The following is a 288,358-nucleotide window of genomic DNA, read 5'->3' as shown; positions in this document are numbered from 1 at the left end:
GTCATGAACATCTTCCAACTGCGAAATTGATTTTTTCTGGGTTACTCCCTAGAGGAAAATGGGACAACAGTTCTGTTTTCTGTCCTGATCAAAATATTGAGGTGTAACATCAATCGCAGTATGCGTGCTTATATATGTTACGCGTTGGTATGTTTTTTTGCAGCCACGACAATATTGTTCCCAGTAATGCGGCTTATTTTGTTGAAGCAGATGGTGTTGCACTATCTTCTTTGGGAAATGCCATGCAAGGTTCTGTAATGGTTGCAGGAGAAAAGTAAGAACAAAAAATATTTTTAAAAAAACAAAATAACAGGTGTCTGTAAGGCATCTGCCCAAAATAGAAAAAAATAAAAAAAGCCTCTTTTCAGAGCCCACCTTAAGGGGGAAAAGGGGAATAATATTTAAATGTACAGTCGTCACGCTCTGATCCTGTACGTGTCCGCGAACATGGCGGTAGTTTGCAGGCGCCGCGTATTACCAACAGGGATTATGGGGTGGAGATGCATGCAAATGAGAATGTGCCAAGATAGGGATTGGGCAGTAAAGTTCAGTGGATGTGTTCTGTATGGAGAAATTTAGTGAGAACATCTTTTCCCTGACAGGAGACCAGACAGCCATGGCTCTGTGTGCTCAAAAACATTTTATCTGGATTTTAGGAGACTCATGGATACATTGGTTGAAGGTGCATGCAGAAAGTTGCGGTCTACGTGCAGGTGGCTGGACTTGGTACCTCGCTGTACAACTTTACAGACAGAGCGTCATCCTGATATACTTATCATTCATTGCGGAGAAAACAGTTTAGGCCATGTCTCTGGAATTTCTTTGCAATTTGCAATGAAGGAAGGACTTGCGAAGGATATGGACATGTTTCCAAATTGCCAGATAGTTTTTTCCCGCATTGCAAAAAGAAAAATATGGCTGCGTTCTTCTGCATTTGGTCCACAAGAAAGCGAGGCACAATGTGAATAAGGCTGTTTGTGCCTTTCTAAGAGATGTTGGTATGTCCTCATTCCACAATTAAAACATTTTGTTTCGCAGCTCCTTAATTTTTTGCAGAGATGGAGTCCATCTCACATATGCTAGCAATCAGATTTTTCTTCGCAGTGTACAAAATGCATTGCAACTTTTTTTGGAATCATAGTCACCTCTTTGGCAATCCGTTTTTTCCAACCTACATTTTTTGATGCACACACAACACCACCAAAAGGCTCCTTTCAGAGCCACCACTTACTCCCAGCGAAAAGTCCATTTGTTTTGCTACGCTTGCACCCTCCATTTTTGTGTGTCCTACGAATGTCCGCAGACTTTTCTAAAAATGAGCGCGGAGGCCTACAATGGTCACTTGATAGTTCTATTGTTAAACTGAGAAAGACGGCTTTGAAAAGAGCCTTTTTTGTAATTTTTGTTATTTTCCAGTTTACTGCTTTTGAGGACACGACACACTAAGAGGAGGGCAAAGGAGGGTAAGGAAGGGACACCATCCACGGGGATAAGAAGAAGCAGGTGGAGAGAGAAAGATATAGGGTGGGCTTTACTGAGGTAGGGAGCAGTTCTTCTGGTGCTCCGTGACCGTAGCCTCAAAAGCACTTTTAAGACTTCCCCCCTGCAGAGTACTGCGCACAGTACACACACAATATTGTGACCCTTGAAAGGTAAAAAGGTAAGGATCAACAGCATCGCAAATGGCTTGTGAGGCAGCTGGAGGGATGCGCTCCCCCACAGGAGTGTCTCTTGTGGTGAGAGGATCGGACACAGAGGATTTTTCTTCGCAATGTACAAAATGCATTGCAACATTTTTTGGAATCATAGTCACCTATTTGGCAATCCGTTTTTTCCAACCTACATTTTTTGAAGCACACACAACACCACCAAAAGGCTCTTTTCAGAGCCACCACTTACTCCCAGCGAAAAGTCCATTGGTTTTGCTACGCTTGCACCCTCCATTTTTGTGTGTCCTCCGAATGTCCGCTGACTTTTCCAAAAATGCGTGCGGAGGCCTACAATGGTCACTTGATAGGTCTATTGTTAAACTGATAAAGACGGCTCTGAAAAGAGCCTTTTTTGTAATTTTTGTTATTGTCCAGTTTACTGCTTTTGAGGACACGACACATTAAGAGAGGAGGGCAAAGGAGGGTAAGGAAGGGACACCATCCATGGGGATAAGAAGGAGCAGGTGGAGAGAGAAAGATATAGGGTGGGCTTTACTTAGGTAGGGAGCAGTTATTCTGGTGCTCCGTGACCGTAGCCTCAAAAGCACTTCGAAGACTTCCCCCCCTGCAGAGTATTGCGTCACAGTACACACACAATATTGTGACCCTCGAAAGGTAAAAAGGTAAGGATCAACAGCATCGTAAATGGCTTGTGAGGCAGCTGGAGGGATGCGCTCCCCCACAGGAGTGCCTCTTGTGGGGAGAGGATCGGACACGGAGGATGCTGTGGAGGAACTCATCTACTACGTTCTTCGCATGGCACCACCTTGTGAATGACTGCACTGTGGAATGAAGTTAGGTGTTGCTTCATGTTTGTTGTACCAAAGCTGTACGCACCAGGTCTCCCACGACTGAGCACCAACTGGCACTGGTTACACCTGACCAGTTTCATACATGCTTTCAGTACATTCCCTACAACGGAAAACAACCGCCACACCTACGACTTCTGACGAGTGTTTGTAGTGCGGAGTTCCTCCACCTCATTCTCTTCTTCCTCTTCTTCCTCGATCTCTACATCCTCACCCGTATATCCCTCTGCATGCCCTTGGGGAGGTGGTGGCATTGGAGGGTTTGGGGGTGGTGCTGAGGCTAATGAAGCAACAGTAGCCATGGATGCCATAAGGATTAGGTGCCTAATGGTCGCTACAGCATTAAAGGCAGCACAACTTAAACTGCTATAGCCAGAAGCACAATGAAGATGAGCTTGGGGGTGTGGCCATTTATAGGGGTGGAGGGGAGCGCATCGTGACCATATTGATCACTCAAAAGCGCTGCAAAAATTCTAAACAACGCGTTCACAGGTAGAGCTATTGTATGGGACATGTGAAATGGTGATTTTATACTGTAAAATAATTTAGCATGTATTTATAAGTTCTTTTGCAATGTTGCGGAAGCAGACAGACTGCGCAAATTAGTCCACACGCTCAGTGTGGGTGCGGTCACATGATAGCGTCCTGAACACATCCGCGAGGGAAATGCATGCCCGCTGGACAGCAAATGCAGGCTAACAAACGTGCGCATGCGCACCAGTGTTCTACGGACAGTGTTCAGGTCCTGAAACTAATTAAAAGTGTGACACAAGTGAGACAGACAATTAGGGACAGGCACAATGTTTGCAGTACTTATGGGTGTACTGCTCATGTGCGTACATGATCTGGTGACTGTACGGACAGGTCCAGTGTCTTTTGTTTGACTACGAACATGCAGGCCACCGCGCCTGTTCTACGGACGGTTCCATCTTGGCTACGAACGATACTGACAGATATAGTGTCCTTAGGACACTCCCATTTTGCTCATTTAGGGACATGTTTTATCTCATTTGTGAGCGATACGGAGAGGTATAATGTCCTTAGGACGCCCCATTCTGTTCATTTAAGATCTAAGATCAGTTCCATGTTGGTTGGCATTGGTACGGGTAGGTGTATTGCTGTTAGAACATCCATATTCTATTGCTTACGGCTAGCTCGAACAGGTGCGCTGTTCGCAAACATTTTAAGTCTTTTTAAAAAAAAATGTCCTCAAACCCTTCGACTACAACAAATATACAAAAACTTTCTAAAAACACACACACACATCAATCAACGGAAATACAGGGGGAAGCAGATACTGACACAAATATAGGGGAATTAGGGTTCAACACGGGCTGATTGTTAGGAGATGATTTGTGAGGGGAAGAAGGGATGGATGTTTAATCAAAACGTCTATTTTCTTCTTGAAGGTTTGGGGATGGTTCGCTAGGAAATGGAGAAGGGGGCAGGTACAGGTGGGACAGTGATAAAGTATTTTTCCTCTCACAAATTCCTCCACAAATTGCCTTAAACTGTAAAAATTGTCATTTAGTGTGTCAATTTTCATTTCTATCCTTTTCAGCCTGTCTTCCTCTGTGTCGTTTGTTGGCCCTTCTTCTTTTTTTAACATATATAAATACTATATAAAATACTGACCATTATTTTGCTTATGCAGAGCACTGTGTACCATTATTATCGCTATCTTCGGACGTTTCCCCATGCGGAAAGTTTTCCTCCAGCCACTCCAAAGTACTGCACATTTCTGTGTCAAAACAACAGAAAGAAATTATTTTTTCTGCCCCTCATACCAAAAAAAGTACACACACATATAAGAAAAATGAGGTTCACCTACTATTTTGTTGTAATTTGTCTTCGTTGTAGTGCGTGCGTCTACTGTCGGTCCTGGCTGCAGAGTTTCTGTGAGGTAATTACGTTGGAGGCATACTTTTTTTTGTTATGGTATAATCCATTTCATTCTACATGGTCATTAAATGCATGGTTTTTGTTTCAGACGTTTAGGTTTCCCTATTTATTTACTAGTACTTACAATGTCTTTTCTGCGTCCTTTTCAAGTTTGAGCATTTTTTGTGTAAGACAATAGTGCAATTTCAGATACCCCCTGACTGTTTGGGTACTGTTGACCTTGTCCGAGCCCGTCCGCAGACAGGCGCTCAGTCCGTGCCTTTCAAATATCAATAGCGAGGGGGTTCTGTATGTTCTATGTTACATGTATATAAAGTAAGCAGATTATACTACATATCTCCCAAGATCACATGATGATAGTGTATATCCAGCAAAAAAACTTTATTACCGCGATGTTATGATTAGGTTCCCCTTCAAAAAACCTGTGAAATTCAGTAAAAAAAAACTTTGTTAAAGGGACGTTATGGTTAAGTTGCCCTATTAAAAACCCATATAATTCACTAAAAAAAACTTTGTTAAAGGGCCGTTCTGGTTAAGTTGCGCTATTAAAAAACTGTCAAATTCCCCAAAAAAACTTTATAAATGTGACATTATGGTTCGAAGTAAAACTGAAAAACCCCTGAAATTCGCCAGTTATGGTAGGCTAAGCAACCATAACTGCCCGCTCCACTGTGCACTGCTAACACTAACACCCAGGACATCAAAGATGACATCACAAATGTCATTGATGACATCACTGATGACATCACATGTGTATTTACTTTTCAGACAAGGGGTTGTAAATGTAATTTTGGCAAAAAGGTATCAGGGGTTATCGGGACATGTGTAATGAAGTACATATTTCATCAAGCAATGCAGTGTTCTTTCCAGTACAGGAACCTACTCATCCAGAAATCTAGATATTGGCTGCAGCATACACCACAGAGGTCCTATATTTGTACTTTCCAAAGTTGTATAATAAAATGGTGAAGGCTTCTGTATCAGACTTTTCTGGTCTGTGAAACGTGTACTAAGTTGCTAATAATGCATCATTTACTACATATTTCTAGTAATACACACAAAACATAAATAGACTAAAATGCATACAAATATGGGGCTTATATATGGAGAGTAAAGTAGGCAAACAAGAGGCAGTATCATTAGCAACTGTGTATAATCTACATGATTGTATTCACGCACAAAAATGATAGCTGTGTTTCAGGCCTGCTTCTTCCACAATATATGTACATCATAAGATGCGATTAAAATCTAAGGAAAGTATTGTAAGAACATGTGAGAATAGCAATATCTATAAATGTAATACCTTTTGAAAGTTAAGTTTCTGACTGTCAGTAAATAAACCCACCTGGCCTAGATGTAGCAGTGAACAAAAACGAAGGGGCTACACATGTGATGTCATCAATGATGTCATCAATGACATTTGTGATGTCATCTTTGATGTCCTTGGTGTTAGTGTTAGCAGTGCACAGTGGAGCGGGCAGTTATGGTTGGTTAGCCTACCATAACTGGCAAATTTCAGGGGTTTTTCAGTTTTACTTCGAACCATAATGTCACGTTTATAAAGTTTTTTTTAGGGAATTTCACAGGTTTTTAGTAGCGCAACTTAACCATAACGTCCTCTTAACAACATTTTTTTTTAGTGAATATATATATAAATATATTACACAGCCCGCAGTAGCGACCCTGTAGTTATGGGTAAGTTGCAAAACTCATAGGAAGAGCACTTTTTTTCTGTTGGCTTATAACTTCGCTCCCCATGGAGGTATCCTCAACAAACTTTGGAAAACAAAGTATATGGCCGGCTCTAAATTGTTTCACTAAGTTGGGTGAGGTTTCGTGCAGGGATGGCAAAGTTGTAGGGGGGGCCCACATATTTTTTTTCTTCCATAGACTGAATGAGGAAAAGCTTTGGGCACAGCTACAGACCGATCGGCTGGACGGATTTGCACCAAATTTGCAGCAGGAGCGGGGGCTTTGTCAGAAAATGTGCTTTTGTGTGTTTGGTGGGAATCCGATTAGTACTTTTGTTGCAAACGACTGAAATGTACATCTCAAAAAATTAGTGATATCTGGGTCCGCTCCATGGACCCATTTCCCTGTTTCCTGTTCGCTCCACGGACCAAAGTCTCATTGGTCTGCGGTATGCCGTGCTGTCGGCAAACAGTGGACGTGGCCAGTATTTGGCTGGAGGGAAGCCTGCTGTGCATCACACATCGCCATGGTGTACGGGAGGAGAGTGCGCCGGCGGAAGGGTCTGGAAAATATATTGTATGCCATGTGTTGGTGGCAAGAAGGGAGGGAAAGGGTTGGGGAGTGAGAAGTGAGATATGTGAATAGGTGGAAGAAGTTGGAGGAGTGACTGCAGTATTCATCTGTATTGCACCAAATCACGGGTACCTAGACAGGCGACTACTTTGTGTGGTGATTGGAGGCAGCTGCCGTAACGGCCCGATAGTTTGTGCCACAACTTGTTTGCGCTGACCTGTTTCCGTGGTGAGTGGTGGCAGGTGATTTTCAGTAGGGGAGTGATTTGCACATGACATGCGTTGGGTGGGAGCGCGGGTGGCTGTGCTGTGCGGATGGATTGCGGTAGTTGGTCACATGTTGGCATGCATGGGTGCATGAAGTTGCGGTGGGTCTGTTGAAGGGTTAGACTATTGGGTGCTGGCCCAAGGCCGTAGACGGTAGGGCATGCAGTCAAGAGCCTAGGTCTTCAGCACACCCACCCCAGCAATGCATGTCTTACTCTGCATTCGGTACAGTTTGGTGCTTCCATAGTGTGGTGTGTGCAGATAGGTTGGAGTAGGGCCAATGATGCGAACAGTATGTGGGCAGGTTTGCAGTGACAGAATAGTTTGTGAATGGAAGTGGGTACGGCCATAATATGTGAATGAAAGTGCACAGGGGTGCTGGAGACAGTGGTTTCTTTCTACATTATGGTAACGGTTCCACTTTTTTGCTGCACAGCTCCATGGCGGTGCACAGGGTGGGTAGGAGTGCTGGTGGCAGTGGTGTGTAAGTGAATTGTTGTACTTGGTGCCATGCAAGGTGGCATTACGTTGCAGTGGTTGTATTCAAGGCCTAGACTATTGGGTGCATGGCCGAAGGCCGTAGGCTGTACGCCATGCACTGAAGAGCCTAGGGCTTGAGCACACTCACGGCAGTAATTAATTTGTGACTCTGCAGGAGAAAGCCGTAGGCCATGCAATGAAGAGCCTAGGGCTAGTGCAAACTCACTGCAGAAATGCATTTGTGACTCTGCATCAGTTAAAGGGTGGTGACTTGTGCAGAATGGGTGAGGAGCACATTTCAGATACAATAAAGCAGCAAAAGTGAGCTGTCATGCGTGTACATTTGGTTGCGCAGGTGAGGTCACTGTTAGAACATGGTAAAGTTTTCATGTGTGTTTGGAGATGGTGCAGTGAAAAGGCATGCAGTGTGGGCACTGGGTGCAGTGTTTGCATAGTGTCAGTATGGAAGAGGTTTTGGCTAAAGTGCAGTTTATATGTGCTTGCATAGTGTGCTGTGTGTAGATTGCTTGGAGTAGAGGCAATGCTGTGAACATGTTGTGATGTAGGTTGGCAGGGACACAATACTTTCTGAGTCGAAGTGGGTAAGACCATAGTATGTGAATGAAAGGGTGTAGGGGTGCCAGAGACAGTGTAATGTTTGTAGAATATGGTAACTGTTGCATTTAAGGCTGTATAGCTCCATTGCGGTGCAGAGGTTGGGTAGGAGTGCTGGTGCCAATGGTGCGTATGTGCACAGTGGTAGCTGGTGACATGCTGACATGCATGGATGCATTACAGTGTGAGGAATGTTTGCAAGGAGCACGCCCCCTGCAGCAATGCAGGCTTGACAGTGCATGAGGCACAGGGTAGTGATCTTTGGAGAATGGGTGTGGAGCACATTGTAGACGTGCTACAGCAGCACAAGAGAGTAAAAAAGCATTTATTGTGTGTTCTGTGGTTGTGGTGATAGTTGAAACATGCTACAGTATTTGGTGTGCGGTAGGAAATGGTGCAGTGAGAAGGTGTGCAGTGTGGCCACAGGATGCAGTGTTTATATAATGTGAGTATGGAAGAGGGTATGGTTGAAGTGCAGTTTATATGTGCTTGGTTACTGTGCTGTGTGCAGATTTATTGAAATAGGCCCAATGTTGTGAAGCTGTTGTGCTTAGGTTGCCAGTGACACAAGACTTTATGAATAGCAGTGGGTAGGGGTGATGCAGGCTGTGGTATGTTTGTTGATTCTGCTAATTGTGACACATTTTCATGAATTGATGTTCTATGGTGTGGGGGAGTTGGGTAGAAGTGCCAGTACGTATGTTACGTTTGTGCATATTATTAGCTGCCCACATGGTTGCATGTATGTATCCATAGTGTTGTGGTGGGTGTGGGCAAGGGCTGCACTGTTGTGTGCATGGCCAGATTTGTGCTGAGTGCGAAACAGGATCTTTGGTGATGCTGCAATCGTGCATTCGTTAGCAGATGTTTCTGGTGGAGGGGTTTTCGAATGAAACGAAACGTGCACTGACAGTGGGCAACTGTAAATATGGAGTGGTGTACAGAAATGATTGTGTGCAATGCAACGGTTTTGTATGTGTTAGCTGCATGCATGTTTGATAATTTGACAGCATTCAATGAGGGAACGCTGCAAAAATGCCACTGCAAAGGGAAGAAGTATTATGTCTGCTTTACTGGGCCGTGACCCTCACTGTTAATGGGAAAGCGCACGTGACACATCATGCCATTATGAGCATGCTGGCCATGGAAATGGAATTGTGGGAAATAGGCAATTAGGTGTTTGGGGTGCGTGGGGCGGTAGCATATCTTCCCAATACTGTGTCATGAGGTTGGTGGAGATGGAGAGATGCACAGTGCTTATCGTCAGTGATACCTTTGGGTGCCATCTGCACAGGTCTTGTGTACGTTGCTGGTAATTTTGGGTTGGAAGGAGTGGATACTTTCTGGGGCTGTCAGGGTGACTGCAGTTTCGGCGGGATGGTTCGGCTTGGCAGATATGTGGCCTCCGTCACAAACATAGACTTTGTTGTGGTGCACTATGGAAGTCTACATTTGGGTTACATGTCGTGTGGACATTTAATCCGTCACCTGAAGAGGTTGTTGAACGTAGTGATGCAGATTTGTCCTACTGCCAAGGTCATTTTCTCATGCATAACACCAGAGTATGGGCCCATGCTGGTGCAATTTGCCCCCAGCCAGAGGTCAGAAGGTGCGTTATAAACAGAAGCATGTGTGAATTTATGCGGGCTGCTGGCATGTTCTCCACCCACTATGAGATCATGAGTTGGCAAAATATACAGTGGTTCCATAGAAATGTCATTTATTTGAGCACCACTGGCAATGCTGTTTTCTTTTACACTGTGAAAGAAGCATTGACAAGAAAGTGGTAAAAATGTGAGGAGAGGCAAACAGAAACGCATATAAAGAGAAAAAACTAAAAAAGTTGATCGCATGCACGTAAAAAAAAGAAAAACTGTATACATCTTTGATGGAAGAATCAATCCCCTATCCAGCTTGATATTGCTTCCCCCTCCACCACCGCCCTCCCTCACTATTATGAAAAGGTATCGGATTCCACAATACTTTCAGGATTACACGTGCCACATCCTGCGTGGCCCATGTGGATGTATGCAGATGAAAATCGTGCACACCTTTAGTGAAGTTTGCAGTGGGCGTGCTTTGGAATGGCACAACACTTGTACTGTAAATGTGCAACAGTACATTTGAAGTGTTGTAGAGAAGTGATAGTGTTGGATGATGGTGGCTTTGATGTGATTGGTGGATGCGTGTGTCCTGATTTACGGGTAACCCAATGAGGTAGTGCTGCAGAGAAGATAGTGGAAAGGGAAGAAGGACTGCTCCAGTTTTACACGGGTGTGGTCCTTGCGGTACTTTGGGAGACGCACATGGTAGAATCTGCCCTTCCCACTATGTTGCCCAATTGAGATGGGACTGTAGGGGTTGTCCAATCAAGTTATTAGGGTGTGCGGCAATAGGGAGAAGGACTCCTTCTTCACTCGGGCCGGCACTTGCCCTTATTGGGGAGGCACACGTGCCACATTCTGTGCTTCTCGCCATGCTGGCCTATGGAAATGGGACTGTAGTGATTGTCCTATCAGGTGCTAAGGGTGTGCGTCACAGGAAAGCGCACCAATAGGAAGAAGGATTCCTCCTGCTTCACTGGGGTGTGGACCTTGCGCTAGTTCGGAAAGCACACCTGCCACATTCTGCCCTTCTTACAATGCTGGCTAATGGGAATGTGACTCTGTGGATTATCCAATTAGGTGCTTACGTTCCGCCTCACAGGAAGGGGCGGTAACAAATTCTTACTTTACTTTGTGTACTCAGACTGGTAGAAATGGAGAGACGGAGAGTGCTGTTACTGGGTACATTTGCACAGGTATGCCCAGGAAAGAGACTTGCATGGCAATTTCAGGTTGGAAGGATTGGAGGCATGTGGTGCACTGCCGGTGTTTGCAATTTCGGCATTGTCATTGACCTTTGCAAAGAAGTGGTCACTTTCGTGCCTTTTCATGTTGTTGTGGTACAGTACGGAGCTCAACATTTGGGTTACGCGCCTTGTTCATATGTGTTGCATCAACTTAAGAGATGGATGAAAGCAGTGAAGTGTTTTTTTCCCACTGCGAAAATTCTATACTCATCTATATCGCCAAGAAGAGGGTGTGACTGTTCTAATGCAGTTTGTTCACACCCAGAGGGCAGAAGGTGTATCATCAATGGAATAATTGCTACTTTTATGTGCAATTCTGGAATGTTCTTCTGCAACAGTGACATCATTGGTTCTAAAAATGCAGTTTTCTTCCATGACAATGGCATTTCTTTGTCCAACATTGGCAATGGTATTTTTCTGCTCCATCTACCATCTACAAGATGCATTGAAGAGCTTACTGTAAGAATGCGCTGAGTACAGAAAAAGAAAAATCTGTATAAAAAGCGAAAATCCTTTTCTTATCCATACCACTAAGAAGAGTATGCGCCTTTTCTAATGCAGTTTGTTCACAGCGAAAGGGCGGAGGTTTATCATCATTGGAAGCATGTCTACTTTTTGTATAATGCTGCAATGTTCTTCTGCAACCATGACATCATTGATTCCAAAAATGCAGACTTATTCCATGACAATGGCATTTCTTTGTCCAATATTGGCAATGGTGTTTTGTTGTTCCATCTACAGGATGCAGCGAAGAGCTTACTGTAAGAATGGGCAGAGTGCAGAAAAATTTAAATCTCTATAAAAACCACAAAAAGAGTGTTTCCTTAAAAGCATCTTAAAAAACTAAACCACAAAAGGCTCTTTTTAGAGTCAACAGTACATATGAAATCCACTTTCCTGGTTGAAATGTATTTGGCCACGCACGAACACAGCACGAAAAGTACAGGAACACTGCAGTTAGTTCCGGGATTCCACTTGCCACATCCGGCCCATTTGCAGAATGCCACGCATGGAAATGGGTCTGTGGAAGCTAAGAGATTGTGCAATAAGGCTTCTGGGTGTGGTGTGAGCAAGAATGTGTTGGAAGTGTAACGTTTGCTAAATAGTCACCAATGAAATATGGTAGCACTGTATATAATCTTGCTAGCAGGTAATTGCAATAGCTACTGCAAAGGGTGGGCCGGGACTTGGACGCACATTACGAAAGAAAGCCGTCGACTGCAACTCGGTCCATATACCCACTGTGTTCATTTCTTCTTGCCTTTTGACAAAGGGCCACTCTAGAGGTTTCTATGAACAGTACAATACAACAGCAAATGTACATATCCAACGTCTGATGCACTAGTCCTAAACAGCTTGTGCAGTGGCGCTTCCATTTGTCTGAATGTCTCACCATGGGTAATTTGGTCTCGCAGATATTGATCTGCAGCATATTGTATGACATGTATTACGCCACAAAACTGCTATTTGTACATCTTTAAATATAGCAATCTGTGCATCGAAGTAAAAGTACCGTCACTTGATGGGACAACATTAGCTGTATGTGTAGCATTCATGGAGATGAGTACATTGTGCCACATAGGAATGCTTTTCATCAGGAGAGACGCAGTTTCATTAGATAGAGCAACAAGACAGTTGTTCAGGCAGCTGCACGTGGCCACAGTACCTTTGACCCGGAACTGATAATCTTGGTGATCTGAAGATTTTGTTGTTTACTTAGCTGTGCTTACATTTAACTGTCTGTGAGTTAGCAAGCAGCAACAGCGTTCAAAATCTGTAGACATCTACGAACATCTGACTTCATTGCGAACCTTCCGGACACTGCCACATCACCATACGCTGGCGCATGGCATGATGACGTGTCCGAGAACCCGTCCACACTTCACAATAAGATCTGTGCTTCGCGGACAGTTCGGAACTGCATATTCTACTGATCTAGGAACTTTCAACTTCAAAATTTCACTTGCACAGCTCCAACACCTATTCCTACTAATTATCCATTAACAATCTAGTACACACTACATACTTCTAGCAAAACTGCTATTCATATTAAAATGGCATCAGCTAATGCCATCCCGCCTCCCCAAGAGCCACCACCACTGCTGTAATCAACGAACATGAGAAACACTGCCCCCTACCATAGAAATAACACACGCGCAACATTTTCCCCTGTCCACCTGCACCTCCATATTAGTGTTTGGTAACTCTTCCCTCATTTCCCTCCCCACCTTTCATTCTAAGCTCTCCTGCCAATAAAAGAAAATACATCCAAAAACAACAAAAGAAATGTTCCTTTAGGAACCACTTTTCAGTTAAAAAAAAACGAACAAAAAAACTAAAAAGAAAAATGTATTGGGCCTCATTACAACTAGTGCAGAATGGGTTTAACGGCACGGGTAATGGTGCCGGCGCCTTTAAACCCACTCCGCACTATTACGAGGTCCCCTCGCTGGACCCGCTCTGGATGTCTGCTTTTTCCAGACATCCATAGCGGGTCCCACGCGGGGACCAGGGCGCTAACAAGGCTCGAATGGGAATGGGGAAGGACCGGGCCCGGGTTCCCTGAAGGAGGAAATACCGGGCCCTCCGAAATTGGAAAGGCCCGGTATTTCCCAATCAGGGAATCCGGAAACGATTTTGGAGGCAGCCATAATGAGGCCCATAGACTCCATCTACTTTATATTTCTCGGTAAAGTACATAGACTCAATAAGATTTTCCAACATTTCCATTTGCAATTTGTGTTATGCTAATGGGAATATTGTGGTGTTCATCCCCCGTTCCAGGGACTGGAATGGTGTATACCGGCCTGGCAGCCCAAGTTATCAACCCAAGCAAAGCAAGGGTGGATAATGAGAACTCCGGACCATTATCTCCCTATTCCAGCCCCTGTAATGGGGGATGAAGGCCATTAGCACCCTAGGTTCCCAAAGCGGGAACCCGGGGTGCTCAAGAAAGGATTTTTCTTCCTACACCGGTACGCCTGTGGTGTTCTGGTGTAGGAAGAAAAATCCTTTTCCAACATGGCCACCATGGAAAGGGAAGGCGGGGTTCCATAAAGGGCCGCTCTTCGCTTTCCATGGCAGCCTGCAGAAGGCGAAAAAGAGAACCCTATGACCATATTACCACAAGCACAATTTTCTTCCCTTTCAAACCTATCCCAATTTCGAATAACTTTACCACAAAGCCAGTCCCAGGTGACATGGCCCGTTTAACCACACGTGTTGTCCCTCATGGTCGTGGCCAGTACCCAAATTGTCTGGATAATGACCTTATTCCATGACCCGGACAATCTGACCACTGCCCATGGCCACAGGCTACACCTCAGTCACCAGAGGTATATCACTATTTTTTTAAAAAAAATAAAACACAGGAACATTTGCAAACCATGCTTTCAGGTCCTTGCCAATGCTCCTTACATATGTTTGCTGGAAATCCACCCATGTTTTATTTTTTCAAAAGTGTCAAATGTATGCACATACAATAGTCATATAACCTAGACCCCACTTGACAAAATCCATTCAGACTTTACGAAAACATTTATATCTAGATCTATAATCTTTTTGCAAACCTTTGTGTAGATTTGTCAAATGGCACCACGTTTATAAACCTTTACAATATTTTGGGACCCCCTCTAATTTTGCCTCCTCTTGACAACATCCCACCAAACTTTGCAAACTCATTCGGAATCAGGTCAGGAATATAAATGGCACCAAAATTATAAGCCATCCAATAACTGCTTTTCACAAACCCTGTAATACAGAGGTGTCCACGAACTTCACAGGACTGTTCACGAACATTCTTTTAAGGCAAAAAACACCAGTTTCCTTGCTTCTTGCAGGCATATCCCATCCCAGCCTCATCACCCGTCACCTCCCCAGAGATTATTTGATAAATTTGACAAGTCCAATGTTGTATTTTTTAATATGTTTTTACTGCGATGTCCGCGGATACCGGCTGCTGTCCGCGAATACAAGATGACGGGCATTTCCAAAAATCTGACGCACTTCACGCTTTTCAACATCCAATCAGTGGGCGCGTCCAATGTCTACAGACACCACATTGTCTTCTAAGCCAATCGGAGTCCTGTCCGCGGACCGAACAGGGAAGGGAGTCCACGGGTAAGACGTCCTTTCATCGCGGGATGTTTTTTCTCAGGTTTTTTACTGCGGATTTCCTTTCGAATAAACTCATCGAGTTTTTTCGAAATAAAATCTGCGGTAAAAAAAACCTGCGAAAAAACATCCCGCAATGAAATGACATGGAACCAGTCCATGGACCGGACCCAGATAACACAAATGTATTTGGACCTACCTTTTGGTCGTTTTAAAAAAAACTACTGGACGTATTTCCACCAAATGGTACAAAAGCATGCTTTCTGGACCAAACTGTCGCTCCTGTTGCAAATTTGATGAAAATCCGTCCTGTGGTTTGGGCTGTAGGCATGAGCAAAGTTTTTCTCCATTCAGTCTATAGAAAAAAAAGATATTTTAGGACCCCCTATAACTTTGCCACCCCCTTGACAAATTCAGAGCGGGCCACATACTTTTTTTGCAAAGGTTGTTGAGGATTCGTCCAGGGAAGCAAAGTTATAAACTGCCCAAAAAGTGCCTTCCTATGGGTTTATCAACTTAACCATAACTACACGCCCGCTACCGTGGGCCGTGTAATATTTATAAATATTTCTAATGTAAATAGTGGGGAAACACCATTCCGGTGAGCAGCACTCCCAATTCGTGATTCAAAAAAGTATTTCCAAAATAATACGGCAAACAAAAGCCAACTAAAAAATCCGCACGGGTTGAATAGTTAAACAACCTTTATTCCTTGAATTACAGTTTAAAAAGTTAAATTGTTCCCAGTCACGCAAGTGCCAGCAGGCAGCCTGACGCGTTTCACCACACACTAGTGGCTTGATCACAATATCCCCTCCGTTTCGAGAGAGCCAATTTTAAAACAGCATAGTGAACACTAAAAAGGTGAGTTAATGACATGTTGCACTTCTGTTCTATATATATATTGTGGAAAAAAGGTCACTGAATTTCCTCATTCTGTGGCGGCACTCCTCCGTTAGTATCAAAAACACACACCGAATTCCAAAAAGCTCTTTGTCAGACGTCCTTTATTATTGAGATGGTGGACAGTAGGTAGCAGAGAAAAGCACAATATTGTGCTTTTCTCTGCCCTCAGCATTTGTTTAAAATTGTTTGGTGCTATATGAGTTTTTATACACACAATAGTGCCACCTCACACTCAAAGTGTAATTCTTAACACAGGCGCACGGATGGTGCTACCTCGATTCAAAGGTGCAATCATTAGCACTGGCGCACAAATTGTTCCACCTCACTTTCAGAAGTGCAATATTTAACACTGGCGCACGAATAGTGTCACCTCAAGTTCAAAAGTGCAATCTTTAGGACTGATGCAAGGATGGTACCACCTTGATTCAAAAGTGCAATTGTTAGCACTGGTGCACAAATTGTGCCACCTCAGTTTCAAGAGTGCAATATTTAGCACTGGCGCACAAATAATCCCACCTCAGTTTGAAAAGTGCAATCTTTAGCACTGGTTCATGAATAGTGTCACCTCAATTTCAAAAGTGCAATCTTTAGTACTGATGCACAAATTGTGTCACCTCAATTTCAAAAGTGCAATCGTTAGCACAGGCATACCGACTGTGCCATCTCAATTCAAGGTGCAATTGTTAGCATTGTTGCACGAATAGTGCCACCATAAATAATTGTTCATTCTACCGCACTACCAAGCCCACATAACCACAAAACATTTTTTTACTTTGTTTATTAAGCTTCACATCTCACACAGGTACAGTCTTACGTTACAAAAAAGTTATTAAGCCAAGTACATTTCAGGCAAGTCCACCAGGCAGTTCCCAGATCCCCCCAACAACATACATGGATGTAATAATAATAATTTGGCATTTGTATAGTGCTACGAACCCTCAGGTACCTGGGCACTGCTTACTATTACCCACAGTGTGTGCTCGGAAGGATGAGTTTGGCCCCGCCGGGATTCGAACCTGCGTTAGCAGGTTCTGCACAGATGTCAAAGCAAGCGCTCTACTCGCTGTGCCACTTGACCAGCTATGTACAACTGGACACACTGCCATGGTCAACCATTTACACTCTCCAGAGTTGAGGCACAGTGGTCTGTGTCCCACCTGCCCCAGCAAATACCCAGCATGCTACCTCCCTAAGTAGGAGTTTATGGGTCCAGCCCTTCCAGCTGTTGAGCTCTCAGGAACATTGTGAAGGGTGCCCACATATCTCTTGGTCTATTCAGAACTGCACCTATTAATGGTCTATATCACAAAACTGTACCGGGTATCGCCAGGCAGAATTTACCAAAGAATTACAATAGGAGTGTACACCGGTGCAAGAAATAACATAGTTTTATTCAGGACCTCTGACGCAGCTGGGACAGCAAGTTCAAACAAACCACGGAACAGAACTGCATGAAAAGGCGCTGTCAAGCTTACGCACCTAAGGTTAGAAATTTTATACAATGCAAGTAATTAGCATTTGTGTTCGTGCAACATGAAAAAATCTCCCACACAAATCTGATTGGACTTGACATTTGTAACCCTTATAGGAAAGCATACATTGCAATCAATAATTGGGTCCACAAACCTTCCCACACCACCTTCTTTTACACCCTGTGACATCATAATCCACCCTCAAATCCCACAACACAAAGTTAAGTAATTGAAACATTTGCAATGACCAGCCGAACTTTAATCAACTGAATGTATTTGGGCCTCTCTTTCATTTTAAGCTACTTATTTATTTATTTATTCACATTTGTTAAGCGCACAGCATCCCGTGGGCATTGTGGCGCTGGTTACAGTAGATGTTCATTTCTTAGTTACAGTAGTCATGTAAACACATACAGCATGAAGTGGCATAGTGGCACACTTCATCTTTATGTATCAAAATGTCTCGCCCAGTCTCCTCCCAACATTTTAAATCTTCCCCCAACCATACACACCCTGTTCCATCCTTTACACATTGCATTCAGAACTCTTTGTAATTCTTAGCATCTGCAGGCTGTGTAAAAGCCAATTCACCAGGATCCTCCTCTTCATCTTTCCCCATTATTTTGTTTCTACTCTTCATTTCAAAACCATTTTTGTTAACACTCATGGGTAACATCAAATGCCATTTTTGTTGGTTAAAATATACTTTTACAATGTTCTTAGAAATGCAGAAGGTGATGAGAATGAGTGCCAGGACAGGGACAGTCACTAAAAACAATTCAGAAAGCCAGGTGGGTACCCATGTACAGATATTGGCCAGCCAGTCTTTTGCTTACACTCCATTAACCTTGCTTGTCATCTTTCCCTGGTGTGTCTGTATCTCTTGTAGGGCTGCACTTAGAGTTCCATTTGAGGCATCACCATCAGGTTTGGCCATACAGCAGCTTGTACCAAACTTGGCGCAGACACCTCCTTCGATGGCTGTTAGGAGGTCCAGGATGAATCTATTTTGAAGGGCCACCAAGCGCCAGGACCTCATCTCCTCTTTAATTGCATTCAAAGAGTTTGCTGTTGAGTTGGCCAGTTGCAATAACTCATATCGAGTTAGCTGAAGCCATTTCAAAATGGCTGCAGCCTGTACTCCAGGAAGCAACAATGAAGAGACAAAGGTGGCAGCCGTGGAAAATAAACGGTACTCATCCAGGGTAGCAGCTAAGGTTTCTACACTCTTTCTTGAGAAATGATTTTTTTCTTGTTGTCTTCTCATTATTTTTTGCTGCTCATTTTTTTGCGCCATTTTTCCTTCCAGTGTAGTCTTCATGGCAGTGCTATTCTGAGGCACCACAAGTGCAAGGCTGTGCAAACTGATGAGAGCGCATACTCCACTCCAGTCAGGCGGAAGCTGGGCATATGCTTTTGATCCGCAGGCCTACCAAATATCCATCACTATTACTGTTCCCCACGCCAGCGCTGCATTCTTCATCACTTTGGTGGAGCCCGAATTAGATCCCAGAAAAATTGATCCACTTGACCTGAAACACAAAGGGAATTGTGTAAAGCTCCTTATGTCAACGGTTGATGTTTTTCATGTAGCCAAGTTAAAGCATGAACATATTTTCCCCATGTTGCTCAGCAGCTGTTATTAACCTTGGCTGCCACGTTTTGTTCCAGTCCTTCAGCACGACATTGCATTATTTCCATCTCCCATTTGTCCCCATACCATACTGCTCCTTCTATTCTCATGAGTGGCCTGTGTGACACCAGGGGACACGGTGCCATTCTTTAGTTGTGCATTGCAATCTTTTATGGTCTCTTATTTGTAATTCCCCTTGTTTAGGACCATCAGTGACATATTCCACCACCTTATGCCTGGTTTCCTCATTTGAAGCATTTGTGTTAATTTTATGAAATGGTCTTCGTATATATTCTCCCCTTCATCCACCCACTGAACGGCTACTTTTTTCCACTGGAATAAACTTCGAGTTCTACAGAGAGACAGGTGCATCAGGTATCCCGCCTCCTCAAAGGACACAGCCTGGGGCAGGAAAAGCTTGGAAACTACAACTACATGTGAAATGAGAGAGCACACATAGCATGTGCAATTTACTCTCTCTCTCTCTTCCTAGACGCGTCATCTCATCATACCAAATGTTTCCCGTCAATGAATTATGCTCCTCCTCAGTGTCATGGTGGAAGCCCTCCCCATTCATCACATTTCTTTTTCCCATTTTCCTTGTTTCTTTCATTTGTGTTTCACTTTTCTCTTTAAAAATCGAATAAAACAAAAGCATTAAAACTATACTAAGACATATTAACATCAATACGCTCCAAAAAACGGAAAATGTAATTTTCTTTGCCACACATTTTACATTATAAACTTCTTCAACACCCCCTTTTGCTGGCTTTTTTATACATTCTTAGGGCTGTTAGAAAATTAAAAGAAAATTCAGGTATACTACACATTATGTTGTACTTGGGAGAAGGAGCTTTTGCGAACGTCGGCTATGTGCTGCCATCTGCGCTGTCTCTCGATCTTTATTGCAGTTGGTGTTGAACAGATGGCAGTGTGTGGATCAGTTAAACGCTCCTCTTTCCACTTCCTGATGTGCTTCCGCATGAGGACCTGGTCACGAAATAAAGAGGTGTTGCTTATGGGAAATGTTTGTTTGGATCACTTGATTCTCCAGATTGGATTTTAGGCCTCCTCTGCAAGGAGATATAGTTTAGGGACTTGGTAAATTCTTTAAGATATGTATCAAATTCACCCACCCAGAATAGCAGAGGATGTGTGAGCGTCAGAGATTGTACGCGATGGCAGAATTGGCGCATGCATTCGCCGCCCTGAAATAATCTCATGAGGAGTCGGATGATGATCTCCTCCTGGCATATTTCTCAGCACAAACGAAGCAAGAGGCAAGCAGTGCAACCATGATTTTTCAAGTGTTTACATAAGCTTAGCCAATCGCAATTTTCAGCAGTCCATTCATCTTTTCAACCAAACTATTGGCTTGAGTATGGTCAATTGCACATAGTTAATGCTTTATCCCCAGGGGTGTTGGTATTTCCTTTATTAAATCGTTGGCAAAATTGGAACAAATTTCATCTGGAATCCCCTACCTCGGGAACACCTCCCTCACCAGAAATGTAGCCACAGAGAGGGCATCCTTGTGGACACAGGGGCCTGCCTCAAGCCAACATGAGAATGGACGCACAACTACAAGCAGGTACTTGTAAGAAGTACACCTTTCTTGCATATCAACATAATTGATATGCAAGTGCCGGAAGGGGCCCTGCAGTTACGGCAATGTTCCCTGTACAACTCTCAATGTGTGACCTGGCAGACACTTCTGGAACGTTATACAGTAATTTATATACTCAGTGACACATTCATACAGATTTGGCACCAGCCAGTCTTCACTTATCCCTGCAGCCACATGGTCTTTCGATATGCGGGTAGGATAGTGAAGCTGTTTCAATGCCAATTGTGACAATTTCTTTGTCATGACAACCTTTCCTGTGCTATGATGTTGCCAAACCAAGTCAGTTGGGGACAGAGAACATCCTCAATTTTTCCCCAGCTCTTTAATAGCATCTGATGGTTCTGCCTGCAATTCATTTCCCCTTCCCGCTCCCCCTTGGCATTTCTCCCATGCCCTTGTCCCCACACTTGCACGATCTGAATGACACAAGGCCTAGTAAGATCATTATTTTGTCCTCCCTTTGTCTCCCTATCCTTCTCTTGTTGTGCCTAGAAACACTTGTGTACAGGCGCATAATAAATGCCACATCATACCATGTCATATCAATTATCTGAAATATTGGGGTTATATTAATGTTTTCATGCAATGTATCTTTTTCTTTGTTCACTTTTAATACTGCCATTAGGGATATGTTTTGATATTTGCCAGGTAACAGCACATGTGATATATCTGGCATATATGCTTCTTCTTTTGCTGCTCTGTCTGCTCTTTCATTTTCTACTGAGATAACACCTTGTCCTCAAGTATGTGCTTTGCACTTTATTAATGCTAACTCTACTAGGAGAAGTTACATGTCTAGTAGTTTACTCAGTAATGCTGCATGCTGAACAGGAATTACATTGTTTCTTTTAAACCCTCTCCTTTCCCACCTTGCAAATCCAAAGTGCACTGTAGAGGTGACGTCAGCAGAATCACAGAAGATGTTTACTGCTTGGCCCTCTGACATGCTTAGTGCTTCAATCAAGGTCACTAGTTCTGCTGCTTGTGCAGAGTTATGATTTGGTAGTCATGTTTGTGAGTACACTATCAACTCATCCCCTGTGTATACTCCTCATCCATACCCCACCACTGTGCACCCTGAATGCCTTTGCCCTGTTGTCTGGTCAATGCTGGAACTTCTGTCAATGAAAATCATGTGCCCACTTTCAATCACTTCTTCCTTAATCAGGGGTTACCTTCAGTCCTCTCTATCATGTACATAAACACCTTCCTCTATTTTCTCTACAATGGACTCTGCTGGGTTTATTGTATTTATGCACCTGACCACTTCTATTGCTGGGTTGGTTAGTATTACCTCATTCCACGAAGATCTCTGAGTTGTCAGTGTTGATTTTGTTTTCTCCAGTATGGCAAATAATGCATGTTGCGCATACAAAATTACTGGGCAGTTATTGTGGAAGCCTTCTCAATAGCAAATGCAGATGCAGCAGCAGCAGCAGCAAGGGCCGACTCACATGAGAAATGTCCCTGCATTACTGCATCCAGTGACCCACTGTAATATGTAAGTGGCTTGTGTCCCTGTCCCTGTTTCTGTGTCAATACTGCTGTCATTACTTTTCCATCTGAATGTGAGAACAGGTGAAACTTTTTTTTGTAATTAGGAGTTGCTAACACTGATGCATGTGCTAGCTCATTTTTTAACTCATCAAAGCTTTCGCCCATTTCAGATGTCCATTTTATGTGCGTTTTGTTTTTCTGAGCTTCTTTTAGTGCTTGCAACAATAGCCTGCTGTATGCGGAATAATCAAAAATGCATGCTCTGCAATTGTTGCACAGGCCCACAAGTGCTGCATCTCTTTCACTGTTTTTGGTCGTTGAGTCTTGTATATAGTTTCTACTCTTTCTGGTGTTATTTTTCTCCCATCTGCTGACACAATCTGACCCAGGTACACCACATTTTTTGACATTATTGCAATTTCTCCCTGTATCCTTTGTCTGCTAATAAAGTCAGTAGTGTCACTGAGTACCTTCTACACTCCTCTTCTGTCTGGCTGCACACCAGTAAGTCCTCAATGTACTGTATTACTGTGCTGGCAAACTGCAAATTGCAAGTCCATTTGCATTACTCTTCTGAAGATGCTCGGCCCTTCGCAGTACCCCTGAGGCATTCCAGTATGTTCTAACTGAGACCCACAATACATAAAAAGGCCGTGAGATACCTGGAGTCTGGGTGTAGTGCAATGGAGAAAAAGGCATTTTTTAAGTCAAGTACTGTAAAATAGTGTGCCACCATGGGAATGTTACAAGGAATTGTCGCAGGGTTGGGAACCAATGGATACTCTGCCTCAATAATGTCATTCAGAGGGTGCAAATCCTGTATAAAATGCCACAACCCTCCCTTTGCTTCCTTGATCAGATTGATAGCTGTGTTGCAAGGTGATGAGCCCACCTGTATTATGCCTTGCTGCCATAGGGCATGCAGTGTCTCGTATATGCCCTCATCTGCTTCTCGGGAAAGTGTGTATTGCTTCACTTGGGGTAATAGTGCTCCTCTTTTAACTCTGTGTTTACCGCCCGGCCCCTTTAAGAATCCCTACATATTGGGGTCCTGTTGTCCACAAACTCCTGGGCATCTTTTCCAAATCTTCCTGCAACTATTGTGTTTCTTTTTTGTTATCTGGTTCATCTGGGGCACTGTCATTTCTTTTATGTGTACTGGGCAAGGTAGGCTCCGTTTGAACACTACCTCTCCTTCTTCATTGTCTTTTGTTGCAAACAACTCTGTGTCACCTACTCCTGTCAATGTCCGAGTTAGGTCAATACATAATATTGAACGCCATTCGATGTTGTTCTCATTGGTGCATACCAGTATAATCATGTCTTTTCGGACCACTACTTCCTCCAAGTAAAGTAGAGTGTGTGTGCCTGAGCTAACTGAGGAGGGACACTGAGGCCTCAAACAAATTTGTTGGACAGCCGGAGCACCTTCCCCACAATCCTGACATTGATGCCAACAACACATGTACACAAACACCTCTTGTGTGGGTATGCCTCTCTTTGTGCTGTGTGCATGGTATGCATGAATAGGTACTGCCACCCGAGATGGATACATTCCGGGTCTTGTGCACACCATTCCTTTCTCTGAAAATCAAACCATTGCATTCAATTTGCTGAGTAGGTCCCTCCCCGGAATATTGATGTCAGTGTCTTTTGAATACAGCAAAGGTGCTACAATGTGCTGTGTCCCTATTGACAAGAGTAAATATTTTGTCAGGGGAAAATTCCAAATTGACCACAAAAACCCTTGTGTGTCCAAACTTTTATTAGATAATGGAAATCCTTCAAACATTTATTAGATAATGGAAATCCTTCTTCCTTGATGCATGATCTAGTTGCTCCAGTATCTATAAGAAATGAAAATCCCCCCTTGCCTATCTGAACTGCTACCCCGGTTCCTCCTCGAAGTCTTCAGTTACTGCTAAAACAGGAAACACCCTATTGGGAAAATGTGTTCGCGGATGACACAAATGGGTTACCACCCACCACTATCTCTCCTGTGTATTGGTGCATGATATTGTGTCCCAATATTGCTTCCCCTTCTGGGATTTGGGTCTGTAGTGGTGCTTGAAGTACGCGCACTGTACCTTAGTTCCCGCCATTTTCCCACTTGCATCTGTAACTGCTGTTGCTAGGGCATTACCTGCACCTGTTGAGGAATCTGCTGCATGTATGCCTACTGTTGCTGTCCTGCCTGTGCAATGAGTGGGCATGTTTGTGCAAAATTTCCAAAATACCCACATGCAAAGCACTGTACTCCAAAACTTGGAGTCATTCCTCTATATCCCCTTCCCCTTCCACATGAATAATATCCTCTCCCATTCTGCTGCTGCAGGTTTATGAATGCTGGCTGCTGCTGCATCTTCACCATTCCCCACTGCTGGATGGGTGTCATTTGAGTGTAACCTCCTGTCTGCATTACCGTGGCCACTGGAAGCCCTCCTTGCTGTGGTTGTGGGACAGCAACTGGCCCTGTGAGTACTGCTCCCTATATATGTGTTTTCACCCGTTTTTTTCTGAACACATTTTTTTTCTGATTTGGTTGCATTATCGACTCTCTCCTTATTCTTCTCCTGCTTCCTTTTGCAATAGTGTACAATTGTCACCTGGATCTCAGGCCAACCCTTTGCCTCAATTCCCACAATCTTTTCCAAAGACACCTGCACATCCGCGTGGAGCCCCCTCACTAAGATTTGGTAAAACAAGGGTATTTTTTCATCCCATTACTTTATTTTCCAGAGTCCACATTTCTTGTATGGATCATATGTATTCCACTGGGTCCTCATCAGGCTTCATTTTACAAGCCAATATAGAACCTATCTCTAATGTGTCTGGATACAGCTCCCTTATAGCCTTCCAAACATGTGCTCGATAATTGTTGAAGGGTGCTCCATCATGTATATTAGAGCTTAATTTTACCCCCACATATCCAGACTGTTGCCATATTTTGTCACTTCTCTCCCAACCAAAGCTGCCAATAAACTTCTTATGTCTCCTCTGGCCAAAGGGATTTGCGCTGTCTCCTTTTCAAAAACATAAATCCACTTGCTCGCTTCCACCATTAATGAAAGTAATCTGTAAATCAAATAGTCCCTGTCCATTGTCTGCCATGGTATGCAATGAATCTTGCCCCTCGCTTTCTGTAAAAGGGGAATGTGTGTGTGAGCCCTGCGTTTATTGCCACGTTGTGGTCTCTTGGTTACTGCTATTCTGGTTTTCCTGTTCCGGAGCCCATTTCCCCAGTCACCCAGTGATTCTTCTCTCTCATTTCTTCTCCTTTCCCGTTCTTCTGTCTGTCAGACTCTGGGCCTCATTACGACCCAGGCGGAAAACCATGGTGCTAATAGCACCATGGTTCATGCCGGTAATTTACCGATTCTGCCATGGAGAAAGGGGGAATTACCACCCCATTACAAGGTTGGCAGGGCGGTAATTCCCCCTTCCTCCATGGCCCTTCCCCATTCCCATTTTTGCCCCAGAGGGCACAATGGGAATGGGGAAGGCGCTAAGTACGGTACCTCATATTGCGGTACCGTACTTAGAACCAAGGTCCCTTTGCGGGTCACTACTTTAACGGCTGGTGTAGACCAGCCGTTAAGGTCGGGTCCCGCAAAGGGACCTCGTAATCATGCGCTAATGGGTTAACGGCGCCGCAGCCTTTTACGGCGCCATTAACCCATTAGCGCCAGGGTCGTATTGAGGCCCTGTGTGTCTCTATTTCATCATTCCCATGATTGCTGTCACCACCGTCTTCCCAGTCTGATATGGTGTGCCCTTCTTCTGCCATATAAGTTTCACTGTCTCCACTTGTCTATTTTAAACTTTATGCATCCTGCCATCCACCCCTGTTCTTTGGTTCCCTTCTTGTGTTCCTTTCCTTTCTCCTCTCTTTCCCTTTCCATTGCTTGTTCTGCTTCCTTGAACACACTGTCAAGTTGCTGCTTTGTGCTCTTCTTAATGTCATTTAAATATTTCCTCTTCTCTTTCTAGCCCTTGCTGATAATGCTCATGTCAGCCCCTCTTTCTTTTTATGTGTTCCTTCCTTGTCTTGAAACACTTGTTTAGGATTTATATACCCTGCAGCTGGTTTTTAATAATGGGTATATTGTATAGGGCGGGGTAGTGCACTTCCCTGCTCCTCCTCCTCTTTCCCTTTCTCTGTCTCTTTTTCATTCTCTTTGTACAATTTCCAAAACCCCAGAATGTCCTGTCTCTTTTTAAACATTGTTCCTTTGCATGTGGCTGCCAAATAGGAATACATACTTTCTATAATGTCTTTATCTAATGTCCCCTCTCCGGGCCATTCTTTATAGCACTTCCCCACTGTGTTGTCTACCCACTCAAAATGGTACTTTGCTATTGTATCATGATATTGTGGCAATCTTTTGCACATGTGATTAAACGGAGCATCCATACAATAGGACGACATTTGGCCTCATTACGAGTATGGAAGTAGGCATTCCGCTTTTAGCGGCATTGCTACCCCCATACCGGGTACCAGGTCCGGTGTTCCTGGAATGGGAAAATACCGGGCCATTCCAACCTTGGAGGGCCCAGTATTCCCCCATTCCAGGAACCCAGACCCGGTAAATCCCCATTCCCATTTGAGCCCCTATAGGGCTCAATGGGAATGGGGAGGATGCTAACAACGGGCCCGTTAATGACGGGCCGTTGTTAGCATCCTCGCCTGCAAGCGGGTCCCGCTAAAGACGTCTGGTTTCACCAGGCATCCTTAGCGGGACCCACAAGCAGACCTCCTAATGAGGCGGTAGAGGGTTAACGGCGCCCGCAGCTCTACCGGCGCCATTAACCCTCTACCGCCTACCTCGTAATGAGGCCCATTGTCTCTGCCTTACAGCTTTGTATTGAAATATCCTTCTATCCCTTTCCCTTTCTTTCCCTTATTATATTAAACCTTTAAACTCTCACTCCCTCCTCAAGCAATCTCACTCACTCAATGTATATACTTACCACCTTGCTCGATTGCCCTAGTTTCACTCGCTCTGGCCTTCTCTGCAGGCCCCGGTCTTTCACACCTCGCACTCAATGCTTGCGCACAATGGCCTTCTCCACAGGCCCGTCCTGTTATATCGTATTAGTATAGAAATGACCTTCTCACCAGGGTCACCAGCTTAACAATGAGGTCATATGTTAGTATGTTAGAAAAAGCTATTACTCCTCCTGCTCAACTGCACAGATACTCACGCTACGCGGCTTTGTGCTATTTACAATTTCTTTCAGCTCTGGCTCTTCTGTTTTTTTCCTCAGCCACATAAAAGAAACACTAAAGCAACTTTCCACAACACTGGAACAAACTGCTGCAACTCACGAAACACGTGCGTGCATGTACCCCAAAAGACTTTTTCCCCAAGGAAAGATACATTTTGCAACTATACCAATTGCCTGCACTATGCGCAACTCTTGTCTAACAAGGTCCACCACCTACTAAGCACCCCTCTGTGCCACCGACTACCTGCTCCCTATCGGAATGGCAGACCTAACATCTAATACTACTTTGTCAATCAAGCTCCACCACTAATGAGGATGCGTCCTATACACCACAAACATAATCGCTCCCACCCCTACAGCTTTCATGCACGTATCCTTTTAGGAGGTTCTTCACTTCTCTCAACCTCAGAGTCTCCCTTTAAAGGCCTACAATTCAGTCAAAGTGAAGGCAGCATCAGACTAGGCAGACCTTTGGGCGTCCGCGGACCTCTTCTGACTCAAGCTCTTAGTACTGCCCAATGGACGCTGTCCCGCACTCTTCTGGATATAGGCAGGAATCCCCATGCCTTGGACAAATGGCAGAGATATGTCGCTGGGTCCTCCAAAAATGTATCGGGGGTCGCCTCGTAGAACTCACAAAAAAATGACAAAAGTAGTCAAAAAGGAGTGTAGCCGGTGCAATAAGTAACCCAGTTTTATTCAGGACCCCAGACGCAGCTGGGAGAGCAAATTCAAACTGATCACAGAACAGAACTGCATGAAAAGGCGCTGTCAAGCAAATGCCCATAAGGTTAGAACTTTTATACAATGCAAGTCATTAGTATTTGTGGTTATGCAACATGATAAAATCTCCCGACACAAATCTGATTGGACTTCGCACTTTGAATCCTTATAGAAAAGCATACATTGCGATCAATAATTGGGTCCATAAACCTTCCCACGCTGCCCTCATTTACACCCTGCAATGTCACAATCCACCCCCAATTCACAACACACAAAGTTAAGTAATTGAAAAATTTGAGACGACCAGCGGAACTTAAATCAACTGCCTTGGTTGCCTCATCCTGATTCTCATAAGAATGGCCTTTCAACATGACACCATCAGAGCCTTGAACCACGAACATACTGCTAGACAAATGTTGAATATCGGGAACGCTCTAACCCATTTCCCAGGGGTAATGTTCTGCAGGGCAATTTGAAACCGTGGTGGTTGTCTTCGGCTCCATTATAAAATCGCATTTCATTAATGATTTTGAATTCTAAAATGGTCATGTATTCATTATTCGTTGGCGGAACCAGCAAGCTATAATCGGTGACCTCAAAAAATAACAACCACTGTGTACTTCTCTCAGTGCTGGCCTGGGATTGCAGACTCTGCACTAAATCACCAGCCACGGAGGCCTTTGCTGCGCAAAGGAAATGCTAACACACGTTTAAAGCAAAAGCAGGCTTTTAGGGCCTATTTACCACGTTTCGTTCTACCATTAAGTTTGATTATACTTACCTGTGACACTGTATCTTTGGATTAGTTTTATTAAGGATTTTATTTCAAAGATTTCAGAAAGAGCCCCTTCCTCTTTTACAGAGCTAGTCTCACAGCTGATAAGTGCATTCCGTTCTACCGCATTGAACTTGCATCTTTATTACAAAACAATGTCATGTCCGTTAACCACATCGCAGGTTTAGGTGGGATAGGGTTCGTCCATCGCATCAGAAGGCACCACCTTGCTAGTAACATGCCAGTAGTCAGCAGTTTACGGTTTCCTTTCGGCAGTCCGGGCAACCATCCGAGCATGCAGCAAAGTTAATCACACAGGATTTCCTGCCCCAACATTTCCATAAACATAGTCGTCACCCCCCTCCAGTATACAAGAATGCGAGGGCATGTCTGCAACATGTGAAGTAGACCAGGGGACTCCTCCCAGCACCTAGGACACCTGTCATCGTTAGTAGAAGGGAATATCCCAAGACATGCCGTAGTTACATATGCCCTATGCAATGTTTTGAACTATATCAATCTATACCTAGCACTGACAGCCACCATCTGGGTACATTCATTCATACAAGCCTACTGCTTATCCGAGGTTCGGCTCCCACATCTGCCTCCCATTTCACTCTGCATTGCAGAGGTTCCCTGCACTAACGCCATGTAGATAAACAAAACATCATGCTTGACATTGGCTGAATTAACCTGATACTGCCCCAATGGTACCGTTACAGGTTCCCACAGGAATGGCGGGGTCCGTGCCCTAAATGTCACCGTCATACGACAACGCTGAAATCCATGCCAAAAGTCAAACCCAACCTTCGCTTGGAAGTGTTCGCAACTAACAACGACCCCCTCCGAGAACATGTTCGACATATGCTGCATCCCCAAGTTTTCTCATTCATTAGCTCGGGCCTTATCGCAAGTGGGGTGTAGGGTCTCAACATTCCATATCCTAAGCATCTGGGCATAGGGAAACTGTACTTTTAGTCATGCCAAAACTCTCCTCCACTCATGTATCGTACACATTACCGTATCTAATTTGCAGTTATCATGCACTCTCAAAGACACCAGTGCACTCAGTAGCGAATAGGGACAAACTGAGTGTCGCTCAATCTGCACATGTGGATGGATCCCAGCTCCTGGCATCCAGTACTTAACAAAGTGGAGTTGCGTCGCTAAGAAATACATCTCCATATTGGGGCCACCCAGCCCCCCATCTGCATATGGCCTGGCCAACGTCTCCCATTTAATCTGTGAGTGCATATGATGCCATGTTAGCTGAATTAATAACCTCTGCATTTCAGAAAAAAACGGTATTCCTAGCCACACCAGTACATTTTGAAAGACACAGCAATTTGGTCACACCACCATTTTAGCTATCGCTATGCGCCCCAGCATGGAGACCAGCAGGGCACACCAACTGTTGACCTTCACATGTAGTTCATGCAAATATGCTAGGTGATTCTCTCCAAGTAGAGTGTTCCGCACCCTATTACTTGTATCCCCAAATAGCGAGCAAACGTCTGTTCCCACCTCTGGGATCACACATTCAGGGATTTTTTTGTCTTCTTATTTAACGGGAACAAGACCGATTTATATGGAGCCCCAAAAATTCTCAACCTCGTCCGTAATTAGGGCCAGGTTAATCACAGGATTTTTAAGATAAAGGACTACATCCTCCACATACAGGGACAATAGCTCGCGCCCGCCTCCCATTGCAAGCCCCCACTCAAAGTAGTACTTTCGAAGCCAGTGGCTCAACTGCTATTGCAAACAGTAAATAGTGGCACCCCTGTAGAGTCCCATGACCCAAAAGAAAAGCCGCTGAACGTTTCCCAAAGAGACCTATGCAGGTGCTCGCCTCCACATAGAGAAGTTCCACTGCTCGCATGAAATGCTCCGGGACACCAATTGCTTGCAAAACTGAAAACAAATATTCCCACACTACGGGGTCAAAGGCCTTCTCAGCATCTGAAAAAGCAGCCACCACTTGCACCTGCGGATAGTTATGTGAAAGGATAGCGAAGAGCCACGGAAGATTTAGTCCAGTGGAGCGCCCGGGAATAAAGCCTGACTGTGATGAATGATAGACGTTTATCAAAACATTATGTTAGGATGTATGAATGGCAACCTATATAGTAAAGTTAGTAAGCAAAAAAGTTAATCAACAGATACATTTTATTTCTACATAAAATGAATGAAAAAATAACATATTTTAATTAGAAAATTCGCAGACTGCAGTGGAAGTGTAACACAGAGTATACAAAAATGACAAATAATTTAAAAAAGGTATTCAACTACAAATACAAACAATGACTTGCAACCTCTCTATGTGGGACAGGCTTCTATAAGATAGAGCCTATAAGGTTTGAATGGAGTGTGTAGTATACACTCTCGGTAGCAGTTATGAAAACTCTGTGTATTGAAATATTTATACACTATGGGCCTCATTACAAGGGTGGCGTTCCCGTAATGAAGGGTGCCGGTACGGGACGGGCACCCTTCATTACGGGAGCGCCTATTACGAGGTTCCCTTTGCGGGACCCGGGACAGACGTCTGGTGAAACCAGACGTCCTTTCCGGGTCCCGCGAGGGGAAGAGGGAGCTAATAACGGGCCATTTGTAATGTGCCCGTTCTTACCTCCCTCCCCATTCCCATTGAGCCCTATTGGGGCTCAAATGGGAATGGGGATGGGTTCCTGCAAGGAGGAATTACTGGGCCCTCCAATGTCGGAAAGACCTGATAATTCCTCATTGCAGGAACCCGGTATGGAGGCAGCCATGGCGCTAATAGCACCATGGCTACCTCCATACTCGTAATGAGGCCCTATGACCTTTGCATTTCAAGAAAATTCTCTTCATGTTTCTGTTCATAATCCTATTAATGTTGAACATTAATCAGGAGCGAAAATTATTGAATTAAAGTCACTTGTTTGGCTCTAAAGGTAGGAGCATATTTACTGCTCTTTGGAGTCGATTTAGGTATTGAATTTTCCCGTCAGAACTTCCCTTCTTCCACGATATAGGCTGCCAAAGAATAGATACACAAATAGACATTAGTGCTATTATAAATGTCGATAATATTTAATCATTCCCTCTTCAGTACTCAGGTAATTACATTTTTACCTTAGGTGAATTGTGTTGCAGCTGTATAGCACAGGAAAGGCCTCCGTTATTGGTCCTTAAACGCGAGTAGTCTGTGAAAACAGAATAATGTGTTTAGGAGCTACTGTGCACTTAGAATCTCTCCCCCCTCACAACACTCGCCCAAGTAAAGGGTGCAGAAAAAATAACAGTTTTTCTAACCTTAGGTGCATGTGTCTGGTACATAAACAGGCTTAGTTTTCAGGTTCTCAAAAAATATATTCTTCTCACGTGGTAAATTGATCCGCTAGATCTGTAAAGCCGACCCTGTAGAGATTGGGTTACTAGACTTGTTTACGTTTAAATAGGCATACTATGATGAATCCGTATTATAGTGGCACTTACCCAGTTTTGTGGACTTACTGTGCTCCTCGATTAATGTATGGAGTAATGTGGTTGCTGTGGCGTATGGCGACCTCTTATGACACGGGTTCCAGAGGTTTCCTCAATGTAGGGATCCTGTCATAGAAAGAATCACACATGTATAGGCAGTATTGTGTATAAAATGCGTAACATCTTATTAGTGGTATTTTAGTATAGGTAGTGGCTGTGTAGTGTCAGTTAGCCAAGAGGTGTTCTTTGGAATATGAAATAGATAACAAGAAGGTAAGTATGTATAGTGGGTACCCTAGTGTAGTTTAGATATATTGTATAGCAGTCTCGGCATGAAAGTACTTTGCTAGGTGACCAACGTCAGCTCATGGCCCAGCACAGCCAGGTACTCCCACCCAAGATATTCACCAAGCACGTCCGCCTGCCCTCTGGTGTCATACAGTTGTTTGTAAAAGGCTCTAGAATCAATTCCGGATCAGATACGACCTGCCCAGCCTCCGTGCGCATGGCTGCTATATCCACCATATCTCCTTCCTGTCGAATTAGATTGGCATGGTGTCAATCCGGTCTCCCCTCCTCTCCAAATCTATGAGCCAATGATGGGCGGGCCAGAAATGTAATCTATCGATCCGCTTAGGTACAAAACCTGTTTAAAGCTTCCATAATGCAAGCGAGCGTATTTTTATTACTGCCATTGCTTAGTCTGCCCTCCAAATCTTTCAATTCCAGTTATATAGAGCCTAGATTCCTCCTAATGGTCTTCAACACCCCACATTCCAGCGTCATGCACCTGCCCCTGAGATACAACTTGAGATACAACTTGAAGGCCTCTGATACCACAGCCATAGAGTCCACCGACCCCAGATTGTGCTCAAAGTAGGAACTTCCAATGTGAAGTACCTCACTTCGGAAAACAACATCCTCCAGAGCCAGAGCCTTGAACTGCCAGAAGGGTCTGACCACCCATTCCCTACCCATATCAATCGACCATCAGATTGGAGAGTGATCCGATAATGTCTGAGGAAGGATTTGACAACCAGTAGACATTCACACCTAGAAACACTTGTCTACAGGCACGTTATAAATGCCACATCATATCATATCATATCAAATCATATCACCAGAGCTGGGCTGGCCACAACATAGTCAATCCGGGACGTCATGTTATGAATGGATGAGTAATACGAGTATTCCCCAGCCTGTGGATAAAATACCCTCCACACATCTAACAGTTTCATAGCTTTCATACAACCCAATATTTTCCGGGGCACCTGAGAGAGGGGCCTGGTGCCGCCCGCTGACCTATCCATGACCGCATCCAAGATTGTATTAAAATCTCCCACCCAAACAAGATTCGTGTCCATGTACCTATAACATTTAGACAAGATTGTGTCAAAGAAAGTGGGGTCATCGACATTTGGGCCATACACATTGACTCTAGTAATGAGAGTGTGTGCTAGAATCCCTGACACAATAACATATCTCCCCTCAGAATTGAACTTGTGATCCAGGTCCCGGAAGCGAAGCGTCTTGTGAATCAAAGTCATCACCCCTCTGGAATATGTGGAAAATATGTGTAACATCTGCCACTTCCCCAGGACTTTGCCACACGATCATTTGCCACCCCGACCAGGTGGCTTTACCGCAAGAGAATAATGTTGGCCTTGTGGCGCTCACAATAATTCACCACCTTCCTGACCTTACGTCGGTTGTAAAGCCTGTGAACATTCCAACTAAAAATGGGACACAATATCATGAAGTCTGATCTGATCTGCATCTAGCATGCCAAGATACAGGCTGTACCCTCTCTTAACCTCTTCATTGACCTGGGACTGCCCATAACTATTGAACCCTGCAGAGACGTGAACTGTTTTCAAAGTTACCCCCTACCCAACTGTATCCCCTCCACCAACCCCCTCCCACACTGCCCAGCCCCAACTTGCAGCGAAGAGCCCCAAACCCCTCTGCCAGCTCACCTCCACTTCAAACAGGAAATCACCCGGGGACGTCGAACTCAACAACCCAACCGACCCTCCTGCAGACATTCCCAGGAGGAGGAGGCCAAACACTTTGAGAATTATAGCCGGATAACTGCATCGCTACATTAACACTTTTAGCTAAACCAGTGACACACATGGAGGCAGACCCAGAGCGCCCAGCCCTCCCACCAGAAAGAAACAAGAGAAAGGGAGAAAACCCTTGTAAGAGGAATATGGGCCAAGGGCATCTTAGGAGAGAACACATTTTTTTTTGTTCCAGGGCCACCCAGTGTTCCCACTGCAGAACCATAAAATGACCAGAGCGCACCCCAGCTCCTGTCCATCAGCTCCTGGTTGTGGACTTCTGCCGGGTCAGTGAAAAAGTGAAAAAGTGGGATTTATTATCCTGGATTACTCTCAGTTTTGAAGGGCATGACATGGCATATTGTAAACCTCGCTCCCTAAGAGCGTGCTTCACTGCGTAGAAAGAAAGACGGGCCCTTTGCCCTGAGGCAGTGAAATATGGGTAGAAGGAGACTTCAGCTTCTCTGCACTGAAGATCGCCCAGCTCCCATGCCTCGAGCAGCACCACGTTGTGATCTCTGTAATTCAGCAGGTGCACTATAACCAGGCGCGTATTCTGGCCCGGCCTTGGCACCTGCAGTGACACTCTGTGGGCCTGCTCCACCAGGAACTGTGACGACAGTGGTGGATGTCCCAGGACCTCTCTGATGAACTCCTCCATGAACTTTTCCATATTCTGCTGTGGCACGATCCCCAGGATTTCAACAGGCAGACCCTCCTAAGGTCCAAACAGCAAGTGGCCCTGCTTTTTGTTACCTTTGGCCATGTATATCGACCACCAGAAAGGTGAGCAACCATGCCCATGTTACCTTCAGGGCCACCCCTTGTCCTGCAGTCATCCAGCCGGGGCCCAGCGCAACCTCACCTCTCCACTAGCCAGCCAGCCTGGCTCCTCCACTATCTATAGCTGGATGGAACCTCACCAATCACAACAAGCAGGCCATCATTAATAAGGGTGCAGTACTACCCAGATTTCCCTGCATCGGCCCCAGCACCACATATTCACAGAGTAGCTCCAGCCATTCACAGCCTGCATCAACAGTGCAGGCAGCCAAGGCCCACGGCTCCAGCCAACAGACTTTGACCAGCATTGCTCCCCTCCCAGAAGGGCAGCTCCGCAGCCTCAGCAGAGGACCACTCCGGCGGCAATTCACTCCCACCGTCGGCATCGGCACACTGAGCCGGCGGGAGGTTCCGGCTGATCTCCACCTTCTCCCACTCCGCACCAACCGGCACAGTAGATTCCCAAGTGGGCCACTCGCCCACCATTTCACTGCACTGCTGGTGCACCCCATGGATAGAGGGTCACCCAGCTGTCCAGCACCAGTACAGGTAGCGGCTGGGGTCTGAGGCCGGGCACGCCAGAAGCCCATTGCTAGTCTCAATGCTGCTTCCCCAATGTGGTGTGCTGCAGGGTTTGCAGTCAGAATACACCATTGGGTGGCTCCTCCCCACAGCATGCACCCAGGCAGCTGCAGTTCTCTGTCCTCCAGGGCGATTCTAGCTTCCGTGGGACACAGGGCAGCCTGCAACATGGCCCCTCGTCACTGTGGGTCTCCTGCTATGAATATAACTTAGGCAATCTGTTGTGCGCACCTCATCTGCAGCTGGCAGCCTCCTCCTCTAGATGTCCCCTGAAAGAGGTCAGGAAGAAGCAGCCATTTTGGTTACAAGCTCTCGAGCGCCCTCCCATCACCAAATTTAATATCATTATCCTGACAGCTAACTAATCATGCGCTTTTCAAAATGTGCTGCTAGAAACCCATTGTTTTCTGTTTATAACTTTAAACATGATTTTAAATAATTTCAAAATGCTGTATATTGTCAGTGCCATAACCTTCTACAGCGATGTTGCTAAGGATGGGTGACCAGTGTTCTTCCCATGGATCTGTCTATTGATCTTGGCAACTGAGCTTGCTTGTTGCATGATGTGACTAGAAGGTCTCTGTACCTAATAAACTGTCCCTACATGAAGCTACTGGGTGAGAAGCATCATTGTGTGCAACTTAAGGATATAATATGGAAGTGTCCTGGTATGCACGCAAAGATTACTCGGGAGACAGTAACTTCCATGTAAGGCTGTTTGATTACAACAAACAATCAATGATGTCGTCTTGTAAGTAGTCACAAGCCCCAGAAGACGTTATCAATAACAGACACTGGCCCTTCCATTCATTTTCATGCAGGCCTATCTCTCAACTGTAGCTATGTGGAACACTCATTCTGACCAGCGGAAATATGTTTGGTGATGTCACAGCCATGCCCCACAGGGAAGGAAGACTGCAAGACATAACACAAACCCCTGAAATTCATCTAAAGCCACCTTAATGTTGTGCCTGTTGTGTAGCCCATGCCCACAATGATGGCATCACAGATGACATCACTGATGGCATCACTGGTGACATCGCTGATGGCATCACTGATGACATCACATATAACATTAATGATTATTTAGCGAATTGCATCAGGCGTTAGATCACTCTAGGTTTTTGCACACATTTAGACTACCCTTATGTTTCTACATATGTGATATCAGCATTTTAGAATAGTTCATAACAATGAGTAAATTCTAAAGCAGTAAACAGCTACACATGCATCATATCACTACTTGTGAAGCTTTCCTTGATGGTACTTTGGTAAAAGATGATACCTGAATTATAAATATGTAATATTTTACAAATATGTTTTACTTTCTTTTAACAGCAGTAATGTAAAAAAGTACACTGCTTAGAATGTTCTTGTTTATGCCTAATATATGTAAAACATGTTCACTATAATTTAATATGTACATACAGTTACAAATAAATTAACAGCAATAAATCGAAAGAGACACATGTTGAACCCTATTCTTTACAGCTATGTATTAGGATATATTGAAAGATGTCCATACATGATTATTAGAAAAAGTGATTATTACTCTAAATGTATATATTTATATAAAAGAAATGAAGTTTTAAAATTCAACATTTGCTTGCAAACATATATGTAGATGTATGTGTCTTTTGTAAGTGATTAACATGTTAAAAATACAATAAAAACACATACTGCACAAAGTAAAAGTAATCTTTAAATAGAATACCATTTTTTAATACATTGGCTTTTGTGCATGTCATAGACAATGTCATTAATTATATCACTGTGGTCATAGGCTGCACAACAGGGGGTGAAAAGTTAAGGTGGATTTTGCTGAATTTAAGGAGTTGTGTTGCGTTACGTTCTCACCTTAACATCCCTAGAGCTAAGGATTTTTTTCCCTGAATTTCAAAAGTTTTGTTCCAATGTATTGAGCACCTTAACATCCCTGAAACTAAAGTTTGTGCCTTGAATTTCAAAGGTTTTGTTATACCATAGCATTTTTCTGCCCCACTGGTCATGGCCTTTGGCCATGGCCCGTGGCCTTCGCCTTCGGCCATGCCAACTGTATATTTGAGAACACTAACATTCCACTAGCCAAGGCCAAACGGCCTTCGTCTGTGGCCACTGCATATTTTTTGATTTGCAAAATGATCTTGGTTGAACTACCCCAAGAAATTGGAAGGACTCTTGTGTGGCTTGCACACGAAAACATATTATCAATGAAGTTTTACGTGAAGCCAATTTGAGTATTATGTTCCAGTGATAATATCAAACTAATAAACTTTCATTTTCATAAAAAAGATTCTTTAATCAAGAGACACATCCAATCATATCCAATGCATTTCGGTCCTTTTGACCATCTTCTGGGATCATGATCTATAAAATAGATAAACATAATTGTCTCAGGATTTTTATTATTTCTATGTTCTATGTTTTCAGCAAAATAAAGAGTGTGTCCATACCTGTCTGTTTTCCTGTGCTTATATCTAAGAATCAATAAACAAAAATCACGTGTTCAAATATTATATTTCAAATTGGACAATAAGTTACAAAAAATAGAATTTGTGAAGGTAGTGATTTGAGATCCTACATTTGGTATCATCTTCCTCTGCATTATACTCAAATAATGGTGTGTTTGCTGCTACAGGCTTCACTAAAATGTCATGGAATGTAGAAAACACTGTGTTAGTAGGGGTGATTATTTTACCCGCTGTGCCTGGGTCAATTTGTCTGCATATTAAAAGCATAGATTTTTTACCCTGAAAGTACAGCCCCTATGTGACGATCAATATTGTAAACCAATCTGGCTGAGGAATACACTTTATATAGTTTAAAATGGCCACTGCTGCAAAAATGTGGGCTGCGATATATCCTGTAATATTTACAATGTATTATCATGAATAAGATAATACTTTTTTGTGAACTTCTGCTTGATTGTTCATACAGCAGTAATCCCCTATACAGTCTGCATGTGTGAATAGAGCACATTTATCATTATCATCTAGAATTAAATATTTCATTTTTTTATAATGTTCCTTACAATGTGATTAAACATAATGACAGTAATAGTTGATAAAATTCTGATACATGATGGGGCAACTCCATTTTCGATATGCAAGATAAATACTCAAATGTACTCACACTGCTCAGTTTGAGGTGTGTCATTACAATGAATGTTAGGAATTTATCTTTTGCAATGTTGTCTGATATCATTGCCAATTTCAATTACAATAATATTCAGAATACATCTGATCTTTTCACTTTCACTAGTAACATATAGCACCTGAGAGTTCGGCGGTAGGGCTAATACCGCCGGCGGTAATACCGCTGGGGTTACCGCGAAAGTTGTGATCAGGCCCATAGTCTTTAAAATGGTAATTTCATATCAAGCAACATGTGATTACAATGTTTTTCTTTATCAACAACAGCACTATAAAGTTTTTTTTAAAATTCAGTCCAATTTGATTTCTAAAGAACTTTCACATGAAATGAGGATATATGATACATGTTACCTAATTGATGTACTTCCTTGATAGATAACAAGCCCAAATATTCAGCACCTCAGTGCCTCCGGGTTGTATGTGGTCTTCACAAATTAAATAAATAAATAAGTAAATAAATACTTATGTGCATTTCCAACGGTCAACAAAACCTTCTAGATCTAGATGTAACAAACAATATTGCATTATTCATTGAGACCCCTGGGTGTAATGAGTTCAATTGATCTATCCAAAAGATCTTTCATTGGTCTAGACGTTTTGTCATATTTATTTGTGCTTCTCTTCAACAAAATGCTTCTAAGATTTTAAATCGCACGTCAGAGACATTATGTTTAAATTTCAAAAAATGCCAAGTTCTCAAATTTAAACAGTGTTCGTTCCAACACAATTTTTCCTTGCGTGACGACTGACCCATAAAGTATTTCCCACATGTGCATTTTATGCTGTATGTGATAATTTTAATCTTACAAGTGCCAAATTCTTTGAGATATATCTTTTTTCCTGTGTTTGCATAGTGTAGTATGTTTCACTTGAGAACCAAGTTACAGTTTGAGCATTCAAGGCATGGATAGGTATCACATCTGTGTGTGTCCTTTACTGTCAGCTTCATGTCACTTTTTATTAACATATATTTTACATTTCTGCTCCTGGTGGATGCAAAGAGAGTGGGGACTCCTTGTATACATGACCCAATGTGTTATCTTATGCTAGTATGTACCAGTGCTTCTGCTCTATATTTTTGATCCTGAGTATGTGTGTTGAATACTTTGTTACATAGAATAACGATGGTTTGGACTTGATTGTGCTTTTTGTTAGTAAGTCCTCCCTAGTTTGGGTTTAACCCCAAACCACAAAAGGATTGAGAGTCCACACTTCATGTCCAGGTTGTTTCAACCATTGGCCAAATCTGTGGTCGAGCAAAAACGGACCTTCTTTGTCTATGGAAAATTAATGGGGAGTAGGCCAAAAGTGCTTTTTCTTATTTTCTAAATAATGTTGTTATGTTTTAATAGATCTTTCCCAAACTTTCCAATCTTGGGTGGGACAATCAGAATTGTCTGCATACTTTCTTCTAAATCCATCACAGGAGTCAAAGGTTATCAGCAATAAAAAAAATGTTTTTCCTATGCAACTGCGTCTCACCTTGCCGCCAGTAATTCCGCTGACAAAACTGTCGAAGATCATTATTGTAACGCGCAGTAATGAGATAGATCCTGACTTCCCTTGATCCCTGTGGCATCATTACCAACCCACTTACATGCGTCAGCGCTGGTGCCCTCACAGCTCCTGACCCCCATTAACATGACTAAGAGGAGCAGTGGACACCCCAGCAACCCCCGCTTCCCTTATTTGCAGTAATGGGGTCAGCATTTTTTTACTGCGCAAAGGCACAGTTTTATACCAGGCGACATAGTGTTGTCGCAGTAATGGTACAGTTCCAACTGCAGAGCGGCAACATACACTTTTCATAGTGCAGTGAAGTTGCACAGATTTAACGCAACAAAACCCTTGAAATTCAGCGGATGTTGGCAGTCATGACCAGCTCAACTAAGAGCAGTCCCGCTGATGTCCCCCATAATGCCAAATGTCCCCCAGTTAGTATATCATTATGAATCCTTTCTCTTTCAAGATGTATGTGCTCACAGGCTTTGCAACAGGAGTGTACTGATTTAAGCTGGTCATGATGTCTCATATCTGCTGAATCGCAAAGGATTCTGTTGCATTAAATCTGCCCAACTCAAGTGAAACTTAGCTCATGTTTTTCAATGAATTTCAAGTTTTTTTTATACCATTGTTTTTTTTACGGGCGACTAGACATGGCCTCTGACCACTGCACATATTTCAAAAATAAGTTTCGCTTAGACCGACAAGGTGGCCACTTTCGACCTGTCCAAGAAGCACGGCCTTTGGCCATGCCCACTGTATCTTTTAAAACACCTTTCTTTCCCGCTCACTAGCCATGACTTTCTTTGGGGCCCACTATCCATGGCCTTTGGTCGTGGCCACCCCACTACGGTTCTGTGAAGCCCATCAACTTTTGGTCCCACGAGCCATGGCCTTTGACCATGGCGTCACTCACATCTTTGGAGGCCACATCCCATGGCCTTCAGCCATGGCCCATTTAAATGCTGCCACAATAGCTTTCTTCAGCTCCCACTAGTCGTGGCCTCTCTATGTGTTGCTCCACTGTGGGCACACTAGCCATGGCCTTCGGTCCACTGTACATGTTCCAGAAAAAGGTTTTGCTTAGACCCACTATGTGGCACTTCGGCCGGTTGTGTACGTTTTGTCCGATTATAAAAGTCCAACCCCACCAAAAAACCTGGTGGTGTGTGTTTAGGTCTTTTGGTGGGGTCGGACTTGGGGCTGGGGGGTTTGTCCCCCGTAACTGCCCGCTCACTACAGTGAGCGGAGTTTGCAGAGGACAACCCCACAGTCCCCTGCTAAATGCAGAAAAAGAAAAGCCGGGGCTGCGGGGGTGCCCCTCGAAATGCCCCTCTCACTATGCTATACAGTATAATGAGCGGGGTGTTGCAGGGGACACCCCCACAGCCCGTCTGAGAAAATAAAAAAAAACAGGGGCAGCAGGGGTGTTGCCCGCAACACCCCTCTTGCTATACTTTACAGTATATTGAGCGGGGGTTGCGGGGGAAACCCCTGCTGCTCTCGAAAAAAGAAAAAAAACAGCGAAGGACCCTGCGGCACCGGATCCTGATCATGGAAGTGAAAGGGAACTGACGCCACAGGGACATAGTGTGAAGTAAAGGTAAGTAGGGTTTGGTTATGTTGGGGGGTGTGGGTGGGGGGGTGTTGTGGGTATGTTGTGGGTTTGGGTGGGGGTGTGGGTATGTAGGTGTTTTGAATGTGTGTTCACATGGGAAATGTACAAACCTTTTGTGGTTGCGGACCTCAACGGAAAAATCCCACAGATCCCTTCGGCTCTGGCCAGAGAGCAAGATCTTAGGGAGTGACCACTGTATCTTTTAAAATACCTTTCTTTCCTGCTCACTAGCCATGGCCTTTTGTCTTGGATACGTTACATGGCCACACCACTAGCTTTCTTTGCAGCCCAAAGCCCATGGCCCATGGCCCATGTTGGCCCAATAGCTTTCTTAGGACCCAATAGCCACTTGGTTTCTTTTGGGCGCACTAGCCATGGCCTTTGTAACACTCATCTGATATCCATGGGGACACCACTCAGGCTGATTGGACCTCTCGCGATCTTGATCTCCTCCCTTGGAATCTGCTCGACCGAGGATTGGGCCTGAAATATAGGAATTTTGGATTTAACTCTACTGTCTCTTGTTGCTTGGTTCCCTCCGCCCTTGAGAACCAAACCTTCCCCTTTGTTTTCTCCTCACCTTGTTTTCTTGTATTATGCGCTCTTCGTCCTGCTTCTCGGTGCAGGGGTGCGTTGTTGATGTGGGCACGGCACAACCTAGTTGCTTCACTGGTGCGGGCCCTATGAGTCCAGACTTGCTGTAACTCCAGTCCAACAAGGTTTGTTTGTTGGTTTTGATGAATTGTCCTTTTCTTTTTTCTTGCCCCCCCATAATAATGTCTCCTCTTCGCCCTTTAGGTGCTGGAAGAGGTCATTGATGGTGTCGTGCTGCTTGGGTCGAGCACGAAGCAGTGAGTGAAAGCACGATGCGCGCCGCTATTCGCCTTTCTCTTGTGCTGACATATGTCTCTCTTTTCCCTTGCAGGCCGCTGCAATGTCGCAGAATGGCTGCTGGCTGAGAGAGTAATTAGCGGTGAGTAAGTGTAATGCGCAGCACCTTCTTGTCTTTTCATGTGCTAACCTGTGTTTTTTCTGCTTTGTAGACCGATGGTATCTTCCGGGACGGATGTGACCATGAACGGCTCGAATCCAGGTAAATGTGTGATTATTCTTGCTGTTTTCGGAATCGGAATATGGGAACGCTTACTAATGCCTTTTTTCCTTCGTTCTTTTCTTCCCAGGATGCGGCGTTCCACAGTTGGAGGTGGCGCTGCCGAGATGCTGTTCTCTGGACCAGAGGGGCCATGGATGGAAGCAGGATTCTACTCGAGGTAAGTGTTGTGCTAATGTTGTTCTTGTTCTTTCAGGTATGCGGTTCCAGGAAGGCAGGCGAGAATCTCAAGAGACTGATCTAAGCACAGTGAGTGTGATGCTGCAGGCGCAGAGTAACGCGAAGCATGTTTCTCTGCCTGGGTGTGGTTTATATAGCCTCCAGGTATCACAGGCATCTCTAGGCCTAACCACACCCAAAAAGCTAGACCCCATAGCACAGTTCATAGAACTGAGCTATGTAGAGGCATCCATATTGCACCAATGTCCATTGCCAAGTCCAGTTTTCAAGTATTTCCTCTGAACATGTATGAGCCTGGCACCAAAGGCAACAGGACTGACTCCAAGAGGGTCTCAGATGAAATGGGGAGGCCTTTAAGGCCAATATGGAGGATTGTAGTCTGGCTCCAGTGTTTTGCCTATGAGGGTTGGACCTTGGTATACAGACCGGCGGGTACCTACCAGGGATTCCTGCACTGCTTTTCCAAAGGGGACCCAATGCCACAATCTACTCCTCCTGCCCCTAATTCGGGGGGAGTTCCATCGGAACTTTTTCCGAGACTTCCCTCTCTACAAGGGGCTTTGTATGTATGTGGCCATGAGATACATCTCAGACTCGTCCAGGATCGATGTCTGCCTTTCTTGATTAGTTTCTACTTTTGCATGCATTATAAATTTTGTAGAGATGCACTTCCTGGTGACTCATTCCCCTTATTTGTTTCTTTTGAACCGAGTGTTTCTTTCTGTCTCCCCTTTTCCACTCATACAGGGTCCTGCTAATTATTGCCCTGATGAAGGCGGAGTAGATTCTGTTTACATGATAAAGCATTTCTTCATCAATTTTGTTCCGCCGAAACGCTTTCTTCTATCAGAGGGGAAAACAAGGTCCTTCACAGCGTCATTTGTGGACCACCAGGACCATCCTGCTCACGTGACATGATCCATTGATGGAAACATGCCATCTAGATTAAACACCTACATTCTATATGTTTTTTTATTCCCCCTGTAGCGTTGGCAGACCCTATCCCGTCACATAATATCTTTAACTTCGGGAATTGATTCTAATTACTAATGAATACCACTCTCAATTTCTTAATATGTTCTATTACACTGCATAGAGGTTTAATTGTACTCATTACTTTGTACTTCTGTGTTTTTCTGTGATTCAACCAGTATTCCAGTGATATATAACTGGCTTTTTGTCAATATTGTAATTGCTTTTCATTTATGTTCTTTCCTTGATGTACCAATTTCAATTTTCTTAGATTTTCTTAGATTGTTTCAAAGCTCTCATACCCAATTGATAAATGGGAAATGAATGTTCGTTTTCTTGACTCCACATGTTTTTCTACGTTGGTTTTTACTATATGTACTTAATTTTTTATGATATTAAATATTTCTTTCTTTGTTTACATTAATCTCTGTAAATATCTGTTTAATTCTCTAGGAGTGTTCTAATATGTATTTTGCATGCAAATTGATAACCATTAAGGTTATGTGGGTTGAGACCAGGTGCAATATTTCTAATTCCTTTACACTTCACACTGGCTACCCCCTAGACATACCAGTACCTCTGTTTTGTTGAGATTATGAGGGTTAGGGACAGGGATCATGACAGCACCCCCCCCCAAGGCCCCTCTCATGATAATTCTTCTGCCTGGCCTTGGTTTGGTTGAATGATTTTGATGGAACCTTCTTATCAAACGTGGTGCATGGATATACTCACAAGGTTCCCTTGTTCTGTCCTGCGTGCCATACCCTTTCCAGTCCACTAGATAGTATAGTTTAGATCTGACATACTTGGAGTCCAAAATGTCCTTGACCTCAAATTCCGGTTCTCCATTGATCACCACTGGTTTTGGCTGTGTTGCAACACGGGTTCCAGGTTGAACAGGTTTCAGAAGAGAATATGTTACATATTTCTATGTTTAGAAAAGATGGCTTGCACAGTACACACACCATAGTAAGGTACGCACACAAATATAACATTTATATATATTTGTGTGCATACCCTACGGTTTGCCTAGTTTTCAGGCCATCTTTTTTAAACATTTCGGGTTTATAAAAGATGGCTTTGAAAGTACACAATTCAAGCCGTCTTTTATAAAGCTTTGACTAAGGACAAAATTGTCCGTCGGCAAAGCTTTATAAAAGATGGCTTGAAATGTGTACTTTCAAAGCCATCTTTTATAAACCTCGAAATATGTCGAGGGATCCCCAGGTTCGCCGAGGGTTAAAGACGCCTCGGCGACCTGGGGAAACAAAGGGACAGTAACTGCCTCTGGTGACCTCTCGCGCGAGGGGTCACCAGATGCAGTTACTATGACTGACAGAAGTGGCAGCCAGTCACAGCGTCGCTGTGGTTGGCTGCCACTTTTGTCAGATCGCTGACTTCATGGCAGGCGCATGCATCTCCCGTCGCGGCTACGGCCGTGACGGGATAATGCATCCTGCCGATGTTGCGGGCGGTGGGACGGGGCCCCGGCAGGGCCCTGGCTCAGCCCCACTTTTTGGAGACTGCCGGGGCCCGGCCCCGGCAGGCCCCGGCCCACTTTAAGCACTGTCCATATAGTTCCCAACTGCTCCGCTGTCTATGTATGCTTTTACGGCATGCATCTGAGACGGTTGCTGGTGGTTGATCAAGATCACTGTCAATGCAAAATGGGAGGTCTGTAGTTCACTTTCTTCGCTCGACAAGCGGACCCCTACACTTGCCGGGCTTTGTAGTTTTCCGATTCCTTGTTGGCATCTTCTTTGTCAGTAGCCCCTACGGTTCTCCTTGGTGATTAAACTGGACACTCTTCAAGGAAATGGAATGATTTTCCGCAGTACAAACATAGCTGCTGCTGCCTTCTCTTGTCCCTTTCAGCCTTAGTTAAAGGGGCCCTTACCCCTCTGATCTGCATTGGTTCCACCGAACTTCCTATTGCCCGTGAGACATTGTCCTGTGATCGTACATACATAGGGAGAGTGTCCTGTCGGATTCAATCTGCTCTTTGGTCTTGCAACCTATGATCTAGCTGAACAACAAGGTTAATGAACTCTGCACAGTCTTTTGGTGGGTGAACCACTTGAGCAAGAACATCTTTTAGCTCCCCCCATAGGCCCCGATGAAATAACGTGGTTCTTTTCTCCCCAGGCCATCCTGTTTCGACCACGAGCCTGTTGATGGTTGCAATAAATGTTAATAAGTCTTGGTTTCCTTGACGAAGGGACAAAAGTTTGTTGTCTAATGCCTGTCCATGGGTACGACGAGCGAAGAGCTTCTCCATCTACTGCTGAAAATCCCTGAAGTCATGTAGCAAAGGATCATCCTGACTGACAAAGGGTACAGACCAGTCTGCAGCACTGCTGCTCAAATAAGATAGCACGAAAGCAACCCGTGACTGGTCGTTTGGGAAGGCCCCAGGCCTACAAAGGAAATGAAGACGACATTGGTTCATAAATGTTGCATATTTCTTGGGATCTCCCGTGAATCGTTCAGGTGGGGCCAAAGGAACTGACCCAGGAAGGCTTATCTGTACAGGATTGGCTGATGGTGCTGGCATTCATGGAAGGTTACCGGGCAATGGTGCTTGTCCCTCCTGTGACTGGAGAAGTTCTAGGCTCAACTCGTCTGTGCTTTTTTTAGCAACTATCAACTCTCTCCTCAGGGCATTGGTCTCCTGCCTTGCTGAATGTACCTCAGCACGTAACTGCCCCAGCGTTTGGGCTAACTGGTCGGTTTCTGATGTTTCCATGACGTCCAGGTGGATTATAGTATAAAGGTTTTGCGTTCTGTAATGCTCACCTGATAGCCACAGCGATGCCACTCAGCCTGATTGGACCTCTCGTGATCTCAAACCCCTCCCTTGGAATCTGCTCGACTGAGGATTGGGCCTGAAATACAGGAATTTCGGATTTAACTCTACTGTCTCTTGGTGCTTGGTTCCCACCTCCCTTGAGGACCAAACCTTCCCCTTTGTCCTCTCCTCACCTTGTTTTCTTGTATTATGCGCTCTCCGTCCTGCTTCTCGGTGCAGGGGTGCGTTGTTGATGTAGGCGCGGCGCAACCTAGTTGCTTCACTGGTGCGGGCCCTATGAGTCAAAACTTGCTGTAACTCCAGTCCGAAAAGGTAGGTTTGTTGGTTTTGATGAATTGTCCTTTTCTTTTCTCATGCCCCCTCCCCCCAATAATGTCTCCTCTTCTCCTTTTAGGTGCTGAAAGAGGTCATTGATGGTGTCATGCTGCTTGGGGCCGAACACGAAGCAGTGAGTGAAAGCACGATGCGCGCCGCTATTCGCCTTTTTCTTGTGCTGACATATGTCTCTCTTTCCCCTTGCAGGCCACTGCAATGTCCCAGAATGGCTGCTGGCTGAGAGAGTAATTAGCGGTGAGTAAGCGTAATGCGCAGTGCCTTCTTGTCTTTTCATGTGCTAACCTGTGTTTTTTCTCCTTTGTAGGTCGATGGTATGCTCCGGGACGGATGTGACCATGAGCGGCTTGAATCAAGGTAAGCGTGTAATTATTCTTGCTGTTTTCTGAATCGGAATATGGGAACGCTTACTAATGCCTTTTTTCCTTCGTTCTTTTCTTCCCAGGAATGCGGCATTCCGCAGTTGGAGGTGGCGCCGCCGAGATGCTGTTCTCTGGACCAGAGGGGCGATGGATGGAAGCAGGATTCTACTCGAGGTAAGTGTTGTGCTAATGTTGTTCTTGTTCTTTCAGGTACGCGGTTCTAGGAAGGCAGGCGAGAATCTCAGGCGACCGATCTAAGCGCGGTGAGTGTCATGCTGCAGGTGCAGAGTAACGCGAAGCGTGTTTCTCTGCCCGGGCATGGTTTATATAGCCTTCAGGTATCCCAGGTATCTCTAGGCCTAACTGTGATGCTGGAAATGCATCAGAGGGACAGGGCCTCTAAATCCTTGACCTTTACTGCTTTTTATCGTGTGTTCTGTTGTGTTTTCTGCCCAGGAGTCCATGTGGGACTCCTGGCAGTGCAGCTCTCTCTTTTGGTTTGGTGAACAGACCCATGGGATACCCTTATGGCACCCATGGGTAGGGGTACAACCCTGTGCCCCTAGTGTATGTTTTTGGGCACCTGTGGGTGGCCCACAGATCAGGGTATGGGCTGGTGGCAGCGCCATGCTGAATTTGACAGGTGCTCTGGGTGTCCTCCATTTTGGGATACCCATGCCCTGCCATTGGGATCAGTTGATTCCTGATAGGAAACAAGATGGCCCCTGTGGCCTCTTGATTTCTATTGCCTGTTACCTTGTTTTCCCAAAGTCCTGGGAAGCCCTGACTCTGTCCCTTCCCCCTGACTGGCTGTTGGGTGAAAGTTCCATATATGGTGTTGTTGTGAAGGCCCAGCTAGACTGACTGGAGCCTTCCCAGTGACTGTATGTTGTGGGTACCTCCTGTGGGTGGGACCTGGGTGAATGGAGTGTGTGACCAATATACACTCCTTGTTGTGGTTGTCTGGTTTCTGGCATAAGAGACAAAGACTGAGACAGCCCTGCCCGAAACTGGCCTGAATGCAGTGTGTAGTGTTGAATGGCTGGGTACTTGTCCCAATCCACATTCCTTGTTGTGAGTGTCTGAAAGGGAGGAGTGTGGCCTGAATGCACTGTGTGCCTGATTGGCTGACTGACTGCATGAATGCCCTTCTGTATGATTGGCTGCTGAGTGTGTGCCAGCAGTGTGGATGAGAGACAGAATAGTATATCTGGGGACCTCTCACCACTGGTAATTGTTCAGAAGCGTTCTGGAGCTGAGTCTCCACTCTAAGAGTAACTGGAACTGCTGATCCTCAACGCCCAGCTGGAAGAAGAAGACTTGCTGCTGCATTTGCTTCGACCGATCCGAAGGCTGCCGAAATCGTCGAAGACTGACCCGAGAGAGGACCTGGTAAGGCGCCCTCTTCCCATGCTCCGAGGGACCATCGAGCACCGCTCCATCTTCGCCGAAGCGCCCTGGAAGTCAGACCCTCGAAAGGCTGCCGACCGGAGACGGGACCGCCGAGGAGATCGAAGTGAAGCACCCGGACATCGCCGCTGTCGAAGTCCATTGCCGTCGACCAGGGTTCGCAGGTTTGTGTAACCGCTGGAGGCCCGTCGAAGTTGTGTTGCCCAGCCGTGGGGACCACTTGACGCCGTGCCGCCGACGACCGGACCCGCCCGCTCCTTTGCCTAAGAACATTTGAATCGAAGGACTACCTCGTCCGCACCGTCGACCGCTTTATCCTGCCGGAGAAAGTCGAGGACGACCAACGCGCCGAGGAGAAACCTGCCGGTGGGTTTCCCGCCACCCGAAGACCACAAAGACTCGAACGACTCGACGCCCTTGCTGGGCCCCCGTCTTCACAATCTTTGCGGTCCAGAACAATTGTCATCGAGGTGCCCCGCACGCCTCTGCCTTGCAGGACGCCAACGCTCCGTCGTCGACGAGCACCGCTTGGATCGAAGCTGCCGCCTCATCGACGCCGTTCTACCCTGTTTGTTGTCGGACGTTCGACGCCCCGTGTCTCCCGCTTGAAAGGGAAGGCATTCAAGAAGGGCCGTCGATTCCCCGACGCCGAACGCCGAGTTCCTCGACGGACGTTCGACGCCCCGTGTCTCCCGCTTGAAAGGGAAGGCATTCAAGAAGGGCCGTCGATTCCCCGCCGACGAACGCCGAGTTCCTCGACGCTTCTCGACGCCTCTCGACGATCCGTGACTCCCGCTTGAAAGGGGGTCGCTCAAGAAGGATCTGTCGCCGCCTCTTCGAAGAACTCGACTCCACCAGGTACATTGGGGGGGTAAAAACATTATAGGAGGGAATAAGACTTGCAGAACAATATATGGACTGGGCTTGTACTATATCTTTATTTTACAGGTTGCCCAGGTGGGGGGATCTCCACACAGAACTGTGTCTAGTGGTAGGGGCCAGTATTCTGCCTATTGCTCAACCATCTTATTTTCTCTCCTCTCTCTATTGCTGGTTTCACTCTATTGATCTGTGTGACATTGTTACAGTATTGTTGATGCATTTTAATGAGATCTAATACAAAGGGTGGTACCACTTTAGAATTGTATATATTTGCCATTGTTGATTTTCCTAAGTACAAAGTGAGTTATTATGATAAGTGTACATAACCTTGAATATTGATTATATAAAGACTGTGTTCTAACCAATACAGTGTGTGGACATTCCTTTGTGGGGGCTTGGGGACTACACTGTACTTAAGAACCAGCCTGCATCACCTCCTGAGAAGCTAGGCCTTGATTGCTCGACCATAGCTACCGAAAAGAGAATCTAGGCTGGGGTCCTCTGTGCCTCCCCTCTACCATATAGAGAGCAGAAGTACAGACCACCCCCTACCAGTCCTTTACAGCTGGTGGCAGCGGTGGGATGCTTATGGTTTTAAGAATCAGTGTATAACCGTGCCACTTACAAAATATCTGCACTTTATTAAATTAAGGTTTAGTTGTGTACAGGATAACTGCATTACAAACAATGGAGTCTATTACAAATGGCAAATTGACTCGGATGAGCTTGGAGGCTCTCCAGAGTGCTTGTGAAGCCAGGGAGTTAGACTTTGTGGATAAGTCTATGGCTGAGCTGATAGCTGCCCTGCTGGACTACCAGACTGACGGTGTAACTCTTGATGAGGGGGGGAATGCAACCAATGAGGACTCTGCCCCTGGGGTTTCTGCTGAATCTGTTTCTGGGAATGCCGCCATTCCTGCTGCCTCTGTTCCAAACCCCAGCAATTCCTTGGAGCTTGAGTTATTAAGGATGAAATTGGCCTTTGAATACCGCAAGTTGGAAATAGATCCTGAACTTAAGAAAGAGGAGTTGGCTCAACAAGTGGAGCTCAAGAATAAGGACCTTGAACTCAAGAGCCAGGACACTGAATGTCAGAGAATCCAGCTAGAGAAAGCTAGAGTGGAGACTTCAGCTAAAACCAGTGAGAGTGTCAGGTCCCCAGCCACCAAGTTTATGAAAGATTTGGTTGGTGTATTTGTGGAGGGTTCAGATATCCTCCAATGGATTGAAGCGTTTGAGATGGCTTATGCGATTCATGATGTTGATAAAAGAGATTGGGCTAAGTGTTTGTTAAGCAGAGTGCCTCAAACTGGATATGACTGTATTCTGAAGCTGAGTGTGGAAGAAAGGGGTCAGTATGAGTGTATGAAGTCTGCTTTGATTGCCAAGTTTGGCAAGACACCTACCCAATACCTTAAAAGGTTCAGGGATTTTAAGAAAAGAGAGAATGTGTCTTGGGTTGACTGGGTGAGTGCTGCGCACATGAAAATGATGGGGTGGATTGATGGATACAAGGTTAAGACTTTTGTTGAATTGTCCCACCTCTTGTTTTTTGAGCATTTTTCTGAAGCCTGTTCACCAGAGCTGCGTCAGTATGTGGCTGACCAGAACATTTTGGACCCCTTTAAGCTGGCTAGGTTGGCTGAAAAGTGGGTCTCCCACCGGGTGTCCCCTAAGGACTCCAGTGGGAAGGACAAGGACAAAGAAAAGGGGGCCTCTCAGAAAGCTGAGGAGTCCCACAAGCAGCCACAGTCGGGTAAACCTAAACCTTCCTCTCCCAAGACCCAAAAATCTAGTAGGGATAAGTCATCTGTGGGTGGGAATAAGAGTAGTGGTCCACCTGCTGCAAAGCAGGCTCCCAGTGGTTCCAGTACCGTACCCAGCACTCCAGGCACTTGTTGGGACTGTGGGGCTCTGGATCACAGAAGGGGTGACTCCAAGTGTAAAGGTAAGGCACTTGGAGTACAGGCTGTCAGCCTGACCTACCCTTACCCTGTGTCTGAGGTGGAGGCCACTGTCCTCCCCTCCTCTACCGGGATCACATTTGCTGCTCCGGTAGAGATTTCCTAAGTGTCCCTTGGGGCCTGGGACCAGTATACAGAAGTACTGGCGACTATCCCACAGAACACCCGTAGGTTTTTGAGAAGTGTCCTCTTGAATGGCCAGCCTTCTACTGGTTTGAGAGACACTGGGGCAAGCATGACAGTGGTGGACAGGACCCTGCTCAAGCCAGAGGACTATGTAAGTGCTCCTCTGAGAACCACCAGGTTAGCTGGTGGGCCTCCCAAATTATCCCCTGTAGCCTTAGTCACACTCATGATTGGAGACAAGACAGCAAAGCTTCCTGTCCTGGTTCAGGACAATGTCCCTGCTAACATTCTGTTAGGAAATGATCTAGTAGAGTTGGGGTTGATCTCGGATGGTCTTCCCATGACTGCCGCTGCAGTCACTAAGTCACAGGTGACACCGGGTCTGGCTGTGAGTCAGGTACCCGAGCCAAAGGCGAGGCCTAAGGCAAGAAGAAGGAAGACCAAGAAGGCCACCTCTGTGGAGGGAACACCTTCTCTTCCTGCTGTTCCGACAGCACCCATTGGGATCCATGCTCCGGACGGGCTGGGTCCAGTGGAAAACCCAAACTCAACTCCTGTGGGAGAAGAGACAGAAGACTCTCCTGTGGGAGAGGTTCTCAACCCGGAGGATCATCCCGACCTTCAATGCTTGTTAGCTGAAGGGGGACCCTCCCGGGCAGACTTCTGTAAGGGACAGAGGGAGTGCCACTCTCTCTCGAGGGACTGAGGAAACAGGCCCTGTTCCAGGCACAAGGAGAAGTGCCTAGGACATTCCGGATTTATTGGGAGGGTGAGCTCCTTGTTAGTGAGCCCACTAAGCCTGAACCTGGTGCCCTCAAGAGGTTGGTGGTACCCCAGGTTTACAGGCCCTTCCTACTGCAGTTGGCGCATGAGGTGCCCTTGGCTGGTCATCTTGGGACCAAGAAGACTAAGAAGAGGCTCTCTGCCCATTTCTACTGGCCACGGATGGGAGTAGAGGTGGAGTCCCACTGCAGGACCTGCCCAACTTGTCAGTTGTCTGGCAAGACTGGAGGCAGTGTCATTGCCCCACTGCAGCCATTGCCAGTGGTTGGCACACCATTTGAGAGGGTGGGCATCGACATCGTCGGTCCCCTTGACCCTCCCACTTCAGGTGGACATCGGTTCATCCTGGTCTTGGTAGATCATGCCACCAGGTACCCTGAGGCAATACCCCTTCGGACTGTTACTGCCAAGGTGGTTGCCAGGGCTCTCCTGGGCATTTTCACCCGTGTTGGATTCCCCAAGGGGGTTGTCTCTGACAGGGGATCCAACTTCATGTCTAGTTACATGAAAACCATGTGGAAAGAGTGCGGGGTAACCTACAAGTTCTCCACCTCTTACCACCCCCAGACCAATGGTCTGGTTGAGAGATTTAATAAAACTCTCAAGGGCATGCTAGGGGCTTTGGGAGAACCCCTAAGGAGGAAATGGGATCTCCTCCTGCCATGCCTGCTGTTTGCTTACAGAGAGGTACCTCAAGAGGGTGTTGGTTTCAGCCCCTTTGAGTTACTCTTTGGACATCCCGTTAGGGGGCCCCTCGCCTTGATCAGAGAAGGCTTGGAAGCCACCCCTCCAGGTCCCGCCAAGCAAGTGGGGGACTATGTGTTAGGCCTCAGACGGAGGATGACACAGATGATGGGTCAAGCAACCGCAAATCTCAAGGCCAGCCAGGAATTGAATAAGTACTGGCATGACCTTAAAGCCTCGCAAGTGGATTGGACTCCGGGACAGGAAATCCTTGTGATGGAGCCTACCAAGCCTAGAGCTTTGGCAGACAAGTGGACTGGACCCTTCAGGATCATCTCCAAGATGGGAAAAGTCAATTATCTGGTTGACATGGGAGCCTCTGGGGTAGCCCCTCAGGTATTCCATGTCAACCGGCTCAAGCCTTTCCACCGGCGAGCAGAAGTCTCATGTCTCTTGCTAGTTTCAGGGCAAGAAGAGGATGAGAGTGAGCCCCTTCCTGATTTGCTGCATAGCAACCCTCAGGATGGCTCAGTGGAGGGAGTACATCTCTCTCCAGATTTGACAACAGAGCAACAGAGGGCCTGCAGGGCTTTGCTCCAACAGAATGCCTCTCTGTTTTCACTGACGCCAGGCCTTACACCATGGTGTAGGCATGAAATTGACACTGGTGACAGTGTGCCTGTCAAAAGCAGGTGCTAACGTATGTCAGATACCGTCAAGAACCACATCCAGGCTGAGGTCGCCAAGATGTTGGATCTGGGTGTTATTGAACCCTCAACCAGTCCCTGGTCCAGTCCAGTGGTCCTTTTCCCCAAGGCAAGTTCCCAGGCGGGTACCAAGGATTGGAGGTTCTGTGTGGACTACCGAGGAGTCAATGCCGTCACCAAAACTGACGTGCACCCATTGCCCAGGGCTGATGAGCTCGTGGACACCATAGGTGCTGCCAAATTTGTGAGCACCTTTGACCTTACCTCAGGCTATTGGCAAATAGCTCTGACGGACCATGCCAAGGAAAAGACGGCCTTCTCAACACCTGAGGGACTCTACAAGTTTAGGGTCATGCCTTTTGGGTTGAAGAATACCCCTGCCACCTTCCAGAGATTGGTCAACCATGCGCTCAGTGGGCTGGAAGCCTTTTGTGTGGCTTACTTAGACGACATTGCCATCTACAGTTCCACCTGGGAAGAGCATTTGACACATCTGGATTAGGTGTTGCAGGCCTTGAAAAGGGCTAACCTCACTATCAAGGCCACCAAGTGCCAGATAGCTCAGGGGAAAGTTACCTATCTTGGTCATGAGGTAGGAGGGGGTCAAATCCAACCTCTCTCCAGTAAAGTACAGGATGTACAGAACTGGGAGACCCCCACTACTCAAACCCAGGTGAGAGCCTTTTTGGGCCTCACTGGGTACTATCGCAATTTCATGGCAGACTATGGAACCATAGCTGCACCCCTGACAGCTCTAACTTCACCCAAACAGCCTAGGAAGGTTAATTGGACCGAAGACTGTCAGAGGGCCTTTGATGGCTTGAAAGAAAGTCTGTGTAGGGCACCTGTGTTGTGTGCGCCTGACTACAGCCGACCCTTTATCGTCCAGACGGATGCCTGCAACACCGGAATTGGAGCTGTCTTGTCCCAGTTAGATGACAAAGGGAGAGAACATCCTATCATATTCATCAGTAGACAACTCAAGGGTAGAGAACTTAGGTGGGCTACTGTTGAAAAGGAGTGTTTTAGCATAGTTTGGAGCCTTAGGCGTTTTAGGCCCTACCTTACGGGGTCTACCTTCAAGGTCCAAACAGATCATAAGCCCCTGAAGTGGCTTATGCAGATGAAGGGTGAGAATCTGAAATTGAAATTGCTCAGGTGGTCCATTAGCCTGCAAGGACTAGACTTCACCATAGAGCACAGACCAGGGAAGAGTCACGATAATGCAGATGGCCTTTCCAGAAGGTATGTTGACTGTCTGGATGAGGGTGTCTATCCCGTGGGAGATTAGACACCCTCCACCTCAGTCTGGGGGGGGCGACTGTGATGCTGGAAATGCATCAGAGGGACAGGGCCTCTGAATCCTTGTCCTTTACTGCTTTTTATCGTGTGTTCTGTCGTGTTTTCTGCCCAGGAGTCCATGTGGGATTCCTGGCAGTGCAGCTCTCTCTTTTGGTTTGGTGAACAGACCCATGGGATACCCTTATGGCACCCATGGGTAGGGGTACAACCCTGTGCCCCTAGTGTATGTTTTTGGGCACCTGTGGGTGGCCCACAGAGCAGGGTATGGGCTGGTGGCAGCTCCATGCTGAATTTCACAGGTGCTCTGGGTGTCCTCCATTTTGGGATACCCAGGCCCTGCCATTGGGATCAGTTGATTCCTGATAGGAAACAAGATGGCCCCTGTGGCCTCTTGCTTTCTATTGCCTGTTACCTTGTTTTCCCAAAGTCCTGGGAAGCCCTGACTCTGTCCCTTCCCCCTGACTGGCTGTTGGGTGAAGTTCCATATATGGTGTTGTTGTGAAGGCCCAGCTAGACTGACTGGAGCCTTCCCAGTGACTGTATGTTGTGGGTACCTCCTGTGGGTGGGACCTGGGTGAATGGAGTGTGTGACCAATATACACTCCTTGTTGTGGTTGTCTGGTTTCTGGCATGAGAGACAAAGACTGAGACAGCCCTGCCCGAAACTGGCCTGAATGCAGTGTGTAGTGTTGAATGGCTGGGTACTTGTCCCAATCCACATTCCTTGTTGTGAGTGTCTGAAAGGGAGGAGTGTGGCCTGAATGCACTGTGTGCCTGATTGGCTGACTGACTGCATGAATGCCCTTCTGTATGATTGGCTGCTGAGTGTGTGCCAGCAGTGTGGATGAGAGACAGAATAGTATATCTGGGGACCTCTCACCACTGGTAATTGTTCAGAAGCGTTCTGGAGCTGAGTCTCCACTCTAAGAGTAACTGGAACTGCTGATCCTCAACGCCCAGCTGGAAGAAGAAGACTTGCTGCTGCATTTGCTTCGACCGATCCGAAGGCTGCCGAAATCGTCGAAGACTGACCCGAGAGAGGACCTGGTAAGGCGCCCTCTTCCCGTGCTCCGAGGGACCATCGAGCACCGCTCCATCTTCACCGAAGCGCCCTGGAAGTCAGACCCACGAAAGGCTGCCGACCGGAGACGGGACTACCGAGGAGATCGAAGTGAAGCACCCGGACATCGCCGCTGTCGAAGTCCATTGCCGTCGACCAGGGTTCGCAGGTTTGTGTAACCGCTGGAGGCCCGTCGAAGTTGTGTTGCCCAGCCGTGGGGACCACTTGACGCCGTGCCGCCGACGACCGGAGCCGCCCGCTCCTTTTCCTAAGAACATTCGAATCGAAGGACTCCCTCGTCCGCACCGTCGACCGCTTTGTCCTGCCGGAGAAAGTCGAGGACGACCAACGCGCCGAGGAGAAACCTGCCGGTGGGTTTCCCGCCACCCGAAGACCACAAAGACTCGAACGACTCGACGCCCTTGCTGGGCCCCCGTCTTCACAATCTTTGCGGTCCAAAACAATTGTCATCGAGGTGCCCCGCACGCCTCTGCCTTGCAGGACGCCAACGCTCCGTCATCGACGAGCACCGCTTGGATCGAAGCTGCCGCCTCATCGACGCCGTTCTACCCTGTTTGTTGTCGGACGTTCGACGCCCCATGTCTCCCGCTTGAAAGGGAAGGCATTCAAGAAGGGCCGTTGATTCCCCGCCGCCGAACGCCGAGTTCCTCAACACTTCTCGACGCCTCTCGACGATCCGTGACTCCCGCTTGAAAGGGGGTCGCTCAAGAAGGATCTGTCGACGCCTCTTTGAAGAACTCGACTCCACCAGGTACATTGGGGGGGTAAAAACATTATAGGAGGGAATAAGACTTGCAGAACAATATATGGACTGGGCTTGTACTATATCTTTATTTTACAGGTTGCCCAGGTGGGGGGATCTCCACACAGAACTGTGTCTAGTGGTAGGGGCCAGTATTCTGCCTATTGCTCAACCATCTTATTTTCTCTCCTCTCTCTATTGCTGGTTTCACTCTATTGAATTGTGTGACATTGTTACAGTATTGTTGATGCATTTTAATGAGATCTAATACAAAGGGTGGTACCACTTTAGAATTGTATATATTTGCCATTGTTGATTTTCCTAAGTACAAAGTGAGTTATTATGATAAGTGTACATAACCTTCAATATTGATTATATGAAGACTGTGTTCTAACCAATACAGTGTGTGGACATTCCTTTGTGGGGGCTTGGGGACTACACTGTACTTAAGAACCAGCCTGCATCACCTCCTGAGAAGCTAGGCCTTGATTGCTCGACCATAGCTACCGAATAGAGAATCTAGGCTGGGGTCCTCTGTGCCTCCCCTCTACCATATAGAGAGCAGAAGTACAGACCACCCCCTACCAGTCCTCTACACTAACCACACCCAAAAGCTAGACCGCATAGCACAGTTCATAGAACTGAGCTATGTGGGGGCATCCATATTGCACCAAAGTCCATTACCAAGTCCAGTTCTCAAGCCTTTCCTCTGAACATGTATGAGCCTGGCGCCAAAGGCACCAGGACTGCTTCCACAAGGGCCTCAGATGAGATGGGGAGGCCTTTAAGGACAATATGGAGGATCGTAGCCTGGCTCCAGTGTTTTTCCTATGAGGGTTAGGGACAGGGATCATGACACCTTAGGCCGTGGCCACTTGACATGTTGCTCCAACAGGTTTCATTGAGGGCCACAAGCCATGACCTTCGGCAGTAGCCACTTTCCATATTGCGCCATTACGTTCCCAAATGTAACCCACTAGCTATAGCCTTCGACCAGACCCAATACCCCCTCTATCACTGTAGCCTTAAAACTCCCTTTTTTTATTAATCTATTTTTTTTAAAACTTTTTTCCATACCTGCGGTTAATAATAGTAATGTACTACAGATACCCGTGGTTAACCATATATGTTCACAAATAACCAGGGTTATTGAAAAAAATTCACCCAAAATCCATAACTCTTCCAAGCACTCCCAGGCACTCGCCAATTGCCCCCTCCCATCTTGCCATGCTCCCCCGGTACCTTTTTCCCTCCCTAGTCCTCTCCCATTCCCCCAAACACTAATTGTTTTATGTGATGCACTTTAAATCCTGAACGCGTCTTCGATTGCAACTACGGTTATCCCGTGAGTTGCCTGTGCTATTCCCGTGGATTTGTGAAAACATTCAACCTCTTAACTTGGTCCCCAGCCCCCCAACACAAATTCCCAATGTCACATGGTGTCTTATTTTCCGCTCCCCACATCTAGCCTGATGCCATATCACCCTTTTTCCTCGTCCAAATGTTTTTCCAAACTTTTTATTTTCGACTAACCCTGGAATACCCACGGTTATCTCTCACAATGAGCACATAATAAAATTTCTGCTTTTTCATTTCTGAAAAGCCTTTCTGATGCATTGTGGGATACATATGTAACTATAACTTTGGGAAAAGGGTGAGCCTCCTTCCATATCAAATATTTTAATAACTACTGGATGGAACAACCCCTGAGCCCACCCAGAAATCGAGTCAATGCTTCATGCCCGGGTTGTTTTGTACCTGGTCCAATTCCATCGAGCGGCTTTTGCTGTGGCCTTGCCAGAAACTTTGACTTTTTCTCTATGGGAAAATTAATGGGAGTAGGCTGAAAATCGTTTTTTTTTTCCTAATCACTTTTCATTTTTTAATGAATCTATCCTGAATTTCTAGTCTGGGGGTCCATGATAAACTTTTTGTTTGCAAAATGTGAGCCAAATCCATCATGCAAGTCGAAAGTTATTATCAATTTAATTTTTGGGTTTCCAATATATATTGCTGACTTTCTTTGAAAATTAACACATTTTAAAATGTATTCTATTTCCTCCAAAATCAATACCAAGCAATGGTACTGGGGAAATGTGTCATAAACATCAACATTACCATTTTAGCAATGAGTCTCCCCATGTAAATATGGTGGTGGGGGTTCATAGCATATGCATATAAAAAAGGAAATACAAGTCAAAATGAGCAGCGTCCCAATCTTCATGCCTGCATTTAGGGAAGCTGCACCCTCAATATAGAATCACAGGATATTGATTAATCAACAATGTATCCACCCAAGATTACGATTCTCTAAGGATACCAAATAACCTCCCTCCCAATTCTCTTAGATGATTTGGGTTTATCTAATTTGAGGTTTTATGACTTCAACAAAATGTCACCTGTGAAATGTTTCATTTTTTCTTTTTATTGCAATGTTTCTATGGAAATGGTTCAGCGGTTTTGGCCAAAATGACCTTACCTAAAGTTCCGACCCTTACAAAAAGTACATAAATGCATTCCAACAAAAATTCGAACACCAAAAGTTCAACCTTTTGTGGTAGGCATTTCAGGTAGGTAAAAAAAATAAAAAGACTACAGGGGCTGCGGTGGTGTCCCTCGCAACACCGCGCTCACCATACTATACAGTGTAGTGAGCGGGGGTTGCAGGGGACACCCCTGCAGCTCACCGACCAAAGGTTTACAAAAAAAAAAAAGAAAAGGACCCTGCGGCATGGAAGTGAAAGGGAACCAGTGTTGCAGGGACGCAGTGCATCAGAAAGAAAGGTAAGTAGGGGGTGGGGGTGTGTTGGGGGTTTGAGTGGGGGTGTGTTGGGGGTGTGGGAGGGGGTGTGTGGTTGTATGGATGTGGTGTTTTTTTAATAAATGTCTACATGGGAAATGTACAAACAATTTTGTAGTGCGTGCATTTCCCATGCAGACCTTTTGCATGCAGTGATTTCCGTTGCGGGAAAATCACATAAATCCGGTTCAGCTAAGCTCCCTTTCATCCCAATATCTATTTTAAATTACTAGGCTTTCTTGCATCACAATTTATCAGTCAGTTGTGTAAATATGGAAGGTGAACACACTTTCACAAATTCAGTGTCAGATTGCACCTGTGTAAACATGCACGATTCAACTTAATTAACTCTCATTTATATAATGCTATAATGCTACACTCTTTGTGCTGGGAAATACTTTCTGTTTTACACTGCACAAACAGCGCAGAGAAAGGCAGAAAAGGACTGTGGGGGTCATTACGAGTTTGGAGGCACCCATGGCGCTATTTGCGCCATGGCTGCCTCCAAACCCGGGTCCGGGTCCGGTGTCACTGAATGGGGACTTACCGGGTCATTCCAACCTTGGAGGACCCGGTAAGTCCCCATTCAGTAAACCATTCCCCATTCCCATTGAGCCCATATATGGCTCAATGGGAATGGGGAACGAGCTAATAACGGGTCCCGCTAACAACGGCTGGTCAGACCAGCTGTTCCTGCTGGGACCCGCTAAGGGACCTCAGAATATGGCAGTAGGGGGTTAACGGCAGTGGCATCCTTACCGGTGCCGTTAACCCCCTACCGCCATACTCGTAACAACCCCCTGTATTTTCTTATTTAAATGTAATCTCGCTGAGCTTTTAATACAGTGACATCAGGATATGTTTTATTCTAATAGGACAATCTAATTTAAAAAATAACACAATCTAGTCCAATGCTTAGATCACCACTTATATGCCAGTGTGTTTAAATAGTGTGTACAACATCTATACGTACAACACTGACATTCATATTCCTATATCCTATTCCCATTTTGTTTGTGATCATTTATCAGCCAATGCATGCTGTGCACAGGAAAAATACAGTTTGTTCTACAATAAATCAGATTTCATTTGACTTTAAATAGAGTGAGAAAGCAATCTTGCATTTCATACTAAAATGCTAAAGTCTTCTATTTGGGATCAGTTTCCATTATTGGCTCCTGCCTCTCCCCGAGTCCACCCACATCAGGGATATGGCAGAGAAAAGATTCCAAGGGACATATCTGTAATTACATTTTTTTTATTCACAAGTTAAATAATTCTTTAAAGTCAGAGAGCCAGCATGGACCCTCAGAGTTTCCAGGCAATTTTCCAGAGTTACTTAGGTCCTTTAGGAAATCAGGTCTGTCTCAGGTAAATGTGATTCATGTTTCCTCATTTCCAAGGCCCAATCACCTCCATATAGTATTCAAGCACCTAAATCATGCATTTGGGAGAGGGGTTAATCTTTCTGAAGCCTTTAGACTTCTATCTGTTCTCCCAACGTCATGTGTGTTTCTCTTTATACACTGTCTAATATTCACACTCTATGTCATATTAACAGCATACTTTTTAATTGGTCAAGTATTTCCATTGGCTACTGAACAGGGTGTCACTCCCATAGAAATCACCCCTTCTTTGCACAGGTTGATCATATTCCTCCACATGTGAATGGGTGGGATTGTTCACCTCTTTTTATAGCAACATTACAAATCGATGAAATTTGGATTTTTAGATTCTCATGACCCTCAAGAATTCAGAAATACGTGGCCTGAATTAGTAAGATTTCTGACAGGGCTATTGATATTTATTATTTTTGTATTATTAGTACCCAGCGAGGGGTGTGTGGTGGCCTCCCAGCCAATCAGGAGGCACAGATCAGGGCTTTTCCACACAGTGAAACTCCCGCTCTGAGCATCTTTGGAGCTGGAGACCACCATCTTCCCTCCCCACTAATCAGGTAAGTGTGCCATCTGTGATGCTGGAAATGCATTGGACGCACAGAGCCTCCATGTCCTTGTCCTGTACTCTTTTACCATGTGTGTTCTGTGTTGTTTTCTGCACAGGAGTCCATGTGGGACTCCTGGCAGTTCTGCTCTTCCTCGTTTTGGTTGTGGTGAACAGAGCCTTGGGATACCCTTATGGCACCTATGGGTGGGGGTACAACCCTGTGCCTCTAGTGTTTGTTTTTGTGCACCTGTGTGTGGCCCACAGATCAGGGTATGGGCTGGTGGCAGCTCCATGCTGAATTTGACAGGTGCTCTGAGTATCCTCCATTTTGGGATACCCAGGCCCTGCCATAGGAATCAGTGAATTCCTGATAAAAGACAAGATGGCCCCTGTGACCTCTTGGTTTCTATAACCTGTTAACTAGTTTTCCCAAAGTCCTGGGAAGCCTGGACTCTGTCCCTTCCCCTGACTTGATGTTGGGTGGAAGTTCCATATATGGTATTGTGGGGAAGTCCAGTCCAGACTGGCTGGAGCCTTCCCAATGACTGTATGTTGCGGGTACATCCTGGGGTTGGGAGCTAGGTGAATGGAGTGTGTGACCAATATACATGTCATGTTATGGGTGTCTGGTTTCTGGTGCGTGACACAATGAATGAGACAGCCCTGCCCGAAACTGGTATGAATGCAGTGTGGTGTGCTGAAAGACTGGGTGCTTCCCCCAATCCACATTCCTTGGTGTGAGTGTCAGGATGGAGAAGAATGGCCTGAATGCACTGTGAGCCTGATTGGCTTCCTGCCTGCTGAATGCCCTTCTGAATGATTAGCTCCCTGAGCCTGGCTCAGCAGTGTGAATGAGAGACAGAACATATCTGGAGACCTCTCACTGACTACAATCGTTCAGAAGCTGAAGTCGAAACTTGATGCTTAACCTTGAAGCCCAGCTGGAAGAAGAAGGCTCTGCTGCTGCTTTCCTTCGACGCAATCCGAAAGCTGTCATGTCTCCAAGAACTGATCCAAGAAGGAACCTGCTAAAAGGAGGCCTGTCCCTGAGCTATGAGGGAAGATTCTGCAGAAGCTGATCTTCATCAAGGCACCCTGGAGGTCAGCCCCAAACAGCTATCGACCAGAGACGGGGTCCGCCGAGAAACACTGAAGTAAGCACCAGGATGTCAAGGCCATGGACGACCATCACCGTCGACTAAGGTTCGGAGGACCGATGTAACCTCATCGAAATGGAGCCGCAACGCTCCATTGCCTAGGACACTTTGAAATCAAGGACTCCCTTGCCATCACAATCAACCACTTTGTCATGCCAAAGAAAGTCGAGGTCATTGATGAAATGCGGAGAATCCTCTGGTGGGTTACCCACCACCCAGAGTCCACAAAGACATTGACAAAGATCCAAAAGCCAGCCGTGGTCAAGTCCTGATCGGCGATGCCAAATGCTGATCACCCCATGCCCAACCTGGGCCTAAGTTCTTCATCGATCTGCTTTGCAGCAGCAAACTCTTGTCATCGAAGTGTACCACACGCCTCATCTTCACAGGATGTCCATGACCGATCATCGACGAGCACCGCAAAGGTCGAATCTGCTCCCTTGACAGCAGGGTTCACATTTCTTCGTAAGAATCTCGACTACCCATGGCTCCTGATTTAAAGGGAGTCCACTCAAGAGCGATCCATCCATCGACAAACCACCTGTGGGATATATTGACCCACTCAGCTGTGCTATACCACATCACTTTGCTGCATTTGTGCAAGACACAGCAAAATGGCTGCGCTGGCTCCTGTGCGCACCAGTATCTCAAAACTACATTTTTAACAACCAAAAAGATGGCTGCATCATCCTGCCACCCACATTTCAGGTGGAGTGACACAGGGGACACACTGCAGGAGCGTGCCAGCGTGCTCTGAGACATTTAACTGGAATTAAGTGAAAGAGGCAGCATTGCTTTGCTGAAAAACCAATGATCCCTTTCCAAATGAAAGCTTGTTTACCTTTAAAAATGCTGCTTGAGGCTAAATTCATCAATTTCGCATGAAACTACTATGATTGGAAAGACCCTGCCATGCCCAGAAGAGGTCCTTGTGCCTCTGTAAACCGGGCATAATTCCTGAATGAAAGGCCCAGTCAAAGTAACTTGGAAAGAAATCAACAAGGATCTTTATTTTTACTAACACGGCAGTGTTCATTTTCTTTACAATGTAGCAAACATCAGCAGTCTTCAAAAGAACTTTAACTATCTGAGCCTGGTCAGTGTCATATACTAGTGTTCAGATAAAACTCATGCATTCAAAGAAAAATGACTTTAGCTGCAAGGACATTGTAGAAATCTGAGTGAGCTGCCTAAAAACGAATCAAGAAATGTCAGCTTGCACCACGTGTGAAAATAGGCTGCTTACACAATCAGGAAAAATGAATGCCTGTGTTTTAAAACAGTACACTGGTAAATACAAGTTTTACTTGTCTTTAGAAATATAACAGGGTTTGTTATTGGGGAGAATATATCACATGTGTTATTTGATGTAACAGGCTTATTTAATTCTGGATTTAAGATCAAAAGTGAAATATGTTAAACCCACGGTGGCTTGAGTTACAAAGTTGAAAAACAGATTTTCTGCCAAAAGGGCTATCTCTCCCAGCAGATGCTGCCAACCTACTGATAATTATAGGGTGGAACAGACTTTCGTCTCTGTTGGAACCCAGGACATTGCAGTTATCAGGGAAGGAAGCCGGAGGTGTGAAAGATCCTAAAAATTCAATCAGGCTGAAGGAATCCCCCATCCTGCTTGAAAGGAAATACCAGTTGGTGTCAGTTGGACAGAAAATAATTACAGACAGTGACTCCCATTTGTTCTAAGGACTATTCCATAAGGAAACTTTAAAGACTTCTAGCTCAGCAACCAACATTGGTAACAATGTAAAATGTTCACAGTGTAAAAGTAAATATGTGGCCTTTAGTGTAAATGTAGAGTGCAGTGTCACCAAGAGGACAGAAATGGTGATATATGTGGAATTACAAGAAAAGCATCCATGTTGCAAATGTAAAATGTTGTACATATCTTCCTTATGACAATCCCCACTCATGTGTAAAGTTGTAGAATTTGGAGAAATGTAAATCCCAGTGAAAAGTGTGAAAAACTGGTAGAGGAGCGAAAGCAGGTCTCACAGACTTTGGGTTTGGATTTAAATGTGAGGAAGAAAATATGCCACCTGTGTATCTGATTTACTAAAAGGTTGCAATTGTGTAAATATGTGTTTGTGGCAAAAATAGATTTTAGTTGCAGTAACTCTGTGAGGTTTCTGGGCACTGTAAATATCACCCCATAAACATGACATCATTTTTCTGAGATCCAACCAGCAAAGAACTAGGCAGAGACTTCTACCCTTGCCCAATCCTATTGTTAAAGGCGTATGCAGTAAAGCCTGCCCCTCACATATACTGTGATGGGATGTCACCTGGCATTATAAATAAGAGCCCCTGACAACACACAGGAAGACACACTGATTCCTGATTTCCTACGCCGGCGTCCTGTTCCTGTCTGTTCCTGTCTTCATGTTGCATTTATCCATCTAAACTCCAGATCCCAACCACAAGCCCAAGTATTGCTGATCCTGCTTCAGCTAGGCTCAATTCTAAAATAATCCCAATAACCAGGGTAAAGGCTATGGTGTTTTGGGAAGCATCCTGAATTAACCTGGCTTGCTGCTCACTAAATGTATGCCTGCTGCAAACCTGCCATCCAGCTGATCTGTAGTATCCAGTGACCCGTCCAGTGCCCGTCCAGTGCCATCCGGTAACCAGTCCATGCCCAGCTGATCCTGTCCCATGGATTTTGTCAGGCTGTCCTTTATTAGACCAGATATGTGTGGTGAGAATGTCCATAATCCAAAAAACTAAAAGTGGACTGTGAGTAGCAATAGGAATCATAGAAATTCATAGTATACCTTACCTTGCTTTGTTCGATCCCAATCTCTAAGCTATCCTATTCCGACCCCGATATTTTATTAATATTGTCAAAATCATTCTTGAAACCCTGCTTTGATTTCTTGTGCTAGCGGCAACATCTTTAATAATTTTGTCTTGTAAAATCCTAAACTATTAATCCTGTTTGGAGTGATTGGACCGCCAGGGTGGGCGCGGATGTGTTTGGGTTGAACACGCGAGCCAACCCCCGGAGCTTACTGTCTCTCAATCTGTTAGCCTAGCCTGAATGCCCTAGTGTAGAGAAAACTGTCCTTGTCAAAATTGATTTCTTTTCCTTTTTCGTGCCTTCATTTTCTCAAAAATGCACCTCACTAGATCTTGCATAACTCACTCACTTTACCAGCTAGAAACCTCATTTCACTTCCATATTGTACCTAGGATCAGTAGCTACACCCCAACACAAAGACCGCATCACAGTATTTCACCCATTTTTATTAAAAATCGTTTTGGTCAATTTAGGCGGGAATGGCAAAAGTTAGCTAATTTTACAATGTGTCATTTTGATTATAAACCGTTTTCAATCTTGTAATTTCAAATTGTATGCTTTTGCTCAATCCATTGTTTGTGATTGCTATTATCTTTCCAGTGTTGCGCCAGTAAAGAATTGTTTTTCTTTCAAGATTTTTATACACATTCATTGTATTATTCAGCCATTTCCGAGTGTCATTTTCACATTACCAGGGTTTAAAATCCGTTTTTCTCTCTTGTTTGGGGAGGGAAGGTTGGATTTAAATTATGTTTCTTGTCTGTCATTCCTGATTACCTGCTGATTCTATTTATCCTTTTAAAATTGATTATTTGTGGGTTGAGGGAATCTTGCAGGGGGGAATTCTAACTCAAGTGCTATCTTACCAAAAATCAAAAAGTGCGCCTATTCCCTGGTGTTTTGTAGATGTGTCAATAGAAGGTTAAACTAAGTGCATTGCTTAAATTCCTGTTGTTCCTATCACCTCATTGGTGATTGCTTCCCCATATTAAAAATTGTATGATTTCTTTTAATTTTCAAATAAATATATAAATATTATATTTTATCAACCAGCCTGGTTCATGGTCCATTGTGACCTTGGGTATTTGAAAAGGGGGTGTGATATGAGTGGTATATCATCTCAATATTGAATCTAATCTATACCATAAGCATTTCAATTGCGCGCTGCATTCTGGGCTGAGACTAAGGTGTGTGTCGCCTGATTGAAATCCTTAACAAATATGGGGGCTCGTCCAGGATTGAATTGGTTACCACCCGTGACAGTCTAACGCAGCAGACTAACTTGCAGAGTAGTAATACTTTGTGTGGTTGGAATACTGTGTTGCACTGTAGAAGCACCTCCTAAAACAAGTACTCCAAGACCAGGTCTGTCTGTAAAAGTAAAATTAAATCAACCCCGAAATAATTGATAAAGAAATTGCATCTCCAAGATGGCTGTTCCAGTAAAAATCAGTATGGCTACGGAGCACCGTCTGCACAAGCTTTTTGTCAGAGGTGAGTTGACAGAACAGGATGAACATGTCTGGCTACAGGAAATCACACAAAAGGTCACCACCATGAACCTAAATACATGGCAGGACAATAGCCTATTACACCATGCTCTGAGTGAATTATACATGGCCCCAAAAATTAAAGAGGAGCAAAGCAAAATTGCCAGAATTGTGGCCTACCTATACTTCCACATAGGAGTGATACGGGAAAAGCATGGCGAAGACACAGTTCTGGCTTAGAATCAGATTGAATTATTAGAGAAAATCCAGACTGATCTAAACTCAGCAGAACAAAGGCTACATAATCTAGATACTATGTCACCAAATTAAAAGAGGATTTGGCTCACCAACAGCAGGATAATGCAGATCAAGAGACCCAAGTAGAGGCATTGAAAGAGGAGTGTAGGAAAAATGTTAGTCATCAGAACTTAAATCAACAGATAAAATATAATAGGGTCTGTGCAGAGCAGACATTTACTCTACAAGATCAGATAAAGAAATTGGAAGAGGAAAATAACCAATTAATTATGAGAGACCTCCACTCTCAAGAGGAATTTGATCAGCAGCACCAGAAATCCAACACTATCAAAAAACAGAGAGATGACCTGGCTGAACAGAGGGGCACCCTAAATCAAGAGAAAGACGCTCTAGGCTATGAAATAGGTGGGTTAAAAACCAATTTACAGGAAAGTAGGTTGGCCCTCCAGGAGCTAAATGAATTAGGATCAGAGCATGGGAAGCTACTGGAGTATGCAAAACAAGTAGAAGGTGCTCTGAAAGAGAACACCCAAGCCAAAGATACACAAACCCAGGAGATGAATCTCCTGCAACAGAAAATGTCTCAGTAGTCCCAAAACATGCAGGAAGCGCAGAGAGACAATGAAGCCCTCCGTGAAAAAATGGATGGGCTCCATCAACAAGTGGCAGTGCAAGAGCGGATCATTGAGACCAGGAAGTCCTTGATAGATGAACAAAAGGCTCAGACCTTTGCTTATTACCAGGAAATAGGGGCTGAAAAAGAAAAACTAGCAGTGTTGGAGATAGAGGGTGCTAGACTAAATCCCAACTGGAGGGACACGAAACAGGTAGAGAGGGACAGGGCAACCCCTGATCATAGCATAAGGACCTCTGTACTCAGGGACTCAAACCCATTCAATACCATGAACACTGCCAACTTCATGTCTAATGGCTCACATGAGCCGGGAGCCATGGGGCTGGCAGAACTCAATAGGTTTGGTAAGATGGGACTGACAGATCAGCGCCCCCCAGAAATAGATGGACGGGCGTCCCTGTACAGATACAGAAATGTTAATCTCTGACAAGGAATACTCCTATGAGGAGAGGGTCAGGGAATCAGATCAACTGAAATACTGCCTTCCAAGGGACCAGTTGGTTAAATTTTATGGGGAATTAAAGGAAATAAGGCCATAAAAGAGCATCCTGAAGACATCTTCCCAGTTAGAGCAGTGAGGGGGGGATACTCCTCCAAACCTGGGAGCCGGGAAGAGTCAAAAGACTCTTCTGAGCACCACAGGAGTAGAGAAACTAGGCTCCAACATTCTGCGAGCCCTTCTCAAGCTCACAGATTCCGGGAGTGCCTAGAGGATCAAGATGGGACCTCTAGTAGCAGCGCCTCTGAGTCTGAGGGCAAGTGGACTCGGGTGAATAAAACAAAGAAGGCAAACAAACTTAAGAGAGCTATGAACAAAGATCCCATTAGGCAGATTAAGGCCATTAGGAGTGTCATAACTCCATATCATAAAAATGTGAAGTATTCTGTTTGGGACCACTTAGAACTATATGAGCAAATGATGGATACTTTTCATATGAAGGACAGCCAGAATTGTATAGAGTATGTAAAATGGACCTTCTCCCCTGAATACTCCAGTTTCTTTGTGGGACTGGAGGACCAGAACCACTCCAAATGGTCCACCTACAGGGCGGCCATCTTGAAACATTTTTCTGCTCACAGAAACCCTCAAGAGGCCCGCAAGATGGCCTACAATCTGCAGTGCGGGGAAGATCAGGCCTCCCAAGAATTTGTGCAGGAGCTCAAACGTGCCTTTGCACTGACCACCAGGAGGGTGCGCACAGATGGTCGGGAGTTAATCACCACCTTCTATATATAATGACCCAGCTGGTGAGGGACTTTCATGAGAAAAGATCGCTGGACTGGGTCATAGAGCAGGCGGCCCGCATTTATGAGGTCCAAAAACCTGCAGATAACAAAAGTCCAAACAAAAACCCCAAACCAGCAAACACCCTGCTGCTGCTAAGGTGGTGAAGGTGAAGGATGCCCCCATTTTAGATCTGGAGATGGGGAGGCCTAAAAATATACCTGTACCAAATCAACCCAATCAAAGACCCAGAAGGCCCTCGGGCCAATCCCAGACAGGTGGTAGTCAGGGAGGTAATCCCACACATGGAACCCCTAATGCCCGTGATTACATCAGCACCCGATACAAGGTTAACAGACCAATCATTGGGTATGTGTGCACTCCCCCAGCCCAAGGGGGGATCCAACCAGGTAGGTAGCACCCCAGGAAACGTCCCTCCTAACTTTCTCCAGGAGGCCAGTAGTCCTCCAAATGCCTGGTTGAGTTTCTTTCCCCTGTACCCACAAAACCCCAACCTGCAGGACAACCCTGCTTTCAGGAGCTCAGACAGCCCAATCCGGGAGAGGGGAGGCCAAGGGTGGAGGGTTACCAAAATTCTCAATACCCAGGTACTATGGGAGAAGGGATAGTTACCATTCCCGTGACTCAACCAGGGTTGACCAGAGACCGGTGTACCAGCCGTAATGGGTGTCTCAACTGGTGCGCCAGGTCCAGAACCTGTCCCAGGATCTGGGTCACATGTTGAGGGATCAACAGAACCCTCAGATGAACATGGTGGCTCAGAACCACACCAACCAAGGGTTTGGTACTCCAGAACAATGACAGGGAAAGCACCCTGACAACTACTGGGTTCCTGATGAGGAGGCACAGGGGGAAGGGAGGTGTAAAGCCCTAGAGGAAGCTTCCTTCCTCATGCGTGAAAAGCCCCTGAACACCCAGGAATTGGAACCAAAATCTCTGTGCCCCAAAAACCTGCCTCTCAAGGAACAGAGGGCGGGTAGGAGAAATAAAGAACCCAAAAAGACCCATTTTGTGGAGGAAGTTAGTGTCCTCCAATTTGAAGGAGAGGAATCCTCAGAGGATTCTGGGGAAAAAACACTTCTCCTTCAGGGACGGGGAACTTCTCCCAAAGAAAAATGGGTCCCAAGAATGAGCATCAAGGAAACCATACTGTCTAAACCAAGTCTGGGCACTGCATCCAAAAAGGGTTGGGGGCATCCCAGAATCAGAAGAAAGGGAGCCCAAAGCTCCCCACATATCCCAATGTCAAATTCTTCTTTCAGATCCCCAAACTCCAACTCTGAATCATGACCAAACTACCTCTGTGTCATTGTCAAAAATAAGGAAATTGGCAACAAAACTTGCCCAGAATGCCCATTACCTTTGCCCATTGGAGGAGAAGGAGGGTAGATGTTATGCCTCAGTCCAAGTGCAAGGGCAATGTACATTTCTGGCACTGGTGGACACTGGATCCCAAGCCACTCTTCTGTCAAAGATGGCCTTTGATCAGCTGAATTCAGGAAGGGGAGAGAAATACCAAATCCCTCTCACCCCTCTTCCTGGACAACTTCAGAACTTCAATAGGAATGAAATTCCTGTCGAGGAGACTGCGGATTTGGAAATAAAAATTGGGCGACATAAGGTGAAACACCCTGTCATAGTCGTAACTCCAGAGGGCACACCCTGTCTACTAGGGATTGACATCCTGCGAAGGTTGTCCCCCTTAATTTTTTTTATTTTTTTTTATTGCATCAATTAGTTACCAAAGGAAACTTTAAATGCATTGTGAAGGTAAGAAAAAAAGAATTAAAAAAAAGAAAGAAAAAACACAATTACATCAATTACATATATAGGGGAGAAACAGTATAGCTCAAGTAAAATAACTAAATGTCCAGAATTGTAAAAATGTCTCTCATAAAGTTCAACAAAGCCAAGGTCATAGATACTTTTTCCCCCCTTCTCAGGATTAGCCAACTGTCCTGCAAGGTTAAAGTACTTAAATTTGAAAGGTGCGTCCCCAACCATTTCTCTCTGGGCTTAGTTAAGGTAACACAGTTCATCACTAGATGCTGTAAGGTTTCAGCCTCTTGCCCACAACCTCGACACAGCAAACTGGGTTTTTCCTCTTTTTTGTTTCTTCTCCCTAGAACTTCTCTTGTGTGGAAGAGGTTTAGTCTGAATTTTAAGAACCGCTGCCTTTCCGTATTTGAGGGAAATTTATCCAAGTACGGGTGAACGGTGCCTCTGCAATAGTGCTCGTCCATACCTTGGGTTATTGATGGCAAAACACTAAGCCTGTCCAGGGTGGCTGTCCAGTCCCAGTCCAAGAGTTTCCTCTTTACCATGAGCGGATTTGACATAAGATTGTCTAGTTTTAGTGCTATGGTATTCAGGATTTCTAAGCAAATTATTTGCCACTTGGTTAGGACCGGAATCAGTTGTCTTTTGATTGCTTCATTAATTGCCACAAATCCACTTCTTTCCTGGGGGTGCAGACATTTGCCAAGGAGTGTCAAGGATTTCCAGACCGTAGATATGTAAAGGGAGGATAGGCCCAGTTCCTTATGCACACTTTCCATTGGAATTGATGTCGGTAAGCCCAATACTCTTTTCCAGAATAGGCCCTCCAACAGTTTCCAAACGTCTGAATTGATGAAGAAATTCGCCTCCGCTGCATAAGTGAGAATTGGCACAACTTTCAGTTTATAGAAATCTATCAGAGGACGAAGGGAAAAAGAACAGTATCGTCGCTTGATTAACAAAGCTTGTGAAGCTAAGTTCATAACTTTACTTCTAAGACTGCTGATACCTGGACCATCTTGGATGCTGTTGTTTAAGGTTACTCCAAGGTATATCATGGACGAGACCACTGGTACTTCTTCCCCGGATAGGTACCACCTTAGATTTTTCATGCCGATGATAGGTCCTAGCCTCAAGATCTTTGATTTTTTCGGATTTATACGGAGGCCGTTTCCTTCTGTGTATAACTCGAGTGCCTTTAGTTGCCGCTGAAGTCCGACGGCCGTCTGGTCTAGCAACAGAAGATCGTCCGCAAATAACAGCCTTCCCACGGCGGTCTCTGCGATTTTTGGGGGGAAACACCTCACTGCTTCGAAAACTTCCTGCATATCGGATATAAAAAGGCAAAAAACAGCAGGAGCCAACCGACAGCCCTGTTTCAGACCATTCATGGCCACCACATTGTTTGAGAGGTTTCCCTGTCTGTCCAACCTTACTTTGAGGGTTGTCCCCGTGTGTAGTGCTTCCAGAGGTTCTCTCAGGTTGGTCGGACATCCCCATTTCCTCAATTTATGCCATAGCATTCCGCGGTCAACAGAATCGAATGCCTGTTCCAAGTCTATTGACGCGATATAGATGTTCTTGTATTTCTTGTCCTTAACCATACATTTGATTATATTTATGTGTAGCACATTTAAGGATGTTCCAATGCCCTTTCGAAAGCCTGATTGCCAAGGGTCCAAATGGTCTGCCAACCGACCCCAATCATTTAGATGTTTCAAAATTAGTGCTGCAAATATTTTGCCGACAACATCCAAAAGGGCAATCGGTCTGTAGTTTGTGGGCACGGACCTGTCTCCCTTCTTAAAGATCGGCACAATTATGGACGTCGTCCAAGATTTAGGTAACTTTTTTAGTCTTGTTATGTTGTTGTACAAAACCAACATGAACGAAGCCCATTTTTCCGGGTCCCTTTTGAGGATGTCGTTAGTAAGTCCATCTGGTCCTGCGGCCCTTGAAGAATTGGACTGTTTAATGAGGTCTAGAATATCTTGTTTTCCAAATGTGAAGTCCCAAGGCTCATTCGATGGTAAGAATGAGGCAGGACCACAGATTTTCCCCATAGAGTAAAGGTTCCGAAAGTGAGTTTCCCAAACTTCTGAGGCTATTGGATTTACCATTTTTGAGTCAGAAGGGATGTTTATTTCATTGATCAACTTCCAAATACCAGTGATGTTTTTAGTAGATAGTAGGTGAAGCATCTTCTCACTGTCTTGTTGCATTATTTGATGTTTGTGTTGCTTAAGCCAATTCCTGTAGGTGTTTCTAGCTTTAGTATACAGTACTAAGTCAGCTGGTGCACTGGTTTTAACATATAACCTCCTGGCTTTTTTTTACCAGTTTTTTTTTTGTCACTACTTGATGATCATAGTAGTGCCGCTTGCATTGGTGAATTTCCTTGGCGACTACTTTTGGGCGAAAGATCTTCAGTGTTTCAGCATATTCTGTCAAATTGGGACCTTGGTCCTTCATTAAGGAATCCAGCACCAGGGCCATCTCTTTTCTTCCCATGGGTAGTCTATTGCCCCCAGGAGTTAACTCAAGAAACTGGTTTGGTAGATGTTTGCCTGGTGCAGACGGGAACTTGTTCCAGGCCTCAGATTTGAGTTCCAGGATGTTGTGATCACTCTGGATCGTGGGGATCACTTCCAACGATATTAATTTGCCAAAGAGGTTTTCTGATGCAAAAATATAGTCCAATGTGCTTGTTTGGGCACCCCGTTTCTATGTAGGGGTGGCCGGTTTGTCGCCCGCCAAGTTCCCGTTTACCATGTGTATGTTCCTGGCTATTAGTTCCTTCTCCATGGCCACGCCTCTCGTTATATATTTTTTGAGGCGTTCAAAGGCAGGAACTCTATTTTCCTCTGCTTCTTGTCGTAACATTCCATGTTCAAGTCACCACATAGCAGAATTTCGAGTGACGGGCATTCAATCCTGGCGTCGTCTATGGCTTCCAGTAGAACTTCCATGAGGTTGTCCTCATCTCGGGCTATCGGGCCCCAGTATACTTTGCATATGAGCAACTGCCAATCTGGAATAAGTAAAGCTGGTTCAGACATGGATGAAATCCTAGTGAGTTGGATGCAAGGGTTTCTGTTTAGAGAAGAGAGCACTTTTATGCCACTAGTGCGCTTTACCCCCAACAGTAAACCCGAACTCGGTCTACCTTTCGTGCCCTTTATTGCGGAGTTTAAATATAGCTCGAACCTGTCCAGAAGAGGTAGATCACACAACCAGGTTTCTTGCAAGCAAAATAGGTCGTAGGAGGACAGGTGTGTTGCTGAATTGCCAAGTAAATGCACATAACCCCTTGTATTCCAACTCATGATCTTTATCCCTTTTGATTTGGAGTTGGAGTGGGCACTCGTAGATAGGTGTTGGAGTTATGACTTAGCAGATAGAGCCCCTGGCAGCCAACTCCAGTCGTCCTGACTGTTCACCAAGTTTAGTCCTGCTTTTTCTGATTGAATATGCACTTGGTCTCCTCTACTGTCAACCTCTCGGGTCCCTCTACCACTATTTCCTACTTTCATCAGATGTTCCTTATAGGGTTTGGTATTGGTACTTCGGTGGTTATGTAGTAGATATTTTAGGTCCTTTGTAATTACACGGTCGGTTTTGTTTTCCTCCTCCAACTCCCTAAGCACAAATCCACATAAGTTAAGTTTTGGGCCCAGCTCTAAGAGTGAGTTTTTAGTGTTTTGATCACTTGTGTGAAGAATCACACTGTCGTGTCGCTGTTCATTATGGAATTCGATCCAGTCTAAATCCCTCGATTTTAATTTCTCAGGATGATCCAGGGATTGTAAGAGCCTCATAACGTTAGCCCGATTCATAATTAAGTTGTCTTCGTAAACTAGAGTTCTTTCCAGTAGTATTCTATAGTGTTCCTTAGCATTTTTTGCCCCCGGTCCTTTGTGGGCATTCTGATTGTTAGGCCCACATGCGGGCTTTCTCTCAGTCGTTTCTGTCCCCCTTAATAGACTGTGTGAACAAGGTCCTCTGGACCCAGACTAACAGGCCGATAAAATTAAAACATAGTGTCAACCATGTTAGTTTAAATGGCACATGGTCGAACAAAAACCTGATCATATTGAGTTTCATTTCCAGAATAACCAAGTACCTGATGTGACAGTAATTGCTTTAGGACAACAAACCTGTGATGGGAACTCCTCTCCATTTCTGAAAATCAACCTTCCTTCCAGTTTCAAGTGGTATTCCACACTGGAAGGAAATACTTTGAAATTCTATACCAATTCACCATCTGAAAATCCCAATTTCATAGTCAAGGGTGATGAGAAACCAGCTCAAAGTTTAGCTGACATTCAGAAAATTAGAGAACAGCTATTCATCCCTATTCAGTTAAATGAGGGGAAGGAATCTGTTCTCGACCGAGTGTGCATGAACAACGGTAAGAGCTTCATCAGTGAAGCCATGTTCCGAAAACTCCCAAAAGATCCAGCCATTCCCACATTTAAATTGATTGATTGATAAATTGGAAATGGACCTGGAAACTCCCAATTCCAAACATCTCCTGCCTAGCAGGTGTATGCTCAGAATTTCTGTAGGCAACAAAAGCATAGTACATAATTGTTGGGTCGTGTGAGATGTTCATGGTGCATTCTATTTAGGCAGTAACATTCTCAATCGTTTGCCATTAATTTGCACCTGATAAATTACAAAGCCTGGTTCCGATTAGGGGGTAATCCCATGGATTTTGATGATTCAGAAAAAGCATTTCGGTCAGCCCAATTGCTGCTGTATGCAGTTGAAGTTCAAATTGGAGAGGAGGTCACCATCCCAGCATGGATACGACTATTCCCACTCGAAAAATTAAAAGAGGACAGAAACTGCAAAATTCTGACGCATATGTACACCTTAATGCCCTTCTTCAACAGCAGGGGTTGGGGTCATTAGTCAATGTAGAACACAACACCATTCCAATATTGATGGATAACAGCGACCTTAGGAGTATCACTCTGGGCGCAGGCACCATTATTGGAATGGCGGTTGATGACAAACATTTTTCCATAGATCCAGGTAATGAACTAATAGGACCAATCCCCAATGACTGTTTTCACAGTGATAGTGACAATGACATAACACCAGAAAGGATCTTCACCCAGCAAGGGGGGGAATTTCTTGGTGTACTCTTCCTGCCCTTACAGGGAGGAAGAGGGGACCTGTGACATCAGGCGGGATGAAGTGATCTTCCAGGTCCACAAAGACTGCCTCCCTTGCCTGAAACCCTCTGTCCAGGACAATACTTTAACCAAGGACCTCTCCACTCAGCTGGAGGAGGCCGCTGAAATAGTCAAACCGGAAGTCTATCCAGGCTTCAGGCAAATGGTTGAAGAGCGAGTCAACCTAGCTGATGCCTGTGAGACTCCAGAGCAAAAGCAAATGTTGAAACAAGTTTTCTTAGATTTAGAAGATCTCTTTGTGGTGGACTCATATGACTGTGGTTGCACCGAAATCCATACAACAACAATTCCCACAGACCCTGGTATGACTCTAGTGTTTGTGAAGCAATACCGCTTGCCTCTTGCATCCATGGAGTCCCTGACGAAAATTATCAAAAACCTTGAGTCCCGTGGGATAATTCGTCCAGTCCACACACCTTTAATAATCCGCTGCTGGGGATTTTAAAATCTAATTGCCAGTGGAGACTCTGTGCTGAGCTGAGGGAGCTGAACAAACGGGTCCACATGTCCCGATGGCCTCGGCCCTTTATTGACCAGGTGCTGGCTCAAATCCAGGGATCAAGGGTATACACTGCCATTGACCTGACCAATGGGTACTGGACTGTGCCTGTCAGTAGGGAGGACCAATACAAGCTGGCCTTTACCTTCGGGGGCAGCAGTACACATGGCCCCGGACTCCCTTCGGATACATCAACTCCGGCAACAAATTTAACATCTTCTTGCATAAGGCCATGCCCGACTTGGGTGAAAGGGGTAACCTGGCCTATGTAGATGATGTCCTGATCAAAAGCTCAACTGTAGAGGAACACATAGCGGAAATCCGTTCTGTTCTGACACAGTTGAGAGTTGCCAGAGCAAAAGGCACAGTGGTGCAGGACCCGTGTCAATTTCTTGGGGCATGAGAGAACTCCTGAGGGTTTCTTTCCCCAGGAAAAGAAACTGGAAGCACTCCTAAAACTCAAAGACCCCACAACTCAGCGTGAGGTAAGGAGCCTCCTTGGACTGACTAATTACAGTAGGAAGTTCATTGAGGATAACGCAGAGATCACAAGACCCCTGATTGATCTGTTGAAGAAAGGGGTCAAGAGGGAGTGGGGTCCGGAACAAGCCGAGGCAGTAAAGCAACTCAAAAGAAGCCTCTCACAAGCGCCTTGTCTAGCTTACCCTACCAAAAACAAGCAGTTTTTCTTGGAAACAGGGTTCTCGAATACATGCTTGACAGCAGTATTACAACAAAAGCATGACAAGGTCAATAAAGTCATCTCCTATGCCTGTAAGACTTTATCCTTTGTGGAGGAAAAATTCAACGATTGTGGGAAGGCACTCCTGGCAATGGTGTGGGCATTGAAAAATGACTGCCGTTCATCCAGGGAGAACACATCATAGAGGAGACTCCACACCAGCCTTTGCAACATCACCAAAGTGACAGAATCCGGGCCGGAAATGTGAGTAATTCCAGAATTACTTCCTGGATTCTGTCAATGCAATGCTTGCCTGTGGAGGTCAGATATGGCCAAAACAAGAAGAGTCTCCTCGTGCAAGGTCTAGCTGACTTGCCTGATTGAGCCAGAGAAAACTGTCTCGAGGACAAAAGTCTTAAAACCCAGGACAACATGGAGGTGTACCTGAATTCCCCGCACAAGGTCTATGAAGAAGACAAGTGCGAGGGAATGCCCACAGTCTAAGTGGACGGGTGCTCCTACCATGTTAACAACAATGGGGAAAAGGAACTGGTGGCCGATGTTGGAAATGCTTGGGTAAATGATGCCCTGAAACCCTCCACTGGGTACAAAATCGGTCCCCGTAGTAGTCAGGTGGCAGAGTTGATGGCAGTTCATCAAGCCATCCTCACTGCTGTCCAACACCAACTCCACGAACTGGTCATAATCACTGATTCAGATTATGTCTGGAACAGGTTTGTGGAGCACCTCATTAATTGGAAAACCAGAGGCATGCTAAGTGAAAATAATAAACCACTCAAACATGTCAAGCTCATCCAAAATATTGATGATCTGGTCACCTCTAGTGGGATGACCCTCTATTGGAAGAAGATCAAGGGTCATTCCAGAATAGAGGGGCTAGACGAAACTGGAAACAACCTATCTGATCAGCTGGCCAAAACCAGAGCCATCCAGGGGGAGCACCTCGAGATGGGGGAAATCCAGGTCACGGCTATCACTAGGTCTCAGACAAATGCTCACAATAAACTCTCAACTGCCCAATGGAGTAAGGAGACCCCAGATGCTAATTTAATCATGGCACAAAAAAGGGATCTGATTATTGGAAAGTTTTATCAACACATTATGGACCCTGAGAACTTTCCCCTGATGGGTACCAATTACATTGGGAAAGAGGACCTCAGAGTGTTGATGGAATGTCCAAACATGTTCTGAATCCAAGAAGGTTTGTTGGTATGGAGATCTATATCTGGCTGTGACCAGTGGGTGCTCCCTACCTCATTCTGAAGCCTAATGCTAACTCACGCCATGATGCAGCCACAGCTGGTCATCGGGGGTTTCATACTACATTACAAATCTTGCGAGAGGTTGCATACTGGCCACACATTGGGCAGGACCTTGATCAATACTTGAAGGGGTGTCTTATGTGTGCACAATTTCAGCCAACATCACTCACACACCGTACTCCCCTCCAGAAGAGGGGGATGATACTGCCTTGGTCAGATTTACAAGTAGATTTCATCGGACCCATGATTCGCTCCTCTAGGGGGAACAAGTACATGTTAACTGTAACATGCTTCTTAGCCAAATGGGTGGAATATCTCCCGGACCCAAATTGCAAGGCAGAAACAGCAGCTGCCATGATGATCAATCACATCTTCTCGTGTTTTGGCCTACCCCAGAGAATTGAGTCAGACCGAGGTAATCACTTCACCAGCGAAGATACTTGGGGTTAAAAGGAAACTTCATATTGCATACTGCCCCTCTAGTGGTTGAGTTGAGAGGTACAATAAAACCATTGTGAGCATACTAAAAAAGTTTGTGGCAGTCACTGGGCCAGGTTGGGACATCTGATTACCGCTTGTCCAGATGGCCATCAGATTTACACCTTCTTCTGCAACTAAGATGTCTCCATTTGAGCTGATGACTGGGCGAAGGATGATGCTGTCCAAAATCCAAAAACTAAAAGTGGACTGTGAGGATCAATAGCTACCATAGAAATTCATAGTATACCTTGCCTTGCTTTGTTCCATCCCAATCTCTAAGCTATCCTATTCTGACCCCGATATTTTATTAATATTGTCAAAAATCATTCTTGAAACCCTGCTTTGATTTCTTGTGCTAGCGCCAACATCTTTAATAAATTTGTCTTGTAAGCTATTAATCCTGTTTGGAGTGATCAGACTGGGTCTGCCACAGCAGGTGCAGGTGCTAGAGTTGAACTCGCGAGTCAACCCCAAAGCTTATTGTGTCTCAATCTGGTAGTTTAGCCTGAATGCCCTAGTGTAGAGTAAAACTGTCCTTGTCAAAATTGATTTCTTTTCCTTTTTTGCACCATCATTTTCTCAAAAAAGCACCTCACTAGATCTTGCATAACTTACTCACCTTACCAGCTAGAGACCTCATTTCACTCAATATTGTACCTAGGATCCATAGCTACACCCCGACACAAAAACTGCATCACAATATTTCACCCGTTTTTATAAAAAAACGTGTTGGTAAAGTTAGGCGGGAATGGCAAAAATGTGCTAATTTTATGTGTTATTTTGATTACAAAAATGTTTTCAATCTTCCATGTAATTTCAAATTGTATGCTTTTGCTCAATCCATTGCTTGTGATTGCTAGTATCTTTCCAGTGTTGCTCCAATAAAGAATTGTTTTTGTTTCAAGATTTTTATACAAATTCATTGTTTTATTCAGCCATTTCCGAGTGTCATTTTAGCATTGCCAGGGTTTGAAATCTTTTTTTCTCTCTGGTTTGGGGACAGAAGGTCAGATTTAAATTCAGTTTCTTGTCTGTCATTCCTGATTACCTGTTGATCATGTTTATCCATCTAAAATTGATTATTTGTGGGTTGAGGGAACATTGCAGGGGGAAATTCTAACTCAAGTGCTATCTTACCTAAAATCAAAAAGTGCTCCTATTCCCTGGAGTTTTGTAGATGTGTCAATAGAAGGTTTAACTAAGTGCATTGCTTACATTCCTATTGTTATTATCACCTCATTGGTGATTGCTGCCCCATATTAAAAATTGTATGATTTTTTTTTAATTTTCAAATAAATAAATAAATAAATATATTTTATCAACCAGCCTGGTTCATGGTCCTTTGTGACCTGGGGTATTTGAAAAGGGGGTGTGATATGAGCGGTATATCATCTCAATATTGATTCTAATCTATACCATAAGCATTTCAATTGCACGCTGCATTCTGGGCTGAGACTAAGGTGTGCATCGCCTGATTGAAATCCTTAACACATCAAAGAACTCTGCTAAACCAGATACATTGGGGTAGAACAATTTTAGCAAGAAACAATACTATCTTTAACACATATGGACTGTTCTTGTTGATACACTTTATCTACAGGTTGCCCAGGTGGGGGGATCCTCACACAGAACTGTGTCTCGCGTAGGGACAAAGTATTCTGCCATTTGTTTAACCCAACTTGTCTTCCTTCCTATGTCTGATGTTGATTCACTTTTCTATTTGATTTGTATGCCATTGAATCTGTCAGCACTTGGTGCATTTTAAAGGAGGTAAGAGTTAACTGTGGTGCCACATAGACATTGTACATATTTACCATATCAGAATTACCAGAGTACAAAGTGTGTTATTGATAGTGTATATATATTGGACCTTATTTATATAAAGAGCTGTTTCATCACCTAATATAGTGTCAGGACATTCCTTTGGGGGGCTCTCGGACTATGCTGTACTTGAGAACCAGCCTGTATCCCCTCCTGAGAGCTTAAGCCTTGATTGCTCGGCCTTCGTTACCACATAGAGAATCTTGGCTGTGGTACGCTGTGCTTCTACTCTGCAAGATAGAGGGCAGGAGTAGAGAAGCCCCCCTCCAGTCTTTACACCCCCCACAGCTCATCCCCTCATTTCCCCACCCCAACCCCAATTTCCACACCCCAACCCATCCCTACCCCCTCTCCTCATATCTTGTGCCTTTCCGTTCCTCACTGGCAACACTAAGCGCTCCCGGTGCATCTCCTTCCCAGAAATGGCCACAGTGGAAAGGGAGAAGGGCCATATTGTTTTGCAGTTTTTTCTCAAGTTGAAAAACACTTATTAGTACTCTGGTACAATGTGCTGGAGTACTAATAGCAATACAACCCTTGCAGGGTTTGCATTATTGGACAGGTGATTATTCGGGGATAATGTTAAAGCTTTCGCTTCACTCAGGATTCCCCCCTGCTCGGGTTATATTTCTTGAATAAATATACAGCTATTATATTTAGACTAATTTTGTAGAGGAGACTGGCACAGTTTTAAATCACCTTTTCTTTTGATTATTAACCTTGTGGTTGAGGCTTTATTGCCAACATCATTTATATGCATCAATATTCTGATTTAAATGGTTCGCTTTAATTCAGTGTCAGCAAAATATACCATATGAGCTGCTCTCAGAGGCCCATTTGTAAAACCTCTAGCCAATGATTAATATCGTTAGCTGAGGGGCCGCTTCTTTCTCTGAGTTCCCACTAACTCCAGATGCTTGCTTTTATGGGGAGATCTAATATTAGGAGGTAAACACTTACGTTTCAGCCCTTGATGCTTGAAAGTTAATGCCCAGGCTTCTGCCCGAGGTGGCCAAGTTAGATTTGCATCAGCTCAGAGGCCATTCATTTGGTTCTACTGGAATGCAGGGACGTATTTCTGTACAAATATTTGTCTTGAGAGTGGGGCCAACTCAATAACCAGAGATCTTGATTATGGTATTCCTTTGTAGTTCAGGACACAATGGGTCTCATTCCAAGTTTGTCTGTAATTCAGCAGTAAATCCACCAATATACCGCCCAAATTGGTAACTGCTACTGTACTTGGTCCTGTGGGTCCCCAGGATTAAAGGTGGTGGTAGGGCAGTGTAGGAATATATTATTTTAGTCCATGGACCTCCATGGGGAACTTTGCTTGGTTTACCACTGTTAGAATCGCTGCACCATACAACTGCTGATTTCTGTGACCACCAAAACAAGTGGTGGTAAGATAATTACTGCCACTTTTTTCCTGCACTACCAAACTTGAAATGAGTCTGGATGTGTTTCTTTGATGCAAGATGAATAAGTCTGCTTGTCTCCAGATGGCCAAGCTAATCTTCTGAGGCCATAAGCTTTCCCCCATCAGGAATGTATATCCTAGGTTATAGATCTTTAGCATGTTGTCAGGCTCTCTAAAGAACCAATAAACTGAGCAATAATAAAACCAATATCAGAACACAAATGTGGCTATGCAGCTTTAAACAGTAATGTATTCAATGTTACTTCTAGTAGTCTAACATCTAACTGTAACATTCATTGCATTTACACTTGACTTGTAATTATATTTATAAATGCATCACTTTTATATTTAACTTTATGTATACTCCGAATGAAATGCTCTGCAAATTGGCATGCCTTGTACAATGTGATTCGTTTAAACAACATATAGCAACATTTTATTAAAAGGGTTGTACAATGTGATGCTTCATTTGATAACAAATGGAGAAAAAAAATAGGTAAATGCAGAAAGTAATATTTAGTGAAGGCGCTTTTGACATTTCTTGCTGATAATTTCTAGTTGGTCAAACCCCAGTCCTTGGGCCTTCTCACATTGTTGCTCTCTTAATTTGCAGGAAATAGTGTTATATATTTTTTATATGTATTACTGTTCTGCATTTCACAGACACAATATTTATTTTTTTGCAATATTCTGTAAACTACAATTTGTCCAGTAAAAGTAAAAAGTTTTATCTAGTTTATTATAGCATCCCTTATTGGGAGGTTAAAATTCAACAGTGCTCAGTCATTGGGCTTTCTATAATTTTTGCCTATGCAGTTCCTGTACTGATTCAAAGTTCATGGGAAATCTGCATCATAAAATTGGGTGTCTGGGGCACATATGTTTTAACGGGTTGGCACCAATGTATTTGATAAATAAACTGAAGCAATATCACCCGACCCGTGCTTTAAGGTCAGAAGATTAATGTTTACTTACTATTGTGGGACTAATTGTGTTTCACGAGGAGACCGTAGCTTTTCAGTTGCTGGACCAAGATTATGGAATAGCCTCCCACTGGACTTAAGAAGGGCAAATTCCTTATCAATCTTTAGAGCAGGTCTAAAGATCTACCTGTTCAAGTAGGTATGGTTATTCTAGGGTTTCCCTATGAATTTCACTGGCATTTATATCTACCTATATCGCTGATCTTTGTTTCTCAGCTTATGGTTCCAACCACACCAGGATACGATTCAGTTTGTTGTGTGCACAATACAAATAATTAAAATCAAATCAAATTTGCCTGGTATTGTCTATCAGGTGAGGAGGTAACTACGTGAATTTCTATGGATCTGGGTGATCTGCCCACAAATGTTTTGTTTGCGGGTAGACTGCCTGCAGTGAAACTGCTTGGGCCCCTGTTTTCACCGTTCATTGAAAACGGGGGCCTGAGCAATTTTTGTCCCCTGCCGCCATTGTTAAGGAAGCGGGGGAAACCCCTGCATCCCCTGAGGCCGCAGATACCGACCATGGGGAGCAGGGTACACCCACGCAACCCCGCTTCCCATGTTCGGTATTTTCAAATCCAACCTGTTCAAAAAAATTCAAACTAATGGTAGCAACCAAATTTGTTCATATCTACCAAGTGTTCGCATTTTTAGAACAATTTGGGTAATATCCACTTTACATGCGCACCTTTACATGGTATTTGAAAAAATCACAATACTCATGAATAAGCTACGCACGATTCTGGCACTTCTCACTTTAGATTCATTAAATATATTCAAATCAATAGTAATTGCTAGTTCCTTATTCTCTTTCACATTCCCTATGACCCAACACAATGGGACCACACTTGCAATTCTCCTGTCCGTTGACCGCCACATGTGCATTTTGATGAAATCCAAAATGAGACCTTCTGCGCTCAAGTCATCCACTCATATCATATTCTCTGTTTATTAGACATGCACAGTTATGTTCTCCCAAAAACAAATCAATACATTTGGTTTTCACATTGTTCATACTCTGGGGAATGGAGTTCCCTCAAAAAACTTCTTTCTCACTCATCTTAACATATTTCCTTTGATAAATCAGCCATTGTCAGAGACTTTGCAGCTCTAAGATCAGCCAAAGCATTTTTTTAATTGACTCCACCGTCAATGAAAGTCCACTGTATTGTGGCTCTATCCCATTTTTCTTGGGTGGCCCATCCTGAAGTGTCTTGCATTGTCTTTTCACTCCCTTAGCTGCCATTCCCCAAATGAGCTGCCACCACTATGGTTGGTTCTTGCTCTCATGGTCATTATGCTGCTACTGGCATAGCCCAAGTCTTCTTCACCTGTTTCATTAGCTTTTACATTGACACCTGCCTGCCCTAGACTCCTGTTCTAATTCATAAAAATAACTTTTCCATATCATACATTATGGCTCTTCATCATCCCAGTTGAATCTACCTCTACCACTTCCTCTGCTTCTTCCTACTAACATACCTCATCTACTCTATTTCCCTCTTCCTCTTCATCCATTCTCCATAACTCTAAACCCTTTCCCTTAGAGGGGACCTCATGGCTGCTACACTTACATTTGTATTTTTTGCATTGGCCAAAACTCTTTTCCTTCCCAAAATTCCAGCGGGTATACTCCCTCTGACCCAAATCTTACATTCCCTCACTTGTACATCCTTCCTTTGAATCACATGTTCCTGATCTGTCCAGTGTAATATCTTTTGCCGCTCTTCATTTTCATTTTCTTTCAGCTTCTGCTTGTCATCTGATCAATGCTCTACCGTCTCCTGAACTGCTGGGGGCAAAGTAGCCCATATGCTCAGTTTGTTTTCAAGAGTCAAAATGCCATGGATATCTGATGGGCATTGTTCTTCTTTGGGGTTTAATCTAGCCATGAAATCAGAGCAACATGTGATGGCAAAACCCTTACTTAATTAGACAGCTCTTGTGGGCAGCCTTCACATTCCTTTCCTCTGTGGTAACAAATCTCTTTTGAGTTACTGTTGGAACCATCCCACCTAGTGACTTGTGCCAAGGAACTGTATATTGATTTTGCACTGAGCTTTCCCAAGAGCTCTGGTAGAAACCAGAACCTGGTAAATGTCCAGAGACAATGGATTTCCACCCTTCCCCTGATGCCTGTACCCAAACCCCCTCTTTATTTTTACGTTTCACTTTCCTTAAGATGGGGCATCACCTTTAAGGCAAAGAATGGTGCACAAGGCTTGGTGGGGCACTGTGATGCTGGAAATTCTTATGGCGGGACAGGGCCTCACGTCCTTGTTTTACCACTTCTCTGAATGTGTTTTAGTTATGTTGTCTGCCACTGAGGTCCAGCCTTATGGCACCCATGGGTGGGGGTACACACTTGTACCTCTTATATGCATTGTTGTAGGCACCTGTATGTGACACACAGAGCAGTGTATGGGCTGGTGGAAGCTACATGCTGACTTCACAGTGGCTCTGAGAATCCTCCATTTTGGGATACCCAAGCCTCCAATAGGAATCAGTGCATTTCTACACATAGGCAAGATGGCCACTGTGGCCTTTTGGTTGCTATTGCCTTTTACCTTGTTCCCAAAGTCCTTGGATGCCATGACTCTGTCCCTTCCTCCTGAATGGATGTTGGGTGGAAACACCATATATGTTGCTGCTGTTCCCTTCCCCCTGACCGGCGGTTTGGTGGAAATACCATATATGGCTCTGGGGCTGCCTCCTGTAAGACTGCCTGGTGCCTTCACAGGTGTTGTGTGCACACCATAGGGGTGGGACCTGTGTGAATGGAGTTGGGAGTCAACTCACATTCTCTGTTATGGGTGACTGGTTTATGTGTTTGTGACGCAATGAATGGGACAGCCCTGACTGAAACTGACATGAATGCGGTGTAGTGTGCTGAAAGGCTGGGTACTTGCCCCAATACACATTTTTTGATACAGGTGTCTGGGTGGATAGAATGGCCTGAATGCCTGTGAGCCTGGTTGGCTGATTGCCTGCATGAATGCCCTTCTGTGTGATTTGGTAACTGAGCCTGGCCGAGCCAGAGTGAATGAGGGACGGGTGTGTATATCTGGGAACCTCTCCCTTGCCAATTTGTTCAGAAGCTGAAGTCCAAACCTAGCAAGAAGACACTGCTCCTTGAAGCCAAGCTGGAAGATAAGTCTGCTGCTGCATTTCTCACATAATCTGAAAGCTGTCGTGTCTCCCAAGGACTGATCCAGAGAGGACCTGGAAACGGGACCTCACCCCAAGCTACAAGGGACCATTGTGCAAAACTGCAACTCTTCATCAAAGTATCCTGGAAGCCAGTCCTGTGTGTCTGCCATCCGGATAAGGGCTCCTTGAAGTCCAGAAGAGGAGTGCCAGACATCTTCAGCCAGAGAAGTCCATAGGTGTGGGCCAGGGTCCGGAGGTGCGTTTCGTGACCACTGTAAGCCGTTGCTGTCTACTGCCTAGAAGAGAGGGTACTACGGCATAGTGCTGCTGGACACCCGGAGCTACGAATGTTCCAAACTGCCCAAAAACATTTCAAGGGACATCCTCACCACCAGAACTGACCACTTTTTCCCACCGGAGAGAGTCCAGAGTCGCTAGAAACAGAATTGGATCCGTCGATGGGTTTGCCACCACCTGCAGCTAACAAAGATGTCCCCAGGGTCCAGACTTGGGGCGGGTCCAAGGTCTACTCCAGTGGTTGAGTCTAGGTCACCATAAGCCGTCCAGAGATCCTTGATGCGGCTGCAGCACCAAAAGAACCGAAAGTCGGACACCAAAAGTGACATATTCAACGTCCAAAGTCTTCAAAGGGTATCAAGGGTCTTAGCTTCAACTGCCAAGCCTTTAAGGAGACCACCACAAGTTTCTCTTTTCTGGGACTTCTGCAGTCAGAGAAATCATTGACCAAAGGAGAGCACCGCAAAGAGCCGAACAGCAGTACTTAGGTACGACTTTGATTCCATTCTTCTCACAGACTCAACATCCCAGTTGCTCCTTCTTCCAAGGGGGGGGGCCCATCCTATGGGGCGGATCGTTTTGCGAAACTGAGAAACTCTGACACTTTGCCTGCCAATGCACCAAAAGTACTGTGATGAGGAAGTGCCTCTTCTAGCCTCAAGAGTCATCCAGGGGTCCCAGATTCGTCTTGGATCCTGTTCTCCTGTAGCCTCTCGGGTTCTTTGGGGTGGTAGAAACTTTTAAAAGAAAGAAGAAGGTTATTGAACTTTATTGGACTGAGCTGTAAAAGACAAGATAAGTTACTTGATAACTTTTCCCTTACAGGTTAACCAGGAGGGGGATCCTCACTCAGAATTACATATCTAAGCTAAAGAACTTATTCTGCAACTGTTCCCATCCAACCTCCCTTTCTTTACTAGTCTATGCTCATACACCTTACTTAAGAGTTCACCTGCCTTTTTATAAACTGCCAGAAGTTACTGCACAATTACTGAATTTAAGTCTTGTGTGGTACCATATAGATTGTATATTTGCCATTCTTTGAATACCTATTCCAAGTACAAAGTGTTATTATGTATGTGTATATATTTTACTGAACCTTATTTTATATAAAGAAGCTATGTTATCACCTAACATAGTGTGTGGATATTCCTTTGTGGGGGTGTTGGGGATTAACTGAACTTAACAACCTGCCTGCATCACCTTCTGAAAGCTTAAGCCTGGCTGCTCGTCCATTGCTACCGAATTGAGAGCCTTCCTGGGGTTGTTCTGTGCCTTTAACCTACCAGATAGGGGGTAGAAGTACAGATACCCTTCTCCAGTCTTTACACTGATGGCATAGCGGTGGGATAACTGGTTTTAAGACACTGGCCCTCATTACGACCCTGGCGGAATTCGCGGTGCTAAATGCACCGCGGAGCACAGCGGAAAGCCGCCGATAGCGCCATGGGGGTTGGCGGATTTACCACCCCATGCCGACCTTGGCGGAGCGGTAAATCCCCAATCCCCATTTTGCCCTTCCCCATTCCCATTCTTGCCCCATCGGGTATAATGGGAGTGGGGAAGGCGTTAATTACGCCACCGTAAAGTACGGTGGCGTAATTAACAACGAGGTCCCTTAGCGCCATGGATTTCTCCGCCCGGTAAAACCAGGCGGAGAAAGGCTCCATGGCGCTACGGGAACTCGTAGTAGGGCGGACGGGTCCGCCGCGAATAACGCTGGCGGAAACCCACTCCGCCAGGGTCGTAATGAGGGCCACTGTGTTTAACCTAGCTACTACAAAATATCTACATTTCTTTATTAATATTGGAGTTTTACTAGTGAATACTGGTAACTACAATACAAACAATGGAAACTATTGCAAGAGGTAAATTGACAAGGATGAGCTTAGAGGCTCTCCAGAGTGCTTGTGAAGAGAGAGAAATTGATTTTACAGATAGGTATAGGGCAGGGCTTATAGCTGCCCTTGTGGATTTCCAGGCAGATTGTGACACTCATGATGATAATAGTGGGGGGAGGGCTGCTGGGCTCCTTATCCATGGTGAAGTCACAGATGTTACCACTGAAATTGCATCTTTCCTGTCACGTCTATTCCAAAACACAGCATTGTTTATTCAGGGGATGCCTTGGAACTTGAGTTATTAAGGATGAAATTGGCCTTTGAATACAATAATTTAGAGACTGAAGTTGAATTGAAGAAAGAGAAGTTGGCACAACAAGTTGTACTTGAAAACAGGGATCTTGAACTCATGGACAGAGACAATGAATGTCAGAGACCCCAGGTAGAAAAAGCTAGAGTGGAGACTTCAGCCCAAAATGTTGAGAGTGTCAGATCCCCAGCCACAAAGTTTATGAAAGATTTGGTTGGATTGTATGTGTAGGGTTCTGATATCCTCCAATGGATAGAAGCATTTGAAATGGCTTGTAGAATCCATGATTTTGATAAAAGAGATTGGGCTAAGTATTTGTTAAGTAGAGCACCTCAGACTGGATATGACTGTGTTCTTAAACTGAATGAGGAAGAAAGAAGTCAGTATGAGTGCATGAAAACTGCTTTGACTGACAATTTTGGCAAGACACCTACCCAGTACCTTAAAAGGTTCAGGGATTATAGGACGAGAGAGAATATGTCTTGGGTTGATTGGGAGAGTGCTGCACAGAGAGTATGATGGGATGTGTAAGGCCATGTATAGCATTTTATCAAAATGTTAGAATTAGTATTTTAGTAGTGTTAAATAATGTAAGTCAGTTATGTATATTCTAATGTAGTTTCCATGCATGAAGACTCAAAAAAAAAAATGGTGCACTTCAATATTTGGCCTGGCAGCACATTAAGCTTCTATGCGTGTTGTGAAAATCTGCAGTTTCAAATTGGGCTTGGCTGTATTGTAAATCCGGTACCTTGCATACTACCAACAATGCTATGTCAAACTGGCAAAAAAAAGATTCTATGTTACATACTGGCAAAATACCACTACTGCTGGCAATATAAAAAATGCCATTACATTTTGAAAAAATGCTATACATGTCCTTACAGATGGATTGATAGCTACAAAGCCAAGACTTTTGTTGAACTGTCACATCTCTTGTTTTTTTTAACATTTTTCTGAGGCTTGTTCACTAGAGCTGAGTCAGTACATTGCTGACCAGAATATTTTGGATCCCTTTAAGCTAGCCAGGTTGGCTGATATATGGGTCTCTCAAAGGGTGTCCACTATGGATCCCAGTGGTAAGGACAAGGACAAAGAGAAGGGGGTCCCTCAGAAGGCTGAGGAGTCCAAGAAACAGCCACATCTGAATACGCCTAAACACTCTCCCTCTAAGTTTCAAGCATCTAGTGGGGGATACTTGTCATGGGGGTGGGAGTAAGAGTAGTGGAGCTTGTGGGATGTTTTTACCCATGCATCCAAGCCCTACCATAAAACTGTGTATTGAAAACATCATGATGGCCAGAACTCCCCAGAGACTGCACAGGGAAAACATGAAGAATAGGCTGCCACCCATTTTTGCCTATGTTGTGAGCACAGGAGGGCACTGCCTAAAACCACCATTGAGCTACACATACAGTAGCCTGAAACCATTGGGAATGGCAATGCTGATTGCCAAAAGCAACCCAGAACTGTGGGGAATTCATTTTCTTAATGTCAAAAATGGATGCAATACTGGTGCTCACCACTATCAGAAAGCTGGCGTTTTAAAACCACCAGACTTGTGTGTAAAACTGAACAAATGAACCCAAACCAGGCCAAGGAAAGACTTGCTAAGAGGTGGATACAATGTAAAACTATATTCTGAAATGACTTGAAGGAAGTAATTATTTAATGTATATATAAAAAATAGCTGGGGATGTCAGCAGCTTAAGTGAATTTGGGTTTAAAGCCACTAAAATCGAAATGTTTAGAATAAATGAGTGACCTACTTGTGAGTGTCACATAGGTTGCAATTGTTTAAATGTCATAGTTTTGAACTTAGAATCAGCATTCTAGCTGCATGTGCAAAAAATTGTAAGTTGGTTTTGAATGTAGAAAACTGGGAACTAAAGTGACATTTAGCTGAATTCTGCCTGACAACTACCCCCGACAGGAGTTGAACTGGCTCAACAACTCTTCCCAGGCCTGGCTGCATCCTGCTGCCCCCACCAAAAGGAGGTGACACCTCTCTGATTGAATTAGGGGAGTGGCAACTGCAGACTGCAGGAAGTTGAACAAAGCCCTGTCCTGGACTCAGGCAAATGTTATATTGGGGGGGTCGTAAAATGGCTTCCTCTTGGGAGAAACTGGGAGGGGCAGTGCCTGTGAGAGCAAGCTGAGCTTGGGGGGAGTGGATAAACCATAAATTCCACCATGTGCTTTGGAAAACCACACCCCTTTGGGGCCAAAGCATGATTTTAAAAAGATGGATAATTTATAGTGCGGACTTGTAAAAAATTATATAAATAACATCATCATGCTTGTGATTTTTCTGTGCACATTTTAAGAGGTGTTAGGACCCTGTGGTATGTTCTTGGGGATAGTAGCGGAAAAAAGGTTGTTACTCCAAATGTATGCATGTTAAAAATCTGACACTTTATCATCTGAAACCCATATCCCTGGTGCACATTTGTGTAAAATCTGGAAAGGTTTAGAGGTTGTTATCTAGATGAAAAGGGGAGAATTCTGTCATAAGTGGACACGACATCGTACAAAGACAGGGATCGGATGGGTTGGTGCTGCAGAAAATATGTTAACTGGACCTATAATATTAGAAAAATGATACATAGATAAATATGTATTTGGGTCAGAAATAGATTTGTGTGCAATTTGACAAGGGGAGGTTCCTCTGACCATAAAACCTACAGCATCACTCTGACACTCCATTTCTTTCCCCTAATCAAGGGAGAGAGGAAAGCTTGGCCAATGATAAGTGAGAGGGGCAGGTTTAGCTAGGCTCAGGCACACACCCATTTTCAAAACACATAAAAAGGAACATCGAAACCCAGGTAGAGACATTCACTTTCCACTTTCTTCCGGGACGCTTTGCCGGGAGACTTCAGTCTTCACATCCAGAGATCCAGACTTCAAATCCATCAATATCCAGAGACCAGAAATTAACTCCAGAATTTGTAGCAGAGAGGCCTGAATCCACAAGCTGAATCCTCTTCAGAAGGCCTCAAAACCAACCAAACTATTCAACAGTCGGGCGAGCTGTTTGAATTCTTTGCCAAGAACTTTTGCAAGAACCTGTAGCAGTATCCAGAAAGCAGTGCTGTATCCGGAACCAGAGAGAACCAGAGACCACATCGCTGTGAAGAACTGCTAGCAGAAGTCCAGCCAATCCTGACCCGATTGGTGACGAAGCCGCATTCCTGTCTAAATTATAGTGTGAGTACCCAGTCAGGACTGTGCCAAAACCAATCTCTTAGTTTAAAATAATCTAATCCAAACTATTTTAGCCTATTAGAACTGCCTCCTAAAATCGTGTCATTCTGTCATCTTTAAAACTGAAAACTGTCATCTGTCATTCTGAGCTTTGAAATTTCAAATCCGAAAAACTACCTTTACTAAATCGGCCGTATCTCTGGAACCGTTTGGGCTAGGAGCGACTTCCTACTCCTTATAGTGCCTCCGTAATTGCGCTCGACGCACGCGACTAAATTTGCCGCGATTTGACATTTTGCTTAATTTCAGCCACGTGTAAAAATATTTGTCCTTGCTTTCCTTGCTGAAATTCGTGTGCAACCTGACAATCATTCATAGAGCATTGCTAAAGTGATCCTGAACTGATTCAAAGTATCTAGCAACTACCCTGAACCCCCTATAGGGAATTAAAAGCCTTTTTAGCGTATTTTTCGCTTAACTGAAACCACATCAAAGTATCTTGCCTGTGTTTAAAACTCCTACCTGTTTCCCTCTAAGATTGCTAGGGGGGAACTGAATTATATTTGATTGCATTCCTGAGAACTGTGTGCTTTTCTTCCATCTCTTTACATTGCATAAGGGGGTGGGGTGAATTGCTACCAGGGGGAAAAGTGATTGCATTGTTTGGGTTGAAATCATATCAAGTTTATTTTCTGTACTGCATTTTCATTCATCATTGCATTGTCCTTGAAGCCATAAAAGCATTCTCAGCTACTTTATCCTCTCTTTATCAACTTCTAAGCCATTAAAAAGAGTGTACCAATATAACATTATCCATTGTTGATCAACATCATATTCTCAAGTGTGATATCAAATATTAATTTACTATAAAAGTGTGATAGATATATATTGTTTAATTTTCAAGTAAACATTTTACATTTGCAAAACAAACCTACTTCTTGGCTCAGCGGGGTCGGGGGGGATTCTGAGAGAGGGGTGTTATATAAGGGTTGTCATCCAGAGTAAATGAACTGGACATAAAAATACATCAATAAGGGCTTCCATCAGCATCCCAGACTAGGCATTGACTTAGCTGTAGTATTGAATTGAATTTGCTTACAAGCTCCTGCTGCAAAGCAGACTCCCAGTGGATCAAGTTCAGTTCCCCGCATTCCTGGGACCTGTTGGGACTGTGGGGCCTTGGACCACACAAAGGGTAACCCCATATATAAAGGTTAGGAGCATGGTGTCCAGGAAGTCAGCCTGACCGCCCCTCCTCTCCAGGAATCACATTTGGTGCTCTTTTAGAGATTTTCTTAGTGTCACTTGGGGCATGGGACCAGTACTCAGAAGTATTGGCTGCTATCCCACAGAACAATAGAAGAGTTATGAGGTATGCCCTAATAAATAGGCAACATTCCACTGGTTTGAGAGGCACTGTGGCTAGCATGACAGTGGTGGACTGGACCCTGCTCAGGCCAGAGGACTATGTAGGTGATCCTCTGAGAACCACTAGGTTAGGTGGTGGGCCTCCCAAATTATCTCCTTTGGCCCTAGTCACCATTCAGATTGATGACAAGACTGCAAAGCTTCTTGTTCTGGTTGAGGACAATGTACTTGCCAATATTTTGTTGGGGAATGACTTGGTAGAGATGGGGTTCATTTCTGATGGGTTACCCGACTGCTGCTGCAGTCACTAGGTCATAGGTCACAGAGGGTTTGACTGACAGTCAGTTACCCAGGCCAAAGGGGAGATCCAAGGCTAAGAGGAAAAGCAAGACAACCACCTCTGTGAAGGGGCTTCTTCTCTTCCAGCTGTTTCTACAGCACCCACTGTGGTCCCAGCTCCTGAAGGGCTAGGCCCAGTGGGGACCCTTGACTCAACAGGGGAGAGGTACTCAACCCAGAGGATCACTGTGACCTTCAATGCATGCAGGCTGAAGGGGGCCCTCTAGAGGGGATTAGTGTAAGGGTCAAAGAGAGTGCCACATAATCAGAAAGCTGTAGAGTCTCCCAAGGACTGATACATAGAGGACCTGCAAAGGAGACCTCTCCCCTAGCTACGAGGGACCATTGTGCAAAGCTGCTACTCTTCATCAAAGTATCATGGAAGTCAGTCATGTATGCCTGCTGTCTGGAGAAGGGGCTTCAAAGTCCAGAAGAGGAGTGCCGGACATCTTGAGCCATAGAAGTCCATTGGTATCGCCCGGGTCCGGAGGTACGTTTTGGGACCACTGGAAGCCGTTGCTGTCTACCACCCAGAAGAGGGGGTACCCTGGCATAGTGCTGCTCAGCACCTGAAGCTGCGAAAGTTCCAAACTGCCTGAGAACATTTCAAGGGAAGTCCTCACCACTAACACTGACCACTTTTTTGCACTGCAGAGTCCAGAGTCGCTGGAAACAGAGGAGGGTCCACTGGAGGGTTTCCCACCACCATAAGCTACTGAAGACGTCCCCATGGTCCAGACTTGGGGAGGGCCCGAAGTCCACTGCAGTTGTTGAGTCCAGGTGACTATAAGCTGTCCAGAAGTCCGTGCTGTGGCTGCAACACTGAAGAACTGAAAGTCGGACAACAGCGTAAAGGCGAAACCCGACACTAAAAGTCACCTATGCACCCATCGCCGCCCGAAGCAAAGGAACCCAAGGGTCTTGTCTTCACCATAAAAATGAAAGCCATTGTGAAACTGCAGCCAAAACAACTGTTTACTTTAGGGAGACAGAAAAACACTGTCTCAGTTGTTTACAATTCCCTGGAAGTGATTCTGTTCCCACTATCTTCTACTCCTAAAAAGACTCATTCTTCATATTGACATGCAGCGCTTTTACTTGGATAAGAGATCGGGTGAGCCTCCAAAGCCCACAATGCAATATTTGGGGGTGGGGCCCAAAAAGGATCTGTGCAGCCTCAAATAACAAGTAGCTGATAAAGCTTCAAATAAGTCAACTAAAAGGCTCAATCTGAATTAAGTTTACATAAGTGCAAAGAAAGGGAGAACATTTTACTTTTCTCTAAAAATGCAATGGTTTGACGGATAACTTTGACCCACCTTGAAAGCAGAGGCGCCACTAAGGAGTGGCCAAGGGGGCCACAGACACCCATATAAAAGCACTGGTCCCCCCAACCGCGCACCTGTCTCTAATGAATGCAACTTTGTGTGCCACCCCAAGTGACCTTATCAAGCCACTGGCATGAAAAATGTCTGGGGCGCCATTGCTTGAAAGTTGTGCACTTTTTCTTAAAGAAATGGCGTGCAGAGCGTAGACCTGCGCGGGCATCTCACTGAAGAATTTTCAAGCGGAAGGTACTGGGTACAAGTCCACAACGTGGAGTAAATTGAGCACGAAGTGGCACAGGAAAGGAAAGCTGTCGCAGGACAATGCTACAGCAGCAGCACTGGAAGTAGGGTCTAGGTGAACAATAAACACGTCGGCTCCGAAGCTGAATTTGCTCCGCTCTGAAGAGATAGGGGTGCACTGCACTGATCCAAACGACTGGCCCTGCAAAGGTCCCTGCAACCCGGCGCGCTGTGACTCGGCAGCAGCCCGCGAGGAGCTGGCCGCGCGCCACTTCCGGCCTCCGCAGCCTGGTCTGACATGTAAACATAGAGCAGCTGCTTCTCGCCGGCTCGCGCCGGCCCGCTTAGGGCCGGTCGGATTGGCTGCCAATGACATCACCTCCCCCCCCAGTTCTCTAACACAGGGCAGCAGGCCTGTGACGAGGCGCCACCTCCTGACTCCTCCCCGCCGGCGGGGCCGGATCAACTTTCCCACCGCCTCGGCCCCCTCCAGCGGGCTCCGATTGGCGGGACGCGGAGGCCACGCCCCTCCATGCCTCGCTTGCTAAAAGCAAAAGTAAGTATGTTGCAGCTGCGAGATCAATGAAATGCGAGTGAATGAGGAATAAATGTATCAATCAATCGCTGCAGAGCGGGCGCCACACACCCAGACGAGGGGGGACATGCACACTCATGTTCATAAGGTAAGGGCGCGGGGGCGCAGCTTTCAAAGAGCATTCAGATGAACTGTGAATATACATTATAATATATATACTACTTATAGTTGTAGTTGTGCTATACCTAGTAGGTACATTTCTATACCACCCTCCAGCACAGTTGTTTTATTTATTTATTTGTTTAATCCGGTTCATTTTCCTCTTTTTGCTGCCACTTGCAGCCTTGCCATTATTTTATATTCTAAGGGCATTGCTGCAGTGTGGCGAACTGAGGGTGCAGCACGGCGCGCACCCCCTCGCGTTTCCGACACTTGTCTGCCGTTAGCCTTTTTTTCTCTCCATTCAAGGAGGGTGGGGGGGCGGTTGCTTCTCTGGCACGCGTTCCCTTCGAAATATAGGAGCCAGCCCGTGCTGCGGGCATGCAGATCTTACCCAGCCAGGCATTCCCATCACTGAGGGGCGCCCGGTCTCTGCCCCTGGTCCATCGGCTCCCACGCGAAGCGGGCAAGCACCAGACACACGGGCTGCGTCATGTATGTGTGTTTTGCAAGTCTTATCTTTTCGCATGCTACTAGGACTGTGTTACTGGTTCTTTCTCACGTTTTAGCTACTGCGACGTTGCTTTTGAAGTCGTATTTGTAATTGTTCACTTTATTGTTATAGCTGATCTATTTCCCAGAGATAGAGAGAGAGGTAGGGCTATTCGCTGTAATGTCGTGGTGTGTGTAATGCGCTTGCATGTTCATTTCATGTGGCACAGTGACATCCCGTGTATGACCGCCGTAACCAAAAGCCGTCTGCTCCGGTGTATGGCGATCATGTTGAAGTCTCGACCTGACACGCAAACGCCACACGCAAGGGCTCCCCTCAAGACAGCTCAGCGGCGTTGTGGATTTCTGGAGCTCGTCGGCTTGTGCACAGTGTTATCTGCAGTTTGTGAATGGTGCATCAGCCAACGTGTTTCTCTTTTCCTACTGGCGTTTCTACTATTTAAACCAGTCGGGGCACCCTTGGTTGTGCCCCATTACTGTTTTGGTGGATAATGAAGGCCAGGGTGAACAGAACTCACCCATCTCGATGCCAGCTTGCTGTACGTTTGGTGATGAAGCGTGGCGTCCATGGGGTCTTCAAATAGCACAAGAGCAACGGCGCTGGCACTCGGTGCTCTCTATCACAGACCAGGACAGCGGTACTGGGCATATTGCGTCACTGGACACTTATAAGACGGATTCATTCCGCAAAATGCTGTATGGACCCCTCTCGCTAGCTATGTGTTCCTGGTTTCAAACCTTCATTCACGCCCCTGTGCACCCAACTTGTCCTGGGTGATGCCCACTGCTGACGGAAAGCAGCCCATGGGACAGAATGAGTGCGTTATTATTGCACACATGGCACGCGGAGTTAGCCACGTTACTGTGCTAGCGCGCATTCTCCATGTGGCCAATGAACCTGTTGTCCTGTAGCCCAGAGTACCAGGCTTGGCATGTTCAGTCCTTGGTAGGGAAAATCGCAGAATGGTTCCGGGAGAAGCTGCGCGCTGCCACTTGCTGCGCTTGGAACCGAGCGCACTTCGCGCGCTTGGGGTCGGGTGAAGGCGCACAGCGGAGCTTCTAGTGTCTGTAAAACCCACGACAGGGGCCCTGACCTCTGACCCGCAAGAGGCGCAAACTGGTCCGTTTTGTAGGATTTCAAGGAACAGTGGAGACATTTATATTAAGTAGATCCAAATGGGGGAAATCATGTTCATATTCAGGGGTTATTCCAAAAGCGTGATAAGTTAGGAGTCTCAGAGGCCACCACTGACCTAAGAGCTGATGCTTCTCCCCAAACAGCTGGAGGCGGGCAGTGGGGTAGGGGGTGGGGGGGGCACCTTTTATAGCGCCTTGATAGCACCTGGCCCGAAGCCGAGGATGCTTCAAAGGTAATACGCTGGCATTCCATGATCTGGTGTTACTAGACCATGTGCATTGGCTACACTATGCCATGTCACTATGTTTTTACACTGCACCAAATCACCACAGTAGTAGTTTAAAAACCTTGCCCGCGGTGTAACGTGACCTAGTCGCAGCAGAGGGACGTATGCAGAAGAGAGAACAGCCCCTGCCAGCGACCTACCTGTAAACCCCTGCGTGTGCCTCACATGTACTTCACTCCATGCTTCCCAGCGGAGCGTCTGCTTCACAAACCCAGTACATACAAAGCCGCATGCAGGGTCTTTACAAGGTGCAATCTCTTTATTTATATATTTTTTTCATTTTGAAAGTAATTTGGCATTTTGAGAAAGGACATTCTGCGAAAGCCTGACCTTACATCCCGGAGAGAGTAACCTGACACTGTGGCCGAATAGCCCCATACATTGAAAACCCTGAGTGCAAACCCCAAGGTGGCATATGGGCCATATGCCACCTTCCATGACGGTGGGGGCCACTGTGCGCCCATTCACAAGGCAAGGCAAGGCATTCCGCTCACGGATGCCATGCAGTGGACAAGCATTCCATATCCCTCTGCCACCGTGTGTGTGCGCATCACTCGGGGGCGACAGCCGAGGGGCTTGGGCATGAGAAGCAAGAGGCAGCGTTTGCGAGACATGACCCCCTCCCCCCCGCCCCCGTGCCTTAGCCCCGCTTTGCAGAAGGATGGTCCTTGGGACGCACAGCGCAGGGAGCTCGCCCGCAGTGAGACGGGGGCTGCAGCCCTGTGGCTGCGGGAGCTGGCACTCGGCACTGGCTCTTCTCAGTGCGGCGCCTGCGTGCGAATCCCGCGTTGCCCGCATGCCTTTACCAGCGCACTGGACGTGTTCGCAGGCCGGGGGCCGTGTCCAGGCCCCGCTTGCATAACCGCTGCCGTCTGGTACTTTTGGTTCCAGGGCCGGGCTGTCATTTTCTCTGTTTTCCTAGTGGGGAGGCGAGGGAATGAAGCATGCCTGAACCTTTTGACAGTTTGGCAGTAAATATTATCGTTGCCGTGTAGCAGCAGCGTAGGCTGCGATGTCTATAAACTCGGCCGGACTTGTGCCAGCCTGCGCGCAATGCCATGTAGGGCTGCAGTCTTCGAGTGGGCACACGCACAGCCCAGGTTAGTTATGGCATTTTGGCGGCGTGCTCGAAATGTGAAGAGCGAGACTAACGGACCCCCCCACCCCCCTCTCACCACCCCCTTACCCTTTCGGTGTGGTAATCCAACGGACGGAGGCTGCACTTCGTTCTGTTTGTGGGGCGCTGTTTTGATTCTGCCCTCCGGGGAATTGTTTGCCATGGCTGCGAATGTAATCGATGCCAATGTCAGGGGAAGGAAGCAATAACGGGGTTCGCCCGTTTTTAATGTTGTGATATTTCGTGATTCACTTTGGTTTACGTTCTTTTCACCCTAGCAATACAGTGGGCGGGGGGCGGAAAAGGGAAGCGACGGAATAAGGTTTGCAAGTCAGCATGCCATTTTGGCAACGTAGGATTGGAATTCTGGGGCAGAGAGCTGTCGGCGTTTATGCTTATGCCCTTGCTTTACGCGTCCTCATTGGGGGGTATCTCCCCCTTTGCATCCACTCGTTTTCTTTTTTTTTTTAATGAGAAACAGTGAATTTCTGTGGCAATTTCCATGTAAAGAAAATGGCACTTTTCAAACATCAGTCGGTTACGAGATGCCGAAAAAAGCAGAAATTGAGCATTTACACGTAGCTGTGCAATTGCGCTACAGTTTAATCTCTGGCAACAGCGTAATGTCTGGGTTCTTACATTTTCCCACTTTCTAATGTCTGCGTCTCGGCGTCCCCATAAACAAAATGAACAGCATACAAGGATTTTGTCTTAAACTGTTTTGTAAAATATCTGTTTGTGTTTGTATTGGCCAAATTAAGAGCACAACTATGGGGAACTCTGTACACACCCCAACAACCTGAGTAGGCCCTTTATAGCTGGGGGGTGCCTCTAAAACAGGTGACGCCACGTCCTGCGCTGAGCCCCTTGGATTCTGCTGAGCCTGGGTCTGGCTGCACCCCTAGCTCAGGTCTCGGACATAAAACCTGATGCCCTCTAAATATCTAGGACAGATGTATTCATCCCGAGTAAAATGAGTGCCCGCTAGCCACCACAAGGAATATAGTCCAGCATGGTTCAATGAACATGTCTAGGATTGTGTGTAAGAAAAAACACACTTTGTAGATGGAAAGCCATCCAAATTAGGAAAAAAACATTCCAATATCTTAATAGAGTGATGAATGAGACTTGTAGTGGATGGGAACACATATTTCAATTGTGCCAACATGAGTTTCGCTCATAAGAGCTTCTTCAGGGCAGCCTGATGCTTGCTATGAAATTAAATAGTGCAACAAGGTTACATTCCAATATTAATCTTAGCACTTTTCTTGCACTATGTTACTGAGATGTTTATTGAATCACGATTGACTAAATGTAGGTGTTAGTGAAAACTTATTTTACTCAGGCTTGGTATTTTTATCTTTGATTATTAGAAGTGTTTCTTCTCCCAGCTCTCAATGGGATGTCATGCAGTGCCTCATGTATGAGCAACACTCAGGATCTGCTTATGATGAGGACGTCACTGGCCGAGTACTATAAACACTGGGGTTTTGGAACCCAGTCCATTGTGCACAGTGGGGTGGTCCTGATTCTTTGTACAAACATGCAAAGGCTACACACCCAATTTGCTATTAATCATATACACACAAAAGAACAACCACATTATGTATGGTCGGTAACCACACTTTCTTCAAAAATCTCAAATGACTGTCTTTGCTGAAATTGTTTATTGTTCTGTTTTTCAACACAGGCGGAGATCTTGAGTTCACCTTGACTTGCCGGTTTTCAGCTTCCTCATGCCTCCATCGCCTTTAGACGACAGGGTTGTGGTGGCACTCTCAAGGCCAGTTAGACCTCAGGATCTCAACCTTTGCCTGGACTCCAGTTACATTGAGTCTCCATCCTCACTCAGCGATAACCATAAAACTCTTCTCAGCACCACTGTTGTGTCGCTAAAGGCTGCTAATCTGACGTATATGCCCTCATCCAACGGCTCTGCACGCTCCCTGAATTGTGGATGCAGCAGTGCCAGTTGTTGCACTGTGGCAACATACGAAAAAGACAATCAGACTCAAATCCTAGCAACAGCAAGCACCACCATCACCAGCAACACTTCAGGAGCACTTCCAACCTTTCCTTCCAACCAGATGGTAAATAACAATGAAAGCACCGTCACTTTGAGTTCACCGGGTGGAGTTGGAAGCCCAAAATCTAGCACTGTTAAGCAATCTGCCAACATAAAAACTATCTTCCCTAATGATTTGGCCAAGAAGATGACCAAATGCAGCAAGACTCACCTCCAAAGCCAGGGGCCGGTCATTATTGACTGTAGACCGTTCATGGAGTATAATAAGAGCCACATTCAGGGGGCGGTCCATATTAATTGTTCCGATAAGATCAGCCGGCGAAGGCTTCAGCAGGGCAAGATTACAGTCCTGGACTTGATCTCCTGCCGGGAGGGCAAGGACTCTTTCAAGAGAATATTTTCCAAAGAAATCATAGTTTATGATGAGAACACCAATGAGCCAAGCCGCGTTATGCCTTCCCAACCCCTTCACATTGTATTGGAGTCGCTGAAACGTGAGGGCAAGGAACCACTTGTTTTGAAAGGTACATTCAAGACACTTCTTTTTTAATCTTTCGATGCTTATGCTTAACTCTGGGATAAGAGCATATTTGATAATAAGTACATTTATTTTTATTTATTTATTTGTTGAGCATTTGTAAGGTGCTTTATGCAACAGAATTGTGTTTTAAAGCGCCACTATAGGTATAACTATATTCAAAGCCATCAAGAAGGTTGGTGTCAGATAAATTTAAGGCCTAACATCAAACACTTTTTGCAGCCCTGGAATGTCCACATGAACTATCATATTCTTAAATTGTACTTGCTTGGGGTGCATTTTTCAATATAATACTAAGATGATAATGGATATAATCATTTGGAAACTGCCACAGGTGCTTTGTCATTAGGAAAAATGTAAGAGGCTCTATTTTGGTTTTGGAATATTCCGATGTCTGCGTCGTACAGCGCTTGTGTGCTCTTCTTCAGCAAGAGCTGTGGTAATTTCTGAGCATCCCTTCCTGCCACTTAATGCTTCTCGACATGACAATGAGCTATATATTATACAACGGGCCATGTGTGGTGTCACAAATACAGGATTGTAATATATGACGTCAGCTGTGATTTTCAAAATAGAGTGGAATATGGCTTTCATGCCGCAGTGGGAGGGCGGACATGGGCGGTGACGGCCCACTCGCCCGTACCATGGTAGGCCCTTGCGAAGCGAGGGCCTCAGCTCTGGCTGTGGGCCATTACCGGCCATGTTCACAATCCCACTGGGGCATGAAGGTTATTCGCACCCCGGGGTTCATCCGGGGTGCGACCACACTTTGGCAGGAGTAATCATACAAATGCAGGGTCATAATAGAATGAGGCAGTTGTGATGTCAAAACTAGAGAATCATACAGAGATCAATAGTGAGAAACTATTAGGGCATTAGATTGATATTGACGGGAAATACGGGAGTGAAAGTGGAGGTTGGAAGGTAAATGACTCTTTTTTATAAACAAATTGAGTCAATGTTGTAGTTTTGGTCCTGTGAGAGATGGACGCGTTCTCGTGTGTATTAAAGTAAGAACAGGTTGGGGTTACACTCCCTATAGGCCCTACATGCTCCTACAATAGCAAACTTGTATTTTTTGTTGCATGGGCACATTCTCATTGTTGGTTGTTTTTCTTAAATTGCTTTATTTTCGCTTTTCTTCACAAACCATTATTGTTCTCTTTCTCAAACCCACTTGTGTTTCTTGTACCATGGCGCTTTCTCAGGGCTTTAACGATTCCACATGGGATTTGCTTGTGTATTGTGCAACTCTGTGCTCCAGTTACGTTGGTGAAGGGGTTCAGATAAAAATGAGAAAAAAGGGCCCCTTTTTACGCATATTTACCTTCAGCCTTGTGTGTAAGCAGAAGCTGGGGGGTTTCAGATGGGAGCACTCTCTGTGGCCGCCGCACAGCGTTCTCCGCAAAGTGTCGTATCATGCACAGACAGATCCTATGTGAGCTATTGAAGCCTTGAGTACAAACATTCTAATGCTGGACTGTGTGAGACCCATGGATAAGGAAACCAAAACCTATTCTTGACTAAAGACAAATAGCACATGCATTTAAACACGTTTGCAAAACCACTGGCTTCAAGAATTATTCATTCAATGTAACAACTCATAGAAAAGTCACATGCTTGACTGCTTTAAATAGTATATTCTAAGGGCAGGGGTCTGCAACCTTTGACTCTCCAGATGTTTCGGACTACAACAGCCATTGCTCCTGGCCAGCATAGTCAATGGTGGGGAATCATGGGAGTCGTAGTCCAGAATAGCTGGAGATTTACAGGTTGCAGACCCCATGTTGTAAGGTGTGTATTATTAATTCTACAAGCACCATATATGTGCTAAATTTAAAATGTATTAAATTGGAAAAGAGTCTCTCATATTTGGGTGAAATAATAGATGGCGACACTGCAGTTTTGCAACACATAGGAAGGCTTTCTCCACAAGGAATATAGCCTGTGATACATTGCCTCTCCACCAAGACGTCTTGTCTTCAGGCAATAAACCTGCTGGCACTGGAGTTTAATCTTAAAGTCATCAATTTGCCTTTCCACCAGTGGTAACTATTGGCAGCTGTAATGGCTTCCTTTAATAAACATACCATCAGCGGAATGCAAACGTTCTGGCAATTCCAGTAGTTATAGTCATCGGGATGGCATCCATATTTGCTGCCAGTGGTAAAATAAATGGTGACATTTTAGAAGCAAGGATGTGGCTTGCAGCCTTGAGTTCACCTCCACCATTACCTGACTCTTCAGTGACCACTTCTAGCCAGCACTGGAGTAATAGCAGCTGGTTCTGGCTTTGACACTTTGAAATACCAATTTACTTCTAATTTCATTTCTATTTACCAACATTTATGATAGAGTTTCCTTCAACTGAGAGTATCTGGGCTCATCACCAGTGGTAAATTTACTCTTGGTGGATGGTGTGGACTTTAGCCTACTGTAATTCATGGTATTATATGCTGATAATCCCACCTACCGCCCGTGGTAACAATACTGCCTTTCTAGAAAGAGACCTAACATATTTTTGCTAATATTACCTAGGTTTTATCCTACCTTGCACTGACTCAAGAAAATATGTGACTTGCTGTGGTGAGATAATTAATTGCTGTGTTCTCTGCACTGCTAAATTCATTTGTCTTTGATCAAAAGCTGTCTGCGTTCTCCATGCAAAAGTCTCCTGAATTGTTACACCTTGATTGATGTTCAAATGGGCTCCTAAGATTGGGCTCCTACGATTGTAAAAAGACAGTTTCAGTTCTTTGTAATCCGGCACCATTTAGCTATGATCACAAGAAGGCAACACTGCTCGCTCAATGGTGTTCCTACAGACCCTTTCTTTGCACAATGATCCTGAGGCCGAATAAAGTGAAAATGTGTTTTCTAGCACCTTAACATTTAGCACCTATGAAGTGTCTCTCAGTATTGTCAATAATACAACTGTTCTGGGTAAAGATGATGCCAGATACCAATTTATTCATGCCAGAAAATTGAATATCCACATGGTAGAGCCATGGTAAAGAGAGTGACAAGGCATTGCTTTTCTAGCTAGTATTTTTGATATGTTAACCAGCTGTCTATTACCTGGATTACAGGCATTCAGTTATCCGCCATATTTGCTTTCATGGCATAATTGGGCTTCCACTGATGCCAGATAACAAAGCGTTTACTGTAAATCCGTTTAACAGGGATGTTTTGTTTCGCAGATTGTGTCCATGAACGGGCAGTTGGCCAAGAAAAGGGTTTGCTTTCCTATCACAGTAAAGAATGTTAGACACAAATGGCAGAGAGCAACATGTCTAGCGGAGTTGTCTTAACTTAAATGATCCAATGTTTAGATACCCTGTCCTTTAGTCTAAGGATCAGGAGAAGAAGTCCAAGATTTTCCAGAGCGTGCGCTATAGTGTGCTCGAGCAGCACCATGGTAACCCCCCCCCCAATATCATAGTTCCAGGGTTCTAAGATAACCACATCCCTGAAGCAGAGTAGTAGCCACATGTCTGTAGTAGGACGCGTGTCCATCTGTTGTTAGCAGCAAGAGAAAAGAGGAATGGCTCTAATTACAATCTCTCTTCACTCTCTAATCTCATAATGTATAGATGCCAAAACATCTTAATTTAATTTAATAAAGGTATTGTAAAATAAGAATATGAATTGAGTGCCAGCATAGCCTTTTAGGAAAAAATAATCATTAATGTAATGTGGTTGCAGGCATGGACCATTCTGGGATGCTCTTCTCATAAAGAGGAAGGTAACATACACTTGTCAAAGAAGTACAACAGCCAGCTGTGTCCCAGCGTAGACCATACAGATGGCTTGACAGAAAGGGTAAGCAGTAGAACCATTCGCACTGTTGAACCCAGGAATCAACTCTGGAAGCAGCCAACAAAGAGTAACAGTTAATGGGCCTGATTTACAAAGCCTTTTATAGTGGGGTTTTCGCATTCAAAAAGCCTTTCGTCAATCAGGCCCAATGCCAACAGTATCAGAATTATTCTTAATCTCCAAAACGATCTACCTGGCATATCCCCTGTATGGTCAAGGTCAATCATGCACTACATGTAGGTTCTGATTCATGGGGAGGGAACATGACACTCCTCAGTTCCTTGACATTGAGTCATGTCACCCTAGGCAACCCACCAATAGACCCGTGCCATAAATATAATGCTCCATCAAGCCACAACATGCCAGTGGTCACTCCAGATCGGAAAAAGCGTGAGCCAAGCTACTCTCATGCTTGTGGTTTTCATCAGTGATACCTACAATGCTAACACAATAGCTATCGAGTCAGAAAGTTATATAATTCCTAAAAAGTCCAGAGATGTATATTACCGAAAAATAACGTCTGCCAGGTTGAACATTAGGTTTCTCCGCGGGATGGAAATAATTCGACCATCTGAGAAAGGCAAGGAAAGCCGGCGTATAAAAGTAATCCTCCACCTCTCAGGCCAGAACACAGGTCCTGGTTTCTGCTGGCAGTCACATTTGTGTAGATGCTTAGTCATGCACGGACTGTAACGGCTCTGCGAAGAAGAGGCCCGAGCACAGAGCTCCACGCATGTGGTCACATCCCTTAGTGGAACAGCCCATGGGGGTGTAGAGTGGTGAATGCTGTGGGCCCTCAGTTCTCCAAACTTGATTGGGTGTTAAAGAGGGCAGAGGAGCTGCCATAAACACTACCCAAGTTCTGTCGTCTGTCGTCCTCGAGGTGGTCCTTATCGAGGGCAATGTTTACTCTCCCACAGTGGGCGCAGTCATCTGAAACAGATCATTGTGATGGTGACAAGAGGAGGCAGCTCAGGGGTGTTTCTAGGTCTGTAAAAGATCCGGGGCTACACTAATGTGGGGACTGTCGGGACCCGGGCTAGATAGCCTTTTGGTTGTAGCACCTGATCCTCTATCCGGGGCTACAAGTAAAAGACCCAGAGCTATAGCCCACATAGCCCCCCCCAGGCAACGCCTCTGGGGCAGCTTCATTTGGATGGGCCAGAATCTCCTGTAAGTACAGCCCACTTTGCTCAGCAGAGCTGGAGAAGGTCTCTGCTGGGCTGGATTCCCACCGATGAGGACCACCAGTTTGGTTGTTGGTCTGATCTGTAGTGGATGGCAGTAAGTGGATGTCACGCAGTTATAATTTACCACAGGCAGTGTATACACCCGAGGTCCTCATGCCTAGAAAATATGCCCGCTAATTATATAACAGAAGGCTAACACGTGTTTGCTCTAAATGTTGATATATATGATGTCCCGTGACCAAAATTATTCTGGAAATTAGTAGCACTACAAAAATATGAAAGAGATATAGTTGGTGCGCAGGGCTAAAATCTTTTGCCCCAGTGTAATGCATCAGAGTTGATCATATACCTTTGCAAGGCCTTATGTTGGTATGTGGGTGGGGAAGCTGCTCAGGGTTATTCATTCTGTCCGTCGGTCATTTCTAGGTGGGCTGTAGAGCCCCCAGGCTACACTATTTCTCCATACGGAAGCTCTCCTCCCAACAAAGCATACATTATAAAGACCTTACATCTTCAGACCCCGGTGGCACACCAAAAAAATGAGAACTGCCCTATCTAATGACAGGACTCCCACTGCCCTAGACCCACGTACACAAGCTGGAGACTACGTGTTTTTGCTGCCCACTCTAGGCCTATTCGACGCATAGATTTGTAGACGGTTTATAAGTTGAGCTATACATCGGGCACAATAATATACACAGTTAATGCCACACGAGTAACTGCACAAAATATGCCATGGAAAAGATTGAATGCTCAAAAAGTCGAGCGAACAACAAGGGACCCATACTTTTATTTAAAAGGTTTGATGAAGGGGTGAGTGTGGCAAGGCAGCCAAGAGCAACATTGTTGGCAGAGGTTGTAATTGTGACAGTGTTGATATAGGGGTTTCCCCTGCCCCCCGTTTCAGAAGAAGTGGCTTTATAAAAGCAGTTCAGAAAGGACGCAGATATGGCAGTGCACTGTAGGGGACAGCTGGAACTGTTACTCGACTGCTTATTTTCGTTGTTCAAACCAATTGATTTTTACATTTTCGAATGTGTTTCACTTATCAAACAGCAATCCCACTCATGAGAGTTATCGTATTCCCTTCAAGATTTTCACCAATCACAGCTTCCAAAAGAACAGCTGCAGTTATCGTGACGCCTAATTAAGAACGTTGGTTGTGATTTCAATCTGCTTAGTTTGCATTCTTAAGGGCTTTCTCAGTGTATTGCTGTTTGGTCAATAATGTGCTCAGCCTGTCGTCGTTGCCTGTTCAAATTGCATTTTAGTGTAATCTGCTGAAGGGTTAAACCATTCTTGAATCACCCTTTCTTGTAAAGGCAAACATGAGCAAATAACTATCGATATTCTGAGTGATTACTGTGTAGTGCTATTGCAAATGAGCACATTAGCCGTGGCTCCTCACCACACCAATTTGTACAAAGTATCTATGGTGCAAATTCTCATCATCCACATTTTGCGCATGTCGTCAATATGAAATAGGTGTTCCTTGTCTTTCTTGTGTAATTGTTGAAATTTACACCAGCTCTATTTAAGGTACAACAGGGGATAGTGACCCATTTTAAATGTAAACACTTGCACCTAATTTTTTTTCCATCCATTTGAAAAAACACCAATTTTGACGCATCCGGATCTGCGTTAGATAACCTTTGTATCAGTGAAGTGCAATCTTGAAGCATTTTTGCAACAGCGTTAATGTTTGTCTAGGAAAAATATAATTGCTGCAATGCATATTTCCACTCAATCAATTTTAGCTCTGGTTGGCCATATGATCCCGACAGCAGGGGGCCACAGCACTGGATGGTGGGGGCAGCAGCAGCAAAACGCCCAGCACCACCCTTGGCATTAGTGGACAGGATCAACATGGTCATTGATGAAGTGTGCACATTTTACCTGGTCTGTTAAGTCTGCTGTATTTTGTCAGCATCCCTAACTTCGGTCAGGATTGTCGTGTTTTAGCAAGCTTTTTTTGTCATGTCATGACTTATGTTGTGTCAATAAGCCTGTGTTTTTTCGGGGGTTGTAATGGTGTATTGAGAAGCCACCCTCAAAACGGGGCGTTCCTTCCGTCCCCACTCAAGTGGTTATGCAACAAACTGTATAACAGATTCTTTTTTTGGCCTTATCTCAGACACATATCATGCCCCTTGCATCCCTCTCCAGTGAGCTAACAATGAGCCAAGAACCAGTCTGGTGTACGGGAAATATATTGATATTTATTTAACTCAAAAGTAATAGAAATTAGCACAAATATGTCAAACACCACTTTATCACTGGCACAACACAATCAACTTCTCTCAGTGTAAATAAATCACAAAAGTGAAATTAATATGAACGCAATCACAATTCTTCACTTTCTGCATATTTCAATTCACAAAATAATTACACTGATCAATCACAAAGGCTATTATCATGGAATGTTGTGCAATTTTGATTTTCCTGCAGGCTTTAAAGGCTAGCAGTAGAGCATCAAGATTGGTACAAATACATATGGCAATTATGATTTCACCCACACTTTTGGTTTCAAATAAACATAGGGCGATTTAGCGGTTCAATTTTCAGACCACCTCCCCCCACGCCCCCTGCTGCTTTGGTCTATGTTGGGCGGTCAGACAGAAAAATTGGAATGCTTTGGGGAATTTGTGATTTCAGGCCCCCCTTACTGAAAGTCCTGTGTTGTGGAAGTTGGATAAAAAGGTTGGGCTGATTTAAGAACAAAGACACGCCTCTTCCTTAAAGAAGTCTAGGTCAGCAGGACAACAAGGATTACCCAATTAAGTTATAGGCTATAGTTTTCAGCACACACTGGGTAGTGAGCTTTGTTATTTTCAAATTTTAACAAAATTCACCCGTAGTGTTCTGCCAGTGGGGAATTAATTAAATTAATATTTTTGGTTAAATAGGCTAAGGATCTAGACAGTTTTCCCCCGACCCCTGCATACTATGAAGGGAAACGATTCAAGGCAAGCAGACTCCCACACCTTTTGATCTCCTAGAGCTCAGTTCTACTTATGTAGCAAACCTCTGTTCAAGGTTCAGGAAATCCAGCTGCATCTCAGAATACTGTGGAAAGATAGGGCAGGGGTCTGGTCACTCCACTCTCAAAGATGGCCTCCCGCTCTCCACCATAGGACCTAGTCAGCTTTGAGGCCTTCCTAGAGATAGACAGCTCCACCTAGATGTACTCTCAGCAATCTGCTCTTGTGTTTCCTTCCAGCTGTCAGATGGTAAGTTTCAGCCTGTATCTCTGTCTCCTGTCTGTCTGTCCTTGTCTGTGTCCTTTCTTTTTTCTATACTATGTCCTAGTGCAGTCCCCCTTATATAGCAGTGATGACACCAGCAATTTTACAATTTTGGGGGAGTACCCTGCAATAATTCCTGCCACTAGGATTGGACAGTTACCCTTTCTCTCCTCCCAAACCCAGCCTCCAAGTCAGGATTGGTTTAGGGGTCTGGAGCAACATATGGCAATTCCCATTTGTAGTCACCCTTTGTTCTCCTTTCAACTTTTTGGCAAACGCTAGTTAATTATCACAACTTCATAATTTTACTAGAAACTGCCATGATAAACATATTTTCTGATTCAGCTAATCATGGAGAATTAGATAAGTGGACCATCAAATTCGTACCATGTGCAACGGCCATGTGGCACCTTTCTGCCATTTCCATGAAAAGCACAACAGTTATGAATATGTAAGTTATTATGCATATCCGTAATTTCAGTGTCCACCCACTCACCAACTCTCACATTTGGAAGATGTTCAGATCAGCAAGAAACCTAGTCTAACTGGCCATTACATTTCCCAGAGTCACAGGTAGATGCATTTTATATCCCCAAAATTGCCTGGAAATTACATAAAACATTGTACATAGATGAAATCCATCTACCTTATGATGGCTGAGAAAAAGGCCTACATGATAATAGTCATTTTACATTAATTGTGAAACTTCATATGAGACAAATGGCATGTCTCCTGCCTTCCAACCATTTGTTTACACTGGGTCAGCTTGTACCCAGAGATTTTTTATTAGTCTCCTTTGTGTTGGAAGCTTTCTCTTTGAAGTGGGTGCTCCCATTTGCACACATATTAGTCATGCCAAGGGTAACATTTCTTGTAGTTCGTGCTTTCAGAGCCAATAGTTCTGGAGAACACTGAATTTCGACGCCTTTAGCACGACATTTTATTGTGGTTGGTCATTAGATGGGAGAAGTGATATCCAGGCTGGGAGTGGGACATTTCCTTGTGAAGTTTTTTCCCCAACCAGCAAAATGGTTTGCTGTAGGTGAAACGTAATATACATTGTTATTGGTCAATCCGCACATCATGTATTGTTTTCATGACATATTTTTGTGAGCAGTGATATTTTGTTTTCAGTTTTAAACTGCTTTTATTTGCACACTCCTGTGCAAGCCATTTTTTGGACAATGTTTACAAATACTGTTTTCCATGTGACATGGATCTTTGATTCCTCCTTCCTTTGTAAATACAATTGTGCTTATCCATTGGTAATGATAGGTAGGCCCCTTTCTACATGGCTCTATAATTTTACTTGAAAAACAAAAACAAAGGCAAGGCCTTTTTTGTTTCAGTGTTTACAATCTTGCTATTCAGGTGAGAGGGACTTCTGTTTGGGGCCTTTAAATGCACCCCACAGGCTACTTGTGTTTTATGGGCCTCCGTGCATCTTGAAAGACTTTGCTGGCATCATCCTTGCATGCTCTGTGTCATGTCATCATCCTAGTGTTTTCTTAGGATCCCTGTGATTTTTCGATCTCCCTCGATTTTGTTAGGCTCATTGGGGTTTGTCAAGATTCCTGGATTTTGTGAGGCTCCCTGACTTTTGTCAAGATCCCTGTGTGACAAATTGGATTTTGCCTCGCAGGAGTACAAGGATAAGTAGGGGTAACATGCCCCACTCCACCCTCACACTTCTACAAATCAAATTCATTGCAATCATAAAGGTAAACCAGGGACAATCAATAGATTTACCTCCTTCGCCTTTTGTGGTAATGCAAGCTGAGGGAAGGATGTGCTTTCATGGGGGGGTGTGAAGGTGAACCATTAGTGACCCAAACAGCACAGTACAAAACAAAGGGAATATCCAATCAAGGTTCTATACAAATATAAGCACTTTAATAAAACACCATCTGCAAATAGATCAAAAAAGAAATTGAAGTACATAAACCCAACCGACAGGAAAAAACAGAGAAGATGTGACAGACTGGAAAAAGTTGCACTCTGAGTGTAATTCTTGTGGTGGTAGATAAAGTACTACCATCAAAAGGATATTGGGGTGAAAACAGGAGTGATCATGACTTAACCAGTTTCTAGGGCCCAAGTGGACCGTGGGGGCAATTCATTATCACAGTGCCTGGATTCAGTTCTTGGTGGGTTGGCACTTCAGACCCGGGTTCGAACGTTGATGCAAGCTGATCAAGCTCAGTCAGGCACGTAGGATCATGAATGCCCTGGCAGCAAGTGGTGTCAAGCATTGCTGAATGCAGGTACTGCTTGCGGTTGAGCGGCAGTGGGTATATGGGGCAGGTCAGGACAGTCCCAAGAACGCCTCCCAGTTGGCCAGGCCAAGTCGGGCTTTGGCCGCTTGGAGAGGTTGGTGAGTGGCACTCCAGCATTGAAGTGTTGATCGAGGGTGCGTTGATGTTTAGTCAATCAGTCAGTGGTTCTCAGGTTAGCTGGTATGAGCCATTTTGGTAACCCCTGGTCAGATTCGGCCATTGACCCTCCAAGATTCGGTTTGGTTTCTCGCATTGAGCAGTCACTTTGGACCTAAATAGTGACATGCCTTGCTAAAACATGATGCATTGTTGAGCTAGTTGAGATGCAGTGCAATAGTTCAGCTGTTTGGAGGAAAAAAGAGACCAGCACCAGTACCTTCCCTATTGTTCAGGATGCAGGGAACATGGAGTGACAAGTTTGATGTGGGAGAAAAGGGAACTTTGGCCTGTCTGGCACTCCATTTGCTGTGAGGTCTTTGTAAAAGACTAAATTACAGTATCTACAGTCAAGGATCTGCTCTGCTGGTACAGAATCTCTGTTTCAGAATGGTTGGTCCTGGTCCACAGCACTGGTAATCCCTGATCCTGATGTTCCCTGGCAGTGGTTAGAGGACAGATATTCCTTCTGTCTTGGACGGCTCCTTCACTTCCAGTGGAAGGCTTTGGACATTGCAACTCTCCCAAATGAAGTCCAACATAATCTTGAGAATATCTATTTGGCCTTAAAGGATCCCTGAGGAACTGAGGGAATTCTTCTGAAGGTGTGTGAAACCCCTTCCTTTAAAGAAACAAGTCCCCGGGTGATTGGTATAACAGTAGCCTGCTTTAGGGGACCATTCCCTGCTCCTGGGTGGAGTAGACTTTGCCCTGTTGATGTCACACCCAAAGTGCTTTGCACCATAGGAAGTGTAGGGGACAGGAAAGGGAAAGCGAGACAGTGAGAAACAACATGGATGAAGGCTTCTTCCAGTGTCCAGAGCACTCCTGCTTTTCCTATCCATCTTGTGACCTTGGTACCTGCTCTGCCCCACAAGCAAAGTGTGTTCTGCGGATCAGACTACAGGTCAGGGCACACGTACACTATGCTTTTGACATGGAGTTGTGACAAAAGGGGATCAGGTTAGCAGATTACCCCTTTGGAGAAGGAATCATCCTCTTTAATTGATGTATTAACAAAAATAAAAAAAGCCAGGGCTTTGTGCCCCTTGCCGATGGCAATTCCTCACACCCTGGGTTTTGTGAAGCTCCCGGGGTTTTGTCATGCTCCATGAGTTATGCTGTGTTGCTTGTGTTTGTTTCCTGCTCTCTGGGTTTGCAGAGGTTGGTGTGTTTTAACTGCCTTACTGTGCTTCATCAAGCCCGGTATGCATTTTCAAGCTCCATGAGTCTTGTTTTCTACATCATTTGGGACTCCCTAGAATTTGTTGAGCTGCCTTTTTTTAAAATTGGGGTCTCTCTGCATTTTGTCTGGCATGCTGTTTTTTTAAATTTCTTTTTAACCTTTCATAGTTTTGTGTGCCTCTCTTGGTTTTATGTGTCCTCTTTGGGTATTCCAGGCCCCTGGCATGTACCTGAGTTCTCTCTGTTTAGTTTATATTCAGTCCCTTTGTTTTGCTCAGTCCCCTGTGTTATTTCTAAGCTCTCTATGCTTTGTTGAGCTCTGGGTGTTTTTTTAGGAGTTCCTCTCTTTTGTTGAAATTCTTGGGTTTTAACCATATTAGCTAAATAGCTCTTACACAATATGTCCCTGGCTACCCAGCTTTATTGATGCATTTGTAAACACCCTAGCCACTACTATTGGCATGCATAGTTCCTTATGAATTTTTGCAAAGCAGTGCAGCTACCTACCTGAGATTATTGTACACCCAAAGTACCTTTGAATTAGTATTTTTGCCTAATCATTACATTTTACATGTTACTAAACTTCGAAACATGTTAATAAAAATAGTCAAGCATATCCACACAGCACTTACCATTAGTAAATCTGTTTTTCTATTGATCCACACTGGAACCAGGAGTAAGCCAGCAATAAATCAGAGTTACTACCAGTAACTTGTTTGGTAATCAGATAGTCTCTCTCCAGCAGTATGTTGGAGTTACTACTGGTGACTTATTTGTTAATCAAACAGTCTCTCTCCCGGAGTATCTTGGAGTTACTGCTGGTTATTTTTGTGTTAGTCAAATAGTCTCTCTCCTGGACTATCTCAGAGTTACTGCTTGTTACTTAGGTAATCAAATAGTATCTCTCATAGAGTACCTTGGGTTACCTCTTGTTACATCTTTGTTAATCAAAGATCCTCTCTCATTGGAACCTCAGACCTACTGTTTGAAATTTATTTGTCACTCAAAGAGTGTCTCTACAGTAGTACCTTGGAGTTACAACTGTTGAGTTCTTTGTTACTCAAATCATTCCCCCCCTAAAATATGCCAGGGTTACTCTGGGAGTATCTGGGATTTGATATGGGTAACTTCTTTGTTTATCAAATAGTCCCTCCAGGTTTACCGTGAAGTTACTACTGGTGAATTATTTTATAACCAAGTAGTCTTCTGTAGTATTTCAGAGCTAGTGTAACTTCTTTGTGAGTAACACAATCTCTCCTGGTGTACCGAGGAGTCACTACTGGTTAATTTGTTGTTAATCAAATAGTCTCTCTTTTGGAGTAACTAGGTGTCACTTCTGTTTTTTTCTTTGTTAATCAAAGAGTCTTTCTCTTGGAGTGTCTCAGAGTTACTGCTGTTAAATACTTTGTGAAACAAGTAGTCGCTCTGCATGAGTACCTCAGTGTTACTACTGGTAATATGTAATCAAATAGTCTCCCTTGGAGTACCTCATACATACAACTGGTAATACATTTCTGCATCAAATAGTCTCCCTCCAGGAGTATCTGAGACTTAGCATTGGGAATAACTTTGTGACTTGAACTCATTTTGCCTACAAATAATTTGCCTACCCATTATAAATAAGAAAAGAAAGACTAAACATAAACCAATGGTTTGCCGGTTTTATCCAATGAATTACACAATTTGGGGATACATTAGTATGCCCTTTTGTCAAGCTCAAAATGTATTTGTCATGGCACCACTGAACCAGGTTACCAAAAATCTCCAGCTGTTGAAAAGCCTCTATTTCATAGCTTGAGACGAATGGCTCCCTCTTAAGAAAGAATCTCTTTGCCTGCACAAAGTTACTTTTTGCAGTGGAAATGTGATTTTCCAACCGTGTCTGAGAAGGTAAATTGCAAGCAGCGGGAAAACAGCTCTCCTTTCAAACGTGTATTCCCAGAGCTCCGAGAATAGAAGCCGGGTGGAATCCAGCCTGGGGGAACCACCTACACGTTTTAGGGAGGGTTTGAAGAGAGGATCTGGTGGCAAGGCTGCACAGGCCTGTGTTTTATTTTGAGAGATTTCTCTTGCACTCTGTAATCCAGATGAAATTTATGGCGGCCCATCTGATCCCCCTGTTTTCTTGTTTGTAAACAGTGGTTGCTAGCCTGGCTGTCCAAGTTTCTGTCCCACTGGCCCTGATCCGGTGACATGCTCTCCGTGTTTGGTGCTGCCTGTCAAGCAGGCGGCTCTGTTGCTGTTTCAGTGGTTGGATGGCATGTAGGGGGAGAAAGTGATCAGAGTACCTCGGCACTCTTGCTTTCGGCATTAAGTTACTGCTTCACTTTGCAGCTCTCTAAAAACGGTGGTAGATTTAGTTCAGTTCACCACGCGTGTGTTAGAGGGAGTAATCACGGGTACGCACACCCAGTGACATGGATCAGGAAACGTGCTACATTGTGCATGCTATTAGCACAAGGGCATTTCACAAACACATTCTTTCAGTGCGTAGTTGCACCTGGGCAAATGGTGCCTTAGTGTGGATACCTTTTTGTAATATTAGCACTAGGCTAAAGAGTGGTCTGTGGTAAAAATGAATTGAAATAATACATTTGATTTCACTGCGGCAATGCTGGCACTAGTGATACTACTGTGCAAAATTGCACTTGCACCAGTGCAGTTTCTTTCTGTAAGGAGGGTCCAGACCTGCAGCTATCTTTCTGTGCCAATCGAAATGTACACAATTTGTATTAGCACAAAGCAGCTACAATTTCTACCATCCCCTCCTTTAAATGATGATGTACTATGGCTGTTCTCAATGCCATCAGGATAGAGCAGGGGCCTGAAAACTGCAATTCTCCCGGGGTTTTAGACAATGGGCCTCATTACGACTGAGGCGGAATGGGTTAACGGGCTCCGCTAAAGGAGGCGGAACCGTTAAACCCGTTCCACCTCATTACAAGCTCCCCTCGCAGGACCCGGTAAGTAACGCCTGGTCAAACCAGGCGTCCTTACCGGGTCCCACGAGGGGAAGAGGGAGCAAACAACGGGCTGCTCGTAATCGGCCCGTTGTTTGCTCCCTCTCCCATTCCCATTGAGCCCTATGGGGGTTCAAATGGGGAAGGTCCGGCCCCGGGTTCCTGGAGGGAGGAATTACCGGGCCTTCCGAGCTCGGAATGGCCCGGTAATTCCCCATTCAGGGAACCTGCCGCCAAAGTCGTAATGAGTTCCTATGACTCACATTATCCGTGCCAGGGACTATGCTGGCTAGGACTGATGGCAGTTGTAGGTCCAGAACATATTAAGATTTAACAGTTGGAGACCCTTGCGATAGAGGTTAATTACACATTCATTTATTTTACATAATAAAAATAATGGAAGTATACTTAGGGGAAGGGGTTGTGTCCCCTAATTAAAGCAAATACTACTATATCTGGCGATGACAGCACATACACAGGACGAGATATATGTGAGCAACAGACAGTTACAACTTGGCCCTCAAAACTCATTAATGTAACCACTACACCCTCAGCATCCTCTCCTCTACAACTCTGATGGCATTTCTGAGAAATAAGTGCAATTTTAGTGAACATTTCACACCATAACCACCGTTCGAAAAGGATGTGGGATGAAGAACCAGCAAGATAATGTGTTTTGAGATATAGTCCAATGGCTAATATTTATCACTTCCTTAATGAATTAGTTAATTAATCTTTTATAACGTGCTCAATACTGGAGACCAGTCTCCAAGCACAGGATCCGGATTTGAAACTGTGCTGCTCTGGGTTGTCTTGCCTCCAACACAAGCATGTTGCCCCTGAGCTATCCTCCTTCATTGTAAACACCCATTCTTATTTTAACTGATTTAAATGAATGTGTGATCTAAGAATCAGGGACTTGTAACTAGGCATATGAGAGTTGCCGCTGGTGTTACATTCACATTCAAGCGCTGTTGGGGCATTGAGAGCTCCTCGTAGGGCTGCTGTTACTGATTGCTTATTTTGTATACCTTCTCACATTACATTTCCTTTCTGCATAGTCTGCTTTACTGCCCTCTCTACACACTCTTATCCTTGTTAACACCACACTTTTATTTCATCATCACTGTGATGCTGGGAATGACTTATCGAGGGACAGGGCCTCCTAGTCCTGCCCTACCACTTCTGTGTGTGTTTTCTCTATGCTTTCTGCCACTGAGGTCCAGATAGACCTCTGGCAGTGAAGCTCTTCATGTTTTCCTTTTGGTGTACAACACCCCTGGGGTACCCTTATGGCACCCATTATTTGGGGTACACCATTGTACCCCTTATGTTTATTTTGGGCACATGTGTGTTGCCCACAGAGCGGGGTATGGGCTGGTGTCAGCTACATGCTGACTTGGCAGTGACTCTGAGTGTCCTCCATTTTAGGACACCCAGGCCTTGCCATAGGAATCAATGGATTCCTCCAGGAAGGCAGGATGGCCCCTGTGGGCTCTTGGTTTCTATTGCCTTTTACCATGTTTCCCCCAAAGTCCTGGGGAGCCCTGTCTCTGTTCCGCCCCCCTGACTAGCTGTTGGATGGAAATACCATATGGCTCTGGGGCTATCACCTGTCATACCGACTGGAGCCTTCCCAGAGGCTGTGTGTTGTCAGTACACCCTACGGGTAGGACCTGCATGCATGGAGTCTGAAGTGGACTCACATTCTGTGTCATCAGTGTCTAGCTTCTGTGTGTGTGACACAGTGAATGAGGCAGCCCTGACTGAAACTGACATGAATGCAGTGTAGTGTGCTGAAAGGCTGCATACCTACCCCAATCCACATTTTCTGTTATGTGTGTCTGGCTGGAGTGAATGGCCTGAATGTATGTGAGCCTGCTTGGCTGTCTGCCTGTATGAGTGCCCTTCTGCATGATTGGCTGACTCAGCCTGGCTCAGCCAGTGAAGGGGGACCAGATGTGTATATGTGGGGACCTCTCACTTACCAATTTGTTCAGAAGCTGAAGTCTGCTGCTCCATTTCTTCGTGTAATCCAAAAGCTGCCATGGACTAATCCAGAGAGGACCTGCAAAGGAGACCTCTCCCTGAGCTGCGAGGGACCATCATGCAACCTGCTTCTCTTTATCCAAAGTGCCCTAGAAGTCAGTCCTGTGTTCCTGGTGTTGCTAGAAGGGGGTCTTCATCAGTCCTGAAGAGGAGTGCCTGGGCATCTTGTGTCGACGAAGTCCATTGGTGTCACCAAGGGTCCTGAGGGGAATTTTGTGACCACTGGAAGCCGTTGCTGTCCATCACTCAGAAGAGGGGGTACACTGGCATAGTGCTGCTGGAAACCCAGAGCTGAGAAAGTTCAAAATTGCCTAAGAACATTTCAGGAGCCATCATCCCTGACCACTTTCTTCCCGCCGGAGAGAGTCCAGAGTTGCTGAGTCCAGAGGAAGGTCTTTCAGTGGGTTTCCCGCCACCAGAACCGGACAAAGATGTCCCATGGGTTCAGACTTGGTGAAGGTCTGAGGTCCACTCCAGTAGTCGAATCCAGGTCACAAGAAGCTGTCCAGACATGTGTGCTGAAGAACCAAAAGTCGGAAAACAGCAATATTTCCGAAACTTGACACCAAAAGTGACCTATGCACCCGTCACCTCCATAATTCATCAAAGGGTCCCAGGGGTCTTACTCACATCTGGCAAGCCTTTAAGGAGCCCACAGCAAGTTTTATCTTCACAGGACTTCTACAGTCAGAGAAATCATCAACCAAAGGAGAGCACTGTGAAGAGCAAAACGGATGCACTTGAGAAAGACTTTGGTTCAATTTTTATTCTTGGACTCAGCATCCCAGTGGCTCCTTTTTCCAAGGGTGGGTCATCCTTGAAGGGAATCACTGAGTGAAATTGAGAACCTCTGCCACATCGCCTGCCAATGCACCAAAGGTACTGTGATGAGGAAGAACATCTTCTAGCCTCAGGAGTCGTCAAGGGGTCCCAGATTCATCTTGGATCCTGTTCTCCTGTGACCTTGAGGGTACATTGGGGTGGTAGAACCATTTAATGAAAGCAGAAGGTTATTGAACATTATTGAACGGGACTGTAAAAGACAAGATAAGTTACTCCCTAACTTTTCCATTACAGGTTGTCCAAGTGGGGGGATCGTCACACAGAATTGTATATCTAGTCTAAAGAAAGCATTCTGCCACTGTTCACAATGAACCTGCCTTTCTTCCCCATTCTATTCTATACTGATACACTTCACTTAAGAATTCACATGCCTATTTAAAACCGTCTGCAGTTAATGCATCTATGACTGAATTTAACTATTGTCTGGTACCACATAGAGTGCATATATTTGACATTCTTTAAATTAGTATTTCCAAGTACAAAGTGTTATTAGTTAAATGTGCATATATTCCTGAATCTATTTTATATAAGGTAGCTGTGTTATCACCTAACATCGTGTGTGGACATTCCTTTGTGGGGTTTTAGGGGATTCACTTTATTTAAGAACCAGCCTGCTTCACCTCCTGAAAGCTCAAGCCTGGCTGCTCATCCATTGCTACCAAATTGAGATCCCTGGCTGGGGTTTTCTGTGCCTTTACCCTACCATATAGAGGGCAGAAGTACAGATATCCCCCTCAAGTCTTTACAATCACCATCTAAATCACCTTTATATTCCTAAATGCACACAGATCTTTTCACATTCTTCATCTGTGATTTCCCAGAATTGGGGCATGGTCGCCTTTTTTCTCGTCCTTGAAAAAGGATAGAAAGGCTGAGCTGATTGAGTCTGGTTCTCATGTTGCACTGTGAGGTAGGGTGTTCTGGATTATCAGTAGCGTTTCCACCTCCAGGAGTATGAGTGTGCATGAGACAGTTGGTGTTATTGGTTCTCAGCACCATTAAAATACCATTGGGCAAGAGGTCCTAGAACAGGTCATAGACCACAATAGCCAAACAACCATAGTGGGGACAGTAATACGGTCATGATAATAGGGATCCTGTGTCTGAATACTGTAATAATCAATATAACACATGGCAGTCCACAATACCCTCATTTAAACCTGCAAATAATTTTATTTTTACAGTCTAGTTGTGCGATCACTATAGATCTTTAAGGAGAAAATGACATTGTTACCTTGCTATAGATGCTGGTGATTTTCTTAATTGGACGGGTGTACATTTTTCCCCACAAGTATGGAGAGTGATCGAGTTAAGTGAGGGCACCTGAACCAACCAAGTGGGCTTGAGGGTTCTCTCCCTGAGAACATTTTTTAAAAAAATGGGTGTGCAATCAGTTTTGTGGCAAAACACATACAAAATCTAATAGATGCAAGTCACTAACAGTGCATAGGATCATTTTGTACCATATTTTCTTGATGCAATTTCCCGTAATATATGCCAGTATAAAAAAAAACATGTTCATGTTGGCTTTGCCAATGCATGTTCATGCCAGACTGAGCCAATGTATACGAATATTACCATATAAGACCATACTGCTGCTCGACATGCCAGTAAAAAAGTATCATGCACTAGTAAGAAAACACATCCAGACTCACTGAACCCATGTAGGGCAGAAGGGCCATGTAGGAATACTCATGTTTGCTTTACCCTTGTTGCCAGGAAGAAATGCCATGCACCAATGCAGTCCAATTTAGTCATGTAATAACACTTATGTTTGCTTAACACATGTTGCCCGGGAATACATTCCATATCAGAGTGAATTAATAGATCCAGACTGTCTGCACCAATGTATCCAGTCTCGCCATGTAATACCACTTCTCATGTTTGAATTACTCTTGGAGCCCAGTAAAAAATGCCACACACTGTATGACAATTTATAAAAACCGACTGCACCAATGTAAGCCAGTACAGCCACATAATAGCCACATTAAGAAACATGTTTCCACCCACCCCCCACACATAGACACAAACCCTCACTTAAACACCTACATGCATACATACATATTTTGTTTTTCTTACCACAGCCCCAACCCAGAGTCCACTGACACGATGGCCCTCTGGCTCCCTCGAAGCATGCAACAGGTAACAAAGCAGAAAGAGCTTCCTGTTTCCAGAGGGCATGTGCATCGAAGCTGGAGCAGCCCCTCGTTCTGCCCCAGTACCCTGCATGTGAGGGGAGTTACAGGACTTTGGGAGTTGTAGGAGTGCCCTTTATGGACTTTCAAGGATGCCGTATCCAAGTCTCCAGCTTCAAAGAACCATGAAAGGCTGGGGAAGCAAAAAGCCCCCAGCCTTGCATGTTCCATTGGACATGCATGTGGGTGTACTGTAAACTGTACAAGGGAAACTACACAGTTTGAGAGTAGGTTAAATTCTTTAGGAGGGGTGTGAGATGATAGCAGTAGCAACCTAAACAACTTAAGTACAATAGTCCAAAATAAAAGAAGAAATATTCAAGGTTCTATAAAGTTATACACTTTTTTTTAATTTAAAAAATCAAATAACTAAATACACAAGCAAAAGCCCAGCCCTGAAAAGAAAACACAGAAAATGCAGACTGGTATAGTATCGCTATATTAGGCAAATTGTACAAGGGGGATTAGAAGTCCCTATTTTCTCAGAAAGTGGCCCATGGTGACAGGGCTGCTTAACAGCACCTTTACCCGGTGTTACAAGGCTTGGCAGGTTGAAGCCAGGGCTTTTAGAGCTTTAGCTGCAGTCTAGCCAATGTCATGATGGTTTCCTCCAAGGCAATTGCATTGGAGGTTGGTGCTAAATCAGTTCAATTGTACAGATGCCTGAAGGGCTCATGTCAGTGTGCGAGTCAGTAAGATGATATTTTGAAATGGTTTGAGCAGCGATTGATTTGAAAGCACGACAATGGTTCTGCTGGGTCAGTGTATGCAGTAGTGAGTTTGATGGCTTACAGCAGGTTGGCGCTCAAGTCGGTTACTCCCACGAAGGTCGATCATGCAGTCTGGTTGCCAAATGTCCAAAAGTGTATTCTAAATCACCAGGTATCCAACGAGTAATCAAAGAAGTAGTGGGAGAACCCTTTCTTATAAAGACAAAATGTCACAGGGGATTGGTCCAAAGCATGCCTGCTATCAGGAGTCCAATCACTGTTGTTGTAACAAGTGCCCTTGCCCTCAGACATCATACTGTTGGGGCGGTCAGGAAGGGTCCCCATGATAACGAGGGGTTCATTTTGCATAACCTAATGAGAAATCAGGAGTTTCAATTGTATTTTCAGATGTAGTATGTGTGATAAACCAGCGGTTATTTAGATTCGAATTTTGTAATGAAACCAGTGACCTGGTAATAATATAGTATCGCTAACTCATATTTACCCAGCCTTCCACATATGCCTAGAAATATTCACACTAACTATGTTCAATTAAACATTAAGGTGAAAAGAGCTTCGTACAGTTATTGCTAGTAATTAATTATGTTTGCATACAAATGTTTAACTGAATAATGATGTCATGACACACCACAACGAATCCTAAGAAGAGGTGTGTTCTACAATTGAGCTGAAGATGTTAGTTAAGATAAGGACTCCCAATGAAAATGCAGGAACTGGAAAAAAGATGGGATTTCTTTGAAGAGGGTTTTGTCCAATCACATGTGGGGTGGATTGTAATAAAGCACCTGTGAGTGTTTTAACAGTTGCCAAAATGTATATAAGATGTCAGCTGATGTGGTTTGTTGAGACTTGGGTTAGTTTGGCCCTACAACACCATCTAACCTCTCCCTGAATAATTGTACATTAATTTTGCTTTATGTACAAAACGTGCACTCGTTCTTCAAGTGGTGTGCCTATTTGGGTTGAGGTGATTAGAAGGCCTGCCCTTACAATACCCAGAGTTCTTTTCCCAGCTGGAAATTGAGGCAAAAGGAATCAAGAATGCCCTGACAGAAAACCAAGAGGTTGGGGACCATATTCAGGTTTACCTCCCTTCTCTGCTTACTCTAACTCTGCCTGTTTCACAAGCCTGCTGACATATAATAGAAACTATGGTGCATAGCCCCCTCGTGTGAGGCTGGCTTTGTTATGCCAGTACTACATGTGAAGCGCCAATCCCACGAGACCTCCTGGGGGAGGTTTCTATGTCCTGGGGGTATGTGTTGCCTTCCTGTTGGAGAATGAGAATTCAAAGGAGACAGTATCTTGACTATTGTCCCACTTGGCAATAGTGGGGACAACCAGACTTGCTATGAATGCACATTGCCTAACGTAGCTTGGCCTGACTCTCAAAATTGGCACTTGCATGTTATCAACTTGCTTGTGGCTTCACCATTATATGATCTTATCAGTCGGTCGGTATATTTATTTTGGGGTCCGGGAGTAAAAAAAATGGGTAAAACAAAAAAAAAAGGGGGGGTGGAGGGGGAACCCCCCCATTTCGAATAAAAAATGTATTAAAAAAAATGCGACTTTTTTTTTTCGACATTCTTTTTTCGAAAAAATGACTTTCGACATTTTTGCATTCGAAAAAATGACTATAAACCCTTATCAGTCATCATGCCACAACCATGTATGGCTTATTTGTAGAGATTACCTTGCCACCAGATTGATAAAGTGAGCCAGTTATCATAATTTAGTTCAGAGGTGCAGATGTTAAATGCTACCTCTGCCTCTGGTGACTTTGTGTCACAGCCACTGCAACAGCTGTCAGGGATGTACAGGACCAGTCGTCCGCATTCGACTTGGTGGTCCACACTATTCTTGTAGCCAGAATGCCGGAAGTGGCTAATTTTCTCCTTCTGCAGTGCAATGGATCAGCTCCTTTCTGGCAAACAGGTTAAGCAGGGTATGCATTGAAGAGGCAACAGCCTCTCCCACTCCAATGCAGTATGGGCTGCCGCATGGAGCACGCACTTCCCCTTGCATTTATAACATATTTATGGCCCCCTTCTTTGCCCATCTGGAACAGCAAGGGGGTCCTGTTCTCTAACTACGCAGATGACACTCAGTGTGTCATCCCTCTTACAGGCTCCCACTATCAAGACGAATAGGAACTCAATAGGGTCTTCACCATCATAGAGAACTGGATGATGTGTAACAACCTAGCCATAGAGAGGAAAAACCGAGCGCGTGATTGTGAGCACGCCAGCGATATTGGTGAAACTAGACCCTGCTTACAAGAACTTTCTTTTAGGGGAAGTGACAATAGCGCTGCAACCTAAAGTAAAAATCCTTGGTGTAATTATGGACTAGCTGTTAAATATGAAATCTCATGTGGGGAGTACGGTCTCAGCAGCCTTTACTATGTCAAACTACTGGCTCATCTCAGACCGTATATCTCGCAAGCTAACGCAGAATTGATTGCAAGAGCAATAATAGGGGCGAAGATCGACTACTGTAGTAGTCTTCTTGTCAGAGTCTGCAAAGCAGACATAGACTCCAAGTGGTACAAAATGGAGCGGTTAGAGTGGCAGTGGGTCTGTGCAACCGCAACCATGTTTCTGAGGCCAGACACTCCCTTCATTGGCTCCCAGTCGAGGCACGTGTCACGTTTAGACTTCTGGTCATTGCTTTTAAATGCAGATTGGGGATCATGCCTACCTACATGCAAGAACATATTAGGGAGAAGGCTAACTGCAGAAATCTAAGGTCCAGCAACCAGAACCTTTTGTTTCTGCCTAGATCCAGAATGAAGAAGGTACCGAATGGAGCCTTCTTCGTTGCTGCTCCCAAGATATGAAATTGGCTGCCACTGGCACTGCGTGGACAGACGTCTTTAGAGATCTTCAAGAAAGACCGGAAGACGCTGCTGTTCTAGTGATCCAGTTGCTGAGCTTAGCCCACTTGTCCTAAAGTTGCACTACCTCTCAGCTGAATTCCTCTGGCTGTTCATCGTCTGTGCTGTCTTTGTCTGCGCCATAACGCCTAAGGGTTCATGGTTGCGCATTACAAATAAATTAAAGTAAAGTAAAGTAAAAAGGTGTCCTTTGAGCATGTTCTGTGCCAGAGCAGAGCTGCCACTGTCAGTTCAGTACACTAGTTACAGCAAGGCATCCGTGTGTACTGTAAGTTTGACAAGCAGCATTTTAAAAGAGGAGTCTGATTAGCAGACTCGCTTTCAGAAACAGAATCCATTTGTTTATTAATGAAAATTTAAAAAAGCACATGGTATTCTGTCACACACAGTGATACATCCTGTAAGAGTGGCAAAGGTTAAAGAATTAGTGCTAGCAGCTTTCATTACTTTCCCACTAGAGACTGAAAACCAGCCAAAGAACTAGATTACCAGCAAATGTGGTCCATATTATAGGTTTGCCAGCTTGGCCTCATTTGTGCAGAAATACATTCAAAGTATTAAAAAATGAGCCAATAGTCAATATCCCAATATCCAGAGCCTGTTGAACCCATGGCAGTTTACATCCACTAGGTCATCGAACCTACAGACATATATAATTGCAATTCTGTTGCTTAGATGGAAATGGATCAACCAGAGTGATCTGGTAAGTATATAAAGGAAGATCAGTTGATACTCACCGAGATAGATTTTTTGCCAACACATTGAGGAACTTTGGACTTATAAAGGGTGCAGGGAACCAGGTTAGTATTTGAGGAAGTTAAAGAAGGCACACTCCCTAGTAGAATTGAAAGTGAAAAGGATAGTGTCTCAAAGATCAGGACTCGACCCAGAATCGTGCAGTGCAATCACAAATGCGATTGACGTGGAATAAGAACATATAATGTATCTATTTGTGAGGATACTAAAAGCATTTATATGCTTGATACAACAGGAAGTGAAAACTATACAAGTGATGACATGATCATCAAAGAGGGGCTGGGAGAGGATGGTAAAGATTACATTAAATCAAACGCATACGCATAGATTTATTTCATATGAAGGGACAGGGAAGGTTTGGATTGAAAGGCTCACAAACAGAAAGAGAACAAGAATGGCTGTGTTATAACGTAAGCAAGAAAAATGTTGAGTAGCATGGTTAGGAGTATGTCATAGCAACCTGAAAAATGTAGGCGGTCTTACAACATACTACACGAATGAGTGAATGAGTGAATTAGCAATGGAAGAACATTTCTAAGATTCAATCTCAGGGACTGGGCCATGTCAGACCACCGATGACCTTTAGGAAAGCTGTCCAGGGCCCATCAACCAACTTAGCTGAACAGGAATGACTTTGGAAAAGGTCTCAAGATTCCTCTTTCTCCATTCCAAAAATTTGGAATCAGCTCTCTGGACCTTATCTTTACCAGTGAAACATGTTTAGAATTTGGGAAAAATACCTGATCTTGTCTAATTTCCAGAAGGGGCCTGTCAGGATGACATGTTGTTCTTTTGGTGACCAGACCCATCTTGTGCAAACATTCCAAAGAAAGAAAACGAATTTGAAACTTTTGTCAGCTGGGGCAGTCAGTGTATATCGGCCTCTCGATAAACGTTGTTTGGTTCGTAGTGTGGCTTCATATGAAATTAGTTTTCCAAATATTTTGACCTACATTCCCATATGGATAAAACATAGATTATAGTAATCTCAGGTTTAGTTACAAACATGACGCCACGTCTAAACGATCACATTTGGGATAGGCCTCCTCTCCACACTGCTGTGGCTGGCTACCTTGAACATTCATCTTGTGTTCTTATGCTGCTACAGGGTTCAAGTCGAGGGTACACGTTGGTGGATAGAGTCCACCCTTTTTTTCCGAGGGTGGACCCCAACCCCCTGGTTATTTTAGGATGCGTGTAAAATGAGAAAACATGTATTGTCTGTTTTAAACTTCTGAATGTACAACGTCCTCAGGGCTCAAACCATGGTCACCAGGTTCCCAGACCGGGCACTCCACCACTGCACCAGATAAGCTGATGAAAATTAGCCAACAACTAAAGCTGAAATGTCTTTTTTTGGAATTGCATGTTCCAGGGAAAACATTTTTAATGTTCCTTGGGGTTTACAACATGCACACCTGTTAACATTTTCTAAACACTTGTGATGAAACAGATGAATATGTCACTAATACCTTCTGTGGCAGCCCCACCCCATTACTGCATGGGTGAGAAACATTATAAACTGGGACAGCCATACCACCCCATAAGTCTAGGAGTGGTTAACAATATGAGTGAAACCGAGATCCATGAAACAATATGCTTAGTCAAAGTGAATACATATGCAATCTGCCATAAAGGATTAGTTAGATTGTGCGACACAAATAAGCACTAAAAGTAGTTGTAGGGTGCACAGATAGTGTGCTGTATAAATAGTGCAATATAGTAGAAAAGGACAGGAGGTTCCTGTGTACCAAGAAAGGGACTCACTGCACCATTAGGGCAGTTGAATTATAGGTAGATAAGATGCTGAATACAGGGTCAGGGAAATCATCATATGGCAGAGTTACAGGATGGATATATGTGGCTCTAGGTCCCTAATTTGGAGACAGTAAACATGAAGTGCAGCCATTTTCCTAATGCACCAGGCCTAAAAGCCAGCAAGGCCTCAGAAGAGATGCTGAATTCATAAAACCTGTTTATTTGAAAGCTCAGAGCTGCTCAGACAGTGGCCCTGATTCATGGATTATTTGCACCGAAAAAAACAGGATTTGTGCGCCATTCTGCCCGCAAATCCCCATTTGTTAAACAGGGATTTGCGGGCAGAATGGCACACAAATCCTGTTTTTTTCCGCACAAATAATCCATGAATCAGGGCCAGTAGCTCTCAGCAAGCGCCAAGGTCGGGAGGGGAAAGGGAATATTAAATGAATGGAAAGCAGGCATGAGATAACGGTTCAGAGGACGAAAAGCAGTACACTCCTAAGATTATTTCATTTTAATAAGAGCACAAACAACCATTGATGTCCAGGTGCATGAGACTAGTAAACCAAAAGACTTAATAGAAAGTAACTGACTAGCGACTAGCACCATAAGTGGCCACAGAGAACACAGCAGGCATGATAAAAGTAGCTAAAACGTTAATAAATAGGACATGCACTCTCAAACACTGTACCCTAACACATGATCTATGTACAAGAAACACTGTCTATTCATTACATGCCAAACACAGATTGGACATCTGCAGAACTCCCTTAGCATGCACTCAGACCCAAGGTCAAGTTCAAGGGATAGGGAAGGACTCATCACCTCAGGATGACTAAGAGTATTCTTTAATTGGAAATATGGCAGACCATGGAAGCCTCTTCCCCCACTTATGTCTCACTCATATCGTGACACCTTGTCAAATATTTGTAAACTAGATGCCAGCCAATGAGAAGCCCCCTTGCCACACTGCCTATGATTGATAATGTTGACCAATTAGCTGTCCCTATAGTGATGTAGTAGAAGTAGTATCAATTGTAGAATGGGTCCAGGCGGAGCCAACAGATAAGTACCGACCAATAGAGGGTGACTAACCCCTATACATTGTATACATTGTTGAGCCATTAAGCAACCGTCTTCCCCGTCGGTTTTGTGAATTGATTGCATAATGTGGCATAGTTTTGTAACAAAATTTGCTTGCAATCTCTAAAATGTGAGAGCTAAAATGATTGTATGCTGTCCCGACTTGGATGCATTATTTCAATAAAGCTGGGTTTTGACGTGCACCTGAGTCCTCCTTCATTGAGTATTATTGTGACTGATTCTATGATCCTGGGCACTACCTGAAAACACTATTAAAAGAAAATATACACTCTTCTGTGTGTGTGTTGATTTTATGAAAGGCAAATGCCATTTGTCCTGTGCAATTTGTATAGTTATGCAAAGCCAATTGAATGAAATGTGCATATTTCATCTTAATATGCTAATTTCTGGTTACGTCCCATTCGATTGCATATGTTAATGAGCCCCCCCCCCTCACTTTTCATTTTTAGGACTTGATCCCTGTCCTGCTATAATTTCAATGTTGACTTTTACTCTTCCTTTTCTTCTCTCTTCCTTAACAACACCCTCCCCCTATTATTTTATATTCTGAGTGAGATATTTATTTATTTATTAATATTTGTAGAGCGCGCAACAGCGCAAAGGCATTGTGGCGCTTGTTACAGAGAGTGAACAGAATCTTAATAACAAGTAAACAGCCATACTTATTGTACAGTTTATATGAAAACAGTTTACATAGTGGAGGATAGAAAAGGAGGGAGGGTAAGATGTTAGTCGAAGAGGGAAGTTTTCAGGTTTTTATGAAAGGCAAGGAGAGAAGTTTCGGCTCTGTATTTATTCATACACAGGTTAGTGCATTGAAAACACATGAAACGGATACATCAAAATGTTAGTAATTATAAATAAAAAAATCAACAAGTGGTGCACCACCCTGGACATTGAGCCTACAGATCTATCAGGTGTTGTGAATACTCACTGAATTCCCTGTCTCTGAACCATATCTAGCGCCTCTTCCATTTCTTGCTCCCCTTCCATTCCTGCTGTAATTCCTGTCCGAATGTAGATCTGTCCCTCCCCATCATGGTTTCTTCTTGCTCAGTAGAGGATCTGTGAAGGGACATATTTCTGACAGAAACAATGGGAAGGAAACCTTGGGCGATGACAAGCATCATGTACTATTTGAACATGGAGCACCTTGACCATACGGTGAAAGGACAAACATTGTGGGAGATGGACAATTTTAAATGATAAATAGCGCCCTGACATCCCACTGTGAAAAGTCCTCATGTTAGTGTTGTGCATCTTTTCCACTCATTCAGGATGACACACTAGATGTTTTTAGGAGTAACTCCTGGAGAGAGGATATTCACTTCACAAAACATTTACCTACTCCTGATTTACTCTTTTCTTGCCAAGAGCTGGTGAAGAATACATCAGAGTTACTAGCAGTAACATCTTTCTGAATCACCCACAGTAAGACTATCATTGTAAAATGGCAACAACAAAAAAATACTAAAACAGGGGGGCAGGAATATCCCCATACAAGGATGCTAGTGCATCGGCCCACACATTGGTAGAGCAACACTAATACATCTCTGCACTGGCTGGTGAAACGCCTTCAATATAGAGCACATCCAATTTCCAGTGCTGTTATCTGGATAATATTGTTTTCTTAGGACCCAAGACGCCCAGGTCACAGCAGCTTGCAGCTTACCCATTTTCGAATCAGGTACTAGTGTATCAAAGATTTGCACTTGTGCAAAAAAAGCAGATCAAATGCATTTAGCACCAATGTTGCTGCATTGATAATAGAGCATGGAACAAACAGGTCAAGCCCCAGTCTGTATTATCTAAAACGGTTCTCACCTGGGGAACTGTGGAGCAGGCTGTTTAATTCACTATGTTTGCTGTGAAACATGAAATGTAGTAGACACCTTTTGTTGTATTTTATGCAGTTTTTAGATAATATGGTTTGTGACACAATCTGTTTGCTCCATTTTGTACTATCAAAGAATTTGCTCACTTTTTAGCACCAGTGCAAATGTTATATAGTCTGCCCCCATATTGGTGATTAGATGTGCAAACTAAAACCCTACTCTCCAAGGATCATTAAAAATTTAAATACATGGGCAAAGTGAGAATGTTTGTGAAAAGTAAAATTCTCCATAACTGTATCATTCTTCTGATTGTCCTACTTGCTCTAGATTTGTGAACACCTTTAATAGTAGCTATCTTAAATCATGGGTTTACTGGGCACAATCTTTCAAACATATTCAAATAAAGTTCCCTACCATCCAAAAATATTTACCCCATAGTAGATAAACTTCACACAATTACTCACTTGTATTTATTTCCCTTCTGTTGCTGACACTGTACACTTTTGTAACAAATGTACCCACACACTCTGCATATATCACGCCTCATGGTGAAAACCATCCCTCAGCGTGACAAAATGGCCACCAAGTGAATAACAAATAAGTTAAGCCTAAGGCCGATAAAGCTGCCGCTGAGAAATGTTAATTATGGGGAGAGCCATCAATGCTGGGTAAGCAGTGTTATCATTTCATAATATGCACTCAGTTTGAATGTGCAAACTGATCGCAAGGTACAACAGCATTGTTTAATACACTAAGGCCCTGTATTGTTTTAGTGCAAGACACAATTTTGGGCACAAAAGCAATGTTGAATCTTCTAATACAGTAAACTTTGGAAACCACTTTGGGAACAATGTCATGATTCTTATCAATGATCTTATTTTCCATTGTAATATATTATTTAAACAATGTTCAAAGTCAAAAAGTTGATTTATTTGGAAAATCATCAAAGTGTATAAAACAAGAGTATAATCAAATGTTGCCTTGTGTTTATTACATTTATCACTGATTGCTAAAAATAAAATACAATTCCATTCATATACCTTCATGACATAATACTTATCAAAATCTACATTAAACAATATTTACATTTTGGTCCATCCTATCCCTTTATTTTAGAAACATATTGGGACAAATTGACTTCTGCCATGCAATAGTATAAGGATGAGTAGAGGCTAAAGCGCCTACGCAACCTTCAAACGTCTACAAAACAAGAGAATACCCAATCATAAAGGTAAAACAGACACAGTTAAGAGCTATTTTGTGGTAACGTGGGTCAAAGGAAGGCCATTATCTCATTCATGATGGGTGTGAATGTTATACAGTAGCAGCCCAAACAACAAAGTTCAACAGTCCAAAATAAAGAGGAAATGTCCAATCAATAATGAAGCTGCGGAAGAAAAGGCAATAGTTAACTAACATCATTTCAAAAAGGGTATGTTCTGGTGTGGAAAGGGATGAATGGTAACCTAGCCTGTCTCTAGGGTCCAAAGATGGCCCAAGGGTCCAGTTACCAGTCAATGGTATATTTTGCTGGTTCCGGTGGTTCGACAATGGTGAAGCAGGCTTCTAGGTGCTGCTTGTGTGGTTGGAAGTGGTTTGAAAGTAGTGGTTATGGTGTTCCAGATGGGGAGCTGTATCGAGCGGGGGGAGCTGAAGTTTGTTGTGTTTCAAAGCAATGATTTGATAAGGGCAGATCATGAGGGCTACCAGTGTCGGTTCACTGACGAAGATGTTGCTGACAGGATGCACTGTGCCATTGTGTCAGTTTGATGAGGTGCTCAATGAAGTGTGGATTGAGGGCCAACAATATAGTTTTGACAGTCGGTTCAATGGCGAATATACTGGAGACTGAATACGCCGTTCTAGTCGGGCGTTTTAATGCGCTGTTTTATGGTCATTGTTCAGTGAGCCCATCATTGTCAGTTAATCTCGTGATGATGATCAGCAGTAAAGATGCTGGGGTTTGAAAGGTGGTTCAAATGCAGTGGAAGCAATAATGAATTCCGGTTCAGGCCTAGGCTTCATTCAACACACTGAGCTGACATGTTGCTGCAAAGTTTTTTGAGTGTGCAAAATAGTGTCTCAAAGGTTGGTCAAGTGACAAAGGCAGCTCCGGAAGGTTTTGTTGGTTTGAACGGGCTCAAAGCATGGCTCTCAGCAGTTTGATGGTGAAAACACAGGATTGCTGGATGTCCTGGCTTTCAGGTGCTATGAGTCCTTCTCAACGGTCTCCGGGACAAGTGCAGTCCTTGTTATTGAGCTCCCAATCTAAGGTAGGCCGGTTGACCCTTTTCAGTGGTCCTTCACCATGAAGAGGTCCTTGCCAGCATTGCGACAGGCAGAGATACAGGTCTTCTTCCAGCAGCATATAACCTAAAATTCGCCCTGGGGATGGGTAGGGAACAGAGCTTTCCTCTTCCTTCGACACCAAGTCTTCACCTCACTGGTGGAAGGCTTTGGAAAGTCAACTCTCCCAACAGATGTGCAATGAGATATTTCTCAGGTGATTGTTCCAAAGTGAATCAAAGAATGGGGGAGACCCCTTATTCTAAAGGCAAACACCAACAGGTGTTAGGACTAAAACAAGCTTGCTTTAGGGGTATATTCCTAGTCCTTGGAACAAGTGGACTTTGCATTCTGACATCATACCCAAACTTCTTTTTGTTTTAAAGAAAGTGATGGGGACAGGAAGGAAGAGAGATATAGAGAAAAAACAAGACAGTTGCATTTTCCTTCAGCTGGTCGGAGCTCCCACTGTCTAAATGTACTTACCCTTCCCTTATCAATAGCGTCAAAGGCCTTCTGATGTGCAGCATCCTGTTGTGAGGCTAGTCCTTTTGCAACGGGTGTGCCCTTTGATTCATGTTTCCCAGGCCAGCTCCTACTAGGAGTCTGGTTCACTGGAGAGAGGTTTTACCAGACCTCAGAAAGGATGAAAATCAGAGATGAAGCCATTCCGTCTCCTGCCCTGTCACTTGGCAGGGCCAGGCTGTGTAACTAGAATACATATAACCCTTCCACATATGGGCTGGGATCACAGTGCTGGCCCATATATTACATCAATTTGATGTGGCTGTAATAAGTATGAGATGCTATCCGCCAGATTTTAAACACAGCTATGACTTATAGTAAAGTTTACAATTACCACTAGGATTGTACGTCTCATAGTTGTGTGTTTTGGGGAACAGGGGTGCACATCTTAAATGCAGCCACAGTGCTGCAATGACTTGACTGTCATTGCAGCTGTCTGAGGGCACCTGTGCCCATTGAATCTCTCTGTGCCACTTGACAGCAGCTGCTGCCTATCAGCATACGGATTCAGAAGGGCTCAGTGTACACTATGCTTTTGGCTTCGAGTTTGCAGAAAGAGGGTTCTGGTTAGCAGATCATTCTCTCTGAGAGATAATTTCCCCCATCATTTTATATTAAATACAAATGAAAAAGACATCGCTGTACACCCTTACCAGATGGCAATCCTTCCCAGGCATGTGGAGGATAAAACGCCACAAAGGTTTATGGCTTCCATTTTGTTGGGATTCGCTAAATGGAAGCGACTACAGCTGAGATGCACAGTTAATGCAGTGCTTTGACATGCTAAAACCTGTAAGGAAGGAAGAAAGCAAAGGAGGAACTTTTGCATAGCAGTGATCTGCAAACTGCAGCACCTCTAGGCACTTTATGGAAGGAGGACTGCAGGCACGCAGGACTTGCAGAAGTGTAATATAATTCCATTATAATTTGTAATCGTGCATGGCAATTTCCGTATCCCTGTATTTCAAGTTAAAACTGTGCAACACCCCTTTCCCACATATTTGTGTTGTAATGTACACTCTGTTTTTTTGCACTATAAGCATCATTCGTAGATCTGTAATGAAACAAGCAAATATATTTGTTTAAAGATTGTCAATCCATATGGTTCAACGTGTTAGGAGAAATTCGAATTTAGGATTCGATCATACTTCAGGACTGTTTCACGTGTTGGCTTTTCAAGTTCCTCCTGTTATGTGAATACATGTAAAACTCGAAATGCGGGTACCTCCCACCCGGGTAAGCTCTGTTATCAGAGCCCTTCGTGATTCAGCACTTTGGCCCCAGTGCACAGCTGAGTGGCAGCTCCAAGGAGCAGAAGCACATATCCACGTTGATAAACCTGTTAGCATATTTACATGTTTCCTTTTGGGTATGCCTTTGGACTGCAGCCCCTTTGACATCCTGTGGGAAGTTCAGAGCAGTCTAATTGGTTGAGAAACACTTTCTAGGTGTAAGGCGGTTTTATTGAAGGCAACCAAAAGCAGTTACAAAAAGCAATCCTCGCATATGTTTCACTTTCCTACTTATTCCTCATTAAAACACAACTCTCTTTGTCAAAACAAGCAGGGAGTTTGTTTCTGGCACAACTGTATATAGTTGGGTGATTGTTGTGAGAGCCTAGCTCTGACACAACGTTAACACGACGTGAAACCGCGAGAGCTGGGCAGTGCTTATCTTCACTCAACAGCCGATGAGCCGTGAGCTGCGTGTGTGGCACTGTCAGCTTTCGCAGGGGACACAGTGCCACACTGGCCACAGAGTCCATCTCCCCGTGTCAGCAGAGTACGCATGCGCGGCAACGGCCGGTTCTTAGACCTACATACGCATGTGCTAAACGTTTATCTGATGTCAGAAAAGAATGTAATGCAGTACACATCAGACGGCTTAAACTATGCTATGCTGAGAATCCTATACTGAACGTGTGTGCATACATGGCAACATTCTGTGACCAAAAATCTGTAGGAATCTTAAAGTTTCAAAAATAGTCAGGCGAGGAGGTAAGGATAGGAATAGGGCGCATCAGCAGCCCATTGTCATTGAATGAGCCCGCCGCCGTGGGTGCATTCAATGACAATGAGGCGCCTGCCACGCCTTCTGCCACCACGCCAGCTCGGGGGAGCCCTTAAAAGACTCCCCCGAATTGGCGTAGTGGGGGGCTAATCGTGCCTTTTGTGAAAGGCACCTGCGGTGGAGGGGCGCCCTTAGCCCATCGCTGTGGGCGCCTTTTACATCAAAAGCCTGCATGCTGCGCCTTCTCCTGCTATGCCAGCTCGGGGAACCCCTTGAAAGACTCCCCAGAGCTGGCGTGGTGGGGGCTAATGGCGCCTTTTGTCAAAGGCACCCGCAGCGGAGGGGCGCATTTAGGCCACCGCCGTGGGCGCCTTTAACATCAAAAGCCTGCATGCTGTGCCTTCTCCCACTATGCCAGCTTGGGGAGCCCTTGAAAGACTCCTCCGAGCTGGCGTGGTGGGGTGCTAATGGCACCTTTTGTCAAAGGCACCCACGGCGGAGGGGTGCATTTAGCCCACCGCCATGGGCGCCTTTTACATCAAAAGCCTGCACACTGCGCCTTCTCCTGCTATGCCAGCCCGGGGAACCCCTTGAAAGACTCCCCCGAGCTGGCGTGGTGGGGGGCTAATGGCGCCTTTTGTCAAAGGCACCCGCAGCGGAGGGGCGCATTTAGCCCACCGCCGTGGGTGCCTTTAACATCAAACGCCTGCATGCCATGCCTTCTCCCACTACGCCAGCTCGGGGGAGCCCTTGAAAGACTCCCCCGAGCTGGTGTGGTGGGGTGCTAATGGCGCCTTTCGTCAAAGGCACCCGCGGCGGAGGGGCGCATTTAGCCCACCGCCGTGGGTGCCTTTGACATCAAAAGCCTGCATGGTGCACCTTCTCCCGCTACGCCAGCCCGGGGAATCCCTTGAAAGACTCCGCCGAGCTGGCGTGGTGGGGGGCTAATGGCGCCTTTTGTCAAAGGCACCCGCGGCAGAGGGGCGCATTTAGCCCACCGCCGTGGGTGCCTTTGACATCAAAAGCCTGCATGCCGCGCCTTCTCCCGCTACGCCAGCTCGGGGAACTCTTGAAAGACTCCCCCGAGCTGGCGTGGGCAAAAAAAAAAATGTAAAAAAAAAATAAATCGGTATTTGGTGCCAATAAATCGGTAGGCGGTAGGACTGCTTAAAAAGCGGTATCCTACCGCCTAAATCGATAGGGTTGGCAAGTATGTGTGTGTCCACCATTAAATCGAGATGTCATATGAGTTGTAGGATTAAAGACAGCATGGAAGTATAGCAGAACACTATTTGGTCTCACTGGAAAGCATGCCCACCCACTGCAGCGGTGCACGGTTCAGACACATGGAATGGTTTATGGCGCTGGCATGCTCAGCACTGCTTTCAGTAATGGCTCCTTCAGATGACTAAAGTCTTCTTGAAAGGTCACCGCAGCAGACCGCCAGGGCGAACATCACCATTTGGCTGTGTCTCTTATCGGTCCCAGCAGGCCCTGTTGTCACCTGCCCGCTGGTGTAAACTATTTTTAGAAACACTTTTAGAGGTTTGTGACATGGAGGCGCAACTCAGTTTAAAATCAGCTAGACACATATTCAAATGTAACCCCTATAAGTGTTGAGGATCTATGGGCATTTTTTTGTGTGTCTGTTTTGATGCTCCTATCTTTGTCACTGGCTCCCGTGTGTTGATCAAAATATTCACTCGTTGCTGTGTGTGCTTGTACAGACAGTAACATAATAGTAATACAACATCTCGATACCGTAGAAGTGACTGAATCCAATGTTTTCGAGGACGAAGTGACCGAATTGTTGTTTTTATTTTTTCACCAAAAAAAAAACGTTTTCAATAAAATATATGTGGGGGTGGGGTAAGAGATATTAACAAAGGTAAGGGGAAACGTAGTGTAGGGGGAGTCCCCCTGCAGTAAAAAATTAAAAAATTTGGTCTCTCCACTCTTTCGAAAACATGGATTCGGTCAAATCACCTACATTCATATAATATTGATCATTTATATAGCACACAGAACAATTATTTCTTGGCACTTAGCAATAGGTGCTTTTACCCAGCTTAATGTTACTCTGTATCAACCCGGGAAGGTCATTTAGAAATCATGCCAAAATATATCCCCCACACACTTTACTTTACTTTTAGTATTTATATACCGTGCAGACCATGGACCTGTAGGTTTAATGGCGCAACAACAATGAAACAAACAGCAAAAAAGAGAAAATTGACCAAAGGCAGGCCAGCAGAGATCATAGAAGCATGGTTTAGACAAACAGAAGAGTTTTAAGTTTCTTCTTAAAGAGTTATGTGGACTTTAAGCATCTAGGTTCCAATGGCAGTCTATTCCATGCTTTAGGGGCTGCATTCGAAAGGCTCCCTTAGAGGACTTCATAGTCCTGCACCTAGGAAGAGTCAACTGGTCAGAATTACTCGATCTAAGAGTTTTCGTATTCGTTTTATCTTTCAAAAGATCCTGAAGGTATACAGGCATCTTGCCCTGTAAACACTTCTGTGTAAAAAGCAGTAGGCTAAACAGGAGCCATGACTCGACGGGGAGCCAGTGCAGAGCACGTCTAGCCAGAGGCGTTGCTAGCGGTGGGCCTAAGGGGTCTATAGCCCCTGGTCTTTTGGTTGTAGCCCCGGATAGAATCTCAGGAACTACAACCAAAAGGCTAGCTAGCCCCCAGTCCCGACAGTTCCAACATCAGTGTAGTCCCAGGTCTTTTCCAGACCTAGCAACACCCCTGCGTCTAGCCTCTAAGACATGCTCTTTGTGGGCAAGTCCTGTAACCACTCACACTGCCCCATTCTGAATCACTTGTAGCCTGTTACAATCTGTTTTGTTGATACCATACAGCAGACTACAACAGTAGTCGATCTTGGCACCCACAATTGCCCTTGCAATGATCTCCACCTTGGTTTGGGTGATAAAGGGTCAAAGGTGTGCCATAAGCTTAAGGTAATATGCTGATGACGAGAACAGGCTTGCAACATGTGCCTCCATGTCTAGATGTTGGTCCAAAAGGACACCCAGCGTCTTAACCTTCTTTTGTGAGACTATTTTTGAGTCCTCGATATGAAAGCTCTCATAAACCGCACACAATTTCTGAATCATATTTGGGTTTCCGACAATTCGCAGTTCAGTCTTGTCTCTATTCAGAGCCAAGTTATTTTGAACCATCCAGCTCTCAAATCGGGTCTAAACCTTATTCAGCAGTGCTTCATTAATTTCATGTGACCCAGAGATAGGAATGACACACTGAGTGTCATCAGCGTAATTTGTAAACACCACCCCTCTTACTCCAAAAGAGCAAAGGAGGGAGACGTAAAGATGTTGTAAAGGCAAGGTGAGATACATGACCCCTGCAGCACGCCAAAATTAAAGGTTATAGGCAATGACTCTGCCTCCTCATAAAAGACTCTACTGTCTTGATTGCTTAGGAACAAGGATATCCTTTGGGCCACTGCCGATGGAAAATTGGCAACGGCCCTCAACCTGGTGACCATGATGGAGTGATCCACCTGATCGAAGGCTGCCGATAAATCTAGCACCATCAACATGGAAGCCTTTCCATTATCCATGTGTTCCAGTAGCCTGGCCTTGAGTTCCACCAACGCAGTCTCTGTCCCAAATCCCTGCCTAAACCCATATTGATGATTATTAAGGATGGGAAATTTGTTAAGATGATCAGAGATTTGGACATACGCCACCTGATCCAAGATTCTAAGCAATAACAGGGTGTTGGTAATAGGCTGGTAGTTTAACGGCATATCCACAGACAGCCCAGGTTTTTTGAGGATGGAGGTTATCCAGGTCTTTTTTAGTCCCTGGTGCACCAAACCTTCCAGAAAGGAAGCATTAACACATTTACAGAAGGCGTCAAGCAAAATGGGCGAGCAGGTTTTGATAATGACAGCCGAGCAGGGATCACTTTTACATTTAGTTGCTTTTAACTGTTCCACTATAGTCGCGAGTTCTGAGACCGTTATAGCAGCAAAGCTAAATTTAGGGATGAGAGGGCATCTAGAAAAAGCTCCATTCATTCCTTCTCCTAGTTCCTTAGGTTGACTGTTTTTTCTTTGGGCAATGTCTCCCTTGATTCCATTCAGTTTGCCTTGCATAGCTTCCGAATATCCGAGCACCAGGCTGTATCCTTAACTAGCAGGATGGCGTCAGGAGTGTAAGGGGTTTCCTGCTCCTTGAGAATCTTAAAAAGCTCATTCACATCCGATTGGGCACTCTGTATTCTCGTATTAAAGGAATTTTTCTTAGCATCTACAACTTTAGCTTATATTCATTGGCTGCTCCTTTATAGGCTAACAAGGTTAAAGGAATAGGGCTATGTTTTCACTCATAGAAATGTTTACGTGCAGTGGCTTTGAGTCTCTTAAGTTCTGGCCTTGATGCATTATGACATCATACCTACTGGCAAGCACAGAATTTAAGGTCAATCAGTCATACTTTGTTTTTGAATAAAAATAAAAATCCACACGAATAATGACATCATGATTACAGTAGCGATTTGAGGTTACAGAACTGAATATATTAAAATCATAAGATAAAGCCACATAATCGATAAAGACTATTTTCCATACTTAAGTGAAAAAGAATTTAAAATGGCCGATAACTAACTTCATTATGTTAAATATCCCAATATATTTTCTCTTTTATCCAAAGCAATAAATAATGATTTATAAACAGAGTATTCAACATATACATCCAGAATGGGGATGGGCAATATCAAGGAAGGTTGACATTTATTAAATCCTCTCATTATACAGGATTATAATCGCTTCCTTGGATGCCCATAGAGCATGCAGAAAAACATAACAAGATCAGGAGATTCACAATTGATTTATTGTCACTTTGACATGATCATAAAAAGATTTGACTTACTCCACTCCACCTGGAAGTGTGCTAGTGGTAACTGTGACAAAACAACTACTGACCTTCAGGAGTACAAGGATGAGTAGTCGCTAACACCCCGAGTCAGCCCTCCCACTACAACAGAAGAACAGTAATCCCAATCATGAAGGTGAAATAGGCACAGCCAAGAGATACACCGCCTCTCCCTTTTGTAGTAACGTGGGCCGAGGGCAGGCTATACTCTTAAGAGGGCTGTGAAAGGGATAATGATATTAATCCATACAGCAATACTACAACAGTCCAACATTCCAGCACCTCAGAGGACACCTCAAAGTGTCAGTAAGTTGCACTGTCAACCAATGGCAGTGCCACACAGACCATCATAGCAACTAATGCACTGTACACCTGTGTTAACTATGCATATTGCACGGCGCCTCATTCGTGCCCTTCTGCTCATGTCCAACCTGTCCATGGCACATAGTCCTATACAACACATGCCCTGTGGAATTCCATTGTTCAAGGTGAACTATTGCTTCTTTCCACCTGAACTCAGCGCTATACAGTTGTGTCCAGATGGAAGCCTGGGAACAGTGTAAGTGGCTCAATGGTGCTGGAGCATTTGGACCAACATCAGCCCCACCAGAACCGGACAACAGACACCAGTTTTTTGTCACTTGCCCTTGCGGTCATCCGACAATGTGCATAAAAGCACTAACGGCACCTCAAGAAATAGCAGAATAATATGATATAGCTTCCTTCAGTAAATCATTTGAGTGTAGTGCAAAACTATCATATGTTTTGATATTTTATATTTTATTTATCATTACTATCCTCTGCTATATCGGTGCTCTGCTAACATGGAAATAATGTTGGCGACCCACCTGATAAACGTGTTTGCTGAAAGTAGAGTTTTAAGGAGATGGGCAAGTGCTGATTGCAGGCGGGAATGATTTTCAAGTAAGGCTACATCTCCTGTGTACATCTCCCTGTATCCTGTGACAGCGCCACAATGCCTCCGGGCCGCTCGGCGCTTTATAAATCCAAATAAATAAATAAATACAATGCAGTCGCTTTTGCAGTGAGAAAGTCGGCAAATAGGTCGGAGGGTAGAAGAGTGCATTTTGACATGTCTAAAAGCAGAAGGCAGACATGCCGCGCCCCACAGACAGACCAATTGTCTTCAGTAAAGATTTCTTTATGTGTAGGCTTTCTGTCTAGTTCAACACTTTCAACAGTGGAATTGATAATCCTTCTAAATTTGCTGTTCTAGAGACAATCTTAATTCTGAATGTGCTCCCAAATAAATATGTCAAACACTATTCATTGCCTTGGGAAGGTGCACTGTACTATACGTATGCTGCTCTTATAAGGAGTGGGTTCTGGGAGTATGGGTTCCTTGTCAATCGTAGAAAACCTAGGTAACCTATCTTTTAACTTCCCTTTTGCACATTTTAGTCATTTTTAAAGTTACATTTGTATACTTACGTAGTGATGTCAACAGTGATGTCCTTGTATTTTGAAGCATTTTCTCACATCTCTACGCTTATGGCAAAATCTTCTGGTCATGGTTTGACCATCTTTTTCCTGAAACTCTCCATTCCTTTTTTCTATGATGTTAATGGTTAAATCCCCAAATTTAAAGTAACCCTACCACCTTTTTGAACTGCCACTATGCAAGGTTTGGTAATACAAAAGTTTTAAGTACGTCTTTAAAATGTTTGCATACTTATGTATGGACAGCATACTTATGTATGGACAGCAATATGAAAGTTAGGTATTTCGAAGATGATTCTTAGCACTGGAGGATTGGCTGCTCAATACTCACCTGTGCATGCAAACCTGCTGCCAATGCCCCCTCCTCTGCCAGTAATTGACCTGGCCCTATAAGTGTTTCAGTTTTCACTGTGTATTACAAAAACAACAAAACTCGTTTTAAACTTGTGAATTGTTGCCTTTCGTCTGCCTTTCGTCTGCCTCTTATCAACCAAAGAGAGACAGCCTTCTGCCATTATAAATTACTATCAAATTGTGCAAGTAGACTTCTTCATAATGGCTCTGCTGCAATTTAATCTACACAGATAACTGTGGGCCTGATTTACAAAAGCCATTTACAATAGCACAATCCCATTGAACAATTGCTGTTCACATAGAAGCAATGTGCACACAGGCAGATGTGCTCTCCAGCAGAGCTGGGTGGAGGCTGCATTCCTACTATATAAATTCCAGCTCTTCATAATGTGAACAGCCGGTCTGGACTGGTCGACGACAGAGATGGGATCTGTTATTGATTGCAGCCAGTCCAACTGTAGCATGACTCTATTTGTCGGGAATGTGCCATTATTCTGTAGTCCCATCTCCAGTTGGACAATTTCATAATGAAAGCGTCCATACAACGTGAAGGTTGATATTGGAGGCTATGGCGTAGAACCATAGTCTGGTTTCTTGTCTCTTGACTTGACCCAGTAGTCTGTCTTTTATTTCCTTCTGTCTTCCATAAAATTGAGAAATCATACTGTATGTTGTTGTCAATAGATTATAATTTACTTGATGTCTAAGCGCCTTACAAATGCACAATACAATAAATAAATAAATGTGGGTGAGCATTTGTGAATCAACTCTTCCAAATGCACCTGAAGTAGTGCCCTTTATTCATCTTTAATGGACCACTGAATGCCCTGCTATCCACCCTAGACATCTGATTGTGCCTTGGAAGTTTTGAGTTAAGTGTGTTTCTTTCCATTCCCCAGTTTTTACAGTCAGAAGCACACGTACTGTCTGTTGCTTTCTATGTGTCAGTAGTCGTCTACCGGCACGCATCCCAGTGACCTCAGCAGACTTTCAAAATTTTCCACCTGGTGTGCCCTGAGCAGGACACTAATTGTGAGTTTTTAGTTGTGGCAGTGGATATCATTCGAATGGCCTGTCATCTTTCTCTCAGTATGGACAGCCAGTGTGCATCTATTTTAACTGGAGGTTAGCCAGCAGTATTATGTGTAAAATGATCATTAAATATCTTGTGGTGAATGTGTGTGTGTGTGTGCGTGCATACTTCCGCGCGTATGTATGTCTGTCTGCTGCACTTTGTAAAATAAAATTGAGTTGGCTTTCTTCATGTGGAATTAGTGCTTAATTTGCTAAGGTAGTATTTTTCCTATTATGATTGTGCAACATTGAAAGAAAATGTTGCAATTGCCACAAGGAGTCAGCAATTATTAAGGCAATAATTACCTCATGGGTAGGGACGGCCTAAGTTAAGTGGGTGCCATTAACAAGGGCAGCAACGTTTCTAACATTAGTGAGGCTTGCCATCCAGGTAGCTATGGGCATGAGACACCTGTCTCAATGTCCTAGGCGCAAACCAAATACAAAACAAAATGGCTGCCATTGGAAGACAGAAAAGCCTTCTTGCTGATTCTGTTGGAGATAAGTGATGATGACTGTTGGTAGCCTTTGCCAACTCACTGAGCAAGCCTCATACGCAATTACTGGAACGAGGTAGAGGGATGTGGATATAATAGTTGGCTTAGTTGCCTGTAGTCTTCATTAGTCCTAATCCCACTCTTCCTCGTCCCAGTACTTACCTATGAGGCAAGGTGCCTCATAGGAAAGCACTGGGACGCAGAATAGGGGCATGGAAGTATAGGTGTGTGCTTGTGTTTCAAGTCTGGGTTACTTATTAGTAATCTTCATTTCTCCTAGCCATACTCTTCCTCATCCCAGGACTTACGTATGAGGCATGGTGCCTTATAGGTAAGTACTGGAATAAGGAAGAGGGGCATGAAGGTAATTCTAGGCCGAGGAGCTGTTTTTTGCAGTTGGGGTGGTAGTCTAGGCCAGGCCAGAGTGTGGGCGACCTGTGATTTGATGCTGCGCATGGGTGGAGGGCAATCAGCCAGGCTCACAGTGGGGGCCCCACATTTTGTGCTATGCCACTGCAGAGAACAATATGCTTTGCTTGACTGAAAAAGGGTGCATTATGTACATTCTACTTGAATGCTGCAGATGCCAGCTTTGTGGCATTTCTCGTTCTGTGAAAACACTTGAACGCGGATAGCTAATAAGAGAAGACAGGAAGCATCTTGTTGTTGTTGTAGGACGAGCATGCGAACCATGAGCAATGCTGAAAGGATGAGACTTTTCCGAAGTCACGAGATATTTTATACTGTGGCCTTTTAGGACCGTTTCGGTCCCTTCTTCATGCAGTTCTTACCTGTTCATCTTCAAGGAAGAGAAGAGTAATGTGGTCACGTCAGGCGAGTAAAATGCATGTTTGGGTGCCACTCCCTTTTCCACGTTGCAGCTGCAGCATGTGCTGTGCTTGCTTTATGGGAAGGAACAGTGCACCAAGGACATGGACGGTGGAGAGTTTGTGTGTGGGGGCGGTAAAAAAGGTGCAGCAGGCAGGGGATATCGGAGTGGCGTATATTAGGATGCACAGGAACAAGTATGGGATAGAAATATCCCCTATACCCTCATGGTGTTCAGTAACAGCGCCAAGATACCTTTGTGTAATTAGTTGCGCTATTCCAAGCTTTGATAACATAACAAGTAGGCAGGTGTGAGGAATTGGCGCAGGTAAAGTAACCCACGGGTTGGGATTAAGGGGCAAGAGTGAGGTAAATAGAGGGACCCTCACTATGAAGGGGTAGCCGAGAGGAGCAGAGCGTGGGTCCACCCAGATAGTGCTCCTCTCCTTTCGATGCAACCATGCAGTATGAAACAGGGAAGAGCGAGCGAAAGGGAAGAGGATTAAATTCGTCTTTGCAAAAAGCACACATTAGTTTACTATGCAGGTAAGACATGGAACCAATGTTTGTTTACTTTTTAGACACAGACAAAATAAATATATAGTTTCATGCCCGATTGCTCCTGCATTTAAGTGCTGTAATAAACAGGCGTAATTACCAAATGTATTAGTACTCAACCTCTGAAGGATTACGTTCTGGATTTGCCCTGCCGACACTCGAACCTTTGCCCCGTAGCCTGAACCAGGTGTCTGAGTCAATCTCTCAACTCACTGCGCTATACTCCCAGGAGACTGAATTCTGAAGCTCTGCTGAGAAGGAAATGCATTCTCATAATCGGTTAGATGGATGATTCGTTAATACACTGCAGCAGGCCTTGCCCAGGAGAAAGTGACTGTGCACATTCTTGTTGTTTAGCTGTTTTATGACTAACCGGCCAGTCAGGTCCAGCCCGCATTGCCCATGAGAAAGTGCATGTGCTGGTTATTTTGTTGTCACGTGACTGACAGGCCAGTCTGAGGCAGCCATTGGGCTGGGCCTGTCAACAGTAATCTTTCCTGACAATATTGCAATCCGGCCAGTAAGTAAAAGGCCTGAGCAACAGTGAACGAGCTCAGGGAACGCTTGGCACTGCGGCTTTCCAGGGACATTCAAAAGTAAATGGAAACAATGAATCCATGTAGACATCATTCATGAGCGCATTTCCTCGCTGGCTTTCTATTTGCTGAACGCTCCCCTTTCACTTATTTGAGCTGTTTGTTTTATAAACCGAGTACCACTGCTATACTTTTCTGTGTACTAAATGACTATACATTGGGTCCCATTACGAGTCTGGCGGTAACCCACCGGTGCTAACGGCATGTTGCCGCCAGACTTGTAATACTTTAGCAACACCTGACTTCCCGGCGCCACCGGGACATTACAAGTCCCAGCGGATCGGGAAGTCAGGCGCTGGAAAATACTGCTCCCCATTCCCATGGAGCCTGATAGGAATCCATGGGAGTAGGTAGACGGAAGCAGCGGCACCGTTGCTAACGCTGCCAGTGATTCTGTGAAAACTCTGCGGGCGGGTGCCATTGCACCCGGCAGGTCAGTCCTGCTGGGCGCATGGCCCCCGCCTGCATAGTTGAACTGCAGTTGCTTGGTGTAGTCAATTGTTCAAATCACAGGTTTGAAAGGTGGAATTTCTGTGGAACCTGTCCTCTGATTGATCTGATTTATCTCCCGTCCCTTTCTCTATCTTTCTGGAGATGTGGACGCCGTAGATTGGCACTATTCCACTCAAGGTGGCGTTCCCAAGGATGGGTTGAGTGGCGACGCAGCACCTCTGATCTGCTTGTTCTACCTTTTCCTCTGCAACCTGACCTTCATCTTGCCACATTGTTTAGAAACTTCCAAGGCCACTTGTATTTGGTGGTTTACAAGCACCATAAGGTCAGAGATGATGACAATCACAGTTGACACGTATCACAAGATTAGCTGTGAGAACACCAAAAGCTAATGCGTGCACTCGCTGTTTCTCTGATTTGCTGTGCCCTGTGCGTACACATGCATTAAAGTGAAGTCAAAACGAGGGTGGAACTCAGACTATGTGCACTGCTACCTTGGTATTGAGCATGTTAAGAATGTGCCCCAGGTATGGGGATGCAGCAACTATTGTGGTCATAGACAGGCTGGGAAAGGTTTTTTTGTGTGCAGTTGCTTGGTGTATCAGTAAGACATACATGATTTTGTGGATCTGGGATAACTCACATCGCAGGACATTTTATTCAATTTTATTTTTGTGTTTTTATGGGGGACCATCCCCCAATACTTACCTCCTCCCACTTCACCCGCTCCCATACCCCCTACTCTTCCCTCTACCGCCCATATACCCCAGTAAAATGCAGTGGACCAGTTGCAAAGCTACTGTGATGCACTGCAAGAGCCTTTTACTATAGTGCTTGGGAAACTTGCTTTTACAGACTGAAGCTGAGTGGCAGATTTAGATGGGCAGGGTTGTGGAGGTGCTTTTGGCATTCATTAGGATTAACGCAGTATTGTTGTCTTCGACTTTCACGACGCTCCTTCCCATCCATGATCCTAGAAGGCAGGTAGGCTTGTGGGGTATGACGTCCTTTCATCCCCGTCTATTTCAAAGCCTGGCATGTAAACTTGAACATTATAACGAAAATGCTTGTGGGACATTGAAACTGGTTTCGCTCGTTGATGGTGGTGGGTAAAGTGCAGACTCGCTTGCATTGGAATGGTTTTTGTTGTTGTTGCTTATCCTTTGGAATGGCAGGCGCAGATGGTAGAGGTTATTCTTGGGCATGAGTTGGATAAACCTCCAGGTCTGGAGATGGCACAAATCTGCCCCGTATCCCTAATACGTTCGTGCTGAGGACTGCATATTGTTTCTTAATATTAAAGAAGATGTGCTTGCAAGTAGACTATTGCCTGGTTATTTGAACACTAGGAAGTCAGTCAGAATCCTCTGGCCAGTTTGAGGGCCTGTTTTACCAATTGGTGGTCACTTAGGAAGAAGTGAGTGAAATGACTCTGGATACTTTGCTGTGAATGAGAGAAGTGTATAGTAATAGCACTGTTCGTTGGGCATCTTCGGAGGAACTTTCTGCATCTCTTGAAAGGCCTGAGCCATTGCCTATAAGCGGTAATCAAGAGTCAATGACAACCACACCTTGTGCTAGCTACCACCAGCCAGCTGAAGGAGAACTCATGTTACAAATCTTTTCAAGTTAACAACAGGATCTGACTTGCATGGGCTATCTGACTACTGATGAGATGTACTAGCATTGATTGTATAAGGAAACGTGTTGTCTCTAAGAGGTCAATGCACAAGAACTTCTAAAGAATGCCTTGACCGCTCCATATGCTTTCCTCCTTTTAGAAGAAATCCTAAGTTCATGGTGCATGTTGGACTAAGAATCATTTGTCAGAAATCCACTCATGTGTCTGAGTCTGGTTGTAGAACCTCAATAGCGTCTATTGCCGAGCTGAACACCAAGGACGATGTCTCTTCACTTCTTTCTGGCATGTCTATGCACTCAGACAACATGATTACGAGCTACCACACCAGTTTGAGGGCATCTAGCCATATAAGGATACCCATAGCTCTCGTTTAGCGCTCCCATTTCTAGAGCAGGGCTAAGGCACAAGTTAACTTTGTTCGGAGTGCTGGGGAGAACCCCCAGGTATGCCAGAGCAATACTAGACGTTCGCAGACTTGGAGGGCCCAACTCCCTCCCCGAGAATACACAGAGGACTCAGTGAACAGCAAGTTCAACCTGCAGTTTATTACAGCCAAAACCAACAGGGATCGATACAAGAACTCCCAAAAATTCCAGCATGTCACACAGTAAATTGCGCGCAGGCCACTTTTGTCTTAGAAACACGCCATTGCTCTGTCATTTTTTGGGCCTCTCTCCAGAAACCTATCGCGGCTTGCTATTTGCTGTGAAGGGCATAATAACCTATATGGGTACCTATATATGTCACTGGTTCTTCCAAGTCAGGTGGCTGGCCTGTTCCATCCCCAATTTATTAACTATAACATTGCTGCAGAGTTATGGACTTACCATTGATTCTTGCCCGTTGCTACCCATCCCAAGGTTACTGAACTGTGATTGGTTAGAGCTGACGTCCCCAGGCCTGGGACCCAAAACAGTTCTCAGATCACTGTGCAACTATTCAAGGTGATGTGAACGATTATGTGTCTGTATTGTAACTTGTGTGCACCACCTTTGCCTTATGAGAATATTCTCCTGCTCAGCGCAACACTTGTTGCATACTTGTTGAGTACTTGTTGCATTCCGTGTTTGGCTGCCTGGGATCGGCTCTCCTTTCTCACCACCCATCACTGTCCATTGTCTACTTTGACTGCATCACATGTTTGGAGACCACGAAATTGAGCTCTGCAGGTCTGAATTATGAGGAATGTATTCCCTGTTCTGTAGTTGGTCCCATTTTTGTCTGGGGATTGGAATGTCTCCCGTATCTCTTGACCTTGGCTGCGGGTCCTATCCCACATGTCTTGCTCTATGTCCAGCCTGAATCATCTCTGCTCGTCCTTTGCCCAGTGGTCTGAGGCTTGCTGTAATTTCCCTAAACCTTATAAGGAGGTTTCTTCACTGTCCATGCTATACTTTATTCTCCATAGGTTAGTCACACTTGGCTCTATCAGGTCCCATAGGTGCTCCTGCAGCTCCAGAGGGTTATTTGCATTTAAGAATCTGCAAGCTTTGCTCAGGATCTCTTGTGCCTTCCATTTTCTGCATTTCTGCATTTGGCTAACGGCACAAATAATAAAAGCAATGACAGTATGTATATGTATATGTCCTCTAACTATTGAATGGTACGCTCATGGTCTTCATGCATTCAAGTGTGTGTTTGTGTCCCGAAGTGCAGATCGCACGTGTGCCTCATGTCTAAGGCTGCAATGTCGTGGCGTCTCTAACGATGTCAGGAAAATGGCTTCTTGGTGCTTAGTCCAGGCTGTCCATAGAGGTGTCTCTGACAATGGCCTGTGGCTCTTCATTCACACATGGATAGATCTGCACCATGCCAGGTCGGTAGGGCTGGCTGAGGGGATACCTCTCAGTGTACTTATCCATCATTGACGCACTTGGGATTCGTCTGAAATAGAATAGGTGATTGTGATGTTTTCTGGCCTTCCGTCTTTTCATGAAATTGATGGGAGGGGTGGGTGTTAGCAGGATCCTGACTTCCTCTTCAAGAGAACCCACCATCGATTGCTAGCTGACTTGACCCCAAGCCTTCCCATCTCAGACACATAACCTTTCACCTTTAGGACACCATTCTTTGATGTCAGCAGCCAAGGAGAGTATGCTTCCTTCTAAATATATAGCCCTAACATTTAATTTAGCTAGCTGCGTATATTTGGACCCAGGTGAGATTGTACTGATTTATGTTTTGCCAGAATATTAACTAGTAATATTTTAAGAACTTTATGTGTCTGGACACTGCCTTCTGCACCTCACCAACTGAATATGTATGTACACCCCGTGTCACCTCCTGCAGGGTAGTGCCTTGGGCTTGGCCAGGCTTATAAATGTTGAATACACAAGTGAATTAATGAATGTATTGATTAATGAAAAGCTGTTATTCTGTTCACCAAGCCCTGCCTTTTGCTATAGAAATGAACACACACAGTGGGGGTAGAGGCTAATACAATCAATTGCCAGTTACAACAATCTCCAATCGACTGCACGTGAACAGAGCACACAACAGATGGGGATGAGAACGCTTCCTTTCCTATGTCTGTAAAGGAAGAACACATGGGGCCTGAGGGAACTGCATGCTGACCAGTTTAGCGTCCTCTTTCTATCCAAATCAATCATCGGGTGGGGTTGGAGCATATGTGATGGATGAAAAGGGAATGGGAGGCGGCAGTAAGGAGAAGATTAAATAAAGAAGTGTAGCTTAGGAAAACAGCTCCTGCTGGTATTGAGTCTATTTGTTATATATTTGTGCACACATTTGTGTGCTTGCCACCCCACAACAACCAGAAAGATGGTGCCTCACTGGCTTTTGGAAAATCGCAGTTCAGAGCCTTAGAAAAGAAGCAAACCACAGGCTCAGAAAGGTGAAGGAGGAGCTCTCCCTCCTGTAAAAAAGGTCAAGCCCTTCCTCCCTCCAGACAGCTTTAGATCCACTGTTCAAGCACTGAACATAATCCAACTGGATATGGTCAATGCACTCCTCAAAGGCGTCCCGTCGTCCTGTACGCAGCGGCACGTCTCATCAAGGGTCTACCCAGATACAACCACATCACCCTGGCCCTCGTCCACCATCACTGGTCCACACTGCATGCACAAATCACCTTCAAGTCTTACTGTGTCATCTATAAGGCAGTCGCCCTCAAGTCACCCAGCTACCTTGCAGAAAAACTCAGCACTATTATTTCTTTATTTTTGTGTGGATTAAAATAAACTTTTACAACAAAAAAATCCAATATTACAAGACATTTCACAAAAAGAGTAAAAGATTATTTAATAAAATACATAAAATTCAGAAAATAACAATAACAGTAAAACATTGCAGTTATAGTAAATCCAAACCTTAAAACTTTAAACTTTAAATCATTAACAAATTCCTATTTATACAAATAACATGTTTGAAGAAATCTTACCACTGCCACATTCATAGCTATCGTGTTTGCCTTCAACATAGTTTTACATAAATTATCCAAGTCCACATTTGCTAAATCAGACACAGACTTATTAAAATATATGATGCACTGAGAACAGTAGCCTTCGACCATTTAACAACAAATGATGTACATTTTCTTTTGCTCCGCGGTCCTCACAAAATGGACAGTAAGACACCTCAGAAGGCATATGATTCCTTATACAGATAATTTCTTTAGTTAACAATACATTCAATCTAAAACATAAACATTTTTTTCTGAAAGTGCTATCAGGCAACCTCTCCAAATAGCCTTCTAAGGTCCCCGCCTTTTTATGCACTAGTCCAACTTGCTTCTATTAAGTCGAGTTAGCCACCATTTCCTGCATTGCAATCCAATCCATTCTGTAGATTTGAGCTTTTACTTTAAGGAGATTCTCCACATAGTTGACTCATAATAGTCGAATTCCTCTAATAGCCATATTGGAAAAATCTCCAGCCCATATATTCATTTAGGGACCGCTTCCCCATATAACATTTTAACACTGGACGCATAGAGAATTGACCACATTTTGAATCTATCTCAGCCATTTGTGTAGCCAGGAGGAGGGCTTTCTGTTTTAAAATTTTCCTTTAAAAACCTTTTGATGGGTGAGCAGTAATTGGGAAGCCTAAATATACCATATTCATTTTAACATTCAAAGCTTTGTCCTTGATAAACCAAGTAAAATTATTTTTCTTATTTTGTCTAACTGCTTCATAACAAAACTTTTAGTTGGATTAATACATAACCTATGGACCTTAATGAAAACCCCAAAAGCATTGATCAATCTTTGGAGACCTATGGATGTTCTGACAAATAAAATAAAATAAAATAAAATTGTTGGTGAACGGCACCCACACAATGTTAGTGTCATCGATTCTGGGAGATATAAAGGCGCTGTCCTGCAGGAATTCACCTATATCGGCCATATATGAATTAAAAAGATGGGGTGCCAAAATACACCCCTGTCTAAGGCCTTTATTTGTTCTAATTGATGTAGGAATGACACCCACATAGCTGAGTCTCACTTGTATTGCTGTATCCTCATGCAGCTTGATCAATATATTCAATACATTCCTAGATAGTTCCCATTCATCCAATTTCGCCCACAGGATGGCTCTATCTACTAAATCAAAAATGGTGGGTAAATCTATAGAGACCGCATACATAGGCGATACCTGATTACTCCATACTAGAGTCTGCATATAAGCCATCAGGAGACCCCCACAATCAGACCCCATCTGCCTTCTGAACTCAATTTGAAATTTGCTTAAAATGCCATTCTCCAAAGACCAATTCTCAATTTTCTCAAGCAATAATGCAGCAAATATTTGAGAGTCACCATCTATTAAAGTCACTGGTCAATAATGACATGGTGACATTTTATCTCCTTTTTTGTATATTGGGAAAACAAATACAGATTTCCATGAGGATGGTATATTCTTTGACACTAAAATGTCCTTAAAAAGAATTGATGGAATAATTGCCCACATCTCATGGGATTGTTTGAAAAGACCATTTGAGAGCCGGTTTGGACCTCCCGCTCTCGAAGGACTAGCGCTTCGAATCTCTCTCTCAATATCTTCCACTGTGATGTCTAAACTCAGCATCACCGGTGGACAGCACACCACCAGAAGCCAGGACACGTGCAGACTTGAAATCCACTGCTGCAAAAAGGAAAGGACCAGTAATCAAGCCTTCTCGTCCTACGCCCCAAAACTATGGAACCTTCTCCCTGTCAGCATCAAACTCACCCCTGCGCTCCTACAATTCAGAAAAGAACTCAAGACCCACCTCTTCAAGGAGTCTCTCCTCAACACCTAGGCCATCACGTCACCCCTCGTGCCTGCTGGTTAGCTAGATCCCGCCCGCCCGCTCCACCCCATCACCTGTGCCCCTCTGTATCCTACCCCCATCAGGGGTCAAGTCCTAAACATTAAAATAGGGGGACTCATCAACAAATTCAATGGGATGTGACATCATCAGAAATTAGCATATTATGTTGAAAAATGCACATTTCATTAAATTTGCTTTGCATAACCACCCAAATTGCACAGGAAGAATGGCATTTGCTTTTCATAAAATCAACACACACACAAAACCAAGAGAGGATATTTTCTTCCAATAGTGTTTTTGAAAATGTTAAAAGGTGTGCGTGTTTTAAACTTCAAGAACCAATACACATGTTTTCCCTGGGACTTTGAGAACTGAAATGGGACATCTCACCTTTAGTTGTTTTTTTATTTTTCATCAGGTTACAAAGTGCAGTGGTGAAATGTCCAACCTGCAAACCTGACGACTGCTTTTGGATCCCTTAGGCTTTAATTCATCAATTCAAAGAGGACATTCTCTGTTTCTCAATTTAGCTGGGGGGGGCTGAGTACACCCTCTGAATGAATTGGGTGTACTCCGTCCACCCGCATGTACCCTTGACTTGAGCCCTGACCCCCGCTGTACATCTGTTCTTTTGTTACCTCTGAAAAGCGCTCTGTTATGTATCTGTATTGTTGTAGAGCTCTGTAAATCGCTCTGTTGCTTCTCAAAGCTAGGTCCACGCTGAATAAATACTATAATAATAGTGATAATAATAAAAAGACTGCTAGATGGTGAGCTTTGGTAATCTTTAATAATAAAGAATAATAATTTCGCATTTATATAGCGCTACAAACCCTCAGGCATCTGAGATCTGCTTATTATTACCCACAGTTTGTGGTGCTCATTTATCGACCTTGGCCGGATGAAAGGCTGAGTTTGGCCCTGCCGGGATTCAAACCCGCGTCAGTAGTCTCTGAACAGATGTCAAAGTGAGCACTCTACTCAATTGGAAGCCTATGTGCCTGACTTAAAAATCGTTCACCAGTGGGATTGCACCATTGTAAAACGCGTTTCTAAATCAGGCCCTAGGTGTATTTCTGTTTATGAAAAAGCTGCACCCGAGTGAGAGCGGCTCAGGTGCATCCAGGGTCGGACTGGCCTATAATGCAATAGGCCCATGGCCGAACCAAAAACACAAAATGCTGGTGTGGGCCAGTTTGTGGGAGAAAAGTGGGCCACTTTTGTGGCCAATGTGTCCCAGTTTGATGAGTTACTTCACTATGTAGCTAATAGTTTTGACCAGTGTTGCTGAATACATATTCTTTAAAATGCACAATTTGCATCACAAGAACTCCCCCTTGGGTACTATTCAAACAGTGTCACAAAAGGAATGATTAGCAATTTGCCACTGTGGGCCACGTTTTCATTTCTGCACGAGAAAATGTTATGGCTCAGACCGACCCTGGGTGCATCACAATAATTATGTGCACTTTCTGCACACACTATCCAGCCTGCTCATTCATCAAAGAGTGTTATTATCAAAATGATGGTCCTTTGATCACCAAATTGCTCAATTATGTCTTTAAAAAAAACATGAAGGCTCCCAATGGCGCACTCTCATACAGGATTCTCAAAGCTCAGAGGAGCTTCAGTTCATTTGTTGGCTCTTCCCACTTTTCCTTTGGTTTCCAAGGTTCTGACCAATCAGAGTGCACCAGGACATCTGCAGTGTGAAGGGACTGTTTCCCTGCTCCATGGTTACGCACCTTAGTAGGTTGTCGTGTTATAAGGAAATAGGAAGTGGAGGTTAGATGTGGGTCTGGCCTTCATGCACATGCTCTGCTCTACTGTGGTCGGTCTTCATCCTCCCTGCACTGCCGAGGCCTAACTGTGTGCACGTGGGGGCCACATCTTGCATGCCTATTGCGCCAAATACCACGAAAATCTGGTCACAACATTACAGAACACAATCGAGTCGCATGGGTGTGATACATTCCAGTGACATTGTGGAACTATGTGAGTGCTTCCAGCAGAGGCGCAGACAGGGTAGGGCCCACCAGCAATCTGTAACTGCCTGCTCAGCAGCGCTATGTGGGCATTTACACCTGTTAATGTCACTGCGGTGGGCCAAGCTACACTAGTTTCGGCCCACCTTGCTAGACACTACTGGCTACGCCTCTGGCTTCCAGACCCATGAAGTTCTAATGAATTCATGGTATGCACCCTATTTTCTCTGTATTGGTGCCAGCGTTCAGAGCTGTCTTTGTCATGGTGACCTTGCAGTTCATGTATCTGTCTAGGGCGCTGCCCATCACGCTATGAACGTGAGAAAAATGGATCAACGCACCATCATAGATCATGTGTTCATATGGACCATCGGTGCTGTTCTGTGTTTCCTTTGAAGATGTGATTCTCATGTCACATTTCGCTGAATTGTAAATGGTTGGCTGCGTTATACGGAATCTCCAGAATCCGCCATGTAACATAATTACGAAGTATTCCAGTCCCAAACCAGGATCACTGGCAACAGAAGTTCTCATCATGTCCACAGAACCTTCAGGGCTAGCCTGCAAAAGAGCGGTTCAGATGGGAGTAGATTCTGTCACAGAGGCATTTGATGTCTCCATTTATTTTTATTTATTTGCATTTTTAAAGTGCTCACACAGCCCGGAGGCATCGAGGCGCTGTTACAGAATTTGTGATTTTGTTGTCTTAGTTGCATATTTATAATGCGCTTAAATACCCAGAGGTTTCTAAGCACGGGGGATTGGCCCTGTGTTGCTTCATGTCGTCTTGCTTCCAAGGCGAGCATGTTGCCACTGAGCTATCCTCCCGGGAAGAAGATAAAGGCATCGACGATGCCTTTATTATATTACCAAACATGATAATAATAACCTCTTTTCCAAAACATATGTTAACACAGATATTGCCATTGTGAATCATCATACATATAAGATGCTAATATTGCCAAACTCAGAGGTACTCCCTCCTTTCATTGCCCTGGAAAATGTGAAAGGCTAACGTGGCCCTGCCAACATTTAAACCCATGGCCTGTAGTTCTCACAGGGATCTCGGCAACAAGTACTTAACACTCAGCTATTCAGGCACGTGCTCGTCGAAATGACAGAACCGCTTGCTGTGATCCTGCCAGTCATGTTTAAAAGCTATACATCGGAAAACATACATTGTCTTTGTTGTTTATTTGTCCACCCATTGACTGCCCGTGGCTATTATGATCCCTATGGCCATTCCCACCCAGTCCTTGTCCTCCCCGCCCAATACACCTCCTCATGGTTATTCTTTGAGCTCGCTTTAATTTAGCCTTACCATCAAACGTTGCACTCAGAGTGCTTGCAAGTGTTTTTTTTCAAAGCAGTCTTCAGAGTTCATGACTTAATTGGAGCTGTAAATATGTCTCAGGTTTAATAAAAATGTCTTAACCAGATCTGCTTTCAGCCACTCGATTTATAAGCACTATGCGTGTCCTACATTTAAGTCCTGTTAAAAAGAAGCATTGGCAAAGCCAACTGTTTTGGCTTGTGTATAATTATTAGGCATTTGGCAGGCACTGCTATTAGATGCCCAGGTACTCGCACCATTTTGCATCAATGGCCAGTTAATACCATAACTGAAGTGCTTGGCAAGTTCCTTTCTCATGCCTAAACAAAAGCCCAAACTGTTGGCATTGCCAATGCTTGCTTCATAGCGGTTTCGCTCCTGCATGTCTTTGTTTACATTTTGGCAATGTTGTTTATGGAGGTGCTTTGGCCTCCACTGACAGGGTCGGAGTGGGCCATACAATTGGCTCGGGCACCAATGAAAAAACACAGTTGCAAATGGCTATTCATTCATTTTGTGACACTGTTTGAATAGTACGCAAGTGCAGAGTTTTTTGATAAAATGTGATGCAAATTGTGCGTTTTAAAGAATATGTATTCAGTAACAATGGTCAAAACTACTATCCCATAGTGAAGTACTCATCAAACTGGCTCACATTGGCCAAAAAAGTGGCCTACTTTGGCCAAAAAAACTGGCCCGGCATTTTGAGTTTTCGGTTCGGCCATGGCCTTATTGCCCATTAGGCCAGTCCGAGCCTGTCCACTGATGCCTAACCGCCCGGAAAGGGGGTGCTAATGGCAAATTGTCTTCAGAATCTGCACAAAGGGTGCAGGTGACATGGGGCCTAATTCACAGAAGCGTTTGATAATTGCAAAACCCCGTTGGAAAACGCTCTGTGACTAAGGGCCATGGAGTTTTGGCTCGGAAATACTGCGGGCACCTCCTACCAGTAAACGTTTACCTCATTGGGAATTGGTGGGCCAAGGAACTAGAAAGTCCAGAGAACATTCCGTGTTAATAAACTACTATTATTTTGCCGAAGTAATGAACCTCCTCTCACAGTGGGTGCAACATGATTTTTCAACAATGGCAAAAGGCAGGCTTTTTGAAGATATCACGAGTCTTACTATTTTTAAATATCTTTGAGGATATCTGTGGTGTCATGTGACATTCCAGAAACATGACATCAGTCAATATGGGTTGTTAGCTGTGTCACAAACCCGTGATCACATTATCCCTCTGATATGTTCATATGTCCATAGGAGTTACACATGCCACCTAAAACATCGCAGAAAGGACCACGTTCACTGACGGGTCCAATGCCTGGATTATAATGCATCATCAGTAATTGACTATTACAAAAAACGACCCGGACAACTCATCTCAAACCAGCACCCATTCCTGCCCTCTTGGAGCCAAAAACAAAGCAAATCCAACCCTATGATCAGCTAATGTTCTGCCACTCTGACCCTTGTGCGATAGATTACTGGGCTAAGCCTGCTCCTATGACATCTCTGTTCCACCTCCACGATAATGTCCCTGCAGCGTCGTCCTTCTGAGAAAGAGACATTGGCCCTCATTACGACCCTGGCGGAAATCGCGGTGCAAAATGCACCATGGAGCACGGCGGAAAGCTGCCGATAGCGCCATGGGGGTTGGCGGATTTTCCGCCCCATTCCGACCTTGGCGGGGCGGTAAATCCCCATCCCCCATTTTACCCTTCCCCATTCCCATTTTTGCCCCATAGGGTATAATGGGAGTGGGGAAGGCGTTAATTACGCCACCGTAAAATACGGTGGCGTAATTAACGACAAGGTCCCGTAGCGCCATGGATTTCTCCGCCCGGAAAAACCAGGCGGAAAACGCTCCATGGCGCTACGGAAACTCGTAGTAGGGCGGACGGGTCCGCCGCGAATAACGCTGGCGTAAACCCACTCCGCCAGGGTCGTAATGAGGCCCATTGTGTTGTATTACATGGTGTGATGAAACATCTATGTTTGTGCAGCACAGTAGGATGGGTTCTTTCATGAATTGCTGTATAAAACCTCCTATTATTATTTCATTTAAACTCGAACCTGCTCACAGCACGTCAAAGTAATAACTGTGCAAACCTCTAAACCTTAAACAAATATAATTATCAGTAATAGTGCATTCTTCAGTTGGAACTCACTTTTAGAAAGGGAAAGGTATAGTGTAGGGGCAAATCAACAGAGAAAAGGAAGGGTGCACACATATTCCAGTTTGACCAATAACAAGGCAACCTATTTGTCCCTTCCTGGTGCCCCCGGGGTTGTGGGAGGAGGGAATCCCACCCTCGTTCTGCTCCTGCTTATTTCAGCAGCAGGCTCCTGGCGGCTCCTTTGCCTGCCAGGGAGTCTCATTCTGCCCCACTGCCAACTGTCTTTCGGTGGGAACCCTTGCAGCCTATTTTTCGGTTGAGGCCCTGGATTATTTTGACCTTGGATTTGGACCGGATTTTTGTTGTTTTCTCATGACCCTTCGTGGATTTTTCCCCCTGGTTCATCATTTGGGTCACGTGTTCATGGGGTCCCGCAGCATGGGCCTAGTCAGTGCTTTAAGTGGGATTTGAAATGGAATGGGGACTCTCATTAGCGAGTGTGGCCTAAGTACTGGTGACTTAAGCCATGCCCCCTATCTAGAACCCATGCTCACCTAAGTGGTGGGGGCTGCTAAAGAAGTAGAGCAGGTGCGCACTGGCTTTATTACCGTTGATGCGCGCAGCCCCTCCTTTGAAGCAACAGTAGGGGCTGGGCGCACCAAAGGTGTGACACCAGTATACTCCAGCTCAAACCCAGAAGGCAGCCTTTTCATTCAAGGAGCCATGTGGTGCAACCCTTTAACCACGTGCTCCTTGAATGAAAGGGCTGCCTGCTGCTGATGGTTCTGTACTCTGAAACAGGAGGAGGAATGGGCTGCCCAACTCTCCTTTTCTTTCCCAGTAAAGTCATCACGCAGGCTTCATGCTGGCTGATGGCTATTAACTCGGAAACAAAAGGAGGGCTGGGCAGTCCAGCCCTCCTCCTGTTTCAGAGTACAGAGCCATCAGGCAGCCCGCACTGCACGGTTACACCTGCTGTCTGCAGGTGTCAGCACTTCGGTTTAGAAAAAAGAAAAGGCGATGCACGGGCTGCCTCAGGTGTCAACATGGCTGGGGCTAGTTGGGGTGAGCCCCGGCAAGGCACCAGCTTGGGAGCCCTTTCTGGAGACTGCCAGGGTTCGGCTCTGGCTAGCCCCGGTCCACTTAAAGCACCGGGCTTAGTGCTTTTTACCAGTTGGATTTATGTTGTTAAGTTTCTTTTGTCTTTCTGTCTGTACTTCTCTTTTTTGTGCTTGCTTTGCTATAATTCACTTTCAGCAAGGGCAAGCCCTTTTGTGGGTGGTTCTTCGCCTAGTGCGCTCTATACAAAATAAATGGAATGGAATATTGCTGATGAAGTTGGGAGTGAATAACTATCTCAAACTTGTACCCATATTTTACCAAAGGAATTGTTCATCTTGTAAATGTCCATATACATATTATTTTCTTTTGTGGACAGCACAGTGTTCATCTCTAAGGTGCGCTCTAGTTTGCAGCAGCAACATTTGTTTCATGCTTAGTGCTTAGCTAAGGGGCTCACCATTAACACGAGGAAAGCTAAAGTTCTGTTGTGCTTTCCATCTCATTGAGGCAACCTCAGTAAACATTTCTTTAGAATGGGAAATAGTGACATCGGCGGATAGCTTTTACTATTGATGAGTGCTATTTCATAAAAGTGTAAATTGGCTATCCCAAAAAGACCTCTAAATAGGAGCGTGGAGGCTGTAACCTATTTTTCTAGGCGCTTTGGGGCAGAGCCATTTCTCATAATCTTGAGCAATACAAGTCCCAGGCCTCACCAGGTGCTATATTGGGCACCAAAATCTTAGGTTACATAAACATCATAGCACTCTGGCTTAAAGGAAATAAAACCCTCAAACGTCGCTTTGGGTTATCACCAAGTGGTCCGCAGACGTGTTAAGTTATAACTAGCACTTTTTTATATTTCTAATGTTATTAAGCTTAAGCCTTTGGTATATCGCTTCAAGAGCTTGACAAATCCTGAATTACCAGGAAGCCCCTTGTGATGTCATGGCTTAAATTCCATGGTTCAATTATGTAGAATGACTGGTGACAACTGTGTGTCTTTCTGCCCGATGGTCCGACCCTCTGGCTTATGTTTAAAATGCCAACAGTCTCTTAAAGATTGCATAGGAAGGCAGGAATTCGAGAGAGGTCTTAACTCCTTGTGTGGGAATCTAGTGTGTACTAACAAAACATAGGTCTTAACTTTAGGTTAGGACTCTGGAACTTACTGACTGATCATGCACTAAAGTACTTACATTCTTAACTTTCATCTCGGTATTTGTAAGCGATATTCAATCAACACTACAGCTAAGTCAATGCCTAGTCTGGGATGCTGAGGAAAACCCTTATTGATGTATTTTTATGTCCAGTTCAGTACTCTGGATGACAACCCTTGTATAACACCCCTCTCTTAGAATCCCCCTGACCCCACTGAGCCAAGAAGTAGATTTGTTTTGCAAATTTAAAAGGTTTATTTAAAAAATTAAACAATATATATATATATCACACTTCTATAAATAAATTGATAATGGATAGTGCACTTGTGAATATGAGCAATAATCAGAAAGAGGTAATCCTACAGTAGCACAGTTCTTGGTGACTGAATAGGAACAGAAGAATAAGATGGAAAAGAATGCTTTATATGGTTCAAGGAAACGCAATGATGAATGAAATGCAGTACAGGAAATAACTTGATATGGCTTCAACAAAAGACAATGTAATCACTTTTCCTTGACAATTCACTCCCCCTCTTTATGCAATATAAGGAGATGGAAAGAGGGGCACACAGTTCTCAGGAATGCAATCAAATACAATACGAAATTCAGTTCCCCCCAGCAAGCTTAGAGGAAAACAGGTAGAAGTTTGAAACACAGGCCCAAAATGCTTTGAATGTGATGACAATGAAGTGAGAAATGTGCTAAAAATGCTTTTAATTCCCTATAGGGGGTTCAGGGTAGTTGATAGATACTTTGAATCAGTTCAGGATCACCTTAGCAATGCTCTATGAATGATTATCAGGTTGCACACGAATTTCAGCAAGCAAAGCAAGGACAAATATTTTTACACGTGGCTGAAATTGAGCAAAATGTCAAATCGCGGCAAATATAGTCGCGTGCGTCGAGCGCGATTACGGAGGCACTATAAGGAGTGGGAAGTTGGTTCTTGGCTCTTTGGAAAGCTTAGAATCTTAGCTTTAAGATGACAGTTAAAACTCGCACAAACGGTCCCAGAGATATGGACGATTTTGTGAAAGTAGTTTTTCAGATATGAAATTTAAAAGTTCAAAATGACAGATGACAGTTTTCAGTTTAAAAGATGACAGAATGACACGATTCTAGGAGGCAGTTCTAATAGGCTAAAATAGTTTGGATTAGATTATTTTAAACTAAGAGATTGGTTTTGCACAGTGAGTACTCACACTATATTTTTGAAATAAGCCGTCAAGGTCTGGTCAGGTTGGACGGGACTTCCGGCGAGTGGTTCTGAACAGCGGTCTGGTCTCTGGTTCTGCTCTCAGCACTGCACAGTTCTGGTCTCTCTGGATCTCTGGTCTCTCTGGATCTCTGGTCTCTCTGGATCTCTGGTCTCTGGAGGTTGATGGATTTGAAGTCTGGAGTCTCCCGGCAAAGCGTCCCGCAAGAAAGTGGAAAGTGAATGTCTCTACCTGTCCCAGCAGTCTCCTTTTATGTGTTTTGGAAGTGGGTCTGTGCGTGGCATAACTGAGCCTGCCCCTCTCTACTTGTCATTGGCCCAATTCTCCCCTCTCCCATGATTGGGAGGAAGAAATGGAGTGTCAGAGTGATGTTGTAGGTTTTATGGTCAGAAGAACCTCCCCTTGTCAAATTGCACACAAATCTATTTCTGATCCAAATACATATTTACCTACGTACCATTTTTCTCATATTATAGGTCCAGTTAACATATTTTCTGTAGCACCAAACCATCCGATCCCTGTCTTTGTACGATGTTGTGTCCACTGATGACAGAATTCTCCCCTTTTCATCCAGATAACGGCCTCTAAACCTTTCCAGATTTTCCACAAATGTGCACCAGGGATATGGGTTACAGATGATAAAGTGTCAGATTTTTAACATGCAGACATTTGGAGTGACAACCTTATTTCTGCTACTACTCCCTAGAACATACCACAGGGTCCTAACACCTCTTAAAATCTCTTAAAATGTGCACCGAAAAATCACAAGAATAATGGTATTAATTATATAATTTTGACAGGTCCGTACTATGAATTATCTATCTTTTTAAAATTATGCCCCGGTCAAAAAGGGGTGTGGCTTCCCACATCACATGGTGAAATAACTGTTTTATCCACTTCCCCCAAGCTCAGTTTGCTAGCAGAGGCACTGCCCCTCCCAGTTTCTCCCAAGAGGAAGCCACTTTACGGCCCCCCCAATATAACATTTGCCTGAGTCCAGGACAAGGCTTTGTTCAACCTCCCTTAATTCAATCAGAGAGGTGTGATCTCCTTTTGGTGGGGGCAACAGGATGCAGCCAGGCCTGGGAAGAGGGGCTGGGCAGGTTTCTCCTGTCGGGGGTAGTTGTCAGGCAGAATTCAGCTAAATGTCACTTTAGTTCCCAGTTTTCTACATTCAAATCCAACTTACATGCAGCTATTTTTTTATATATACATTAAATAATTACTTCCTTCAAGTCATTTCAGAATATAGTTTTACATTGTATCCACCTCTTAGCAAGTCTTCCCTTGGCCTGGTTTCGGTTCATTTGTTCAGTATTACACAAAGGTCTGGTGGTCTTAAAACGCCGGCTTTCTGATAGTGGTGAGTACCGGTATTGCATCCATTTTTGGGATCTGTCTTGAATTACTGCATTTCAATAGAGTGGTATTTTGCTTGATAGTAGAGGACCCTTGCTTAACATTGTTTTGATGGCATCCTTACAGTAGAGTGGTGATGTGGAACCCCCCCACAAGAAGGTTGTATCTTTGGAGTGGTCTTGTGCCAACTGCACAGTTCTCCTGGATTCTGGCGTGAATGTGGGCGGCGACAGCTCATCCCCACATCCACCCAGTCTATTGATTTAGTTTGTTCTGGGATAGAATAATGGGCGGCGACAGCTCATCCCCACATCTACCCAGTCTAAGGATTCAACATGGGTCAAAACCTTGACATATTCTACCATTATTTGCTACAATACCACATTGAAATTGAGGAGAGTGTCATCTAAATTCCAGAACTGTGCTGCTTGCGATGAGAATATGTAAAACATTGTTATTCTTTTGTCCGCTTTATGTCAAACCTGGAAGAGTCTGGTTTATAACCATTTTGAGCGCACTGAATGCAAGATCGCTAAGAGAGGCGCTATTTGTAGGTGAATCTGCTTGTACATCTCCTTTAATATTTGTGGTAGCAATCTACAGAAGGCCTGGGCAATTAGATCGAGATATTTGAATCTGCCAAGAAATAAATCCTACAAGCCTAGATTGTTTTTTTTTCACTCATATGACTGTATTCTAATTATGTTTCTTTATATTTAAGTATTTTATGGATTATTTATAGATTAATGTATTTGAATTTATGTTCAGAGCTGGCCCTACGTAGAGGGTCTCGGATCGCCTTACAAGGTTCAAAGTTTGAAAAGGTGAGGGGGGAAACAGAAGTAACCAAATGTTTTCCCGATATAGTAGAACGTTTAGGATAAACAAGTGGGCAGTGGGCATGGAAGTGTGGGGTTATGTCTGGGGCTCTTTCTGAAAGTGTTGATGGAGGGTGAAGTGCGTATTTCAACCGGTCGCTTCTTCCATGTCCTGCATGCCGTATGGGTAAATACTTGTTTTTGTGTGCATGTTGTGTGCAAGTCACACCCATATACAATTAACCCTTATAAGTGTAGTAGAGAAGCTCTGTGGCAGGAAAAGATACATGCATTGCAGCAGGTTTATTCTGATGCTGATCTGGAGGTGGAAAGTTCTGAGGACCTTGAAAATCCCATCTGTGAATAATGACTGATGCTAGTCTAAGGTAGCGAGTGTTTGTGTTGGATTCCTGCACAACTCGCGCTTTACACATTACTTAGGTGCTCCATTTGTTTAAACGAGGAATGATTTAGTCCACTCGTTTTGGTTTGATACCATTTACAAGTTTATTCATCACTGCGGGTGCCAACACGTATTCCGACCATTACAAGGTCTTTATCAAGGCTAGAATATGGTGTTCTTCTGCATTGGGTGTTCATATCAGGTAGTCACTAGTCAGGACCGAAGGAACGGCAGACGGCAATCCATAATTCCATAATTTTAAAGGCACTGAGCCTGATAGACACATTAATGCAGTGATAGCAATAACAAGACCAGTGACACCCAATACAGAACCAACACCATATTCTAGCCTTGATAAAGACCTTGTAATGGTGTAAACACGTGTCAGCACCCAAGATGATGAATACACTTCTAAATGGTATCAAACCAAAACGAGTTGACTAAATCAATCATTCATCATTAACACAAAGGGAGCACCTAATTAATATGTAAAGTGCCAGTTGTGCAGGAATCCAACACAAACACTTGCAATTTTCAACTGGGGCATTTGAGCACAGCCCCAAGGATCCCTACCGTTGGCTGACTTTACTAATACCAAACGTCTAAGGAGGAGCTTGGCGCGGTAAACAACTGTTCCTGGTGTTCTCACCACTTTCCATAGTCTAAGGTAGCTGCTGCAAATGTCAGCAGTTAAAAGGAACAGGGGGTACCAGAAAACCAGATGGTAAATCATGTGGAAAGACAAGCGCAGACCCATTCATCAGAAACGTTGTAAGTGCAGGCATACTGCAGTTTAGTATGCAGAAAGGTGTTTTTACTTTCAATCCAAGGGTGTGCAATATGGCTGTGTGATTCATATGGCAGGAGGCGTTGAAAGCTGGAACTGTGATTGTAAAACATAGAATTAAAAGAAGCATTATTTGCTAACCAGATATGAATACAGATGTTTTCTTAGCTAAAAATGTATTGTATGCCAATTTGAAGCCTGCTTTTGACTGTTGTATCATTACTGTCACCGTCCTTATGATGTATGTGTAACCAAGAAACCCTACGCCTTACCACCTTCAATGTAACCCTGAATCAAGCTTACATACAACTTAATGTAAAAGCGCCTCAATGCCTTTGGGCTGTAGCGTGCACTACAAATACAAATAAATAAAATAAAATAAATTAGCTGCTTAAGTTATAAGATGCCAGACAAAGTTTAGGATTGAGGCAGTTCTTACAAGTTCTAATATAGCTGGCATGCTGAAAGCAAGACTAGAAGTCATAGAAACAGTGATTCAAGCATACAACAATAGTTATCATTCTATTTGGTCAACAGATGAACCGAAAGGTCAGCTGGGTCTGGCATAGTCATCCAGACATGCAATTTAGAAAAAGAAATCCAACTACAAAAAGAAGCAATCCAGAAGCACTTTTGATGATAAGGAGCCAAAAAAAGGTTTTGAGCAAACAATGTCTTTGCAGCTCCTCCTGAATTTCTCCTTTTACTTCTTCACAGTGTAGATGAGTCACCATGCTCCGAAATCCTACATACAAAATTAGGCACTATTTTTGTCAGAACCTGATTTAATATCGGTTCGCCCCTCTGCATGGATGGAGACTATACCTACCGTGCGCTGGAAAGACAGAAGCTTGGAGAGCAGAAACAGGCTGAGGCTGCTCTCCTGATATGATAGGTTATTTATAACTCGCTTAATACCCAGAGGTTTCTAAGCACGGACCAGGGGATCGAACCTGTGTTGCTCTGTGTTGTCTTGCTTCCAAGGCGAGTACGTTGCCGCTGAGCTATCCTCCCGAGTTCCATCTTTGAATCTGGTGGTGGGAATCCACAACCTACTGGAGCTGTCTGCAAAGCCTCCGCTGGAACGTAATGATGATCCAGGAAAGATAAAGCGGTTGTTTCTCATCTCGGGATTGATGCATACATGTACAGAGGAGTATATGGATGAGTTAGTTGGTGTTCCCGCTCTATTATCAAATGGAAGTTCAGACTTGGATGACGTTGAAGTCGCTCCACGTACTTCCGGCAGAGGGTGCACATTTGTTAAATCCCTTGCCACCAAGGATTCATCCCTGGCATCCTTTTGTGCACTCTCAAGTAAACCCAGTCAGCTAGTTGAAGGGTATGGGTAGTGTCCGGCAGCCAGCTCTGTCAGCACTTCCTTGACCTGTAAATGGATAGATCGACTAGTCTTCATACGGGACTTAGAATAGTTCAAAACGTTCTCATCTTCTATTTGCAAATTCAAACATATTGATGGAGGAGGCAGTGTAGTAAGTACCCATATGCTTGGGGCATCCAGTCAATATTTCTTGAGGTGACAGCCCAGGTCTCTTGTTGAGATGATTTCTCATGCGTAGCACTCCTAAGGGTAATGCTTACGGCCATTGGATACCATTCTCCTGACACATTATCAAATCTGCCTAATAGAGTGTTGTTTTACAGACTAAAAACGGTTACAACTCATAATGTACACCTATCTCTCAATTTTATTTTTGAAACATACACTTTTTGAAAAAGTATTTAAAAATATTTTACAACACAAACGTACAAGTCTAAACCTATTCAAAAGTAATAATACATTCATACACCGCGTGGGATCAACAAATCAGTTACATCCCCTATTTCCCATATGAGGCCTGTTCAACACATAAATACAGAAACATGTTCTTCTTATTGTTTTTACAATTCATTTTGTAGTGTGAATATTTATACAGCAAATCCCATCTTTAAACACAACATATATAAACAAACGTATACGAGGTTGACATGTTTCTATTTCTTTTTTCTGTTGTGGGACTTTCTTCTGGAGATGGATTTCATCTTTATAATTTCAGGGACATTTTTTTTCTCCATGGGAACAGACTAAAATCTGTATTATCCACACACAACACAACATGAAATTAATGTTGTAATCCTCACCCTTTACTTTCATTAAGGAAAGGGGAGTTGATAGCTGTGTATTACCCGACGTGATTCCAACTCTTTCTTTTATGCAACAATGTTAGTTTACTAGACAAGTGTATCTATAGAAAATACAGAAAAAATGTTTTGATATTGTAATAGAGCAAAACTAGGAATGTGTGGCTTTTTTATGAATACAAATAAAGATTGCATCTAGCTATTTGAAATACCTGTGTATTTAATCTTGGTGAACTTGTGTTATCTGCTTTGGGAGGATATCTCTGGGGCAACGTGCTCGCCTTGGAAGCACAACGACATGGAGCAACACAGGTTCGATCTCCGGGTATTAAGCGTGTTATAAATAACCTATCATATCATACCTTATCACCAGGCTAATAGTGTCCAAATCAGAGCAGCCACAGCTTTCTGACATATTAGTGGGAATTCAATCTCCCACCACAACTGTCTTTATTTCTGTAGAAAAACGAAGTGAGAAAAAAACAATCATTCCATACACTTCATTGTTTACAGAAAACATTTCTAAATTATAAAAAATGATATAGCTTGCCTTGAGACCAACACTCTTTGAATCTTCCAGTAGGAAGAACACTGCCAGTATGGCAAAGGATTATAAGGCCTGACCTTCACAGAGACTATAAAGTATTCATCCTTTCTACTATCAATCTATTTTCACTTGCATATACTATGCAACATAACATTCCCCTGACTCATCATTTCATCCTACTTGTTTTCCCCACACGTGTAAACATTACATCACAAATGTTTGCTGTGTCTACCGTCAGGAGTGTCCTGCAGTTCTAGATACTGACTAATATACCAGAAACCTTTCCATCAAGACCTACATGGTGGGGAAAAATATCAACATCCTGATTCAAGTTATCTCTGCTTCTGACAATCACTCCCTTCTCCCCCAACAGAGACTTCAGTACCATCATGTAGGCCATGGTCCTTTCCCTCTTACATAGAGGTAAATTCTCCTTCGAGCCCTATTCTCTTTCCGAGATCCACTGAAGCTGTCCAACCTGCTGCAACAGAAGGTTGAAGATACATGGCCACACCACCTTAAGCCTTATAGCACAACATTGGTACACTGGTTACTCCTGCACGGTTGCACCACCTTTATAGCAGCCTGCATCTCATACAACTCTATGATAGCATTCCATCCTAACTCATTGAAAAACTCTGCAACCGTAGAAGCCACAACATTGCCAGACTGGAATCTAAGAGGCGCAAGCAGAAAAGAACCAAAAACAGACCTTTGCCAGCTAAGCACTGACTCTGAAATACGAATGTACTTCAGGCTGACCCCATCTCTCCTGTGCTTAAGGTAGGCATGGAAACCCTGTTGTTTAAGGAACACCTTATTGCCCTTTGACATCATGCCTCCTCTCAGAATGTCCCCAACCCTCCCTGTACACCTCCCTCTTAATTCGCCCCTGTTGTGTAAACCACTGGGTTGCTTGCTAGCTAGCTTTGGGCTATATAAATCCCATGGAACTATGCATACATAGATGCTTAAATAGGTGCACTCATCCCATCTCATGACCCTTCTTCTAAACCATCTTTGCATAAAGTCTTCAGCCTGTTACAATACATAATGTAGGAACACTTCCTCCTTTACCATCCCTTTAGTCACTCTTTGTTACCTCCATTACTTGGCAATCATGCATCCAAAGGATTGTGTCTGTCATGAAGCTCACCCCCGGGGATTGAAACCAGGGTGCATAGCCCCTTTTAACGCACTGATTGGTAGAAACACTTGCAACATAATCTGCTGTCCTAATTTTTAGCGCATATGTGTTTATGTAAAGAAAGTTACATTTGTAATAAACATTTGAAGACCCGAGTACTGGGCAGACCTCAATAATAAAAAGTAGTAAAGGTATCCCTGATGACCTTGTTTACGGAATAGATTGAGCCAAATAGTGTATTTTAATGGAAACACACTGGGCCTGATTCATAGAAGTGTTTTATAATGGTGCAATGCCATAGGAGAACGTTCCATGAATCAGGCCCAAAATGTGTTGAATGCCTATATCAAAGTGAAGCAGTTCAATCTTAAAAACTCAGGATGTTTGCAGTTAAACAACCTCTCGCAAAAGTAATCAAAGTAACAACGTGGTTATTAAGGCAATGCTCTACACCTTTCGAGAATCAAATGCCTTCATCAGGAGCAGTCTCTTGAATGTGTTAATAGTTCAAAAACAATATATTACTAGATCAAAACAACACATGTTGTGAAGCAAGCTCAGCGACAACACCGATCAATTAATAAGGATGACCAACAATGAGAACATTCCATTAGGTGAAATTACAAAAAAGGAATTTCATGAAAATTAGTACAGATCCACCTAACTTAAAGGGGATACCAACATTCATTTAAAGAGGTAGGTGCCTCATGGGGTTAATACACTTTCTTCCAAATTACCAAAGAATGAATAGAATCGGAAAGGTTTGAATTACCTATCCATGCCACAGGGCCAATCTGGGAGAAAGTAGAGCAAAACAGCGAGAATAAATGAGAGTAAAAATGTGAACTAGGGTTGTAAGTGAAAATCATGAAATTCAAATCTCTTCTGGAGATGCCCCCCCCCTGGGAGTTCTGGATCAACTCATGGATCACAAACTTCATGTGTGCGATATGATGTCCTCCTAGAGCTCTATGTCTTTCTGGATTACATTAATTACCACATTGTGACTTTGATCTGTATGTGATAGGTTGTTTAACTGCAGAAATCCTATGTTCAAACTGAATTTAAGATTGAAGTGCTTCATTTCGGTATAAGCATTAAACACATAATACGGTTCCATTACAATCCACTGTTTGGCTCAATTTACTGACTGGTATATCCAGTACATAAGGTGTGCAGGGGCCAGGAGTATCTTTCATTTGATACCATAACTACTTCTGGCTTTACTTGCACCCGATCTGCCTGGGTGTTTACACCTGCCCTACACCCACAAATGTGATAATGTTTCATAAATCGATACAAATATTTTGATTTGAGAATATCTGAATGTTTCGGTGTGCAGTAGAGCCAGTCCTTCTAACGTGCAGAATACTCTATTTCCCATTGTATTTATATTATAATGATGCGCTTACGAGTCCCAGCATATCCATAAAGCATTGTTTTTTAATAGAATGTCAGGTGTAGTTGCCCCATGCCGCTGGAAATGGTTCCTACTGACTCCAGTTGCAGTTTCACATCTGGCCAGGTAGGGCCTAGGGGCTGGGGGGCGATCAAGGGAAATTCTGCTGGTTAAATACAACTTCTCAGCAGAACCACTGACAACTATGTATTGTGCGGGAAACTCATTCCAAGATTGAACTGAAATAAGCAGATGTGCTCCCCGGCAGTGATGAGAAGGCCGTGCCACCCCTATGTGTCTCCAGTTCTGATCATACCAGTGTCATCTTTTTCGGTATATAGGATAAAATGAATACAAGGCTTGGTTCCTAAATTCCAGATACTAAAGACCAGAGACTTTTAAGGGTCTTGAAAAATAAGCCCACTGCTCTGCTTTCCCTACAACCAAGGCACTCAGCTTCCAATGGGATTGTGTTACTGGTTCTGAGAAAATGAATGTAAATTGCAGACACATTGGTTGAGGGCACCCGCAAAGACTGCCATTACTAATTGGCCCTGTTGCAGACGTCACACAGTGCAACCCATAACACAACGATAGAAAAGGCATGCCCGCTTTTTGTTTGCCTTTTCTGTTTTTCTCCTTATGATCTTTCTGGGTTAGAATGCGTTTGCCAGGCCCGCTCATCTCTGACGTTCGTCTGTAGAAGTTGAGACTTTAATAAAATGCTATTGTTTCTACTTGGGTTCTACATAGCTGCTACGTGGTCCCATGTCAGGAGAGATCGGTTCAGCCCCTGCCTATTAAGCCAACCACAGTGCGTTCTGCGACTTGTAGTTTTGTAAATGTAGGTACATGAGTTCTGGCATGTATAGTGATGTTGTTTACAGCATCAAGATTGTCTGAAGAAGCCATATGTCACAGACAGTACTTGGGAGCTATGCAATGTGTTTGCAATGTACCCATGCAATAACAGGATGCATTGTGAGGTGGGGTGTACATTAATCACAAAAAATAAATGATATGGATAAAACAACTGTTAGGCATCTGTGCTCTATAGTGCTGTGCAAGGGCACACAGATTTTCCTCAGCCATGTTTCATTGCCCTTCTGATGAGCCGGGGTGCTCGTAGAACATCCTTATGTGGGGCTCATCAGCTTAGTGGCGACTTAATATTGTGTAATTGTTCGATGGCACTTCTCATTCCTTGACACCACATGTAGTAGCCCACAAAAGTGAAGTCAACGTAATGTGTTTTTGAAGACATCTTTTGCTGGCTCCATACTCTCCTGCCGATGTTTCAACTCACTGGGACCAATTCAGACTACTTACTTGTTAAGGTGCCCTGCTATCCAGGTCATTACTGGTCACAGAGCTGAACAATCCCACTGAAGTAACCCCTGGAAAGTATCCAGTGATCCGGAAGGATTTTCATCCCGGAAACGAGAGCTTTCACCCACCCAGAGGTAATTAATAATGGTGATCCTGTAAATTCAAACTTTCACCCGGAAGTGATTAATTCGGCAGGAGGATCAACATCCATTAATTTACGAGCACAGATGTTTAATGGACAATTTGAAAGTTAACTACTAGACGGTGACCTAAATAATTCCAATGAAACTGAAACATTGACTTTAAGTTTATGTTTATGTTTATTGAGTTTATATAGCGTTTTACACCAAAGACTTTAAGTTGTCTTAGATATTTATCTTTGAAGGTGTTTGGTACTTTGAACAGTAAATCTTTCTGTAAAACTGCCTCTTTCTAGTTTATAACAGGCCTCTATTTACCAAGCAAATCGGGCTGTCAGTTTGCACTTTCTACGCAGCCGAATTGCATGACGGGGCCAGCACTTTATCACAATCTGTGCGCTTCTGTTTGTGGGAGCGCTTTCTGTTTGTAGAGTAAATACATGAGGTAACACATTTCAGGCTCTGTTTGTTCAAAGCATTGCCTCACATTTCTTCAACTTAACTAGATCCGGTTTGGGGTCCTGCTGTCCTCGCCTAACTCGAGCGCTGCACCTGTTGACAAGGCACAAACACGCCTTGGGTAGAAAGGAGAGACCAAAAAGGACTTCTTTGGTAAGGGAAAGTCTGTGCCTATTTCATCAGAAATGTCAGTGGAAAAAATGAAGCCTTTCTAAGAACTGCTCACAGCAACAGTCATCCTGTTCTTTATTACACATATGTCACTGCGGTCCAACATTTCTTCAGCCAGTCCTGTTTTTTTGTCAGCTGAACTTTGCATGCTGTGTTCATAGACTCATGTCACGATTCATCTATTCCGCACGCATATGAAAGTGTAGTGTTGTGTCTGGACCCAGGGCCCACGGTCTAGGCACACAGTTGCTGGGGAAATACCCATCCGACGTACACAAGTACAGGGATCACCCCGTGCGACTGTGTGCACACGGTCAGGCCATGAGGCCATGACCTGGGGGCACCCAGTCCAACGCACCCGGAGTTGCCCAGCAGGGGCTCTGGAACACATCTGCAGAGTTGCCCGGCAGGGGCTCTCCTAAACACTGGTGGATGGGGGCAGTGTTGCTAAGCATGGGCACTGTCATGGTAGAAGGACTGTGTTCAACCCTTTTCTTGTGTTGGTCACATGGTCAAAGCCATGTGACATTCGCCCGAGCCCTGGCAGGGACTCATATTGCCTTAAGGGGCTGGCACACCACACCTCCTTTTTCATGACAGAACAAAACCAACATCAATGGGCATCACAATATATCAACAGTCACAAACAGTAATGCTTGGTCCATTTGGTATCCGTGGTGTAAACAATATGTACATGCACTTAGGGCCCGATTCATGGAATATTGGCCCGGTACAAAGTGCAAAGGGTATTTTTGCCTGGCAAAGTCACCTTGTACTGCAAAATTTACCATGCGCTGACTTTGCCCAGACTTTGCACAGCAAAAATACACTTTGCACGATTCCATGAATCTAGGGTTGTGTCAGCAGTGCAAAGTCACTTTTCAGCAGTGCAAAGGCCCTTAGGCTCAGATGTTATAGCCCTAACACGATGCAGCATAAGATACAGTTCCAAACACCTCTGTCACATATTATCTCTCTAACCACATACGATTGGTCATAGTGAAGCAAACACATAATCAACAGGACACTTGAATATACTGGTTAGATGGGTACTTCAATAGACAATAACGTGCCCAGAAGCAGGGTCCACTTTAAGCCTGCCATTAAGTGCAGGATCGCAGCTTCAGAAAAACACGATTACTGGGGCTACTTTGAGCATGTTAGTAACATGCAGGCTCCCGGCATCAAATGAACATTGTCACCTAGTCCACTTTAAGCAGTTAGGGCAGTGCAAGCCAGCAGTACCACCTCGCACACAACATTGTCTGTGGGGAGCACCATAGCCACAGGGGTCGTCAGCATCCTGAGGCTGAGAGACCGCCCACTTCAAATACCGAACAACACCATTGTCGGTCATGTGCATGATATCAAGCATTCCGACAATGTGCAGGAGCACAGCTTCACATGACATTTTAACCGGGACAAATTTGGGCATATACATGACATGCAACACCACAACATCACAAATGCATGGTACTGAGTCCACTTTGAACACTTGCACAGTTGCGGGAATCCAGCTCATAGGTGAACAGGCATCAGTTACGGACAGTCAACACCACAGTTCTGGACCCGGCATAGCCGCACCTGGAGGCAGGCAGTGGCAGGGTGACAGGCCACTTGCTTTTTCACCTCCTCCAGGCAGGAGTATTATTGGTATGGAAGGGCGCACAAGCACTCGTTAGAGCTGCAGCCCTCACATGCCAGTTACACTTTTTTATTTTCAATTCACCACCGATTGGGCCCAGGGTCTACAGGGGTCCTTGTGCTGTTCCTCCTTCACGCTCCAACATGGAGCATAGCAAAATTCACTGCAGTGCACCCCGGGATCATAAGGGGAGCGCCGGCATGGAACACTTCACTTTTTCATTTTAGCTCCAACACGGAGCACACCAGCATTCACTGCCGGCTGGCCCGGGATCCATATTTAAACAGAAGGCCTCTCTTTTCTGAGCTCCAATACCAGAGCGCTTGATCACTTTCACCCCTGTGCGTCCCCGGCCATTTGCATTTCTTTGCATTGCACCCACACATTGCTATCACTGCCGGTGGGCACGGGTATGCCACAGGCGGGTCCGCTTCCCCTTTGCTTTTCGCTCGGACACGAAGGATATCTCTTCACCAATGGTGGGCCCGGGATTTCATAGGGCCTACCGGCAAGCAACCCACATGCTGGCAGCAGGACCACATGCACCCACCGAGGCTGGGCCACACACACTTGCAGCTATCCGGCAGGAGATTTAATTATTTGGTGCCAGCATTGCGCTCTCTTTCTACACGGCAGAGGCCGCTGAGCGTCTTCCAATCTTCCCTCTCTCTGGCGGCAGATGGCGCTTCACCTCTCCTTTCCCCCAGCAGGCTTCAATTTTCTTTCGGGCAACAGCTACTAAGAGTGACAGCTCGGGACACTGGGCCCTGAAAACTCCTTGTCACCATTGATGTGCCTGGACCCAGGGCACAGGGTCCAGGCAAATAGTTACTGTGGGGGGATGCCAAGCGGACATAAACAATTACTGGGATCACCTTGTGCGACCATGTGCACACGGTCTGGCCATGGCCTGGGTGCACCCAGGCCTGCACATCCAGAGTTGCCCAGCAGGGGCTCCGGAACACAGCTTCAGAATTGCTCGGCATGGGCTCTGCTACAAACCGGTAGACAGGGACAGTGTTGCCCAGCAGGAGCACTGTCATGGTATAGGGCCTTTCACAGCAGCTCCTCTGCCTGCAAACGCAGCACCAGCCCCACGCTGGGAATAGCGAGACACGCTGAAGTCTGGTGGCTCTAAGTGATGAGCGGGAAACGGTATCCGGTCATTGCATTGACAACCAAAGCATCGACAGCCAAACCATCTAAAAAAAGCATCTAAAAAAAAAGCATGTGAAGCAATTATTCAGATGGTAAAGCGTTTAGTTTAATAAAAACGGTTTTTAAAGGTTAACAAAAAGGGCATGGGGGGCAACCCCCCATTGAAAAAAAATGAAAAAGAAATGCATTAGATGCTTTTTTTTAGATGCTCTTTTTAGATGGTATGGCATTAGATGCTTTGCCGGTTGATGGAATGACTATAAACCGCGGGAAACTGCTCATCCCTTTCATTGTGTTGGTCACATGGTAAAGTGTACTGTTTTCAGTAAATTGAGTTGAGAGCTATTGCGGCTAATGTAATTTACTGAAAACAGTGCACTTTAAGTTCCCACAAGTGAGAGAAAAGAACACAATCAAGTCTGGAAGAAGACCTTGTGGTCGAAACATGTGTCGGTTCTTTTCACTTTTATTAAAATAGTCCATTAATCTAAACTTGACGTGTATGCACAAGTGTGGTTGTGATTCCGTTGTACTTAAATTCCTTGTTGGTTACCCTAGCCAAAGGGTCCAAATCATCACAACCGCCCGCTGCCTCTTCATTAGAGAAACAACCAATTGGGAACCTTGAATTAGAGGGTTCATATCTACATAGCTCAAGTTATAGCATTGACAAGCGCTTTGTGGTTCCAGTCTTATGCCATACAATTATTGTTGTAGTTTAAAGCAAGCCTCTTGATAGATGGCTGGTCAACAGCTAGAAAAGGTGTTTGAATGGTAAAGATCAGCTCCTCTTTTTTGGCAGCAAGTAATTAAGAGATGCTTCAACAGATCACTGATGAAATCTAAGGGCTGCGTTTGTTCTCACCATGCATCCCCTACCATAAAGGCCCCCTGTACCCCATGATGTACTATCCCTATCCACTGTCAATAAATGCCCACCGTAATATAGGGGATCCCCATCCCTCAAACCGCATGCACGCTCTCATTGTGTTTTCTTCTCATGTGTCTTCCTGCATATGTTCATATAGGTGAACTGAGACTCTCCTCGGAACTCACCAGTAACAATTTGAAAAAAGTAGTTGGGCTCAGATACAGCTGGGGAAGCGAAATTCAAACAGAATGCAGAACAGAACTGCATGAAAAGCGCTGTCAAAAGTATGCCCCCAAAATGAAAACTTTTATAATCGTACAAACTAATTAGCATCAAGTAGCATTGAAACATTAGGTCAAATTGACAAGTTACCAGTTTAATGTTGCATCTTCGGAACTCTTCAAACCACTTCCTAGGCTGAATGTGCCAAGGAGCAATTTAAAACCCACATGGGGCATTTTTAAACCATCAGTAGACCAGTTTCATAAAATGATTGTGCATTCACTGCCTTCCCCCGGCACCCAGGAGCTTCACTTCCTGTCCTTGAAAGTATCAAAGGCTGCTCATCCCTTAGTGTATGATCCTGGGAACGTGTGGATTGCAATGTGCAGCTACCTTCTACAGATGCTAGGCAATTTAAATAAAATGCAAATTCATTTCTAATAAAAGCAAGCACCAAGACCTGTTTACAGTGCATAGGTCTAATGTTAAGTCTTACATACTTACCCGTGATTCAAACCTCATTACCTATAGAATGTTTGCGTAGAGCACAATTAACAGAGGCATTTTCCAGCCTAATGCATCGAAGTGTGTGGCTATCAATGAAGCCCCCATCCCCTTTTAATGGGCTAATCCCACATCTGATAAGTCTGTGCCTCTCTAACGCGCTGAACTTGCATTTCTACTGCATAGGCACCCCGTTCTCCCCAATGTAATTGCTCCTAATCCCCCATACATCGGCTGCCTATTCCCCCAATGAGTGTTCTTCATTTGCTCTCCACATTTCTTTCCCGTCTCCACATAGTATGCGCTAGCTATCCCCACAATATGTGTGCACCCTATTGCCCCCTGTATATGGGCTCCTCTATCATACGCCTTAATGACAATGCACCCAGTTTGAAAATAGAGTAGAAGAACAAATGTAAAGTGGGAGTGGCAAAGGCTTGTGTATTATGCGCCGATTACATTTTGTTGATTGTCTGGCAGGAGCTTTTAAGGTTCATGGAGGGTTTGCTAAACCTTTTCAAGGAATCTGTGTGATTTAGAAACATTGTTGACTTTGCACGTTTATTGGGTGTTTTCTCCAGTCTCCTGTTTTAATGGTAGAAACTTCTGCTCTCCACAGCTCAAAGACCACTTATTCCTGGGGTCTGTTTTTTAAACTATGAAAATGAACCATATTGCAGATTTATGGGAATACTATACAATCATTTGCATGTTCATATCCAAGGAACAAACGATGTACTCAAAATCACAGTATACACATTGATGTTTATCCACAAAGTAGTTGTGCAAGTACACCTGTAAAGCACACCAGCAGACATGCTTTTAAATAGGGCACCCTATAAACCACATTCTGTTATCACTTAAGTCAATTTTATTAAATGAAAGTTTTTAAAGACTACACGTCCCAGAATGCAATCAGTGGAGAGGTGGAAACCCAGGATTGGGGCATTGTGGCCCAGATGACTGGAAGGAAGTAATCTTACTTTAGGACTGAACAATCAGGTGAGCACTCTATGGCCTCACCCTTCTGTCCTACTATCAGGGCTATGATTGGGGCATGTGGTATGCTACACTCTGGCTAAATTGTGAACTACCCTAGGATCAGGTTCATTCTAGGGGCATGGGAATGTTTCAAGCTAGAATGAGTCATTATTTCCGACCTGTTGCGCCCAAAGGACTGATGCTCTTAGCTCCTGTCGCGCTTTGTATACTTTGAAGAATATGCAGGTTGTAAAGCTAGTTGACAACAACTCATTCATGTCATTGCATACTGGGCCTTCAAGCCCCATCATGCAAAGCAAAGTTGACTAAACAACCATGTCTGGATAAAAGTGAGTGATGGCATGGATTCAGTAACCAGGTTTACTTTGACACTTCTTTGAATGAACAAAGGTGTCTTGCTTAATGGGTTGGTGCTTACCCACACCTGACACACGGTCTTTGTCTCTGGGCTAAAACAAAGCCAACTGTCCCAATGTCACCATAATCACCTTTATCCACTCCAGGGTTTTTATCGCAACACAATGCCCCTCATTCTGAGTAGGGCTGTAAGGGATACCGGGCACCGGTAAGGAGACCTGTGCTGGTAATCCCTTACCGCCCTACTACGAGGTGCCTTAGCGGGTCCCTTCCTTAATGCCTGGTCTGACCAGGTGTTAAGGACGGGACCCGTTAAGGGACCTGGGTGCAAATAACGGGCTTGGCCTACGCCGGCCCGTTATTGGTGCCCTCCACATTCCCATTGAGCCCTATGGGGGCTCAAATGGGAATGGGGAATGGTTTGGTAAATGGGGATTTATCGGTCCCTCCAAGGTCGGAATGGACCGGTAAGTCCCCATTGAACCAAACCAGAGTTGGTACCGGTATGGGAGGCAGTCATGGCGCAAATAGCGCCATGACTACCACCATACTCGGAATGAGGGCCAATGTATATCTCAGGACTTGAAACTCTGTTTCTGCATTATTCATATGGACTTCAGGCAATTTACTATTGACTGTAAAATCAGATTGGGTAAAGGTGCACCTAATAACATAAAAGCAGTTGACAACTTTAGCCAAAATTGTGACAAAGACTACAAGGTAGACTGCGGCACAGAATGATGACAGACAATCAGCCGTGGACTATACCCACTGCTAACGGGCTGGAAGCCCACGTACATGTCCTGAGCAAAGTGTGGGTAGTAACGCAACCTTAGGGCAATTAGCAGCTATTGTATCTTGCAGTAGTGGGCTATTCAACTATATCACATGGGAATTCCAGAATGACTGAAAGGGGGAAGATCCAGACGAGCGTACCCCGGACATGCAGCTTTTGGTGTACTGAGGGCAACACAGAGAAAGGAGATGATAGGACAAGATGGCCGCCATAAAAGAGAGCAAGCTGCGCTTCAGCTGACATTTACATTTCGGTCGGAGCAAGCAAGAGTGGAGGTGCCAGTGGAGGGATGCACTGGAAGCATGTGTCGAAGGGAGCAGGCAGCTGAGCCATGACAGGTCGGTGCAGTGCGGAGTTCAGAGGTGTGGAAAGTTGAGGGACACGCAGAGTGGTCAGAACCCTCAGAATACAGGTCAATATAGCATGTTAATGCATGCATTCTGAGCCTTCTGATTTCGTCTGACACGCCCCAGGGTGCAATTCTACAATGCACAATAGGTGAGTTCCACGTTTCAGTGTAACACATTACAACTGTAGCATTTTAAAGTATCTCTGTGTGCAACAACATAGTGATACATGCAATTGTAAATGCTTTTATTGTAATGTCAAGTTTTTTGCATGACAGCTGCCAGTGGCCTAGTGTCCTGAGAGACACCTTCAGCCGCCTTACTTGTTTAGCCAGCTGTAGAATGTGAAGACCTGTGATAATAATGGGGCAAACGGGAAAAACCCCAAAATGCAAAGTTCTGCCGGCTTCAATGCCAGAGCTGTCTGAAGGGCTCACTTGGGAGTCATGGTTGTGTTTGGTTTGTGGGTGTCGCTAAAATTATTACTACCGGTTTTATACACATATCTTATGTTACTTAAAGGCTAGTGGTTAACTTAGTTTTGAAGATTATTCATATTATAGTACTTTGGGAATCATTGCTTATGTTTCTTTACTTCAAACATTTTTTGAATGCATTTTCCCTTGAATGAGAGGTTTTTGTGCATGGACACATGCAATTAAACTCCCAACGGATGATACAGAAAAGGAAAAGAGAAACAAAAAGGCCCCTGTCAGACTCTCTGGAGTCTGCTCCTATGTAAACATTACTCCTTACATGTAGATATAGGCAGAAGGGCTATCCTTCTCCGTCCTTTTCAGTTAGGCAATTGCAGGCTTAGGCCACCTGTTAGCATTACATCACCGGTTCCCGGGAACGCAGTCGCACCAAAGACCTCAAACAAAGTAGCGCTTCTTGCATTGTTTGCACTCAAAGAACTGATGTCATGCCAACTGATGTCACTGTGTGCCTTTGTATGGTTGTTATGGAAACCGGGCAGGTGGAGAGCCTCGGGCTGATGTCATTGCAAAGTGAGGTACAAAAGAGAGAGGACTGTAACATCAGGACTGCTCTTTGCATGGATATTCTCTTCACCCTAAAACAAAGAAGGGATTTGTAGCCAAATAAAGCACCGATTTTACTGTTCATCTAGCTGAAAGGGATAGCAGTGTGAAAACTATCCAAATAGAGTCTTTATACCTGAGCAAGCAGGCACTGACTGGCAAGCCAACTGAACTGAAAACTAAACAATGATACGAGTGTGATGGTGTCTAGGCGACTCCCCGGATACTGTGTTTCCAGCCGTTGGCGTAGCTCTAAAAAGCACATGAATTCTGGAAGCTGTTGTTTTTCTTAACTTTAATCGAACAAGTTACAGTGAATCTCCTCTATGACTAGTTAGTGAAAGGAATGCCAGAACTGGCAAATGGATGGCATCAGGTCTCTCTTGCTGTGTGAGTTCAAAAGACTGTGAGGCAAGCCCCATGGGTTTAAAAAGATGCCGGGGCACTCTCTTCTTGTAGATACGTCCGTATCTCCTTCAGGTACGTGCCATCCAAGATAAGTACAGGGGTAGGAAGACTGGGACACAGACATTGGCACGTCATCCACACCAGCCAGCTTCCACTTTCAACTGGCTATCTTGGAACACCTGCACTGACACTCACCCAACACTCTAATACGACCTGACAACATTCCGCTAGCCTTGCTATACATGCAGAATGCAACCAACATCTACCTACAGTGGACTGCTTTTAGCTCAGAATCATGATGTATCTCACACTGTGGACTGGGGCATGGCACTGAGAGCAGTATTGAAAGAGTGCAATGTGTAATTTTTAAAACCATGTGGTCTAGTAGATTTTAATATACACTGCGATTTCAATTGACTCTTGGCCATACTTGAAGGATACTTCCAGTGGGGGCATTTATTAAGGTCTTTAGAATTGGCTTTCTTTAATAATTCTTCTGCACTTCTTGTCTGCAATCGTTCAGGTCCACAGACACCATGTCTGGTAACTCTCTAGATGTTTAATTGTCTGCAGTAGCTCAGGTCCACAGGCACCATATCTGGCAGCTCTTTGTATTTTCTATTCTCTGCAGTAGCTCAGGCCCACAGGCACCATGTCTTCAGACTCAATGGAGTTTCCACTGTCTACAGTAGCTCAGGTCCAGAGGCACCATGTCTTCAGACTCATTGGAGTTTCCATTGTCTGCAGTAGCTCAGGTCCACAGGCACCATGTCTGGAAACTCTTTGGTTTTTTCATTGTCTACAGTAGCTCAGGTCCAGAGACACCATGTCTGGAAACTGTGTGGTTTGCTCTTTGTCTGCATTAGCCCATGTCCACAGGCACCATGTCTAGGAACTGTGTGGATTGTTCATTGTCTGCAGTAGCTCAGGTCCACAGACACCATGTCTAGGAACTGTGTGGATTGTTCATTGTCTGCAGTAGCTCGGGTCCACAGACACCATGTATAGGAACTGTGTGAATTGTTCATTGTCTGCAGTAACTCAAGTCCACAGGCTCCATGCATTTGGACTCTTTGGATTTGTCGTTGTCTGCAGTAGCTCAGGTCCATAGGCACCATGGCTGGGAACTCATTTGATTTTTTCTATTACCTGCAGTAGCTCAATTCCACATGCTCCATGTTTGAGAACTCATTTGATAGCTCATTGTTTGCAGTTGCAATGGTTTATTGAGAAGCCACCCTCAACACAGAGAGTTCCTTCCCTCTCCACTCAAGGTGTGATGCTACACACTGTTCAACAGATTCTGTTATTCAGCCCTACTTCAGACACATATCATGCCCCTTGGATTCCCCCCCCTCAGCTAACTATGAGCCAAGAACCAGGCCAGAGTGTACAAGAAACATATTTGTATTTATGAAAAGTAAGAGTAAAAGTAATAGAAATTCATGCAAAAAGTCAAGCATCACTTTACACTTCTCTCAACAAAAATCACAAAGGTGAGTTGAAAAGAACACAAATCACAATTCTTTACATTTTACACATTTCAATTCAAGAAATAATTAACTCTGGTCAGTGAACACATTTATAGATCTAGTGCTGCACAATTTCAATTTTCCTGTGCGATTAAAAGGCTAGCAGTAAGATTTCAAGTTTAATAAAAATACATATGGCAATTTTGATTTCACCCACACATTTGGTTTAAAATAAACACAGGGTAATTTAGCAGTTTGTTTTTGGGACCTCCCCTCTACTTTGGTCTGTGTTGGGGAACTCAGACAGACAAATCAGAATCATTTGGGGAATTTTGGATTTAAGACCCCCCTCCACTGAAAGGCCTGTGTTAGAGGAAAGTTGGACAAAAAGATTGGACTGATTTATGAACAAAGAGACCCCTCTTCCTTAAAGAAGTCGGGCCCAACACAATACAAATGATTACCCAATTAAATTATAGGTTATAATTCTTCAGTGCACACTGGGAAGTGAGCTTTGTTAATTTCGAATTTTAACACAAATCACCCCATTGTGTTCCAGCAAATGGGGAATTAATTAAATTGATATTTTTTAGTTAAATATGCTAAGGCACTAGACAGTTTTGCCCTCCCTCGCCCCTATAAAGGGAAAGGATTTAAGACAAGTAGACTCCCCCACCTTTTGGTTTCCTAGAGCTCAGTTCTACTTACATAGAAAGACTCTGTTTAAAGTTCAGGACAGCCAGCTGCATGTCAGGACCCTCTGGAAAAATACGGATGGGGTCTGGTCACTCCTTTCTCAAGGATGGCCTCCCGCTCTTCCACCATATGACTCAGTCAGCATTTAGGCCTTCCTAGCAATAGACAGCTAGCAGCACTCTCTTGATGGACAATTTCTGAAGCTCTATCCCTTCCTCATAGTACAGTCTACCTCATATAGCAGCGATGACACCACCAATTGTACAATCTTGGGGGAGCACCCTGCAAGAGGTCACACATATATGATTGGACAGTTACCCATCTCTCTCCTCCCAAACCGAGCCTCCTAGTCATGATTGGTTTAGGGGTCTGGAGCTGACATGTGGCAGCTTAATTTACAAGCCCCATTTGTTCTCATATCACATTTTTGGCACAAACTAATTATTAGCAAAACTTCATAATTTTACTAGCAACTGCCATAATATACATATTTACTGGTTCAGTTAATCATGGGAACAGCCATGTCCGCACCATTTTGCAAAGCCCTGTGTCAATGTTTTCGTCATTTTCACAGAAAGCATAACAGTTATGAACATGTAATTTCCTAACCATATTCCTAATTTTACCATTCACCCGTTCACCAACTCTTACATTCGGCACATTTTCATATTGAATAGTCTGTCGCAATGTACTTGTCATGGGCCAGGAATAGGCAGCTAAATCGCGGATGAGCACCCAATTTGTAATGGTTAATTGAGAAGCCACCCTCAACACATTTCGGTCATGCTCCAGCCAATGGAACTGTCCTACGATCACTTCCTTCAGAGCCAGCAAGTCTGGGGAACACTTGTAATTAGGTGGGGAATGTAACTTCTGGACTTAAGAGTGGAGGATTTCTTTGAGACATTTGCCCACCCACGAGCCAAAAGGGTTTGCCTCTGGCCTACAGAATTTTTCCCATGGAAAACAAAGTGGCTTTTCAAATGTCTGCTGGTATTTTGTATGTGAAACATAATATACATTACCTTTTGTCAACAAGCACCATGTCTTTTTCCCTTACATTTGTCCTGTTAGCAGTGGTACATTTTTCAAATTTAAACTGCAGATACACATCTCAAACCGTTTTTGGGGTCAGTGTTTAAAAATCCTATTTTTCAGGTGAAATGGGCCTTCAGTTTTCACTTGCAGCCACAGACAAAGCTGTTTTTGTGTCAGTGCTGAACAAAACCTGCTTTTCATGCGAAAGGGACTTCAGTTTGGGACCTTTGAATGCACCCCACGTGATAGGGCAGGCGAAAAGCTACCATATCTGGGAACTCATTGATCATTTTTGTTGTCTGTAGTAGCTCAGGCCCGCAGGCACCATGTCTGGGAACTGTGTTGATGTTTGATTGCAGGAGCTGAGGTCCATAGGCACTGTGCCTGGGAACTGTGTGGATTTGTCAGTGTCTGCAGCTCTTCAGGTCAACAGGCACCATGTCTGCGAATGGTTCTACGTGATTCTGACAAAGTAAATTACTTTGTGGTAATTTACTTCGTCCGAATTACTTTGAATTTCTTTTTTCATTTGTTTTAATGGCCACACCTTCCTCCACTCTTCCTACCAACCCTATTCCACAACTCTGGAAGCTGCCTTTATCCACTAATACTTAAAAAAATCTATACTTCCAAGCAAAAGTATATTACCTCGAAGTCATTTACTACATTGAAACCATGTTTTACCCTGGAAACTCTTTGGAATTGTTGTTGTCTTCAGTAGCTCAGCTCCACAACAGCCATCTCTGGGAACTATCTGGATTTTGTCGTTGTCTGCAACAGCTCAGGGCTACAGGCAACATGTCTGGGAACCCTAGGGATCTTTTTGTGTCTGCAGCAGCTCGGGGCCACAGGTACCATGTCTGGGAACACCTTGAATTTAGTTGTTGTCTGATGTAGTTCAGGTACACAGGCACCATATCTGGGAACACTGTTTCTGATGTTGTCTGGAGTAGCTCAGGTCCACAGGCACCATGCCTGGGAACCCTTTGGAACTTTCGGTATCTGCAGCAGCTCAGGGCCACAGCCACCATGTCTGGAAACGCTATTTTTGTTGTTGTCTGGAGTAGCACAGGTCCACATGCACCATGTCTGGGAACCTTTTGGAACTTTCGTTGTCTGGAGCAGCTCAGGGCCACAGCCACCATGTCTGGAAACGCTATTTTTGTTGTTGTCTGGAGTAGCACAGGTCCACATGTACCATGTCTGGGAACCTTTTGGAACTTTCGTTGTGTGCAGCAGCTCAGGGCCACAGCCGCCATGTCTGGGAACCCTTTGGAATTTTTATAATTTGCAGTAGCTCGAGTCCACAGGCCATGTCTCAAGCTATGAGTGGCTGAAGAGGTGTTATGGTACCTGTTCACAAGTTGTGTATGATTTTCATAAGAAACAGATAGCAACTATTTAACTTCTAACTCAATGATGTATGTCTCAGGCTGTGATGTCAAGGGAGATGAGGATGGATTCCATAATCAACTGCTATGACATCAAAACAGTGCAATCTGACATTTCTGTCTGCCATTTTTGTTTTTCATTTTTGTGTTGCTGTTGGATGAGGGGAGAGGGAATCTGTTTTTTTTGTTGCAATGTTATGTCATGCTAATACAATTCTATACTGTGCCAAACTACCACGATAGTAGTTTCAGGGGACATATGGGTGTGCATTGAGTGGCATGATGTGCCCTAGCTAGGGGATCCAGATCGTAGGTTGCCGGAGGAGAAAATGAGAGGAAGGGGAAGATAAAAGGATGGAAAAGCGGGAAATGGAGGGAGGGATGAAGTGGACAAAGAATGTTTTATAATAGCATGGGTGATTGTCAGTCCTGTTACGTGAACCATAGTTCTGCAAATCAGGGAAGGTGGATATGTCGTAAATTAGGCTGTGTTTCCAAGGCAGATTTGGAGAATTTTAAGTTAGTACACAATGTGAGGGAAGATAGCTCAGGGGCAACATGCTTGCCTTGGAAGCAAGACGACACAGAGCATCACAGGTTCGATCTTCGGGGCAGCGCTTAGAAACCTCTGGGTATTAAACGTGTTATAAATATTATATCATATATCATAATGTCAAATTGGATGCATGAGGGGCAATCTTGGAAGTTTGGTGGCTTATATTTAGTATCGTTCCATCATGGCACTCCTCTCAATCTGCTGCAGAGCAGGGGATGCAAAATGGATGCCCAGAAGTTTAAAAAAACTTGACATTATATATGAATCGCTTTTAACTAAGATGTACATCCATTTTAGACTTCACTCTCGTTGTCTATCAGGTGTTGCTCTGCAACCCTGGTGGAATATATCCCCACCGTTGATAGCCACACTCACCTATAACTCTAAATGTCATCTAATTGCACCAGAAGCATGAGCTTGTTCCCATGGTTACATCTCTGAATCTTTGTCAATTTGTTAGAGAGCGTTTCCTGGAAACTATGTTACCCTAGCCTATGCTTTGTGATAAGCTGCATATCTTGTGTTGCCGGCTAGCATCTTAACCAACAGCACAGGCCTTTTCCCTATGAACTGTCCCTTCCACTTCTTTTACATGCACTCTAAGGATGAGATACAATACACTCCCAAAAACAATTCACCAATGGCTTTCGCTGACGTCAACAAATGGTTTGATACATCTGACTTAAAGAGATTGTCACCTGAAGGAAAGGTCCTTCATTTGTAATCGCTCCTCAACCTGCCAGGGAGGAAACTAGCTTTTAAATGCAGCTGCGGTTTGTAATTATTTTCTGAATGGGTGAGGCCGGCTGTGTTTTCTGACTCACGTCTGTCAGCACCCTGGATTCCTCCCAAGCTGAGGCTGTTGGGAGCTGAAGCAGGTTTGCTTGACACCCTTTCCTTCCTTCCAAGTGCATGATGCTAATGCAAAGGTCCATGTTTAGGTATTGCACACCTCCCTTCTGTGCTACTTGGTTTCTTTAGGAGCTCAATTCACTTTCGTCAGTAGAAATGTGTTTTGGGCACTGGTTAGTGACTTACAAAAAGTGAAGTGATCAGTGATGTCACTGTTCTCGGTTAGCATCGCTCTACCACCTTCCAGTCGCACGCCCAAGACGAGGCGCTGATTAATACCAAACCGCAAAGGAGTGGTGCGTGGGAAACTCACAACACATACACACCCGCTTTACACACCCGCTTTGATGGAAAACAAAAACAGGTGGGGGTTTTCCTTCCACAAAAATGGGAAATAGCCGTGGTGAAAGTGTGTTTCCACTCCAAGGGCCCACCAGATAACGTGAAGAGGTTTGGGTGTTGGACAAGAAGGCCCTTTAACCAAAAGTTATTGATTGCATGGCTCGACCCTCCAGCACGATGGTTAACATATTTCTGACAGGCCTCAGACAGGTACAAAGGACCAAATGCACTTTAAGAGCCAAGACAGAGCTAGAGACCAAGTAGAATAAAGTGGGCTGAATCAATGAGTCTGATGATCCAATAAGAGCCAATACAGAGCTAAAGACCTAATAGAATAAAGTGGGCAGAATCAATGTGTCTGATGGTCCAATAAGAGCCAAGACAGAGCTAGAGACCAAGTAGAATAAAGTGGGCAGAATCAATGAGTCTGATGGTCCAATAAGAGCCAAGACAGAGCTAGAGACCAAGTAGAATAAAGTGGGCTGAATCAATGAGTCTGATGGTTCAATAAGAGCCAAGACAGAGCTAGAGACCAAGTAGAATAAAGTGAGCAGAATCAATTATTCTGATGGTCCAATATCCACGCAATAATGCATAAAATCTACTGTGTGGACATCCCCTTTATTTGAATTCTGAATATTCGTGTTTGGCATTCTGAGTTCCTTATATCACAAGGGCATTACAGATGGTGAGTCCACCATTTTGTTGACCATTCCGGTCAGACACAGACAGCATTAGCTTATTATACTCGTCTCAAAGCACTTTAAGTGAGCCTGTTGGATCAAGTGTTTACTCTTCCTCGCACAGAGACATTGTTTGGGCAGCACCTGAAGCATTGGCTGGCCAGTTTATGCCCCCTGTTGACACTACTGTGCAAGAACATGGTCAAGTATAGTAAGGCGTAACAGCTATGTTCAATGGCCCAGCCACCAAGTACAGTCCATTAAAATACAGTCTAAACTTCCAAGGGTTAGAAAATAAAGAGATCATTTGTACTGCCTTTTAATAGCCAGAGAATAACATTTTGATGTGATTTAGAATGCATTGTAGGATATTGTTGTAACAAGGTAAGAAGCTCGATGTACTGGAGTAGGTGGTACAAGAAAACATATTTGGCTATTTGTGAATAATGCTGTTGTGTGAGGCAGAAAATGCTTTACCCAGCGACCTTTGCTTTGCATGCTGCCACCTCACAATCCCCCTCTGCTCCTGTATCCCGCTCTTCTTGGGCTCTAGTGACCTCCATGGAAATTGAACAGGGCTCTGCACAGAGCCTGGCTACCACTTCATGGTGGCATCCAATTTGTATTTTCCCAAAACGGGTAGCAGGTGCTCGTGGCACTTTGTCATCCTGAGATTAGTTATCCATGATCACCTCAGATGGTATCACGAGTGGCAATTGTGATAACACTATGAATGTGGGCTATACTATTGTATTACCTCGTGCGCGTGAAGGCATCCCAATGGTCCACATTGGAATGCCAACGTGTGCGCCTCATGAAGTGATAGTTGACCATTACTGTCAAACCGACAGTTAGACCCGGCATCTAGAAGTCTGGACCCACATGGGGTCTTATGTTCCAATAAACTTTTGTTGTGGTACTAAATACACTTACCTAGTCTTGGCCTTCTTCATTACAGCATTTTGTGGCACCAAGGAGACAAGAAGAAGGAAGACACCATTGCAGGATGGATGGATGGATGTCAGTGTAGCGGTCAGAGGCATCTTCTGGACCAGTAGTGGAGTCAAAGCCTTATTTAAGGTTGGCTCCACTGTGCCGCTTCATCCCGGTGTGTCCCACCAAGTTAACCAACCTGGGGATGCCTGGTGGACCTGTGGTGCGGTACCATAGGAGGTCTGGTGCGGTGTCCCTGTCAGTGGCTGGGAGGTCCAGTCCAGGTGTGGCACATGGTGCCATTCACCGCTTTACTATCCAGTCCGGACGGGGCTGAGTAGGTGAGTTTCCTGGTGCTTTGGGGCTCCCTCATGTAGCTGGTGTCAGGGCCGTCAAATAAGCCCACTAGCAGTCCATGTCCTTCTATCACCCGGGCGTAGGTTAGGGCTTAGGAGGCGGGTGCTGTCAAGAGAATGCACTGGAGCTCTAGCAGGGCTAGTGATGTCTCCACTTTCTTAGCGGGCGAGCTTAAGAGTTCTATCCCACTTGTCATTGTCAGGTCCGCAGCAGATTGGAGTGAGGCGGACCAACATATCCCCTTTTAAGGACCGGAGTATGAGGTGGTCCTGTTTTCGCAATTGTCCCTTGCTGTGGGGAATTCCTTTGCCCGCTTGTCACGGCCATCGGCTTTGAGGCCCAGAGTGTGGCTGATTGCCTTTGCATGCTGTGGAGGTGGCAGTATGGGTTTGTGAGCAGGCCGTAGCATTTTGTTTTTGGAGCCCGCGTCGGGCCTTGGAATGCGGGTGTACTTTCATTTGGCACCTCAGCTGCTCCAAGGATTGCAGCACAGTGAAAGTTGATCTGAGTGTCAGCCGGAGAGGAAGTGTTCTGTCCAGACATGCGCATGAAGGTGTCGGCCTGAAAGGAGGTGGAGAAGGGCCGCGTCAGAGCAGTGGCGGTGTGTATATCTCGTTACACCCCCAGCCAGGCTCCTCTTCTCAATGCTGACATTGGGCCTCATTACGACCCTGGCGGAAGGCCATGGTGCTATTAGCACCATAGTCCATGCCGGTAAGTTACCGACTCCGCCATGGAGAAAGGGGGAATTACCACCCCATTACAAGGTTGGCGGGGCGGTAATTCCCCCTTCCTCCATGGCCCTTCCCCATTCCCATTTTTGCCCCATAGGGCTCAATGGGAATGGGGAAGGCGCTAAGTACGGTGCCGCAAAATTGCGGCACCGTAATTAGCACCAAGGTCCCTTTGCGGATCCCTACTTTAACGGCTGGTCTAAACCAGCCGTTAAGGTCGGGTCCCGCAAAGGGACCTCGTAATTAGGCGCTAATAGGTTAACGGCGCCGCAGCCTTTTACGGCGCCGTTAACCCATTAGCGCCTGGGTCGTAATGAGGCCCATTGTGTGGTCAGGAAGGTGCAGCGACACCTTCAGGTCAGGTGGAACGCTTGACTCTAGGCAAGATATTCTGACTGGGCCCACGTGAACTATGTGCTATGTTAAGTCAGGCTCGATTTAGCTAGGTGCATATTCTATAGCTTTCAATTTAGGTGGCAGTGGGATATCGTCCTGCCAGGTACTTTCAGGTTTCAGCTTTAGGAATATTTACAGCTGTTTGTCATCTGATCTTTCCATCCCATCTTCTGGCAGTGAGGGTTGCATTATCTGGGGGACATTGGTGGCAGTGGGAGGTCGCTCCGGAGGTGGTAGAGACTGGGAGAGAGTGGGAGAATGCCATGGTTGGGTGGGTCGTAATTTGTCCATTTCAGTTTTGGGGCTGCATTTGTTATTCATCGTAGTTATTTTACCTAACATATATTGCCATGCAGAATTTGGATCCGCCTCCCAAGTTTCTGGCTACCTCTGGGCAAGCGCCTGTTCCCTGGGAGGATTTAAAACATCTCTTTAAGTTCTATTTTGTGGCACCAGGTTTTGAGAGATTCTCTGATGAAAGAAAGTTCCCAATCTTCGTGTGTTGTGTGGGAGCAGAGGCGCATAGGGTGATAAAAAAGTTGCCAGGTGTACACATGGTTTTTAACATTCAAGAGGGGGGAATAGGGATGGTGATGGATTTTATGCTAATGTAATTAGGATGCTGGAGGCTCAGTATCGTAAGCAGGTAAACGTGGTGTTGGAAAGGTACACATTTTTTTCAAGGAAGCAAGGGGTTGGAGAAATGGTGGATTCATTTGTGGCTGATCTAAGGAGCTTTTGGCATCATGTGAATTTATGGGGAAGGAGGATGAGTACATTTGGGATCAGATAATGATGCATCCATCCAATCCAAAGATACAGGAGTTGGTATGGAAGGCAGAGAACCCTCCCTTACATGAGGCATTAACTATAGCCAAGGATAAGGAGCTAACAAGCAGGTGTCTGAAGAAGGTGAAAGCCAAAAATGGAAAATAGAGCGTGAATGTGGCAAAGGGCAGTGGAGACCATTGGTGAGGAGGCAAAAGTGTGTGCAGTAAAAAGGTCAACAGTGTAGGGGGTAGTAGTCAAGTTTCACAGCATGTGATGTGTAAGGGGCATTGCCCAAGATGTGGATTAGAGAAGCATGCACTCAATCCCAAGGAGAGTCCTGCCATGAGAGGGAAATGCAGGAAGTGTGCCACAATGGAACAATATGCCAGATTGTGTAAATTCAATAAAAGTGTGCCAGAAGGTGAGGCAAGTGTGAAGTGTTTGGTGGAGGAGAAACAGGAGTGGTCTAACAAGATTGTTCACATTGTGGCTGCAGTGTGAGATGATGAGGTGGAAAATGTGGTGGCTCGGGGTGCTGTTACGGTGTTCAGTGGGTTGCCTCGGAACTCACCAATAAAAAATTACAAAAGTAATCCAAAAAGGAGTGTATACCAAGCAAGAAGTAACAAGCAAGAAGTAATGCAATTTATTCTGGATCCAGTCAGAGCTGGGAAAACAAAATTCATACAGAATGTGGAACATAACTGCATGAAAGGCGCTATCATACAAACTAATTCTCATGAAACCACATTGGTACATTAGGTTAGTTTTACAAATGAGGCTAATTGGTAGAGCTACATCATTGCCCTATAGTGGGACATACATTATCCTTACCTCTAAAGTAGCAATGTCTGTTCAGTTCTTACAGTATGATGTACATGAAGATGTAATTTGCAATGTGCTGCAAGCCTCTACGGCAACTAAGCAAGTTAATAAAATGTGAATTTGTTTCTAATGTAAAGCATACTGTGAGACCTGTTTGCACTGCATTGCTCCAATGTTAAGTCCTGTATACTTACCTGTAACTCAAATGTATCACCTATATGTTATTTCCTTGAAACACAATTATGTAGGGCATTCTCCAGCCTAGTGCATAGAACTGTATGGCTATCAACAAAGACACCTCCCCTTTTCAGTGGGCTAATCGGGCAGCTGATAGGTTTGCACCTTTTTATTGCGCTGAACTAGCATTTTTACCACAAAGCCATTGACGGCTTCTGGGTCACCTTACACTATTATTTTCAAGGAGAAATATGAGGAAATTTGGGGTGGTAAGAGTCACACATTGCAAACATATGGTATCATGCCCAAAGCGTATTGGCGAGGCGAGATTGACACCCAGGGTTTTATTTGGTGTAACGTTGCATATGGAAACAGACATATTTATGCCAAAGTGTATGTGGCACTCAGAGGAGATTGTTTGCTGGAGTGGAAGCACCAAGGTAAACTTGGGTTGGAGTTGCATCCTGAAAAAGAATTTCAAGTAAGGTTGGTAAATACAAGTCTGAGAAATTCATGAATGAGGTGGGGAGGACATTCAGTAATGTGTTCCTCAAAGGGATAGTTAGGTTACACGGTTATTGCCACACAAATCAAGTGGTGGAGAATGCTAGGCCATGTGTGCATAAGTTGAGGAACCTTCCCTGGGGGTGAGAGAAAAGGTCAGGATGGAGTCGCGTAGTCTGTGTGATTGAGCCCTTTGAGTGCAGCAAATGGATGTCCCCTATTGTCATGATCCAGCACCCGGATGGTCGGATAAGGCTTCCTGTTGTTTTACGGGATTTGAATTGCAATATATTATTCAACAGAAGAGATGTTAACAACTATGGAGGAGGCGGAGTGGTATTCCACACTCAACCTTTTGTCAGTTTACCACCAGGAGGCTTAACAATGCACATCAAGTGCGCTGACATCTTTTATCCCGCCCATGGGGACGTTTCATTTGAAGATATTTCCCTTTGGCCTGGCGTCAGTATCTGCTGTCTTTCAGATGATCATAGATGATTTATTACGGGATATTCCTGGGGTAAGATGCTTCCTGGATGATATTATAGTGGGAGCTAAATCTGAGTTGGAACATGATGTGAGATTGCATGAGGTTCTGAGAAGGCACGAGGTGGCAGAATTGTCTTTGAAGAAGGATAAATGCTAATTTAAAGTACATCATGTGCCATTCTTGGGTCAAAGATTGTCTGGGAAAGGTTTGGAAACTTGCCCGGAGATGGTTGATGCAATTTTGGAGATGTGTTCACCATCAAAAAAGGATGAGTTAAGGTTACTCCTGGGTTTGATGGAACTTTATACTTTATCCTAAATTTGTGGAAAACCTTTCGGCAAAGTGCACTGCATTAAAAGATCTGTTGAAAGTGAGGGCAGAGTTTGTGTGAGGGAAGAAAAAAAGGAGGTTTTCAGGAGGATAAAGCAGGAGGTGGCTAATGTGCCCATGTTACACTGGTTTGATCCTTTGGCAGAGACGATCATTTTTGTGCATGCATGTGCCTGCAGTCAGTGGAGCACTGAGGTAGTCCAGAAAAGGTGTGGAGGTACTGGTAGCATTTGTGTCATGGCGACAGAGTCTAGGTATTCTACCATCGAGCGTGAGAGCTTGGCGTGCTATTGGGCCTTGAATTACTTCAAAACATATGTGTGGGGAATTCCCTATGTTATAACAAGTGATCATAAGCCCTTGGCACATTTATTTACCGCAAGGTGTTTGGCTACACCAAGGATAGCTAGATGGTTGACTTCATTGCAGGGATTTAACTTTGTGTTCAAATTTGTTCCAGGGCATTGTAATGTTTTCACTGATTGCTTATCAAGATCTCCTATGATGGGTTCTGCAGAGGTAGAGTTGGTGGGCGACACATGGATTGCTCAGGTGGTGAATACCGTGGATAGGGCATTTTTCATACAGATTTGGTTGGAGGACATCAAATGTTATATGGAATTAAAGGAGACTATAGTCAGGACTAAGCAAGAGTGGCGCTCTGGTGAGGACAGTTGACAGTACTACAAGGTTAGGAACGGGTTGAGCAGTTCGATGTGGGGCCTGGCCAGCTCTGAAAGGTTGATTCCTTCAACATTGCTTGGGAGAGAACTGGTTAAGTGCGCTCATAGTAGCCATCTTGGGCTATGTTTTGATGGCCCATTGTGGATGACATGGTGGATGAGGAGGTGGGTTTTTGCATCCCTCGTGGGGCTAGTGATGAATGGTTAAAGACCCAGAAGATGAAGATTGGGAGTGTGGATGTTCCAGAGCATGCATGGGAAAAAGTGGCTATGGATTTTATGGGGCCCATGCATATATTGGGGAAGGAACATTGATTTGCCATTGTAGTTGTGGACTATGAGTGAAGGTGGTTTGAGGTGGAATTTGTGGAAATAATTTCTACCAAGTGCGTGATTGATTTTATGGAAAGCTTTTTTTTCCAGAGAAAGTTATCCCAACGTTTTTATTTCTGATAGTGGAGTTCAGTTGGTGTCACAGGAGATGCCTGAATAGTTGGATGGTGGCAGTATTGAGAATCACTGCACCGCTTTATGTAATCCCAAGGCCAATGGGCTTGTTGAACGCACAACTGGTATCATTAAAGAAACAATTCAATTGGCATTTGTGAACAGTCTTGGCTGGAGAAAAAGCATCCAGGAAATGATGTGAGTGTACAAAGATACACCTCATATGTTTATTTATTTTATTTATTGGTCATTTATAATGTGCCTATACACAAATGTTTCAAGGCGCAACAAGACGGGGGAACAGGGAACAAAACAGAAATGATTTTACCAGGTCTTGCAACAGTGAGATTATGCAAGTGCAGTAACGAGAAGTCCAAGGGAGGCAGGTCAGGGCAGCCTGTCTCATGAGAGGGTGTGTGCCCAGAGGAGTCCGATGGAGGCCAGGGAAGGGAATAGAAGGGGGTGAGGATGGGCCAAGAGTTAAGTGTGAGGGAAGGGGCTGGAAGGGCTAGATGGGTGCAGTCCCAGCCAGGGTAGTGCATGGGGAGGGGCCCAGGACAACCGCAGGGGGAGGGGGTAACAGGGGTAATAAGTGCATGAGTAGACTGGATTCAGGTGGGCCTGGTGACCTGTAAGACTCATAGGGAACCAGGCAGTCAGTCTGGGATAGAAGGGGAGATTAGCAGGGGAGGGGAGAGGTAAGGAAGAAGAGAAAAGAAAGGCCCTGAGAATTTGCTGGAACTTAAGGTGATCCGGCTCAAGTATGAGAGCGGCAGGGAGGCCATTGCAGAGTGAGGCACCTGCAGAGAGAGATCTACCCCTGAATCACTGCTTGGAGAAGCATCTGATCTGCAGTGAGTTAGAGCTAGATGAGCGAAGGGAACTATGGGGAGGTATTTAGGGATATAGAGTTGGATGTAACATGGTCCCAGGCCCCAGAAAGACTTGAGGATGATGCAGATCGTCTGGAACTTGATTCTCGCAGCCAAAGGGAACCAGTTGATAGGCGTAATGACTTTTGAGAAGATGAGGAGCAGGAAGGTGTGTTCAGGGTTATTCCCACATTGGTTGGTTGAGGACAAACACACTGAAATTGAGCAAAAGCTTGTGGAAGGGAGGATGGTGTATGTGGGTGATTTGGTGCTTGTGTAAAGAAGCCATTTAGTTTACCGAAAGGATGTTCCCATTATTTTTATCCCATCAAGGTGGTAAAGTGGGTAAAAATCATGTGACAAGTGATGGAAGGCATTGGAGTATGGACCATGTTGCCATTGTGCACAGTGCTCATATAAAGCAGAGTGTTGCTAGTGAACGGCGTGGGGATGTATTTCGGGATGGGGAGATGAATGGTACACGGATGGCCTCGACAATGGCTGCAGTTTGGAGCGTGATGGAGAAACTCCTTCATCCTGTGGTGGTGACTCATATGGTAATCAAGATGACTCACAGTAAGGGGCACATGGGGAACTTTACAAAGTTTCTGGGCATGATGGTAATGGACAAGGGAATGAATGCTGGTTGCCCCAGAAGTCAGGTGAGAAGGAGACCATCGAAATTTGATGATTATGTAACTTAGTATTTTACTTTTCCTGCAATGCTTGCTCTATTATGCTCTTCTTGTTATAATAATCATGGTATCAGCATATTTTGTTAATGTTTGCTTCATGGTATTACCTGGTCTTGGCCTTCTTCATTATGGCATATACCAGCTGGTAATGGCACTTAGCTCTTTGTAATGGCTTTTTCTTTGCTCGGCCTTACCTCACACTATCGGCCCATTATGGGCCAGTACAGCCTGCCCCATTAAACCATATTTCTGATTGCTTTCTCAAACTTTGGAACAGTAGTAAGAAGTTCAATAATGACTTCCATCTGCTGATATAGCCTTATAGACTAAGGGGGGCCTTTATCGCGGGATAATGGCCCTCTGCCAAGTCATGGGCTGGGGTGAAGCAGAGGGACATAAGTAAATGATTTCTCTTTAAGAAAGTGAATGCAATTTCCAATGTTTTAGCTTTCTCTTGTATAGCATGTTGAAGCTAAAGGAAAGGCCTCCCAGAGAGGAAGTACCTTGTTGAAACAAATCGTGCCTAGAAATTGCATTTTTGTTTCGCTGTCTGCTTCTAAAGACAGAATATTCAGAATGCAGTCAATACCAGTAGTTATTGACTGCAATCTAAACTTTTGGATTGGTTGAGAGTAGGTCAATAATGATCTCCATGTGCTAATGCCAAGTACCCCTCACTGTAGTGTGATTGTTACTTGAAAGCGGTCTATCAGAAGATAGCATTTTCTAGTCTCCATAAGTCAGTTCTCTCATCTACATACTCGCAATGGTGTTGTATGTTGGCCAGCAAAAATATGGCAGAACTTTGCATGTTTGAAGTATGTGGTCAGATGTATACACTCCATGCATTGTCAAGTGGTGTGTGTGTGGCTGTCCAGGAGAGTTAGTTACATTTATCCAAAAAGGAACTGGAGAGGGAGAAGCATGTTCATTCACCTTTATATTTTCACCACTATCTTTAATGCTGCTAATTATAATCAAAAACCTTTGAGTTGTACTAAAAAGCAAACCGTTTCTTGTGTCAAATGAGCAGCCCTTAAATTAAAATATGCTTGCCAGAGGCCTGCAATATATTGTCCACTCTCTTCTGTCTAGAACCCCTTCTACTCAAATGGCCTACATAAAAAGACAGATCAGGTAATAGGATAAACAATGCCACCAGCTTCTGGGAAGACAACGCTTTCCAAGTAAGACAACACAGTAGTGTCAATGATATAAGATGTTGTGTTCAGGATCACTGTATCGTCTGCTGGCAAATCCAGAATACAAGCATCCATGCTTTTGTTCCACAGTCTTGAATTTGGATACCGAATCACCTCTCAAACTAACACTTTATACTCTGCTTTGGAGGTGGCTGCCTTGGTTTTACAAGTCTGCATCTGAACAAACCAATTTCTTGACCTTCATCATACTGATGCTATGCTAGATTTTATTTTATAGCAACCACTATTGGGCATAGGTAGATTGCTGATAATAGCACCTGATGTGCTACAATCAAAAGTACAAATACATGCAGGTTTATCAACTTCAAACATAGGAAAGGAAGAGTTGACCTTGCTGGAATTTAATATTGTAATCTTGCATATGAACATAGATCTCTGCGATGAGTGCGTAGCACACAGAGCTATTTTCTGAACCAGCATGGCACTGAGATTTAGCAATCAGCATTTCAACTTTGCCTATTACGCATGATCAATATAATCGCCATAGAAAGGTGAGAATGCCACAGGAGTTGTGTGGTTGTGACTCACAAACTATGTATAGGACAGAGAACACAGGATGAAAAGATCAGAGCGGAATGTACTTGACAACAACAGATAAGCAATAGGTTCAGAGCTTCAGCAGCACATCATAAAATATCCTGACTTGTGCTATTTAAGTTTGGGAACAATGGGAACTGAGTTCTTTAGATCAGGCAGCCTTTTGAGGGCCCCTCCAAGTTGCCCTCCCATAAGGGCATCTCTGACTGCCTCGCGAACAGTCTAGGTAGCACATCAACTATGGTCTACAACAGACCACCCTGTTAAGAAACAAAGATGTCATTTATTTCTCTGTATCTTGTTGCACTATGTAGGAACAAATTCTCCTTTTTGCATCTCAATCACAAACATGTCTTTAAAACTATTTGTGAGTATAATAGTTTTGTGTTGTTTTTTTTTTTGTTGCAGGTGGACTCAGCACTTTTAAACAGAACCATGAAAACCTCTGTGACAACTCCCTCCAACTTCAGGAGTGCCCAGATGGAGGGGGAGCCTCGATGGTGCCATCCATACTACCTCAGTCCATCCCAACTACCCCGGACATAGAGAATGCGGAGCTGACCTCCATCTTGCCCTTTCTGTTCCTTGGGAACGAACATGATGCTCAGGACCTGGAGACCATGCAGAGGATGAACATAGCGTACATCATCAATGTGACCACCCACCTTCCGCTTTATCACTATGAGAAGGGTATCTTCAACTATAAACGCTTGCCCGCCACTGATAGCAACAAGCAGAATCTCAGGCAATACTTCGAAGAGGCCTTCGAATTCATTGGTAAATAACATCTTTTTTTATATACTATGTTCCCAATGTATCATGTTCATCTGTAATGTACCCAGTGATTTCATTATATATGCACTGCACATACAATGTTCACTGCAGAGTATTAAATGCAATGAAATTCACCAACCATGTAAAACATGTTTTAAAAGATGGTTGGTTTGGGAAAGGACATATTGAGTTTACAGAGGTGGGGGTGGGGTTTTTGGTTGACCAGCATTTGAAGGTGAAATGTTTTAAAAATCGGTAAAATATATCAGTAAAAATATTTTGTAATAAATTAGCTGTAAGCAATGTATTTATATCACAACTACAGAATACATATGCTGTGATTTGATTTATCCAGCACACCAAATTAGAGCAAGCTGCATCTATGCACTGCAATAGTAATGTCATGCAGGTAAAATGGCCCAAGAAAAAGTGAAAGCAGTGACTCATTAGCATATATATATTACAGGGTCTGCGGTAGCGATCCTGTAGTTATGGTTAAGTTGCTCTTCCCAAAGGAAGACATTTTTTGGGTAGCTTATATCTCTGGCACTTTTCAAAAATTCTCACAAAATGTTGCAAAAAAATAGGTATACAGCCAACTCTGAATTATTTTGCAAAGATGTGTGCAGTTTCGTCAAGAGGGGGCAAAGTTACAGAGAGGCTCCTAAAACATTTGAAACTTGGATAGACAGGAATTGAAAGAAAATGCGCTTGCTGCTACAGCCCAAACCGCAGGACGGATTTGTACCAAACGTGCGCGAGGAAAAGAGGCCTGTTCCCGAGAGCATATTTTACAAATTACGTGTTAATCCGTCCAGGAAATTGTATCAAAATGTCCCAAAAAGTATTGATCTCCTCGTCTGCTCTGTGTACTCACTCCCTAGTTGGGTGTCCCTGGACATCTCTAGACCAATCAGGGAGTCACATAACATTCACAGACCTCATAAGTGGCCACTGATTGATCAATTAAAAATGTGCAGTGACGCCAAACTTTTTAAACAAATGCCATGTTGTATTCGCGAACTGCACCCATAGTCTGCGAACATTGCGATAAGATCATATTAAAAAACATAACATTACACTTGTCAAAGAAATGAAACAATCTTGGGGAGGTGAGGGGTGAGTGATGGGGATGGCATGGGATATGTCAAGAAAAGCCAAAAATCAGGTGTTTTTCTTCTCTGATGTCCACGAACATCTCATATGTTTGGGGACATTGCTGTGATGGTTCGCGAACTTGACAAATGTTCAAGGACATCCATACATGTGTGTGGATTGCATGGTCGGTGAAGAACAGTTGTTAGATGGAATATACCTTTGGCGCCTTTCAGTGAAACTGCATACATGTTTGCAAACAGATTATAGACTGAATTCTGAATGTTTGTGCAATGTTTAAAGGGATTTTGTCATGAGGGGTGCCAACATTTTCGAAATCGAGATAGACTTGGATGGGGAAAATTATTCTGCTTGCAGCTACAGATTGAAGTGCTAGACGGATGTGCAGCAAACCTTTGCGGGGAGCATTGGCAAGGACAGGAAAGCCTGCTTTTGCAAATTTGTCCTGTGTTTTACTTTTTGAAAAGTGTCAACAGGTAGATACAAAAAATAGTGATATAACTATGGTGCCTGTGCAGTGGGCATGGCCCTCGGCAAGGACAAATGTCTGCTCTAATTTGCTCATCAGGGAATGCAGCATTGGCAGAAGCCCATGCCCTATGGATTGCGGACACTGACCATGGCAGCAAGACATGAGCACTGGCCATTGGTCACATTATCGGAGTATAGTGGACACTGAACCAGGATGGCTAGGTACAGCGAATAACACGGGCGGTTAAGTGGGGCTGGGGCTGGCGTCATGGCCGACTCTCATGCCCTAGTCAATTCAACCATGACTTACATCCCCAGCATGTGCTGCTGAATATGACACACATCAATATGAGCGGCAAAATATATGTTTGTTGAACAAGGTTTAGTTCTTTCATATATGTTAAAACAGAAATTATTAATACTTTATTAATACCTTATATACTGGGCTGTAACATCATGAAACCTTTTCATGTATTAAAGCCATTTAAATTCAGTTAAAGAACTTTGTTAAAGGGACCTTAGGGTTAAGTTGCACTACTAAAAACCTAAAGAATTAACTGGAAAAACGTTGTTAAATGGATGTTATGTTTAAGTTGCACTAATAAAAACCAATCAAATTCATTGAAAAAAATGTTGTTAAAGGTGCATAATGGTTGCAATGTAAAAAAAAAATATATATTCTTGCAAGCTATGCAACCATAATTCGCTCAGCCACCATGCACTGATAAGACCAACACCCATGACATCGAAGATGACATCACAAATCTCCAGAAAAAATGCCTTTGATTTACAGAGAAGTACTACTTTTTACATAGCATACTCAACCCAAGACAGACATTTCCCAAGACTGTAGAGAACGACAGACCTGGCTTCACGCTTATTGGGCATCATCAGTGTAGAATAGTCAGACAGTCCAGTGACTGGAGCACTGGGGCAAACACCAGCAAAATGATGGTGGCATCAAAAAGCCTTGAAACAAAACCTCTCTCCTGAAATGTGAAAGACAGTTTTCCATCTGAGCCAACTAACACCCAGTAACCATCGCTGCAAGTGCACCTCCAGTTAAGAGACACATCAGCAAGGTATTGTGGGTATGCACATTAGCTTGGGTCCATTAAGCTATGCATAGAGTTGCACTGCCCTATAAGACAAAGGCAATCTCCTGTAGCAAGAAGGCTTGCATTTGAGCTGATGTGCAGGATTGTGTGCATGTGCCACATTGAGTGGATACTATCCTGGAATCTGGGCAGTCTCCAACATTCCTTGCCATCATTAAAGCCATGTGTACAATGAGTGGGATCACAAGGATATGCGTGCAGCAGTGGCGATGGCCACACACAAACATGATGACCATCATTACACAATATCCCTGTGGACAATGCCCGCTCTTTTGACATTCAAAAGAGAGGCACACATGCAAAGGGATCCCAGCCTCTTCGCCCACCACAAACTGTTATGTGGGTGGAGACACTGGCAGATTCTCTGCGCGCAGCCGTTAAATGCATGGAGAACATGTCATTCCCTATGTCCCTCATCATCCGGGAAAAGCCCATCAAACAGGCACAGAGCTCTTGTGTTATTTTCTGGTCTCATAAAAGCAAGCCCGTTTATGGGAATTCAAAAATCACGTGCCAAAAGTGGCATTCCCGAACCCCAAGGTTGTCCTCCTTACCCTGAACCTCAACCCCATTTAGAACCACAGGACACAGTTTAGAGCCACAAGGCAGCAGATAGACTGAGCAAGATACCATTGCAAGCACGGACAGAAAAAGACTGCAATTAGAATTGAGAAGAGGGTAGTCAAGACTTACCTTGCTAACATAACACAGAGGACTGACCGGAGCAGTTTTGCTGTAAAAGAAGACGATCAGATGTAAATGTGTACACAAGAAGACACAATTACGTTCTGGTATTAAAGAAATATATACATATAATGAAAAATAATGCTCAGAACAGATACAAAGAAAATGTTCCACTTGCAACTGGCACATTGTACATCATCAATAAATACAAGTGAGATTGGAGGTAAATACAGGAGGGTCCATGGTAGTGGGTGGAGGAGAGGGGTGAGGATGGCGAGTGTTGAAAAGGACTCCCATATCGCACCTTGGCTCCTGCGGAAACCCCCAGCATGCTGCAGCCCACCCCACCACAGTACTAAGAGAAATCAACCATATCACTCCCATCCTCAAGGAGCTGCCCTCTGCACCCCTTTAAGCAGGCGTCATGTTTACGAATCACAGACAAAGCAGTCACTGCCTAAACACCGCTGTACCAGGCAGAGAAACTCAACATCTGTGCAGGCCAACACACCGCTGGAAGCCCCAATCCTGCGGGACTGTAAACAGAGCGCTGCAAGAGGGAACATCTGAGGAACAGGCTTTTCCTGCTCATCTGCTGCTCGTGCATCCCACCTGTAACCGTCTGGATGCGTCCCCTATACACACCCTTATGTTGCTTCGTTTTGCTTTACAAATCCCAAATGTGCAAAGATAGCTATCTCCCTGCAAACATACATGCATATTGATGTCAGTTTTATTAGAGGTCAGCTGTACTGGACCATCCAGGATTTAGCAGCTGACAAGCAGGACAATATTTCGGAGTTGAATCTTTTCAGGGTATTTTCATAATGTGGACACGGCTCATTGCAGGGGGCGGGGTGTGATTAACACGTGGGTCGGGTAGTTATGGATACATATGAGCTGGATTTAAGGTGGCATGTAGCCAGGCTTCAGTAATGATTCAATGGGGTGATATTTACATATCCTAGCTGCATGGGTAGGGTAGGTTTTGGAGGACGAGGTTTGGCTTGAGTTTCTTATTGAAATGCAATACAGTGGAAGGGCGTCCTATAGGCAATGGGAGCTGTTTCCAAGTCTGCCTGCATAGCTGTGGAATACTTGTCTGCACAGTTTATGTTTCATTACTTTATGTATATCTAGTCTTGCAAGCATTTCTTATTGGTGTATCAGGGTTATTTGGTGGCGGAAATTCAGGAGAGTTTCTTGGCAGGGTACATTTGATCTGTTTTTATAATAGATTGCCTTACAGAGTTTACAAAATGATCTTACCTTGATGCCAGCTAGGAAATGTAGCTCTTTGCTGTGCAGGTGATGAGCTCCAATTTCCTTAGCCTCAAGTCAGGCAGGCAGCCACTTTCAATAAAGAGTTCAGTAGAGTGGATGTAGCGTAGCGACAGACAGGCACTGCAGATTAGAAGCCTATTCTTCCATCCAGGCTGCACCTCATTAGGGCCTGTATGGTAGAGCAGCAAGAGGGTGAGATGGCTAGACTGGTGACACCAAGCTGTTTCCTTGCTCACCAAAGACCGAGAGCAAGGTAGGACAGTATGGATGCTGTCAGTAGGCTGAGCATGATTATAAGAGAATAACGCTGAGGATGGTGTACAAATGTGATGTAGCTAGTTGCTGAATCAAGATAAGTTCCCATAGTGGGTCCTTTAAAAACCAGGTAGATAATGGGACTGAAGAAAATTAGAATTCAGACGCTCATGAGATGTTCTGGAGCCCTAGGCGGGACGGAGAGGTTGATAGTATGTAGAATGTTTGGAAGCAACACGAAGGAGACATTAGTAAAGTGATCTACTAACCATTTGGTTATCTGAAACTGATGGCAGTCAAAGAAGCCAGACATCCGTGCTTCCTAATCTAAATGAGGACATATATATATGTATAAAAGGCAACACAGGACATTGATAGATGAATCCACATTTTAGCATCAAGAAAGTGCCCGGTTAGGCGGGGATGACAACTTGCCCAGCAATCACCTATCGCTGAGAGGCAGCCTGGTTAAGTCCAAGCGTTGGTGGATCATACTTCCTCTGTGAGTAGCCACAGGCATCGAAGAGCTGAAGATAAGTCAGGAAGGACGGCATAGATCTGGGGTTAATGGTGCCTGATTATCTTGCCTACAGCCAATGCAGCGAAGGGTTGATGTAGGGATTGTTTCCTTCTGAATGTGCACTAGGCTTTTAGGGCGTCTATCAGACCAGTTTAACAAGATCATGGTCCGTGTGAGCTGCGCAAAGTGGTTGAGATATCACACAATCATTGCTAAGTGGATCAGCCAGGGCTTTAGGATTCCTGCCAGGAGGGGATTCACATAATTCTGCCTGGCAAGTAGTAGGGCGGGCACAGCTGATTGCAGGCCTGATTCCGGGAACACTGCCTTTGATATTTCACAGCAGTGAGAGCCTTTAGTATATTCTATTGTGTTTGCTGACTTGCAAATCTATGCCTAAGGAGTTTTCGTGACCTGCTAGGGGTCAAGTAACACCTACTACTGATATAACTTTGATATTTCACAGCAGTTAGAGCCTTTAGCATATTCTATTGTATTTGCTGATTTGCAAATCTATGCCTAAGGAGTTTCCGTGACCTGCTAGGGTTGAAATAACACCTACTACTGATATAACTAATATCTAGCTCTGCAAGATGAATGGCACAGACACTCAGTTTTGTCTATCTGGGTTTTCTACACTCATGATAATTTGTTCTTCAGATAAAAACACTGCATTCATGAGAACATTTAAGAGTATATATGTGAGTACATACATGTAATGCACACTTTCAAGAAAGAATGCATGCATGAGTAGCACATGTATATATTCATATATGATTGGAACAATGCAACCGTCAATGCAGATATTTGTGATGTATATGGCATCTTTAGAGAGTGGTTCCTAAAAGATGTCGTTAACTACTGGGACATCACACCAGTTTATAGACACATGTCTTCTACACTAAAACATCATAGAGCCTTCATCCAACTTCCACCCACCTATCGTGGGTTCACCGCAGACCCAAGGAGAGTGGACAAAAGGCTGCCCATGTACCACCTGAGGCTTGTACCACGTGCGCCCTGTGACCTCTGGGTGTGTGGCGCGTTATAACAATTTAAATAAATAAGTAAATAAAAATCTCCCACCTTTCCCTCCATATTTGTAGAGAGGAGAGTAGGGTAAGGCGATGAGCTATGCGTCTACTCACTGTCTGCCTCTTACAACAGGTCTCCACAAATCAGAGGGACCCAGGGGAGAGGCTGGGGCTGTTAGAAGGCTTTCTCCCCGTTCCATCATCTCCCTGTAGCACCAAAGTCTTCAGTGATGATGAGAAAGATCCTTGTGCTGCTGCATCACCTTTCCCTGACACACCTGGGTCAATAGTGGGCCTACAGGAGCAGGGCTAGTGTCCATGTACTTGGCAGAAGCACTGCCGTCCTGACTGTGCCGCTTCTGAGTGATATGATATGATATGATATGGCATTTATAATGCGCCTATACACAAGTGTTTCAAGGCGCGATGAGGCAAGGGGGGGCAAAGGGAGGACAGGTGTCATTCAGATCGCGCAAGTGCATGGGAATGGGGAAAGGAAAGTGCACGGGGGGAGGGAGAGGGGAAAAGTGCAGTGCATGGGAAAGTGGAATAAATAAGATAAATAAAACAAATAAAACAGCCAGCTAGTGGCAAGTGCAAGGAAGTGCAGACATAAGTGCTGGTAGGGGGACTCTAGGGATACAGAAAACAGTCCCCAGGTGCAGGGGTTGCCAGGGAGGCAGTGCAGGTGGGCAATTGATGGTGCCTGGGCCAGAGATCAGAAAGGGGTGGCCAGGTAACCAGTACCATTTCAGTCAGGAATTCAGCAGGGTAGGGGAGGAGAGAAAGCAGAAGCAAAGAGGAATGTCTTTAGGTGCTTCCGGAACCAGAGATGGTTCTCCTCAAGTTTCAGAGAGGCAGAAAGGCTGTTCCAGAGAGAGGCGCTGCCAAAGAGAGTGTTCTGCCACCAACTCATTGCTTGGAGAAGCGACTGACCCTGAGGAAGTTGGAGGCAGATGAGCGAAGAGCTCGAGAAGGAAGATATTTAGGAAGAGAGAGTTGAAGGTATTGCGGTCCCAGACCCCAGAAGGCCTTGTGTACAATGCAGAGGGTTTTTAACTTAATCCTCGCAACCACTGGGAGCCAGTGCAGAGATTTCAGTCCTTGAGAGATACGATCCCTGGGCTTGAGGCCAAGGACAAGTCTTGCAGTCCTGTTCTGGATACGTTGCAGAGGGCAGAGAGTGGAGGCAGGCAGATTTAGATAGAGGCTGTTACAATAGTCTAGCTTAGAGAGGACCAGGGCTCTGGAGACAGTGAGCTTCTGGGGGAAGGAGAGGAAAGGAAGAATACCTCTAAGGAGGTGCAGCTGGTAGTGTGACTTCTTAGAGATGTCAGAGATGTGAGGGGAGAAGGAGAGTGCAGAGTCGAAGATGACCCCGAGGTTTTTAGCCTTGCAGGTGGAAGTGGGAGGAGGGCCAAGAGAGGCCGGCCAGGGAGCTGCAGGAAAGGAGGGAGTGGGTGTGCCGATGAGTAGAATCTCAGTATTACTGGCATTAAGGCAGAGGTTGTTGGCGGCACACCATTTCTGGATGGAAGACAGACAGTTAGAGATGAGGGAAGGAGAGGAGGAGCCTGAAAATGAGCTGGGTATCATCCGTATAGCACTGAAAGTTGGGAGAGAGAGTGGCGATGCGGTGGGCAAGGAGTGCCAGGTATTGGTTGAACAGCCAGGGTGAGAGGTTGGATCCCTGGGAGACACCAAAGGTAGAGAAAAAGATGTTGGAGAGAAAGGACCCAAGTTTTACCTGGGAGGGTTGGTCGGAGAGGAAAGAAGTCAGTCACGCTAGACCCTGACCATTGGTGCCCAGGTTATCACGGAGACAGTCGAGCAGGATGGTATGGTTGACAGTGTCAAAGGCAGAAGAGAGATAAAGCAAGATAAGAACGGACGGGGTGTTAGAGTCAAGGTTGGTGAGCAGGTCTTCACGGATGCTCAGGAGAGCAGTTTCCATAGCTGGGAGCGAAAGCATTCGACGTTCAAGGGATTTGAGAGGGTATTTTTATAAAGGATAAGCTGAATGAACGGGTAATGCTAGTTCTGAGGTTGGGGAGGAGATGTGTGACAGGAGAACAAGTATACTTGTGTATATGTGGGTGGGAAATCATTGTTTGTTTTGGAGGGTGGAACAAAAAGCAAGGTGGGGTTGTGTGCTAGGGTTTCTCTTTTTTGAAAGGGGATAATCAGGTTGGGTTAAGCTTATGGTCATACCAGAAATGCTATTTGTATGGCTGCATGCAACACTTTGTCAGGAGTGATTAAGAGGCAATTGCGGGCAATGGTGGTTCATTGGTGAACAATGTGGACATCATCCCTATTGGTCATACACGCCTACCTATATATAGTTCTACACAAGGGTGCACGCACCACGGCATACAGATGTTCCTTCCTGAGTGTGTACACGAATGCACATAACAATGCCCAGATGAGAGCACCCGTTCATCCAGCCACTCCTCACATTGCAATCCTGCAGCTGCTTCCACCTGGAAGCGTGAGGCATGGTGGCATTAGTTGCACTAAGTGGCATATGGCAGTACTGGACTCCTGTGAACCTGCTGCCCAGTCCGGGTTGTTTTAAAAGCCACACGTATGCATGCGGAGAGCAGCCCAAATTAGAGTAACGCGAACCGCTGGCACCATGGTCAGAACAACATGACTTCAAAGCAGGGCACTTGACTAATTTTACCCTGACATTTCCCACAGCCGTGTGCAACCTACGCGTCTAACTTAAGGTCTCCTAGAGTCCGCGGGCACATGTGTAGTGTCAGCCCGAGAACTCGCATTGGATGTGTATTCCCCACAGTCGCTCGGCACTTTACTCTGACAAGACCTCATCTTTATGCATCCCTCTTTCCTCTCTGCCTGAGGTGTGCTGAGTGGGCCCAGCTTGCTGAGTAATTGAGTAATGAAATGAGGATATTGCAGGAGCGGTTTCCAGCGCCCACACGGACACTGCATACATTACGGGTGCGCCTTATAATCTCCAGCAGGCCTAAGAGAGGGACACTGGCATTCTTATGCAATCTTCAACATTTCTTTGCCAGTTGAATAAATGCGTTACTTTAGAAGAATAAATATATGAGATTGAGATCAAGAATTGATATCCCCAATCATGCATCATCTGAGAAATAAGCGTCCTGCGGTTTAGCAGAAGATGACAGGAATATTCAATGTTCACACATTCAGCTTCACCGTCTGCTTTATTAGTTTCCTTTTAAGCTGATTCCACTTCCTTACCTCCTGGAGCTCATTTCCCCTTTCCGCTTCTCATCAGTCCTATTTCTACCTCGCTGGCATTGAAACTGATGACTCCATGGCAACTGTAAAGTGCCATTTCTAAGATCCTCCCACAATCTCCCATGCTCCTTTCACCCCCCCCCGTCTAATGCTAGTACATGATGTAGATGTCTTCATTAGGATGGTCATGTGATTCAACCATGACATTCTGCTGTGTTGAATTCACCCGGATTCCTTCACATACTCAGTACTACATAGACATCCCCTCAAACCATTTTAGAGACAAATGTGAAGAAGGGGCATCATGGTGTATTCATACCCCCTTGGGGATGCGTTTAGACAACTCTGTTACGCATTTTAAATTGTTATCTATGAAATTCTATGTAACTTCATGAGATTTTACTGGAATACCACATTATATATGGGCATGCTATGTGTGCAGTATTCACTTTATGAATGTATATGCTCCACATAGGTTTGATATATATTTTCTATACACTTTCAAATACATCACAAATATGTGATACAAATGATGTGCAGTGATATAAATGCATGTGTCACATGAAGGCTAGGCAAGTGAAAGACCTGAGGTTCATTAATGCAATATTATTTTGAAGCAAGGTGAGCACGAACATAATATGGTACATTTCATGCTGTCCTCTGCCCCCAGTCTGTGCCTATGAAAACCACAACCAATTTGCTTTGACAGATTGTGGCATTTCATACCCTCCACAAAAGGATGCCGTCTCCTTCACAATATGACTTTTGCGTTCCGTAGAAATAGATGAAAATCCAATGACGTAAACCTTTGAACAGCTACACTGCTCCCGCAGCATGCTAGCCCCATCAAAATGGGGGTCCAAATGTGCAAGATTATAGAATTCTGCTCTCTCCATCTGCCTATTTGTGCCCCACTCATCCATCTATACAAATATTGTACGACGCTGTGACTACTACCATTGTATTCAAATTCTGATTGCATCCATGTACCCGTCAAGCAAGTTCATTGAATGTTTCCCTTTTTGTCCCTTGCAGAGGAAGCTCACCAGTGTGGGAAAGGCTTGCTCATCCATTGCCAAGCAGGCGTCTCCCGCTCCGCAACCATTGTGATAGCTTACCTGATGAAGCACACCAGGATGACTATGACCGACGCCTATAAATTTGTCAAAGGAAAGCGACCAATCATTTCTCCAAACCTTAACTTTATGGGACAGCTGTTGGAGTTTGAAGAAGACCTAAACAATGGTGTGACGCCGCGTATCCTGACCCCCAAATTACTGGGAGTGGAGACGGTGGTGTAACAACAGCGGGTGAAGAAGGTGCTTCACGATGGAACTCTTTGATTGTTCATCTGCAGGGGAGAGAGCCTGATGGATGACACAATGAACCTGAAAAGGCTTCATTAGAGCGAAGGAGGCAAGAGGGTGCTTCATGTCTTCCGAACGACTTCCGGGTCACGTCTCTAAAACTGACCAGAGGGCAAAGGCTCAAGAAGCAGTTTGTTTTTCTTTTCAAGCAAAAACATTTTTTGGTAGCTTCCTGCAACCTAGCGTATGGCTCGGAGTCTGTGCAGGTTCATAGACCGAAGAAAGCAACTGTGTAATGGAGAGCCAGAAGGAAGGTGACAAGTGGTACTCACTCTAAAACTAAGGGGCCGAAACCTGCGAAGGTTTGCTCAAGAGGGTCACGTGCCCGCTAAGACAGAGTGGGCCAGAGGGGACCTTCTCTGGTGTTTGCAAATGACTGTTCACTGTTCACCGCTATAACAGAATCTGTTCATTTTGCGTGTTTATGTTCTATTTTTCTATTTGGGATCCAGAGGTTTCGCCGCCTGGGCATCGACCTTCATATGCCTTCGATGGCGTATTGTGCAATAATTTGTTTTGAGTGTGCAAACAGGTTAGGACTGGGTGCTTACTATAACAATGCAAGACGCGCCACACTTGGTGAGAAGGGTTAAGCAAATGCAATTATATTTTCCCCCCTTTGTTTTAATGTGCTGATTTAATTCTGGTTACAGTGCCATAATACATGTTACATATGTATATCAGAATGACAGAATATAGATCTTTATTTAAGATATTTTCGCACAAAATAATGGCGTGTTCCTGTTGTCTGTGTACAATTTTAATTTTGATTATAAAAATTAAGAAATGCTTCCTTTTGGAAACAATAGCGCATTCTCTTTTTTGGTTTGTCTGTTGTGCAATCTGTGGTTGTTTACATGCGTGTGCAGAGATGATGTGGTGCTACTTTATCCGTGTGATTCCACCTGGCTAGAAGGAGCAAACGATCTCTCATCCTGGGGCCAGATTACAGAAACGTTGCACCGGTGCAAGTGCAAAGTTTGCACGGTATTAGCACTAGGGCAAAGTTTGCCCTATTTTTAAAAACAATGGGACACATTAAAAAACCATTGCACCTCAACAAGTGCAGTTTGGCTTATTAAAAGCACCAGTGCTAAAATTGCCCTAGTGCTAAAAAGATACATTTTTGATGCATTTTTACACCAGGGCAACGTTTGCCCTAGTGCTAATACCGTGAACTTGCACCAGTGCAAAGTTTCTGTAATCTGGCCCCCTGGTCGTGTTAATGTCAGACCGTTATCAGGTCACTGGCATTTCTGTCTCCTCACCTTGGATGGTTCCAGGGAAATCCAGTGCTTACAAACTTTGACAGAAAATAGACATTGAGTGGGTATAGTCTTGAGTGCCACTTGTGTTACGGATGTGTTTCCTCTGCCATGCGTTGCACCTAAAATGGCAATGTACCCAGAGTTCCTTTTTCGTTTTTGCATAGTTCATACATACGTCTCTACTGTCGAGTGTTTGGTTTTCATTAGTACTCGGTGCGTGCCCCGCCTGTGCCTGGAGTGAGCTAATTGTGATTCATGCAATGTGTGTCGAGAGTCACGTGTTCTCTATGCTACGTGGCATGGCTGCAACTTAATGAATTCTCATACTTTGCTTGGAATGGTAAATGCTCATGTACATTCTGACTGGGCATGGATGGTTCTACAACAAAACAGTGCTTAAAAGCATTGCAATATGGGTTTGGCACAATTCAGAAATGCCTACCACCTAAAACGAGGTTTTACCAAAAGTTCTGTTTGATGTCTTGAGTAATTCATGTGCCACTCTATGTTTCGCATTTGGTTACCAGCCCGGGAGTAGTAGTAACCTGTGTTGTTTCTTTCTTACTGTAGTGTAACATCCAGCTAGCAGTTCTCTTCACTGTAGGGTTTACCCTGTGTTGCACATTGCGAAACATGCACAATATCTGTCTGAGCGATGAAGTGCCCCTCCACTAACTGTAGGTCTACGTTTGCCATTCCAACCACAGGTATAGCCTCTGGGCCCGATTCATGGAATATTTGCCCGGTTCAAAGTGAATTTGCAGTGCTGAAAAGCGACTTTGTAGTGCCAACACAAACCCTGATTCATGGAACTGTGCAAAGTGTATTTTTGCCGGGCTAAGTCATTTAGAACTGCAAAAATGACTATGTGCTGACTTTCCCCGGACTTTGCACTGCAAAAATACACTTTGCACGGTTCCATGAATCAGGGTTTGTGTCGGCAGTGCAAAGTCACTTTTCAGCATTGCAAATTCACTTTGAACCGGGCAAATATTCCATGAAAAAGCCCATATAAATTTACCTTAGGGTGTGTCGGTTTTCGGACATGTTTCGATATATGTCAAGTGGAAATTCCACTGGTTGAGCACAAATAACAAATGAAACCAACAGACATCGTTAGGCACAATTACCAGAACTAAAATTAAATGAGCACAATGAAATGCCACCGATTGGGCCCAGTGAAAAACATTTGTAACTGGTGAACGGAATTGTCTGCCATGGTTTTAAGTGTTATGTCAGGTTATGCTAAGGAGGTTTGTGTACAGCATCACCAGGTCTGCCACAGGGCACTGCAGTAGGCACACCCCATGTGTGAGGTTTTTAGCTTATGAGCCATGTTTCGAGGAGTCCTTTTGCAGCAACCTCTGGCCACTTACAGATTTCACAGCAGTGCTTTTGATGAGACTGGTGTCAGGGGTAACATGTCCATGTCCCCTAAAACCGCAGGCATGCCACTGCTACTTGCGTGCCAGTGTTACATTGCATAATGTGGTTTCAAAAGGTTAGCAACACAGATGTAAAACGAAAAGAGTGACAACATAAAAGGTCATTTGAAAGACAATTCAGTCTACAATGGAAGCTTAAGGGAAATTGACCCAGGCATATTGGTTCGGTATCACGTGATATTATCCCCAACAAAAATATCGCTGTATATATGGTCGTCAGGAATGCAATATTTTTATTGGGGATAATATTTGGGGGTTGTGGGAGCGGGAGTTGTGGGGGTGTCCCCTGCTCCCTTTAAAATAATACAGGGGTTTCGGGGGTGTCCCCTGCAAGTTCTATGCCTTAATATCGCTGCAAAAATATGGCAGTAGTTTTGTATGGCGTTATTTTTGCAGGGATTTAACCATTGCTTCTCAGTCTGTCTGTGCTCTCTGTTGCATCAGACATGTGGTTGTCTAGCAAAGCTGTTAAGCAAAGTACAATTATTTGAAGATAAAGAAAAGACTTGTGATATTTGTATTGTATTTGTTTGTATTTTTGAGCGCTCACCTGGTCAGAGGGCTGATGTCTCCTAGTAAGTGGAGAATTTGGCAGAGTGGTTAAATATAGCACTTAAGTTCAATAAAAACTCAACCGCTGCATAGGCATCTTGCTGTCTCGTGCAAGACCTGAAAGAGGAAGGGTCCTGGGTCACTGGATCGTTTCGCCTCTAGAGGGGTCCATAATGTGTTACGGGACTCCGGAATGCATGGTGAGAGATGCTGTGAGTGGAAGATGTAAGGCTGTGACCTCGTTATACACTTTATCAGTTATGGTATGGACAGGTGCTCTGTAGCTACAAGGATAAGCGTGCACACACTTAAGGTCAGGAAGGCGACCATAGATATAACAGGAACTCCCACTAGCATGACGAGAATGAACAGTGAAAATCATGGGAACATGTTTGACAGGAAAACACTCTGAGGAGTTGCCATGATGATATAAGATGGAAGGGAGTAAACCTCATTATGACTCTGGCGGTAGCCGTGTCGGTAAATACCGGCACGGCTGCCCCCGGAGTTATGACTTTACTGGCACCCCAGAATGGGCAATTACTGGGGCATTACAGCCTCGGCGGACCCGGTAATTACCCATTCCCGGGCGCTGGAAAATATTAGTCCCCATTCCCATTTGATTCCCATTGGACTCAATGGGAATGGGGAGGCCGGAAGCACTGGCACCATTCGTGAATGGTGCCAGTACATCCGTTGAGGTCTGTGCATGGGTGCCGTTTCGCCCACCAGGTCAGACCTGGCGGGATGAAAGGCACCCACTCGCAGAACTCGTAGTTTGCCGGTCTGGAAACAACGGTACCGGCAAGCTTACTGGTACCGTAGTTTCCGGACCAGCAAACTTATAATGAGGCCCAGTGAGTATCAGACGGACACATAGAAATTGTGTCTTCATGAAAACATGCAAAGACTGCACACAGAAATCGTCCAACAGAGGCAAACGAGTACACCAAATTAAACGGTTGCCAAAATGGTGAGAGCGCCTCTACTACTTATAAGAAACAAGACAAATCAATGTTTTATGGCAAGGTGTCCACTTAAGAAAGTGTACATCAAGGTTTCGAAAATGACAGCAGAAAGTAGGAGGGAAATTGGTAGGCTAAGGAGGTCATTATGCAGCATATGGTAATTGCATGCAGAGGACCACCAACGCCTACACTTCCGTGTCGCTGGTCCCCTGCATGTAATTTTACACACTCCCAAAGTGGAGTGTAAAAGTAAAGAGCAAAGGAAGGCCCAATTGCCTTTACTTTTTAGTTTCAATCTCCGCTTTGGGGAAAATAAAACACTGCCTGCAAACACGCTTTTATAATTGATTTCATCGGAGTCCGCCTGGTCTTTCGCAGGTGCTAACCCAAGGTGTATTCCATTGGAATCCTTTGGTTTTATGTCTGCATGAAAATCTGATGGAGGCGTAAATCCGAATGCTCTTCCGTGACAGTGGAGGAAAGCAAAGTGGAGATACTTACCCTGCACTGCTGCCATCCGACACCTCAGAACAGCAGAAAAATGCGGGGAAGCGTTTACCCTCTGGCGCATTGTAAAACGACACATAAGAGTGCCCGCAGTGCTTCTCTCCCTTACATGCCTCTACTTTCATGCACAGATGCCTGTCGGGATATACACTGTGTTGGCCTAGTGAGTTCTGGAAACGTTATCATTGTGTGTTTCCTGCTGGTAAACCCTCCATCCCCAATGCAAATGCATGCATTGCTAGTTCCTACCTCCCAGTGTCTGCCGTTCCCATTGAGTTTAGTGATATTCAATTCATATAACATAATTTTGTCAAAGAATTCTATAATAAGGGGAAGAAGGATAGCTCAGGGGCAAGGCGTTTGTTTTGGAAGCAAGACAATGCAGCGCAACACAGGTTCGAATACTGAACCCGCACTTAGAAACCACTCGCTGGTATTAAGCGCATTATAAAAGAACAATTATAATTATTATAAATGCCATGATCAAATATTGTTGATTATGAATGATGCATCCTCCTACCATGAAACCACGCAAGGACATTGTATTGCACTGATGTGGTATCACGCGTCCTTTAATACCAGAAGACCACGTGCCCAGTCCCACACCATCTGAGGTGCTTGCCAGGCAGGCAGCCTGTCAGACTGAATGCCTTACTTCCACGCACAACCCTGCTCTGTGAAAGAGTAGAAGCCGCTGGCCTGCCAGTGTAACAGGGGCTGTGCGCCCGCGCGGTTAGTGAGCAGTGCCATGCTCTAGCGTGACCTTTCAGTGTCACGAGCCTAAGGTTCAGCGTGACCTTGCTTTCTGACAGCACCAAATACACTCGTTGACGTAGTGAAAATACCATGGCACCGCTTAGGCTGAGTAGTGTGGGCCCCCCTTTGCACCTGTCCCCCCAACATTCCCTGGTACCTGCTAGTAGGCAAAAATAACACAGACACTTTTGTACGTGGAAAATTATTGGCCGTAGGCTTGTTTTTATTTTCTACAGAAAATAACAACCACTCACTCGTCATAACAAACCAAAATGACATAATTCTCTTTTGGGCACCTCGTGTCCAGGGTTTGTGGATGCCCAGCCTGGTCCTAGGCTGTTCTTCGTTACCCAGGGGCATCCGTTCCTGGACACGTGCCGCCACACCTGAGTGGGTGTTACCTAGGCCGCTCAGGTCCCCCCAAAACGAGACCTATCTACAACCCCGGTCTGCTAGGGCCCTAACAATGTTAGCTGTAAATACTGCCATCCCTTTGTTGGACAGGTGTATTCCGTCTTGGTGGAACCATTCTGGATTGTTCTGTGACATACTGTGTTTTATAAACTGGAGGCCGGTACCTCTACAATACTTTTCTATTTTCTTGTTCAGCTTTTTCCTTGACGTCTCGATGGCGTGCCTCCTATGTGCACCGTACCATACCCTGCGGGGTAAGATCTCTGACATAAAAATCTCAGTTTTCCACCAGCAGTGCGCAATGGCCTTTAAAGATTCGCACATGCTACGCATCAACGCCCCTCTGTTGGTCCTGACTAAGTCATTACCCCCCAAATGTATTACCAGATAATCCGGCGGGTCCCTGAACCCGATCAGGTCGGATAGCCTATTGTGGATGTCCTCCCAGTGCATTCCTGGGAGGCCCCACCATGATGTGATTGTCTTTTTGAATTGCAGCCCCTCTTTGTAGTCTACAATCCACCTGCCTGCCCTCGTCACGAAGGAATGGCCGACTATCCACGCCGACTTGTAAGGGCCCGTATCTGTGAGGGGTGGGAGGGAGAGGAATCATATTAAGCTTTCCCTCACGTATCTTTTGAAGCATTGCGATCTCCACCCTCCAATTTTTTTCACCCGTTCTGTACCTAGGCCTCCTACCCATGCTGATGTGGCTGCCCCTATTCTGAAAGAGTGGGTGCCAAATTCTGCTGCGTCCCACCCTGCCCTTGTGATAGTTTTCTTTAGCACTGCTTGGAATTGATATCTGCTGAGTGCCCTTCCGTCTTTATGAATCAATAGCTGTCCCCCAACTACTGGTCTTACCTCCAGGAACTCCTGTGTTATGCATCTGGGACAATGATCCTGCTCTTTGATGCAATTTAGCTCTATTAGTCTCCCTTTCCCTTTCTGGTCCGTTTTTGATTTCCTAAGCAGTATTGACATACCTTTTGACCCGATGCTTATGTCATCCTTAGCCAGCCCGTCCCCTGATACCGTGTTACTGGCTACTAGCTCCCCAATCCTGAATGCCCCATAGTAAGCTAGTGCAAATTCTGCCCTAACCAATCGTGTCTCATACCCGTTGCTGCATGTGGCCTGCAACAACTGTAACAGCCTTATCACTTTCCTGAAATTTAGTGGCCTCCTGCTGTCTGCTTTCTTTCCTTCCAATTTCCCCCAACCTTTCATAACGTATTTGAACCGTGAGCTATCTGTTGGATCTGGCAGCCCGGCTACCTTTGTTGTGTATGCCACTGCTGTCAAATGTGCAGCAGCCCAGCTCTTCCTTCTACCTTGTGCAAATGCTTTTTCCAAAAATTCACACATGTTAGCAGTTGTAATATCACCAATCATTTGTACCCCCACTTCTTTTAACACCTCCATGACGTGCTTCTTGTATTGCTTACCAGTCTTATATGTTATGGCGTCTGCTGCCAGCCGTTCAATCACCTGGCCTTGCTTTTCCTCTTCTTTTGAGTCAACCTTGTAGTTGACCGTTTTTTCTCCAGTTTTCTTAATGGGACCCATGCCTTTTTTGGCGTAGGCGTTCCTATCCTGCTTGCCTCTGGTCTCAGTTCTCTGAATTTGTCCCACTGGAAACGAGACAAGGCGTCAGCAACCATGTTTGCTTCCCCGGCGATGTGTCTCGCCTTTAGACATACATTATTCCTCAGACAACCCAGCGTTATTGCCCTCATCAACTCCAGCACCAACGGGCATGATGCGCCTCCCTTATTTATGACCTGCACTACCGCCATGTTGTCTGACCATACGTTCAACTCTTTATCTTACAGGTCTGCCTCCCACGCGCATAGCGCTACCCATATGGGGAACAGTTCTAACAATGTGATGTTGTTTGTCCATGCTGCCTCCCGCCATCTTGTTGGCCATTTTTCTGCACACCATTCTCTACCCATGATAGCCCCGAGGCCAAAACCCCCGGCTGCATCCGTGAACAACACCCTCTTGCACTCTTCATTTAACGGTGAGCGCCAGATCACCGCCCCATTGAATGACATCAGAAAATCTTCCCACACTTCCAAGTCTTTCTTGATCCCACCACCTAATCTTATTCTGTGGTGTCCTTCTCTGACCCCCCTGGTTTTTAGCTCAATGCTCCTTTGGAATATCCTGCCTTGGGGGATGACTCTACCCGCAAAGTTAAGTTTCCCCGCTAGGGACTGCAACTCTTTTACAGTAGCTTTGTTTCTTCCTTTCATGCTTTTGATTGTTTTTAAAAGATCCACCACCTTGTCTTCCGGGATCCTGCACACTCCCTCTTTCGAGTCGATTTCTATACCCAAAAATTGTATTGTTTGTGTAGGACCCGTGGTCTTTTCCTCTGCTAAGGGAAAACCCCAGTCTTCTGTTACTGCTATGAATTCGTCTAGTGTGGCCTTGCATAGGTTGGATTCCTGCGGTCCCACAAATAGGAAATCGTCCAGGTAGTGGACTACTTGGGCCTCCTCCATCTTTTTTGTGATTGCCCATTGTAAAAAAGAGCTTACTTTCTCAAAGTAAGCACATGATATTGCGCATCCCATCGGGAGACATTTGTCCACAAAATATTCTCCCTCCCAATGCATGCACAACCATTTCTGTGACTCTCTGTTAACTGGTAGCAGGCGAAATGCAGATTTTATGTCGGCCTTCCCCATCCATGCCCCCTCCCTGCTTTCCTGACCACGTCCACTGCCACCTGAAAATCTGAATAGGTCACTGACACCACATCTTGTGGTATGCCATCGTTCACTGATGCCCCTGGTGGGTATGATAAGTGGTGAATCAATCTGAATTCACCTGCTTCTTTCTTTGGGACCAGCCCCAGTGGTGAGCACATGTATTCATTAAACGGGGGGGTTTTGTAAGGGCCCCCCATTCTCCCCAGCTCTATTTCCTTCCTGATTTTCATGCTGACTAGCTTTTTGTTTTCTAATGCGGATTTCAGATTTTTAGGGGTGTTTTGAGATCCCTGGCCTTTGAACGGGATGGTGAAGCCTTCCTGGAAGCCTCTCCTGATTGTCTCGGCCCCTTCCTGGTCTGGAAAAAACCGCAGCCACTTCTCCATGTTCCCAATCCTCACTGGTGTGGCCCCTTTCTCTTCACCTCCCTTAATTTCTTTTCTCTGGTCCTCTGGGTGTGCTTGCTCTTGCCCTGGTGCATTTTGCGGTACTGTGCTCTCCCTTACAATTCTCACACCTGTGGCTGAATTTACATTTTTTTCCCCAACTGCATGGTGTCCCGCTCTCAAAGTTGCGACATTGCCCTGCCTCTGTTTTTGTTGACCCCTGCGTACCCCTACCCCCCCCTTGGGCTGTTGGAGGTATGATGCTCTGCCAACTTCTCTGTGACTCATAATGCTTGCTCCGAAAATTGTGCTCCCTTGTTCTATCATAGCTGTTATCATATCTCCTCTTGTTGTATTTGTAATCCCTTCTGTAATCATTTTGCCAGTATTGCCTCCTCTGATACCCTCCCACATTCTGTTCCTTGGTGTCCCATTTCTCCTTCAAAACATTAAATATATACAGATTGTAATTCTCTTCATCCCATCCTATATCGGGAAAGCAGTCCATCTCTTTCCTAAATTCATGATCATATTCTTTCCATGCATCCCCCCCAAATGCTTTGTACACTTTCAACACCCTCTGCTGGTATGTCACTAATGCTACCCCGTCCTCTGGGAATTTCTGCAAGATGATATTGGACATTATTTGAAAAGCGGCCAACCAGTTGTCAAAGTTCCTTGCTACTGCTGGCCTCTTTAATAAGCTTTTCTCATCTTCTTTTATGTCTTCTATGGGTACATCCTGTCCTCTCTTTTGGCAATCTAGCAAAGTATATACATCAATGAATTCCTTCCTCCATATTTTCTCTTTTACCTTTTCGCTAATATACCATGTTTGTGCCTTCATAGCCCTGCCTGCCGTGTCTTTGCCGATTGTGGGCCTGCCATACTTCGTCATCTCTGTGTCTGTCCCCTGTGTTTCTGTTGGACTGTCCTACCCAACCTTAGTGCCTTGTGGTGTTCCTTGCGCTAGTGGGACCACTTTGTTTGCTGCCCCTGGCCCCCCTGCCCCTTGACCCTCCACCACTTTCTGTTTCTTCTTCTTTATTATCCCCTTCCCTTTTACCCATGCTCTCAAATGCTCCCTCTCCTCGTCCCCACTACTTCCTGACTCGGTTGTCTCCCCTTCTTCTGCCTGTTTCCTGTGCTTGTTTTTCTTTGCTCCACGGGTTCTGGGTGACTTACCCTGAGCCGTGACGCATTTTTTCAACATTTTTAAAATCTTGTTACCCATTGCATTATTGATTTTTACAGTACCTTCATCATTGCTTTTCTTTTGTTTTTTCTTTGGCTCCTCTGTTTGTTGTTGCGATCCTCCTGCCACCTCTCTCGCCCTTTTCTGGCCTGATGGTAATCCTGCTTCCTCTTCGCTACCGCTGGAGTCCTCGAGTAGCAGAGGCGACATTGCCCTTGCCTTGCCCTCCTTCTGCATCACCTCCTGTACCCATTCTGCTCCATATTCGCTTGCCGCTTTTTTCACCCAAACCGCAAATTCCTCTGCCCTTTTTGCCCTTTCTTCCGCCATCCTGCTTCCTTGCAAAATGGTATTGTCGCTTTGTGGTGCTCCTTTGGGCTTTATAATGTCTTTCTCTGCCTTTTGGGTTAATAGCGGAAAAAGTGGTCAATACGAGGCTTGAACCGGCGCCCTTGGCGTTGTTAGCACCACGCTCTACCCACATGAGCTAATCCGCCCTTCTTTTACTGGGCGGTCTGTCCCTTTAACTCAGCGCGCCGCTCCTATCGTTGCCGGCCACGCCCCTTCTCCGTCGCGTCTCTCCCACTCTTCCGCTCCTTTCGCGGGCTTCTGCGACGCCGAACGCCCGCTTCTGTGATCCTTGTTGTCCCCGGCTCTTGGCGGTCCTGCAGCTACTTCCCTGATGTCCTCCGACCGCCTCCACGCCTCCAGCTGTTGCTCGCCGAACTCCTGATTATTTGCCCGATGGCCGTCTCCTCGCTTCCCTGGGTCGGGTTTTTCGTCCGTGGCCGCCGTCCAAAGAAGAGGTGAGTCCTTGTTCTCCCGACGAGCCGCTCCGTTGCTACTGCCTTACTTGAGTACAAGAAAGCCCGTAGAGGCAAAATCGTCTCAGTAATAGTAACAGGATAAACGAAAAAGCCCGCAGAGGCAAAAACGTTTCCTTATCCTTCTTCGCCAGGTCTATGGAGCCTACCCGAGTGAGGTGAGCTCCTTGGCCTGGTTGTGCTTACCTGCCTAGCGTTGGGGTCTCTTATACCCCCCTGCTTCTTTGTTGTGCCTTGGGGTGGCCGGATTTCCTGCCGCCCCCCTGCTGCTAACACCTCACACCTATCCTCCGCTGCCATTGTCCTTCCCTGGCTGACTCCAAGGGTGGGGGCGCCGTTCGGCTGCCCCTCCCCTTATTTTCTCGCCGTTTGTCCCCCACCCCGCTCCTAACCCCCCAGGCCCTCCATCGTGTCGTGCTTTGCACGCCACGGGGCCTGGGGCAGCTGACTCAGGAAGCAAGACTACGCCAGCAGAGGGAACCTGAGGGAGGTGGGGGAGAGTGGCAGTCCCTCAAGGTGGCTGAAAGACACACGAGGTAGGCGAGAGATGGTGACAGAACGCATGGGATGTTCTTGTTTGTGTGTGGGCAATGCAGTGAGGAGATGGACTTTAGCAAGGGCCAGGCATTTTTTGGTGTTGGGGGATGGTAGTGATTGGGAATGCTGGTGACAGAAGAGGCACGTGGGATGAAAGAATATGAAGCTTATTTTTTCTAATTTTCTTTTTACATTTTATTATTGGTTAAAAAAACATTTAACCTTTAACATCACACATAAATAATACATTAAGCAACAGGAGTATAAGTCATAAAATAAAGGCGAAGAAAAGAGAACAAAATAAAATTAAAACAAAGAAGAAAAGAAACTAAAAGCGTTTCCTCCTTTCTTCCCCTTTTCCACATCTTAATTGTCAAAATTGACAGATGGCATTTCCTTAAAAGAAGACAGAGGGCCTCATTTCGAGGTTGGAGGTAGCCATCAGCTCCATGGCTGCCTCCAAAACCCTTCCAACTCCTCCATGGTGAATGGAGCAATTACCGGTCCATTCCAAGGTCGGAGGGACCGGTAATTCCCCATTCACTAGGGCCATTCCCCATTCCCATTTGAGCCCCCCCCCCTCAATGGGAATGGGAAAGGCGCTAATGACTGTATCGCAAATTGTGGTACCGTTATTAGCTCTAGAGTCCCTTTGCGGGTCCCGTCCTTAACACCTGCAAAAACCAGACATTAAGTAAGGACCCGCAAAGGGAACTCGTAGTAGGGAGGTAAGGGATAACCGGCACCGGTGCCGGTAAACCCTTACCTCCCACCTCGTAATGAGTCATTAACCATGCAACTTCCTGTCCATATTCAGAGCGCTAAAGAATGAGGCGACTGCTATGACGACGGAGGTGGAAGATCCCGATAAACAGTAATTCCACTTAGCCTCGGGCAAACTTTCTAAATGCATTCTCTCTAACACCCTGGACCACAGAATATTGGAGGAGCACATGTTTTATTGATTCGCTCTGATTTGTATCTTGACAAAACTGACAAAAGAGAAACTCTTCATTGACCAACCCACAACGTACCAAAATCGCCTTCCTATGGATTATGTTCCACCGGAATCTTAGAAAGAGAAGCCGAGTACCTTTATCCGGGTAAATTGAGAGAAAGGGCGCCAGTGTACCCCGCTTTTTGTGACCCCACCCCCCCTCAAGAGGGCCATTGAGGGATACTGGTGGAATACGACAGCTTATCATATTTTGGCCCTGTTGTCTTCCCTTGTGCTACTCTTCACACACTGCATTGCGGGATCTGCGGGCCAGCATAGGGTTGGATGTGAGGCCATGATATGTACAATCTCTGTGGGGCATATTCCAATTTATGGTTCTAAATGATATGGACATCGGGAGTGCCACGTTGACCATATGAAACCGATGATGAAATATAGTTATGGAACGGTACCCATCTACCATCCTAGATATATTCTAGTGGTAGGTTGAATGGACGTACACATCCAAGTGTTTGAAATGATTTAATCATGCAACAAGCCGACTTTTTAATAACAATTTCAAGCACACTCCACGTGCAGCTCCTGTGTTTGAAATTATAATTGTATGGAACAAAATAATGAGAGTGACCATATTAATAAACTGCCAGCATGCACATTTAATTACATTTGTTATTGTGGTTATTACATTAAAAGATTCATTTGTTTTCCCCTTCCCTAAAGCAATAAAACAGGACAAAATTTCCTACTTCCAATTTCAATGCACTGTCAAACAAATAATCCAATGGCAAAAACAAATGTACTTTTTTATTTTTAACTTTCTTTACTTTTCTATCTTTACTTTCTTTACTGACCGTGGCATATCTCAGTGGGATAGGCGCAACCGACGCCTGCCATCAGCAGTCACAGGTTCCAATCCCAGAACACACATTCAGAGATCAAGAAATTGACAAGCATTCATTTGGGTAACCATGACACCCGTTATTACATTGCTAAGAAGGTGGAAGATTCTGACATGAAGCATTATTAAACAATGCAATGTATATTGCATTCTAATATTTTTAACGAGATCAGGCACGTGATACACTTCTTTTAGAAATAATGTGTATTGCTTTATACATTCATATTGAAATCTGTACAGATTTTTACTTACTTGATCTTTTGGTCTTTGGGGTGTGGCTCTATGCATGCATAACACATTAATACATACATAGTGAGAAGAGAAGGGAACATAAAGCACAATCTATTCTGAAAGTTGCATGTTGTAGTGTGAATGAATGACAATCAAAAGGCACTTGTAGTGCAGCGCAGCACCAACATCATGAAGTGATTCTAGTCTATTGGGGATGACAAGAAGAATTTGGTTGGAGTAGTTGAGTGAGTGTCTTGGGACATAGAGTTTTGCTTCATTGTCAGGTGTTCAGTGGATTTTCAATGTGTGCATTTGTGTGTGAATCAGTGAAGCCCTACAGGATTAACTGACGCTCAAGGTCCCTTTTGAAGATCTGTAATTTTTGCATACTGTAACGATATATATATATATATATATATATATATATATATATATATATATATATATATATATATATATTAGAGACTACCCTTAACATAGGGAGTTCAACCCCCTTTAAAGCACCACCCAATATATAGTTTGCCTGATTCAGTGTAGCCCTGTTTATGATTCATATAGAGCCACGTAGATCCCTCCCCCTATGCCACCAATGAGCCAAGAACCAAACCGAACACAGAAAGAATATATATTTATTACATTTTAAATTATCGGTTAATAATATTTGTACCAAATGATTACAAATAAAGCTTCGATACAAAAGCTCACTTTTAGGGATTTCACTTTTTGGTCTCATGAACATGGAACAAGGGCCAAATAAACAGTTCAGCCCTCCTGTTCCATGACCCCCTGAATCTCAAAATTAAACAATACCTGGGAACATTACGAGAACATGAGCATTAGCATTGCTTGATAAGGTTTAGATTTATACAAATTGCAAACCTTTTCTATTTTCAAAAGTAATTTCACACATGCAGCACTTTGTATGTTTAATGTCTCTGCATACTTGAAAATGCTAGCAGTTTTGAAAGCACCCCAGACTTTTGATAATATTTTGGACTGATCAAACCCTTCTTCCTTCTACACCCTGAAGCAATACAAAATCTCTCTTCTATCAGGATCGCTTTTTCACTCTCAGGAGAGAGTGTGCATTTTTTCTATTGGGAACTACACTTTGTTGCATTTAACAAATCACGCCTCTACCCAGCACCAAAAACCCAGACCCTCAGTTACATTCAGCACCCCCCTGCTTACAGGTAAGGTCTGAGGAATGGTGAAAGTTAGGAATTCGTTTATAGACAAGGACACCCCCTCCCTTTAGAGAATTCTGGGGTTGACAAGGAAAAAAGGTATACCCAATTACATTAACAGACTATAATTAGTATTCACACTGGGATTGAGTTTTGTTAATTTCGGATGTTAACAAAATCCCCCTGTGTTATTTAGCTATAGGGTAATTAATTAAATTACTATTTATCAAAATATACACCATACACCCCACCCAATAACTAAGGGGAAGTCATTAAATATAACAAATCCCACACTTGGTTTTGTTGGACCAACTACTTACATTGGATTTCTGGGTTCACCGCTAGGGAAAGATATCAGGGTTTCAGGACCCTCTCTTCGGGTTGCACAGGATCTGTTCAGACACATCAGTCATGGATAGTCACCAGTATTCATGCCTCTATCTTGCCCTCTTTGCAAATATCCATGTATCTTTAGTCCTTCCCAATTGCTGTCTCCCAGGCAATGTTTAAATCTCCATCATTTTTCAATGGTTTCACCGAGATGACTTCAGGCAGCTGTCCTCGCACGGTTAAATTCTGCATTTGGGTATGTAATCACTTTTTTCTAGGAGATGCCTAGAAGGGGTATGGAAGTGTGGCTACCACATGCATCAAGCTGGCAGGGTAGGTGGCATGGCTATACCCAACCACCAGCAAACTCTGCCAGTCAATGGATTGAGCTTCAGGTTCCACCATTAGGTTTACTCTATGGGTGTGGATGGGAGGAGGGGCACAGTGGGGCTCAGGGTGCAACTACCACCATCTAATTTCACAGTGAGATTGATGGTAGAAAAATGAATCCTTCTACTTCCAACCCCACAATTAGGGCCATACTCTGTAGCGTGATGCCTGAATTTAACACCACTCCATCTAGACTGCACCCTTGCTACATGTTTTGACACATGTGAACATTGTATCCTGTTTTGTTTAGATAAATGATGGTGCCTAGCATTCTTTATGTCTCCCATCTACTTCCAAATGCAGTGAATATCCTTCCAAGGAATTCCCTCAGAGTTCTGCTTTGCTGTGAATGATGGCTCCTGGAACGTCTCTCCTTGGGAGAGCTGCCTGCAAATGATAGGTTCTCTGCCAAAAGCACAAGACAAAACGCATCCCACTTTCTTAGGGAACCACCCTCAACCCCACACCCCCACTGGAAGTACCCAATGTCTGAATATATTTAAACTTTAGGAAGAGCGTGCATGTTTCTTTAAGAAATTATGTTGAAGTACCAGCATCATCATCCCCTCTTCCCTTTCCCTTCTGCCCGATTGTCTTGGCTCTACAATTCTTTCAATCTCAGATGAGCGGTACCTGGCCTTGTTACTTTAGTTCAGCAGTGCCGAAATCATAGTTGTGACCACTCCACTTCTACTTTGATAAAGGAATACCCCTTTCCTCATACCAAATTGATGTTGTGATAAGGAAAACCAACATACAACATGCATATATATTCAAACGTTTCAATTCTAGCAATGTAAATGAAAGTTCTTAAAAAATATTTCCATGGCAATAAAATGTCTGCCACTCAACAAGACCAAGAAATATAAAACTTTTCCAATTTGAAAGCGGTGGTGGGAGAAGTCGGCAGGAGTCGCTTTGTGGTTTGTGTTTTTCCTGGCTCCTGGCCTGCAATCATTCAGTTCTTTTTTTGAGGTGGTCTTTCAATATTGAATGCATCCCCTCAGGACACACTGTAGGTAATGCTGAGTTCCCGGTTGGCAGAGGGAGAATTTACCAGGGATAGTGCTAGAATAGCTGAAGTGTACTGCATAATAGACCTATGGATGCAGCAAAACTGGATGTGTTTAAAAAACACAAAAACAGAGCTTATGATCTTCGGAACCAGCACAGCTAGAGCTAAATTAGGAGAGGAGTACAAAACCTTCTCAATTAAAGAGGACAAAATACAGGTCATGAGCCAGTTCAAGACACTGGGGATGATGGTGGATGCCTCTGTAAGCTCAGAGGTTCAGGTTAAGTACTTGCATAAAAACAATGCATACTACCTACCTCATGAGAGCAATTAGACCGTATCTGAATGAGGAAAACACAGCAACTATTGCTAGAGCAATAATTCTGTCTAGATTAGATTACAGTAACGCATTGTTACTAGGAGCAACCAAAAAAGATCTTGCCAGGTGTCAAGTCATGGAAAATGACGCAGTACGTATAGTTAAGGGAATATAAACCAGGGATCACCTAACAACGGCAAGAACATCTCTGCATTGGCTAAGAGTTGAGGACAGAGTGAACTTTAAGTCAATGACCATCATACACAGGTGCCCCTTTTAGATGCCCCTCACTACTTCAAAGATCAATTTGTAAGATACACTCCCTTGAGACAGCTACGCTCAAGTGGACAAAGGATTGCTTAACGTGCCAAGATACAATCATAAGGCAGGTATGGGCAGATCCTTTTCAGTTTGTTCCGGGCAACAGTGGAACAAACTTCCATCCACCTTGCTGTTGGAAGAGAACTATCAAACGTTTAGGAAATGCCTGAAGACTTGCCTCTTCAAGTGATTGTACCAATTTAGGAAATAGAGAGCCCATCTGGATGATTAAGCCGTGTCCGGTGTATGTCCAGTATTGTTGTATGTTACCAGCGCCCTGATGCCTGCGGCCTGCTGGCGCGATACAAGCACAGGTATCAGAGATAGCTCTCCTTTGGTAGAGTGCTTTCCCTAGGCTGCAGTGGATGATGGGCTTTTCTGACACCAACTTTGATGTTCTGAATGAAGCTCCTTGCCACTCAGATGCTACCGTCTTGGTGAGATCTTGAGGTATTTCGGTCCAATCTACACACCGTTGCTGTTACTCTGGTAACTGACATTTTATTGCCTGGAATCACTAGCAATCTTCCACAATAATGCATCCACTTGATCTACTAGAACAGGGCTGCAGAACCAGTGGCTCTCCAGATATTTTAGACTATGGTGCCCATGATCCCTCACCATTGAATATGCTAGCTAGCTCTGGTGGGAGATTTAGTTCTCCACGTCAGGTGAGCCGAAGTTTGCAGACCCCTGTAATACAGCATGGATTTTCTTTCACCACAGGTCTTGAATGCTGCATGTTCGCCCTTATTCCCCCTATGAGGTGCACCAGGCTATACCAGGGCTGGTGTTGCTGTTTGATGACTCCTTGCAAAGGTATGACATATTATCTACATACAGTTGCTTTCTCAATACGCCGATGAGCTGAATCTGCAATAAAGAGGACTTTTTTTTAGTATACCTTAAATTGGCCACTGGGTCACCTCATTACATTCAGTTTGCAAGTCCTTAGCAAGTTCATTTTAAAGATAGAGCACGTCTTTCTACTTATTTAGAGCGCACTGTCCTGTCTACAAATGGATCGGAGATCTAAGCTCTATGCTCCGAGTAACACAATTCATGTTTGAAAGAAAAAAAAGTTTAAAACTACTTTAGGCTGAAACTGACATTTCATTTTAAGTTATTAATCTCCAAATCATTTTACAGCATGGGGAGATTTTTTAAAATGATTGTATTGCCCGATGCTGCCTTTTAAAGCACTCTCCAAAGCACTGTATGACACATTTCTTATGGCAAGCTACTGTCCTATTATTAAAATGAAGCTGCCGAAGTAATTTCAGTACATCAGCCCGGACGTTACAACCTGTTTCTGACCGGTCGGTCGGAAGAGCGCCCCTTTCTTTCTGCCTGTTCTTTCCGCATCCCTGTTGTTAAAGGCCGTGTCTCTCCAGCAATGCGCGCTCCCAGGTGGAGAGCTCCTTGGGTCGCTGACTTGGTGAGGCGTCCTCAGGGGGTTCATGGCACTCCATCTGTCAAGTTGAGGAAAAGGTCACTGAGCACCAATGATTACATTACAACCTGGAGATGCTGAGACTCAGTGACTGCATGGCCATAGCTCTGCAGTTTATGTAATTGCAGTGCTCCCAGCAGATGGTAGGTAGAGCGCAATGGGCGGCATTATTGAGCAGCGGACAGTCGAGTTCTGCACTCTGACCATTGCATTGCCTGCTACAAGCATTCCATTTCCTCTGCAAAGTGATTTCTAAACTCCTACTCAGCCCCACGCTACTGCTAAGTCAGCAGCAATCTCAGTCCAGTAGAGACCAGTAGAGACCAGCTCAACATGAATGTTATACCTCCTTCATTGCTTTAAGATAGCATGGGCCAAGGGCAGAATATACTCTTCAAGAGGAGTGTGAGCCAGCAACAGAGCATCCTAAACAACAATAGTACTGTGATACCAAAATAAATGTCTAAAGTTCTATGAAAATACAAGACTTCAATCAGACTAAAAGGACAGACAGACTGATGAAAACACTAACAACCCACCCCTATAACGAAATACACAGAATATTTAAACTTTTGGTTGAAAGGGGCACTCTGAGTCTGAAGACGGGGATATTCAAGCAAATTCTTTTCAACAATGTTCAAGTTTAAGTATATGTCTCTTAAACAGTTCTGGAGTGGGGTCTTAATTGTCACTAGGGCTTTTAGATCCAGGCCACAGGGACATAATCACTATGGAATACCTTTAAAACAGCTTCCTGAAGTTCGACAGTTTCAAGCTAGGCTTCTGGGCACTTTCCTGGGCAGGGGGTCGAGTCAATGTCAAGGTGGTCAAGACAGTTAAAAGGAAGGATGAAATGGTACACTTCAACAAGCGGCAATCAGTTCTGATATGATATGGTATGTCATTAATAACGCGCCTGTACAGAGGTGTTTCTAGGCATGACAAGACAAGGGAGGGAAGACAGGGTGGACAAAACAAACAATCTTACTAGGCTTGTGTCATTCAGATCATGCAAGTACGACAACGTAAAGTGCAGGGGTAAGGCAGAGGGAAGGGGGAAGTGCAATCAGGCAGCATTGCTCTGATTAAGTGCAGCCAGGGCAGCGCGGCTATGGGTAAGGGCAATGAGGCAGGGACTCTAGAGGTTACAGTTAGAGCCCCTAAGTGTGTGGTGGGCCAGGAGGTAGTGCAGGGGAGACTGATCATGGAGGAGCCTGGTACCCAGTCAGACTCTGAGGGTAGCCAAGTAACCAGTGGTGCAGCAGACAGGTAGTTCAGCAGGGGAAGGAGAGAGAGAAAGTAGAGAAGAAAAGGAAGGTCTTGAGCTGCTTGCGGAACTTGCGGCGGTCTGGCTTAGGTTTGAGAGTGGCAGGAATGCCATTTTAGAGAGCGAGGCACCTGTAGAGGAAAGAGATATACACCCCACTCTCTGCCAGGTGAAGGGTCTGACCCTCAGGGAGTTGGAGGTAGCTGAGTGAAGGGCTCAAGAAGGAAGGCATTTTGGAAGAGAGAGTTGGATGTAACGAGGTCCCTGGCCCCAGAAAGCCTTGTGCACAATGCAGAGGGTCTTGAACTTGCTCCTTGCAGCCACAGGGAGCCAGTGCAGAGATTTCAGGGCCGGAGAGATACAGTCCCTGGACTTGAGGCTAAGGTTTAATCTTGCAGTCCTGTTCTGGATTAGTTGCAGAGAATGGAGAGTAGAGGAAGGCAGATTGAGAAAGAGGATGTTGCAATAGTCCACCCTAAAGAGGACCAGTGCTCTGAAGACAGTGAGCTTCTGAGGTGCAGCTGGTAGTGGGCCTTCTTGGCAAGGTCTGTGATGTGAGTAGAAAAGGAGGGAGTCGGGTCGAAGATGACACCAAGGTATTTTGCCTCGCAGGAAGGTGAAGGAAGAGGGCCCAGGGAGGGTGACCAGAGTGAGAGAGGTAAAGCGGGAGCAGGGGTCCCAATTAGAAGGGTTTCCATTTTACTGGCATTAAGGCAGAGATCGTTGGAGGCGCAACAATCCTGAATCGCAGATATACAGTCAGGAATGAGCGAGAGAGGAGAGCAGGCTGAGCGGAGCCTGAAAGAGAGCTAGTTATCATCCACATAACACTGAATTCAAGACTCAATGAAGGTTGGAAACAGTCGATGTGTAAATCCTTTCTATTTGGTGACTTGAGGTTGTCTCAACACATTGATTCAGCTGCAATGACAAGCCAGTTCAGCTGGGTCTAATGATCCAGTGCAGTTCGACAGCAGCAATTATATACAATACACTGAAGAACAGGCTTGCAAGTTCAAGTAGATGGTTCAAAGTGAATTGAAGAAGTTTGAAAAGCATAGAATATCCAAGGCAGCACTGTTGGGTCTTGTAGCAGCTTGAAAATGATGGGAGAGTTCTCTAGTTCACTTAATAGCGGTTTGAAGTGGATGCGCAGCCCAAGGCTGTTCCTTTAGATCTTGGATTGCTGTGGGACCCCGACCATGGTCTCAGAGGAAAGGCGAGTCCTTCTTCCACTCTTCCTAGCAATGAATTTGCCAAAGAACACTTGCAGGTTTGTCACGGTGAGCAGATTCCTGGGTACCAGTGTTTCAGCAGTAGTGTCTTTTCCAGCACCAGGTCACAAGGCCTTGCTCCTTTGTTGGACATCCTTATCTTCTAAATGGCAGGGGACTTTAGGTAGACTGATACTTTTTAGTCCAAAGATGATTCAGAAAAGCACGGTCTCACCCTCTTATACAGTCACTTTCCCACAGCAGATTGATCTATTTTAAGCATCCTGTAAGGGGCCAATTTCAGCTGTTGTCAGAAGAGTTCTTGCTTTCCAATGCCAGATCCCAGTGTGATTTCTCTGCAGGAAGTTGGGAGGGGCCACAGGAAGTCGTGGGGCCTAAATATTTCTAAGATGGTAGGACCCTTCCCCTGGGGACAGAATCACTCCTTTGCTACTGGATACTTCCACACCTCTCATGCCTGCCTGATGAAAGACATTCCAGTAATTGTCCCCCTGGTGTGCTGGCGAGCCTTCTTTTGAAGCACTGCCTCACACCCAATCCCCCTGGAGGTAAGTCCTGTTCTTCTGGGAAGGTGTCACGCCTTCTCAGGTAAGTAAAAAAGAGAGACTCCACGCTGGGCCCAGCAGCCTGACGTGAGTGAACCCTTATCACCAGATAATAAGACACAGGTGTGCGCATCACAAAAAATGAGGTGATAACACAATGACATCAGATGTTTTTGGCATTGCATAACTGTATATCCTTATAGACCAATATATCAAACCAGACATAGTTTAATATTTATTTAATAAAACCACCATCAGGCCACGGAGATACAGAATTACATCTAATTTCAATTATGGGTGCCCGCTGCTAAAGGCAGCCCATGACTGATGGAATTGTTTCGATTCCAATAGGCTGTTTCAGGAATGTACATGTTATTCTGGTGCTACCCTGCTGCCAAACCATAATGCAGTTGCAGGGAAATCAGTAGGAAGGGTCTGACAAAAAGAACACACGCATAATATGCTTTTCAGCATGGGACATTTATAAAGTGAATCCTGATCAGAAGAGCTTATTTTCCTCTAATCCTCATTAATGCTGCCAGCCTGGTGGAGCCCAGCGATCATGAGCATCATTAGCTTTCTGTAATAGGGTGGGCAACCTGCCCATGGCAGCCTGTGTGTATTTTGCAGGGGCCTTCAGGGCATCATTGATTGTGCCAGGTGCTGTATCTTGTAAAGAGCTCCGCAAAAACCCACACAAACAATGTGTGTGTACAAAGGAGGGCCGCAATCTATTCATGTACATTTTAGTAATATAAAAACTTGTTTATGCTTTTCAAATAAATGTAAACATACATTTAGGGCCTCATTACGAGGTTGGCAGTAAGGGGTTAAGGATGCCAGTGCCGTTAACCCCTTACCACCGCATTACGAGGTCCCCTAGCAAGTCCCGCTAAGGGTGGCTGGTTTTCCCTGCTGTCCTTAGCGGGAGCCGCTAAAGGACCAGGGAGCTAATAACGGGCCTGTTATTATTTCACTCCCCATTCCCATTGAGCCCTATAGGGGCTCAATGGGAATGGGGATGGGTATTTTGAATGAGGAATTACCGGGTCCTCCAAGGTTGGAATGGCCCGGTAATTCCTCATTCAAGGAACCCGGACCGGAGTTTGGAGGCAGCCATGGCGCTAATAGCACCATGGCTGCCTCCAAACTCGTAATGAGGCCCTTTAGTGTCCTTTTCCTTTAGAAAGTGAAGTGTGAATGAACCGGAAATATTTTATTGAGGTCGTTCAAATGTTCAAAAAGAGGACCACCAATAATGACATGTCTGTGGCCCTCTCCATGCAATGTGCATTGTTTGTGGTGATGGTTTTAATTAAAGCATGGAAACCAGAGCGTTCCTGGGTTCTGTGCCTTTTTTACACCCATAAGAAAACCAATAATTAATTCTTCCCACCATAAATATGCTTTTTGGGCATCATTATCCTGAAACCCAAAGGATTTTGCCTGTTTTTTTAAAAACAGGAGGGATACCAGCCTCTCTGCCAGCATGAAATGAGATGCCGGTGAATTTGCAGCCTGGGGCTGTGCTCCACCCCTTAGCTCCCTACAGTCAATACATCAAAATGGCATGGACCAGACACTATTGGAGGAGTGTTTCTCTCTGCCAATTAATGATGACCGAGTCTTTTTGCGCCACTCTGAAAATTGTTCACCCTATGTGTCTACCTCATGAATCGGTTTGTAATAAAATCCAACTTGGTTTACCAATTTGCATGGTTTGAATCATTAGGAAAACAGGCAAAAATTAAACAAGTGCTAGTAAAACCAACAGTTTCGTCTTTTGTGTAGCCATTGGACAGGCATCTGCCTACATGGTGTGAGAACCTGGCCATATAATTTCAGTGCCGGGAAAATGCTTACTTAATGCCTATACACAAACTGAAACTGTTGGCTTTGCCCATTCCTGTTTTTAACAGGGCTTCAGTGCAAGGAACAGATGTGAGGGTGCACATTGCTTATAAGTCACGTGAATGAAGCCACCTTTGCTTAAGATATTTTTATTACAGCTGGAACTCATTTACAGCAGCAATTAGGCCCTTAACTCTGAGAAGATTGATACAAAATAGCATTGGCAGATACTACAAAGCACCCTATTTGATGTTACTAGGTGTTAGGGCTAGCTCAAAGAGAGATTGGCGTGTTTTGAGCAGGGAGGGGCAGGTAGTGAGTGGGGAAGGCCATAGACATTAACACAGCCAAGGCTGGTAAATGGGTAAGTAACCAAACAATGCCTATAGGTTCTGTGTCCTAGAGGAGACATCTAATGTCCTCCTGTCTGTTCTGAAATGTAATAGTTTTGGCTTATAGGTGGCGCCTATGCATCACTTAATAGGTAACAATAAAACAAGAAAGGCTATTCCACGTTGTTAAATGGAACGTAAGCAGCATCTTAAAGTATCTGAGTCCAGAGCAATTTCCTCATCAGGAGATGCAAATAAACCCCATTTTTTTTCCTGAGCAGGGCATGGCCGCCGCCCTCTAAAAGTCTATTACTGTGCCCCTTGGATACAAGAGAACAATTAAATATAATTCTAAACTGAGGGCTGGCCGTTTTTGGGAACGGTGAAGTCACCCTTGACTCCATCCCGATACCTCATATGGACTCAGAAGCTGGAGCTTTTTTTGCCTCAATTAACTGACACCAAAACCCTGTTAGTCTATCACGCTAATCCCCTTTTTATAGCTGTACACATGTTAACAAATAGAGGCTGGCATCGTGCAGTCTAAAAGCAGCGCACATACGATGCTGCCACCAGGTTATTCGCCTATATTTACCTCGGCCTTGATTACAGAGTGGCCCACGACTGGCCGGCCTGATAAGCCGCTCAAGTCTTCTGCATAGAAATAGCCCCAGAATAGTGTTCGTGTTGTTTCTAATTGCTATGGATGAGCAGCGCGCGGCTCATTAATCCTCTCCTATCAGCGCCGCATAACTCGTCGGTCCCAGAATAGGCCTGCGCTCAGCAAACCTGCATCCAGCCCTTCACTTTGTGCTTTCGACGTATTTGGAAGAGGCGGCTGCCGGCCCAACATGCGAGGCCGACGTGTGTTTAGCTCTATTCAGAATGCACAGCCCACAAAAGTATGGCTTTTTGTGAGTCGACCTATTCCCACATTGGACGCGTTTGTGGTGCACGCTAACCCGTTCTGTAAAACAGAGAAACACGCATTGAGAAGGCCAATTATTTTGCTTGTGTATAGACATTGAAGCATAGCTTTGTGGGGGAAGATGGAGGTGAGTGATGGATGGCGCGGCCAAGGCGTGAGTGAAAAATGTGGAGCCATGCTGCAGAGGTTTGTGTGTGCCCCAGAAGTTACATGCGCTACTCTCCCGTCACACCAGTGTGTTGAGCACCAAATGTAGGTATACATACCATGTAAGACAGTGAAATCAGCACCATTGTCCCGGGAGGATAGCTCAGCGGCAACATGCTCGCCGCGGGAGCAAGACGACACAAAGCAACACAGATTCGATCCCTGGGTCCATGCTTAGAAATCACTGGGTATTAAGCACGTTATAAATACGCAGCTAAGACAAACACTCCTGTAACAGCGCCTTGATGGCCCGGGGCTGTGTGAGAGCTTTAAAAATCCAAAACAGTTAAGATAGGTGAGTGGGTTAATGCAAATGCTGAAAAGATGTCTGTGTACAGAGATCTTTGTTCGGAACCCGTAATCATTTTGGTGCCGTACTGATGCTAAAAGGGAAGATTGTGATATGCTCAACGGACACCCCCTGTGCAGGGCTGGACTGGGAGCCAAAAGAGGCCCTGGAAATAATTTTTAGAGTAGCCCCATATTACACATTTTCAGCAAACCCAAATCTTTTCCTATGGGAAAATGTTGAAATGCCACACAAAAGAGGCCTAGGGTACAGAGGCCTACCTGCAATCTCCAGAGTTCCCTATAGGCCAGTCCACCCCTGCCCCTGTGCACAAACTCAGAGCATCACCTTGAATGCATGGCATGTTGGAAGGGCATCGCCTGTGCCCATAATAGCAATGATATGCGTTACTTCACAACATGGAGGACCATGTAGGAAAACAGTGTGAAATGTAGCTTTTCTTTTAATACAGCCTATTTGGTGAACTGCTCAAAACAAAACATTGAATGACCCCTGGAACCTTTGCGATCACAATTCAAGAGGTGAAGAAACATCTGAGCCACTGGATCCGGCAGAAACCATTTAGAATTTGCACCCGGGGAATGGCACTCAGCCAATCAGGTGGCTCGAACAGTGGGCGAGAATACACTATGAAATGAATGAGAAAGAAAAGGCTAATTGCCGTAATGTGGGTACCATGTCAGCTTCGACTAAATACTGTTTTAGTATTTTTATTTTAAGGCCTGGGCCTGGTACTGTCTATACGTATATTCCTATAAATTTACAAAAGTTCCCCCCATGCCCAGATATGATAAATCACTCTTGTCGGGAAATGGTGTGCTGCCTGCATGAGGAGAATCAGCATTTCCAAAGTAGGACAATGAACATTTATGCCTAGTTAAGAGAGAGTTAAGGTGATCAGATTTAACCCCACAACACCCTTGAAATTCAGAAAATTCAGTGATGACCATCTTAGCTCAGCGTCCCCCGTCACTTTTACATGTTATCGTGACTCCCTTCTGTTATAACATGTATGTACTCATGGGCTTTGCAACGGGGGAAGCTGTGAGTCGTCATCACTTCTCACAGCCACTGAATTGTAAGGGTTTTGTCATGTTAAATCTGATCACCTTAACTCTTTGTTCACCAAGGTTTTGTCACTGAATCTCAACGGTTTCGTTATACTATAGTTTCCTCAGGGCACACTAGCCATGGTCTTCGGCTGTGGCCACTGTATATGTTGCACCAATAGTTTTCTTTCAGGCCAATTAGCCATGGCCACTGGCCACTTCACATTATTCATTTGTTACCAAATACCCATTGCAGTATGTCCAGAGATATAGGCGCTGCAGAGGTTAAACCTTTATTATTATAACTCCTTATTCCCGTAATAATTTCACAATAATATTTTCCGATAACAGAAACTCCTGCAGTAGCATGGCGTTCGCTGACTCTCACGTTAACAGAGAAGAATTCTCGAAATTAAAGTCTTCCCCGTTCTGACAGGCACTCAACATGTGTTCCACTTCTTTGTTCCAGATTCCCACACTGCCCTCAATTGCTTTTTCCCTCCCTAGCCGGCTCCCATTACTCCCTTTCACTAATCGCTTAGTGTGACGCACATGTTTTACTGAGCTGGTCTTTCGACGTTGCCTCAGTAATCTTGCAAGATTCTCGTGGTCTTCCCCAGATAAACTGAACATTTTCTACCCTAAACTGACTCCGCAACCCACCCCCAAACCCTGAACTTCATATGGGGTCTTCTTTCCCACTACCATCCTGTAGATTGATGTGATTGCTATTGTTATTTATATAGCGCCTATGGCATGGCATCTAAGCACTGCCGTTCAAAACAATCAGACTTCCCGTAGGAGTACCTACATAAACAGAAGAGTTTTGCACCACTTTCAGAAATCCAGAAGGTTATTACACTGTCTAAAGTCATGGGGGAGTTCATTCCAAAGGTTGATGGCATCCTTTTTCCTCCTCCAAATAGCGTTCTGCACTTTTCATTTTCGGCTTTTCCCAGTATTATCGTGGGGTCACTCGCAAAAAATGGCAGTTCTTAATTTCTGAAAAGCCACATCTATGCTGCAAAGCACAATGGCTAATTAATACAAAAGTTTTAAGGAGCAAGGAGCACCCCATTCTCTGTCAAATATTTAAGAACTACTGGACGGATTTACCCCAAACCAGTAAAGGAAATTAAGTCAATACTTTGCACCCAAGATGTTTCTTATTTGGTCAAAATCAGCTGTTCAGAAACTGCACTTTTTCTCTATGGGAAAATGAATGGTAGTAGGCTGAAAACTGCATTTTCCTGTATAACAAAGTGTTCCTAAAATGTCCAGTTTGGAGGCCCGTAACAAACTTTGTTTTTGGAAAAGTTTATCCAAAGCCGTCCAGCGAGTCAAAGGTTATTAGCAATAGGATGTTGGGAAAAGTCTATGAACACAGGTTTAACCACCCTATAATTTTACAGGGTGGCACTAGCCGGCCTATAGTTAAGGTGAATCCTATCATCCATAGGTTCCATAGGAATTCGGAAATTTCAGATGTATTATGGCAAATAACCTTTGAGCCATAGAAGGATCTGCGTGCCATTTTAAGTTCCTAATTTGGGGAATTTCGTGCAAATCCATGCTATGGTTCAAAAGATAAAAAAATATAAAGGGTCAAATAAGGGTGTGTTTTCACTTTTCCATTAATTTTCCTGTGAAAATGTTTACATTTTGTCCAAGCGCAAAGCCTACGGATTTACGCCAGATAAGAAACTAGTCGGAAAGAAAGTGCTTGAAGGAAAGCGCTCAAAGGAAATCCTTTGTTAGTTTGGCGTGAATCCGTCCAGTAGTAATGTGGTGTAAGGCACTGCCTCGGTACTAAAAAAGTTAGTCTCCCATGATGCAGTGCTGGTGCCAAGCTTTTTAATTTCTGAAAATCCGCCTTTACCCAATTCGAGAATCAAGTTCTGGAATTGATTTTGGAAAGTGCCCTAAAATGATATAAGCGGTGTAAGTAGGGGAATTTTGATGGCAGGGAAAGAAAGCATGATTTGTGAAGGTTTGGTGCTTGGGGATAGTCTAGTTTTGTTTATTTCTTTTCAAATAAATACTTCAAAACTATGATACATTGAGATGTGGCAATCACTGTGCTTGATATTTAGGGGAAGAGGAGTATTTTAAGTTAACTAAGGAAGCAATCTGTGTTTTTAAATGTAAATTACAGGTATTGCTTCTTAAATTAACTAACAATGTGCGGCAGGGATGTATTTGGGGGCTATACGTGGTTTTGGGGTGTTGAATGTGTTAAAAATCCCTGTAATTACTTAATTAGTTCAATAAAAGTGCATACATGAAATACTGGAAGCCAATGCTTCTTCACTATATCCTTTGATTTGATTGGACACATTTTTCACGTTACTCAACAGTGTAGGTCTCGATTCACGCCTGACGTCGGCAGGGAAGCTATCTACACAATTGTACCTCTGTCTTCTTCGTCGCAGTACCTAGTTAGTAAGCCTATCTTAACTTCTACATCCCTCTATCTTGTCCTAATACTAAATAGTGATCTCATCTATACATCCCCCACATCCCTCTTCCTCGTCACAGTACTCCACTACCACTACCTCACTCTTCCTCTTCACAGTGCACCACTAACACCACCTCACTCTTTCTCATCAGTCCCACACTACTAGCACATCACTCTTCCTTGTGACAGTACCCTGTTACTACCAACTCACAGTTCCTTGTCACGGAACCACACTGTCACCACCTCACTGCTTCTCATCAGTCCCACACTACCACTGCATGCCTCTTTCTCGTCACAGTACACCACTACCACCAACTGACTCTTCATCTTCAAAGGCCCAAACTACCACCATGTCACTCATCCTCATTACACTACCCCACTGCCAACAACCCACTTTTCCTTTTCACTGTTCCCCCTACGACCATCTCACAATTCCTCATCATTTACTCCCACAACCACCAACTCACTCTTTCTTGTCACAGTCCCCCACTACCACCAACTCACTCTTTTTCTTCACAGTATCCCACCATCACAAATGTACTCTTCCTTGTCACAGTACCCCAATACCACCACAACACCACCAACTCACTCTTCCGTGTCACAGTACCACAATACCACCAACTCACTCTTTCTTGTTACAGTCCTTCACTACCACCAACTCACTCTTTTTCTTGAAAGTAACCCATTATCACAAACATACTCTTCCTTGTCACAGTATCCCAATACCAGCACAATACCACCAACTCACTCTTCCTTTTCACTGTACGCCAATACCACCAACTCACTCTTTCTCGTCACAGTACCCCAATACCCCTACCTCACTCTTCCTTATCACACTGCACCACTAACACCACCTCACTCTTTCTCATCAGTCCCACACTAGCACATCACTCTTCCTCGTCACAGTACCCCACTACCACCAACTGACTCTTCCTTTTCACAGCCCCAAACTACCACCATATCACTGTTCCTCATTACACTACCCCACTGCCAGCAATTCACTTTTCCTTTTCACTGTCCCACACTATGACCATCTCACTATTCCTCATCATAGACCCCCACAACCACCAACTCACTCTTTTTGTTCACAGTACCCCACTATCAAAAACTTACTCTTCTTTGTCACAGTTCACCAATACCACCACAATACCATCAACACACTCTTCCTTGTCTCAGTACCCCAATACCACCAACTCACTCTTTCTCATCACAGTACCTCAATACCACCAACTCACTCTTACTCATCACAGTGCCCCTCTAACACCACATCACTCGTCCCATCAAAGTACCCCACTGCCACCAACTCACTCTTCCTCTTCACGCCCCTCCACTACTACCACATCACTCTTCGTTATCACAGTACCCCACTACCACCATGTCACTCTTCCTCGGCACAATACCCCACTACCACCAATTCACTCATCAATGCCACAGTCCATCACTACGACCAACTCACTCTTCCTCTTCACAGCCCTCCACTGCCACCACATCCCTCTTCCTCATCACAGATCCCCACTACCACCACCTCAGTTTCTCAACAAAGTACCTCACTACCATCAACTAATTCTTCATCGCCACAGTCTTCCACTAAAACCAACTCACTCTTCCATATCACAGTTCCCTTACTGCCATCATCTCACTCTTCTTCATCACAGTACCCCACTAACACCATGTCACAAAACCCCACTACCTACAGCATATTCTTCCTACTCATGGTACCCCAATGCCACCACATCACTCTTTCTCATCACAGTACCCCACTATCATGGACTCACTGTTCCTTGTCACAGTCCTTCATTACCACCACATCACTCTTCCTCATCACAGTGCCACACTATTGTATGTCACTTTCTTGTCATAGTACCCCACTACCGCCTGCTCACTCTTCCTTGTTACAGTTCCCTACTACCATCATCTAATCTTTCCTCATCAGAGGGCCCCAGTACCACCACATGACTCTTCATCACCAGAGTCCCCCACTACCACTAACTCACGCTTCCTTGTCACAGTGTCCCATTACCACCAATTCACTCATTCTCATTGCAGTCCCCTTCTACAATCATCTCACTTGTCCTCGTCACAGTACCCTAGAACCACCATGTCACTTCCTCGTCACAGCACCCCACTACCACCAGCTCACTCTTCCTTGTCACAGTCCCCCACTGCCATCATATCTTTCTCATTGCAGTATCCGACTAGCAACAACTCACTCTTCCTTGTGACAGTACCCCACTACCACCAATTCATTCTTGTTCGTCACAGTACCTAACTACCACAGCCGCACTTCTCCTCGTCAGAGTCCCCCAACTACTGCACCTCACTCTTCCTTTTCGAAGTCCCCCACTACTACCCACTCACGCTTCCTTGTCACAGTCCCCCAATACCACAATCTCTCTCTTGCTCATCATAGTCCCCCACTGCTACCCCTTTCACTCTTTCTCATCTCAGTACACCACCATCACCAGCTCACTCATCATCGTGACAGTAGCCCACTACCTCACCTCACTGTTCCTCATCACAGTCCCCTACTAACATCATCTCACTCCTCCTCATCATAGTCCCCCACTACCACCAACTCACTCTTCCTCTTTGCAGTCCCCTACTACCACTATCTCACTCTTCCTCATCACAATGCCGCAAAAGCACCATGATGCTTCCTCATCACACTCCCCCACTGTCACCACATCACTCTTTCTCATGACAGTACCCCACTATCACCAACTCGCTCTTCCTCATCACAGTACCACACTACCAACAACACAATCTTCTTCATCACAGTCCCTCACTACCAGCACCTCACTGTTCCTCATCACAGTTACCAACTGCCCCACCTCACTCTTACTCATTATAGTCTGTGAGAAACCGGAAGGTGTCTCACCCGCTAGTCCCCGGAGATCTGTAATCCAGGTGGCCAGGACACGGCTATCGCTATTGGATCCAGTTCCTGGGGGTGGACCAGTGGGGGAGGGTCAGCTGGATGGGGGCCTTTGGGTAGTGGAAGTGGGATACCGATGGGCGAAACGTGGGACCCCCTTCCTTCTAATCCTTTTCCCCATCCTACAGTGTAGGATACTTGGAAGCTCTGCCCCTCCCCTTTCCAACACAAACACTTTCCTACACCGTGAGAGGCAACAGACTAACACCAGAGCTGTTTACTTAACATGTCACAACACAAGGGTCAGGCAGAGTCAGGCAATTGACAATAACTATGCACACCTGACAGTCCTTTCCCTTCCCCACAGGGATAAAAGGCGGAGCATGAGAGCACACTTTGATCCAGGCCGAACACCCAAAGCAACAGCTACAGCGGACCGGCAGTTCCAATGGAGGAGAAAGGCGGTGAGACCTGGAGGGACGACGAGGGGGGAATTGCCCCTGCCCTTGTCAACTCAGACCCAGGAATCCTCTGAAAGTGAAATTGTAAGACCGGGAAGTCCAGCTGGCGTGTGGTGTGACAGGTGTCAATGGTACACGGTGATCCCCTGCACGAATAGCCACAGCAGGAGAAAGCACTCACAAGACAAGACAAGACAACTTCAACAGTTCAGTACAGCTGGTGAGTCGGAGAAGAAAGATAGTAAAACCAAACAGTGTTGGCCCAAGGTTGCAAGTAACAACTTTGTTGAATAAAGGACTTGTGTAAATGAACTTTTTATGAAACCTCAGTAAAGTTTTCAAAAGCTGAGTGGTCAGGCATCGCGGGGCACTCATTCAAAGGACTCTAACTGAAGCCTTTTTTGGGTTGTGTTTTTGTTTTGTCGAAACTATGAAAGGCATGAGGCCTTAGGAGAGGTCGTACCCCACGTACACTCGAAAAGTCTTTGACATATTGGGGAAAGGTGAATGAACTGTGAAACTGGTAAACGTGAACCCAACAGAGGGAAGCCTACGAATTGAGTGGAAACAGTGATGTACCCATGAACATTGTGATGGCATGTGTGAACCCGGCTGATGGATGTCTGCAATGGATAGGTGTTTAAAATGACATTGAGACTTCTGAATGATACAATTTTGAGTGAAAGGTCATAGTGAACCCGATTGAGGGAGGCAAACATTGCAAGAGGGATCATACCCCGCTGAGGGGGATCCAAAGGTACGAAAAGCAATCGCCCAACATGAAAGATTACCAAAGGAACTTTTGTTTGTTTATTGTTTTGGTTCAGCCGGCCTTCTAAGGCAAGAGATTTTGCACAAAACTGACTTGGCCCCAGAAGGTCCTGGCGTCATAGAAAGGAACTGTAACCTTGAGCTGGCGAGGCCCAGGAGTGTGCTGTGCTCAAAGGTCCTGCCTTGTCTGTGCTAAAACATGGAGAAGGGAGACCCAGCCCTACCATCCTGACTAATCATTTGGCGAACACTTTTTTCTTTTCTTGTGAACATTATTCAACACTACTTTCTAATTTAGTTGTAAGGATTGGCAATAGGATTTTTTCGTATAGGCCCTTTTTATTTGGCAAGACGCCACTAGGACTGCCTTATTATTATTTGATGGTCGTAGCTTGCTCCCATCTTAGATTTAGGTTTAGATTAGGCATTTCTCTCAACCATTATACAGTTTAATAAACACCCTTTAACCTGGGATCACTTGTGTCTGTCTTTACCATTTCCAGCATGAGTTAGGGTGACCAGATTTTCAAAACAAAAAACCTGGACGACCAACAACATAAAAGAGGGACTACCCCATTGCAGCCCACCAATTACCGCCCCTGCCCCAACATGCACCCACAACCACCACCCAACCATATTTCTAGCACTTCTCCTTTCTATAAACTGTATATGATCTCATTTGTGCAGTTTTGTCTGTGAATCGTGGCATGTCAATTCAAAACTAGCGTTAGCTCTGATTGATATTACATGGCTTGCTGTACACGATTTCCAAGTCAGTCCCGGTGGCACAGTCAGTAAGTGTGGCACTTGTACCTGAAAGGCTGGGTTTCAAACCAAACCTCCAACTTCAAAATTCTGTAAGCGTTGTGAAAATAAATTATGATTTTAATTATCATAACCACCCAAACATGCAAACCCCGGACAGGCTTTTTAAAATGAAAAAGTCCCGGGACCCCGGACGGAAGGTGATTTCCCCAGACTGTCCCAGGAAAAAATGGACGTCTGGTCACCCGACCATGAGTTCCTTACAAGTCCTATACTACACAACTGCACTCTTCCTCATTACAGTCCCCCACTAACCCCACCTCGCTGTTCCTCATCATAGTACACCATTACTAATCACTTCTTAGCTAGTGGATACAAAAAAAGATTAAATACTTGATAAACCTCTAGTTGCGTAGCTCAAGAACAAATATGGAAAACAAATGATATAACATTAGTTATGTTATCAGAAAAAAGTCAGAATTACAGGTGGTGGGAGGTATAGCATAACAAAACCCTTCAAATTCAGTGAAAACCTATAGTTAAGGAGACCGTTTAGGTGAGAAAGTTCAGTGCAACACAACCCTTAAAATTCAATGAATAAACCTTAGTTGAAGCACCATTAAGGTGAAGCAATTGGATACAAGCAAACCCTTGAAATTCAGCAAAAGAACTTTAGTTGAAGTGACAGTAGGGTGCCAATTTAATGGAACAAACCCCTGTAATTTGGCAGGTGATGGAATTTACACCACCTTAAATATTAGGCCCCCATTGTGCAGCCCCTACTGACACTAATGACATCACTGACGACATCTCATATGACAAAGAGCAAAGGGTGTCCAGGGGCTGTGGATCACTCGCGTCCCCTGCACACTCAAGTAATTGTCAAAAGACAAACAAAAGTTGATTAGTATTTCACTGTTATTAGTCGCAGTAATTTCTCGAATGGTTTAGGATTCCCAATGGTTATGTGAGTGGACCCACTGTTCCTCTTAAGTGCTATCCACGTAACGAATTAGATTTGTTTCTTTAGGAGAAATTATAATGGTACCATTTTCACAATTTAAAGGAAATTATTTTAAACAAAAACATAATTTATTTATACACATTTTTCATGTTAAGATAACCTGTGTTCTTGTGCATTCTTCCACATCTATTGCAACAATATTACATGCACATTGTGTTATACAGATATCATTCTCTGTATGTCTCAATTTACAGTTCAAATATGAAGGCTCAGCGTGTTTCGGGACTCTAGTTCCCTTCCTCAGGAGCAAAAACAAATATTTGTACAGTGTACATAGATTCAAAATGTTCTTCTAAGATCCGCAGAGTAATCTATTGGTGTGCAGCAGTGTTTAATTCTTTTTTTGACATCTCATATGACATCATGTATAGCATCATGAGTGACATCATTGTTACAGCAGATCCCGCATGCAAGAAAGAGAAATGCAACATTTAAAAACCTTGTTTCTGCAAAAAAGGGTGGATTCAAATGCACAGCTTAATAGGAGTTTGCATTTAGAAGTACTGTCCATTTACCATCATGGTATTCTCAGATACCAGAGTTGCTCACTATTGAATGAACATTTACCATTATAAGATACTCTAGTATCGTTATCACTCTGTTCTAAGACCATTCCCCAATCCCAAAAAAAACGTTTGGGTAGTACATTTATGACTTTGCACTAGACCACTAAATAATACAACATACATGAAAATTAACAGTTTCAGAAAGCATTGCATCTTCATTTATCAGACTACTTACTGTCAGCATAACAAATTTAAATATAGGTCTTGACCATGTCAAATGGAAAAGGTTAGGGCGGGTAACCTGCAAGGGTCAACTATGCAATCATTTAAGTGCCGGGGATTGAAGCCAGGATTCCACTACATGTTTTGGACTATGACCCCCATGATCTTTCACCATTGCCCACGCTGGCTAGAGCTAGTAGAAGTAATATAAAACATTTGAAGATTCAAAGTTTGCAGACTCCTGCTGTATTGAATCTGAATTTGTAGATTGCTATGTGCAAGATCAACTTTCTGTAGTTCTACACCATTATTTTCAAAGCTTAACACATGTTTTGGACCTTCATAAAAACAGGGTGTATTGCACCGGTTCTATATGTTCAAATACAGTTAAAAAAAAAATCCCCTTGGCTGGAACTTACCATTAAGTAAGGCTTTTGAAGAGGTTGCAGTTGGTGCCCTTGCTGATTTCTCTTATGATGTCATCAGTGATGGTATTTGACATGTTGTAAGTGGCTAGGGAATACGGTTAAGTGGGCGTGCTGTACACCTTGCAAGTAGTGTCACCCTTGCCTACATTCATTGTTTAATTGGAATCACTGCATATGTAAACTTCAGGGTGAGTGTGCATAGAAATGTGGCCTGTAAGTGAAAGTCACATGGTGACAGACACAGTGCAAAGTTAATGCACACATGCACCATATTTGCGAATGTTAATGTGTAGGCAGCTTAACCAGATACTTTGCATATCACAGGGATAATAATAACCACAAGACCAGTCATATTTGCATGTAGTCTGCTCTTCTGCACTCCAGATCCTGCCCCTTGCTTCTGCCCTGCGACCATCTATAACCCCGGACCTGTGACCATGTGTTTGTCTGTCTGTGTAGGGGTCCCTAACTGTAGGGGGGGTTATGTAATGATGTAATCAATTTTTAATGTTTTGTTTCATCCCTATGAGCTACACAACAATGTTGCTTTGACACACTTGCACACACCTTTTGAACATGATTCTGTAAACCTTAGATGGTATTTAAATGTCCATTTATTCCAGAAAACCTTTCACACTAACATATAATACATATTGTCATCCTGTTAGGATCCATTAGAAATGATTCATAAATGAATACTGGGTATATAACCAGTTATATATTTATTCTTGTAATAATTTAAATTTTATGTTAGCTCTCAGCTAGTTAACCACAACCAACATGTGTTCTGACCCAATGGGGTCTTTTTCAAGGCCGGTATTCAATATTATGACAAAAACAAAGAATGCCTGAAGTGTTATTCAATAAAAGTATACTCACTTAGATAGAATTGTGAATGATAACATGTGCCACAGTTAGATGGAATTGCAAATGGTAACATGTGCCACTCTCAGATAGAATTAGGATTTCTAGCACATCCCTCACTTAGACGGAACTGCAAATGATAGCATGTGCCACACTTGGATGGAACTGTGAGTAGTAGCATGTGCCACAGTTAGATGGAGTTGCAGATGGTAGCATGTGCCGCACTTGGATGGAGTTACGAATGATGGCTTGTGTCACGCTTGGATGAAGTTGCATTTTATCACATTACTAGGCTTACTCTCTACTATACATCATCATACAACTAGAACACAGCTATACCCCTGATTAATTTGGCCTAGCTGTTTACATACGAATAAGACCCCAAGAACACCTCATCACCATAATAAAATGCAGCTAGCCGAGCACATTCCGGCCTTGTTTCTCACATATGCGTCCTTCAGGCCTAACGCAGCCAGAGCCCAGTCGGGATGTCCACCCACCAGGCTGCACACATTCAACTGATATCTTTAGCACCACACCTAATGCTAGGATTCAGCTACCAACAGGCAACTACATCAGCTGTAAACATAACTGGTGTACTCACGTACCCTATGACTCTACCTCTCTCAACTGACCAGAACTACGGTTCCCAAGGGCGTTCAAACTACCAGCGCTTTGAGGTCATACCAATGATATATAGAGCGCTGTATAAATGCCAAGTAACATAACATAACATATATTTGTAACACGAAAATACATCAGAAAATTATATCCATGTTACGTTGTTGTTATTGGTTGAAGTAAGAGAGGAGAAATTAGGGCAAAACTAAAAATCATCAATACATCAGATGACAAGTAATATTGAACAATTCAATTCTGTAAGAATATTCAATGAAACCCTCAATCGGATCATAATAATCCAAATCTTAGGGAAGCCAAAACATACCAAACTATTTAATTTGAAACAAATAATTATTGGAAACCAATAAAACTAATGATGTAATCTAACATAAGAGGTAAACTCCAATAGAGATGTGATGAAGATTAGCGTGCTGATATGTGAAAGATAATGTGGAAAAAATGACTGGTACCAATTCCTGTCCAAGATGAATCTAAAACAAAGGAAATGGTCATAAAAGAATAAGTACAAAGCGAGAATGATGCCCAAGGACCAGGATAAATATCAAAGGTACCTGATAATCAATGGGGTGGACTTTTCTTTGAAGAATAACAATTGCAATGGAAGCTTTGAATTACATTACATCTGGGTTATCTGATGAGTCAATTTTATATCAGAAAGGAAAATGAGAGGTACATGTTTATATTCCTAAAGATCTGACCAAAAAACATCTAATATCATCACATACTAAAATAAAATTCCTGTAGAGTGAGAGAACTTAAAGGACCTGGTTAATAATAGTTCAATATGTGGATGTGTTAATCCTAGCGTTGTTGGGATTGTAGTGGTGTGATGCGTGTTCACAGGCCCCATTTTGATTTGAACATCATGTATAGCATGAATGACGTCACATGCCATGCGCGTGATGTCATGAATAGTGAGACATATTCATAATGTAAACAAGGAGTGTAGTCCATATGTTCGAGCGAGGAGTGTATGGAATGAAACCGAACTTGTGTGGTGAAAAAGTATTCCAATCAATAAATGTAAGTGCCTCCTCTCGAGGCCCCTTAAAATATCGAAATCAAATATTCAAAGGAAATTAGGATTGTATATTTGAAGAAACATGGAAGATTATGTAAGAAATTATTTAAATGCGCTGTCAAGTACTCCATGTTTAACTAAATAAAATGTGATACTGGGTATTCCATAGATACACATCTACATTCAACAGATGTAGCGTGAACGTTTGCTCTGAGATTCATATTAAGTGTGACAGCACTGTATATGATCTACCTGACAAAAATCTATTGGTGAGTGTCAATGAGTAGGTGAGGGATTGATAGTAAATGCTAATGGAAACAAATGCCTTGAGTTCCGAAAGTCTTCAATATTAAAACAGAAATTAACTAATTTTAAATAGCTTGTCTGGTCTCAGGTTGATGCTGTTCATTAAGAATTCTTGAAGTATTATGATTAACGAATACATGTTGCAACAACAAAATTGGAGAGGACAGGACATCCCTTCATAGAGTGTTACAAAAACAGATTAATTTCATGTTCTGCATTGAGTCTCAACAAGACTTGTAGATGTATCTGACTTCTAATTGTCTTACTCTCAATTCTCTCAGCCCACCTCTAATGTCACATTTGTCAGTCTGTAATCCAAAGAATCAAAAATTCTTCTTTTCATCCTATTAGTTGAATTCTTGCCAGTGCACTGCAAGTGGGAGCTTAGGTTCCTGGCTCCCCCATCATATTCACCTGCTCCCTGATCCAAATCTGAAGTTCTTGGATTGTGCTTCCAATATATATTTTGTGGCATACACAGATGATGCCACGTATTACGTATTTGGTCTGACAATGAATTAATTTTTTAATCAAATAATTGTACATTTGATTCATTTGTAGTTCCTTACTGTTGACAGCATATTGGCTCATAGAGCACCTGCCACATGTGTGGAATCCTACTATGTCATTTCTATTCAACCAGGTACTTCTGGTCCGTGAAGTTTTACTCATGAAAGATGGAGGCTTTTGTGTAAGTAAAGGTAAACGTGTCACTATTATAATGTTTCATATATTCATGCAATTTTAGTATGTGCCAATGTTTCTTGAAAACCATATACATGACATTAGTTTCAGTAAATCTTTTCTGACGAGCAACAAGCTTTTATGTTAAGGAGAAATACGTTTCTCAGTATTGTAGCCCCTTGCTTGCAATCTTTTGGTCAAAAGAGTACATTCTTCCATGAATGTTTTGCTACTGCTACAATTTCTGTATGCATGAATATATTCACCATTTGGAATGTTATTAATCACACTTTTACGGTGACAACCTTTTACATAAAGTGTGGAGCTTACCGCAGTCGCTTTTCAAAATGTACAGAAATATATTGGGGCCAATTCATGGAACAAATGTGCGCCGAAAATCTTGGCGCAAGCTGAAAAAGCAAGCACACGCGCACGTGTGCGATTCATGGAAGTGCTGGCGCGTGTTTACAGTGGGATGTGCGGCAAATCCTTGCGAGGCGCACACGGGCGCACACATCATTCCAACATCCCGAACGCTGTGCGCAACGCGCACAGCGATAGCGCACAGCGTCAGCTCACACACCAAAAAGGGGGCGTGACACGGGGCGTAACACGCGGAATGGGGAACAACGCGTGAAAAAGAAGGCGTAACTGGGGAGGTACTGCAGAGAAATACACGGAACGCACACACGCACGCAAACAACACATATTCATGGAATCGAATACGGGAAACCCGCGCACGCTAAAAGACGCCCACAGGCGTCAACACGTCCGCCACACAAAGGCAGGCGGAAGCGTCCCCGTGCACAGTATAAAAGAGCGCACAACAACAAACACGTATACACAGCTATGATGAATGCCCCATTTGTCGCAGCGCTGATCATGGGACACCGCAGGAGGAGGAGAATGGCCAGTCCCCGCATTTTTTTGCCCTGGATCAGCCTTTTTGGGATGACTGACAACCAGGTCTATGGCAGGTATAGGTTTCCACCTCATATCATCATAGACCTTGTCAGGGAGTGGGAAGATGACCTTACATCCCCTGTGCTCCCAAGCATTGAACCCCTTGGAGAAGGTGCTCAATGCCCTGCATTTTTTGGCCACTGGGTCATTTCAGCGGACAACTGCCATAGTGGGGGGGGGGTCTCACAGGCCACGCAGTCTGCGCGCCCCTCAGTCCGCAGGCACATATACATGCCCAGAACACCTTCAGAAAGGCAGGCTTTGGTCCAGGACTTCTACAGGGTGGCACACTTCCCCAAAGTGCTCAGTGCCATAGATTGCACCCATGTGGCCCATCTATCGAAACCTCAAGCACTGGCATTCCATCAAGGTGCAGGTTGCATGCGATGCAAAGGGAATCATCACCTCTGTCTATGCAAACTACCCTGGCTCAACCCATGACAGATTCATATACAGAATGTCCGCCCTGAGCTGGGCCCTGGAAGCTGGGAAGCATGGCGACACATGGCTCCTAGGTGAGTACAAATGCCTGTGCACATGCATGCATGTCACACACAGATAAATACACAAACCGAACTAATCACAACCATTACCACCTCCCCAGGGGACAGTGCCTACCCTCTGAGCAACCACATGATGATGCCAATCCGGAACCCCACCACACCACCCCAGGTAAGATACAACGCTGCCCATATTGCAACAAGGGCCATAGTGGAGCGCACATTCGGAGTTCTCAAGTCACGCTTCCGCTCCCTTGACCGCTCTGGCAGCCAGCTACTATATGAACCCCCAGTAGTGTGCAGGATCATTGTGGCAGCATGTGTCCTGCACAATGTTGCAACACGGCAGGGCGTACGGTGGACATGGTGGTGCCCCCACATCCCCCACATCCCCAACCACACGCACGGGTGCTGCCCATGGGAGGGGAAAGGGCAAGTGGCGAGGCAGCCCGGACCCAGCTTGTGGCCACATTTTTCACCTAAACTCCCACCCCTGCGGAGTGCACACAGGCCTGGCACATACCAGGTGACAACCGATGATGACAAAGAGACAGTCAACTGTCACAACGTTACCACCCTGAGTATGTTGCCATGGGAGTGCTACATTGTATGAATCCCTAGCTACTTAAACACAACCAATCCTTTGTGACCAAAAGGAACACATGCAAGGTGTGTATCACACCCCCCCCCCCGCAAAACAGGCCATGACAATCCCTGTTATGTCACCCAAACCCTCCCAAACCACATCATCCTTGTCTGCCACACCATGACATGGCATGCAACATCAAAAGGCCAACGCATGAGCAATAATATATGAAGTGACATGTGATGAATGGAAAGTGGCCCGAGACAATGATGCCTGACATGGATTCAGATGAAATGAGTGACAACAACCTCCCACACATACAAAGTCATACACAAATGCTGTAGACTAGTGGTAGCTTCAACACAGCACAGAATGCCTGTTCACATGCACATTGGGCAATGCAAAATCGCCACTCCCAAACCCGTGTGCTGTGTGCATCTCCTGCTACACACTGCTCAGCACAGAGCACAGTGAGCTGCCATTGTGTTGGGGATACACCTTGAGCATCACATCAAAAGGACAAATTATCAAATTTCCCCAATGACGCATGTCCAGGATCCCCAAATGGTAATTGATCATGCGCTGGGCATTGAAGGGTGGTTGTACATGTGGTGGAGCATTGTGCAACTGTGTGTGTCAGTAGGGACATGCACTCAATATATGCATGTCAAATCAAGTGACCCTCAGTGTCCTATACACATCACATGTGAATATTGCCCATGTGTACACCCCAGCATGTTAAACCACAAAAATCCCCTGACCCCTGAAAAGTAAATACAACACAGGAACACCCATTGACCAGCAGAACACATCATGTAAATAGTACCCAACAATGACATTGTCAGAGAGTGCACAAACAATGTAGCCCAGGCTTACTGTCCAACAACAAAAGGCCCTCCCTCATTTACACATCACCATGACCTTCTGAAGAAGTGTGTCTGGGGTATGTAGCCTTCTCCCTTTTAGTCTACCTGGCTACAGCATCCCCCTACCCCTTGGTCTTCATGTCCCACCTTGCGTGTAAATAAGGTCCAGCCCCTTCAGAGGCCTCCTTGACTGTTAAAAATACCAAATTGCCGACAACTCCAAGGAGCCAAACCCCCAAACCAGGTAAAAAGCCTCTTGTCACAAACATACCCTGGAAGAGTCTACAGTAGATTACTCGAAGTGGAAATAAAACTCCTGGCACATGTACAAGCAGAATGATCGAACGACCAAGGGAGCACAGTTCACCAATGGATCAACATGAAGCGTACCTTTTACCGGAAACACCATAAAATGAGGATGCAACAACTGATGGGTAGTGTCACAGCTCCGGTCTCGAGGCGCAGGAGTTGCACGAAACAACCACCCCCTCTGTGGTCTGGGCACCTGCAAGGTAAAATTTACACAGGCCTCCGAGACAGCCGCGGGGAAAGAGGGTCAGGGATCCATTGGTTGGACAGACATTGGTATTCAGGATAACCGGAAAGAGGGGCAGGCAAGGGGAGTTGGGTTTGCAAGGGAAAGTAGGCAAAATACAAAAAACAACTATTTACAATAACACATACTCAATCAGAGAAAACATGTTCTACATGCACATAATACGAAATGAGTGAAATGCAAGACAAAGAGAGACTTATCTCTGGGGTGAGTGCTGGCCTCCTGCCTGCACACTCTCAGGTCCGGTAAAAGGATCAGTTCAATGCTGCAAAGAGAGCGTGAGTTACTAATCTGTGTGTGTTTACAACACACACAACAACATTCCTGCCCCAAAGTAAGTGACTTCTCCACAAACAAACACCCTTGTCTGCTGCTTTGTATGTATACGTTAGCTTGCACCTGTGATGGTTCATACTCTGTCAGTGCAGTAAGGCAGGCGCATGTGGGCACGCGGCAAATGGAAGACCAATGCGTCAAGAATCACACATGACAGAATGGTCCCTGGGTGACTTGCTAGACGCGTATAGCGAGGTGCGACTTCAGTACTAGTCGTGTTCTGGCAGCCGTGGATTACAATAGGTAGTGCAAGTGGCAATTTGCACATGCAAATGACATGCACTGCACACGAGTGAGTGCCTTGCTGGGTGTCCCTGTGCGCTGTATACGTTTCTGGCTCTGAACGCTACTGTGTGAATAACTCAGCTTCTATGGAGCAGGGGGGACTGGAGGATATGTGCTACGGCCCCTGCGTGTGACCCTGACAATTTGTCAAGCTACTTGGCATTTGTCCCTCAAGGCATCTTAGCTGTACTGTACGCTTCTAAAACAATATCTGGCCAAGCTCCCCATCAGTCGCGCTACTTAGCATGCATGTGCAAGTGGCCTGGTGGAAGGTTGGCTGCAGTGTATCCCCCTTGTGCTGCTCACCTTGCTTGGAGCGCCTGGAAACACGCCTGCTTCTGTTGCACGTCTGTGCAAAAGCCCTGTGCTACTGCTTGCGCACACATGCGCATGTCTGCACCACCGAATGTAGCCAGGTTTATGTAATACTTTGCCCTGTATCTGCTGGCAAAGGTGGTCTTGAGGCTCTTTGTCCTGCAGAAAGGACAAAAAACATATAAACATTGCTTGAAAGTTCCCTGTGTGTGTGTCTTCATGCTGGTTGTCACTGGGCCATGTTAGAGACCTACATCAGAACTCCTCCTACCATCAGTGTGACTTTGAGAGGCAAAGGGTGCAGGCTACTGTCTACACCATGAAGTGCATCAAGGACATATACAGGAAATAAAATAACATACATCACAATCTAGATCAATTAATTGACACATCAATCATGAACCCACCCAAATTGATCACAGATATGCCGTGTATAAAATCCCCACAATCCCCACTAGGGGTGTTAACACAAGTAGTACAGCAGCAGACAGGCCACAGATATGACAGTCCAAAGCCATTGTGTAAATGACTGTTACACCGAACCATCCTTGTGAGCCCATGGATAAGGGAAGCAGGAGTGGCGTATGTGAGTCAGGACCCCGAGCTGCAAACACATACATGAGACAAGCTTGAAGGACCCAGCTGGAACAGACAGTGGATACTTTCAAAAGCCAGAAAGCACCACACCGTCACATAAATGCACAATAGACAAGCAATTTTAAACTATATTAACTAATTAAACTAACTGTAAACACCTAAATTACCTAATAAAACTAACTATCAAAAACCATATTAACTAACTAAACTAAGGAGAAAAATCAAAAAATGGCCACATATGGCCTGGGGGGGCACCCAGGAGGGGGGCGGTATAGGGTGCACCTCACCACCCACATGCGATGATGTTGAGACAAAAAAAAAACCTCCATGGGCTCAATGCCTGCACAGCCCGATCTGTGTGGGAGATATCTCGTCATCCTCATCACTCTCTTCCTGAAAAGGTTGACGTGGCACAGTACACTGACCATGCCTAGGCGCAGCTTGCCCCTCGTTGGCAGAAAGTCTCCGGGACGGGTGAGCCTGGTTCTGTGCGGCGATGACGCGTAGGTCAGCATGTAGAACCTCGCGTGATACGCATGCTTCCTCTTGCAAGGTAGCACGTGTAACACAGAGTTCTTCCTGCGTGGCCTGGCTGGACAACTGGTATACCTCCCGGCAAGCACGTAGCTCAGCCGAGATGGTACTCTCTAGCTGCTTCAGCCTCTCCTCTGGCCGCTTCATCTGGGACATCAAGAGCACACCCACAGTAGATCTGAGGGATTCATACTCAACCCTCATGGCCTCCATGGGCGCCTCTGCATGAGCAGTAATTGCTTGACGCAAAGACACCATATCAGCTGGGTGTGCCCTGTCTGAGGCCGCCATGCCCAGCCTGAGCGAGCGGGCTGTGGACTGTGCCACCCGCTGCTGGAGTTCCAACTGCCTAGTAGGGGGTAGCACGGATTGGGCCACACGTTCCATGCTTTCAGCGATGTATCAATTGCTGCCCCCTGGTGTTCTGAACTGGCAACCATGGCTTGCTCCCACTCAGTATACCCCAGTGGCGCACGGCCACCACATTGCTGGACTTGACACCTGCAGGGCCCAAGGCTCTGACGTCCTTGTTGGGTTGTCACTGCCCGCGGCTGCAGGACTACATTCCTCCATCGACCTGATGCCCCAGGCACATCAGCAACTTGAGTGGAGGGTGACCCTGCGTCCCGATCCACCACAGGCAGAGGCCCACCACCGTCTGGCACCTCAGGGCAGGTGTCGTGGACAGAAGAGTGTCCACATCAGAATCACTCACCCCTGACGAATGGACCCGATGCACATCCAACTCAACATTGTCGTCAGAGTGATTATCCGAGCTAGACACATTGCCAGCCCTAGACAAGATGGTCTGTAACACAAGTGGGTTCTCGTGGCCTACCACCCCACGACCCCCACTTGCGCTGGATTGCTGGTGTGATAGCAACCCTGTGTCTGGCATGACAACACCATCCTCTGGCTCCATTGCATCATCATCTGGAAAGAGGAGAAAAGATGAACATTACTACACATGTCAGAAGCACATAAAACACACACACATAGACATCACATACACAGTCAACACATGAAGCAGACATATCACACACAAATGAGAACCTGGCATGCATCCAGTGGCCATGATATGCATACACATCCCAAAAGCAGAAATGGATGTGTGTAAATAGCAAAGCCTACAGTATTACAAAATGTAGTATATGAACTCATCAGACACCACCTCTGTCCGGCACATGTCACAGGCAGAAAAGACAGATGGCAACTAAGAGATGCAACACACCATAAGCATGCCTGAACTGCAAATTGACCACTGCTGCAAGGGAATCCAAACACACAATGACACAGTTAACATGCATGTAGCCATGCATCACTGAAGCATCATCATCAATATAGCCACATCCATCTGCAGGTCGCCTCGTACCGGGTGGCATGGGCCATGTAGAAGTAGTGAATGCCACAAGCAAAGCAAGGGCCTGCAACCAGGCATGAGGGACCATAACACCCTGTACCATGCGAGCTGCAGGACATGAGGCCTCCACAACACCCCTCAGGGCCTGATTGTGCACATTGGGCCATGAATGTGCCTATTACATCATTTCTTGTGGGAATCTTCACGCCCAGGATGCACCATAGTAGCTAAGTGGGCCTGGCCATACACATACTGCACAACAGTGAACCTTTGGGATACTACCAGTTCCACATAACATGTGCAATGCATAAATGTCTACAGCATAAACATGAATCAACTACATATTAGACAGTCAACTAGAAAGCTGCAGAAGACATGTGTAAATGGACACTTTCACAAACACATAAGTGAGTACTTGCAATGTTGCACCACACAACGTTGCTGCTGCCTGCATATGTACATGTGAAAGGGTTTAAATACACCCATTTCCCCTTACACCTATATTGCGAACATGACCAGAATCCAATGCACCAAAGCAAGCAGCCATAACACTGCTTGCTTTGATGTATGTGGAACTGCACACATACACACATGAAGGATGCTGCACAGTCATCACAACCCGATTGGCAGGCTACAGCCAATCACTGCCCTACGGCAGTTGGTATAGGCCACACATTGACCAATACACCCATCTAAACAACCACTAGGTAGTTCCAATACTGAGTACATGTGCCACAGGATGCACCTGTGCCCGTCGCATACATGACAGAAAAGGGATGAAAAAGAGTCCATACATGCCTGGTGACTTTGACATTGCATCAGTGAGTACTAATGTAGAAGGGTGAAACCCGGCTCAGACGTGGGTTGATGCAGTACAGGACATGTGTACGTGAGCCACTATCTACATGAACAAGTACATCATGAGGTACTTCAATAGATGTGAAGGCAGTGCAAGGGCAAGTTTAGGCATCACGTGCAATGTGCATGCAATGTATTGGAAGGCTACAAGCAATCCCCCAACCCCCCTAAGTGAAAATGCAGGGAGGCATTGCATGGCAGCAAAAGGGTGACCAGAGACCTGTGTATTGCCAGACAGTGTTGACTAGCGTCAATTGCATCATCTGAGTCAACTGACAACACAGCAGATGATGATGCGACAGTAAGCAGGATACATGATGAACCCTCAGTAGCACACCCATGTGTGCAGAAGCCACTACACCAGTTTAACAGAGTCAGTGGGCCAGAAACAGGTAAGGCCTGTGCCCCACACAGACTGTGAGACCCTAAACCTTTGTGTGATGCTGGCCTGAGCCAGAGTGGGCATGGAATTGATGATCAAATGCCAGAAAATGTAGGTCAGGGTGGACACGTACTACTGTGATCATCCTGTCAAGGACACATAGGGGCATGCATGGAATGCAAATGGAGAATGAATGAGCACTCATGTCCCTGCGGAGCATCTGCCATCTGCACAGTCCAAGTGAGACACCCTGCATCATGGACAGGGGATGTACCCCGCTGCATATGTCTGGCAGGTTGGCTGGTGGAAGTTTGCATGGAGACAGGAGCCTTCTACAGGCCATTTCAGTACACCAACATGATGCAGACCAGTGCCATGGTGAAATTGTGGTGCGGGGGGAGCAAGGGAGCATGCCTAAGTGGAGTACCCACATGCAGGCCGAAGACACATGCACCTCGGTCATGCAATGACATAGTCCCAGTGCTGAGAGGAAAGACACCCCAGGCTACATGCAGAATGACCAGTGAGGTGGAACATGGACCGGAGGGGCAGCCGGGTGAGTAGGATGTGAGTAGGGTGCAAGTGTGGCCATGAGGACAGTCCCCGTCTGCTCTACATGGCCAGCATCCTGCACAGCCGGCATGCATCATTGAAGCATTGCATGACTTGCACATGGTTACCATGTACACATGACATGTAGTGGCAGTCAAGCACAACACATCACACAAGCAAACCACACATGTCCTTGACAAAGACGCTACTACACTCACTGGACGGGGCATCAAAGTACAGCATCTCTCCCACTCCTTCGACCATTCCTGCTGGTATGAAATCCGCAGCGACAGACTCGTGCGGAGTCAGGTCTTCCTCCTCAGGTGGTGGCCCACTGCCCGTCACCAGAGTCATGTTGTAATTAGAGGCACGCTTCGCCTTAGTACTGCGTTTGAGGTCATCCCAACACTTTTTGAACTCTTGAGCTGTGTGCACCTCATGCCTGAATGGACTCACATGATCCGCAACTTGCTTCCAGTAGGACATATGATGGGCAGCCGTAGTTTGACAATTGGGCCCCACTAGCCTATCACGGTTGTGGTCCCGCACGTAGTCCACAAGGAAGTCCCGTTCCTGCTTGCAGAAAGGCTTCTTCCTCAACGTGCCGGAGGCTGGAGCAGTGTCTGGGGTCCCAGCCTCTACTGAAGGTGCAACCTTCCTCCTCTTGGACAGTGGTGCGGACCCTGGCAGGCAAATGCAGCCCTGATCAGTATGGGCAGTGGCACTGGTGGATTGAACTGAGGGAGTGGCAGGTGGAACAAGGACGGAAGCCCAGACTTGCATCAGTGGCTGCTGGGTGCCCTGGAATGGACCCTGTGCAGAAACATCCGCTGTTCCAGGGTCATTGACCGGGACTGTCCTGGATGGTAGACTCGCAACCGAGCTCGTTTCTGCTGCATCTGCCCATGCACTTGCCAACACCCGGCTGGTCGGGGCAGCAGATGACATTACTGTCCCAGGGACACGTGCCTCGGTTAGGGCAGCCCTGCGTGCACCTACGGTGTGCCTCCTGACCTCCTGGAAATCTTCCATGGACTCTTCAGGTGCCAACGCTCTCTGCGCTGGCAGACCCTGAGCCTGGGTGGTGGTTTCCACAGCTGCACCTGCAGCTACCACTACCCTTGGGCCCGTGGCAGTCGATGAAATGGACTGCCAGGTCACATGGGCGCCAGTGCCAGATGCAAGAACTGGACCTCCCGGAGCCGCAGGGGGTGGTGGCATGACTGCACCAACACGTGGCACAACATCGTGCCGAAGTGACACACCCCTGCCTCTTCCCCCTGTGCAGCCACCCTGGACACCCTTGAGTACCCCTACTCTCTGGTCACCCCGCCCACATCCCTGACCATGCCCGCCACGGGGAGTACGCCCTGCTGAGTCGCCCCTCACCTTACATAGCCTCCCAGCCATGGCACAGATGGAGTAGTGCCGGCACAGATGTAGCAGTACCAATGGGAGGTGTACAGGCCAATTGTCCTGGGCAATTGGGGTGAAGGGTGTGGGATACAAGATATTAACAGCACCCCTACACCTGCAAGGCTGTATGTGACCCCGGTGATGAAGTGATGGGTCACGCAATGCTAAGGCACGCCAAAACTGTTGTAAAACCGTGCACACAACCCCCGGTAGCCCACGTGCGTGGAATTAACCTCCCGCAGTACGTGGTGGCATCCAGGAACACGGAAAACAAATACGCGTGGGACACGCAGGCTACTATGACCTCGAAAACAGTATGCGATACACAGGGGGGCCTGCAGTGGGAAAAATACCGTCTGACTAGCGTGATAATGAAAAACATGCATAGCCAATGCCCCCGCCAAAAGGAGAGATACATCCTTGATCCGCTGTGAAGTTGTGATTGTGCGCGAAACAACACGAAGTAGCAACACACATGTCAGTCTCCACAAAAAGCACATACAGCGAACTGCTGGCCCCACTCACCTTTAACGCGTGCTGAGGGAAACGCCTATGTGCGTTACATCACTTACGTGCTTAGGCCCTTTCCTCGGATTACACGCATGTTTTTTCATGTGCTGAATCACTATGCACCTGTCACGAGGCAAACGCCCGAGCGCCTAACGTCACAGATGCGCTTAAGCGCCAAGGGCCTTTCTTCGAATTACACGCTGATGTGCAGTTTTTTCACATGCCAAATCACTACGTATCAAGCTGGCCATGCGACAACACAGGAAGACCACGCTCCTGCCCAGAAGGCCATTTTCCTGCCCCCAGAGCTCCGAGCACGCTCCCACTTGCCATCTGCTGCTGCCTGCCTGCCTGCTGGCCATGTGCCCTGCTGTTTGGTGCCTGCACGTCAGCCATCTGCAGGGGTCCAATTGCTGTGGACTACCCCTGCTGGAAGAGAAGACTCCCGACTGGGATTCCATTGCTCCACAGCCCAGCCCCAGGACCCAGTTGTCCACCCACACCTGCCTCGGGGGTTGCCATGTTGGACACAACACCATCTGTCACCAGTGGCAACCCCCCCAGCAGAGAGGCAGGGGACTACCAGCTTCAGTCCCAATGAAGTTGGTATCCTGGTGGATCAAGTCCTGGGGCAGTATGATGCCCTCTTTGGAAGTTCACGCGCCGGCAATGAAGGACAGAAGAGGATCTGGATGGACATTGTGGCTGCCATCAATGTGGAGGGGGTGGCAGCCCACGGCATTTAACACGTCTGGAAGCGCTGGGAGGACTTCAGGTCCAGGACTCTCAACAAGGCCCAGCGCCTCTTGAAGGAAGCGGATGCTGAGGAGTGCTGGGTCTGCCTTACCAACAACCATATGAGGGCCCTGGAACGTATACGCCCAGCGCTCCACGTCCAGGTCCTTGAGAGACAGACCCGTCCGGAGTCGAGCGGTAAGTGTACATGCATACTGATTGGACACTGTGCATGTTGAGGTGTGCCAGGAGTGTGCAGGTTGGACATATGTCTTTGTAGGCCCATGTATGGATGTGTATGTACAGAGACATGAGCCTGCCGCATGTGAGTCCTGTCATGTGTGAGACACATCAATGGTGTATGTGTTGAAATGCATGCTGGCCGAATGCATGTGTGGGTGCACACATGTTTACATTTCTGTGTATGTACTGTGGCATGGTTGTGGTGTCACACATGGATGCTGGTTCCACCTGCATGTATCTGCGCTATGTACATGTGCATGTGTGTGTATTTGTCAAGTGTGCAACTGTGATACACCATGGATGCATGTGACACTGACATGTAGGAGGCTGATTGGCAGATGTGACATGGATGGCGATGATATCACTGCGACAGGTGGTGGAGATTTACAGATGAATGTATGTCTGGTGGTGTGTGTGCATGTGTTTGGCACTCCCCGTGTTGCATGTGATGTCAGGCTAACCTTCGACTGCTCATGCTGTTGTATGTGTATGGATGGTGCTGGCTGCTGCAACATTCCTGTTGATTTGTGCTTGTGTGTGAGTTGAAATTATATGTGTGTTGGGGAGTGTGATGCCATGTGTGAAGTTTGACACTGCCACTCATGTGCAACTGTCATGTGTGTATCAGACCATTGTACAGTGCCCTGATGCCTGTGTTCTATCTCTCTCTGTTTGCAGCGTCAACTGATGAAGAGGGCGGAGACAGTGCTGTGGAGCAAAGTGGCAGGGATCGCACCGCCAGCAGGAGATGCAATGCCCGGCTCCCCTCCCAGGTTGTCATCTCGTCAGGGAGTGAGGAGTCTGATGCCGCGTCCATGGCCACAGCTGCCGAGGGTAGGTCCAAGAGGCGGAGGTCGGAGGTGGACTCCTCGGCAGCAGAACGGACAGCTGAGACCCCACAGGGTCAGATGGAGGAAGATGGCATGGAGTCATCCAGGTTGGTGGTGGGTTTGGTTGAGAAGGAGGCCGTGGAAGGGACACACACGGGATCTGGAGGGGGGATTCCACTGGTGCTAGTGGTGCAATCCAGGGGCAGGGACAGGAGGCAGCACAGGCCGCCGCGGAGGTGCCGGTGTGTAATCCTATCCCTGATCCTGTCACTGCATCATCCCGCACCAGCAGGGATGCCTTTGTCCAGACCCGTTCGCAGGGAGGGGATGCGCGAACAACAACTGGCGTTTCTCTCCCTGCGAACGTGGCAATCCGGGACCGTGTTGAGCCTGTCCTGGCTGGGGTGGCGTTGCATCAACGGGACAACCAAGATGACGTGCAGGGTTTTCGTGAGGACTCTGCATGTTATTTGGGATGCCTCATTGACCGCGTCAACCTACTAGGACAGGTCACCAGTGCTGGATTCCTCCGTCTGCTGGACCTTGTACCGATCCCCTCCTCAAGTGAACCCCCTATGTGCCAGTCGTCCTCCGTGCCATCTTCCGGCCCAAGTATCACCTGGGTACCCTGTGGAGCTGCCTCTGACCCAGTGGCCAGGCTGGTGGAGGACACATCCATGCCACTGTTGGGAGTCAGAGGTCCAGCAGGGGTGGCCGCCCCAACAACTGAACCCCAGCAGGAGGAGGACATGTAGGCATCAAGAGCCAGGGCATATGCACGGCAGCAGCAGTCTCAAGGTAGGAGCGATGATGGCTCGGGGCCATCAATATCAGAGGGGCAGGCATCGGCCGGAGGGCAGGAAGACCCTGGATTGGGAGTGTTTTCTATGTGGCAGCGGATAAGCCAGCAAATAGATGCAGAGCGGCGGTGGGCAGAAGAGGCACGGCTCACTCTGGTCAGGGTGGAGAACTCCATGCGCAGGGCACTGAGGCGGGCTGAGTGCCTCGAGGAAATTCGCAGGGAGTTGGAGGTGGACATGGCATTATCCCTCTGAAACATCGAGCCATGGAACAGTCCCACCTCCAGGACATAGAACGGGAGTTCAATGATGCCCTGGCCCGGGAAATCAACAAGTGAGCCGTAGGACTTGCCTGCCGCCATTGTATATAGTTAATTAGTGTTAGGTTTCCTTTATATTTTTCTTTCTTTTGGGGTGCCTGGACTATGCCCCACATTTTTGTATATAGTTGTTTATTAGGTAGGGTTTTTTGTAGGTTTCATTTGGATTGTTGGGCTCATGGACCCTGGATTTGTACATTGTATATAGTTGAAGACTGGATTAGACTTCATTTTTTGATTTTTTTACCATGGAGCAATGGATGTTTTTTCATTTTTTTTCCTTTGGATTTGCTTTGATGGACGAACCCTTTGGAACCATTTTCATTTGGATTTATTTGGATTCTGCATTCATATTCCTTTTTTTAAATATTATTTTGGACATGCAGCCTTTTGTTTATTATTTCTATTATTGTGTGTTTTTTTTCATTGGTTTCATGCATGTCACGATGTGGGTTTTCTCATTCACTTGCACCCATTGTGTGTGTGTGACCGACATGTATTGATGTGCATACTTGCCATTTGGGATGTGTCATGTAATGGGGATTTCAATGTGGGGTGGATGGAATACTTGGTTGGGTGTTTGGACAGGGGTGGCGTGAGGTGGGATTTGGGTGGCCATAAGGGCCATGTGTGTGGATCGTGATGAAATGTTGGGGGGGACATGAGTCGGGGCCTGCTGGCAGGTGCCCATCAATGCTGTGTGGGTGGGGGTGCAGGGGCACATGAGTCGGGGCCTGCTGGCAGGTGCCCGTCAATGCTGGGTGGGTGGAGGTCCAGGGGGACATGAGTCGGGACCTTCTGGCAGGTGCCTGTCAATGCTGGGTGGCTGGAGGTGCAGGGGGACATGAGTCGGTGCCTGCTGGCAGGCACACATCAATGCTGGGTGGGTGGAGGTGCAGGGGGACATGAGTCAGGGCCTGCTGGCAGGTGCACGTCAATGCTGGGTGGGTGGAGGTGCAGGGGGACATGAATCAGGGCCTGCTGGCAGGTGCCCGTCAATGCTGGGTGGGTGGGGGGGGCAGAGGGACATGAGTCAGGGCCTGCTGGCAGGTGCCCGTCAATGCTGGGTGGGTGGAGGTGCAGGGGGACATGAGTCAGGGCCTGCTGGCAGGTGCCCGTCAATGCTGGGTGGGTGGAGGTGCAGGGGGACATGAGTCGGGGCCTGCTGGCAGGTGCCCATCAATGCTGGGTGGGTGGGTGTGCAGGGGAACATGAGTCGGGGCCTGCTGGCAGGTGCCCGTCAATGCTGATTGGGTGGGGGGGCAGGGGGACATGAGTCAGGGCCTGCTGGCAGGTGCCCGTCAATGCTGGGTGGGTCGGGGTGCAGGGGGACATGAGTTGGGGCCTGCTGGCAGGTTCCCGTCAATGCTGGGTGGGTGGGGGTGCAGGGGGACATGAGTCGGGGCCTGCTGGCAGGTGCTCATCAATGCTGGGTGGGACATGTGTTGGGGCTCACAAGTGCATGGTGCCATGTGGGCTGCCTGCGGGGCATGCCCAGGGTGGATGGGCTGCCTGCAGGGCATGGCCCGGCTGGATGGGCTGCCTGCAGGGCATGGCCAGGGGTGTAGGGTAGTCCCCTGTGGTGTGGGCTGCCTGCAGGGCCTGGGGAGGGGGCACACCCGGGAGGACCCACACTGCCAAATCGCGTGTAAAACTCCCCGCGCACACCTCAGAATACACGTACCCCTCTCGTGCTAGCAAAACCGCGTGTAAAACTCCCCGTGCACCCTTCAGAATACACGTACCCCTCACGTGCTAGCGAAATCGCATGTAAAACTCCCTGTGCACCCCTCAGAATACACGTACCCCTCTCGTGCTAGCGAAATCGTGTGTAAAACTGGTTGCGGATGTTGAAATCAATGATATGTTGTGCGCTGAAATGGGTTTCGGCACTCGCGGCTGGCGCAGACTGCCGCACGCGCACACTGTGCATCAGCCGCGTGCGCCACTTGTGTGCCGAATTCTATGAATTACCCCCATTGTGTTGCCATCTACAAATATGTGAATAGCAAAGAAGTCTATCATAGTATAGTGTTGTTCACAGGTTAATTCAATTCTGAAATTGTTGGAGATGAGATAAACAATGAAGTCTTTTAACACATTTAAGGAACTTTGCCAAATAATAAAGATATTCTCTATATTGATGCCAAGCAATCATGCTCGCCTTGGAAGCAAGACGATGTGGAGCAACACAGGTTTGACCTGGGTCTGCACTTAGAAACCTCTGTGTATTAAGTGCGTTATAAAATAACCAATTACAATTACAACTCGATACCCTCAGGATGTATAGCTGTTTGAATGTACTTTAACATTTTTCCATGACCCATCCTATGCCACTGACAATAGGTTGACCCTTAGGTAAGGTATCAAAATGCTTGTCTACTTTGGCAAGAAAATAAATAGTAGGGATTCTTCAATGTTCAATCGTTAAAAATAATCTTTCATTGTCTGTTAACAACCTTTTTCTTTGCCATGTATTAATAAGGTTCTTGGCCAGTACAATAATCTCTTTGCTGAGGTCTGTTGCAATTAGTATTTAACATCCAGGAATTTTCTAAATGTGTAATGGCATTCTGCATTTAATCTGTCTTATTAAGAACCAAGGGCAGAGGAAAAGGAGAAGTATGTGCCCAGGAAAAGCAAAACAGTGCCCAGGAAGAAGAGAAGGAGAGGAAACTAGGGCAAGAAAATAAGAAATGTATTTCCAGCGCGCCTCTGCATGCCAAAGCTTCCTGCAAGAGAAGAAACAGTGAAAGGATCACCTGGAGAGGAAGTGTGGTGAAGCTGCGGTGAGAAGGAAGTGTGGAATCACCATAGAGCATCTAAAGCAATGTAAGCGGCAGGAGAGATAGGCTAATCAGATCATGAAAATTGTAAACAGGAGATTAGATGAGTAAGGATAGCATGGGGTCTAAAGATAGTCATGCAACCCACTAAGTTATCTCAGTAGGGCCTCCAAGAAATGTAGTGGGTGTGTAATCTGCAAACCAAAGGCCACCAATGACTAGTTAGGGGTTTGAGACAGTTACAGACAGGTATGTAGAATATTTATTTATTGGTTTAAAATTAACTCTTTCATTAAATAAATGCAACTAATTGCAATTTATTTGGAGGCTTTTGCTGTTACATTTCCTTTTTCATTTATGTAAGTAATTTGCAACTTTATAAGCAACTTTAAAATAGTTAATTTAATTATTGTAATTGCTTACACGTCTCACCTTACAACCATCTCATACCTCTAACTTTAATAAGAACCTTAAATATAAAAGCCAAATTTGAATAGCCAATTTAAAACAGGAAAGATATCAAGTTTATATGTTACCAGTAAATTACATTTGGCAACAATTCTGATTAAATGTTCTTTTATCGTAAATGAACAATAGGTTTGCTTTTATGAACTTGCTCAAAATTGCTCAAACTTGCTCAAAATTGCTTTGGATATGATACTGAAATTCTCCAATGAGGAAGTATGCAAAAGAATAGCAACATATTCATATGTATTTAGAAATATGATATTTGACATTTAAAGCTATATTTCAAATATGTTAGTGTTAAATAATACAAAATATAACATTTAAGTATTGTAAGTACCTTAACATTATGGCACGAACAAGTATGTTTGTAACATAATTTTAAACTGTTATGTTTAGGTTGCTGTAGCTCTTTTCAATAATATTATGTATGAATCTTTTATACTAATTTCCTAATGATTACATTCAAACCATAAAGAATGTAGTCTTAGATATGCAATGCAATGTTTCTTTTTTGTTACGGTTCCACTGTGATAAATAATACTTAAGGTTTTATAAGGTAAACCATAAAAAGACAGTTGCAAATGGGTGTTATTAGAAATTAAAGTATTTAGCTTTCCCCATGTGCTCTGTATCTTTAAAATGAGCACACAATAAAAAAGTCTAACTTGAATTGTGTGTTTAATGTCTTGGTGACATTGTGTGCATGTGTTTTCTGTTATACCATTATTCAGCAGTTTTTAAATTACATTTTTGAAATATCTGGAATTTGTATAGTAGTACATTTTATTTTTTAATATGTAGGACTTTCTGAAAAATGACAAGACATGCAGTCCTGTTATATGGCAATTATCGTGGAAATAGTTTTTTTCCAGCAAGAATGAATCTTGGGTGTATTGCCAAAAACAAACAAATTATAACTATCACTTTCCAAAAAAAAAATGTCTTGTAGAAGTAGACATTTATGAATTGAATCTTGTTCATGTAATGATAATAGGAGCTGAGTGCTTTTAATGTCATTGATTTTTAAATCACAAACTGGCAGATTGTGTGACAGAGTCATTTCAAATGTTTGTGTATGATGGAAAAATAATTAATTTCAGTTTTCTCACACATTTCAATAAGTCTATTTGTACATCAATCCAGTTATTAATAATGGCTGGTGAAAAGGAATATCCTTTATTGAGTACTTGCAAGGCCATTTCAGTTATGAGTCTATCTGAAAGATTCATGACTAGATTCAAGGTCTGCTCTATCTCATTCATCTTTGAAATCCTGACCTTGTGATGTGTCTTGTTTGATCTGGTCTTTCTTCTTTCTTGATGTATTTCTTCCTCCTCTCTTGTCCTGTCCCTGTCTGCTTGAAAAATCTTGTATTAAGGGTTCTTGGATCCCCACATGTGTGGCCTGCATTATCTGGTTTCCTTTTATGAGTCCCTTGATTTGGTCTAAAAATGTCTCTTTGTTCCTTAAATCAGGATTTCTGTCTCCAGAAGCAGTTTTGCTTGTTGTATCAGAGTCTACATTTGTTTCTGGATCAATGTCGATATCCAAGCTTGCTGGAGAAGAGGTGGGTGTGTTATCCCTCGAATGGGACTGATTGATATCATCATACTTGGGCTGGAAGGTATAAACCCTGTCTTCATGATAGTCTTTGTCATCCCTGAAAATGTTGCTGGAATTTCTTATTTTAATCTCATCTTGGTGAGTATTTAGAACATCCTACATTGGTCGGTAATCTTTTACTTTAGTTGCCGGAAGAGCACCCATTTGTTCTATTTCCAATTTAAGTGCTTCAATTTGGCTAACTACTCTTAAGTGTTCTTGATTAGCACGTTCAATTAAAAATTGGATCATTACTTTGGATCCTTGACTGAGGTTTCCTTCCCATTTCTGGGCTAAATCCGAGCCTTCCGGATTATTAAAGTCTGGTCATTTCAATATTCTAAGGCACCTGGGAATTTTGCTCTGCTATAAATAGTTTTGCATCTTAACTTCTTTCCAAAATGTATTAATCTCTTTCTTAGAGAGCCTTTCTAATTTAAGAAACTTTTGTCTTAATGTTTCAGAAGCAGTTATCCTGTGAGGAATGTGCGATTGTGTAAATGTCTGTAAATTTTGGCATATAGCCAACTTTCTCCATTCTAACAAATACAATCTCACTTGCTTATCTTAATAAGTACACTTTGTTTTATTAATGTTTTAGCTAGAGATAGAATATAAAAATGAAGTGTTTATATAATTGTGTGACTTTATAACATAATACAATATTCATATCTGTTTTCCATTTGGTCTTCTCTTTTGTGTCTGCCGGTTTGCTTCGTCTCATCATTTAATCATGTGTGCTGTGTCCAAGACTAATCCCCCTGGTAATTATGATGTATACACTGTAGAAATTCCATCATAGTATTATTGTTATTACTTCTTAGTTTAAACTTGTATATGTTTGAAAAATAAACAATCTATCATGAGTAGGCTGCAGGCTGAAGGCCTTTCCTCCTTCTAAACCAGCATTATGAATAAATAAATGGTTCTCTGTAGTACCAAGAGGACAGTGTGTAGAGCTTGTATGCACTAAGCTAATGTCCATCACAAAGTGTATAGAGCTTAGTGGTTTCAAGTGCAATCAGTGCAATGGTGCTGCACTACATACATTATTTATATATCATAATCCAAGTATGACAGTGTGACATTAGCAGGTTGCACTTAGAGGTTCACAAAATTAGATTAATAATATGTCAACACGTTGGCTTAATCGTTTTATAGCATTCCAGATAATTAAGAAACGATATTTTACATTGTGCAAACAAAGTATGATGTGGTTGGGCATATTGGCATTTTAACTCTCTTGCTCAGATGCAGTGATACTTCTGTCTATAGAAAAAGGCATGCTTTTTCTCAAAGTATTGAACTGGTTCATAGCAAAACCACCCATTCCTTTTTTACTTCTTCTTGTCCCTTCAAATTGAGGTGTTAAGATCACACTCACTAGGGAAATTGATGGACCGATATAGACATTTGTTCTTAGTCTGTAGTTCTTTTGAAGGCACCCAATAGCCACTGTCTTTGGTATCTACTTCCATGATATCATGCTCATCTCCTGCACAGTCTCATCTTAATGCATTCTCTGTCTATTGTCTTGCATTTTTTATCACCCTAAAAGCATTGGAGGCCCCAATTTGCACAGGGACACCCAACATTTCTTTCTTCCCAATTAACATTGTCATTGTTTTAGTATATTAGTTATCTGCCATTGTATGTCTTTCACAACTGTTGTTTTCTGAATGTTCACAATTGGGGTTAACTTCAGTATCTTGTCAATTTTACCTTCCACTGTCCCAATGATCGTCCTACTCACTTACTTAGGAGTCACCAAAAATACAAAATGTACATAACATTTAATTTCTGCTATAGGTCCATATACACGATGCACTTGGAATAAAGACTGCTTAACATCTATTGTAGGAGACAACTATAACAGGATATTTGCTTTTCACTTTGCTCTTAAGGCTACAATATAATTTGGCTTAAAAATGTTTCAAAAGCGGAATTTGAATCATGCATCATTTTCACTATAATCTATATAATCTTCCCCACACTATCCACTAATAATAACGCATTCACAGTTAACCCAAAAATACAATGAATACAGGCATTGCACATTTAATACACTAGCATGAAATCTGTGTGTTCAAACCATGCACACTTAAAGCTACTTTGTATACACAATCCTGGAATATTTTAGATTCATTTACAAAGCACATGCAATTTGGGGAATTTTCTCACCTATGCCAATTTGGTGCCTAGGCAGGTATGACTTTAATAATTGGATTGTTGTCCCACGTGTGGTTCAGATTGCACATAGGCAACAGGAAGTGTTGTATATTGATGTTGTCTTCTTGCTATACAGGTTCAGAGCAAATCTATGAGATCACTGTGTCGCCCATAATGTCGACAATTAAAATGCTGACTCCCATCATAGCGAGGTGCGGTGATCACATGGATCACCGTGCCCTGCAACCCCATAACCCCCTTCCCCTACCCACTTAATTTCTCCTACGACCCTGCAGCATCTGCTCTTACCCACTGATGTGGGTCTAAACTGGCATTACAGGGTTCTTTTTTCTTTCTTTATTGTCCCCTGCTACTATCTAATGGAAGTGAGGAACACCCCCGCAACCCATGACCCCCACTACACCGAGGAAGGGGAGTGGGTGACACCCCCCAACCTCCTCTCCCATCAGTCAGTGTAGTAGGGGTGGGCATGTTATTAACATGCAAAGGCACAGTAATTAACATGTCACAATTTTCGGGGCAACATTTTCGTAGTATTCCTTCAGAGCTATACATCTTACTATAATTCAAGTTTTATGTAAATTGTTTTAAGATATTTTTGAACATTTTAAATAAAATTGTTTTTAACAGAATCCAATGAAGGTGTTTCTCGAACACAATGGTTAGTAGATAGCTGGAGACTGCTTAGTTATCATTTATGTAGTTTAGAAAAGTTTGTTCGGACATTAGCCTTGAAAATAAAATTGGGGACTATCTCTTCAGAACAATGTTTGGCGTATTTACCATTAACACCCTCTTAATGCTGTGTATGGCTCCTATAGGAAGCCACTAGAGTATTATCAAAAACTCATTAACCAACCTACATTGCTGGGAGATACCCCCAACGAAGTAGCAAGTACTCCGCAGTCTAATGACGCAGAACTTTTAACTCAAAAAAAGAAAAAACTGATCCGAACTGAATCTCACGGGAAACTTATGCTGTCATATCTCAAAGCCGGAATAATTCCAGAGGGATTACAGATCAAAAATATTCCGCGAGTGTTTACTAACAACACTAAATTTAAATATAGATTTAGCGGTGTGAGCAACAAATGCTCAAGAGATTTATTCATTCTGATTATAGAAACTTCAGATGAAGAAGTAGCAACACAGAAAGCAGCAATAGACATCCTTGAGGCGAAAATCAAACACGAGAACACTATGAAAGATCTGAAAGAAACTTTAGCGAAAATCGAAGATGAGATGGCTCTTTTCAAGAAAACAATCCTTGACAAAAAAATCTGGAAACTGAAAAAAGATGTGGAACAATACCAGGAGACCAAAACGTATCCGTATCTGGTGGAGTCTTATTATGATGATATTCAAAAAGGCAGCTTAGCAAGACCGTACAACAAAGGCAATAGAAGAAGACCGTATGTGAATTTTTCTAACTCATCAAATGCATCCACAAGCAGCGGATCAGATTCAGGGCAACAAGGCCCCGCAGGACCTCCGCCGCAATCATCATCTTTTCGAGGGAGAGGACAACGCGGACGCAACAAATCTCAAGGCCCACCGCGGATGAATACCAGGAATTGGCCAGTACCAGGACAAACCTGGTAATTCCTATCTACAACTTGTCTTCCTATGACCTCTCTCCTACGGAAATAAGTGTTCTCTCAAAAGGATTGTCATTTGTTCCTACTACACAAGCCAAACCCTTTCAGACAGAAGTTGAACTACAGAAGTTTTATAGACTAATACGTCTTAAATATTTCTTTAGAAACAAAACACCGATCTCTAAAGTCCCTACCACCACAGGACTGAAAAAACCCTCAACATTTGTACCCACGAATGCGATGGTTAGTCCGGCAATAATAGCTTTTGAACATAAGATTTCCTGGGAAATCCAACAAGCGATTAAGAACCAAAACACCTCAAAGAACAACCTATCAAAGGCAGAAAGAGAAGCACTCAAAGCTTTAAAAACAAATGAGAATCTCGTAATTAAACCAGCGGACAAAGGTGGAGGCATAGTGGTGTGGACCAAAGAACTCTATGAAATCGAAATAATGAAACATTTGAATGACATATCTTCATATAGAGAACTTCCAGCTGACCCCACCCCTCGACTACAAGAAGAAATTAACAGTCTTATGAAATATGCCTTGGAAGAAAACTGGATAGACTCTGAAGAACGAGAATTTCTGGTGAATCAACACCCCACTATCCCGGTGTTCTATCTACTCCCTAAAATCCATAAGCATGAGACACAACCCCCCGGCAGACCAATCGTAGCAGCCATTAATTCTATTCTAGAACCCCTATCAATGTACTCCGACTGGTTTCTGAGACCTTTTGTTTCTAAAATGAAATCATATGTGAAAGATACTACGAGCATGATCAAAATACTAGAAACGATTCATCTAGATCCAACAGATATCCTAGTGACTCTGGATGTGGTGAGCTTATATACCAGCATCCCACAAGATGATTGTCTCAAGGTGATGGCTGAATATCTAGAGAGACGTACAGAAACACTACATCAAGTTCCTACTGCATTCATTGTGGAATGTATTAGGTTAGCTCTCACCGAAAACTTTTTTCTATACAAAGATCGGTTTTTTAATCAGCTGAAAGGAACAAGTATGGGAGCCACTTTTGCTCCAGACCTGGCAAATCTGTACATGGATAATTTAGAACAACAATCCATCTACAGCTCTCGCAATCCTTTTCAAAACCGCATTAAAAATTGGTTACGATATATTGACGATATCTGCCTAATCTGGAGTGGCACCCTAGAGCAACTAACCTTGTTTCACCAGTGGTTGAACCTTCAAAATTCTCACATTCAATTTACAATTCACATTGATCCAAATAAAATTCCGTTTTTAGATCTGGAAATTCAAAAAACTACAGGAGGCTCCATTGAAACAGTTCTCTTTAGAAAACCCACTGACAAAAATACTTTGTTGAACTACACAAGCTTTCATCCGCTTAGCTTGAAAGAGGGTTTACCTTATGGTCAGTTCCTGCGCATCCGCAGAAACTGTACAGATGTACAACAATACAAAATACATGCCAAAAGTCTGAAGGCGAGACTTAAAGAGAGAGGCTACCCCCACAAAATGATACAACGAGCATACAAACGTGTGTTGCACACAAATCGCTCGAGTACGTTAGAACCTGCACCAAAACATCAAGAAGATAAGATCACATGTGTAAGCACTTATAGTCCGATCAGCAACACCTTCAGAAAGATCATACGTAAACATTGGAAGATGATCTACACAGAAGACTTTACCCCTTCAACTCCAAGGTTTGCATTTAAAAGGCAATCCAACATTAAAGATAATTTGGTACACTCGTACCTACCCGTTAAATCTCAGAAATTTGAACAAACAACATTGTGGGGCCTACCGCCTTTAACTGGCCATCATCGGTGCGGACATTGTTCCGTCTGTGCACAGACAACCACTCTGAAACAAATTACTTTATGTCACCGGACCATCTAGCTGAAAGAGTTCACTAACTGTCTCACACCTTGGGTGGTATATGCCATTATATGTCCATGTGATATGGTATACATAGGCAAAACCAAACGACCTGTCCGCCAACGGATAAGTGAGCACAAATCCTGCATTCGTAACGCAGTTGAAAATAAACCACTAGTAGCCCATTTTGCCAAAAAACAACACAAATGCACAGATTTTCTCTGGTGCGTCATTCAAGTTATACAAATCTCTCGCCGCAATGGGAACAAAGATAAAATCCTGACCCAAGCGGAACAAAAGTGGATCTACAATCTGAAAACAGTCCAAAATGGACTAAATATAGCCATCGAATGGAGTGCTTTTCTTTGAATAGCTCCATTTTTGAGTCCACTGTCTCCATAGCATTGCGAGGGGATTTACTTATAGTATCTTAATATTACACCTATACCAAAGGGCATTGTGACCCTGGTTTTCATTTCGCAATATGTGGTGATACATCAGTAAATAAAATAAACATATACGGCTTATTTTACATGATACCGTGCTGTCGTTCTTCTGACAATTGTAACTACACTACACTTTTGTCTGTGATCTTACACAACTACGATGCACTCATTTGTCATAAGTGGTATTATTGTGAAGTCGATACATTATCACTAAGACATTGCGTAGCTCCTGCTATTTAAATTTTAAAATTAAGACACCTGTTGAAAGACAAGTTTTATTGAAGTCCCCGCTAGCGTCCGTGATTCAATCCTGGCTTGCTGGGAGATGTAACCTACAAATAACTTGCATTGTCAGCAACGCGTAGGTGCACGTTTTCTTGGGCAACACGTGATCTTTAAATAGCCTCAGCCCCTCCCCCTCTCGAACGCGACTCATACACAAGTCAGCAGACGCCGCTCGAGCAACCTCGCTGCTTCGTCCCAACTAATTATAAAGGTGAGAAACAGCGCTTGTTCATAAAGCTGCGAACAAAAGCCCATGCCACTTACTCACAATTCAGCAGATGCTACCCGAGGTACCCTGCTGTTTTGTTTCAATGAACCATAAAAGTGAGGAACAGCACCCTTTTACACAGTCGCCATTAGCAATCTATGTACAGATTCGGCCATTCAGCAAAGAGAACCGCCCGGGAGGTACGCCAATACTACCAGTTAAATTACACGTAGCGGTCTAGCTAATCCGCGTTGTGTAACAGGCAACTGATGTTCGAGGCTGCCTTGTGATAGATAGACACAAACACTAAAATGCCTCTCTCCGAAATTTAGATCTTAGCTCTGAAAGTGAGTGCAGCCTTGTGACTAGCCCATGCATTCCCACCACATTTAATTGAGACTTTCTTATTCAACGTAATGGGAAATTAGACTTGAGGAAGGTAATTTATTGAACACCTCTCTTTTACAGACACCTCGTGCTCAAGTGTCGAAGGAAGCAAGTCCCTCTTGAAACTTGCCCATGAAATGAGATGGAGATAAAGAGATTTGAAGCTCCACCCACCTGTGAAAAGGTATCTGTTAGGTTGCTCTGCAATGCCAATTTAATACAAAATGCTCTGCAGCCATATAGCAACAGACTCAACTTACAAGGAGTAATTTGCCGCGTTGTCTTGTCTCCTTTCATTAGGGAGATAGACTAGGGTAATACAGAAAATACCCTCCATGTTTTTATTTCTTCTCCGTGGTCCACAACTACGTTCTCGGCCACAGGTAGGTGCATATTTTCTGGCATAGTTATTTAGCCATCACCGTGAGATTAATTCAAAGAGACCAGACCAGTACACTTTGTAATTTGTTTTTAACTTATGTTTATAGATTTGGCTTTTCATATGGAAAAAGGGTGAAGACGTTAAGCTTTTACTAAATCATCACTGTCCTGAAGATGGCCCAACATTGACTATTTAGACCACCGTAGACAACGATGGGACTATGAAAAAAAGGGGCCGAAACATATGTCGACCTATAGAAAATCCAATTGTGTGTTTTCCAATTGTCATACATATTAAAAATAACTAATATGTGTTAAGAAAATGTCAATTGCCGAACCCGGATGCCACAGAATGAGTGAATTGGTATGAATGGAATGAGTGGGATATGATAAAGCCTATAAAGTGTATATTTTTTCTATGAAATTTTATCTTAAACGATTAAAGAGATTTATTGATATCTGCATTACGGTTTTTGTACACCAACTGTCTCTTCTAAAACAATAGTTGTATATATATATGCCAGCTTCTCAGCACCTGTACCTGTTGTGTTGCCAGACCTTGAGAGAGGGGTAGTCAGTCTGCCTTTTGTGTTTCTATTTCCCCTTACTCTCCCTGTTTACAGACTTGACCCCCCGTAAACAAAAAATTTGGGAGTACCCACTATAATACCTGCTAATAAATCGGAAGCCATCAAGCATACTTTCAACATCCAAGGGAATAAATGGTGTAAGATATTACAGTTGCATAATATGGTACGACTGAATGGCATTACACCTAGCGATCCCCATTCTGTCCCCACACGTATTGTGGGTCAATCGGCCACTACTATTGATTATATCTTTTCTAACTATTTAGGGATACAATTTATCATTGATATGGGTATTGTGAGTCGTGATTAGAGTGACCATTTGCCATTATGTCTCCTCATTGCTACTAACTGTGTAGATAATCTTCCCTCTGCACATGACCTAAATGGGTAGTTATCACTTAACCAGGGTCAGAACCGTATCTTGAGGAAGAACCATAACATACTTGAAGCCAAAACTAAAGCCCAGCTACTTCTACCGAAATTCATTAGCTCTTATGGATTAGATTGCTACTCTAACAACGATATGATTAATAATTTATCTGTAATTATGACTGAAATACAAGGAAAGACAGTTGAACAACGCTCCTATAAAACTGTACTTGAACATGCTAATTGACACTTGCCATCACAAACTGGCAATGATAAATCTATCCAACTAACCAAAAGAGCTCTGCGGCATGCTATTAAAAACACCATTGATCAACAGTACATGAAGTTTCCTGTGCTATCGATTATGGCTGAGATTAGGACTCTCAAACAAACCTATAGATCCTGGTTAAAAATCCATAAAAAGCGATTGAGCTGCAACACTGGCAGAAACGTACCCGCCTTGCTTTGATCGGTGATGGCAATGGCATATGGCAATTACTTGTGAAAAATAAAAAAAAAGATTGATCTCTTAATTGTATTAATGAGGAAGCATGGGCGACTCATGTCACTTCGACACTTGGCCGAGTCGAATCTTTCGACCTTGTCCTCCAGATTCCCATAGCTCAATGGTACTGCACTGAGACTGTCCTCGACATCACTATCAATATTGAGAAACTAAAATCATCACGTGCTGCCGGGCCTGATGGCATTAGTAATCTGGTCATCAAAATTGATCCCCCACTGTGGGGTGCTGCCTTGCACATCCCTTTTTCACATATTGGCAAACATGGAACCCTCCTACTGTCTTGGTGTTCTAGTAACATCTTAACTGTCCATAAGAAAGGCGCTTGGGATGCATGCTTGCCATGTTAGATTCTACTTCTAAAATCTTTACTAATGTCCTCCTCCATGAACTTAATACCTGGATATCTGTCAATAAGATTCTGCCTCAGAACCAAATAGGATTCAGAGATAAATCAAGTACAGCACATAATCTACTCATTCTGAGCTCCACCATTGAACATCCTTGGCAACGTCGTAAATTAGACATACATTGTGCATTTATCAATATTTCCGCCGCATTCGACACCGTATGTCGGAATCGGCTGTGGCGGAAACTCGATGCATGGGGGATCCCCCCTGGCTTACTTTGTATGCTAATGCTCTTCCATGAAGATACATCTGTTCGTGTTCGTTTAAATGCACTTGGTAAACTCTCAAAACCAATAATAACACACTGTGGTGTCAAACAGGGATGTATGAAAGCAGCCATATTATTCAATCTCTACCTATCCGATATGTGCGACGCATTCAACATTCACGCTGCTAATCCGATCAAAATTAAGAACGTCACCATAGGCTGGATCACATATGCGGACAATCTTGTTCTCTTAGATTATATGCCTGCTGGGTTGCAACTAATGTTGGATGCATTGGCAACATATTCGGCAGCTAATGGTCTCATAATAAACTACTCTAATAAATTACTCTCTAAGAAGTCACACTACCAGCTGCACCTCCTCAGAGGTATTCTTCCCTTCCTCTCCTTCCCCCAGAAACTCACTGTCTCCCGAGCCCTGGTTCTCTCGAAGCTGGACTACTGTAACAGCCTCTATCTTAATCTGCCTGCTTCCACTCTCCGCCCTCTGCAACTCATTCAGAACAGAACTGCAAGACTTGTCCTTGGCCTCAAGCCCAGGGACCGTATCTCTCCAGGATTGAAATCTCTACACTGGCTCCCAGTGGCTGCGAGGATTAAGTTCAAAACCCTCTGTATTGTCCACTAGGCCTTCTGGGGCCTGGGGCCTAAATACCTTCAACTCTCTCTTCCTAAATATCTTCCTTCCCGAGCCCTTCGCTCATCCTTCTCCAACTCCCTCAGGGTTAGCCGCTTCTCGAAGAAACGAGCTGGGGGTAGATCTCTCTCCGCTGCAGGGGCCTCCCTCTGGAACAGCCTTCCTGCCTCCCTGAAACTTGAGGAGAACCATCTCTGGTTCCGGAAGCACCCCAAAACCTGCCTCTTTGCCTCTTCTTTCTCTCTCCCTCTGCCCTGCTAAATCCTTCACTGAAACTGCACTGAATCTGCAACTGGGCCACTCTCACCGACCTCGGTCCTGGGCCCAGCCACTCTCCACTTGCACTGCCTCCCTGGCAACCTCTGCACTGCGGTCTGTCTCTGTATCCCTACAGCCCCCCCTTCCCAGCACTTGTCTGCACTTACTTTGCACTTGCCACCAGCTGGCCCTATTTATTTATTTATTTTATTCTACTTACTTGTACTGCACTTCCCCCCTCCCCTTTCCCCTTGCACTTTTCCCTCCCCCTACCCCTGCACTTGCGCAATCTGTATGACACCTGGCCTAGTAGGATCGCTGTCTGTCTTCCCCTTGTTTCCCCCCTCCCTGCCTCATCGCGCCTTGAAACACTTGTGTATAGGCGCGTTACAAATGCCATATCATATCAAATCATATCAAACATTGCGAAAAGCAAAACTATGGTCTTTTCTCTGAAATCTCGACCTAAACAATGCTCTTGGTCACTAACTTTTTAACCTCTCGAACCAGCAAAATCCTGTAACTACCTAGGCCTTATCTTCAATGACAAAATGAAATGGGACCTACATTGGGTTGATTTAAAATGGAGATGTAATCTATCGGTTAGCGCACTTAGTGCTTTTATTGGCCGTAACAGCGGCTTTTTCACATCTGCAGTTCTATCTATTTATAATGCCAAAATTTCTGCAATATTATCTTATGCGATTGCCATATGGGGCCATCCTTTTAAGAAACCCATCATTATTTTTGAATCTAAGCTACTTAGGAAACTGTTCCATTTGCCACAGTGTATTAGTGTCCAATATTTTTATCTCAAATTCAACATTAGGGGCATTTGGAATATCTACATATCTCAGTGTGTTCTGCTGTTTGAACGTTTACAAACTGTGTCTACGGGAACTATTATAGATCCTTACATGAAGGCCTTTTTGGGTCTCGAAGATACGACTCCCATAGGTACAATTACCACGCTAAGAAAACTTCATATGCAATGGCTATATGCGGGTAGCAACCTTTTTACAACTGGCGATATCAAGCATTGGCTAAAATCCAAATTACGCTCTGCAGTTTATGTGGAAAACATGTCTCATATTGGGAAAATGCAATCTACTTGTGACTTTTGCATTGAGAGATCATCTAGAACCTCACAACCTCTCTACATCACAGTTCATCCGAGTCCACATATATTTCGATCTTACTTACTAATCAAATTCAATGTAACGGTGGCTCTATCGCCTCAGAGATGGAGTTCCCTAACGTTGTTTCACCATATCCAGGCCTCCCTATCGCTGACACCTACACCAGTGCCTCCTCTAAAGAAACTCTCACCAACATCCTCTTCGTCGCTCCTTCACCAGACCTATGGACTCTTCATATGGTCTCTGTGCTCTCTCCCTTCTCCTCTTCTCCCATTAATGGTGGCACCCGTTGGGAAGTCCTCCTGGCCTCCTTCCATTCCTCTAAGGTCATGTAACGCTCACCTGATTCTCGCAGAGGCGCCGGTCTTGACTGGGCGACTACCGTATCTTCAAAAGTGATGTGTAGCACCCGGTTGGCTCTTTGGGCTGGACCTCTGTGCACTGTATGCCTGACTCGAAGAGTAAGATGTCTGCAGATAGAAAATATGGGATTAATGAACTGGGGTTATTGGGGTGTCCCTATCTCTTTCCTTTTCTCCTCTCCTGTAGAACCCCAAAGGTTAACGCTCTCACCTTAGGTAAGTGAACGCCGAGCTCTCCATCTGCCTCGGGGCAGGGTGCTGTAACCAGTTTCTTCACTGGATAGGTAGCGCAGGCCTCTTGACTTCAGAGGACTGCTGTCCGTCGTTTACTTCACGAACGGTGAGTTCCGAATATTTCAAATGTCTTTAAAAGTCTTTTGTAATGCTGTCTCTTATTTTGCAGGGTTCCGGCGATGGCGGTTGACTGGCTGAAGTGAGTTGAGGATGGACCCGTATGCGGAATAGAAGCGCCTGGAAGCGCGTAAGTAAGCGCTTGTTGCTTGCTTCACGATGCGCACTAACTGTCCTTTTATTTTGCAGGTACCAGTTCGGAGCTGCTGAAGGATGCCGGAATGCCCACTGAGTTCGGCGTGGATGGAGTAATGGCACGTGAGTATTTAACGTTACCCAATGTCTTTAAACGCACCTTCTTTTGTCTTACAGATGCGGGATGCAGCGCCGAAGGCCTCCGGAGCGTGCGAAGAGTAGGTAAGCCTTTGTCTTTCAGATGCAGGAATGCTGCGCGAGGCGTTGATGACAGCCGATGGACCAAGTAAGAGATGCCCTGTCACTGAAGACCGTAGTGCTAACCTGTTCTTTCTTGTCTTTATAGATGTTGCTGAAGACTGGATTCAGGATGGTAAGCCTTTTTCCTTTAGGCCCAGGATCAGATGCAGAAGACACGATGAGCGTTCTGCTGCAGAGGATGCAGAATAACGCAAAGCAAGATTCATCCATCGGGTGTGGTTTAAATAGCCTCCTGTAGTGCTTAGGTGTCTCCTTCCACAGCCACGCCTAGGTAAGAAAAGAGTTCCTGCTTTCCAGAAGAGTTCCAGTGTTCTGAACCTAGGGAGTGGCTCCTGCCCCACCCAACAGGAAAAGTAGTCCCAAACAGAAGAGGATCAGGGGTTCAACTGGCAGGTAAGTAAGCAGCATGGTCTGCTGCAGGTAAGTCCACCCAAGCATTATGAGCCCGGCGCTTGCAGCGCTGGGACTGGGCATATTTATGAGCCTGGCGCCACTGGCGCCAGGACAGGGTCCAAAAGGTCCCAATTGGGACTGGCTGGCACTCGGAACCTGGGTTATGAGTCTGCTTCCAAGGGAGTTGGGTAAGTCCTGGCCTTTTTGGAAGCAGAGATCATGACAGTACCCCCCCTCAAGGCCCCTCCCAAACCGGGCTTCCCCTGGGGTTTTGGCTTGTCAGGAAATGTTTGATGAAATCTTTTGATTAGACGAGGAGCGTGGACATATTCTGCAGGTTCCCAGGATCTTTCTTGAGGGCCGTAGCCTTTCCAGTAAATTAGGTAAAATAGCTTAGATTTGGAGATCTTGGAGTCCAGGATGCTTTTGACTTCAAACTCAAGTTCTCCATCAACTAGGATAGGTTTTGGGGATTTAGTTAGTCGGGTTTGAGGTTGCACGGGTTTTAAAAGAGAGACGTGGAAGACCGGATGTATCTTCATGTGAGGGGGCAAGTCCAACTTGACCGCTACTGGGTTTACTATGGTAGTGATGGAATAGGGACCAAGGTATCTTGGGTTGAATGTGCGTGGTCCTTTTAGAGGTAGATATTTGGTGGATAACCAGACTTGATCTCCTACTTGATATTGGGGGGCTTCCTTCCGATGTTGATCTGCTCCTTTCTTGTATTGTTCTTTAGCCCTTTGAAGGTGAGAAACGGCTTCCTTAAAAGCTTGGGTGATAGTAGAGTGCAGGTAGTCTACTGCTGGTGTTCCAAGATCTTGGGGTGGATCCAACTCTGAGGTTCGAGGGTGACAGCCGTATAAAAGAAAAAACGGGGTTTTCCCAGTTCCTGAGTGGACAGAGTTGTTGTAGGCATATTCGGCTATCCAAAGGATATCTTTCCAAGTTTTTTCAGTTTGTTGCAGCATGCAGCGTAAATACTGTTCCAGAGTTTGATTGGTCCTCTCGGTTTGTCCGTCGGTTTGAGGGTGGTGACTGGTCGATAATCTCACATCAATTTGAGCCGACCGACAACAACTTCGCCAAAAATGAGAAATAAATTGACTACCTCGATCCAAAATTAGCACTGAAGGAAAACCGTGCAGTCGGACGATGTTTTCGAGAAATTCTCGGGCCAGAGTTGTTGCTGTTGGTAAGCCTTTGAGTGGAATGAAATGCGCCATCTTGGAGAATAAGTCCACGATTACCAGGATCGTATTGTATCCGGAGCATGGAGGTAGGTCGGTGATGAAGTCCATAGAAAGCGTATGCCAAGGGCGAGGTGGGATGTCAATAGGGCGTAAGAGGCCGGCTGGTCTTTCCTTTTGACTCTTGTTTTGGGCGCATACTCCACAGGACATTATAAAGTCTCTGATATCTTTTTTCCAAGACGGCCACCAGAAGTAGCGCTTGATCTTTTCTGAGGTTTTGGCCATACCGGGATGTCCTTCCATTAGAGACTCGTGATAACAAGAGATCACCTTTTTCTGTAAATCTGTGCTGGGCAGGTATAATCGTTCTTGGAAATACAATAAGTTGTCCTTTACTGCAAAGTCCTTTCCCTGCAGATGCCAATTCTGTATTTCTGCTGGAGTTATAAGTTGCCTGGTTTTATCCTTAATTTCCTCTATGGATTGTGTGGTTATTAAACCCAGAATTCTTTGTTCGGGAATGATAGGTACAGGCTTAGGGTTGGTCAAGTGTTCCTCCACTCCCATCCGAGAAAGGGCATCAGCTTTACCATTTTTTGTACCAGGTCGATAGGTAATTATGAAGTCAAACTCGGCAAAGAATAGTGCCCAACGGAGTTGTCTAGAGGATTGGGCTTTTGCGGTTTTCAAATATTGCAGGTTTCGGTGATCCGTAATCACAGTAACGGTGTGTCGGGCCCCCAGAAGATAATGCCGCCAAGCCTTAAAGGCAGACTTGATAGCCAGAAGTTCCTTATCAGTAATAGTGTAATTGATCTCAGGAGGCGAGAATTTGCGAGACCAGAATGCCACGGGATGTAACTGATTGGTTACTGGGTCCTTCTGTGATAGAACTGCCCCCATGGCAAGGCTCGAAGCATCAGTTTCAACGATGTAGGGGAGTTCGGGGCGAGGATGTTTTAGAATTGGTGCAGAGATAAATTTTGTCTTCAAATTCTGGAAAGCTTGTTCCGCCTCGGTAGACCATTCAAAACGTTTGTTTTTCTTTAACAAGGCAGTGATGGGCTGGACTATTCGAGAGAATTCGGGGATAAACCTGCGGTAAAAGTTGGCGAAGCCTAACATGCTTTGAACCCCTTTTACGGAGGATGGTGATGGCCATTTGAGAATTGCATCAACCTTCCTTGAATCCATACGCACTCCACTAGGTGATAATATGAATCCCAAGAATTCAACTTCAGTCACGTTGAAAACACATTTTTCCAACTTAGCGAAAAGTCTGTGTTGACGCAACCTCTCGAGGACCATTTTCACGTGTTTCCGATGTTCAGATTCCGATGAAGAATAAACGAGGATGTCGTCAATGTAAACGACAACACATACATCTATGAGTTCTCTGAGGACATCGTTCATAAAATATTGAAAGGCGGCCGGGGCATTGCAAAGTCCGAAGGGCATGACCTGATATTCAAATAGCCCATACTTGGTGCGGAAGGCCGTCTTCCATTCATCGCCCTCTTTTACTCGTACCAAGTGGTAGGCTCCTCTAAGATCCAGCTTTGTATATATGCATGCTCTTCTGACTTGGTCCAGGAGTTCAGGGATTAAAGGTAACGGATATCTATTCTTAACGGTGATCTGGTTCAGGGCGCGGTAATCTATACAAGTTCTAAGGTCCCCTTCTTTTTTGGAACGAATAACAAAGCTGAAGAAGCAGGGGACTTAGAAGGACGAATAAACCCATTCGCTAGGTATTGATCCAGGTATTGTCGGAGGTGAAGGTTCTCAGGCTCGGTGAGGGCATAAATTCTGCTACACGGAGGAGTAGATCCAGGTATCAGGTCTATCTGGCAGTCATAGGACCTATGAGGAGGTAGAGAGTTAGCCTGATCCTTCCGGAAAACATCTTGGAATTCTAGGTATTCGGGAGGTAACTGGGGAGTCTCCGAAGAAATTGCTGCTAGAGCAACACCAGGTGGAGGGTGACAAGTAGAGACACATTCTGGGAACTGAACCGTTCTTGCTCGCCAATCGATCCGAGGATTGTGTTTCTCTAACCAAGGTATCCCTAGAATAATCTGGAACTGAGGGGCCTTGATCACATCGAACACGATCTTCTCATGGTGTCCATCTTGACTTACTAGCGTCACTTCTTGAGTGGTATGCGTTACTGGTCCGGAGGCTATCTCCGTACCATCCACCGTAGTAATGACGTCCTTTACAGCCTTGGGACAAAGAGATAGATTCATCCTCAAAACCATTTCCTGATCCACATAATTGCCGATGGCACCGCTGTCGACGTAAGCTTCAATCGCATGTAATCGATCCGGATGATCAGGGCTAATGAGGACCATAGGTATCACGAAATGCGAGGTCACGGAACTGGTTTTAACGCTCGGCAAGAGGACCTCTATTCTTGTCGGGCGAGGTCGTTTCCCTGCTCAGAGTTTGTGACCTTGGTAACTGCAGTTCCTACCGCCTTCTTGGCTGGTTTCACCGGACAGTCTCAAAGAAAGTGCACTGAGTTTCCGCAATAGAGGCATAATTGCAACTGTTTTCTCCTTTCCCGCTCCTTTTGTGTTAGTGGTCCTTTCAGGCCCCCTATTTGCATGGGTTCCCCGGAGTCTACTCCTTTGGAAGGAGTTGGTGGTTTGGAAAATACTCGAGCATCAAACTTGGAACGATCGGCCTTCCTGTTCTGCAGTCTGTGATCTATTTGAACGACTAAGTCTATATAATCCGAACAGTCTTGTGGGGAATCACTACTTGGGCTAAAACGTCTTTGAGCTCTCCACGTAGACCTCTATAAAACAGCGTAATCCTTTTGTCCTCAGGCCATTGAGTTTCCACTATTAGTCTGTTGAAAGATGCAATATAAGCCAAAAGGTCTTGATTACCCTGTCGCAACGAAAGAAGCTCATTGTCCAAGGCCTGCCCCTGTGAATATCTTGCGAACAGTTTTTCCATACTAAGCTGAAAGGCTTGAAAATCATGGAGAACCGGATCATCTTGATTAACTAGAGGGATCGACCAGTCTGCCGCATTGCCACTAAGGTACGAAAGCACAAAAGCTACTTTAGCTTGATCAGTTGGAAAGGCTGCTGGCCGGCATAAAAAATGCAACCGGCACTGATTGATAAATACTGCAAACCTCTTTGGGTCACCTGAAAATCGTTCGGGCGGAGCCAGAGGTACATTCCCAGGTAGGTTGATCTGCACTGGATTCATAGGGGATGTTGAAGGAAGATTTGCCCCTGATGTGGGTAACGGGGTCTGTCTGGCTTGTGACTGTAGCAATTGTCTAGCAAGATCGTCTGTTCGCTCCTTGGAAATAATTAGTTCCCTTCTTAGAGCATTCGTTTCCTGACGAGCTGCATGCACTTCTGCCCTTAGTTCCCCAAGTAACCGGGCTAGGTGGTCGGTATCCGGGGTTTCCATAGCGCCTGGGCGAGAGTTTTGCGGTAGGCTTTGCGTTCTGTAACGCTCACCTGATTCTCGCAGAGGCGCCGGTCTTGACTGGGCGACTACCGTATCTTCAAAAGTGATGTGTAGCACCCGGTTGGCTCTTTGGGCTGGACCTCTGTGCACTGTATGCCTGACTCGAAGAGTAAGATGTCTGCAGATAGAAAATATGGGATTAATGAACTGGGGTTATTGGGGTGTCCCTATTTCTTTCCTTTTCTCCTCTCCTGTAGAACCCCAAAGGTTAACGCTCTCACCTTAGGTAAGTGAACGCCGAGCTCTCCATCTGCCTCGGGGCAGGGTGCTGTAACCAGTTCCTTCACTGGATAGGTAGCGCAGGCCTCTTGACTTCAGAGGACTGCTGTCCGTCGTTTACTTCACGAACGGTGAGTTCCGAATATTTCAAATGTCTTTAAAAGTCTTTTGTAATGCTGTCTCTTATTTTGCAGGGTTCCGGCGATGGCGGTTGACTGGCTGAAGTGAGTTGAGGATGGACCCGTATGCGGAATAGAAGCGCCTGGAAGCGCGTAAGTAAGCGCTTGTTGCTTGCTTCACGATGCGCACTAACTGTCCTTTTATTTTGCAGGTACCAGTTCGGAGCTGCTGAAGGATGCCGGAATGCCCACTGAGTTCGGCGTGGATGGAGTAATGGCACGTGAGTATTTAACGTTACCCAATGTCTTTAAACGCACCTTCTTTTGTCTTACAGATGCGGGATGCAGCGGCGAAGGCCTCCGGAGCGTGCGAAGAGTAGGTAAGCCTTTGTCTTTCAGATGCAGGAATGCTGCGCGAGGCGTTGATGACAGCCGATGGACCAGGTAAGAGATGTGCTGTCACTGAAGACCGTAGTGCTAACCTGTTCTTTCTTGTCTTTATAGATGTTGCTGAAGACTGGATTCAGAATGGTAAGCCTTTTTCCTTTAGGCCCAGGATCAGATGCAGAAGACACGATGAGTGTTCTGCTGCAGAGGATGCAGAATAACGCAAAGCAAGATTCATCCATCGGGTGTGGTTTAAATAGCCTCCTGTAGTGCTTAGGTGTCTCCTTCCACAGCCACGCCTAGGTAAGAAAAGAGTTCCTGCTTTCCAGAAGAGTTCCAGTGTTCTGAACCTAGGGAGTGGCTCCTGCCCCACCCAACAGGAAAAGTAGTCCCAAACAGAAGAGGATCAGGGGTTCAACTGGCAGGTAAGTAAGCAGCATGGTCTGCTGCAGGTAAGTCCACCCAAGCATTATGAGCCCGGCGCTTGCAGCGCTGGGACTGGGCATATTTATGAGCCTGGCGCCACTGGCGCCAGGACAGGGTCCAAAAGGTCCCAATTGGGACTGGCTGGCACTCGGAACCTGGGTTATGAGTCTGCTTCCAAGGGAGTTGGGTAAGTCCTGGCCTTTTGGAAGCAGAGATCATGACAGGTCATCATTAATGTCTACTTGAATGGAACCTTCTTGGTGCAAGGCCCTCAGGCCAACCTTCACCTCTTCGACAGACACTTCCGGCACCTCATAAATTTCCTCTCTTCTCCTGCTGTCCCCTCTCTCTCCCTTTCCAAGGCTCACGCGCCTCCTCCCTCTGCCTCCTCCTTGGCTACCTTGCCCTCTCCTCCTTCCTCTTCTGCCCCCTCTTGGGCACCCTCTACACCTCTGAAGGGCGTACCTCTTATCTGTACCCCTCTCCGGAAGTCCTTCAAGGATGGCAACCTTCTACATATTGCCACACTTAACTATCGCTCTGCTGTCAAACACTCCTCTGATATCTGCTGCCTTCTGGAAGAACTCGATCTCGATGTCCTCAGTCTCACCGAGACATGGTTCACAGCCAGCTCTGTCACCAGCTTTGACACGCTCCTACCTGATGGCTACAAGATCCTCTCCACACCCAGGACCAACCTCTCTGGAGGGGGTGTTGCCCTGATCTTCCCTGAGTGTACTCCTGCCTCTGTCATTCCTATGCAGTCCTATTCCTCTTTGAATGCCTCGTCTGCAGGCTCTCTCTCTCAACTAACCATTCCCTTACCGTGGCTACTATCTATCGGCCACCTGGTCAGATCTCCTCCTTCCTCTCTGAGTGGGCGGACCTCTCCTCCTCACTTCTGTCCTCGACCACTCAACTACTCCTTCTCGGAGATCTCTCAGCTTAATCCCCACACTGAAGCTGTTGGTTGTCTTCATGACCATTAGTCTGGCTTCATAGCTTCCAGAAGCACGG

At 44.7% G+C, this 288,358-nt stretch overlaps 1 protein-coding gene across 2 annotated transcripts; it reads left to right on the top strand.

Moving 5' to 3' along the window:
- The first annotated feature begins 96,612 nt into the window (after positions 1 to 96,612).
- Positions 96,613 to 211,453, top strand: DUSP10 (dual specificity phosphatase 10). 2 transcript variants are annotated; one of them, XM_069608600.1, is made up of 4 exons: positions 96,613 to 96,753; positions 101,509 to 102,368; positions 199,196 to 199,564; positions 210,316 to 211,453. In XM_069608600.1, the coding sequence occupies exons 2-4, from the start codon at positions 101,555 to 101,557 to the stop codon at positions 210,579 to 210,581; spliced, it is 1,449 nt and encodes a 482-aa protein (XP_069464701.1). In that variant the 5' UTR covers positions 96,613 to 96,753; positions 101,509 to 101,554; the 3' UTR covers positions 210,582 to 211,453. The 2 variants fall into 2 exon arrangements, with proteins under 2 accessions (XP_069464701.1, XP_069464702.1); XM_069608601.1 differs by lacking the exon at positions 96,613 to 96,753 and adding an exon at positions 97,110 to 97,259.
- The last annotated feature ends 76,905 nt before the right edge of the window (positions 211,454 to 288,358 follow it).

This window comes from Ambystoma mexicanum, chromosome 4q, assembly GCF_040938575.1.
Source record: "Ambystoma mexicanum isolate Mex_15411 chromosome 4q, UKY_AmexF1_1, whole genome shotgun sequence".
In the NCBI taxonomy this organism is placed as follows: Eukaryota; Metazoa; Chordata; class Amphibia; order Caudata; family Ambystomatidae; genus Ambystoma; species Ambystoma mexicanum.
This window is presented reverse-complemented; position numbering and strand designations above follow the sequence as displayed.

Excerpts from the sequence above, each read along its gene's own strand:
- DUSP10 (XM_069608600.1), top strand. The coding sequence starts at position 101,555 with ATGCCTCCATCGCCTTTAGACGACAGGGTTGTGGTGGCACTCTCAAGG. Across the intron at positions 102,369-199,195 it reads GGAACCACTTGTTTTGAAAG|GTGGACTCAGCACTTTTAAA; the intron begins GTACATTCAAGA and ends TTTTTGTTGCAG. Across the intron at positions 199,565-210,315 it reads AGAGGCCTTCGAATTCATTG|AGGAAGCTCACCAGTGTGGG; the intron begins GTAAATAACATC and ends TGTCCCTTGCAG.